Here is a 288,358-nt window from a genome sequence, read left to right on the forward strand (position 1 = left end):
TCTTCATAAAATATTGAATGTTAAGTTATGGTGATGCATTGACTTTTGAAATTATTTATTTTCATGTTAGTAATAATCTGGTTATCAGATACATTACATGGTATTAAATATTTGAGTGCCTATGATCCTGTTTACTCTCACTGTTGCACTTTAACATTAACATTAGAACCACATGAAGCAAATAGTTCATTATTTGATAGTTTTATGTGGATAAAGCCAGCCATTTACAAACTCCATTTTAATCAAATTGTCTAGAACACTATAAAATCGACCAATATCTATCCAAACATGCCTAAATTACACAAGCTGACAGAGGTAAAGGTTATGATCATAGGGTGGAGTCATCAAGTATGCAGCACCAGTGAGCTTTCATAACTAAGTTACCCAATCACTGGGACACTGATTTCAAGCTATGGTGCAAGAGACCATAGTCTAAATAAAGATCAATCAAGGGCTATAACAGGATATAACAGGCCAGGCAATTTCTCGAATACGAGATGAGTGCCATCTGGGCTTGGTGCTTATGGAAAACAGATCACAAGGATTACAATGACTTGTCACAGAATAATGTAGTGTTAGGATTAGAGGGCAAGTTGTGCGTGTACCAGTCACCTTATTGCTGTGGATAAGCAATCTATCAACATTGACAACACAGCACGATTCACTGTAGGACTGAGATTATAGGAACACAGGAGTCAGAGATATTATGTAGCTGTATAATTTCTGTTACCAGGGTTACCTTTTGTTTATGCTATTATATTGTATGTCATATGGCCTTCCATCATTGTATTGTGCAATAGCTGTAGACTTTGTAATTGATTACTTCTGAGTAATTCTGAACCAGGCATGACTTTTCAAGATTCATACACCGTCAGTTACAATGATCATCCTTCACGATTTCTGAAGAACATTAAATGCAGCACTGATAAGTCCAAACAATAAGTAACTAAACAGTTAAATAAATTGCATTATATACTTGAAATTAAGATATTATTTAAAGAAAATACACCATAGGATTCAGTGGTTTACTGAAACATAAATTACCAGTAACTTGGCTTTATTAGCCACTGGGTCCTATGCTGGAATCTTAGGGCCCAAGTTTCCACTTGATTTGCGCCTGATTTTTAGGAGCAACTGGTGGAGAACGGACTATCTTAGAAATCGCAATTCTCCACATTTTTTTTTCTGCAGTTCTAGTCAGTTAGAACAGTTTCACTTTGGAACAGAATTTTTTCTTCAAAAGGGGGCGTGTCCGGCCACTGACGCCTGATTTCAAAGTTTCCACAGTGAAAATGTACACCAAACTAACTTAGAATGGAGCAAGTGAAGATTTTTGTAGAACTGAAAAAACCTTGTCTACACATAAAAAAATCAGGTGCAGGTTACAAATTAGGCGTCCAGAACGAGGTGTGGGGGGGGGGGGGGGTGGTGGGGGGGGGAGGGGGGGAAGGGAAGTCATTAAATTCGACAATCAATCCTTAGTTATACTTATACAAATATTATACAAATAAATCCAACCTGCATAAAAATTTATAAGCAAAGAAAAAATTAAATAAACTATCTTCCTACCTGTGTGTAAGTGCTTCAGTCAGGGAGAATGCTGCAGAAAGCCTCACAAGTTGAGGAAGCCGTTCGTTCCCGCGGGGGGGGGGGGGGGGAGGAGGCAGCCCTTCGTTCCCGCGGGGGCGGGGGGGGGGAGGAAGCCGTTTGTTCACGCGGGGGGGGGGGGGAGGAGGCAGCCCTTCGTTCCCGCGGGGGGGGGGGGTGCGGGGGAGGAGGAAGCCGTTCGTTCCCGCGGGGGGGGGGGTGCGGGGGAGGAGGAAGCCGTTCGTTCCCGCGGGGGGGGAGGAGGAAACCGTTCCTGACGACGGGCGGGGGGGGGGGGGTGGGGGAGGGAAACGACTGCCTCAACTTTCTGAGGCTTCCTGCAGCCTTCTCACTGCTGCAAGAAGCCTCAGTGCTGATGTGCTGATGGCAATGTGCTTTTATTAAAAAATGTTCAAAAATTAAACAGCTACAAAGAACTACAAAAATGGCCGAGTGCCAATGTTTCCTTCACACTGCGCGTGCGCGAACGCTCCAACGCACACACGCAGGGTTGCCGGCAGGAAAAAAACTAATTTAAATGGTACCCGCCCCCTCCCACTTACAAAATCGGCGCGATGGTAGGCTCCGCCCCCCTGGGCGCCGCACCAAGCAGATATGGAGCTGCAGGGCGCTCCAGAATCGCGCGTATTTTTTCCGCCGCCGTTTTAGGCGCGAAAAACGGGCGCCCAGCTCGGAGGGGCGCCCGTTTTTTATCGTGTGGAAACTTGGGCCCTAAGTAACATAGAAACATCGAAACATAGAAAATAGGTGCAGGAGTAGGCCATTCGGCACTTCTAGCCTGCGCCGCCATTCAATGAGTTCATGGCTGAACATGCAACTTCAGTACCCCATTCCTGCTTTCTCGTCATACCCCTTGATCCCCCTAGTAGTAAGGACTTCATCTAACTCCTTTTTGAATATATTTAGTGATTTGGCCTCAACAACTTTCTGTGGTAGAGAATTCCACAGGTTCACCACTCTCTGGGTGAAGAAGTTTCTCCTCATCTCGGTCCTAAATGGCTTACCCCTTATCCTTAGACTGTGTCCCCTGGTTCTGGACTTCCCCAACATTGGGAACATTCTTCCTGCATCTAACCTGTCTAACCCCGTCAGAATTTTAAATGTTTCTATGAGGTCCCCTCTCATTCTTCTGAACTCCAGTGAATACAAGCCCAGTTGATCCAGTCTTTCTTGATAGGTCAGTCCCGCCATCCCGGGAATCAGTCTGGTGAACCTTGGCTGCACTCCCTCAATAGTAAGAATGTCCTTCCTCAGGTTAGGAGACCAAAACTGTACACAATACTCCAGGTGTGGCCTCACCAAGGCTCTGTACAACTGTAGCAACACCTCCCTGCCCTTGTACTCAAATCCCTTTGCTATGAAGGCCAACATGCCATTTGCTTTCTTAACCTCCTGCTGTACCTACATGCCAACCTTCAATAACTGATGTACCATGACATCCAGGTCTCGTTGCACCTCCCCTTTTCCTAATCTGTCACCATTCAGATAATAGTCTGTCTCTCTGTTTAAATAATATTTTAGGTTCAAGTCTATAATGCAATCTATTTAAAAGTTAATTTATTTCTAGTGATTGAATATCTTCAATATTCCATTTGCAACGGTAAGATTTACATTCTACGAGATGAGGTTTGAGAGCCAGTTAGGATTAGCCTTCTAGTGATTGACGTCCACTCATGCACATCATCTTGAAGGAAAAGATTTCTGACCATAGCTGCTATTTTCACCAGTAGAAATAGAACTTCATAAACTTCAGTTAATTCCAAACTCCTTGATCCATCACAAAGACTCACTGTTACAAATTCAGATTTGCCACCAATATCTTTTCTTCAATGGCATCAGTTGCTCCCTTAATGGGCTATGTGCCTTACTTGTATGGGAGTTTGGGATGCTTGGTACATACCTTGCCTCCTAAAGCTGTCTTATTCTGTGACATGCGACGTAGCCCTTTATTTCTGTTTTCTGTAAGCACTTAGCCTACAGATGGTACTCATCTGGTCTTCTAGAAGTATCACACTGCCCGATATAATTTGCACAATAGCGTAACCTGGGTGTGTAAAAATATTACCCAATTATGACCTGAACTGGATATTCATTTCTTTCGCATGTGTACTTCTTTGATTATTTCTAAGGAGGATGATTTAACATTTGGTGAGGTGAGCCCTGCACGAATCATTAAGCTGCTTTATTTCACAATAAGTGAACATACAGAGCAATAGTTATGATTATATTCACCTCGTTCAATCTACATAATTGATTTTTGCAAAATGATACAAAACATAGAACAGGTCATGCATTCCTTGACTCAAACATGGGGGTTTTGGGCACCCAAAATTTCACCCGTTTTGAGAAGTTTTTCCCCCAGGTTATCGCTCAAACTCATTTGCATATCGCCGAAAGCAAAATCTCCCGTGAACCAGCGCAATCGGGCTATGTTTTAAAATATAATTTTTGAAAAAAATTTGCTTTAAAAAATATTCCTTGATATATTTAAGATTAGTAACTTGGTGAAGTTTGATTAATGTATCTGAAAATGAGTTTATCACAAAAAATAAGCATTTTAAATCACAGTGAAAATCCACCCCCTGTGGAGTAATCTGATTTTAAATGACTGAAAATGACTAAGAAAATATACAAAATTATTTTTTAGTTCGATTTGAGTACAGTAATCAGTTCCTTGGTAAATTTTTTTAATTCTAAACCTTTCAAAACCTACCTTTTAGTGTATTTGCACCCAAAAGATCCAGCTTAATTTTTGGAGCCTCCTCGAAGGCCTGCAAATGGGCGCAATTAACGGAAACTCCCAATGGTGATTAACACCCTGGGGAAGGGGGGGTCCAGCTTTGTGGGCAGGGCCTGCTTCCAGCGAGATGTTTTTAAAACTAGCGCAAAAGATCGCAGAAACTCGAGTTGTGTGAATGCAAACTGCGCTAAAAATGCCATGATCTTTTGCGCCGGTTACGCCGATATCGGGGGAATTGCGAAAAAAACAGTGCAATCGAGTAAAAACTCCAGGCCCATGTCTTCTAACAATTCATCCAGTATTTTTGACTTTAAGAACCAACCAAACTTTTGCAACTCTCTTATTAAAAGCCTGAATATAAATTGACTATCCATAACCTAAAAATGGGTAGCACTCTCACCTCTGAGTCAGAAGGTTGTGGGTTCAAGTCCCACTCCAGGAACTTGAGCACATAAATCTAGGCTGACACTCCAGTGCAGTGCTGAGGGAGTGCTGCACTGTCAGAGGTGCCATCTTTCGGATGAGACATTAGTGGCCTCTCAAGTGGACATAAAAGATCCCATGGCACTATTTCGAAGAAGAGCAGGCGAGTTATCCCCAGTGTCCTGGCCAATATTCATCCCTCAATCAACATAACAAAAAAACAATTTATCTGGTCATTATCACATTGCTGTTTGTGGGAGCTTGCTTGTGCGCAAATTGACTGCCACATTGCAAAGTGACTACACTCCAAAACTACTTCATTGGCTATAAAGTGGCCATGAAAGGTGCTATATAAATCCAAGTCTTTCTTTGACAATGACCTCTACTGACTTCAAATAAATAGAGTTGCCACAGCAGCAATAAGTTTGAATGATCACTGGACTGTTAAACTATCTTGCATTGTCTCCAGCATGCTGGTTTAGAAGTAATGTCTGGATACCGATCGATCTACATCTCCCAGCCCTGCTGTCTTGTGAATTCAAGCACTTGAGAACTAAGTTTAGCTCATTAGTGACATTTTTAACATATATAACACTAAGGCTGCAGTATAATTTGCCTGGCAACAGAGACACTATTTAAATGAAAATTGTTGTTGGTTACATCAATAGTAGGGACTGGTATTATTATTTAAAAGGCGTAAAAGTGGCTCTAGTATGTACATTATAGTTCATCCCACAGCTTCTTTGACAGCACCTCCCAAACCCGCAACCTCTACCAACTGGAAGGACAAGGGCAGCAGGCGCATGGAAACACCATCACCTGCAAGATCCTCTCCAAGTCACACCATTCTGATTGGAAATATATGGCTGTCCCTTTATCGTTGCTGAGTCAAAATCCCAGAACTCCCTACATAACAGCACTGTGGGAGTACCTTCACCACATGGACTGCAGTGGTTCAAGAAGGCGGCTCACCACCACCTTCTCAAGGGCAATTATGGATGGGCAATAAATGCTGGGTTTGCCAGCAACGCCCACATCCCATGCTTGAATTTAAAAACTTTCTGAAAAAATAGTCTCCATTATGCCACATGCAAATAATTTCTACGTGAACTAAGTTAGATGGAATCAGGAGGTTATCTTTCAACATGCTAAACCTCTGAATTAGTTTGTTCAGTAATTTTCAATGTGGTATGTTTGTGGTCTTAGTTGTGCCATCCGTGAGGTACTTAGCAAAGGTCAGCTATTTCCTCCAACCATAGAAGGAAAATTAATGGATGAGTCACCACAGGGCTCTCTTCCTCTCCAGCTGACATAGAAACATAGAAACATAGAAAATAGGTGCAGGAGTAGGCCATTTGGCCCTTCGAGCCTGCACCGCCATTCAATAAGATCATGGCTGATCATTCCTTCAGTACCCCTTTCCTGCTTTTTCTCCATACCCCTTGATCCCCTTAGCCGTAAGGGCCATATCTAACTCCCTCTTAAATATATCCAATGAACTGGCATCAACAACTCTCTGTGGCAGGGAATTCCACAGGTTAACAACTCTTTGAGTGAAGAAGTCTCTCCTCAAGTCAGTCCTAAATGGCCTACCCATTATCCTAAGGCTATATCCCCTGGTTCTGGACTTCCCCAACATCGGGAACATTCTTCCTGCATCTAACCTGTCCAGTCCCGTCAGAATCTTATACATTTCTATGAGATCCCCTCTCATCCTTCTAAACTCCAGTGAATAAAGGCCCAGTTGATCCAGTCTCTCCTCATATGACAGTCCAGCCATCCCTGGAATCAGTCTGGTGAACCTTCGCTGCACTCCCTCAATAGCAAGAACGTCCTTCCTCAGATTAGGAGACCAAAAATGAACACAATATTCCAGGTGAGGCCTCACTAAGGCCCTGTACAACTGCAGTAAGACCTCCCTGCTCCTATATTCAAATCCCCTAGCTATGAAGGCCAACATACCATTTGCCTTCTTTACCGCCTGCTGTACCTGCATGCCCACTTTCAGTGACTGATGAACCATGACACCCAGGTCTCGTTGCACCTCCCTTTTTCCTAATCTGCCACCATTCAGATAATATTCTGCCTTTGTGTTTTTGCCCCCAAAATGGATAACCTCACATTTATCTACATTATACTGCATCTGCCATGCATTTGCCCACTCACCTAACCTACCCAAGTCACCCTGCAGCCTCTTAGCGTCCTCCTCACAGTTCACACCGCCACCCAGTTTAGTGTCATCTGCAAACTTGGAGATATTACACTCAATTCCTTCATCTAAATCGTTAATATATATTGTAAAGAGCTGAGGTTCCAGCACTGAGCCCTGCGGCACTCCACTAGTCACTGCCTGCCATTCTGAAAAGGACCCGTTTATCCCGACTCTCTGCTTCCTGTCTGCCAACCAGTTCTTTATCCACATCAGTACATTACCCCCAATACCATGCGCTTTGATTTTGCACACCAATCTCTTGTGCGGGACCTTGTCAAAAGCCTTTTGAAAGTCCAAATACACCACATCCACTGGTTCTCCCTTGTCCACTCTGCTAGTTACATCCTCAAAAAATACCAGAAGGTTCGTCAAGCATGATTTCCCTTTCATAAATCCATGCTGACTTGGTCCGATCCTGTCACTGCTTTCCAAATGGGCTGCTATTTCATCCTTAATGATTGATTCCAACATTTTCCCCATGACTGATATCAGGCTAACCGATCTATAATTACCCGTTTTCTCTTTCCCTCCTTTTTTAAAAAGTGGTGTTACATTAACTACCCTCAGTCCATAGGAACTGATCCAGAGTCGATAGACTGTTGGAAAATGATCACCAATGCATCCACTATTTCTAGGGCCACTTCCTTAAGTACTCTGGGATGCAGACTATCAGGCCCCGGGAATTTATCGGCCTTCAATCCCATCAATTTCCCTAACACAATTTCCCGCCTAATAAGGATATCCTTCAGTTCCTCCTTCTCACTAGACCCACTGTCCCCTAGTACATTCGGAAGTTTATTTGTGTCTTCCTTCATGAAGACAGAACCGAAGTATTGGTTCAATTGGTCTGCCATTTCTTTGTTCTCCATTATAAATTCACCTGTGTGGACGAAAGAATCTATGAATCTATGGTAAAGGGAAGGGTTAAATTCTGTTTTTGCTATATTTGAAGAAATAATAGGACTAGAACAACACCCACACTTTTTAGCCTTGAAACTTAGAAATGTAATTAAATGACTATCTGGTATTAAAAGGGAGTCTCCTGATATTCTGCTTATCAGACTGTGAACAGGGAGAAATTATGCCAGGACAGATAGAGTGTGTGCCTCCCGAGACGACCTTTGTACTCACGGAACTAATGGATAAGATTCCTTTTCTATTTCTGTATTCTATTTCTGTATAAAGATAGGGACAATTTGCTTGTAGAGCAGAGTCTTCTGCCTTGGTACAGTCCAAGCAGGCTCTCCGAGATATCTCGCTTTTTAAAAAATAAAATTCTCTCGAAGTGCAATTCTGAAAGTCTCCGCCTGAGTTAATTTAAGCTAAATATTTCCTCGACAACCTGAATCCGACTGCAAGGGACCTACGTTTGTCTTTACTAATCTTTTTCTCTTCACATATTTATAGAAGCTTTTGCAGTCAGTTTTTATGTTCCCTGCTAGTTTCCTCTTGTACTCTATTTTCCCCCTCTTAATTAAACTCTTAGTCCTCCTCTGTTGAATTCTAAATTTCTCCCAGTCCTCAGGTTTGTTGCTTTTTTTAGCCAATTTATATGCCTCTTCCTTGGCTTTAACACTATCCTTAATTTCCCTTGTTAGCCATGTTAGTAAAGAGTGAAATCTCTCATATCACTAGATTACAATGTTGCCCACACTCTCACTGCTTTCTTCCCTAGGAATGTTGGGTGAGGAGTTGGGACCTAGAGAGGCCTAAATGTATTGAAAGGAAAATAAATAAGCAAGTTATTAATATTCAAAATAAAACTTCCACTCTCACCGCCTAGTGTTAAAGAGATTTGAACTAGCAACAAATGTGTTTCCACTGAATGAACCAGTTATAATCTGAACAAGAATACTCTTAAGCCTTAACTTTCAGAGTACAATGGCCTCCTACTTGCCTCCTACCAGCTCATATCAGAAAATTTCAGGCTGTTCTAATATGTTATGTTCAATGATGTGCTGGAGACGGGTGATCTTCTTCACCACCACCTGTGTGTGCTTGGAAAATTACCTCCCTAGAATACATCCCGATTGATACCTCTTTGAGTTCCAGATGATTTCACTGTTCTTGTTGGTTTGAGCAGGACTCTGGAAGGCTGGCTGCCAGCACAGCCTTCGGTCGCCTGAGGAAGAGGGTGTTTAAAGACCAGGACCTCAAACCCGGCATCGAGTTCATGGTCTACAGAGCAGTAGTGATACCCGCCCCCCTATATGGCTCAGAGACATGGACTATGTACAGAAGGCATCCCAAAACACTGGAGAAGTACCACCAACGCTGTCTCCGCAAGATCCTGCAAATCCATTGGGAGGATAGGCGCACCAATGTCAGTGTTCTTGCTCAGGCCAACATCCCAGCATCAAAGCACTGAACACGCTCCATCAGTTCCGTTGGACGGGCCACATTGTTTGCATGCCTGACACGAGACTACCAAAATAAGCGCTCTACTTGGAGCTTCGACACGGCAAGCGAGCCCCAGGTGCGCAGAGGAAATGCTTTAAGGACACCCTCAAAGCCGCCTTGAAAAAGTGCAGCATCTCCACCGACATCTAGGAATCCCTGGCCCAAGACCGCCCTAAGTGGAGGAAGAGCATCCAGGAAGGCGCTGAACACCTCGAGTCTCTTTGCTGGGAGCAAACTGAAGCCAAGCGTAGACAGTGGAAGGAGCGCACAGCATCCCAAACACCACACCCACCCTTTCCTTCAACCACCGTCTGCCCCACCTGTGACAGGGACTGTAGGTCCTGCATTGGGCTCATCGGTCACCTGAGAACTCATTTTTAGCGTGGAAGCAAGTCATCCTCGACTCCGAGGGACTGTCTAAGAAGAGAAGGAAGGCTGGCATTGTATTGATCCAACATGGCAGCTTTTAGAAAAATCAAGAAGAGAGTGACAATGGCACCTGATTCTTATGAAAACCCTTCCATAGGGTCCACAGTAAATAAAGCATCACAACCATTTTGAATAGAATAAGAAGAAATTTGTGCTTGAGGGAATTTCTATTATAAAATAATGCCCTGATCAACAAGTCCTTAACATCAACCATTTCGTAAATCCATTTTTTTTCCATCTTTTCACCAATTTTCTATCTTGCCTTTCCTCCTCTTCTGCAGGCATTAACCTTGCTGGGATACTGTTTCATGGGCATTAGTCTCCCTCAAATATATTGTCAAAGTGCCAATTTTTCATATGGCTGTCTAGACAGTGAATGTTAAAAGGCAAGGAGCATCAAGGGAGAACCTAAGCCCATATGTATGCATTTCTAAGGATATTTTTTCTCTTTGCTATCTCAGGGGTGCTGAGGGCAATTGCAGAGCCTTTACTGCAGCTCTGGCTGAGATCAGCAACTCAACATAAACTGTGGGATGAGTTAGAACATAAGAATATAAGAAATAGGAGCAGGAGTAGGCCATACGGCCCCTCAAGCCTGCTCCGCCATTTAGTACGATCATGGCTGATCCGATCACGGACTCAGGTCCACTTCCCTGCCCACTCTCCATAACCCCTTATTCCCTTATCGTTTATTCCCTTATCTGTCTTAAATTTATTCAATGTCCCAGCTTCCACAGCTCTCTGAGGCAGCGAATTCCACAGATCCACAATCCTCTGAGAGAAGAAATTTCTCCTCATCTCTGTTTTAAATGGGCGGCCCCTTATTCTAAGATAATGTCCTCTAGTTCTAGTCTCCCCTATCAGTGGAAACATCTTCTCTGCATCTCAAGCCCCCTCAAAATCAAATACGTTTCATAAGATCACCTCTCATTCTTCTGAATTCCAATTAGTAGAGGCCAATTACTCAACCTTTCCTCATAAGTCAACCCCCTCATCTCCGGAATCAACCTAGTGAACCTTCTGTGAACTGCCTCCATAGCAAATATACCCTTTCGTAAATATGGAAACCAAAACTGCATGCAGTATTCCAGGTGTGGCCTCACCAATACCCTGTACAACTGTAGCAAGACTTCCCTGCTTTCATACTCCATCCTCTTTGCAATAAAGGCCAAGATTCCATTGGCCTTCCGGATCACTTGCTGCACCTGCATACTAACCTTTTGTGTTTCATGCACATGTACCTCCAGGTCCCGCTGTGCTGCAGCACTTTGCAATTTTTCTCCATTTAAATAACTTGCTCTTTGATTTTTTCTGCCAAAGTGCATGACCTCACACTTTCCAACATTATACTCCATCTGCCAAATTTTTACCCACTCACTTAACCCATCTATGTCCTTTTGCAGGTTTTTTTGTGTCCTCCTCACACATTGCTTTTCCTTCCATCTTTGTATCATCAGCAAACTTGGCTACGTTACACTCCGTTCCTTCCTCCAAAACGTTAATATAGATTGTAAATAGTTGGGGTCCCAGCACTGATCCCTGCGGCACCCCACTGGCTACTGATTGCCAACCCGAGAATGAACCATTTATCACTACTCTCTGTTTTCTGTTCGTTAGCCAATCCTCTATCCATGCTAATATATTACCCCCAACCCCGTGAACTTTTATCTTGTGCAGTAACCTTTTATGTAGCAACTTGTCAAATGCCTTCTGGAAGTCCAAATACACTACATCCACTGGTTCCCCTTTATCCACCCTGCTTGTTACATCCTCAAAGAATTCTAGCAAATTTGTCAAACATGACTTCACCTTCATAAATCCATGCTGACTCTGCCTGACCGAATTTTGCTTTTCCCAATGTCCTGCAGCTGCTTCTTTAATAATGGACTCCAACATCTTCCCAACCACAGATGTTAGGCTAACTGGTCTATAGTTTCCTGCTTTTTGTCTGCCTCCTTTTTTAAATAGGGGCGTTGAGCCAATGAAAGAATCCACTGAATGCTAGTGAATGTTAATCAGTTTCATTAAAAAATCTGTTTCATTAAAAAATATGGGCTGAATTTTCGCCACCATTGGGTGCCGTTTTATTGGGGTCTGCTGATTTTTTTTGAGCAGTCTTGATTTTGCAACTTTCCTCAAAGTTTGTATGCTGGCGGCAACTTTCAGCGTCGGATTTTTTTGTGTGGCAGATTTTTTGGTGCAGGTCTGGTTGAAAACTGATTTCCGCGCTGTTTTTGGCCATTTAACGGATTTTCGCCATCAACGATTTTTTTCAGGACCGATCAGAATAACCCTACATTAACTTAGGTAATTCAGCGCTGAGTATATTTATGAGTTTTTGGAGCGAGTGAAGAAGACAATTTAAAACACAAATTCATGATGATATTTGCAGAGGGAACTCGGAAAATATCTCGGAAGGTTAATTTTTCCCAGAGAATGTTTTTGAGAATGGGCAAATTGCGACTTCACCCCACCACACCACTGAATCTCTGCTCACGGGGCTTCAGGCATGGGTCGGAGGAGTGCCGGCCGGTTGGCGGCAGGATTGCTCCCTCGGCCAGACACAAGCATAGGCGCTCGTTGTTTGGATTCCACCCCGCCACTACCCTTCCAAGCTGAGCACCGATCTGTGTTTCTGGCCGGCCGAGGGAACAATCCTGTTGTCATGAATTCCGAACTGTGCATCGGAGATGGCACAACACAGCAGCAAACATATGCATTTCGACAAAAGCTATAAATAGTGCCATAAATCACTGTGCGTCATGTCTCCATCGGGACAGAGCCTAGTGTTGCGCATGTGCAGACCAGGGTGTGGTCCGTTCTACTAGGGCATCACCCAGCAAAGGTGTGAGTGCTTCAGTAAGTACTGTTTCACAATAACAAGAATAACAAAATTAAGAATAATAATTATGGGTGCTACTATTACTATGTCTCATGTAGTAAGGTTAATTTGCATGCATGCCATGCAGAGCCGACGGATAATACAACACTACCATTGCAGAAACCAGATCGCTCGGGGAGGAGGCCATACCCTGATCGAATCTACAGGAACAGGCGCTCATACCTATACCTGAGTGAGGCAGACTGCATTCGCAGGCTGCGATTTAGAAAGGAGGTCATGACCGAGATCTGCCAGCTAAATAGGTCAGACATACAACCAAGACATGGCAGGAGGACTGCCCTACCTGTGGAAGTGAAAGTCACTGCAGCACTTGCCTTTTATGCTTCTGGCTCAGGCTCATTTCAAGCTACAACTGGGGACATATGCTGCATCTCACAGCATGCCACACATAGCTGCATTCGACAGGTAACTGCTGCACTGTTTACCAAAAGGGACCAGTTCATCAATTTCCCTATGCCCACACAGGCAATGCGAGTCAGGGCTGTGGGGTTCTTCAGAATTACTGGCTTCCCAAAGGTACAGGGTGCGATCGACTGTACCCACATCACCTTGAGTGCATCTTTGAACGATTCTGAGGTTTATCATAACAGGAAAGGGTTCAACTCCCTAAATGTCCAGCTTGTCTGCGAAGATATGCATTGGATCATGGCAGTGGATGCCAAATATCCCGGTAGCATCCATGATGCTTTCATCCGATGTGAGGGCGTTATATCTGCGACGTTTCAGGAGCTGCCAGAAGGGCACAGCTGGTTGTTTGAAGACAAAGCGTACGGACTCGCCACCTGGCTTATGAACCCCCTACGCAATCCCCGCCAGAGTATCAGTACAACATGTTGCACATAACGACATGGAGCATCATTGAGCAGACAATTGGCATACTGAAGCAGCGTTTCCGATGCCTGGACCACTCTGGAGGCTACCTGCAATACGCCCCTCACCACGTCGGTCAGTTCACTGTCATGTGCTGCATGCTGCACCACTTGACCATCATGAGGGGACAGGTACTGGACACTGAAGATCCTCCTGATGGAAGAAGGAGGGGGGGGTGGGATGGCGGGTGGGGGGGGAGGACCAGCAGCAGGAGGAGGAGGAGGACGAACTCATGAAGGTTAAACAGCCCGACAGTGTTGATTCTTTGCATCTGTTCGTGTGAAAAAATATTGTTATAATAATATACGTAATGTTGTGTTGGTTATGTTGATTTAATTCAAAAAATAATGCGCAGGATTCTGCTTAAATTTAAAAATAATTAGGTTTATTAAACATTTGTATAGTTGTACATAACTTTAATAAAAACATTTGTATCAAACTTTAAATTTTTCAATGAAGAAAACAACAAGTAGCAGCAACAAACAAACAAACAAACTCTAGCTGCAGCCATCTCTCCTCCCCCTTATTCAAAGACCTTAGCACTGTGCGCCCCTCTTGCCCCTGTTGTTGCCTCTACCAATACCCATGCCCGTTGTCTCAGCCTTCTGCTTCCTCCCCCGACCCCAAGGTTTCTTCGGCTTTCTGCGCGAAGGCGCATTTGTTGTTGGTGGGGTTGGACAGGGACAGACCTAGCAGACAGCATTGTGGAAGGCCTGGGTTCATCGTCGGACTCTTCTTCAGCCTGTGGCTGAACCCCCGGCACACTACCTGACTTTGGTCTGTGTCATGTATCTCACATTACTGTATATAACTGTATCTTACCATACTATACATGACTGTAACTGGATATAACCTGTAACAATAAGCATACCTTACCACCAGGGGTGCACTTGCAGGAGACACTCCATACCTGTCCCACTGAGGTATATAAAGGGAGGTCTCAGGCAAGTGCAGGACTGGAGAGCTGGAATTAAAGGTGCAGGTCCTGAGTGACCTTGACTTCAGCATGTGTCTCGTGCAAGTCAGTTCATTCGAGTCAGGACTTCACAGTCTGGGGATTGGAAAGTGAGTGTCAGCAGTTGAAGCTGCCAATTGCTGTTGGGCAATGACAGCCTGGGTGTGTGCACTCAGTGCAGCAGCTATCTCCGACATTCCCTCCCTAATCTGTCCCAACACTGCATCAGCTGTCTTCGACATTCCCTCCCTAATCTCCGACACCCCCTCCCTAATCTCTGACATCCCCTCCTTTATCTATTCCTACAAAAAGCAGAAAACTATAGACCAGTTAGCCTAACATCTGTGGTTGGGAAAAATGTTGGAGTCTATTATTAAAGAAGCAGCAGCAGGACATTTGGAAAAACAAAATTCAGTCAGGCAGAGTCAGCATAGATTTATGAAGGGGAAGTCATGTTTGACAAATTTGCTAAAATTCTTTGAGGATGTAATGAACAGGCTGTAGTACACTCATAATAAAGGATGAAACTGAGTACTGTGTACAATGAGCAAGTGTGATCTTAGCTCCTTTAATAAGACTCCAGAGTGCAGGTAACTCGTGGGTGGCCTTCTTATATACAGTACTCCCAAGGGATGCTGGGATCTCTTGGGACTCCAACATGTGGGCCCTCTGGTGGTAGTGTAATACAGGTTACAAGGGGTTGAATACATAACAGGGTGGATAAAGGCGAACTAGTGGATGTGGTGTATTTGGACTTCCAGAAGGTATTTGACAAGGTGCCACATAAAAAGCTACTGCACAAGAATAAAGTTCACGGGGTTGGGGGTAATATATTAGCATGGATAGAGAATTGGCTAACGAACAGAAAACAGAGAGTAGGAATAAATGGTTCATTCTCGGGTTGACAATCAGTAATCAGTGGGGTGCCGCAGGGATCCGTGCTGGGACCCCAACTATTTACAATCTATATTGATGACTTGGAGGAAGGAACCGAGTGTAACGTAGCCAAGTTTGCTGACGATACTAAGATGGGAGGACAAGCAATGTGTGAGGTGGACACAAAAAAATCTGCAAAAGGACATAGACAGGCTACATGAGTGGGCAAAAATTTGGCAGATGGAGTATAATGTTGGAAAGTGTGAGGTTATGCACTTTGTCAGAAAAAAAATCGAGGAGCAAGTTATTATTTAAATGGAGAAAAATTGCAAAGTGCTGCAGTGCAGCAGGACCTGGGGGTCCTGGTGCATGAAACACAAAAGGATAGTATGCAGGTACAGCAAGTGATCAGGAAGGCCAATGGAATCTTGGCCTTTATTGCAAAGGGGATGGAGTATAAAAACAGGGAAGCCTTGCTACAGTTTTACAGGGTATTGGTGAGGCCACACTCAGAATACTGTGTACAGTTTTGGTTTCCATATTTAAGAAAGGATATACTTGCTTTGGAGGCAGTTCAGAGAAGGTTCACTAGGTTGATTCCAGAGATAAGGGGGTTGACTTATAAGGAAAGGTTGAGTAGGTTGGGCCTCTACTCATTGGAGTTCAGAAGAATGAGAGGTGATCTTATCAAAAAGTCTAAGGTTATGAGGGGGCTTGACATGGGGGATGCAGAGAGGATGTTTCCACTGATAGGGAAGACTAGATCTAAGGGGCATGATCTTAGAATAAGGGGCTGCCATTTAAAACTGAGATGAGGAGAAATTTCTTCTCTCAGAGAGTTGTAAATCTGTGGAATTTGCTTCCTCAGGGAGCTGTGGAAGCTGGTCATTGAATATATTTAAGACAGAGATTGCCAGTTTCTTAATCGATAATGGATTAAGGGGTTATAGGGAGCAGGCAAAGAAGTGGAGCTGAGTCCATGATCAGCTCAGCCATGATCTTATTGAATGGCGGAGCAGGCTCGAGGGGCCGTATGGCCTGCTCCTGCTCCTATTTCTTATGTTCTTATGTTCTTATGTTTCATTAGCAGCAGGGGAGAGGGCAGAAGGGGCAGGCTGACATGAGTACACGGGTTACACAGCGCAAGTTTATTTAAAAGACCATGATGCCAACACAGACTGAGCAATTTGCAGGGCTTACCCTCTGTCGATAACCTGGGCCCAGCGTCCACATTGGTGGTTGAACTTCTCTTGCGAGATTTAATCATATCAGCCGATTCTCTGTTCCACGGCTGTTAGTTGCAGCCTACTTGGCGCACCTCCTCTAGGTTTTGACCTTTCTCGGTTGATCTGTGACACCTTCCTCTGCAAAGCTGAAAATAGAACTTTTTAACAGAGGGTCCTTCTACTGTGGTGGCCACACAAACACACACACATACACACACACACACACAAACACGCATACACACACAAACACACACACATACACACACACATACACACACACACACACACAAACACACATACACACACACGCATACACACACAAACACATACACACACAAACACACACACATACACACACACACAAACACACACACATACAAACACACACACACACACACACACACACACACAAACACACACAAACACACACACACAAACACACTGTCAGCATTTCGCCCATATATCGCCCAAATGATTGCTCGCCCAAAAAGATGCTCAAGAAAAGCTGCACTCGCCTAACCTTAACCAAGCGGTATGGACGCCATTTTTTAAATCGGAGGACTTTTAATAAAAGGCTGCTTCAAGGAGCATTGAGGTAATTTGTGAGTGATTTTAAGGTCATTTTACAATCTTGACAACCATCTAATCACATTGTGGTGAATTTTGAGTTTATTGCGTTTGTAGAGGACAAGTTAATAATTTTGAAGACATATTCGGGCATTTATAGTATGGGGCCTGTAATTTCTCAGCCAGTATTGATGACTACTCACATGCTGCAGAATAGAGATGGGAGAAGTTTTTTTGAAGCGCATTATGCACCCAATCAAAGAGGTGGCAGACTGCTGGGGAGGAGGAGACCTTACACCCAATGCATTTACAGGGATAAGCGATCATACCTGGACTTGTCCGATAAAACATGCGTTAGGAAGCTGTGCTTCCGAAAGGAGGTCATCTGTGAGATATGCCAGCTAATTAAGGGAGATCTGCAGCCTACCAGCACCATCAGGACCACACTGCCCATTGGTTAAGCTTACTGCAGCACTTTCCTTCCTTGCATCGGGCTCCTTTCAGGCCTCAGCTGCTGACATTTTCAGAATCACTCAGCACGCCACATATTGCTGCATTTGATAGGTGACTGAAGCCATTTACGCTCGCAGGATGGACTTTATAAACTTCCCTATGACCAGTGAGGCACAGAGTGAGAGGACTTTGGGGTTCTCGAGAATAGCAAATTTCCTCAAGGTACAGGGAGCAATAGACTGTACGCACATCACCCTGCAAGCACCTTTTCAGGATGCAAAGGTGTTTCGGAACCAAAAGGGATTCCACCCCCTGAATGTGCAACTCGTTGTCGACCACAAGCAAATAATTATAGCAGTAAATGCAAATTTTCCAAGGAGCATCCATGATGCACACATCTCGCATAAAAGCACCTGTTTAAGAGTCAGCCACAAGGTCACGGTTGGATGCTGGGGGATAAAAGATATGGCCTTGCCAGCTGGCTCATAGCCCCACTGCGTAAGCCCCAGACAGAAGCCAAGAAACGATACAATGAAAGCCATATAGCCACATGCAATATTGTCGAAAAGACAATTGGAATGCTTAAGTAGTGCTTCAGATGCCTGGACCACTTAGGAGATGACCTACTATACCACTCAGAGCAGGTCACTGAGTTCATTGTGGTGTGCTGTATGTTGCATAACTTAGCTATCAGGAGGGGACAAGAATTGCCAGATGGGACTGCCGATCCACCTCAGGACCGAGGGGAGGCAGAAGAGGAGCAGGAGGAGGACGAGGACCTCGGGGAGGACAATCAGCCTGTAGTTGAACCCATGTCCCCACCCCACCCAACACCACAGGAAAAGCATCATGGTAGTTATGCAGCTTCAGACTGTTGCGTCAGCAGCTCATAAATGACTGCTTTGAGTGAAGTTACTTTGGTGACAGTTATAGTTGCATTAAGTTACATTTCATCCTTACCTGGCCTGGCCTCACCATTGTTTGTAATTCATTCATACATTATACTGAAATGGCATTAAATTACTTTAAATCACCAATGGTTTATATATTACTCACATGGCACAACAATGGGTTCAGCACCACCATGGGTGGCCAAACGATTATGCACACCAACAAGCACTGAGGTCCGCTCCTCCAGGTCTGTTAACTAGCAAAGTTCAGCAGGCCCTCCTCCTGTGCGCTTGCGCTCAGCTCTATCCTTAGATATCTCCTTTTGCAAAGGTGACAAGAGCATGGCATAAGCTAATTGCCTAGGTATTATTACAAATATTATTAGATACTATTACACAACACACAGAACACACAGATATTATAATCCACAATTAATCATCGCCCATGTTATTCATCATTAACGTTATATGCTAATACGCTTTGTATGCAATTAATACATAGTTATATCTACCGCCGGAGAATAAATTTAACAAGATCGTAGTTAGGAACTAATGCATGACACCAAGATTACCAGCTTAATTACAATCCATCAGATTTACATTTTAATTAATGAGTAGTTGCATCATTGCAATTATAAATTTAATAATTTAATACTTACTCTTCCAGGTCGTTCCAGCGCTTGCGGCACTGGTTTGGCTCTCTGACATCATGGGCCGACGATGATACAACCTCAGCGATCTCCATCCATATTCTTTAGTATATACAGGGGGGGGCGGGGTTCCCATGACCACCCCAGGTTAATTGGGCCCACCGAGTTTCATGGATTCATCAGAGAATCTTTTGGCTCTCCTTCTCCCACTAAACGCCGACAAATCACTCCCCTCACCCACCTCTGCCACCTCATCAACGTCAGTCACTCCCAACTCTACATAATCCATTTCCATTCTACTATCTACTATCAGGTTTTTTAGTTTCTCCCCTGCTTGCCTCAACTGTAATGCATTCTCTCTCTCCTTCTATTTCAGTCTTCTGAGCATGCGCAGATGACCCCTGACCTCATGAATCGCAGGAAAAGTTAATCACAAAAAAAACTACGCATGCGCAAAATGACCGTTGCCATGGATGCCGCCTTGCAAAACGGAATACATCGCTAAGGCCCATTTCACATTGCTATGGCTATCACCCAAATTAAAAAGGCAAAACTAGTGGTTTTTAAAATGGGCAATATTCCGGCGATCCTGAAAAATAATACAACCACTTACGCCGGTAATATCGCCAATTTTTGGGCAATAGCGTTGTAAATGGAAAGTCTAGCCCTCGATGCTTGTTTTGACATAAACTGTGCCCCCTTATTCGATGGCCTTATAACCATCCATTTTTATTCTTTATGTAATAATTTATAGGTTTACATTCCTTTTGCAGTAGTGGCAGTTTTATTACTTCTGGTATCAGAAACCAGTACTGTCTGTTAGCTGTGCCAAATGCAGTGTTTTAAGACAATCTAATTAACTAATCTCTCACCAACCCTCTCAATCATCAGCACGTATGGTGGCAGAAGCAACAGCTTAATCACTCTGCTACATAAGCATCTGTTTATTAACTAGAGAGCAAGGTCCTGGCATATTCTGGCAGTTGTTAATATACACAGCAAAAGTGCAAGGAATTCAATATCATCCACTCTGCTGCATTTTTGTTTTTGTGCTGTATGTATTAAGATGATATCTTTGTATTTTCCTACATTCTTATCCAGTTTACTAACAAATGGCCAGGTTCACATCAGATGATTTTTCTTTCTTTCTGACGCACGATAACCGGAAGAGTTTCCCGGCATTGAGAGCACCTCCTTTTGGCTGTGATTTGTTAATGATTACCATTTACAATGTGGGAAGGTGTACTGCTTCAATAGTAAAAGAAGTAAAAGTCCATCAGCGTCAACCAACAATGAGAGAGTAGCTTTACCAACAAGAACGCTCCAGTACAAATCGTAAGTAATTGCTTCTGCTTAGAGCTTTTCGTAGACAAATTCAATACTTTGTCGTAATTATCCTGTGATAATTTATCACAGGTTTGATGATATCTGTTAAACCTGGTGACATAAAGATAACAATTGAACGTTTGGGTGTGGTCATCAACCATTTTTTAAAAATAGTGCATATATTTGAACTACAGTATTTTGGCTTTATTTCAGAATGCACTGTGTTCCAGTGGAAAATTATTAGCTTATTGCTAGCGGATTTCACATTTTATAAAAGATATTTACTTTCACTGTCAGTTACATATATTACTGACCATTTTTCCCTGATACTGGATTTCTTTCCATCTTAGTTTTTCCCTTTTCCCTTTACTAACCACATTAGCCAACCCCGTCCCCCACCACATAACAATAATCCCTGCCAAATGTGGAAGAGGAGGTAAACCACTTGGCCCTCTGTTCATGTTGCTGTTGGATATGTTTGATTTAAGGCTTGTGAGGCCTAGGCTCATCACCTGTTGATTTTTCTCCCTGCTTCTGCTTCTCTGGAGAAGCACCTTTTCTTTGCTCAGTACTGAGACCCCTGCTTAAATTAGAATTTGTTGTCACAACGCATCCCCTCCCTAGCATAGTGTTATTGTAGCATCAAAGCGTGCTTTCAGTGCCTGTGACTGTTTATTTTGTCATACTGAAAAATCACATTGGATTTCAAAATCCACATGATCCCCTTCATGAAAGAGGTATTTTATATAAAAAGGACTCCCAATGATTTTGGAGATTTTTGTGTGCGTAGGAACCCCTACTTAAATTTTGCCCCGAAGAGCAAGCACAGCATGATATGACTGCCTAATTTCACCATGTGAGAGAGTGCAGCGGTCAATGGAGAGTAATATTGGGCAGGGTGTAAAACTGGAATTCCATCTGATCCTGTAGGTTTCCCGCCCGGCAAGTTAGGTTAGAATAACCTCTTAGTGTCACCTGAAGATGTGTCGTGGATTAATCAAATGTTCTGAGGAGTTTGATAATGCTCAAGAATAATTTGTAACTTGATAGGTTTTCGTACCCATAGTCAGCTAATACTAGTTATTCCTGACTTTGCTGCCTCTGATGGTGTGAGATGGACCAGCTTCCATTGAAATGAATGGAACTGCTTAGAGATTTACATTGACTGCCCTGAATATGCCATTGGAGTGGTTCAGGGTTAAAGTAATGCTACAAAATGCATTTCTCATAGCAGATAAACTATGCAATTACAATTAAGATATTTTATATATAGTGCGTTTAATTCAAAAATAACATAATTTTAAATAGCGTATGCTATGTAGAGAAAGCCTTGGACTCAGACATCACCTTGACTTTGAGTGAAATAAAAATGAACCTGGAACTAAACGACGAGGCGAGCTGGAGCACATAAATACCCTCTCTTGTCAGTTGTGGCTCAGTGGGTAGCACAAGAAGAACACTTGCCTCTGAGTCAGAAGGTTGTGGGTTCAAGTCCCATTCCAGGAACTTGAGCACAAAAATCTAGGTTGGCTCCTCAATGCAATACTGAGGGAGTACTGCACTGTCGGAGGTGCCGTCTTTCAGATGAGACATTAAACCGAGGCCCCGTCTGTTCTCTCAGGTGGACGTAAAAGATCCCATGGCACTATTTTGAAGAAGAGCAGGGCAGTTATCCCCGGTGTCCTAGCCAATATTTATCCCTCAATTAACATAACAAAACAAATTATCTGGTCATTATCACATTGCTGTTTGTGGGAATTGCTGTGCGCAAATTGGCTGCCGCGTTTCCTACATTACAACAGTGACTATACTCCAAAGGTACTTCATTGGCTGTAAAAAGTGATTTGAGACGTCCGGTGGACGAGAAATGTGCTATATAAATGCAAGTCGTTCTTTCTTTCTTGTATCCATCTTATTATGGAAACTATTGCTGGAAACGGGTCGCACCTACTGTTTTTGGTGTGTTTTGGCCGCCGCAATAGATGTGGCGGCTCATCTTGCAAAATTCAGTTCTTTGTCGTTTTTTTTCGAATGGGGTGGAAGTCGGTCATAACGGGGGCGGAAGTGGAGGCGTGATGGACTCTTCCCCACTGTCAGTAATCAGCTCCGGGCTGGTAATGTCATTGTGCTGGCGCGTCATCACGTCTCTCCCCTTCAGTTAAAGGGGAGAGCTGCTACGAGCTCTGCAGCTTTTTAAGTTAGGTCCACTGGGCCACCAGGGAGGGTTTCAGCCGGGCTAGCAGGTACTTGTGGTACAGAATATGATGCAACTTAGCTGATATTTAAAGAGTAAGGAACATGATCCAAAGCCCCAAATGTCCAGTGTTGGTCCGTTAAACGAATCAGATTAATTGATTTACTTTGTCTAAAATGTTAATTGAATTGCTTTTCTTGTGTGTAGTTCCATTCACGAACTGTACAGTTATATTAATATAGCAAAAAATGAAAGACAAGGCATATTGGTTAACATTGTCAAAAGTTTGTGTTACTATCACTGAAGGGGTTAATGGGTTATGCAAGGACTTTATATTCGTTTAGTTTAATCGAGGCTGTGTTTTTCCATTGACATTATCTATTTCTAAATTACCAATATACTGTACTTTGAAATGTTATTTCATTAAATTCCTGACTGCCTGACACACAATCTTATCTCCATGCTCCATGTTCAACACTGGTACAAAGGTTCAAACAAGATGGTTCATTTAGGAATTCAGGGACCAATTTGGCCTGACGTCAATAGTAGGGAAAATGCTAGAATCTATTATTAGAGATGTGGTAACAAGGCACATAGAAAATCATAACATGACTGGGCAGAGTCAACATGGATTTATGAAAGGGAAATCATGTTTGACAAATCTATTAGAATTTTTTGAGTGTGTAACAACAGGGTAGGTAAGGGGAAACCACGAGATGTAGATTATTTGGATTTTCAAAAAGCATTCGATAAGGTGCCACACAAGTGGTTGTTACACAAAATTAGGGCACATGGGATTGAGGGTAATATATTAGCATGGATTGAGGATTAGTTAATGGACAGAAAACAGAGATTAGGGATAAACAGGTAATTTTTGGGATGGCAGACAGTAACTAGTGGGGTACCCCAAGGATCCGTGCTTGGGCCTCAGCTATTTACAATTTATATCAATGATTTAGATGAGGGGACAGAGTGCAATGTATCCAAGTTTGCTGATGATACAAAGTTAGGTGGGAAAGTAAGTTGTGAGAAGGGTGCAAAGAGGCTTCAAAGGGATATAGAAAGGTTAAGTCAGTGGGCAAGAAGATAGCAGATAGGATATAATGTGGAGAAATGCGAAGTTATCAGCTTTGCTAGGAAGAATAGAAAAGCTGAATATTTTTTAAAAGGTGAGATACGGGGAAATGTTTCTTTTCAGAGGGACCTAGGTATCCATGGATCACAGGGAGTTAACATGTAGGTACAGTAAGCAATTAGGAAAGCAAATGGTATGTCAGCCTGTATTACAAAAGGATTGGAGTATAAGAGTAAAGAAGTCTTACTGCAATTATACAGGGCCTTGGTGAGACCACACCTAGAGTACTGTGCAGTTTTGGTCACCTTACCTAAGGAAGGATATACTTGCCTTAGAGGGAGTGCAACGAAGCTTCACCAAACTGATTCCTGGGATGGGAAGGAATGTTCTATGAGGAGAGGTTGAGGAAATTAGGTGATCTTATTGAAACAACAACAACAACTTGTATTTATATAGCACCTTTAACGTAGTAAAACGTTCCAAGGTGCTTCACAGCAGTGTTATAAGACAAAACAAATAAATTTGACACTGAGCCACATGAGAAGAAATTACGGCAGATGACAAAAAGCTTGGTCAAAGAGATAGGTTTTAAGGAGCGTCTTAATGGAAGAAAGAGAGGTAGAGAGGCAGAGAAGTTTAGGGAGGGAGTTCCAGAGCTTAGGGCTCACGCAGCTAAAGGCATGGCCACCAATTGTTGAACTGTTATAATCAGGGATGCGCAAGAGGGCATAATTTGAGGAGCACTGATATTGCAGGGGGTTGTGAAGCTGAAGGAGATTACAGAGATAGGGAGGGGAGAGGCCATGGAGGGATTTATAAACAAGGATGAGAACTTTGAAATCGAGGCATTGCTTAACCGGGAGCCAATGTAGGTCAGCGAGCACAGGGGTGATGGATGAGTGGGACTTGGTGCGAATTAGGACACGGGCTGCCGAGTTTTGGATGACCTCAAGTTTACGTAGGGTAGAATGTGGGAGGCCAGCCAGGAGTGAGTTGGAGCAGTCAAGTCTAGAGGTGACAAAGGCATGGATGAGGGTTTCAGCAGCGGATGAGCTGAGGCAGGAGCAGAGATGAGCGATGTTACGGAGGTGGAAATAAACGGTTTTAGTTATGCCATGGATATGTGGCTGGAAATTCATTTTAGGGTCAAATATGACACCGAGGTTGCGAAAGGTCTAATTCAACCTCAGACAAATGCTAGGGAGAGGGATGGAGTAGATGGCTAGGGAAAGCAGTTTGTGGCAGAGATCAAAGACAGTGGCTTCAGTCTTCCCAATATTTAATTGGAGAAACTTTCTGCTTATCCAGTACTGGATGTTGGACAAGCAGTCTGACAATTTAGTGACCATGGAGGGGTCGAGAGAAATGGTGGTGAGGTAGAGCTGGGTGACATCAGCGCACATGTGGAAACTGACGCTGTGTTTTCAGATGATGTCGTCAAGGGGCAGCATATAGATGAGAAACAGGAGGGTGGGGGGCCAAGGAATAGATCCTTGGGGGACCAGAGGTAACAATGTGGGAGTGGGAAGAGAAGCCATTGCAGGTGATTTTTTGGCTACGATTAGATAGATACGAATGGAACCAGGCAAGTGCAGCTGGATGATGGGGGAGAGTCGTTGGAGGAGAATGGAGTGGTCAACCATGTCAAAGGCTGCAGACATGTCGAGAAGGACAAGGAGGGATAGTTTACCTTTGTCACAGTCACAAAGCATGTCATTTGTGGCTTTGATGAGAGCCCTTCTTACAGGGCTTGACAGGGTAGATACTGGGAGAATGTTTCCCTTGGCTGGGGAGCCGAGAACTAAGAGTCACAGTCTCAGAATAAGGGATCAGCCATTTAGGAATGAGATGAGGAGAAATCTCTTCACTCAAAGGGTTGTGAACCTTTGCAATTCTCTACGCCCGCGAGCTGTGTCGTTGAGTATATTCAAGACAGAGAGCGATACTTTTTTAGATACTAAGGGCAGAGAAGGGAAAGAATTTTTGAAGTGTGTTCAGGAGAACTTTCTTGATCAGAATGTTTTCGGCGCGATGAGTGAGGAGGCATTGATGGATCTGGTTCTGGGGAATGAGGTAGCTCAAGTGGAGCAAGTGTCAGAGGTGAACATTTAGGGAATAGTGATCATAGTATCATAAGGTTTAGATTCGCTATGGAAAAGGACAGGGAGCAATCTCGAGTAAAAATGTTTAACTGGGGGAAGGCCAATTTCAGTAGAATGAGAATGCATCTTGTCATGTATTCAACTATCATTGTAACCCATGTATAAGCTGACCTAAGTTGTACACCTTGAGAACATTGACTACAGGGGGGTGAACTTGTGGGAGACACTCCTAACCTGGACTTTCCAGGTATAAAAGGGGAAGTTCCACCCATCTTCATTACTTGAGGTCTTGGTAATAAAGGTAACTGGTCACAGAGTGATTTTCTCTCAAGTATGGGCCTCGTGTGCATTTACACTGTATAGTAAGGACATATCACTGGCGACGAGAAACTGGGATTTAAACCATGCAAGCATGGCCACTAGCAGCACAGAAGAGAGGTACTGTGTTGGTGATGATTGGGACGACTTTATTGAGAGACTACAGCAAAGTTTTGTCACTAAGGAATGGTTGGGACAGGATTCGGCCGACAAACGCAGGGCTCATCTCCTGACGGTTTGTGGATCCAGAACATACTCCCTGATGAAGGACCTTCTAGCGCCAGAGAAGCCGGCGGACAAGACGGTCGAAGAGCTCAGTAAGTTGATCAGGGAACACCTTAACCCGGCGAGCAGCATGCACATGGCAAGACATCAGTTTTACACGCACCGGCGGTGAGAAGGGCAATGCATTCCAGACATCTTGGCAGATCTCCGGCGGCTGGCAAGCCTATGTAAGTTCCCAGATGCATGCAGAGCGGAAATGCTGTGAGACTTTTTTATTGAGGGCATCGGGCACGCTGGGGTTTTCAGGAAACTGATTGAGACCAAAGACTTGACCTTGGAAGCGGCGGCTCTGATAGCCCAGACATTTATCTCAGGGGAGGAGGAGACTAGAATGATGTATGACAAAAATCTTGGCTCAAATGCGGTAAACGACCAGGGAGTCAACATTGTTAACGCAGCACATAGTTCTCTAGGCAGACAAGGGCAATCGGAAATGCCCCAGCATGCAGTCGAACCCAAAGGGGGAATTTAACAGAGACAATGGCTAGCTGAACGGCGACTCATGCCATCGCAATGGACAATGCGGCCAGTAATGGGGCCATCAACACCTGTTAATGGTGTGCTTAAGGACAGTTACAGAGGCAGTCAGAGATGACCGACTGGTAATGGACCTATTGTTTCCAACAACGGGGCCTCAAGCTCATGCTGGAGATGTGGAGGCAAACACACAGCCAGAGCTTGCATGTATCAGCAATATACCTGCAGAAATTGCAACGTCAGCGGTCACTTGGCGCGTATGTGCAGGAAGCCTGCAGCCAGGTTGATGCATGAGGAGGACGGGCCCGATGTAAGCCCTACGAGGCCAAATGAATACTGTGGGAAATCGCTGAAAGCTGAAGTTCAGCGAGTTCATGTGGAGCACGTATACAGTTCATATATCAGGACGCCACCGATAATGATGAAGGTGCTCCTCAATGGCATCCCAGTATTAATGGAGCTAGACAAGGGGGCCAGCCAGTCCCTGATGAGTATCAAACAGTTTGAAAGGTTGTGGGTGTCCAAGGCCAGGAGGCCAAAATTATTGCCGATTGACGCACAGTTACGGACATATAAAAGGAGATCATTCCGGTGCTAGGCAGCGCCACGGTAGTCGTGACCCACAAAGATTCGGAGAACAGGTTGCCACTCTGGATTGTCCTGGGGGACGGTCCCACACTACTGGGGAGGAGTTGGCTTGCTGTCATGAACTGGAAATGGGGCGATATCAATGCAATTTCTTCTGTGGAGCGAGTATCATGCTCACAGGTCCTGGACAAATTTGACTCATTATTTCAACCTGGCATTGGCACTTTCATGGGGGTCAAGGTAGTGATTCACATAAACCCGGACACCAGGCCGGTGCTCAAGGCGGCTGGGTCGGTCAGGATATGTGGCAATTACAAGGCCACCATCAATCAGGTGTCACTCCAAGACCAATACCCGCTACCGAGAGCGGAGGACCTCTTTGCGACGCTATCAGGTGGCAAACTTTTTTCAAAATTGGACCTGACCTCAGCTTACGTGACCCAGGAGCTGGTGAGTGAGTTGAAGAAGCTGACCATCATCATGACAAACAAGGTGTTGTTTGAGTATAACAGATTTCCGTTCGGGATTCGTTCAGCCGCCGTGATCTTTCAGTGAAATATGGAAAGCCTCCTCAAGTCGATTCCAAGGACGGTGGTTTTTCAAGACGACATCCTCATCACAGGTCGCGATACTGAAAAACACCTCCACAACCTGGAGGAGGTGCTATGCAGACTGGACCGGGTTGGGCTGCGACTGAAAAAGCTGAAGTGCGTCTTCTTAGCTCCAGAGGTAGAATTCCTGGGGAGGAGGGTAGCAGCAGACGGGATCAGACCTACTGAGTCTAAAACGGAAGCGATCCAGAGAGCACCCAGACCCCGTAACACGATGGAGCTGCATTCGTTCCTGAGGTTCCTGAACTATTTTGGTAACTTTCTTCCCAAATTGAGCACGCTGTTAGAGCTGTTACACGTGCTCCTACACAAAGGTCGCGATTGAGTCTGGGGGGACAGCCAGGAAAGGGCTTTTGATAGAGTACGCAATTTGTTATGCTCCAACAAACTGTTAACGTTATATGACCTGCGATGCGTCGTCCTATGGGGTTGGGTGTGTATTGCAGCATGTGAATGCCAAGGGTCAGTTACAGCCGGTAGCTTATGCCTCTAGAAGTCTGTCCCAGGCAGAAAGGGGCTACGGGATGGTAGAAAAGGAAGCGCTAGCATGTGTATATGCAGTAAAAAAAATGCACCAGTACCTGTTTGGCAGGAAATTTGAGCTGGAGTCAGATCACAAACCCCTAACGTCCCTTTTGGCTGACAACAAGGCCATAAATGCGAATGCATCGGCCTGCATACAGAGGTGGGCACTCACGTTAGCCGCCTATGATAACACAGTTCGGCATAGACCGGGCACTGAAAACTGCGCCGTTGCACTCAGCAGGCTCCCACTAGCCACCACTGAGGGTGCAGCTGAGCATGATGCTAAGATGGTCATGGCTGCTGAAGCTTTCGAAAGCGAAGGCTCACCTGTGACAGCCCGTCAGATTAAAGTCTAGACAAATAAAGACCCGCTACTGTCTTTAGTTAAGAAATATGTCCTGAATGGAGACTGGGCAGTCACGTACGGGTCATGCCCTGAGGAATTTAAACTGTTGTCGGGACACCGTCAAGCACCTACAAAACCTGGAGGAGGTCCTCCAGCGACTGGATCACGTAGGGCTGCGGCTGAAGAGGTCGAAATGCGTCTTCATGGCAACAGAAGTGGAGTTTTTGGGGAGAAAGATCGCGGTGGATGGCATTCGGCCCACAGACGCCAAGACAGAGGCTATCAGGAACGCGCCCAGGCCACAGAACGTCACGGAGCTGCGGTCGTTTCTGGGACTCCACAACTATTTTGGTAACTTCCTACCAGGGTTAAGCACCCTCTTAGAGCCCCTACATGTGTTATTGCATAAAGGTGAGAACTGGGTATGGGGAAAAAACCAAGTAATTGCTTTTGAGAAAGCCAGAAACATTTTATACTCCAACAAGCTGCTTGTATTGTATAACCCGTGTAAAAGACTTGTGCTAGCATGTGATGCGTCGTCGTACGGAGTCGGGTGTGTATTACAACAAGCTAACATTGTGGGGAAGTTGCAACCTGTCACCTATGTTTCCAGGAACTTGTCTAAGGCTGATAGGGCCGACAACATGATTGAGAAAGAGGCATTAGCGTGTGTGTTCGGGGGTAAAGAAAATGCATCAGTATCTGTTTGGCCTCAAATTTGAGCTGGAAACTGATCACGTTCCACTCATTTCCCTGTGCGCTGAAAACAAGGGGATAAATACTAATGCCTCAGCCCGCATACAAAGGTGGGCACTCGCGCTATCAGTGTATAACTATACCATCCGCCACAGGCCAGGCACCGAGAACTGTGCGGATGCTCTCAGTCGGCTACCATTGTCCACCATGGTGGTGGAAATGGCGCAGCCTGCATACTTGTTGATGGTGGCGCAGCCCGCAGACTTGTTGATGGTCATGGAAGCATTTGATAATGATAAATCACCTGTCACGGTCCGCCAGATTAGGACTTGGACCAGCCAAGATCTTCTGCTATCCCTAGTAAAAAACTGTGTACTGCATGGGAGCTGGACTAACATCCCCGTTGAAATGCAAGAGATAATCAAGCCGTTCCAGCGGCAAAAGGACGAGTTGTCCATTCAGGCAGACTGCCTGTTGTGGGATAACCGCGTAGTGCTACCCAAAGAGGGCAGGGAGATGTTCATCTCAGATCTCCACAGCACACACCCGGGTATAGTAATGATGAAAGCGATAGCCAGATCCCATGTGTGGTGGCCCGGTATCGACTCTGACTTAGAGTCCTGTGTACGGCAATGCAGCGTGTGTGCTCAGTTGAGCAACGCGCCCAGAGAGGCACCACTAAGTTTGTGGTCCTGGCCCTCCAGACCATGGTCGAAGATCCATGTCGACTATTCAGGCCCGTTTCTCGGTAAAATGTTCCTGGTGGTGGTGGATGCTTTTTCAAAATGGATTGAGTGTGAAATAATGTCGGGAAGCACCACCACCGCCACCATTGAAAGCCTGAGGGCCATGTTTGCCATCCACAGCCTGCCTGACATACTGGTCAGTGACAACGGGCCATGTTTCACTAGTGCCGAATTTAAAGAATTCATGACTCGCAATGGGATTAAACATGTTACTTCGGCCCCGTTTAAACCAGCCTCCAATGAGCAGGCAGAGTGGGCAGTACAAACAATCAAACAGAGATTTAAATGAGTCACAGAAGGCTCACTCCAAACCCGCCTGTCCCGAGTACTGCTCAGCTACCGCACAAGACCCCACTCGTTCACAGGGATGCCCCCGGCTGAGCTAATTATGAAAAGGACACTTAAAACCAGACTCTCGCTGGTCCACCCCAACCTGCATGATCAGGTAGAGAGCAGGCGGCAGCAACAAAATGTAAACGATGGTCGCGCCACTGTGTCACGGGAAATTGATCTGAATGACCCTGTGAATGTGCTAAACTATGGACATGGTCCCAAGTGGATCGCGAGTACGGTGATAGCTAAAGAAGGAAATAGGATGTTTGTAGTCATACTAGACAATTGACACATTTGCAGAAAGCACCTGGACCAAACGAGGCTGCGGTTCACAGACTGTCCTGAACAACCCACAGCAGACACCACCTTTTTCGACCCCACAACACACACCCAAAGGATCAATGACACCTCCCCGGACCAGGAAATCGAACCCATCACGCCCAACAGGCCAGCAGCCCTGCAGGGCCAACAACACGCCAGCCCAGCAAGGGCACAGCCAACACACCAGAACAGACATTTGTACCGAGGCGGTCCACCAGGGAAAGAAAGGCTCCCGACCGCCTCACCTTGTAAATAGTTTTCACTTTGACTTTGCGGGGGAGTGATGTTGTGTATCTGTAAAGCATGCTCTCCCATGTTCTGCCACCAGGGAGCTCACCCCTGAAGTCCCAAGGGATCCCAGCATCCCTTGGGAGCACTGTATATAAACCAGCCCCTAAGGCCTGTTCCTCACTCTGGAGTGTCTTAATAAAGACTGAGGTCACTGTTACTTTAACCTCGCTGTGTGCAGTCTCAGCTGTGTTCGGAACAGAATAGTGAGGAGAAGCGTGTTAGACTTCAGGAATATATAGACAAGGTGATGAAATGGGCAGACTCATGGAAAATGACATTTAATGCAGAAAAGTCTGAAGTGAAGAATTTTGGTAGAAAAAATGTGGAGCAACATATAAATTACATGGTACAATCCTAAAGAGGGTGCATGAACAGAGAGACCTTGGGGTATGTGTGCACAAATCGTTGAAGGTGGCAGAAGGTGTAGAAAGCAGGTTAAAAGACTTACGGGATTCTGGGCTTCATAAATAGAGTTATAGAGTACAAAAGTGTGAAAATTATGATGAACCTGTAGAAAACATTGGGTCAGTCCCAACTGGAGTATTGTGTCCAATTCTGGGCACCATAGTTTAGGAAGATTGTGAAGGGCTCAGAGAAGCTGCAGTAAAGATTTACAAGAATGATTCCAGGAATGAGGGACTTCAGTTACGTTGATAGACTGGCAAAGTTGGAGATGGACTTGGAGCAGAGAAGATTGAAAGGAGATTTGATAGAGGTGTTCAAAATCATGAGCGGTCTGGACAGAGTAGATAGAGGAAAACTGTACCCATTGGCGGAAGGGTCGAGAACCAGAGGACACAGATTTAAGATGATTGGCAAAAGAATCAAAGGCGACGTAAGAAATTTTTTTTTCACGCGGCAAGGTGTTTAAGATTTCGAAATCACTGCCTGAAAGGGTGATGGAAGCAGACTCAATTTTATCTTTCAAAAGGAGTTAGATAAGTGTCTGAGGGAAAAAATTTGCAGGGCCACGGGGAAAGGGCAGGGATTGAAATTAGCTATGGGTCAGCACGGGCTTGACGGGCTGAATGGCCTTCTTCCATGCTGTAACCATTCTATGATTCTATTATGTTCAGAATAACTCCACAAGACTGTGTTGCAAGCTCAAACCATTGTGACCTTGGTCTCTTTAATGTAACTCCAATGTGAGCAAGCAGTATGGTGGATTACCTTTTATACCTGCTTGCCCAAGGTGCACAGGTGACCCTTAGGTCTCCCACAGGTGTGCCCCCTGGTGACAAATCTTACACATTGGTGAGGTTTGCATACATAACAGATTCAATGATTAATTCTATGATAAGGGAACCAAGGGATATGGGAATAGTGCCAGAAGGTAGAGTTAAGTTAGAAGATCAGCATCATCTTATTGAATGGCGGAGCTGTTCGAAGGGCTGAATGGCCTACTCCTGCTCTAATTTCTTATGTTCTTATCATTTAAACAGTGAACATAGATATGTGCCCTCACGCACCTCATTCGTTGCCAATGAAAGCACCTCGGCTATGTCGGCCCAAATCTTCTGGTAAACCTTTGGGGTAGGCTTCCCATGCCCACCCTGGGTCAATTGATCCCAGTGTGACTGTAGGAGGGAGGCATTTGCTTCGTCGGAGAATCTCCAAACTCGTTTTCGTCCTCCCACTTCTAGTTATTCTCCCAGCTCACTGCTCTCGCCAGTGTCCTCAATCTCCACATTGTGGTGTGTCATTTCCTCCATGCCTTCTACTTTAATTATTTTTTTTTTTCCCAAATCTCCGTGCAAACAACGTTATTTGTGCTCTCAATTCTTTTTACTGGTGCTAAATCTCTTTCCTACCTCCCACAACAGCCAAACAACCACACAACACACCCATACACGCTTTCAGTTCCTCTCTGCTCCCTCTCTCTCTCTCTCCTCTTCTGTGCATGTTTTGATGACCTATGACCTCCTGAAACATGGGAAATGGCCATTGCCATGCTGTTGCTATGGACGCCGACATTTTACGGCAGAAGGTCAAAAAATTTGCAGCTGATGCCCGTTTCACATTGCTCTGGTAATGCCCATTTTATAAAATGGAATGTTGGGGTTTTGAAAGTGGCCGATAATCCGGCGATCTCAAAACCTATAATAAATGCCAACGCTGGAAATACGCCTATTTTGGGGCGATTTGCACAATAATGGAAAGTCTAGCCTTACAGCTTTACCTGATGTTGCGGGTGATATCGTTATAAACTGAGAACCTTATGAAGGAACCATTGGTCCTGTTTCTGGAATTGTTTTTTATTTAGAGTGAGACCCAGATCCAGTTAATATTAACATGTCCAGACAATTTTATCGAAATATTCTAAAGAAATTACATTAAACCTTCCCACTCTCTTTGAAATCTTACATATGCTAAAATGTATGTTGACAGACACAGAAAAAAATTCCAAAGAACTCATAGAAAATGTGTAGATGTAATTCATAGCTATTACTCAAAAGTGCTTACTAAAATCCTCTAAAGTGTTGAAGTGTTTGAAAAAACCCAGCAGAACATTTAGGTCTGGCAGTTACTATGGAAATGTGTTGCACTCTGCTTGAAAGGATACATCATAGGAAGCTCTGAATCCATTGGGAGTGTTTCCTTACAATGTAAATTAGCACTCCTGATGGGTCAGGATTGTCAGTAGATGTTTGTCAGTGTTTGTTTTATCGCTGTTGCTGCTTTTTTTAGTAGCAATGTGTGGAGATCAGTGGCTTCACACTTCATTTCACAGTATAATTTTTTCACTATTATTAAGGTAGTCAGAGTGAGAAAGTAATAAAGGCCTAGAATTTTCTTGAAGTGAGCTAAACCGCTGTAGCTCTTACTAAAAAGGTTATGCCCACTGGTGGCCTTTAGTGGAAGTTACAGCCGTGATTTCCCCAACGGGTGTGTGTGGCATCGGTGGTGTGTAGGAAAAGCGCTCCAGACTCCAACCCGCCCTCTGCCAGCAATCTTCCATTGATGGGGCTTGTTAAGCCCGCCTTGCGGGGTTCCTGGCCAATTAACAGGAAGCTTGTCTGATGATGTCATCTGATGCTGCGTCATCAGCCATCTTACTTAAAGGGACCATGGGCAACTTTTTTCTGACAGTTGTTCTTGTTATATATGTAGACTTGTATTTACTCTGTACAGCCACCAGAGGGCTCATTCCCCGGAGTCCCAAGGGATCCCATAATCCCTTGGGAGCACAGGTATTTAAGAAGGCTTCACAGGTTGGAGTGGCACTCTAGAGACCTGCAATAAAAGACTAAGGTCACACTTCACTTTGAGCTCACAGTGTTCAGTCTGACTCTTTCTCCATACACAACAACTGGCGACAAGATACAGATAGCGAACCCAAAGATGCAGAGACCAGTGGGCATCTTGGAGAAATTCTCGGAGGAAGATGATTGGGAAACTTTTGTGGAGTGACTCGACCAATACTTCGTGGCCAACGAACTAGATAGGGAAGAGAGCGCTGCCAAATGTAGAGTGATCCTCCTCACCATCTGTGGGGCACCAACGTATGACCTCATGAAGAATCTGCTCACTTCAGTGAAACCCACAGAGAAATCATATGATGATTTGTGCACACTGGTCTGAGAGCATTTGAACCCGAAGGAAAGCGTTCTGATGGCGAGGTACCAGTTCTACACCTACAAAAGGTCTGAAGGCCAGGAAGTGGCGAGTTATGTCACCGAGCTGAGACGCCTTGCAGGACATTGCGAATTTGAAGGACATTTGGAGCACATGCTCAGAGACTTTTTCATACTTGACATTGGCCATGAAACTATACTTCGCAAGCTTTTGACTGTAGAGACCCCAACCTTGAGTAAGGCCATAGCAATAGCCCAGGCGTTCATTGCCACCAGTGACAATACTAAGCAAATCTCTCAGCACACATGTGCTGCTACAAGTACTGTGAACAAAGTGATGTTGTTTTCGAATCGTAACATACAGGGCAGGTCACACATGCCTGCAGCTACACGTCCGCAGATGTCTCAGAGTCCACCATCAAGGGTGATGAATGCAAGGCCATTAACACCTTGTTGGCGCTGCAGGGGTGATCATCGTTTCCATTCATGCCGATTCATAGAGTATGTTTGCAAGGGCTGTGGAACAATGGGACACCTCCGATGAGTATGCAGGTGAGCTGCTAAGCCTGTTAAACCTGCAAACCACCACATTGCAGAGGAGGACAGATCCACGGAGGATCACTACGAACCAGAGCCTCAGATAGAGGAGACAGGGGTACATGGGGTGCACACATTCACCACGTATTATCCCCCGATAATGCTGAATGTTGAACTAAATAGAATCCCGGTGTCAATGGAGCTGGACACGGGCGCGACCCAGTCCATCATGGGCAAAAAGACTTTCGAAAGGTTGTGGTGCAACAAGGCCTCAGGCCAGTCTTAACTCCAGTTCGCACGAGACTAAGAACTTAAACTAAAGAACTGATTCCTGTAATCGGTAGTGCTACCGTAAAGGTCTCCTACGATTGAGCGGTGCACAAGCTACCACTCTGGGTGGTACCTGGCGATGGACCTATGCTGCTCAGCAGGAGCTGGCTGGGAAAGATATGCTAGAACTGGGACCACGTCTGAGCGCTATCGCCCACTGACGACACTTCGTGTGCCAAGGTCTTAAACAAATTTCCTTCGCTGTTCGAGCCAGGCATCGGGAAATTCCAATGAGCAAAAGTGATCCACCTAATTCCGGGGGCATGACCCATCCATCACAAGGCGAGAGCAGTACCGTACATGATGAGAGAAAGGGTATAGATCGAGCGAGACCGGCTGCAAAGAGAAGGCATCATTTCACCGATCGAGTTCAGCGAGTGGGCCAGACCTATTATCCCAGTCCTCAAGGGAGACGGCACCGTCAGAATCTGTGGTGATTACAAAGTAACTATCAATCGTTTCTCCCTGCAGGACCAATACCCACTACCAAAAGCAAACGACCTCTTTGCAACGCTGGCGGGAGGAAAGATGTTCACGAAGCTGGATCTGACTTCAGCCTACATGACGCAGGAACTGGAGGAATCATCGAAGGCCCTCACCTGCATCAACACATACAAGGGTCTTTTTGTTTATAACAGATGCCTGTTTGGAATCTGATCAGCGGCGGCGATATTCCAGAGAAACATGGAAAGTTTACTGAAGTCAGTCCCGCATGCCATGGTCTTCCAGGACGACATCTTGGTCACAGGTTGGAACACAATTGAGCACCTGCAGAACCTGGAGGAGGTTCTTAGTCGAATCAACCGCGTGGGGCTCAGGTTAAAACGCTCAAAGTGCATTTTCCTGGCGCCTGAAATGCAGTTCTCGGGAAGGAGGATTGCGGCAAACGGCATCAGGCCCACCAACGCGAAGATGGAGGCAATCGAGAACGCACCGAGGCCACAGAACGTGACGGAGCTGCGGTCGTTTCTGGCAGTCCTGAACTAATTTGGTAACTTCTTATCGGGTCTCAGCACCCTGCTTGAACCACTACATGTCTTACTACAAAAAGGAGACTAATGGTTTGGGGAAAAAGCCAAGAAAATGCCTTTGTAAAAGCGAGAAAATTGTTATGCTCAAACAAATTGCTTGTGCTGTATGATCCATGTAAGCGTTTGGTACTAGCATGTGATGCGTTGTCATATGGCGTCGGATGTGTATTGCAACAAGCTAATGATTTCGGGAAACTGCAACCGGTTGCTTATGCATCCAGGAGTCTGTCTAAGGCCGAGCGAGCCTACAACATGATTGAAAAAGAAGCGTTAGCGTGAGTCTATGGGGTAAGGAAAATACATCAATATCTGTTTGGGCTGAAATTCGAATTGGAAACTGACCATAAGCCACTTATATTCCTGTTTTCCGAGAGTAAAGGGATAAATACCAATGCATCAGCCCGCATCCAGAGATGGGCGCTCACATTGTCTGCATACAACTACGCCATCCACCACAGGCCAGGCACAGAAAACTGCGCTGATGCTCTCAGTAGGCTGCCATTACCCATCAAGTGGGTAGAAATGATGCAGCCCACAGATCTAGCCATGGCTATGGAAGCATTTGAGAGTGAGCAATCACCTGTCACTGCCTGACAGATCAAAACCTGGACAAGCCAGGACCCCTTATTATCTCTAGTCAAAAGCTGTGTGCTTCCCGGGAGCTGGTCCAGTGTCCCAGTGGAAATGCAGGAAGAGATAAAGCCGTTCCAGCGGCACAAAGGTGAAATTCTATACAGGCAGATTGCCTTCTGTGGAGCAATCGAGTAGTGGACAGAGACACTTTCATCAATGACCTCCACGGTACCCACCCAGGCATCGTAATGATGAAAGCGATAGCAAGATCCCATGTGTGGTGACCCGGTATCGATGCGGACTTAGAGTCCTGCATTCACAGATGTAATGCATGCTCGCAGTTAAGCAATGTACCCAGGGAGGCGCCGCTAAGTTTATGGTCTTGGCCCTCCAAACCGTGGTCTAGGGTACACGTCGACTATGCAGGCCTGTTCTTGTGTAAAATCTTCCTTATGGTTGTAGACGCGTACTCCAAATGGATTGAATGTGAAATAATGTCGGCTAGCACGTCCGCTGCCACCACTGAAAGCCTGCGGGCCATGTTTGCCACACACGGCTTCCCCAATGTCTTGGTGAGCATCAACAGGCCATGTTTTACCAGTGCTGAGTTCAAAGAATTCATGACCCGTAACGGGATCAAGCATGTTACATCTGCCCCATTTAAACTAGCGTCCAATGGTCAGGCAGAGAGAGCAGTGCAAACCATCAAGCAAAGTTGAAGAGGGTAACTGAAGGCTCACTGCAGACTCGCCTATTCCGAGTCCTGCTTAGCTATCGCACGAGACCACACTCACTCACTGGAATCCCACCTGCTCAACTGCTCATGAAAAGAGTACTTAAGACAAGGCTCTCGTTAATTCACCCTGATCTACATGAACAGGTAGAGAGCAAAGTGCATACCATGATAGTGCAAATGAGTCATGCGAGATTGAAATCAATGATCCTTTATTTGTATTAAATTATGGACAAGGTCCCAAGTGGCTTCCCGGCACTGTCGTGGTCAAAGAGGGGAGCAGGGTATTTCGGGTCAAACTTTCAAATGGACTCATTCACAGGAAGCACTTGGACCAAATCAAACTCAGATTCACGGACTACCCTGAGCAACCCACCTTGGACCCTACCTTTTTTGATCCCCAACACACACACCAGTGGCAACCGACACCATGGTTGACCACGAAGCAGAACCCATCATCCACAGCAGCCCTGCAAGGCCCAACACACCAGGCAGCCCAGCAGGGCCAGCTGCACAACAGCCCAGCGAGGGCCCAACAAATGACTCAACAATACCAGCCTTCACACCGAGACGATCAACAAGGGCAAGAAGGGCCCCAGATCGACTCACATTGTAAATAGTTACACTATTGACTTTGGGGGGGAATGTTATATATGTGGACTTGTATTTACTCTGTACAGCCACCAGAGGGCTCATTCCTCCATAATCCTTTGGGAGCACTGGTATTTAAAAAGGCTTCACAGGTTGGAGAGGCACTCTGGAGACCTGCAATAAAAGACTAAGGTCACACTTTACTTTGAGCTCACAGTGTTCAATCTGACTCTTTCTCCATACAGTTCTGTCAGTGTTTTTCAGCATTGAGTTGCTGCAAGCACTGACAAGCACTGCACAAAGATGCACAGCTGAACTCCGGCGCTCCCATGACTTCCTCCAGATGCTTATGGAAGGAGTCACAGCATGCAGGGAGGTTCTCTTCCTTAGAGGCCGGCTTATATAGAGTGCTCCCAAGGGATACTGGGATCCCTTGGGACTTCAGGGGATGCGCTCCCTGGTGGCGGAACATGGGAATGCATACTTTATAGATACACAACATCACTTCCCCCGCAAAGTCAAAGTGAAAACTATTTACAAGGTGAGGCGGTCGGGAGCCTTTCTTTCCCTGGTGGACTGCCTCGGTACAAATGTCTGTTCTGGTGTGTTGGCTGTGCCCTGCAGGGCTGCTGGGTGAGCCTGGCCTTGTTGGGCTGTTGGGTGTGGTGGGTTCAATTTCCTGGTCTGGGGTGGTGTCGTTGATCCTTTGGGTGTGTGTTTTGGGCTCGAAAAAGGTGATGTCTGCTATGGGTTGTTCAGAGCAGTCTGTGAACTGCAGCCTCATTTGGTCCAGGTGCTTTCTGCAAATTTTTCCATTGTTTAGTTTGACTAGAAACACCCTATTCCCTTCTTCAGCTATCACCGTGCCCGCGATCCACTTGGGACCATGTCCATAGTTTAACACATACACAGGGTCATTCACATCAATTTCCCGTGACACAGTGGCACGACCATCATTTACATTTTGTTGCTGCCGCCTGCTCTCTACCTGATCATGCAGGTTGCGGTGGACCAGCGAGAGTCTGGTTTTAATTGTCCTTTTCATGAGTCGCTCAGCCGGGGGCACCCCTGTGAGCGAGTGGGGACTTGTGCGGTAGCTGAGCAGTACTCGGAACAGGCGGGGTTGGAGTGAGCCTTCTGTGACTCGTTTAAGGCTCTGTGGTGGCAAACATAGCCCTCAGGCTTTCAATGGTGGCAGTGGCGGTGCTTCCCAATATTATTTCACATTCAATCCATTTTGAAAAAGCATCCACCAACACCAGGACCATTTTATCGAGAAATGGGCCGGCATCGTCGACATGGATCGTCCACCATGGTCTGGAGGGCCAGGACCACAAACTTAGTGGTGTCTCTCTGGGCGCGTTGCTCAACTGAGCACACACGCGGCATTACCTTACACAGGACTCTAAGTCAGAGTTGATACCGGGCCACCACACGTGGGATCTGGCTATCGCTTTCATCATTACTATACCCGGGCGTGTGCTGTGGAGATCCGAGATGAACGTCTCCCTGCTCTTTTTGGGTAGCACTACACAGTTACCCCACAACAGGCATTCTGCCTGAATGGACAGCTCGTCCTTTCGCCGCTGGGACGGCTTGATTAGCTCTTGCATTTCAACGGGGATGCTGGCCCAGCTCCCATGCAGTACACAATTTTTTACTCGGGATCTTGGCTTGTCCAAGTCCTAATCTGGCGGGCCATGACAGGTGATTTATCATTTTCAAACGCTTCCATGACCATCAACAAGTCTGCGGGCTGCGCCACCACCAACATGTTTGCTGGTTGTGCCATTTCCACCCCCATGGTGGCCAATGGTAGCCGACTGAGAGCATCCGCACAGTTCTTGGTGCCTGGCCTGTGGCGGATGGTATAGTTATATGCTGATAGCATGAGTGCCCACCTTTGTATGCGGCTGAGGCATTAGTATTTATCCCCTTGTTTTCAGCAAATGGGGATATGAGTGGATTGTGATCGATTTCCAGCTCAAATTTGAGCACAAACAGGTACTTATGCATTTTCTTTACCCCGAACACGCTAATGCCTCTTTCTCAATCATGCTGTAGGCCTTCTCGGCCTTAGATAAGCTCCTGGAAACATAGGCGACAGGTTGCAACTCCCCCGCAATATTAGCTTGTTGTAATACACACCCGACTCCGTACGACGATGCATCACATGCTAGCACAAATCTTTTATACGGGTTATACAATACAAGCAGCTTGTTGGAGCATAAAATGTTTCTGGCTCCCTCAAAAGCAATTACTTGTTTTTTTCCCCATACCCAATTCTCACCTTGACGCAATAACACATGTAGGGGCTCAAAGAGGGTGCTTAACCCCGGTAGGAAGTTACCAAAATAGTTGAGGAGTCCCAGGAATGACCGCAGCTCCGTGACGTTCTGTGGCCTGGGCGCGTTCCTGAGAGCCTCTATCTTGGCGTCTGTGGGCCGAATGCCATCCGCCGCGATCTTTCTCCCCAAAACTCCACTTCTGTTGCCATGAAGACGCATTTCGACCTCTTCAGCCGCAGCCCTTCGCGATTCAGTCGCTGGAGGACCTCCTCCAGGTTTTGTAGGTGCTCGACGGTGTCCCGAACCATGACCAATATGTCGTCTTGAAAAACCACCGTGCATGGTACCAACTTGAGTATGCTCTCCATGTTTCTCTGGAAGATCGCTGCAGCCGACCGAATTCCAAACGGGCATCTGTTGTAGATGAACAGTCCCTTGTGCGTGTTGATGCAGGTGAGGCCCTTCGAAGACTCCTCCAGCTCCTGCGTCATGTAGGCCGAAGTCAGTTCAAGCTTGGTGAATGTCTTTCCTCCTGCCAACGTCGCAAATAGGTCGTCTGCCTTAGGTAGCGGGTATAGGTCCTGTGGCGAGAAACGATTAATAGTTCATTTATAATCGCCGCAAATCCTGCCCATGCCATCACTTTTGAGTACTGGAACAATTAGGCTAGCCCACTTGCTGAATTCCATTGGGGAGATGATGCACTCGCGTTGCAGCCTGTCCAACTTGATTTCCACTCTCTCCCTCATCATGTGAGGTACCGCTCGCGCCTTGTGGTGAATGGGTCGTGCCTCTGGGACCAAGTGGATCCGTACCTTCGCCCCGGAAAAGTTTCCAATGCCTGGCTCAAAAAGGGAAGGAAATTTGTTAAGAACCTGAGTACATGAGGTCTCATCGACATGTGATAGCGCTCAGATGTCATCCCAGTTCCAACGGATTTTGCCCAGCCAGCTCCTTCCAAGCAGTTTGGGGCCATCGCTCGGGACAATCCAGAGTGACAGTTCATGCACCGTGCCCTTGTAGGTGACCTTGACCATGGCGCTGCCCAGGACAGTGATGAGCTCTTTGGTGTACGTTCTCAGTTTCATGTGAATGGGGCTCAGGGCTGGTCTGAGTGCCTTGTTGCACCACAGTCTTTCAAACATCTTTTTACTCATGGTGAATTGGCTAGCGCCAGTGTCCAGTTCCATGGCTATGGGTAAGCCATTCAATTTTACATTTAGCATTATAGGTGGACATTTCTTCGAAAATGTGTGCACCCCATGTACTTCAGCATCTGCCTCCTCTCTCTGAGGCTCGAAATTGCTTTGATCCACCATGGACCGATCTTCCTCTGCCACGTGGTGGTTAGCAGGTTTTGCAGAGCTTGCAGCTCATCTGCAAGCTCGTTGGAGGTGCTCCATTGTTCCACAGCTCTTGCAAACATAGCTTTTGAAGCGGCATGAATAGGCTGAATGGAAGCCTCCACAATGCCAAAAAGGTGTGAATTGCCTTGCATTCATCCTTTGTTGCTGACTCTGAGTCATCTGGGTCACCTGAGGCCTGCTGGCAGTTGCAGACTCGTGGTTTCTGCCCTGTACATTTCTGCTCACAAACACAGTTATTTAATGAACATTGCTAGCACTTGTGTGCTGAGAGATTTGTTTGGTGTTATCACTGGTGGACATAAATGCCTGTGCTATTGCAGTGGCCTTACTGAGGGTCGGTGTCTCTACAGTCAAAAGTTTTCGTAGGATAGTCTCGTGGCCAATACCCAGTACAAAAAAGTCTCTGAGCATTTGCTCCATGTAGCCATCAAACTCACATTGTCCTGCAAGTCGCCTTAGCTTGGCGACATAGCTCGCCACTTCCTGACCTTCAGATTACTGGCACGTGTAGAACCGATACCTCGCCATCAGCATGCTCTCCCTCGGGTTAAGATGCTCCTGAACCAGTGTACACAGTTCCTCATATGACTTATCTGTGGGTTTCACCGGAGCCAGAAGATTCTTCATGAGGCTGTAGGTCGGTGCCCTGCAGACCGTGAGGAGGACCGCTCTCCTTTTAGCAGCGCTTCCTTTTCTATCCAGCTCGTTGGCTACAAAGTACTGGTCTAGCCATTCGACATAGGCATCCCAGTCCTCACCCTCCGAGAACTTCTCCAGGATGCCCACAGTTTGCTGCATCTGTGCGTTGGATTCGTTTACTCGTCGGCAGTTATAGTGTTCCTCACACAGATTAGACTGCACATAGGGAGGTTAAAGTAACAGTGACCTCAGTCTTTATTAAGACACTCCAGAGTGAGGAACAGGCCTTAGGGGCCGGTTCATATACAGTGCTCCCAAAGGATGCTGGGATCCCTTGGGACTTCAGGGGATGCGCTCCCTGGTGGTGGATTATGGGAGTGCATGCTTTACAGATACACAACAGACATATTTTTAACCAAAGGTATTAAGAGATATGGGGCCAAGGTGGGTATATGGAGTTAGGTCACAGATCAGCCATGATCTCATTGAATGGCGGAACAGACTCCAGGGGATAAATGACCTACTCCTGTTCCTATGTTCCTAATAGAGTATCAGTGCTTGGCTCTTTCACTTTACTCTCAAATAACTTCACTCACTGTATGTCTTAGCAGCATTGTTATACTTGTATAGAATTATGACTTCACAAACACCATCATATGCCCAGAGGGCAGCAATACAGAGAAGAAGAACATAGAACCTCACTGATGTAGACCTCCAAGTCCTCCCAAAGAACATCAAGGCAGAAGGCATAGACTGCTGGGTGTGGGTGCCATATGGGTGCCCCATGTTACACAGAAACATGTGAGATTGAAGCTCCGGACTCATTGTTCTTTAGAAGACTGGGCCCCTGTGATCTGGATTCATATGCTCCTCAGTTGAGGGCGGTCATTTCTCCTCCTTTATGAAGGAACAGCACTCTCCCTCTCTTGCACTCCCAGATCCTAATTCTTACTAGTGTTTAGTGCCCCATCCAGTAACAACCCATGTGCCTGGCTATTTTCCTTGTGAGTGGGTGTCTTTGTGCTGGTGCTTGTGTTTAAGATACCAGGGTAGAATTGGTCAGATCATGGCAGCAACTGTTGATCTGGAAGTGCCCGTGTGGTTCTCACAGTGGCTGGCTTTTTCCTCCAAGGCACCTCCTATGATGTAAAATACCGATGAGCTTGTTTAGCTATGCACACTGTGACATTTGTGCTTGAAGCAATAGCGGTTTGAGGGCAGTGCAATACTTTTAAGAAAGTACAAGACAGTGAAACTATATATGATGAGCCTTGTCCTGTCATTTTCCAACGTTCTACAGACTCTGGATCAGTTCATATGGATTGGAGGGATTGGAGGGTAGCTAATGTAACCCCACTTTTTAAAAAAGGAGGGAGAGAGAAAAAAGGGAATTATAGACCCACTGACATCGTTAGTGGGGAAAATGTTGGAATCAATTATTAAAGACGTAATAGCAGTGCATTTGGAAAGCAGTGACAGGATCGGTCTAAGTCAGCATGGATTTATGAAAGGGAAATCATGCTTGACAAATCTTCTAGAATTTTTTGAAGATGTAACTAGTAGAATGGACAAGGAAGAACCAGTGGATATGGTGTATTTGGACTTTCAAAAGGCTTTTGACAAGGTCCCACACAAGAGATTAGTGTGCAAAATTAAGGCACGTGGTATTGGGGGTAATGTATTGCTGTGGATAGAGAACTGGTTGGCAGAGAGGAAGCAAAGTGTAGGAATAAATGGGTCCTTTTCAGAATGGCAGGCAGTGACTAGTGGGGTGCCGCAGGGTTCAGTGCTGGGACCCCAGCTATTTACAATATACATTAATGATTTAGATGAAGGAATTGAATGTAATATCTCCAAGTTTGCAGATGACACTAAGCTGGGTGGCAGTGTGAGCTGCGAGGAGGATACTAAGAGGATGCAGGGTGACTTGGACAGGTTAGGTGAGTGGGCAAATGCATGGCAGATGCAGTATAATGTAGATAAATGTGGTTATCCACTTTGGTGGCAAAAACAGGAAGGCAGAATATTATCTGAATAGTGACAGATTAGGAAAAGGGGAGGTGCAACGAGACCTGGATGTCATGGTATATCAGTCATTGAAGGTTGGCATGCAGATACAGCAGGCGGTGAAGAAGGCAAAAGACATGTTGGCCTTCATAGCGAGAGGATTTGAGTATATGAGCAGGGAGGTCTTACCGCAGTTGTACAGGGCCTTGGTGAGGCCACACCTTGAATATTGTGTTCAGTTTTGGTCTCCTAATCTGAGGAAGGGCAATCTTGCTATTGAGGGAGTGCAGCGAAGGTTCACCAGACTGATTCCTGGGTTGGCAGGACTGACACATGAAGAAAGACTGGATTGACTATGCTTATATTCACTGGAATTTAGAAGGAGAGAGGATCTCATAGAAACATATAAAATTCTGAAAGCAGAAATGCGGTACTAAAGTTACAAAAATGATCAGCCATGATCATATTGAATGGTGGTGCAGGCTCGAAGGGCTGATTGGCCTACTCCTGCACCTATATTCTATGTTTCTATGTTTACCGACCTTATCTTTCCACTTTGTCTGTAACCTCACCCTCTCCTACAGTTTCCCATCTATTTGCCTCCTGGGAGGGCACGGGCTGGCAATGGCCCACAGTATTTCAGTGGAGCCAGGTGCAGGACTTCCAAAACTATTAAAAACTTTTCTCATCTGTTTGTGGGCTGCTCCAACAGTCCCTTTAAGAACCGTTGGTTAGGCCGCTGATGACCTGGAATTTCCAATTTTACACTGGGATCCTTAAATCCATCTAAGGATCCCGATATTCACAATCAAAGGCGGGCACCCTGAAATTAGCTGGCTTCCAACTGGCAGCTGGTGCACTTCTGGTGAAGATCGATCATGAGAGATTGCAACCCGAAATTTATCCCTGGAGCCTTCATTTTTTTGCACAAAAAACAGGTAAACAAGGTTGAATTTCTTTCCTAGTGGCACAGATACCACCAGTTAGTAAGGTTTTTGAAACAAAACGCTGTGAGGAACTCAAGCTGCAAAGGCTGTAATATGGTCGACTGGAACATGAGTAGCCAGAAATTATTTTAATTCAAGCCATCTGCAGATGTGGGGAAGTGTCGCGAGATCATTATTTTATATTCTCACGCAAAAACAGCTATATTGACTGAACTAAGTGGATCTGGTCACAACTATTGTTCTATATGTTCACTTGCTGTGAAATAAAACAGTTTGACAATGTGTATCTGGCCTTGTCTCCCCAAATGTTCACTTGATCTGCCTTTGAAGAGATTGGAGAATTACCCATGTGAAATGCAGAAAGATCCAGTGTAGATCTCATGAACATACTATTGTTGCACCTCTGGGTTATGCTATTGTATAGGTAGATATGGGACAGTGCAAGTCAATTCCCATAAAAGTAAGATGTTCAGACTGCTTCTGGGAGCAATTGTTACCACTGAGAAAGTATCTACGGCAGATGCAAATTCATAACAGAATTGTTTTGTACAGATATAATGTTGAAATATTGAATAAATAGATATTTAGAATAATTGAATGAGCCCCAGGAAATCCTACAAAAGTTCTACTTCTCATACAATATTTCCCTTGGTCTAATAGAGTATTTATTTATTAATGGTGAAATGACTCATTGTTCAAACAATGCTTACGCAAAACACTATTTGAAATTTTGCATAATATTAAACTATTTTAGAGTTACAAAGCATGAAATGAATAAAAATTAATGTAACAATTAATCTTTGTCAAGTTATTAATTGTATAATATTTTATATTTTTTTGCAGAAGATGGCATCACAAAAAATAATGTGCACTCTTCTTTTAGCTTTTCTCCTATTTCTGAAAGGTACGATCTTAAATTTAAGTTGGGAATTTATAGAATTATATTGTTTCTTTAAGCATAATGTACAGTGGAGCAATTTCGTGATGTTGTGTAGCAAGCAGACTAGATATCCTCCATCCTTGCTGCCTTGGGTATCGATACAAATAGCACGTTGCAATGGAAATTGTCTCAAAATTGAATGCTGTGCCCCTGTTTTTCAGGTGAAAAAGGGGCACTGATGAGTCCAATATTGCATGCTTTGGACTTGTGCTTGATATGCGCTGGTGGCATGGCTGCTGCCGTATTGGACCATGCTGCTTTTAGGCATTCGTGGTGGCCACCTGAAAGCAGCGCTGGCTCAATTTAAAGAATGACCCTGTGGCTGTTGCAGAACTCTTCTGCTATATTGGGCACAAACCCGCTGAAGCTTGCGCTAAACAGGCTCCGACAGGTCAGTTTCTACAGCAACATAACCAGTAGCCCTTCGAGGGATAAACACTAAGGTAATATTTTAAAACCTACCTGAATGTGGAGACAGGTGGAGCAGGAGTGTTCCTCTTGACCCAACATATAAATTGTGGCCATTACCGACCTGTACTCACCCCTCTTCAAATCGCTTTCCCCCCCTCCTGGACTTACCGTAAGTCCTTGATCAGTGTCCCAGCTGGCCGACTGAGCTCCTCTCTGAGATTGTCAAACTGTCTCTTGTGGTGCGACTGCAATTAGCTGGTCGCCTTTTGATGACGCAAGAAGACCAATATCGCTTGGTCCTCTTGCCCATCACTTCAGGCATGACAGTTGCTGCCGTCACTTCTTTTGCACCTGGAAACAGTTGTAAACGAATTTCCAGGCCAAAGTATTATTTAGAATCTCCATTATAGAGATCACTGGCTAATTTTCATCTTCAGGTGCAAGTCAGTCCCATACTGACCACAATAGTAGCAGATAGTCAGTTCAGTTCAGCCATGATCTCATTGAATGGCGGAACAGGTTCAAGGGGCCAAATGGCCTATTCCTGCTCCTATTTCTTATGCTCTTATATTTTTCTTCTGTTTTGCTACTAAAATGCCTTACTTACATTGAAGTAATAACTCTGGCATGTACCAATGTTTTTTAAAATTTTAGCTTCAGCCCAAAATGCACCAAAAATCGACAACAGTATGTTGGTTATAGACGTTGCTGAAGACACAGAGATAGGTATGTTCACTATGCAAACTAATTTATGTTAACACAAATCATAAAAAAGACTGCTACTTGGTATGTTCACAAATATATTTGATTGTGTGGCTTTGGCTTTTATATTCCCTTACAAAACCTTCTAGTTCTGTATTCTGACAAAGGACTCACTAATCTGACCAGTAGCATTTACTTCACTGACTTACTGTGTGCAGATACAGCACATACATTGTTCAAACAAAATGGTTAAAAATCATCTGAATCTTTCTTTGTTATATATCAAAATGCTCTCGAGATAGATAATGGTAGTTTAGATCAGCCATTTCTTTGCAGTCGCAAGGGGTGCCAGGCCCATGTCTGAAGCTCTCTAAGTGGAGGCATTGGAGGGGGCCCTCTGGCGGCAGGCTCAATGTCACTCTTTGGAAAGACAGTGACATCTGTGACCATTGTTTGCTGAGCACCGGCCGAGAGGTGATACATGTTATGGCATTGCAGACCGTATAGTGCCAACCAAGTCTTGAAAGACCTGTGCAAGTGTAATGTTCAGGTTGATCCTCAAGGCATCAATTCAAGCGGTGGTACACGCCACTCCAAAAGCCTCCAATATCCTTAGTACCTCCTCCTGATTCCTTGTTGCAGTGGAAATCTCCTGTGCTCTCTCCAGCGTGTTTTGCAGTTTGTGAGACACTTCCTTCAACGCGCTGCAGATATGAGTAGTGAACTCTGCCCACTTGTCCATCATCTCAGTCATACATGGAAACTGTTTCCACTGCCTTCACATAAGACCAATGCTCTTTAATCTTTGAAGTCTGGACCACTAAGATCTGGATCCCTATAATCCTCAGCTGAGGATGCTCGTTTCTCACCATGGCAGATCAGAACTCTCCTTCTCTTCTACTCCAAGGATTTCATTCTCACGAGCACTCAATGTTACACCCAGATAAAATCTTTCACACTCACTAACTACTTCCTCCCAAAAGAGTATCTCTGTGCTGGTGCTTGCACAAGTAAGATACCATGTTGGAGTTTGTGAGGATGTGGCTGTGTCTTTGCAAGTGCCTGGATGGTTATTGGAGTGGCTGGTCTCTTGTTGCAAGGAACCCCCTTGGAGAGAGAGAAAACAATATTATAATATGTGTGGCAGAGACATTTCCCCCATGATGCGAGGTGGAAATGTATTGCCCCTTTAAGTGAATGTCCTTGCAGATTAGCAAAAGCCTTTGTGAGATGCCAGAGTGGTTTTGAGTAAAGATGGTGCTTGAGGATTTGCAGAGGTTACTCTTTGCACGAGAGAGTTTCCTGATACCTATGTGCTGATAGAGAAAGGGTTTGATAAATGAGGAGTTGAATGAAAGCTTTATGAATGGCAGAAAATAATGGCCCTGAAATTCTGGCCTCCCCAAGTCTGTTTATAATTTTATAATACAGCAGAGGAGGACAAAGGATTTAATTAGGAGGGGAAAAAAAGAGTATGAGAGGAAGCTTGCTGGGAACATAAAAACTGACTGCAAAAGCTTCTATAGATATGTGAAGAGAAAAAGATTAGTGAAAACAAACGTAGGTCCCTTGCAGTCAGATTCAGATGAATTTATAATGGGGAACAAAAAAATGGCGGACCAGTTAAACAAATACTTTGGTTCTGTCTTCATGAAGGAAGACACAAATAACCTACTAGGGGACCAAGGGTATGTTGGCCTTCATAGCTAGGGGATTTGAGTATAGGAGCAGGGAGGTCTACTGCAGTTGTACAGGGCCTTGGTGAGGCCTCACCTGGAATATTGTGTTCCGTTTTGGTCTCCTAATCTGAGGAAGGATGTTCTTGCTATTGAGGGAGTGCAGCGAAGGTTCACCAGACTGATTCCCGAGGTGGCAGGACTAACATATGAGGAGAGACTGGAACCACTGGGCCTGTATTCACTGGAGTTTAGAAGGATGAGAGGGGATCTCATAGAAACATATAAAATTTTGACGGGACTGGATAGGTTAGATGCAGGAAGAATGTTCCCGATGTTGGGGAAGTCCAGAACCAGGGGACATAGTCTAAGGATAAGGGGTAAGCCATTTAGGACTGAGATGAGGAGAAACTTCTTCACTCAGAGAGTTGTTAACCTGTGGCATTCCCTACCGCAGAGAGTTGTTGATGCCAGCGCATTGGATATATTCAAGAGAGAATTAGATATGGCCCTTACGGCTAAAGGGATCAAGGGGTATGGAGATAAAGCAGGAAAGGGGTACTGAGGTGAATGATCAGCCATGATCTTATTGAATGGCGGTGCAGGCTCGAAGGGCTGAATGGCCTACTCCTGCACCTATTTTCTATGTTTCTATGTTTCTATTTACGGAGTTTCTGCGGACTTGGGAAGGTACTGGAAAATAGCATGTGCTGAAAAACGGCTTTTCCGATCTGTCAAGCTGGAGCTTGACAAATCCAAGTTTTAAAAAAACTTTTAAAATTATGGTTAAAAATAACTGTAAAGTAGTGGGCAGAGTTTTTAAAAATAATGTGTTTTTTAAATTTAATTTAATTATATTTTTGTATAAGCTGGAGCTTGACAAATCGCACGCAAATTGGGAGCGAGAATATTTGCAAGGGGAAGATTGCAGTATTTACCCATATCTTGCCCAGTAAATGTCCTCAAAATTTTTGCGCCTGATAAAAGCAGGCGCAAGAGTTTAAAAACATACAAAAATATAACTAAATTAAATTTAAAAAACACATTATTTTAAAAAACCCTGCCCACTACGTTACAGCTATTTTTAACCATAATTTAAAAAGTTTTTTAAAAACTTGGAATTTTTTTCTCTCAGATATTTATTAACTTTAATTTCAATTAATTTTAATTATGTGAGGTGTGTTTTTTATTTTTTATTAAATGTGTTTAGTGCCTTTGTTTTTTTTTCTCATTACTAGCAATGAGAACTCGTAGATATGGAGTTCTCATTGCTATTGATGAGAAAGCTGTGGAATACTGTAACTGATTGGCTGAGCGGTCACACGTGACTGCACTTTCTGCGTGGGAACCTGGAGGATGGGAGCGTGCTTTGCAGTGCGGGAAGAGAAAGCCTCCCCAACGGAATTGCAGATTCATCCTGGACCACCAGGTAAATTTGTGGAAATGTTTCAGGTCGGAGGCAATTGCCCGCGGGAAGCCTATGACCGCAATTTCAGCCCCTATATTGATTGGCTTGACCTACCCTGGCTACCCTTGTGTGGCACTTTTTAGGGTGATGGCGATTACACTCACTGGCTCGACTATCTCCCTCCAGACAGCCTGAACGACCTACTCATGTGGCCTTCTGCTCTTGGTACTCGGGCATCTTTTCCTACTGGTTCTGATTTTAGCTAGCAACATCTCCACAGATTCATCTGAAAACCTGGGAATCATTGTTCCTGCTGACACCCTCTAATTGGCTACAGCTTTTAAAAAGCTGCATCAAGACTGAATTTCCCATCTATTAGTATCTATTAGTAGCAGTATTACTGCTCTAAGTTTGTCTTGCTTTGATAATGAGGTTCCAGGAAGAAAAAGTAGAAAGTTAGCTGTGGATTCATATGGGTGGGCACTTTTCCGACTCCACCATTAAGCTAACAATTGGAGGACAATATGGCCCTATATCGTGAACCTAGCAGTCAGACAGCCCAGAGAGGTTTTATTTTCCTGTGATATCTGTTGACTCATAATTTTATTCCTCACCTAGACTTTTGCTGGTTATATTTACTTAGTTGTTAGAATTTCACTCACAGTTTCCTTGTTAACTTTCTTTCAAGTAAATATTTTACTGCACTTGGAGCTGACCAACTGGAAGAGTGTGGAAGATGTGATTTGAACGATGAAGGAAATGAATCTCCCAGAGTAATTCCTGTATTCTTGCAGAGAGCTCTCTATACAGAAACAATTTTTCCTTCATGCCCCTGTTATGAGGAAGGCAAGGGAAGTGCTTAAGGGTTGCTGAGCAATGTTTTTTTTTGGTCAGAGCATGGATACATGCCATTCAACTGAGCTTGCAAGAGCCATTTGAGAGATTTTCAGAAATACCTGCTGATGCATTTGTACACAGGTCTAAAACCAACCAAATATTAGTTGAAGTCCGTTAATTGGATGAACAAAATTATTATGCTAAGTGATTTCCTTAAACTTTCTAATTAACCCCCAAGAGTTCACTTGCAAAAATCACAAAATCTACTATGCCATAATTAAAAACAAAATGTTATTTGTGCAGAGTTCCCATGGAATAGTGTTACATTATCTGTGGTGTTAATATTATCCAGCAGCAATGTTCCCCGTGATTCATTTTCCGTGCGCGGCCCCTTTAACTGGTTGCGTGGCTCATTGACATTTTCGCGCTTATGCGGTTTATTCCATTTAAAAGCTGGTGAGCGGCCTGCGCGAGACATACACGCCGTTGCCACGCACTGCGCAGCTTCGCAGGAACGTAAATTAGCAGTACAAAAATCATGTGCTGTAGTTTAATTTTCCCACTAGAAATGGTGCAGGATTTTTGTACTACTCTGCTCTGATGGGAGCAGGGAAGGTAAGTTTCCTTCAATGCAATGTCTGAAGTATTAGAACTGCAATTGTAAAACGTTTATGCCCCACACGAGGGCTCACGTCAGTGCCACAAATATGTTGGTAGCTTTTATTCACTTACTTCTGATGTTCCTGATCCACCTCTCTCTCTCCCTCTCCATTGCTCTTTTATTCTATGTGTGTGTCTGTGTTTGTGGGCTCTATTTTTCTTTTCATACTCCTACAGGTTTCTGCCTGTTGCCCAAATCCCACCACAATACCAGTCCGGTTTCCTGTCAGGGGTCATTATCCACTCTTGATGGTATTCCCACCAGCAAGTGGGACGTGCCAGTGGCCCCAGGCAACTCTATCTGGTGCTGCAGTGGAACCAGGAGAGGCAGGAGGCCAGGCTAAAGTGGTCAGAGTGTCCTGTAGACTACAGCCAAGGCCGTCAGCAGGGCAAAAAAAAATCAAGCAGAGGAGGCACTACCAGGCCTTCGACCTCCATCTGGGGCCTTCCTATCACTATATCTAGGACTCTCACCAGTCTTAAAAACATAGAAACATAGAAACATAGAAAATAGGTGCAGGAGTAGGCCATTCGGCCCTTCTAGCCTGCACCGCCATTCAATGAGTTCATGGCTGAACATTCAACTTCAGTACCCCATTCCTGCTTTCTCGCCATACCCCTTGATCCCCCTAGTAGTAAGGACCTCATCTAACTCCTTTTTGAATATATTTAGTGAATTGGCCTCAACAACTTTCTGTGGTAGAGAATTCCACAGGTTCACCACTCTCTGGGTGAAGAAGTTCCTCCGCATCTCGGTCCTAAATGGCTTACCCCTTATCCTTAGACTGTGACCTCTGGTTCTGGACTTCCCCAACATTGGGAACATTCTTCCTGCATCTAACCTGTCTAACCCCGTCAGAATTTTAAGTGTTTCTATGAGGTCCCCTCTCATTCTTCTGAACTCCAGTGAATACAAGCCCAGTTGATCCAGTCTTTCTTGATAGGTCAGTCCTGCCATCCCGGGAGTCAGTCTGGTGAACCTTCGCTGCACTCCCTCAATAGCAAGAATGTCCTTCTTCAGGTTAGGAGACCAAAACTGTACACAATACTCCAGGTGTGGCCTCACCAATGCCCTGTACAACTGTAGCAACACCTCCCTGCCCCTGTACTCAAATCCCCTTGCTATGAAGGCCAACATGCCATTTGCTTTCTTAACCGCCTGCTGCACCTGCATGCCAACCTTCAATGACTGATGTACCATGACACCCAGGTCCCTTTGCACCTCCACTTTTCCTAATCTGTCACCATTCAGATAATAGTCTGTCTCTCTGTTTTTACCACCAAAGTGGATAACCTCACATTTATCCACATTATACTTCATCTGCCATGCATTTGCCCACTCACCTAACCTATCCAAGTCACTCTGCAGCCTCACAGCATCCTCCTCGCAGCTCACACTGCCACCCAACTTAGTGTCATCCGCAAATTTGGAGATACTACATTTAATCCCCTCATCTAAATCATTAATGTACAGTGTAAATAGCTGGGGCCCCAGCACAGAACCTTGCGGTACCCCACTAGTCACTGCCTGCCATTCTGAAAAGTACCCATTTACTCCTACTCTTTGCTTCCTGTCTGACAACCAGTTCTCAATCCATGTCAGTACACTACCCCCAATCCCATGTGCTCTAACTTTGCACATCAATCTCTTGTGTGGGACCTTGTCGAACGCCTTCTGAAAGTCCAAATATACCACATCAACTGGTTCTCCCTTATCCACTCTACTGGAAACATCCTCAAAAAATTCCAGAAGATTTGTCAAGCATGATTTCCCTTTCACAAATCCATGCTGACTTGGACCTATCATGTCACCTCTTTCCAAATGCACTGCTATGACATCCTTAATAATTGATTCCATCATTTTACCCACTACCGATGTCAGGCTGACCGGTCTATAATTCCCTGTTTTCTCTCTCCCTCATTTTTTTAAAAGTGGCTTTCCCAGGGTGTGGCGGTAAGAAGGGCAGATAGGAGGGAAATGGGTCAGGAACCTGATCCTTGCTTTCCCGCCAGCATTTGCAGGTGGTGGGTGGGGGAAGGACGGCCAGCAGTGGTGTCCATGGGGTGGGGTTGGAAAGTTACAGCTGGGGCAGGAAAGCAGCAATAGGCCTCACTGCTGAATTACCCCTGCTGTTTCTGCCACTATTCTGCCTGATTAGGGATGTGAAAGCAGGGAAAAGTCTATGCCTGTGTCCTTGTGGGGGAGGTTTTATGGCCTCCCGCTCCGCTGCCCCCCCACCCTGCCGCGGTGGAAACGGGGTGGCAGCACCCCAAATGGAAAGATGAATGATTTACCATCCATTTCCTGCTAACGGACTGGCTGATGCTATCATCCCAAGGGCCTATTGTTGGGTGGCATGAGTCCAGTGGGGGGTTCTTTTAAAATGCAAATCAGGGGCCTATGGTGTACATAAAACCACAATTGCCATTATAGGTGGTTCAGTTGAAAAGGAGGCCAGAAGTTGGGTTTTATTTTTTTTTGTTGGGCCACGGGGAACAGGTGTCTCCTCCGGGTTCAGCAGAAACTACCTGATCTGCTGCCTCACCTAGTTCTGCCCCCGCGCCTCACTCCTCCCCGAGAGTGGACCCCCTCACCTGCACCTATCTTTTTCTAGGCTGTGAGGCCACTGGGTAGCCGAATATTGACCCAAATCCAAAGGGTCTCCCGGGGTGCTCGTTTACCGCTCACAGCAGGCCAGCCGGGATGTTAATGAGGCAAGGCGCTCAAAATGGACCAAGCACCCGTTGGAATTATCGGATGGCCAGCTGGTGTGCTCCATACATATCCCTCAGGAAAGAGTCTACCGCTCTGTGTCTATATCTATGTCCATTTTCTGTGCTTATATTTCTATCAATATCTTGTTTTTTGCTAAGGTTGAAGCATAAAAAGATATATAACATTTGAATTAGTGTAAGAATACCTATGATATTTTTAATAATTAACGATTAATAGTTGATTTTATTATTTTTCCAGGTGCAGAAGCATATAAGATTTTAGCGACTGATGCAGATGGCGACCCATTGACCTATTTTATGAGTGGAGACGATTCTATATATTTCAGGTTAAATAACAACACTGGCATTGTCAGAGTTGCAAGTAAATTGGACCGAGAGGTAATTTAGCAGAAATGTAGTTCGATAGCTATTTTAAAGCACACACATTCTGGTTCCAGCTCTGAACAGTGGCTCAGTATTATGATTTATCTTAACAAAACATTTCAATGCATTCAGAGATTCTTCGGGCTGTTTTGTATGCTTGCTATTTGTTGCTCAGTACCTCTCATGTAGGGATTCAGAACTGCTGCGAAGGAAATTTGTAAAATGGAAGAAAGGATTCAAAACATAATTGAATATATAAGAACATAAGAAATAGGAGCAGGAGTAGGCCATTTGGCCCCTCGAGCCTGCTCCGCCATTCTGGCTGATCTGATCCTGGCCTCAGCTCCACTTCCCCGCTCGCTCCCCACAACCGTTGACTCCCTTATCGTCTATCTCCATCTTAAATACATTCAATGACCCAGCCTCCACAGCTCTCCAGGGTAGAAATTCCAAAGATTCATGACCCCCTGAGAGAAGAAATTCCTCCTCATCTCTGTTTTAAATGGGCGACCACTGATTCTGAAACTATGTCCCCTAGTTCTAGATTCCCCTAGTTCTATATGATATAGAGAAACTGGGGCAGAATTTTCTCAGGATTCTGCCATCTCCTGCCGTAAGATGGTGTGTGAGTTAGCTGAACTCAGCTGGGATGATGGTGCAGAATGATTATTTACCCTAGTGTGGGATATTGAGGGGAATATTCCCACCAATCCTGGGCTTGCCTGTATCGATGCTGAGGGAGGACAATGTTCGACTATTTCAGATTTCCAGCATCTGTAGTATTTTGCTTTTGTGTCAAGGTTAGACTCAGTTGTGATGTACTCCATGATTGAATAGAATGAATATGCGGGTTAGGCATTGTAGCATTGGTGGAACCTTATCCCCTCAAGTAGTCCATGCTTTTAGAAGTAGGTAAGTAGAAAGGAAAGTAGAAAATTGTCTGGGGAAAAGGAGGAAGAAAACTGCCAATCTAACAAAATGTCAAAAGAAAGAATAATGTCTCTCTTTTACTTGTCTCTGTTATCTCTGTGTTGCTATTTCTAGCTTTGTCTCTCCTCTTCTGCTTCTTTTATTTCTCTTCATTTTCTCTGTCCTTAAGTCTTTTTGTTTTGCTATTTTATTCTCTTCTGCTACTGCCACTGTTTTTTACTTTTCTTCTTTCTTTTTGGGTGGGAGGTGGTGTGTGACAAGGAAAGCAGTCACCAATGGTGCCAAGCTGCATTCGAAGGCAACATACCACTACAGCTCGCTGGCTCCAGGCCAACACAATAGTAGGTGGCTTGCAGGCCGATCTGACCAGCTAGATGGTAGGTCTGGGATGCGGGACCAATTGCAGAAGAGGAGAGCCCAGGGTGGCATCAATCGACATTATTCTTGTGGAGCCTGGAAGAATACTCTGATACTGCTGTCCCCACAAAAATAATTTTATCTTAACTTTTTGTGGCCTCTTCCTCTTTATCACTTGGTACAATTGGACAGAGCGTATACAGTGCACATTGTTTTAGATTCATGTTTAGTTGGTTAGGGTGTTTAAGATTAATGATTTATCGGTAAGCAGTGAAGTGAATTATCAAATATATTAATGTCGCTAGTTGTACGAATCTGGTAAGAAGGGTAATGAAGGAATTATCCGAAACTTCAGAGCCAATGACTTGCTTTCTAAGTATAGTCACTGTTGATATGTAGGAAAACATTGCCACCATTCTATGTCCAGCAACGTCTCACGATTAGCAAATGGGACAAATGACCAGTTACTGTTGCGTTGTTTGCCGGATACATGTCAGCAGGACCTCAGGAGAACTCCCTGCTCTTTCAGTAGTGCCATAGTATCCTTTACGCCCACTTGAAAAGGTAGACATGGTCTCGGTTAAATATCTCTGGCAATGCACCACTCCCTTGGTATTTACACTGAAGTATCAGCCGAGCTTATGGGATAACTTTCTAGCATGGGACTTGAACCACTGACTTTCTGACTTGGCTTTTTCGGGTGCTGCTAAGACTATAAGGGCTCAATGCGGCAGCAGGAAGTGTGCACACAGCTTTTTATTAGTTCCTGGAATGTGGGTGTCGTTGGCAAGGCCAGCATTTATTGCCCATCCCTAATTTCCCTTGAGAAGGTGGAGGTGAGCTGCCTCCTTGAACCGCTGCAGTCTGTGTGGTGAAGCTACTCCCACAGTGCTGTTAGGGAGGGAGTTCCAGAATTTTGACCCAGCGATGATGAAGGAATGGCGATATATTTCCAAGTCAGGATGGTGTCTAACTTGGAGAGGATCTTGCAGATGATGTTGTTCCCATGTGCCTGCTGCCCTTGTCCTTCTAGTTGGTAGAGGTCGTGGGTTGTGGAGGTGCTGTTGAAGAAGCCTTGGTGAGTTGCTGCAGTGCATCTTGTAGGTGGTACTCACTGCAGCCACGGTATGCCGATGGTGGAGGGAGTGAATGTTTAAGGTGGTGGATGGGGTGCCAATCAAGTGGGTTGCTTTGTCCTGGATGGTGTTGAGCTTCTTGAGTGTTGTTGGAGTTGTACTCATCCAGGCAAGTGGAGAATATTCCATTACACACCTGACTTATGCCTTGTAGATGGTGGAAGGGCTTTGAGAAGTCAAGAGGTGAGACACTCACCACAGAATACCCAGCCTCTGACCTGCTCTTGCAGCCACAGTATTTATGTGGCTGGTCCAGTTAAGTTTCTGGTCAATGGTGACCCCCAGGATGTTGATGGTTGTGGTTTTGGCAATGGTAATGCCGTTGAATGTCAAGGGGAGGTGGTTAGACTCTCTCTTGTTGGAGCTAGTCATTGTCTGGCACTTGTGTGATTGCAAATGTTACTTGCCATTATCAACCCAAGCCTGAATGTTGGCCAGGTCTTGCTGCATGGACAGCTTCATTATCTGAGGAGTTGCGAATGGAACTGAACACTGCAATCATCAGCGAATATCCCCACCTGACATGATGGAGGGAAGGTCATTGATGAAGCAGCTGAAGATGGTTGGGTCGAGGATACTACCCTGAGGAACTCCTGCAGCAATGTTCTGGGGCCAAAATGATTGATCTCCAACAACTGTAACCATCTTCCTTTGTGCTAGTTATGAATCAAGTCAGTGGAGAGTTTCCCCCCTGATTCCCATTCACTTCAGTTTTGCTAGGGTGCTTTGATGCCACATTCTTTCAAATGCTATCTTGATGTCAAGGGCAGTCACTCTCGCCTCACCTCTGGAATTCAACTAGTTTGTCCATGTTTGAACCAAGACTGTAATGAGGTCTGGAGCCAAATGGTCCTGGCAGAACCCAAACTGAGCATCGGTGAGCAGGTTATTGGTGAGTAAGTGCTGCTTGTTAGCACCGTCGACAATACCTTTGATGATACTTGAGAGTAGACTGATGGTGTGGTTATTGGACGGATTGGATTTGTCCTGCTTTTTGTGGACAGGACGTATCTGGGCAGTTTTCCACATTGTCGGGTAGATGGCAGTGTTGTAGCAGTACTGGAACAGGTTGGCTAGAGGTGCGACTAGTTCTGGAGTGCAAGTCTTCAGCACAACACCTGAGATGTTGCAGGGGCCCATAGCCTTTGCTGTATCCAGTGTGCTCAGCCGTTTCTTAATATCATATGGAGTGTATCGAATTGGCTGAAAACTGGCTTCTGTGATAGTGGAGACGTCAGGAGAAGGCTGCTATCCACTCGGCCCTTCTGGCTGAAGATAGCTGCAAGCGTTTCAGCCTTCTGCAATCGCGTGCTGGGCTCCGCCATCATTGAGGTTGAGGATGGGGATATTCAGTTGTGTAATTGTCCACCATCATTCACGACTGGATGTGGCAGGACTGCAGAGCTTTGATCTGATCCGTTGGTTGTGGGATCGCTTTGCGCTGGCTATGCATGCTGCTTCTACTGTTTAGCATGCATGTAGGTTGGCCCCTCATTTTTAGGTATGCACGATGCTGCTCCAGGCATGCTCTTCTGCACTCCTCATTGAACCAAGGCTGGTCCCCTGACTTGATGGTAATGGTAGAGTGAGGGACATGCTGGGCCATGAGGTTACAGATTGTGGTGGAATAAAATCCTACTGCTGATGTCCCACAGCACCTCATGGACGCCCAGTTTTGAAGTGCTAGATCTGTTCTGAATTTATCTCATTAAGCACTGTGATAGTGCCACGCAACACGATGGAGGGTGCCCTCAGTGTGAAGACGGGTCTTCGTCTCCACAATGACTGTGTGGTGATCACTGCTACCAATGTTGTATTATTGGGGTAAAAGGAAGACTTCTCTTCTTCGGGGCGGACTACCTGATATAGGTAATCGACACCTCGCCCTTCGTCCTCCGTATAACGACCACGGAATCAAGCAAACAAAACCTTGGATTCAACTGGCTTTATTTCGAGCAAATGCAAGGGAAGGTTCAATCGTGGAACCTTCAAAATACAAGAGGTTTCAAGTATAATTTATACAGGTTTTGGAGAAGAGCTATCCTTCTCCAAAATCATCGATAGGTCGATTGCTATCAGCGGAGTTACATTGATTTGTTGTCTCTTATCAGATTGGCTCTGAGTGGTACATGCAATTGTCCATCTCCCATCATATGTTAATTGTGTTTGTTCCGTGAGTTGCACTTTGCCATAGTCCATATGATGCCTGAAGTAACTGTTGCAAAATACTGGCTTTCTTATCTCTTCCTCAGAGACTTCGAATCAAAACTGTAACTGCTGACTTCTGCTGTTTTGTTATGTGTTACTAAGGTTAAGGATGAATTACCCATACAGTTTTAATTTGTTATAAGTGTGCTTTACCAACATGTCATGTATCTTACATGGCCACCCATATCAAGGTGTGCTATCAGAGGGCGCAGCAGTGGGAGACTTATCGGTTACCTGTACAGGTGTGCTTGGCCTAGTATAAAAGGCAGGCCACCAGATGTGATCCTTATTCTGGAGTTAACTAATAAAGGACCAAGGTCACTACAGTTCAAGTACAACACACTGCCTCATGGAATCATTGTTAGAGCATCTAAGGACGCAACACTACATAAGCAAGTGTTACATACAATAGGCAATTATAATCTATACCATCACCGATTCCTCAGACCCTCCTAATACTGATTAGTTCGCTACCTTCAGCATTGTGTTCTGACCACCTATCTGTCTGCTCTTTGCCTATTACAACTGTATATCCCCTACAATTCCCCCCTTATGGCCCTTGGCGATATGCCCAATATAGGCCATTTCCCAATTAATTCCTCATGGGTGAGCTTCCAGGGTTGTCCTTTCGCTTGGGAAGCGCTACTTCCCGAGCTGCAGGATCTACCTGTTGGCTTTCCCATCAAGGTTATACTAAATAAGTCCTTTCTGCCGGACTGTCTAATTTCCCTTTATTCAATGTTTTAACTATAGTACGGGCTATGGCCTGCCTCTTACATAAGTCACACCTTTTACACAATAATACTAGCAAGATGAGTTCCCTTGCACTACAAACAGTACATTGAGTCCAGCATCGTTTGTGTATAAGTCCTTTCTAGCCAACATTTTCTCGGTGTTCGAATTATATCCCACCTGGGGTATCCTCTGTTTCTTCTATCTTTCCTCCACTTGGGGTCTTCTCTATGGTGTCCAATTCAGTCGAGTTTGTTCCTCATTCAATTCGAGAATCGGTTTTCCTTGCAGCCCGATGGCCTTCGCATAACCTCCTCAGGTAATGTCCATCACTGTCCCATCGATGGTTTCCTCCTTTAGTTCAGGGGTTATAATAAACCCATTTATATCAGTCTCGTCAAGCGGAGTAAAGCAGAAGTCAGTATCCATAATGGTACATGAGGTGTTCCTTTCTTTATTTCAGTTGCCGTGGTGCTCACACATCAATCTCCATTTCCTCGTGGAACATCGATAATTTCGTAATCCTGCATTAGTGGGGTGATACTCAAGGTGCACCCGTCCACTTGGTCATATCCACATCGTTTTTAATCATTTGTAGTGGATTTCAACATAAAACAACTTGGTTATTTCTATAACAATCATCTATGCTGAGACTCTTAGTATTGTTGTTCTCTTCATTTACATTTCTGGATTTTCATGGTACCGCTCGCTAGTTTGATTTCTTATTTCTCCTACATTGTTTGGTATAGAGGATCTCCTTTTGTTACATCATACTGTGATATAGATGATACAAAACCTATTATCTCTCATTTCTCTCCAAACAAGGTTCGTGTTAGGATGTCAACTCGATCATCTATTGTGTGCAGGTCTATAATGTTTACCGCCACGTATCCCGCCGTGTATTCCGCCGTGCATCCTGCCTCGTATCCTGCCGTGTATCCCGCCACGTATCCCGCGCCTACCATTTCCAGTATCCCTCTTTTTCCCCGGTCCCGCTTTTTACCTGAACTTCTTTCCTCATTAAACTTTATAGTTTTTGATTCAGGGCCTTTAAGTGCTCGCAGGTTCAGGTTTCTATACAGGCTTATGGTATTTAACCTGCAGAAGCTGGGGATGGTTATTTAGGAATACAGTAATTATTTGATAACGTACCCCGAAGTGTATCTTATCCTTGGTCTGCCTTATCAATCCCCCTTTTGCCCCAGCGTTCATAGTTGGACACATTTATGGTGCTAGGGGTGTGGTGGTCGGGGCCTGGTAGTGTTCACTGTTGCTAAAGTAGTGGATGGGGCCGTGTTGATGGGTCTATCTCGAGAGATATCCCTCCACCACCATTCATAGATGTTGAGTGAAACCTGCAACCCCTTCCCCCAGGTGCAGTATCTTTGTCCCTCCTGATTATAAAACACACCGCGGTCTTATTCCCACTAATTATTGGTCCCGTATTACTGGCCCATTCCTAATATTTCCTTTCCTTGTTACGTTGTTTTATGCCGCTATTTAAGTCTACTGTTGCTCCATCCGTCACCATTAGTGTTTTTGATTCTTTATCACAACTAATGTCGCCCGAGTCCCTGTAATACAGGCCTTGCCGTCCCTCAGCTTGTTGTCCTTGATATGAGGCTGCGTTACCCCACGTTGTTCCCATGAGCACCAGAGTCCTGCAAAAAACAATATTTCCCGGTCGTCACCGGTTAGTTGGTGATCATGCTTTTTTAACTGGTCCAGTGTTTCCATTTGCCGATACCCCTTATAACTACGCAGGCACACATGTCCCTTACCATCCTCACCATCACCTGATTGGTCCCTTTGGGGTATTTGGACCTTCTGTTCCTCAGTGTCGTTCTCGAAGTCCTTGATTACTTGCTGATCTCTAGTGTGTGCCTTTAAATCATGTAACTGCTAACAGAGTTCCATCACAAACCTCCGTATCCTATCTTTATAAGGTCCTACGTCCTCGCTTCCTGTAACCAAGACTTCTGACAGTCTCATTAGTTCAAAGGGTTATAATCCTGTCATCCGACTAGGGGTTGCCCTGAGTTTCATCCGTACTCGGGGTAACCTGACTACCCATCCCTTTCCAGTCTCTTCGATTGCCTCGGCTAGGGCCGCTTTTAAGGTCCTGTTCATTCGTTCCACCAATTTGGAAGATTCCGGATGATACGGGATATTTTTCCCTGATCCCAGGCCTGTTTCATTATCTTCCCTGTGAAGTGTGTACCTTGATCTGAGCCAGCTGTCATGACATTCCCCATCGGGATATTATTTCTTCTGCTAAGATCCTGGCCACGGTTTTTGCTGAACAATTTCTCGTGGCGAAAACTTCTACCCACATCATAAACTGGTCTATTATAACTAAGCAGTATGTCTTCCCCTTGTTGCTGGGTAACAGTCCAGTAAAATCTAACTGCAAGTTTTCCCAGGTTCCTTTCGGTGGGGGCTGATGTCCCATTCTGACCTTTACATTCCCCCCTGAGTTGTATTTTGCCGATGTCATGCACCTTCTACAGTGGTTCTCCATATCTCTACCCATTCCCTTCCACCACCAGCATCTGGACATCGAGCTTATCATGTTGGTTCTACCTGTATTGACATACCCGTGCTATAAATTTCGTAGGCTCCCCTGGATGCATTCCAGGGCCACCACATTCCCAGCATTCCTCCATATCCCATCGGTCCCTTGTTGGGCCCCTCTCTACTTCCACCCCTTCTTTTCCTATACCGTAAGCATGTTTACTTCCTCAGGCCCGATGCTGTGACCTAGGCTTCGCCGGCCAATGTACCTGGCTCCGCCATCCGCTTGGCTGCCTCGTCTGCCCATGCATTTCCCTGTTGATGTTGATCAGTGTTTTATTGTCCCTCCTCCTGAAGTCATGTATCCCCGTCTACTCCAGGCTGTCATATAATCATGCATTTCTCCAAAAGCATACCAACTGTCTGTATACATGTTTACTCTTTTTCCCTTAGCCCTCCTCAGAGCCTCGGTGAGAGCCACCAATTCAGCCACTCGAGCTGATAAGCCCCTTCTAACCATCCATCCCTTCTAACTTGTCCGCTGCCATCCCGTCCGTGGTGTCTTGTTGATATAGCACTGGGACCCATCTACATAAGATCCATGTCTGCCTCCTCAAGCCTGACTACTTCCCTCGTCTTCTCCTGTCGGGCTACACTGATGCTCCTCTCCCTGCATCATGATCCATCCTGCAGGGTTGTTACAGTTGTCTTTTATTGTTACCGTCCCATTGGGGGATGTAAAAGCATTGCTTCCCACCTAGCCCTTCGCGCGTCGGATACTGGTTTTAGCCTTCCTGTGTTAAGCAATTCTACTAAGGTATGCTGGGTACCTGTCCCGACATTACTATGCCACTGGCCTATGCCTGTCTCCATGTAATGATCTTTACTGTGGTGGGTAAAGATGTGAAAGGGCCTATTCTGGTCGGGTAATCCCAGGGCTGGAGCACTTGTGAGAGCTTGTTTTTTCTGCAGTAGTTGAATAGCCCTAGTACCTGCCTGACCCCTTTCATGGTTCCTGGCCTGGGCATTGATTGAATTGCTTCCTTTCTGTCCTCAGGCATCTGTCTCTTCCCTTGTGATATTATGTATCCTAGATATATTACTTCGTTCCTTCCTACCTGCACCTTCCTAGGATTTATTTTTAATCCCGAACTCTGTAGAGCTCCGAGCACTGTAGTTAGAGTTAGTACGTGTTGTTGTTCTCTACTGGAGGCAATAAGGATATCGTCCACATACTGTAAAAGGGTGCTTCCTTCTCCTACGTCTATCGGTTCCAAAATTCTTGACAGTACTCGATGAAATATGCTCGGGCTATTATGGAATCCCTGTGGCACTTTAGTCCATGTGTATTGTTTTCCCTTTACGGTGAAGGCAAATTTTTCTTGGGACGCTTCGTCTCAGTGTATGGCCCAAAATCCATTCGCTATATCAAGCACGGTGAATATCTTATGTTCCTAATCCAGGCCATTAAAAATTGTGGCCAGATTTAGAAACATTGAAACATAGAAAATAGGTGCAGATGCAGGCCATTTGGCCCTTCGCGCCTGCACCGCCATTCAATATGATCATGGCTGATCATGCAACTTCAGTACCCCACTCCCGCCTTCTCTCCATATCCGTAAGGCCCACATCTAACTCCCTCTTGAATATATCTAACGAACTGGACTCAGTTCCACAGGTTCACAACTCTCTGGGTGAAAAGGTTTCTCCTCATCTTGGTCCTATATGGCTTACCCCTTATCCTTAGACTGTGAACCCTGATTCTGGACTTCCCCAACATTGGGAACATTCTCCCTGCATCTAACCTGTCCAATCCCGTCAGAATTTTATATGTTTCTATGAGATCCCCTCTCATTCTTCTAAATTCCAGTGAGTATAAGCCTAGCCGATCCAGTCTTTCTTCATATGTCAGTCCTGCCATCCCAGGAATTAGTGTAGTGAACCTTCGCTGCACTCCCTCATTAGCAAGCACGTCCTTCCTCAGATTAGGAGACCAAAACTGCACACAATACTCAAGGTGTGGTCTCACCAAGGCCCTGTACAACTGCAGTAAGACCTCCCTGCTCATATACTCAAATCCTCTCACTTTGAAGGCCAGCATGCCATTTACTTTCTTTACTGCCTGCTGGACCTGCATGCCTACTTGGAATGACTGATGTACCTTGACAGCCAGGCCTCGTTGCACCTCCCCTTTTCCTAATCTGTCACCATTCAGATAATAATCTGTCTTCCTGTTTTTGCAACCAAAGTGGATAACCTCACATTTATCCACATTATACTGCATCTGCCATGCATTTACCCACTCACCTAACCTGTCCAAGTCACCCTGCAGCCTCCTAGCATCCACCTCACAGCTCACACTGCCACCCAGCTTAGTGTCATCTGCAAACTTGGAGATATTAAATTCAATTTCTTCATCTAAATCATTAATATATATTGTAAATACCTGGGGTCTCAGCACTGAACCCTGCGGTACCCACTAGTCACTGCCTGCCATTCTGAAAAGGACCCGTTTATTCCCACTCTTTGCTTCCTGTCTGCCAACCAGTTCTCTATTCACGTCAATACATTACTCTCAATACCAAGTGCCTTAATTTTGCACACTAATCTCTTATATGGGACCTTGTCAAAAGCCTTTTGAAAGTCCAAATATACCACATCCACTGGTTCTCCCTTATCCACTCTACTAGTTACATCCTCAAAAAACTCTAGAAGATTTGTCAAACATGATTTCCCTTTCATAAATCCATGCTGACTTGGATCGATCCTGTCACTGCTTTCCAAATGCGCTGCTTTACATCTTTAATAATTGATTCCAGCATTTTCCCCACCACCGATGTCAGGCTAATTGGTCTATAATTCCCTGTTTTCTCTCTCCCTCCTTTTTTAAAAAGTGGGGTTACATTAGCTACCCTCCAATCCATAGGTACAGATCCAGAGTCCATGGAAATTTGGAAAATGATCACCAAAGCATCTACTATTTCTAGGGCCACTTCCTTAAGTACTCTGGGATGCAGACTATCAGGCTCTGGGGATTTATCGGCCTTCAGTCCCATCAGTTTCCGTAACACCATTTCCTGACTAATTAGGATTTCCCTCAGTTCCTCCTTCTCGCTAGATCCTCGGTCCCTTAGTATTTTCGGGAGGTTATTTGTATCTTCCTTAGTGAAGGCAGAACCAAAGTATTTGTTCAATTGGTCTGCCATTTTCTTCTTCCCCATTATGAATTCACCTGATTCTAACTGCAAGGGGCCTACATTTGTCTTCACTAATCTTTTTCTCTTCACATATCTATAGAAGCTTTTGCAGTCAGTTTTTATGTTCCCTGCAAGCTTACTCTCGTACTCTATTTTCCCCCTCCTAATTAAACCCTTAGTCCTCCTCTGCTGAATTCTAAATTTCTCCCAGTTCTCAGGTTTGCTGCTTTTTCTGGCCAATTTATATGCCTCTTCCTTGGATTTAACCCTATCCCTAATTTCCCTTGTTAGCCACGGTTGAGCCATCTTTCCTGTTTTATTTTTTACTCCAGACAGGGATTTACAATAGTTGTAATTCATCCATGTGATCTTTAAATGTCTGCCATTACCTATCCACCATCAACCCTTTAAGTATCATTCGCCAGTCTATTCTTGCTAATTCATGTCTCATACCATCGAAATTTCCTTTCTTTAAGTTCAGGACCCTAGTCTCTGAATTAAATGTGTCGCTCTCCATCTTAATGAAGAATTCTACAATATTATGGTCACTCTTCCTCAAGGGGCCACGGACGACCAGATTGCTAATTAATCCTGTCTTGTTACTGGCTTGAGCAGTGGTGCAAGAGGGAGGGATTCAAATTCCTGGGACATTGGAACCAGTTCTGGGGGAAGTGGGACCTGTACAAAAGGGACGGTCTGCACTTGGGCAGGACTGGAACTGATGTGCTAGGGGTAACATTTGCTAATGCAGTTTGGGAGTGTTTAAACTAATATGGCAGGGGGATGGGAACCTATGCAGCGAGACAGGGCGAATTAATATGGAGTCAGAAACAGATGGTAGAAAGGTAAAAAGCAATAGTGGAAGGCCGAGTAAACAAAGGCAAGAAACAAAAAGGGCCACACTACATCATAATTCTAAAAGGACAAAGGGTGTTAAGAAAACAAGCCTGAAGGCTTTGTGTCTTAATGCAAGGAGTATCCGTAATAAGATGGATGAATTAACTGTGCAAATAGATGTTAACAGATATGATGTGATTGGGATTACAGAGACGTGGCTCCAGGATGATCAGGGCTGGGAACTCAACATCCGAGGGTATTCAACATTCAGGAAGGATAGAATAAAAGGAAAAGGAGGTGGGGTAGCATTGCTGGTTAAAGAGGAGATTAATGCAATAGTTATGAAGGACATTAGCTTGGATGATGTGGAATCTATATGGGTAGAGCTGCAGAACACCAAAGGGCAAAAATCGTTAGTGGGCGTTGTGTACAGACTTCCAAACAATAGTAGTGATGTTGGGGAGGGCATCAAACAGGAAATTAGGGGTGCATGCAATAAAGGTGCAGCAGTTATCATGGGTGACTTTAATATGCATATAGATTGGGCTAACCAAACTGGAAGCAATACGGTGGAGGAGGATTTCCTGGAGTGCATAAGGGTTGGTTTTCTGGACCAATATGTCGAGGAACCAACTAGGTGGGAGGCCATCTTAGACTGGGTGTTGTGTAATGAGAGAGGATTAATTAGTAATCTCGTTGTGTGAGGCCCCTTGGGGAAGAGTGACCATAATATGGTGGAATTCTACATTAGGATGGAGAATGAAACAGTTAATTCAGAGACCATGGTCCAGAACTTAAAGAAGGGTAACTTTGAAGGTATGAGGCGTGAATTGGCTAGGATAGATTGGCGAATGATACTTAAGGGGTTGACTGTGGATGGGCAATGGCAGACATTTAGAGACCGCATGGATGAAATACAACAATTGTACATCCCTTTCTGGCGTAAAAATAAAAAAGGGAAGGTGACTCAACCGTGGCTATCAAGGGAAATTAGGGATAGTATTAAAGCCAAGGAAGTGGCACACAAATTGGTCAGAAATAGCAGCGAACCCGGGGACTGGGAGAAATTTAGAACTCAGCAGAGGAGGACAAAGGGTTTGATCAGGGCAGGGAAAATAGAGTACGAGAGGAAGCTTGCAGGGAACATTAAGACAGACTGCAAAAGCTTCGATAGATATGTAAAGAGAAAAAGGTTAGTAAAGACAAACGTAGGTCCCCTGCAGTCAGAACCAGGGGAGGTCATAATGGGGAACAAAGAAATGGAAGACCAATTGAACAAGTACTTTGGTTCGGTATTCACTAAGGAGGACACAAAGAACCTTCCAGGTAAAAAAGAGGTCAGAGGGTCGAGTAAGAAGGAGGAACTGAGGGAAATCCTTATTAGTCGGGAAATTGTGTTGGGGAAATTGATAGGATTGAAGGCCGATAAATCCCCAGGGCCTGATGGACTGCATCCCAGAGTACATAAGGAGCTGGCATTGGAAATAGCGGATGCATTGACAGTCATTTTCCAACATTCCATAGACTCTGGATCAGTTCTTATGGAGTGGAGGGTAGCCAATGTAACCCCACTTTTTAAAAAAGGAGGGAGAGAGAAAACAGGGAATTATAGACCGGTCAGCCTGACATCGGTAGTGGGTAAAATGATGGAATCAATTATTAAGGATGTCATAGCAGCGCATTTGGAAAGAGGTAACATGATAGGTCCAAGTCAGCATGGATTTGTGAAAGGGAACTCATGCTTGACAAATATTCTGGAATTTTTTGAGGCTGTTTCCAGTAGAATGGACAAGGGAAAACCAGTTGATGTGGTGTATTTGGACTTTTAGAAGGCTTTCGACAAGGTCCCACACAAGAGATTAATGTGCAAAGTTAAAGCACATGGGATTGGGGGTAGTGTGCTGACGTGGATTGAGAACTGGTTGGCAGACAGGAAGCAAAGAGTAGGAGTAAATGCGTACTTTTCAGAATGGCAGGCAGTGACTAGTGGGGTACCGCAAGGTTCTGTGCTGGGGCCCCAGCTCTTTACATTATACATTAATGATTTAGACAAGGGGATTAAATGTAGTGTCTCCAAATTTGCGGATGACACTAAGTTGGGTGGCAGTGTGAGCTGCGAGGAGGATGCTATGAGGCTGCAGAGTGACTTGGATAGGTTAGGTAAGTGGGCAAATGCATGGCAGATGAAATATAATGTGGATAAATGTGAGGTTATCCACTTTGGTGATAAAAACAGAGAGACAGACTATTATCTGAATGGTGACAGATTAGGAAAAGGGGAGGTGCAACGAGACCTGGGTGTCATGGTACAACAGTCATTGAAGGTTAGCATGCAGGTACAGCAGGCGGTTAAGAAAGCAAAATGGCATGTTGGCCTTCAAACTGAGGGGATTTGAGTACAGGGGCAGGGAGATGCTACTACAGTTGTACAGGGTCTTGATGAGGCCACATCTGGAGTATTGTGTACAGCTTTGGCCTCCTAACTTGAGGAAGGACATTCTTGTTATTGAGGGAGTGCAGCGAAGGTTCACCAGACTGATTCCTGGGATGGCGGGACTGACATATCAAGAAAGACTGGATCAACTGGGCTTGTATTCACTGGAGTTCAGAAGAATGAGAGGGGATCTCATAGAAACGTTTAAAATTCTGACGGGTTTAGACGGGTTCAGATGCAGGAAGAATGTTCCCGATGTTGGGGAAGTCCAGAACCAGGGGTCACAGTCTAAGGATAAGGGGTAAGCCATTTAGGACTGAGATGAGGAGAAACTTCTTCACCCAGAGAGTGGTGAACCTGTGGAATTCTCTACCACAGAAAGTTGTTGAGGCCAATTCACTAAATATATTCAAAAAGGAGTTAGATGTAGTCCTTACTACTAGGGAGATCAAGGGATATGGCGAGAAAGCAGGAATGGGGTACTGAAGTTGCATGTTCAGCCATGAACTCATTGAATGGCGGTGCAGGCTTGAAGGGCCGAATGGCCTACTCCTGCACCTATTTTCTATGTTTCTATGTTTTTATGTTACACAAGACCGAGTCTAGGATGACCTGCTCTCTTGTTGGTTCCTCGACATATTGGTCTAGAAAACCATCCCTTATACACTCCAGGAAATCCTCCTCCACAGTATTGCTACCAGTTTGGTTAGCCCAATCAATATGCAAGTTAAAGTCACCCATGATAACTACCATTATTGCATGCATCCCTAATTTCCTGTTGATACCACCCCCAACCTCCCTACTACTGCTTGGTGGTCTGTACACAACTCCCATTAACATTTTCTGCTCTTTGGTGTTTTGCAGCTCTACCCATATAGATTCTTTTATGTAATTAACCCTTGGTAACCTGTATCGCACCACCACCAGAGGGCCTACCTGTTGGAGTCCCAAGGAATCCCAGCATCGCTTGGGAGCACTGTATATAAGCAGACCACCCACGAGATTCCGGCACTCTGGAGTCTTATTAAAGGAGCTAAGGTCACACTTACTCATTGCTCACAATACTCAGTTTCATCCTTTATTATGAGCATGTCAATTGGCGACGAGATAACGAACAATCGTGGGAAAATTTAAGAACAGTTGGTATCCTGGAGAAATTCTCAGAAGAGGACGATTGGGAGGCCTTCATGGAGAGACTCGACCAATACTTCGTGGCCAACGAGCTGGAAATGGACGAGAACGCTGCCAAATTAAGTGCGATCCTCCTTACTGTCTGTGGGACAACAATCTATGGCCACATGAAGAATCTTCTAGCTCCGGTAAAACCAACAACTAAATCCTACGAAGAATTGTGTACGCTGGTCCGGGAGCACCTAAATCCTAAAGAAAGCATTTTGATGGCGAGGTATCAGTTCTACACGTGTCAACGATCGGAGAGCCAGGAAGTGGCGAGCTATGTCGCCGAACTAAGGCGCCTCGCAGGACATTGCGAATTTGATGGATTCCTAGAACAAATGCTGTGCTTGGCATTGGCCATGAGACAATCCTTCACAAACTATTGACTATTGATACTCCGAATCTGAGCAAAGCCATAACGATAGCCGAGGCATTTATGTCCACCTGCGACACCAAACAAATTTCGCAGCATAAAGAGGTTTCGGCTAGTACTGTGCATAAAGTAATGTCGTTTTCGAGCAGGAATATACATGGCAGAATGTACACGCTGGTTACTGCACGACCTCAGATGACCCAGAGTCCGCCATCAATTGTTAATGCGAGGCAGTTAACACCCTGTTGGCATTGTGGAGGTGATCATCGGGCCCATCAATGCCGCTTCAAGCACTATGCGTGCAACGGCTGCAGAACAATGGGATACCTACAGTGAGTGTGCAGGCAAGCTGCAAACCCTGCAAGCCACCACGTTGCAGAGGAACATTGATCCACTGTGGATCCGGCTGAATTGGAGACACAAACAGAGGAGGCAGAAGTGTACGGGATACACACCTTCACCAGAAAATGTCCACCAATAATGCTGAAAGTTGAACTGAACAGAGTTCCAGTATCCATGGAACTGGACACGGGTACGAGCCAGTTCATAATGTGTAAAAAAGCCTTCGACAGGCTGTGGTGCAACAAAGCATACAGGCCCAAGCTCAACCCCATTCACACCCAAGCTAAGAACTTACACCAAGGAACTGATCCCTGTAATTGGCAGTGAAGAAGTCAAAGTCTCCTATGATGGAGCAGTGTGCGAACTCCCATTGTGGATTGTGCCAGGGGATGGCCCCACACTGTTTGGCAGAAGCTGGCTGGGAAAAATCCACTGGATCTGGGACGACATCCGAGCACTTTCGCCCATCAACGATGCCTCATGTGCCCAGGTTCTGAGCAGATTTCATCGTTGTTCGAGCCAGGCATTGGAAGCTTCTTGGGGGCGAAAGTGCAGATCCATTTGGTTCCCGGTATACGACCCATCCACCACAAGGCACGGGTGGTACCTACGTGATGCGTGAGAAAGTGGAAATTGAGCTGGACAGGCTTCAGCAAGAAGGCATCATCGCACCGATGGAATTCAATGAGTGGGTCAATCTGATTGTCCCGGTATTTATAGGTGATGGCACGGTCAGATTATAAAGTAATGATTAACTGTTTTTCGCTGCAGGACGAGTACCTGCTACCCAAGGCAGATGACCTATTTGCGACCCTGGCTGGAGGGAAGACGTTCGCCAAGTTGGAGCTGACCTCAGCCTACATGACACAGGAGCTGGAGGAATCTTCGAAAGCCCTTACCTGCATCAACACGTACAAAGGTCTGTTCATCTATAACAGATGCCCGTTCGGGATTCGGTCGGCCGCGGCAGTCTTCCAACGGAACATAGAGAGTGTGCTAAAGTTGGTTCCTCACACTGTGGTTTTCCAGGACGACATACCGGTTACAGGTCGGGACACCATTGAGCACTTGAAGAATCTGGAAGAGGTTCTTAGTTGGTTGGATCGCGTGGGGTCAGGTTGAAACGCTCAAAGTGTGTTTTCCTGGCGCAGGAGGTGAGTTCTTGGGAAGAAGAATCGCGGCAGACGGCATCAGACCCACCGACGCCAAGACAGAGGCCATCAAGAATGCGCTGAAACCAAAGAATGTGACGGAGCTGCGGTCGTTCCTGGGACTCCTCAACTACTTCGGAAATTTCCTACCTGGATTAAGCAACCTGCTAGAAACCCTACATGCGCTGCTCCGCAAGGGAGATGACCGGGTATGGGAGAATTCACAAGAGGCTGCCTTTAAGAAAGCCAGAAATCTGTTGCGTTCAAACAAATTGCTTGTCCTGTATAACCCTTGTAAAAGATTGGTGCTATCTTGCGATGCGTCATCATACGGGATTGGGTGTGTGTTACGACAGGCTAATGAATCGGGGATCTTGCAACCGGTCGCTTTTGCGTCCAGGAGTTTGTCCAAGGCCGAAAGGGCCTCCAGCATGATAGAAAAAGAGGCTCTGCCATGCATTTACGGGTTAAAGAAAATGCACCAGTACTTATTTGGTCTCAAGTTTGAGCTTGAAACTGACCAGAAGCCGTCGTCATACGGGGATTTTGCAACTGGTCGCTTATGCGTCCAAGAGTTTATCCAAGGCCGAAAGGGCCTACAGCATGATTGAAAAAGAGGCTCTGGTATGCGTTTACGGAGTGAAAAAAATGCACCAGTACTTGTTTGGCCTCAAGTTTGAGCTTGACACTGACCACAAGCCGCTCATATTGCTATTCTCTGAGAGCAAATGCTAACACCAATGCCTCTGCCCGTAGCCAAAGGTGGGCGCTCACGCTGTTTACAACTATTTAATCCGCCACAGACCAGGCACAGGGAACTGCGCTGATACTCTCAGTCAGCTACCATTGCCCACCACCGGGATGGAAATGGCACAGCCTGCGGACTTGCTCATGGTAACAGATGCATTCGAAAATGAAAAGTCACCCGTTACGGCCCGCCAGATCAGGACCTGGACCAGCCAGGATCCTTTACTGTCCTTGGTAAAAAACTGTGTCCTCCATGAGAGCTGGTCCAGCATCCCAGTGGAGATGCAGGAGGCAATTAAGCCATTGCACGGGTGGAAAAATGAATTGTCCTTGCAGACGGACTTTCTGTTGTAGGGTAATCGCGTGGTCTTGCCCAAGAAGAGCAGAGAAACGTTCATTTGTGTCCTACACAGCACCCACCCAGGCATTGTAATGATGAAAGCCATAGCCAGATCCCATGTGTGGTGGCCCGGCATCGACTCAGATTTAGAGTCACACGTGCGTCAGTGCAACACTTGCTCTCAGCTGAGCAATGCACCCAGGGAGGCACTGCTAAGTTTATGGTCATGGTCCTCCAAACCGTGGTCGAAGATCCATGTGGACTAAGCGGACCCATTTCTAGGCAAAATGTTCTTGGTTGTCGCGGATGCTTATTCAAAATGGATTGAATGTGCGATAATGTCTGTAAGCATGTCCACGGCCACCATCGAAAGCCTACAAGCCATGTTTGCCAAACATGGCCTGCCTGATGTCCTAGTCAGCGACAATGGGCCGTATTTCACCAGTGCTGAACTCAAAGAATTCATGACCCGCAATGGGATCAAGCATGTCACATCTGCCCCGTTAGAGCCCGCATTCAACGGCCAGGCAGAACGGGCATATCAGACCATCAAGCAAAGCTTGAGACGCATGTTGGAAGGCTCCCTGCAGACCCGGCTGTCCCGAGTGCTGCTCAGCTACTGCACCAGACTGCACTCGCTCTCCGGGGTTCCCCCAGCTGAGCTGCTCATGAAAAGGGTGCACAAAACAAGGCTCTCTCTTGTCCACCCTGATCTCCATGATCATGTGGAGGGCAGGCGGCATCAACAAAGTATGTACCATGACCGCGCAAATTTGTCACGCGATATTGAGGTCAATGATCCTGTGTTTGTACTCAATTATGGACATGGTCACAATAGGCTCACTGACACTGTCATAGCCAAAGAGGGGAGGAGGGTGTTTCAGGTCAAATTGGCCAATGGACTAACGTGCAGAAAACATTTGGACCAAATCAAATTGTGGTTCACCAACAGCTACGAACAACCCGAAGAAGACACCACCAACTTTGACCCTCCAACATACACACAAGTGGCAACTGACATCATGGTTGACCACGAAGCCGAACTCACCATCCCCAGCAGCCCGGCAAGGCTGGCTGCCCAGCAGTCCAGTGAAGAACCAACCAACTCACCCACACCCGCATTTGTACCGAGATGATCGACAAGGGAGCAAAAAGCCTCAGATCATCTCACCATGTAAATAAGTGGACTATTAACTTTATGAGGGAGTGATGTTATATATTTAACCCTTGGCAACCTGTATCACACCACCACCAGAGGGCCTACCTGTTGGAGTCCCAAGGGATCCCAGCATCCCTTGGGAGCACTGTATATAAGCAGACCACCCATGAGGTACCTGTACTCTGGAGTCTTAGTAAAGGAGCTAAGGTCACACTTACTCATTGCTCACAGTGCTCAGTTTCATCCTTTATTATGAGCGTATCAGATTCCACATCATCCAAGCTAATGTTCTTCCTTACTATTGCGTTAACCTCCTCTTTAACCATTAACGCTACTCCACCTCCTTTTCCTTCCTGTCTATCCTTCCTGAATATTGAATACCCCTGGATGTTGAGTCCCCAGCCTTGGTTACCCTGGAGCCATATCTCTGTAATCTTACCTGTTAACAGCCATCTGCGCAGTTAATTCGTCCACCTTATTACGAATGCTCCTCACATTTAGACTCAGAGCCTTCAGGCTTGTTTTTTTTAAACACTCTTTGTCCTTTTAAAATTCTGTTGTAATGTGGCCCTTTTTGATTTTTGCCCTTGATTTCTCTTCCCTCTACTCTTGCTTTTCTCCTTCCTACCTTTTGCTGCTGCCCCATTTTTACTTCCCTCTGCCTCCCTGCATAGGTTCCCATCCCCCTGCTATATTAGTTTAAACCCTCCCCAACAGTACTAGCAAACACTCCGCCTAGGACATAGGTTCCGGTCCTACCCAGGTGCAGACCGTCCAGTTTGTACTGGTCCCACCTCTCCTAGAACTGGTTCCAATGCCTCAGGAATTTGAATCCCTCCTCCCTGCAACATTCCTCAAGCCACGTATTCATCTGAACTATCCTGCAATTCCTACTCTGACTAGCACGTGTCACAAGTAGCAATCCTGAGATTACTACCTTTGAGGTCCTACTTTTTAATTTAACTCCTAGCTCCCTAAATTCAACTTGTAGGACTTCATCCCGTTTTTTTTACCTATATCGTTGGTACCTAGATGCAGCACGACAGCTGGCTGTTCCCCCTCCCCCTTCAGAATGCGCTGCAGCCACTCCGAGACATCCTTGACCCTTGCACCAGGGAGGCAACATACCATCCTGGATTCTCGTTTATGGCCACAGAATTACCTATCTGTTCCCCTTACACTAGAATCCGCTATCTCTATAGCTCTCCCACTCTTTTTCCTGCCCTCCTGTGCAGCAGAGCCACCCATGGTGCCATGAACTTGGATGCTGCTATCTTCCCCTGGTGAATCATCTCTCCCAACAGTACCCAAAATGGTGCATCTGTTTTGGAGGAAGATGATCGCAAGGGACCCCTGCACTACCTTCCTTTCACTGCTCTGCCTGATGATCACCCATTCCCTATCTGCCTGAGTAACCTTTCCCTGCGATGTGACCAACTCACTAAACGTGTTATTCGTGACATCCTTAGCATCGCGGATGCCCAGAGTGAGTCCATGCGCAGCTCCAGTGCCGCAATGTGGTCTGTCAGGAGCTGCAGCTGGACACATTTCCTGCACACATAGTAGTCAGGGACAATGGTAGCGTCCCTGAGTTCCCACATAGCACAGGAGGAGCATGACATGGGTCTGGGCTCTCTTGCCATGACTTAACCCTTAGGTTAACTTAATTTGGCAACAATACCAAAGGTTTCCTACTGATAATAAAAGAAGAAAAAAGATCAAATAATCACCAATCCACCAGCCAATCACTTACACACTTGGCTGTGACGTCATACTTCAATTTCTTTTTACTTCTTTGTTTACCTTCTGCCCCTGCACCAGATGGCCTCTCCGGCTTCCGTTGGCTACTCCTGTGGCTGCTCCCCAATGGTCAAACCCTTTTATGTGCTTCTCTGAAAACCGCTGGCTACTCCTGTGGCCGCTCCCCAACGGTCGCACCCTTTTATGGGCCTCTCCGACTGCCGCTGGCTGTTCCTGACTTGCCACTATTGGGTGTGCTCGGGGAGTCACCTTATCCAGGGCGGTGTAATCGATAGTCAGTCGGTAAGACATGTCAGGTTTCTTTACTGGCCACACAGGTGAATTAGTGGAGGTATTACCTGTTTCACAATCTCTTGCCTCTCTAATTTCTGCACTATCTGACAGACCGCTGCCTCAGCTTTGGGTCTTAATGGGTACTGTCGGTGAGCTTTGTGTTCGGGTCCAGGAATTTTGATTTCCCTCTAAATATTCCATATCCTTTCTTTTGCTGCGGGCATTGTTTACTGCAGTGACCTTCTTGATTGCAATTAAAACATATCAGAGGGGCTGCGCGGGGGGTGTTCTTCCTCCCCTTTTACTTCTGCTGCTAATGTAACTTGCCATTATTTTAGCTATCTTCTAGTTGTTCTGACTTTAACTCCTCTACATGTTCTACCCACTCCAAAGTTTCATCGTAATCATGCCCCATTTTAAATCCCAACTTAATTATCTTTTGATAGGCTTCTCCTAGCTCATCTTTAAACATCCCGTGCTTGAGGAATTTTTGCATTTTTTGCTATGGCTGTGCACCGCACTATCCATCCGGTCCCGTTTTTTTAATCTCTTCCAGCTTATTTATCTTAGCTTCTAACTCTTGAATTTGTTTTGTTTGAGTATCTATTTCTTTTATCGGCCCTCTGTAGCAGGTGAATATTATTACATAAGCTTTCTCCGTTTTATTCTTCTTCTGACTATCCCATCATTTCCTCTGTCTGTCAGGTGAGTCTTCTGGCTGCCATCCTTGCTTTTTCACCTCTTTTATTAAGAAAACCAAATTAATAATATCCAGTATAAAACAGCTGTCAATGGAAAGGGTTAACTCCTTTGCAGGTTTGTAAGAAGGCTTGATGTTATTACGTGACTGCGTAATTTTTTAAACCTTTCCCGATATCAGAATTTTTCTCAAGTCTTTGTGCCTTCAAAACTTGCTTAGAAATTAGGAATCTGTTAAAACAGCAGAAATTATTAGTAAAGCTGTCATTATCTTTAAATAAAGCATTCTCATCGGGAAAGACAGAATTTTAGGTTAAACTCCAATTGTTTCTAAACTTCCAATTCAAATACTTGCCAAAGGTTTTTTAATTGATTTTAAAACAAAACCACACATTTTTAATAGCTATTTTGTTTACTGAAATCCAATTTAAAATAAAGTACTGGCAACTGTGGCTTATTTTTCTTAGCTCTGTAAATCATAGTCAAAACAATCAGGGAAACTGCTACACGTTTTACATTTTCACACAAGTTTTATACTTGTGCTCCTGCTTGTTTAGACTGTTCGGGACCTTTCCTCGATTAGCACCGTCCATTTTAAAAAGATTTTCATACCCGAAATTTAAATCTCCTTTACTGCAGTGAAACTTTCTCGTAATTTAAAATCATTATCAACAAAGAGTGTCTTTTATCTCTTTTCCAATATTCACACTTTGAAACAAAGCTGAGATTTCACTGTGGCCATTATGAAAGTTCGGCTTTCATTGGTTAATTACCCTCCAATTAAACCAATATCTTTTCCACAGCCAATATCAACTAGTATCCAGTAAGTTGCGTCTTTTTCCATTTAAATCTCCTTTCTTCAAATTAGTTTTTGTATCTAATAAAGATTTCACACAGAGGATTTCTGTCTCCGTGAATTTGTTAATTTAAACTACATAAGACAATCACAAACACTTTTTCCCCCCCAATTAGACATTCAATGGTTTCCTTTAGCAGCTGTAGCTTTCAAGGTTGCATCTTTTATCTTTTGATAAAAACAAGCTGTCCTTTGTGAATTCAACAGTCAAGAAAGCTTCCACGCGAACACTTTCACTTAAAGACAGATATTCACACCAAATTTTCATTCAATACAGCTTATCCTCTGTTTTTTCAGCAACTTAATGCATGCCATTTTTTGTCTGGGTACGATAACCCCTCTACCAGATGCCGTGTACTGTTTCCAAGCCCTTGGACCCCTCTAACGTCTGGCCGGACTAACAATACTGCTTTCCTCCCTAATCTGGTTACTCCGACTGGAAGTGTTGGTTTTATTTTTTATCTTTCCTGCTAGCATTTATAACTGGGTTCCTTTTGGTCCATATCTCAGAGAACCCCCTTGGTCTTCATTTTATCCCACTTTAGGCCAGTTTTCCTAAACATCTTGGGGTCCCACCCCCCTTTAGGTTGTATTCCTTCATGTTCACGCAATACACCTATCTCTTGGTCATGTTTCTAGATCCTTTTAGGTTGTATTTCTCCTTGTTCAGGCAATACACCTATCCCCTACTTGTTTTTGTCCTTCCGTGGTTCACTATAATTTGTTCTACAGATTACCCCCCTCTAGTTCTTTATATAGATTAACTTCTTCCCTGTCAATGCTACAGCTGCAGGTGGTACAAAAAACATACTCACTGCCATTGCTAGCTGCCACATCACTTAGGTCGGAGGGTCTGCACCCTGCTCGCAGCACCAATTGTTGGGGTAAAAGGAAGACTTCTCTTCCTTGGGGTGGACTACCTGATATAGGTAATCGACACCTCACCCTTCGCCCTCCGTATAACGACCACGGAATCAAACAAACAAAACTTAGGTTCAATCGGCTTTATTTCGAGCAAATGCAAGGGAAGGTTCAATCGAGGAACCTTCAAAATACAAGAGGTTTCAAGTATAATTTATACAGGTTTTGGAGAGGAGCTACCCTCCTACAGAATCATCGATAGGTCTATTGCTATCAGCGGAGTTACATTAATTTGTTGTCTCTTATCAGACTGGCTCTGAGTGGTACATGCAATTGTCCATCTCCCATCATATGTTAATTGTGTTTGTTCCATGAGTTGCACTTTGCCATAATCTATATGGCACCTGAAATATCTGTTGCAAAATACTGGCTTTCTTATCTCTTCCTCAGAGACTTCTAATCAAAATTGTAACTGCTGACTTCTGCTGTTTTGTTATGTGTTACTAAGGTTAAGGATGAATTACCCATACAGTTTTAATTCATTATAAGTGTGCTATACCTACATAAGCAAGTGTTACATACAATAGGCAATTATAATCCATACCATCACCGATTCCTCAGACCCTCCTAATACTGATTAGTTCACTACCTTCAGCATTGTGTTCTGACCACCTATCTGTCTGCTCTTTGCCTGCTACAACTGTATATCCCTTACATTGTCATGGACAGATGTATCTGCAACAGGTAGATTGGTGAGGATGAGGTCAAGTAGGTTTTTCCCTTTTATAGGTTCTCTCACCACCTGCCGCAGGCCCATTCTGGTAGCTATGTCCTTCAGGGCTCGGTCAGTAGTGGTGCTACCAAGCCACTCTTGCTGATGGACATTGAAGTGCCCCACCCAGAATACATTCTGTGCCCTTGGTATACAGTGCTTCTTTCAAGAGGTGTTCAACATGGAGGTGTACTGATTCATCAGCTGAGGGAGGGCGGTAGTTGGTAATCAGCAGGAAGTTTCCTTGCCCATGATCTGAAGCCATGAGACATCATGGAGTCCGGAGTCAATGTTGAGGACACCCAGGGCCACTCCCTCCTAACTGTGTATCACTGTGCTGCCACCTCTGGTGGATCTGTCTTGCCGATGGGATGGTGATGGAGGAGTCTGGGGCATTGGCTGAAAGGTATGATTCTGTGAGTATGACTATGTCAGGCTGTTGCTTGATGCCAGTCTGTGGGACAACTCTTCCAATTTTGACACAAGTCCTCAGATGTTCGTGAGGAGGACTGGGCTGGGTGTGCCATTCTCTTGTCCGAAGTCGGTGCCGAGTGATCTGCCCCATTTTATTCTTATTATTCGTTTCTGTAGCGATTTGTTACAACTGAGTGGCTTGCTAGGCCATTTCAGAGGGCAGTTAAGAATCAACCTCACTGCTGTGGGTCTGGAGTCACACATAGGCCAGACCAGGCAGATTTCCTTCCCTAAAAGACATTAATGAACCAGATGGGTTTTTACAACAATCCAATAATTTCATAGTTACCATTACTGACACTAGCTTTTTATTCCAGATTTATTTAATTAATTGAATTTAAATTCTATAGCTGCCATGGTGGGATTTGAATTTGTGTCTCTAGATCATTAGTCTAGGCCTCCAGATTACTAGTCTAGTAACATCAGCACTATGCCACCATTCCTGGATGGAAGTGCAGTACCCGCCATATTGGGTAAGGACAAATAATATGCGTTCTTTACCCACAGCACAAACAGGCATTCGGCCATTTTCATGTGCAAGTAAGGAATCTAATGCCTGTTTGAGGCTCCCTCTCCACGACTGGCTTGCCCTTAGGCAGTTAGTGCCATCGCCGCCTGCATTTAAGGAAACCAAGCCTAGGGTTTGCTTCCTAGGCCCAACCAAGATGGCAAGTAACTTACCTGAATGTGGAGCCAGGAGGAGCATGAGTGCTGTTTCCTACTCCACATTTAATGAACTGATGGTCGCCACTCCCCTTGCTGATCTCACCTGCTCCCTGTCCCTAGCCCCAATCTCACACACTCTTGGCCCTGATAACGCCGATCCCTGGCCTCCTGATCCCTAGCTCCATAATTCCAGGACCCATGATTTCTGGACCCCAATCCCCGGCCCTATGATACCCAGATCTGCAATTTCTGGATCCCCGTACCCCCATTCCTGATCCAATTCCCCTGGACCCACTTACCCAAGGGACCGCTGCGATACTAGCAGGGGCTTGATCTTGATTCACCGATGGGCTCTGATACCAAGCTGGGTCCGTTATAATGAGGCCAGTGGCCTAATATCTGGGGAGTGATGGGCCATCATACAGACGCAAGGAATGGGCCAATATCTCTGCCACCTTCTCTCTGGCCCTGTCGATCTCTGAACTTCATTCCTTATATATCTGGTTTCCCATTGTTTCTCTTGTTGCTTGCCTGTTGCTCCCAATGCTTCTCTGTTCCTGCATGATAGCTCTTCGGCCTTTTTCATTTCTAACTGTGAACATGGGACTTGAGCCCATTCGCTTCTGACTCAGTGGAGAGTGGATGTGATGGAAGATATTGCTGTTTGGACCAGTGATGAGTCAGCTCTTTTCTATATTTAATGATAATAATAAGATAACAGCTTTGTTAATACCATAAATGTCACTTGCAAACTGCTTCAAATAATAAGTTTCAATTTAATCTTAAAAGATATGTGAGCTCAGTCTTATGTTATCACAAAAGATTTGTGAAACAGTTGTTCATTTTCAGTTTTATACATAAAATGTGCTAAAAGTTGTATTTCCGGTGCAACTAAATTGTTCTCTTTTACATTTAACACTAGGCTAAACAGTTGTTGACAGTTGAAATTTTTGTGTTTGATGGATCAAACATGGTTTCCATGGTGAGTTTTGCTTTATTTATTTATTAATAATTTTTTTTTAAATATAATGGAAAATTGAACTGAGGGAGCTTGTTAATTGGGATGGTATTGCCACGATTAAGAAGAAGGCAAAACATACACAGCAAGAAAATACCCAGATATGCTGAAATTGCATGGCTTTGACAAGTAAGCAACAATAATTAATAAATAAAAAAAATTGATCATAAGATAAATAGATTGCAAATTGTCTTTTAGTCAATACGGCCGTAGTTCAGGGCTGTAAGTATATGCAAGTTTACATTTGTAATCATCAGTGAAAATGACTTTAAAAACTATGCTGAACCATTTTCTAGTTTCATTGGTGTACACAAGTCAGTTTCTTACTGAAATAAATACTTTTTATTATGTAAAATTTTTAAAACATGCCTACTAGTGCTTGTGCACCTAAAAAAAAAAAAAAAAAAATGAGCGCAATTTGAAGAGCCTGCTCGAATGGTCGCAAACGGGCACAATTGTCAGAAACTCGCCATCCTCATTACTTTGAGCTGGGCGCGTGGCCAATTTTGTGGGAGGGGCGGGCTTCAGGTGAAACATTTTTTAAACCAGCGTTAAAGATCGCAGAAACTCGAATTACTCTTGACGTAACGTTTAAATTCCTCGATCTTTTATGCTGGTGTGGCCAATTTCACCTGGATTAGTGCTGATAAAACTAGTGCAAACTCTGCACTTTGTATACTTAGTTATGTTCTGTTTCTAAAATTGCTGAGACTTGTCACACCTGATGGATAAGGGTTTTAGGCAGCATTACTCACGTGTGTGTTCTGGTAAAGCAAATTGCTTCATGAAATTGATGTTGTGATTGCACTGATTACTGAAACCTGCATACTTTTAAAGATATCACATCATTAAAAACTACATTGCAGAATTGCTGCAATGCAGTTTCCAATATTTCAATTTGGTAGCTGCAATGGTTTTGGGAAGGCTAGTTTCTGGCTGTTCTAGGACTGCAGCTTGCCTGAAAACTCCCTAAAAGATGATGCCCCCTTTAAAAACAGTGACAAGTTTTCTCACAACAGTACAGGAATGACCTGTGTAAATTAGATCAAATCTCAGTAAAAAGTATGGTGTAGATTTAGAATGGGATATCCATTTATCTTCAATTAAAGACAAAAAAATGAGCCCCAATTTTACCCTAACCCACCTGGCAGGAATGGGTGGGTTCAGGCCAGACAACCATTTTACACCCTGTCCAATTTTACTTTCCGGGTGTCTGACCCAAACCACCCCATTCCCACCAGGTGGGTTCAGTTAAAATTGGAGCAATGTTTTCCTTTTAATAGCTGGCTATTTTGTAGTTAAAATAATTATTTCTTGGTTTCATCTCCAGAAACAAACAATCTATCTTAAAGATGCCAATGATAATGTACCTGTATTTCAAAATGCTTCTTCATACAAAGTATCTGTTTTTGAGGTGAGTCATTTTCAGTTTTTATCATTGAAACGTTTGGAGTACTGTGTGATGAAATAGCCATTAACACTGTTTTAACTTTGGGATTTGGTTTCAAATCCAGCCCAAATTGATGCAATGAAATAAATATTGGTGCTCTCAATCCATTTTCAGTATAATTAAACTAGCTGTAATGTGACACAGATAGGCAAAATAGACTACTGTGGAAGTGGAAACATTCATACAGTGGGAGACACTGTTTTTAAGCGTTATTCAGATATTTCTCTCATACTAGTTGCCAAAGATCATTCCTGTAGGTAAACCTTCAATCCCCATGAACTAGAATATGACTTTATTTGCACAACATCTGGTAAGGTAGTGCTGCCCAGAGGTCAAACAGAAACATCTGTTAGTGTGAATTGACACAAATGTTCTGATATTTATCTTTTGATATTGGGAAACTGAAACTGAGATTGATTGATTTTTATTAGGTAAGGGTATTAAAGGATATGGAGCAAAGGCAGGAAATGGAGTTGAGGTGTAGATCAGCCATGATCTAATTAAGTGGTGTAGCAGGCTCGAGGGGCAGAATGGCCTAATCCTGTTCCAAATGTTCCTATGTTGGAAGAATAAACACTCTATCAAAATATGACAGGCTATAAACTGCGAATTAGGTTTGTTAAAATTAAAGATTAAATAATAGCTTAAAGTCATTTCAGTAAATTTCACTTGGTTATAGACTCTCTAACTTATAGCTCTTCCAATATGAAACTAATAAAATACACACTACTTTGTCAGCTCTCAGGAATATTGGACCTGCACCATCATAACATAGCTTGTAATTGAGGCTTTGTCCACCTGCACAACCCAACAAGCATCGCTTTGGCAAATGCCATCTTTCCAACTTGATATCCAACTTCAGAGATCCAAAAAAAAGTACTGATCTCCTTCATATTTGCCTTTGGTGTATGGCAGTCTCAAACTACAAGGCACTACTGATAATGAATGTACAGACCAAATGCTGTATACTACAGCTGCAGCAGGGCAAGAATCAGATTTCAATGAAACTTTCATTGTATATAGAGAAAGATGGTGTGTGGCAAACAATACCTGGATGATATAAACATTAGTTGTGACTCATGCTATAAAGTGAAGATAACAATGGCATTTGCATGTGATGAGATCTTTTGGCAGGGAATCTTAGAAAATAAATTATGGTGTGGGCCAGGCTTGATGGACCAGCTGGTCTTTTCTTACCCGTCAATTTTGTATGTTCTTCAATAATGCAGGCAGCATCACGTTGGTCGATTTTACACCATGGAGACAGTTGAGTACCAATTCCTTTCAACAGGAGCAATTGCCCCCTCTGTCTGGATATTGCACTCCCTGCAACAAGGCACCCAGTTCCCCAACAGTTGCAGTCATGGGACCAACTACTTATGTAGTTTTAAAAACATTGCAATGATACTTACAATTATGGTTAGAATTAAGACATAACTGTAATACTTTAGAAGGTTGAAAATTAATTGGAATTATTTGTAGAAAACTGTGATTAGCAAACTAAATTAATAATGTGACCAAAGTGTGTCTTAATTGTTACTTGATTTAATGATTTGTATCTTTTTGTTGGACAGAATGCAACTAAAGGTACAACATTATTTACTGTTAAAGCAGTGGATAAAGATGAAGGACTTGCTGGAACAGTACAGTATGCGATTGTCGAAGTAAGTAGAACTTTTAAAAAATTTGCTCATGGGATATGGGCGTCGCTGGTAATTTATTGCCCATCCCTAATTTCCCTTTAGAAGGTGGTGGTGAGCTGCCTTCTTGAACCACAGAGGGCAGTTAAGAGTCAACCATATTGTTGTGGGTCTGAAGTCCCATATAGGCCAGACCAGGTAAGGACTGCAGATTTCCTTCCCTGAAGGACATTAGTGAGTTAGATGGGTTTTTACGACAATCCAATAGTTTCATGGTCACTATTAGCTTTTTATTCCAGATTGATTTAATTAACTGAATTTAAATTCCCCAGCTGCCATGGTAGGATTTGAACTCACGTCTCCAGATCATTAGTTCAGGCCGCTGGATTACTAGTCCAGGAACATAACCACCTGAATATTATATGAGTATTACATGAAATATGAGAAATTGCACCAAATCTGACTTAATTTACATTATGTGTTGTTTCTGGCTTTCTGATTGGTGTGATAAAATATTTTTGAACAGTAGTCAGCTTTGAGTGAACTGCTACTTGACATGATCCAACTTTATTTTTGGAATAATTGCTCCATTAACGATCAAAATAAATGTTGAACTTTTGTTTTGAAAAGGGAGATAGAACAACTGAAAGCAAAACAGGGCCATCCCACTGCACCAATGGTTTATCTTAATTAAGTTTGTGAAAATATTCCAAACCAATATACGTTGCACTCTTCCTCTGGCCATGTCACACCTGAATTGGGAATATCTAATTCTGAAAACAGGTGGAAAATTATATGAAAAGTGGAAAATATTCCAGCACAAACATCACTCATTTAGATGAGCATAAAAATCACCACTAAATAGCGACATATTGTCAGGTAAAACCCTCCCTGTTACTTGTTTATTTTTCCTTAAAAGCCAATATTTTGTTTTTATAGCAATATATAACAATTTTCAACACCACTACCATAGCCATTGTATAAACAGAACAACACATGCAGGCCCAACTGAAGACAAGCTACTCATGAACTGTCTGCTCTTGTGTTGTGTGATTGGTTCCTCTCATTGTATGGGTCATACAATAATGAGTCAGAACTTATTTGATATTCTCTAAATTGCTGATTATATTTTATTTCTCACCCTGTTACAGGTCCTGCCAGATGCTCCTTATCTTTTTGAAATTCAGCAGACTGGAAATGTTATTTTGAATGGTACACTGAGTTACGCAGATAAAAGCAAATCCTATCAGTTAACGATCAAAGCTTCAGTAAGGTTAAATTACTTCTATTGAATTACTTTATTTTTTATTCTAATTGTTTGAGTTATGAATAATTTACCATTTGTTTTATAGGACTATGGTGGAATGCATAATGGAAATTTTATTATTCAAAGCACTACTGTGTTCGCATTTATTAATGTAAAAGATGTCCCTGACATGAACCCTGTATTTCTGAACATCCCGTATCAAACCACAGTCCCTGAGAATACTCCAATGGTATGTACGAGAATCTATTTCACTTTGTCCAGAACAGTAGAACCAAAGGACACGGCCTGCACTTGAAGGGGGATAAATTCAAAATAAATCTGGGGAAGCAATGACTCCAATATATACTGGGAGGCGGGAGGGGAGTCACGGGGGCTGGGTCAAAGCGGCTGGGAAACCCGGAAATGCGGTTAATGCGGAGGTTTTGCAAAATTTAATTGCAGGATCTCATTTAATTTTTTTCTCCCTTTCCTGGCTGGTAGCCAGCCAGATTGAAAGTGAGCTTGGCTGTCGGGAGGGGGGGGGGGGGGGGTGTGGAGTGGAGAGGAGAGGAGGGAGGGAGGAGATCATGGATGGAAAGTTGTTATCTAAAAATAATTTATTTTAACCACGCACCCACCCCAAGCCACCCATTCTTGGGGATTAAAATTCCACCCAATATGGCAGTGAGTGAGTGGTCAATCTATGGAGCAGTCTCCCAATGGAGACAATGGAAGCAGTTTGCATTGATTCGTTCAAATGCAAATTAGATAGATTTCTTTCAGAAAATAACTTTTTGAGATACAGTATATGCGTAATTAAGATATGGAAGAAACATAGACTTGCATTTATATAGAGCCTTTCACGACCACTTGATGTCTCAAAGCACTTTGCAACCAATGAAGTACTTCTGGAGTGTAGTCACTGTTGTAATGTGGGAAACGTGGCAGCTGAATTTGCACACAGCAAGCTCCCACAAACATCAATGTGATAATGACGAGATAATCTGTTTTTGTTCTGTTGATTGAAGGCTAAATATTGGCTAGGACACCGGGGATAATTCCCCTACTCTTCTTCGAAAAATTACCATAGGATCTTTTACGTCCACCTGAAAAAGCAGAGGGGACCTCGCTTTAACTTCTCATCCGAAAGACGGCACCTCCGACAGTGCAGCACTCCCTCAGCACTGCACTGGAGTGTCAGCCTAGATTTATGTGCCCAAGTCCCTGAAGTGGGATTTGAACCCACAAACTTCTGACTCAGAGGCGAATGTGCTACCCACTGATCCGCAGCTGACATGTCGTAAGTCTAGTGTGCTTGGGAGAAAAAAAACTTGGTTCTCAAGTTCTCCACCATTGGAGTTTTCCCATTTCCGAGTCTGTTATAAACTAATTGACAGAGATTGATTATTGTAGTTCATCAACAAGTCCATTATCATTGTATCATGTGACTACCAGGATAGTAAAAGGCAAACTAGATGGACCTTGATTTTTTTCTTCTAGCAATTCCTATATTCCAAATCCATTAATAACAAATCCTTATTATTTTTCTATTGAAAGGTGCTTGAAACTATAGTTTAGCACAGACAAAGCTATTTGCAGTTAATTCATAAGAAAATCATTCTATTGTGTACCAACCAGTTCTTACAGCCTGTTCAGTGGCACTGCTACTTCTTTAACACAATTCATTGTTCCCGGTTGTTAATTTCAAAGATTGTGTGAGATTGAAAGCCATTGGCCTTTTAAAGCTGCAGTACTTTCATGATTACGGTAATTTAAGTGTATTTTGCTAAAGTGTCCTGAAAATCATAAATCTCACAGGGTCCAATCTGGCATGAGGCTCTGAATGTAAAACTTGCAGTCAATTCAGGGATTGCACCTAAACGGAAACTCCGTGAAGTTTCCATCTCGACAAACAAGTTATTTCGTCCACAATTTCGCTCTCAATCGGTATTAGAGCTGATTCTGGTGGTATGCTGTCTGCCCTGCGAAGAAAGAGAGGGAGCAAAAAGGCCAAAGGGAGCGGAAGATCGAATGCGTTGGGGGAGGGGTGGCAGGGAATGAGGGTAGCGAGGCAGATCGGAAGGGTCGGTAGGGGAGATTGGAAGGGTCGTGGGGGAAACAGAAGGGTTGGGGGAGATATCGGAAGGGTTGGGGCTGTGATCGGAAGGAGCAGGGGACGATCGGAATGGTCTGGGGTGAGATTGTAAGGATTCCGGGGGAGTTTGGAAGGGTCCTAGGAGGGGTGGTGTTTGGAAGAGTCCTGGGGGGAGATCGGAGGTATTGCGGGAATGATCGGAAGGGCAGAGGGAAGATTGGAAGGGTCAGGGGTTAGAACGGCTGTGTTGAGGGTGGGGACCGGAAGAGTTGAGGTGGAGATCTGGGGGGGATGGGAAACGTTGGGGGAGTTTGGAGGCGTCGGGGGCGGGGGGGTGGTGGGGAGATTGTAAGGGTCAGAGGGAGGTCAGAAAGGTCGAGGGGACATTGGAAGGGTCGGGAGGGGGAGATCGGAGATGTTAGGGTGGAAATACAAAGATTCAAGGGAAATCAGAGCAGCCGGAGTTGGGGGAGAGATCGGAAGGGTCGGGGGTAGGTCGGAAGCCTCGAGGGGAGAATGGAGGTTTTTTTGTGGGGGAAGGTCAGAAGGGTCAGCGTGGGAGATGGGAGGCATTGGGAAGTAGACCGGAGGTGTCATGGGGAAAGATAGAAAGGGTAGAGTCGGTGAGAGGTCATGACTCAGGGAGGTGTTCAATCCAGCAGGTCAGTGGAAAGGCACGTGAAAGATAATTACCTGCTGGTTTATTGCTGGGTTTTCTGAGGCCTGGAAAACCTGGCTGGCCAGGGTGAAATTTAAAATGGCGATCAAATCTGAGGCATGCAGCCGCATTATACTATTTAAATGAGCAACGCGCCTCCTGAGAGCGGGTTAGATGCTCGCTCTCCTTCCTTCCTCTTTAAAAACCAGAAATGTGTGGGTTGGCAGCGGGTTGGGGTCGGGTTTCAGATTTTTAACGTTTTTTCATCCCAACCAACCCAAACCCATTTGTTTTGAGGGGTTGAAATTCCCCCCTTGTATTCTGTCAGTGCACCACAAAAAATATAGAGGTAGTATTATTATGTAAAAATCCCTTGCCAACTTCTTCCTCGCCCCTTGCTGACGAGTGCATGCCTTGCATCAATTAAGGGAGCACTCAAGAAGTGTGCGCCCATTGCAAGTGCCATTTTGGATCCAAAACTGTACTTACAGCACCAATACAGCGGATGCTAAGAAGCCGAATTTTGCGGCTACTGTGTACTTCAATGTGTTTAAAATCTATTTGTAATTTCTCTGGTCTCCTTTTTTGAACATTGTGTTTCAGTACTCATTTCATTTCAGGCCCAATACAGACCTCAGGGAACTGGCAGAAACAGACTTTCAGTGTCATTTAATATAAGTATTTATAGAACTAAACTTATATGAATCGAGATTAAGTTAAATGCCTATTAAAACAGTACCTAGCTTTGCTTCAGTGCATTGTTCCTGTATTTCCAGTAAAAACTGCCTCAAATTATCAAGTGCGAGATAGATTGAGTTTTAAAGCATGATAGCCTTGCATTTTAATGCATTAACCTTCAGAGTTGAGATAATAAGTATTTGGATATTTCTACATTAATGCAAACATAGATAAAGCCATTTCTCTCTAAAATACATTGATTATGGGTGCTTCAATAATACACCATATAAAGCAGCATCTGTAATGCACTTTCTAATATGCTTTCTTTATGATGACAAAGGAAAATATTACAGAGAAGGTCTGGAGCAATCAAATGTGAATAAACACCTTCAGGCATATATTGAAACAATGCCAAAGCCAACACAAATAGAAGTGTTTTACTGGAAAGACTGATGTACTGAGTTATTTAATATTCCATAATGTTGTCAATTATTTATGCAATTCATGCAATGATCTGAACTAATTACAGAAATGTGTTTTGCATCTGAATGTCTTTTTCAGGGAAGAACTATATTTCAGGTTTTGGCTATAGATGGTGACCGAGGAATTAATGATAACATTACATATGCTATTCAAAGTAAGGCAAACAGATTGCTTTGTAGTGTAATATTACACTTATTTATGATTTCAGGTGTCATCTTTATTGTGCAAATTTCTCATGTTATAAAGTAAGGGAGAACATACACAGCAAGATAAAATAGTATTGATAAGGCAACAAAAGGACTTCAGTCTATCACCATTCATTATTTTATAATCTCTCCCATTTTTATTCTACTGGTGTTTCACGTTCCATTAAGTTCCTGTACCTTGAGCACCACCTCAATCAGTGCAGCTGATAACAACATTTTTTCATAGTTTGCCATACTGCTAGTTTAGATTTTTTATCTTAATTAATTGACACTGTAAATAAAAGTAATCGGGCAGGAGTGGGACAAAAATTGCCCTCTGTTTTTTGTTGAGAAAAAATTTTGTCTTTGTGCAAAGTTTTAGCAATGCTAATGCCAGTGGTTACTTTTTATATGCAGGCTCAGAACATCCAGGATTATTTGAAATTGTTACTTGGAGTGGAGATATTTTTGTAAACGGCTCTCTCGACAGAGAGGTACTTCCTGTTGTTGAACTGCAGGTTATAGTAAGTAGAAATACAACAGGACTATATACTGCAAAACAGTTAATATATTTTTTATATAATATAAAAGCAAAATACTGTGAATGCTGGAATCTGAAATAAAAACAGAAAATGCTGGAAATCTCAACGGGTCAGGCAGCATCTGTGGAGAGAAAAGCAGAATTACCATTTCAGGTCGACGACCCTTCAACAGAAGTGGTGAGTGTTCGAAAAGAACACATTCTCAACCACTGAAAGGGGGAGGGGAAGAAAGAACAAAAGGGAAGGTCTGTGATCGGGTGGAAGGCAGGGGAGATTAGAGAGACAAAAGGGATGATGGGCTGAATTGAAATGGTAATGCCAGGAGTTAGAAAAATTAGTCAAGCTAGGTTGTGAATGGCTGCCATTGGAGACAAGGAAAAAATAAACTATGCTTGGAGGGAAGGGGAAGGGAGCCAAAGATAGGCAGTGGTTACTCTCTGAAATTGTTGAACTCGATGTTGAGTCGAGAAGGCTGTAAAGTGCCTAAATGAAAGATGAGGTGCTGTTCCTCGAACTTACATTGAGCTTCGTTGGAACAATGCAGGAGGCCAAGGACGGAGAGGTCGGAGTGGGAGTGGAGTGGAGAATTAAAGTGACAGACGACCGGAAGCTCAGAGTCACACTTGTGGACTGAACGGAGGTGTTCTGCAAAGCGGTCATCCAATCTACGCTTGGTCTCCCCAATGTGGAGGAGACCACATCGTGAGCAGCGAATAGAGTATACTAAATTGAAAGAAGTACAAGTAAATCGCTGTTTCACCTGGAAGGAGTAGTTGGGGCTCTGGACAGTGGGAAGGGAGGAGGTAAAAGGGCAGGTGTTGCATCTCCTGTGGGTGCCGTGGGAAGGGGAGGGGGTGCTTGAGGTGACTGCGGAATGGACCAGGGTGTCACGGAGGGAGCGGTCCCTTCGGAATTCTGAGAGGGGAGGAGAGGGGAAAATGTGATTGGTGATGGGATCACGCTGGAGGTGGCGGAAATGGCAGAGGATGATCCGTTGAACGTGAAGGCTGGTGGCATGAAAGGTGAGGACAAGGGGAACCCTGTTGTGGTTCTGAGAGGGAGGGGATATATATTTTATATCTTATATATTTTTTTTATATTTTACATTATCAAAGTACCTTAAAATATCAACGCAAGAAATTAATTCACTTACATACTGACACAATATTCAGGGAATGCATGAATAAAGCAAAAATATTTTAACCAGAATTTCAAACAATTTCATACTAACTCCTGGTAGAATAAATACAGAAATTCAAAACTCATAGGCCTGTCAGCTAGGAGGTGATGAGGCCAGAGACCATTCAGGATTCCAGATACAACTAACAATACCAAATGGCTAAAAAGTAGAATAATTATTATTTATTTACGATGGAAAAACTATGAGGTGGAAATTGTTCCTTGTTGCGCTCATTTTCATGGTAGAAAATGGGACAAGAAGGACCAATTTTGGGACGCGGCACCCTGTGCCTGATTTGCACCAGCATTACAGGTGCCGCCATGCTGGTAAAGGCGGTATTGCAGGCGTTCTGGGCAGACACATAAAACAGATGTTAGGCCCCTTGTTAATGTGGGCTTAATGCCTACATTAGATCCCCTCCTCAGGGACTGCTTCGCTTAGGATTCTTCAGTGGCTCCTGCAGCTACCAACAAAATGTAAGTACACTTTAAAAAAAAAAGTATCAATGATCATTGCTGTGGAACCAGCAGCAGCAGAAGTACTCCCACGACTCCACAGCATTCATGAATAGCCCCTACACCCATTGCCACTCCACCACCCCATCTCCTGTGTCTTACCTTCAGCCCATTGCCAGTAAGGCAAGTGGTTCGATATAATTTCTTCAAATGGGCGAGCTACCTTTTCAGCTCTCCGAGAAGATACAAAAAGTTAACCTAAATAGTGCGATACCAAGGTTTCCTGAGGAACTTAAAGTAATTAATATCAGTAGAGAAAAAGCACTTGAGAAACTAATGGGACTAAAAGCCGACAAATCCCCTAGACCTGATGGCCCACATCCTAGAGTTCTAAAAGAGATGGCTGCAGAGATGGTGGATGCATTGGTTGTGATCTTCCAAAATTCCCTACATTCTAGAATGGACCCAGTGGATTGGAAAGTAGCAAATATAGCCTGACTATTCAAGAAAGGAGGGAGAGAGAAAACAGGGAACTACATGCCAGGTAGCCTGACATCAGTTGTCGGGAAAATGCCAGAATTCATTATTAAGGAAGTGGTAACGGCATTTAGAAAATCATAATACAATTAGGCAGCGTCAGCATGGTATTATGAAAGGGAAATCATGTTTAACAAATTTATTAAAGTTTTTTGAGGATGTAACTAGCAGGGTAGATAAAGGAGAACCAGTGGATGTAATATATTTGGATTTGCAAAAGGCATTCGAAAAGGTGTCTTATAAAAGAATGCTACACAAAATAAGGGTTCATGGGATTGGGGATAATATATTAGGATGGATAGAGGATTGGTTAACGGAGAGAAAACAGAGAGTAGGGATAAACAGATCATTTTCTGGTTGGCAGGCTGAAACTAGTGGGGTTCCGCAAGGATCAGTGCTTGGGCCTCAACTATTTACAATCTATATTAATGACTTAGAGGAAGGAACCAAATGCAATGTATCCAAGTTTGCTGACGATACAACGTTAGATGGGGAAAGTAAGCTGTGAGGAGGAGGCAAAGAGCCTGAAAAGGGATATAGACATGTTAGGTGAGTGGGCAATAAGGTGGCAGATGAAGTTTAGTGTGGAGAAATGTGAGGTTATTCACTTTGGTAGGAAGTATAGAAAAACAGAATATTTTTTAAATGGTGAAAAACTATTAAATGTTGGTGTTCAGAGAGATTTATGTGTCCTTGTACAGGAAATACAGAAAGTTAGCATGCAGGTACAGAAAGTAATTATAAAGGCAAATGGCATGCTGTCCTTTATTGCAAGGGGGTTGGACTACAAGAGTAAGGAAGTCTTACTAATATTGTACAGGGCTTTGGTGAGACTACACCTGGTGTACTGTGCATAGTTTTGGTCTCCTTACCTAAGAAAGGAAATACATGCCGTGACAATCCTTTCTGGCTACAGGTGCGGTGCCAGAGGACTGGAGAACTGCTTATGTTGTAGAAAGGGATAGACTGGTAATTACAGGCCAGTCGGTCTAACCTCGGTGGTGGGAAAATTATAGGAAAAAATCCTGAGGGACAGGATAAATCTTCATTTGGAAAGACATGGATTAATCAACGACAGTCAGAATGGATTTATCAAAGGAAGGTCGTATCTGACTGAAATTTTTCGAGGAGGTAACCAGGAGGGTCGATGAAGGCAGTGCGTACGATGTAGTGTATATAGATTTTAGCAAAGCATTTGATAAGGTCCCACATGACAGACTGGTCATGAAAGTAAAAGCCCATGGGATCCAGGGCAAAGTGGCAAGTTGGATCCAAAATTGCACGGCGGTAGGAAGCAAAGGGTAATGGTTGGTAGGTGTTTTTGTGCCATGAAGGCTGCATCCAGTGGGGTTCCGCAGGGCTCATGCTGGGTCCCTTGCTTTTTGTGGTATATATCAATGACTTGGACTTAATATTGGGGGTATGATTAAGAAGTTTGCAGATTACACTAAAATAGGCTGTGTGATTGACAATGAAGTAGAAAGCTGTGGACTGTAGGAAAATATCAATGTATTGGTCAGGTGGTTTGAACAGTGGCAAATGGAACTCAATCTGGATAAGTGTGAGGTTATGCATTTGGGGCGGTCTAACAAGGTAAGGAAATACACATTAAATGGCACGACACTGAAAACTGTCGAGGAACAAAGGGACCTTGGAGTGCAGGTCCACAGATCCCTGAAGATAGCAGGCCATGTAGATAAAGTGGTTAAGAAGGCATATAGAAACATAGAAACATATAAATTTACAGAGCAGAAGGCGGCCATTCTGGCCCATTGTGTCCGCGCTGGCTGACAAAGAGCCGCACGGCACTTGGTCAGCAGCCCTAAAGGTTACATATAAACCTATGAACAATGACGGAAAGGCAAAGTGCACCCAGCCCAACCAATCCACCTCACCACAACTGCGACACCCCATATACTAAAACATTCAACACTCCACCCCAACCGGAGCCATGTGATCTCCTGGGAGAGGCAAAAACCAGATAAAAACCCAGGCCAATTTAGGAAGAAAAAATCTGGGAAAATTCCTCTCCGACCCATCGAGGCGATCAAAACTAGTCCAGAAGATCACCCTGGCAGTTCTCTTGGCTCCTCAATCTATCCTTTCATTTCCTTTGATTTTCTTCTACTTGACCCAAAGATCATGTTCTCCCTTCACTCCATTATATTGAATCACTAACTTCTTCACAGATCTGCTCGTGTTGTACCATTTCATTAAATGCGAGATGCACTTAGTAGGGTATGTTAGGTCTTTCTGATAATTTTTCCCTCTCCCCGAATGTAGCACTGTACCAACATGAGGCACTCTAAATAATAGCCCAATTAAGAACCACTGAAATGTGCTACAGTGGTTGGCTGAGTTCAAATGAAACTGAGGATAGAATTTGAAATCTGACTTTTTATACCTATACCTGAAAGATCACGTAAGAACATAAAAAATAGCAGTAGTGGGCCATTTGGCCCCTTGAGCCTGCTCCGCCATTTTTAATATCATGGCTGACCTGATCATGGATTCAGCTCCACTTTCCTGCCCGCTCCCTATAACCCTTTACTCCCTTATCGTTCAAAAATCTGTCTATCTCTGCCTTAAATATATTCAATGACCCAGCCTCCACTGCTCTCTGGAGCAGAGAATTCCATAAATTTTCAATGCCTCAGTTTCTCCTCATCTCAGTTTTAAATGGGCAGCTCCTTATTCTGAGACTGTGTCCCCTAGTTTTAGATTCCCCTATGAGTGGAAATATCCTCTCTGCATCCACCTTGTCAAGCCTCCTCATTATCTTATAAGTTTCAATAAGATCACCTCTCATTCTTCTGAACTCCAATGAGTATAGGCCCAACCTACTCAACCTGTCTTCATAAGTCAATCCCCTCATCTCCGGAATTAACCAAGTGAACCTTCTCTGAACAACATCCAATGCAAGTATATCCTTTCCTAAATACAGAGACCAAAACTGTACACAGCACTCCAGGTGTGGCCTCACCAATACCCTGCATAGTTGTAGCAGTACTTCTCTGCTTTTATACTCTATCCCCCTTGCAATAAAGGCCAACATTCCATTGGCTTTCCTGATTACTTGCTGTACATGCATACTAACTTTTGTGTTTCATGCACAAGGACCCCCCGGGCTCTCTGTACAGCACTTTGCAATCACCTCTGAATTACAACCACAAGTAACTGTAAAACTGACAAAAAAGCTTAAACTGGAATGGCAAATAAACAGCCCATAAATGTGCAAACTTTGGCAATTCTTTAGATAGGATTTATCTGCAAAATGCCAGCTAATCTAAGAATGAATTTGTTCTTTCATCTAGGCCAAAGAAAAGCAGCTTAATATCAATGGAACTGTTGCCTCTACAAGTACAAGTGTATCCATCACATTGACCGATATCAACGACAACACACCTTCATTCTATAATTGCTCCCTTGTTAATACTTGTCGTTTTACTGAAAGTTCAAAAGTAAATTCATTTACCACTTCAATTCTTGAACATTTCTCCACTGCAATGCCAATAGAGGGTTTAACTATAATGGCTCATGATCCTGATCAGGTATGCATTTCCAATGCCAACTTAATGAAGGCATTTTTATACTTTGAAATCTTTTAAACTGACACTGTATACCTTGAGATATTTGAAATAACCAATAAGAGAAGTGGATTTACTGCCGCCTGAGGAAAAGAGTGTTCGAAGATCAGGCCCTCAAATCTACCACCAAGCTCATGTTCTATAGGGCTGTAGTAATACCCCCCCTCCTGTATGGCTCAGAGACATTGACTATGTACAGTAGACACCTCAAGTTGCTGGAGAAATACCACCAATGATGCCTCCGCAAGATCTTACAAATCCTCTGGGAGGACAGACGCATCAACATTTGTGTCCTTGTCCAGGCCAACATCCCCAGCATTGAAGCACTGACCACACTTGATCAGCTTCACTGGGCAGGCCACATTGTCCACATGCCAGACATAAGACTCCTAAAGCAAGCGCTCTACTCGAACTCCTTCATGGCAAACGAGCCAAAGGTGGACAAAGGAAACGTTACAAGGACACCCTCAAAGCCTCCCTGATTAAGTGCAACATCCCCACCAGCATCTAGGAGTCCCTGACCAAAGACCGCCCGAAGTGAAGGAAGTGCATCCGGGAGGGCGCTGAGCGCCTCGAGTCTCATTGCCGAGTGCATGCAGAAGACAAGCGCAGGCAGAAGACAAGCGCAGGCAGTGGAAAGAACGTGCGGCAAACCTGTCCCACCCTCCCTTACCCTCAACGACTGTCTGTCCCACCTGTGACAGAGACTGTGGTTCTTGTATTGGACTATTCAGCCACCTAAGGACTCATTCTAAGAGTGGAAGCAAGTCTTCCTCGATTCTGAAGGACTGCCTATGATGATGATGAATGAAGGCATTTTTATACTTTTAAATTGACACGTATACCTTGAGATTATATTTGAAATATCCAATAAGAGAAGTGGATTTATAGATGCTTCCTGCCAAATCCATCTAACGATTTCTCAAATGTGGACACTTTTCTGGTAACTTCTCATGATGTTCGCCCTTAAAGGGACCACTGGAGGTTGCTTGAAATCGGTCAGAAAACCTTCGAATAGTTTCAATTCTGTGGAGCCACAAATGCTCCTCCTGGATCCACAAAAATACTGCGGGCATTTGCCAGTCCAGGAGTGCTCTGCTCCCTCCTCTTCCTAGGATCTACTTGTGGCCGGAATTGGTCAGACCCCATCTGACAAGCTGCATTGGGATGCCCGATTGGCTTCCTCAGCTCACTGGCATGAGTTGAATTTCTTCCACGTAGTATCTGCCAATTTTTTGATACTTCACATTATTATGCAAATAAAAATAAATATAATTGTTGCTTTAGTCAGTAAACTGTTGTATTATAATGTCCACTATTTTGTAGAAAGTTTAGTAATGTGAGTCTACATTAAATCTAGTAAACTTCCTACAAGTAAGGGCATAATTGTTAATCTCTTTAATAAACACCTCTGTGAAGACTGCGTATAGAACAGGTACAGCTCCTGGGTCATAGGAGACAAGCTCTGCTGATAGGAATCTCAGTTACACTTTTGACATAGAAACATAGAAAATAGGTGCAGGAGTAGGCCATTCGGCCCTTCGAGCCTGCACCACCATTCAATTTGATCATGGCTGATCATTCACCTCAGTACCCCATTTCTGCTTTCTCTTCATACCCTTGATCCCTTTAGCCGTAAGGAAGATGGAGGAAACTATTCTATACAAACATGAAATTGTGCAATTTGTATTGTTCCAGTGGGAAAATATGTGATTGTGAAGCTTTGTTGAAAACCTGAGCTGTGATTTTGTTTCATCTTTGTTGTTTGTGCAAAAAGTAACAATGTTGTTTACTTTGTATACAACTACAGGGTAATAATGGAACCTTCATGCTGTACCTGGATGGACGAGATGCATCTGCTTTTACGGTTTCCCCAGAGCAGATCAGAAATACAGGAATGGTACAGATAATTGTGAGAAACTCATCTGCCATTGATTATGAGCTGCTGCATGTTCTAAACATTGAGGTAATATTTGTTTCAATAATATAAATATAGCATTTTTCAGAAAGTTGATTAGTTGTATTTTTTCTCCTACCATTAATATTGTGATAGCTTACAGTGAAGGACTATTAGAGTGTGAAATTGTTCTTTGGGAAAAGCGCAAAACAGACATTAGTGATCAGCTATCATTTTACACCATGCCTGATTTTCATTTCCATTAGGCGCAGTGTAAAAAAGGTTGCCGTTTCACTATTGTCAATGTTGTGCTTTCGCAGAAGACCAATTTTACTGTCTTGGGGGAGAAATTGGATGCATTTGCTCCTTCCATTAGTGCCCCGGGCGCTAACGCGGTGCGAATACCTTTGAGATTGGGCGCGGCGCTGACATCGACTCTCGCCGTACTGGGCGGGAATTTAGTGGCGGTGCTACGGTGTTGCTCCCTGATCTCCTGCGCTCAGAGATTGTGACGTCATCGGCATGCACATTGCCCCATTAGTACCCCAGACCCGAAATTCACGTCAGCACCGTGCAGCAGCACCGGGTGAAAGTACTGACAGCTGCAGGTGGCATTGGATCGGGTGGCAGGCCGCTACCGGGATGATGATTAAAGGCGAGGTGGTCAAGGTAAGTAAAAAAAAAAAACTGTACCTTGGAGTTTTTTTCACGGGTTCCTGCCTGCGATTGTTCAGCCTGGCATTCTGCTTGAGTCCCGGGCTGATCGCGTGGGTTCACAGCTCCCTAGGTGGTCCAGGTGGGTGCCTTTTAAATTGCAGATCCTGTAGCGATGACCCTTCTCTTTAAGGGAGGGAAGGGCCCTTTGAACACGACAGCACTGCACGGCCCACTGTGCAGCACTGCTGAGTTTTCCACCCAGCCTGCATCCTTTAGCGCTTCAAGAAGGAAATGGAGCACTTAATTTAGCGTTCCAGTTCCTTCCTGGTGCTAAGTTTCCCAGCTTTCAAAAGTTATTGCCCCCAAACTGGGTGATAATGAATTTCACCCCCTTAGAGTTTTCTTTGGTCTCATTAGAGTTTATGCTAGGCAGAAATGGGCCAATTTTTCAGACTAACCTACTGATAATATAGCAACACTTGGTGTATACTCTATATGAAGCACAATTTTAACTAGCAAATCACTGTGATTATGAAACCTCAAGAAGATCACTTATTAAGAATAGTTTCATTCAAACTTCTTTGAAACTGAATTCTGCAGATCAATATCTCACTGTTTAAGCAAACATATCTTCAAAAACAACAACCTGCACTTTTATAGTTCCTTTGGCATAAAGAAATGTCCCAAGGTACTCCACAAATGGGTGTAAGGAAAAGGAAGCTAAGCCAGGAAGGGATAAGAGGGGTGAGCTTAACCTTAGTCAGAGAGATGTGTGTTGTGGAGTTGTTAAAGGTGGAGATGTGAGATTGAGGGGAGGAGTTCAATAGAGTAGGACTGAGGCAACTGAAAGCTATGCCAATAATAGTGGGGCAAAGGAAAGGGGAGGGAATGCACACAAGGTCAGAGTCAGAGAAATGGATTGTTCTGGAGGGGATATAGAGATAGGGGAGATCGCTGAGAGAAGGCCATGGAGAAATTCATAGATGTGGTAAGGATTTTACAGATTAAGTGCTGCGGGACAGGAGGTGAGTGAAGCTCAGCAAGAATGGGATTGATGGGTGACGAGGACTTTATGCGGGCTAGAAAGTGTGCAGCAGGGTTTTAGACAAGTTGGACGATGAAGGATGGAAAGAGAGCTACAAAAGTGTTAGAGTAATCGAGAGTGGAGGTGACAAAGGCGGAGGAGCTGAGGTACGGATAGAGGCTGGCAATGCTTTGGAGGTGGAACTATGTGGTCATCATAGGATGTGGGGTATAAAGAATGGAATAGGATGTGTGGTAAGGCATCCATTTATTTCACTTACAATAATGGACAGAGGTGAAGGTTTGCTTCAGTATATTTGTGGAAGAAGTTAGTGTAGGTAGACCTTGCCTACAATATTTATACGTATGGTTCTGCAGTTATTCAAGCCTTTACAACACTTTCCAGCTTGAATGGGATTTCACAGCAAGACACAAATATTGGACTATGACTCATTAAACGTAGGAATAAGAATTCTTTTGGCAAAGGTTTATCCATGTTATTCTCAACTAGTCACTTGCATTTCTTGGTCAAACTTAGCTTGCGTTAATAATTGTTTTTAATATTGGCCCTGAAATTCCTTTTTGGCCTTCCCGCGGGCATTTTAGAGAAAAAATACGGACCTACCTTAAGCTGCTGCCCACGTTCAACTTTACGATGCTGAGGCCTCTTCTGACTGCCAGTCGCAGTGTGTGCACGTCGACGCATGCGCAGGCCTACAGCTGGAGTCACATGGCTCTGGGCAGCCAATCAGGTAAACTATCATAGTAATAGGAGTTCTGCAGGATCCTAAACGCCTATTACTATGATTGTGATAGAGCCCGAAACACCCAAAACACAGCCCCAAACACCCAAAACATAGCCCCAAACCTTCCAGTGCAGCTGTGGCAGCATTTGAGCAGAGATTTGCCTCCCTCTGGAGTGGAGGAAAGCAGAGCTTTGTATGCCCACACTCAAAAGCCTGCACAAGGCCTCTAAGTTTATCACTGATTTGAAAAGCTGATGAAACAGCCCACATGACTCCCTTTTTCTTTCTAAGTCCTTGAACGTGTAGTTGCCTTCCAAATCCATGCTCATTTTTCCTGCAACTCCGTTTAAATCTCCTCAGTCGAGTTTCTGCCCCGCCACAGCACTGAAACAGCTCGAACCAAAGTCATAAACGACATTCTCCTTCCTTTCACCCCACCATTGACGGCTGTGCCTTTAGCCACTTAGGCCCGTGCCCTGGAATTCCCTCTCTAAAAATCTCTATTTCTCCATCTCCCTCTCCTCCAAATGCTCCTTAGAACCCGCCCCTTCAACCAAGCTTTTAAACACCTTTCCTAATATCTCCATGTTAGTATTCATGTTTTCCTTCCACTGTTATGAAGTATCTTGTGATTTTTTTTCTATGTTAAAAGTGTACAAATGCAAGTTATTGTTAAGACTGTATTTTGGTAAAAGCATGCCAAAATGTATCGGTGTGGCATTGGAGCCAAAAGTGCAGTATAAAAACAAAATAAATTGTTATCAGAAAGTTAAAATAATTTCGGAATGGTCATTCAGAAATTGGTGATAGTTAGCAAAAAATAATTTGGCTTGTTAGAACAATCAGCAATTTGGTTTACAATCCTGTGTGCAAAATGGTAACTGAATAATAATTGCTTTTAAAATTCTTTGCTAGATTGTTGCAAACGATACAACCAATCCTACCAACTGTTGCTCCAGAGCCAATATCACAATCAATATTTTCGACATTAATGATCACAGCCCAGTGTTCCCAGAGCAATCATATACACTTACTGTGAAAGAACATGCAAAGGTTGGGACTGTAATTCAAACTATTACAGTAAGTTCTATTTTACAATTATTCAATATAAACTGAAATAATGCAACTTCATTCTAAATCTCTGAAATAAAATGTTTATGTGCAATCCCCAAGTACTTTCGGCTCTAAAGTGTCTCTGACGTGGCCAAGATGAGGGTCTTGAGCTGCAACGCCTGATTAGCCTGCCTTTCGCGCAAGAAGTTTAAGTGTTGCTGTGGTTGTTTGCACTGAGGATGATTAAGGTTCTGATGACCAATTAAATTGATTCCTAATGCTCATTAAAGAGGCTGCATGCCATTTTGCTGGCTAATGCTGCAATTAACAACTCTTTTGGGGGAACAAAATAAACATTAGATCAGTGCCCCCCCGATCTGGGGGACACTCCAGACACTTTTAACTGCCCTCTTTTTTTTAATATTTTTTTTGTGCTTTTTTTTGTGATTTTTTTGGGGGGCATTAAAATTATATATTTTACAAGTGCCCCCTATAAAAGGGGCTGCAATTAACAACTCTTTTGGGGCTGGAAACAAAATAAACATTAGATCAAGTGCTCCCCCGATCTGGGGGACACTCCAGACACTTTTAACTGCCCTCTTTTTTTTTTGTGATTTTTTTTTTTGGGGCATTAAAATTATATATTTTACAAGTGACCCTATAAAAGGGGCTGCAATTAACAACATCTCCTAACAGCGACCAGCTGAACAGGAGTAAAGAAGTAATTGGTGAGGATTGTGAGCACGACATAAAGCCATTCTCAGCTTTCCCTGTTTGCTTGCTGTTGGACATTGACTAACCACACTGCGTCTGATGAACATCGGGAGACATTTTGGGATGCCTTGTCAAGACTTCACATTTATTCCAGTAATTCTCTTGAGGACTTCACCTAAAGAGAGTGAGTGCTGTGCTACTTCTCCTTATTGGTTACTTTACAGGAGTCACCAAGAGAAAGAGAGTGCTAGGTCATGGGGATATTGCTAGGGGTCCTCCTTGGTCTGGACGTGGAATGGGAGGGGGAGATGAGGCCAGGTAGAGCAGCACCAGCTGCTGGAAGAGAGAGTGAGAGGAAGGACAGGAGAGTGAGGATGGCTCCAGATTCATGGTGACTTGCTGCATGCTCCATAATCTGACGATCATGCGAGCCCAGCCGTTACCACCAACAAGTGTGCCAGAGGGTCAAGCTCAGGAGCCACAAGAGGAGGTGGAGGAGGAAGATGAAAAGGATCGAGCACTGGAGGATTCCAGGTAGACGGCACACACTGGGAGGGATGCTCGCTGCCATCTAATTGAAGACCACGTTTGCGAGATGTCCTCCACCATCAGACGTCAGAGCACTTTTTTCACATGCCTTACCTTCTATGACTGTGGATCCATCAAGAAGTCCACCATCTGCATTCAATCCTTTCAACTCCTTCCCAAGAAGAACATGATAAAAAAACAAACAATTCTACCACTACTCAATTACCATAATCACTCTTTATCGAGAGCGAAAACATGACACAACCAACAGCACTTACAAATATTAAACTATTCAGCCAAGGTTCTTGTCCTTAGTGGCTATCATATAAGTGCTCTTGCCTACTCTGGTGCTTCTACGTTGTGCAACCTGAGTGCAGCAGCACGCAAGGTGGATGACTGCTGTGAATCTGAAGGTAGTTCAGATGTCCTCCTATGCCACCCTTGAAAGGCTGTGGGCTGTGTTGGCTCCACCTCAAACAGCATCATCTCAGCATGGGTCTGAGCAGTCTGGGCCACATGGCTGACAGGCAACTGCAAGGGCAATGGTGGAGTGGCGGAAGAGGGAGCAGGAATGCTGCCATCCGGAAAGAGTTCCGTAGGTTCCTGCTCCATGGTTCCCATGCCACTACCTTGAGGCATCTGCTGGAAGACAGACCTCTGGGCAGCTGAGACACTCTGCATGCCCTGTTGCACTGAGGAGCCCAGAGCCACCAGGGCAGCTGCCTGAGCTTCCATTGCAGCACTTTGCCATTCAGTGGAAAATACCAATAGTGCAATGGAAGCTGTTTGGGATTCCATTGCAGCACTTTGGCATTCCATGCAAGCTGTTTGGTGTTCCATGGAAGCTGCAACCTCAGTCATTAGATGCTGCAAGACATTTGACTCCACAGGTCACTAGATGGAATTAGCCAACCTCTCCATGCTGGAGAGGATGAGTTCCAGGATCTGTGCCAAGCCATGGGACAAACTGGAGGCGGACCCCTCCATCCCCCTAATGATGTAAGCTTTCAAGCAGGTTATTCATTCTACAAGCATTTCGTTGGTTAAACCCGTCAGCCTTCTTCTGAAGCTTGGCTCTGCAAAGTCCTCATCTGACATCTCTACAGCAGAACTAGTATATGACCTTGGCCTCCTGGCAAGATAGCATTTGTGGTGTCCTTCCATCCAGCGTGGCTGCTGCCCATCAGTGCCTGATATGTCGCACAGGGAGGATCCATGCTCTACCCTAGCCTCTAAGTTACACCTGGTGCCGGTCTCTGAGTGGATGCTTGCCACATTAGTAACGATTGATGCAGTGCCTTCTTCCTCACTCTCCTCCTCCCCTTCCTCCGGCGGGCAACTAGCTCTTCCTCCTCTTCCAGTTCATCTGGAGGTCGAGGTGGATCTTGCTCCTGGGAGCCTGTAATGATAACGCTAGGTGGGTTAGGGTGCAGCACATGTAGCCACTATACGAGGATGTGTGCGCTGAGAACATAAGGAGTTTGTGAGTGAAGATAGGTTTGGAGGATTAGTGATCAGGAATAGTTGTAGATATCTAAGGAACCTGCAGTGGTCACACATCTCTAAGCAATATGTCCTTTGCTCTGTCTGTGGCCACATTGTCTGCCACTCTGCTCCTGATAGCCCCCTGCACTGTTTCCTCAAGGGGAGTGATCCCATGGAGTCGTGCTTCCCCTCCCCCGGTCAGGTCCTACTGTGGTGCCTGTTAATGTTATATCCTGGAAGAGAAAAAGTGCTGATTGTGAATTAGTGTATTGGCAGGTGTGGTTGGCTGTGTGATGCCTCACATGGTTGAAGAGCTGAGAGATGTGTCTAAGGTGTGAGTAGCGCCTGTGAAGGATGCAATAGTGTGGCTTGGGCGACTGTTAGTGTACAGTTAGATGGTGGACCTCCACTGCTGCCTCTGAGAACCTATGAGCCCTCTCCCTAGGTCCCTGAGCCATCCTGATAAGTACCATTGTTTGTCAGCCAGCCCACTCCATACCTTCATTGGAAATGCGTGCATGGCGGCTACATACACTGCTCCAGGAATTTTGCTCCTAATCAGCGCTTGAGTGCTAAATGTGCGCATTTAAATCATGGTAATCAGCAGTTAACCTCAAAATTGCAGGCTAAAACTAGACTTTTAAACAGGCGCATTTTATTAGCACAGCACCCATTTAGTGCCTATTTTCACCTTTTCCCTAAAATAATCCCCAATGTTTTTTAGCAATGCATCTGAATAATATTTGTCTTCTGATGGTGTCTTGCAGAGACATAAGGTGCTGTCTGCATCACACTATGCAGATGAATACATGGTACTAGAAAATGGAAACCAAGTTGGGAACCGGTGGATGCTGGGTTTCTATAGAGTTTTTCATAAAGCCCACTGAAATATTAGCATCATATGCTTTCAAGTTAAAAAAAAATTGCTGCAACATCAGAATTACCTATTGCAGTTCTACTTTATCATATCTGTTTTATTTTTGCATTGATGTGACTAGCTTAAATTCATTAGTAATGATCTTTGCACAAATACAAACTTGAATATTTGTGGTGGTATAAATTAAATAGATCTTTTCCAGCACATTGGATGGTTTGATTTTTCAGATCATTTGATGAGAAAGTACTCTTAGATATGAGAAATTTTGGCCTCAAACTTAATTACATTTCCTTACAGATTTAATACCTCACATTTCTGGTTTTGCCAAAATGTACATTGACTCTTCCCCAAGAAAACCTTTTTGAACCAAGTATAATACAAAAACTGTAGAATATAGGTGAATATAGATGTCACCTTTAATATTTGTTTTTAAAACTTTTTCCACAGGCAACTGATCCTGACAGTGGCACCTTTGGTAACATTGCATACAGCCTGTTACCTGTTGGAATGTATGTATTCATTAGCAAACCTTCATAACCATTATTTGGAATTAGTAGCTTCTGTAACTGATTTTAATAGCTTTAAATAGAAATGAGTCAATTAGCTATTCTTGATAAAAGTTTGTGGCATGAAAGTCATTGGTAAATGTGTCTACACATGTGGAAATTAAAGGGTCACTTTTAAGGAAAGGAAACTCAGATGGGATGTAAAACAGGCGACCGACCCACTGCCACCCATTTCTTGTCTGGTGGGATCAGTTAAAATTGGCACCTAAATGTTAAATTGTATTTATAGTTTTCTGGAAATACACTGCAAGTCAATCAGCATCCATAAAGAGATAAGACAGGATATGATGTTTTGGGTGTGTACCCTTCAACAGAACCCTAATTAAAGATACATAGCTGAAATCATAAGCTGCTTTATGAAGGCCTGAGCCATGAAAAAACAGCAGAGTCTCAGGTCTTATCCATCGTCTATGTCAATCTGAGTGAAAAGTGCATGGACAACAACAGAATTGAGTTTGGTTGTAATGCCTCCATTGTTGAGTAGCCTGCTGACACTGACCATCTAAAATCACACAGAAAGAATGGTCACTTATGAGAGCTACAAGGAGGCTATTGCACTGATGAACTGTGACCCCAGCAATATTCAGCACCTTCCAGAGAGGAAGGGGACAAATTTGAGAAAAAAATATATATATTTTTGTACATACAAAAGCCTCAAACCTCTACTCCCTTTTGAAGCATAAGGCAGTCATCCCAGGAGCTGGGCAGTGTGAAGTCGGGAATGGCTCCTGTTTCTGTTCGGGCTTTGCACCCTCCTCGGTCCTATGGTCATTTCTGACCCAGAGGGCGGGGACGTGACATGGGGACAAGCTGTTCTTTCACCCATTCCCCTTCCATCCCAATATAATTTTTGGGGCTGTGTCTAGTGGGATCAGGGCTTTCCTGGAATTCTCAGCATATACCCCTCAGTTATGGCCAGCAGTGCATATGCTTGTAAGAATCAGGAATACTGTAGAAGGCTGAACATGGGCCTCACTATGTGTTATATATGTAAACTTGTATATACTCTGTACAGCCACCAGAGGGCTCATCCCCTGGTGTCCCAAAGGATCCCATAATCCCTTGGGAGTACAGGTATTTAAGGAGGCCTCACAGGTTGGAGAGGCACTCTGGAGACCTGCAATAAAAGACTAAGGTCACACTTTACTTTGAGCTCACAGTGTTCAGTCTGACTCTTTCTTCATACATAACAAATGGCAACGAGTTCAGATAGCGAACCCAATGATGGAGAACAGTGGGCATCCTGGAGAAATTCTCAGAGGGAGATGATTGGGAAACCTTTGTGGAGCGACTCGACCAATACTTCGTAGCCAACGAGCTGGATGGAGAAGCGAACGCTGCCAAACGAAGGGCGATTCTCCTCACCGTCTGCGGGACAGCAACATATGGCCTCATGAAAAATCTCCTTGCTCCAGCGAAACCCACAGAGAAATTGTACAATGATTTGTGCACACTGGTCAGGGAGCATTTGAACCTGAAGGAAAGTGTTCTGATGGTGAGGTACCGGTTCTACACCTACAAAAGGTCTGAAGGCCAGGAAATGGCGAGTTATGTCACCGAGCTAAGACACCTTGCAGGACATTGCGAATTTGAAGGACATTTGGAGCACATGCTCAGAGACTTTTTCATACTTGGCATTGGCCACGAAACAATACTTCGCAAACTTTTGACTGTAGAGACCCCAACTTTGAGTAAGACCATAGTGATAGCCCAGGCGTTCATTGCCACCAGTGACAATACGGAGCAAATCTCTCAGCACACAAGCGCTGCTACAAGTACTGTGAACAAAGTGATGTTGTTTTCAAATCGCAATGCACAGGGCAGGTCACACTTGACTGCAGCTGCATGTCCGCAGATGTCTGAGTCCACCATCAAGGGTGATGAATGCAAGGCCATTAACACCTTATTGGCGCTGCAGGGGTGATCATCGTTTCCATTCGTGCCGCTTCAAAGGGTATGTTTGCAAGCGCTGTGGAACAATGGGACACCTCCAACGTATGTGCAGGCGAGCTGCAAATCCTGTTAATCCTGCAAACCACCATGTTGCAAAGGAGGACAGATCCACAGCGGATCACGATGAACCAGAGCCTCAGATAGAGGAGGCAGAGGTACATGGGGTTCACACATTTACCACAAAGTGTCCTCCGATAATGCTGAATGTTGAACTAAATGGACTCCCAGTGTCAATGGAGCTGGACACCGGCACGAGTCAGTCCATCATGAGCAAAAAGACTTTCAAAAAATTGTGGTGCAACAAGGCCTCAAGGCCAGTCTTAACTCCAGTTCGCACGAAACTAAGAACTTATACATAGGAACTGATTCCCGTAATCGGCAATGCTACTGTAAAGGTCTCCTACAATGGAGTGGTGCACAAGCTACCACTCTGGGTGGTACCAGGCGATGGTCCCACGCTGCTCGGCAGGAGCTGGCTGGGAAAGATATGCTGGAACTGGGACGAAGCCCGAGTGCTCGCGCCCGCTGACGACACTTCGTATGCCCTGGTCTTAAACAAGTTCCCTTCGCTGTTTGAACCAGGCATCGGGAAATTCCAAGGAGCAAAAGTGCAGATCTACCTAATTCCGGGGGCGCGACCCATTCATCACAAGGTGAGAGCAGTACCGTACATGATGAGAGTGTGGAGATCGAGCTAGGCCGGCTACAACGAGAGGGCATCATTTTACCGATCAAATTCAACAAGTGGGCCATCCCAATCGTCCCAGTCCTCAAGGGAGATGGCACCAACAGAATCTGTGGCGATTACAAAGTAACTATCAATCGTTTCTCCCTGCAGGACCAATACCCACTACCAAAGGCCGACGACCTCTTTGCAACGCTGGCGGGAGGAAAGACGTTCACGAAGCTGGACTTGATTTCAGCCTACATGACGCAGGAGCTGGAGGAATCATCGAAGGACCTCACCTGCATCAACGTGCCCAAAGGTCTCTTCATTTATAACTGAATTCCAAACGGGCATCTATCAGCGGTGGCGATATTCCAGAGAAACATGGAAAGTTTACTGAAGTCAGTCCCGCACATGATGGTCTTCCAGGACGACATCTTGGTTATAGGTTGGGACACAGTCAAGCATCTGCAGAACCTGGAGTAGGTTGTTAGTCGACTCAACCATATGGGGCTCAGGTTAAAACGCTCGAAGTGTGTTTTCCTGGCGCCTTAAGTGGAGTTCCTGGGGAGGAGGATCGTGGCGGACGGCATCAGGCCCACAGAATCGAAGACTGAGGCAACCGAGAACACACCGAGGCCATAGAACGTGACGGAGCTGCGGTCGTTTCTTGTACTCCTGAACTACTTTGGTAATTTCTTACCGGTTCTCAGCACACTTTACTGCATAAAGGAGACGAATGGGTATGGGGCAAAAGCCAAGAAAATGCCTATGTAAAAGCTAGAAAATTGTTATGCTCAAACAAATTGCTTGTGTTGTATGATCCATGTAAGCGTTTGGTACTAGCATGTGATGCGTCGTCATATGGCGTCGGGTGTGTATTGCATCAAGCTAATGATTTTGGGAAATTGCAACCAGTTGCTTATGCATCCAGGAGTCTGTCTAAGGCTGAGAAAGCCTACAGCATGATTGAAAAATAAGCCTTAGCGTGTATCTATGGGGTAAGGAAAATGCATCAATATCTGTTTGGGCTAAAATTTGAATTGGAAACTGACCATAAGCCACTTATATCCCTGTTTTCTGAGACTAACGCATCGGCCCGCATCCAGAGATGGGCGCTCATTATCCGCATTCAGCTACGCCATCCGCCACAGGCCAGGCACAGAAAACTGCGCCGATGCTCTCAGTAGGCTGCCATTGCCCATCACGGGAGTGGAAATGGCGCAGCCTGCAGATTTAGTCATGGTTATGGAAGCATTTGAGAGTGAGCAATCACCCGTTACAGCCTGACAGCTTAAAACCTAGACGAGCCAGGACCCCTTATTATCCCCAGTTAAAAACTGTTTGCTTCAAGGGAGCTGGTCCAGTGTCCCAGTGGAAATGCAGAAAGAGATAAAGCCATTCCAGCGGCGCAAAGATGAAATGTCTATACATGCAGACTGCCTTCTGTGTGGTAATCGGGTAGTGGTTCCCAAGAAGGGCAGAGACACCATCAGTGACCTCCACAGTACCCACCCAGACACTGTAATGATGAAAGCGATAGCCAGATCCCACATATGGTGGCCCGGTATCGATGCAGACTTAGAGTCCTGTGTGCACAGATGTAACACATGCTCACAGCTAAGCAATGTACCCAGGGAGACGCCACTAAGTTTATGGTCTTGGCCCTCCAAACCGTGATCTAGGGTCCATGTCGACTATGCAGGCCCGTTCTTGGGCAAAATGTTCCTTGTGGTTGTAGATGCCTACTCCAAATGGATTGAATGTGAGATAATGTCGGCAAGCACGTCCGCTGCCACCACTGAAAGCCTGCGGATCATGTTTGCCAAGCACGGCCTGCCCGATGTCCTTGTGAGCAAAAGCGGGCCATGTTTTACCAGTGCTGAGTCAAAAGAACTCATGACCCGCAACGGGATCAAACACGTTACATCTGCCCCGTTTAAACCAGCATCCAATGGTCAGGCAGAGAGAGCAGTGCAAACCATCAAGCAGGGCTTGAAGAGGGTAACGGAAGGCTCACTGCAGACTCGCCTATCCCGAGTCCTGCTTAGCTATCGCATGAGACCCCACTCACTCACTGGGATCCCACCTGCTGAACTGCTCATGAAAAGAGCACTTAAGACAAAGCTCTCGTTAGTTCACCCCAATCTACATGAATAGGTAGAGAGCAGGCGGCTTCAACAAAGTCACTATCATGATCGAGCACATGTGTCACGCGAGATTGACATCAATGATCCTGTATTTGTATTGAATTATGGACAAGGTCCCAAGTGGCTTCCCGGCACTTCTGTGGCCAAAGAAGGGAGCAGGGTGTTTTGGGTCAAACTGTCAAATGGATTAATTCACCGGAAACACGTGGACCAAATCAAACTCAGATTTACAGACTATCCTGAGCGACCCACTTTGGACCCTACCTTCTTTGATCCCCCAACATACACACCAGTGGCAACCGACAACGCGGTTGGCCACGAAGCAGAACCCATCATCCACAGCAGCCCAGCAGAACTCACTACACCAGGCAGCACAGCAAGGCCAGCTGCACAGCACCCAGTGAGGGCCCAAAAGAGGATTCACCAATACCAGCATTTGCCCTAAGACGATCAACAAGGGCCAGAAGGGCCCCAGATTGACTCAACTTGTAAATAGTTACACTATTGACTTGGGGGGGGGGGGGGGGAGTGTTGTTATATATGTAAACTTTTATATACTCTGTACAGCCACCAGAGGACTAATCCCCTGGAGTCCCAAGGGATTCCAAAATTGCTTGGGAGCACAGTTATTTAAGGAGGCCTCGTAGGTTGGAGAGGCACTCTGGAAACCTGCAATCAAGGACTAAGGTCACACTTTACTTTGAGCTCACAGTATCCAGTCTGACTCTTTCTTCATACATAACACCATGCACTTTTTTTAAAAAAGCAATCGTTCACATGTAAGTATGTGTTCACATCAAGGGAGCAACAACATATGACCTTGGAAATCCTTGGAGAATTCATCCTGTGGTCACCAGCTCCCCACTTTGGGGTGTCAAGGCACCACTCCAAAATAGTGGCAGGTCCACTGGGGTGGTTCGCCTGTGGTGCTGGTATTGATGCGGGTACCCGCCAAATATGCAAATGTCCCCATTAGCTGGGATTTAGAATGGGGTCAAGGTGGGTGCAGAGTAACAGGTGGAAGCTCCACCTGCTCCACTTCCCATGGCACAATGTACCACTGGAATCTTTTGTTATGTTATTTATAAAATTCAAGGCTAAAATGTTGAGAAATATTACTAGAACATTATTTATCCAGCTTTGATGACAAAAAAAAAGATATGTGAATTCCTGGCTGCTGAAGTATAATTTAATTGTTTTTTAACAGAAGAAATGAATTTAAAGTTAACTGCACAACAGGTGTAATTACAACTGTGAACAGCACAACACTTGACAGAGAGAAACAGTCCGTTTATTATGCGACCCTTCAGGCAACAGATGGTGGGAACCGTATAGGTACTGCATCGCTCAAAATTGTTCTGGAAGACATAAATGATTTCAAACCAGTGATGGCAAGAGACTACACTGCATTCATCATGGAAGGCAAAAAAAGTGAATTAGACATTCGAATTCAGGTAGGCCAAAATCCAACACTCTTTTATTTGTGTTTATTTTTCATTTTTGTGATTTTTGTGTTCAAATTGAGTGGTTAGTGCTGGAGAATAGGATATTTTCCATTTTAGGCATCCAGTGTCAGTATCAAGTGCTATCAGGTCAGCTATAGCACAAGTTAGTTCTCTCTACTCTGCCCCAACTGTGTGCTATTTGCTAACCTCATAAGGAGCAACTCTACTATATCAGTGTAACGTGTTTCTGCTTCCCATGAAAGCCATGATGAGTGAGATTGCTAATTTAGTGCCAAATTTGTTTTGAGAACTTATGCCCACGAATATATTTCATTGGCAGCTCCTTTTGAGATTAAAAGATTTTACACACTTAAATTTATCTGTTGTACATAATCAAGATATAATAGTGACCTTGTTCCACTAATTGTAGAAAAGTTACAAGGGTTTACTTTGTTAACTGAAAAAGCAAAGATTGTGTGTTGGCCAAGCTTTGTTAGTTGATCAGCCATTGGTTGTACTTTGTTACCATCCAATCAGGACATAAAACTCAGTGGAATGCTACTAAGGTGAGGCAGAGAGACAGAACCGTAGCAAGGTGATAGAGGTCAGATTGTTCAACACTAAGGATGAATCTTGTGATAAACAATTTAAAGGGAGGAAAAAACAGAAAAGAAAAGAAAAGTCACTGCTTTTTGAATTTCTATTTTTTGTAAAGGCTTCCGACAATGATGAGAAAGGCACCAATAACAGTGAGATTCGCTACGCTATAGTTGGTGGCGACTACCAACAAAATTTTACTATTGACCCCATCTCGGGTGTTCTTCGATCAGTTGGCCCTATAGATCGAGAGGACATGAACTCCTCTTTAGATGGAAAAATCATTCTAGTTGTGGAAGCGTGTGATTTAGGAGTTCCTCAACTTTCAACAACTGTCAACGTCACTATCAATGTAGAGGTAAGCTTTTGAACATTGTGTCTTATACATATTTAGTTGTAATTTTAGAAATAAGAATAGAAGCAATATGAGATCTGCAGTATTTAAGTACTCAGAAGCAAGACCATAAAAGGTATCTTCTTTTAGTTTCAATTTCAAATTAATACTCATTCCTTCATTCTTTTCATTGACACCTGAAATGTGTTCTTGAAAGGTTTTATGCAATCGACCCTGTAATGTAATATGAAGTATTAGAGCGTGGGCTTGAAAGCTTTTTACTTTGCTTGGTATGTCTTAGTTTATGATGGTGAAAGGTTTGCTTAGAATTTTAGCAATTTATTCATGTCTGCCTCTTGAATAAAAATGATTCCCCAAACCTAGTTTCTGAAGCAGTACTAAGTTTGGGGAATCATTTTTATTCAAGAGGCAGACAGAATGGTAGACTAGATAGTTGACACTAAGTGAACTGCACCTTTGACTGATTTTCTGTGTGTAATGATAAAATGGTGTCTTTATTAAAAATGAACTAGAAAAAGAATTAAAATATTGGTAGATTGGATGGATGGGGGGGGGGGGGGAATTTTAACCCCCAAAACGGGCGGGTTTGGGTCGGGTAGGTTGTAAAAATGTTAACCCCGAGCCCCAACCCATCTACTTCCGATTTTAACTGAGGTGGGGCGGGGGTCGGAGAACCAACCCTCTCGTAGGAGGCGAGTTGGTCATTTAAATATTATAATACGGCTGTGTGCCTCAGAATTAACTACAGTTTTAAATTTAACCTTGGTCAGCAGGGTTTCCCGGGTTTTGGGAAACCTGGCAGCTAAAGGGAAGTGAGAACTGCTGGATCCAGCAAGCAACTGCCTTTCCACTTACTCACTGGATCCAGTCTACCTACTTCACCCACCCACCATTATCGGACCTCATCCCCCCCCCCCATCCCCCCACCCAAACCTTCCGATCTCTTCCCTGATCCTTCAGTCCTTTTCTTTGGCCTCCGATCTCCCCTCTGGCCTTTGATCTCCCCTTTGCTCCGGATCCTGATCTTCCCCCGACTCTGGCCTCCAATTGCTCCTCTGCTCCAGCCTCCAATCTCCCCTGTGTTCCAGCGATCTCCCCTCAGGTCTCCGATCTCCCCTTTACCAACTCTGGCGTTTCCAATCTCTTCCTCCTCCTCTTTACTCCCTGGCTGCATCCTGGTGCCGAAGACCTACTCGCTCGACAAGCATCAAGCCTCTCAATCTGGCTGGCTGCGGCAGGAAATGGAGACAAAAAATGATAATTAGGTCCTGCCGTTAAAACTCATTCTTTGGGATTTCCTGACCGGAAAATTACCACCCCTGCCCCTCGCCCCTCCGCTCCACTTCCTGCCTGCCTCCGAGATAAGATCGGAGTCATAAAATCAATTAGAAACATAGAAATTTACAGCGCAGAAGGCGGCCATTTCGGCCCATCGTGTCCGCGCCGGCAGACAAAGAGCCGCACGGCCCTTGGTCAGCAGCCCTAAAGGTTACAAATAAACCTATGAACAATGACACCCAGCCCAACCAGTCCACCTCACAACTGCGACACCCCTTATACTGAAACATTCTACACTCCACCCCAACCGGAGCCATGTGATCTCCAGGGAGAGGTAAAAACCAGATAAAAACACAGGCCAATTTAGGGAGAAAAAATCTGGGAAAATTCCTCTCTGACCCATCCAAGCAATCAAAACTAATCCAGGAGATTATGCTGGCCGTATTCTATTCCTTGCAGTAGTTACCATTATATCTGCGCCGTCCAACAAAAGGTCATCCAGTCTAATCCCAATTACCAGCTCTAGGTCCATAACCCTGCAGGTTACTGCACTTTAAGTGCCCATCCAACCATCTCTTAAAAGTGGTGAGGGTTTCTGCCCTCTTCCAGGCAATGAGTTCCAGATCCCCACAACCCTCTGCGTAAAGAAGCCCCCCCTCAAATCCCCTCTAAATCTTCCACCAAGCACCTTAAAACTAAGCCCCCTCATAATAGACTCTTCCACCAATGGAAATAGGCCCTTACTATTCACTAGGAGAGTATCAAATTAAAAACCAATGCGTATAAGGTGGCCAAGATTAGTGGGAAAATAGAAGAGTGGGAAAATCTTAAACGACAGCAAAGAATGACTAAGAAAGCAATAAAGAAAGGAAAGATAGATTACAAAGGTAAACTTGGGCAAAACATAAAAACGGATAGTAAAAGCTTTTACAGATATATAAAACGGAAAAGAGTGACTAAAGTAAATGTTGGTCCCTTAGAAGATGAGAAGGGGGATTTAATAATGGGAAATGTGGAAATGGCTGAGACCTTAAACAATTATTTTGCTTCGGTCTTCACAGTGGAAGATACAAAAACCATGCCAAAAATTGCTGGTCACAGGAATGTGGGAAGGGAGGACCTTGAGACAATCACTATCACTAGGGGGGTAGTGCTGGACAGGCTAATGGGACTCGAGGTAGACAAGTCCCCTGATCCTGATGAAATGCATCCCAGGGTATTAAAAGAGATGGCGGAAGTTATAGTAGATGCATTCGTTATACTCGACCAAAATTCTCTGGACTCTGGGGAGGTACTAGCAGATTGGAAAGCAGCTAATGTAACGCCTCTGTTTAAAAAAGGGGGCAGACAAAAGGCAGGTAACTAGGCCGGTTAGTTTAACATCTGTAGTGGGGAAAATGCTTGAAACTATCATTAAGGAAGAAATAGCGGGACATCTGGATAGGAATAGTGCAATCAAGCAGATGCAACATGGATTCATGAAGGGGAAATCATGTATAACTAATTTACTGGAATTCTTTGAGGATATAACGAGCATGGTGGATAGAGGTGTACCGATGGATGTGGTGTATTTAGATTTTCAAAAGGCATTCGATAAGGTGCCACACAAAAGGTTACTGCAGAAGATAAAGGTACGCGGAGTCAGAGGAAATGTATTAGCATGGATAGAGAATTGGCTGGCGAACAGAAAGCAGAGAGTCGGGATAAATGGGTCCTTTTCGGGTTGGAAATCGGTGGTTAGTGGTGTGCCACAGGGATCGGTGCTGGGACCACAACTGTTTACAATATACATAGATGACCTGGAAGAGGGGACAGAGTGTAGTGTAATAAAATTTGCAGATGACACAAAGATTAGTGGGCAAGCGGGTTGTGTAGAGGACACAGAAAGGCTGCAAAGAGATTTAGATAGGTTAAGTGAATGGGCTAAGGTTTGGCAGATGGAATACAATGTCGGAAAGTGTGAGGTCATCCACCTTAGGGAAAAAAAACAGTAAAAGGGAATATTATTTGAATGGGGAGAAATTACAACATGCTGCGGTGCAGAGGGACCTGGGGGTCCTTGTGTATGAAACTCTTTTTGGTAAACATGGTTAGATGCCACTAAGTAGATGGCAATGCCTTAACCATTTGTGTGTTGTAAGGCCACTAGGGCCCCTTCCATCCTTATCAAGGGGAGTGCTAACCTTCTTTCCTTGTGTATGAAACTCTTTTGAGTTAACCTGCAAAAACATAAAACATGTATCCGTGCCACCCGACCTGGATGACACACACAAGACATTTACAAGGCCCCTTTTTTTTTTTTTTTTTTTTTTTTTTTTTTTTGTTGGGGCACTAAAATCAAATTTTTCCTTTTTCCAGTGCCCCCTATAAAAGGAGAGGGGGACACTAAAAGCACCGGCAATTAAAACAAATTAACTTTAAAACGTAAAATCAAATTAAAATTTGGTTGCCGGGCGTGATGATGCACTCCAGTCCCTCCGGTGCCCACCTCTCGCGGAAGGCCGCGAGCGTACCGGTGGACACCGCGTGCTCCATCTCCAAGGACACCCTGGACCGGATGTAAGAGCGGAAGAGAGGCAGGCAGTCAGGTTGAACGACCCCCTCGACCGCCCGCTGCCTGGACCGGCTGATGGCACCCTTGGCCGTGCCCAGGAGCAGTCCTACGAGGAGGCCTTCGGACCTACCCGCTCCCCTCTTCCTTGTGTATGAATCCTCAAAAGTTAGTTTGCAGGTGCAGCAGGTAATCAGGAAGGCAAATGGAATGTTGGCCTTCATTGCGAGAGGGATGGAGTACAAAAGCAGGGAGGTCCTTCTGCAACTGTATAGGATATTGGTGAGGCCGCACCTGGAGTACTGCGTGCAGTTTTGGTCACCTTAAGGAAGGATATACTAGCTTTGGAGGGGGTACAGAGACGATTCACGAGGCTGATTCCGGTGATGAGGGGGTTACCTTATGATGATAGATTGAGTAGACTGGGTCTTTAGTCGTTGGAGTTCAGAAGGATGAGGGGTGATCTTATAGAAACATTTAAAATAATGAAAGGGATAGACAAGATAGAGGCAGAGAGGTTGTTTCCACTGGTCGGGGAGACTAGAACTGGGGGGCACAGCCTCAAAATATGGGGGAGCCAATTTAAAACCGAGTTGAGAAGGAATTTCTTCTCCCAGAGGGTTGTGAATCTGTGGAATTCTCTGCCCAAGGAAGCAGTTGAGGCTAGCTCATTGAATGTATTCAAGTCACAGATAGATTTTTAACCAATAAGGGAATTAAGGGTTATGGGGAGCGGGCAGGTAAGTGGAGCTGAGTCCATGGCCAGATCAGCCATGATCTTGTTAAATGGCGGAGCAGGCTCGAGGGACTAGATGGCCTGCTCCTGTTCCTAATTCTTATGTTATGTTCTTATGTTCTATGTCCAGGCCCCTCAATATTTTGTACAGCTCAATGAGGTCTCCTCTCAACCTCCTCTGTTCCAATGAGAACAAACCTAGCCTATCCAATCTGTCCTCATAACTAAGATTCTGCAATCCAGGCAGCATCCTAGTAAATCTCCTCTGCACCCTCTCTAGTGCAATCATGACCTTCCTATAATATGGTGACCAGAACTGCACGCAATACTCCAGCTGTGGCCTAACCAAACTATTATACAATTTAAGCATAACCTCCCTGCTCTTATATTCTATGCCTCGGCCAATAAAGGCAAGCATTCCGTATGCCTTCTTAACCACCTTATCCACCTGGCCTGCTACTTTCAGGGATCTGTGGACAAGCACTCCAAGGTCCCTTTGTTCATCTACACTATTAAGTGGCCTACCGCCTAATGTGTATACCCATTCCTTATTAGCCCTCCCCAAAGTGCATCACCTCACACTTCTCTGAATTAAATTCCATTTGCCACTGCTCTGCCCACCTGACCAGTATTGATATCCTCCTGCAGCCATGACTTTCCTCTTCATTATCAACCACACAGCCAATTTTAGTGTAATCTGCAAACTTCTTAATCATACTCCCTATATTCAAATCTAAATCATTGATATATACCATAAAAAGCAAGGGACCCAGTACTGAGCCCTGTGGAACCCCACTGGAAACATCCTTCCAGTCACAAAAACACCCATCAATCATTACCCTTTGCTTCCTTCCTCCAAGCCAATTTTGGATCCAAATTGCTACTTTGCCCTGTATCCCATGGGCTTTAATCTTCATGACCAGTCTACCATGTGCGACCTTACCAAAAGCATTGCTAAAGTCCATATATACTACATTGTACGCACTACCCTCATCGACTCTCTTGGATGTGTCCTGTCCTTGCACATCAGCTGCATTTCTCAAGAAAAAAAAGTGATCTGTTAAGTCATTGCTGGAGTTAGCACATTTTTAAGATTCAAAAAATTCAATCAGGTTTGTCAAACACGATCTTCCCTTAACAAATCCGTGCTGACTGTCCCTAATTAATCCTTGCCTTTCCAAATACAGATTTATCCTGTCTTTCAGGAGTTTTTTCCAATAATTTTCCCACCTTACTGTACATATTTACTGGCCTTTTTTTAAAAAAAAATTCAACATTGATACAGAATTTTATAAACGTGAATAGTTAAGGAAATGAGTGGACGTCTGAAAATTGTCACAGCTCATTAGATAGAGAGACAGGCATCAAAAATGGGAAAATAGTTAATGTCCTAATTTTTCAGTAGAAAGTCAAATATATAGTAGGATTTTCTTTTAAGAGGTCGCATTTCAAGTGCATTTAAACAGAATAAGGGAAATAAGTTGGAGCAAGCACATATTTGTAAAACACAAGCCATAACTAAACATTTACAGGGAACTCTCGTTTATCCGGATCGCTCAGTGATTCGGCAATTCCGGATAAACAAATTTTCCGTTGGGGTGAGTTTACATTGTATTTATTCATCAAAGTTTTAGCTTTAAAATCGTCTACAAACAGTAACAAGGCAGTTAAGTATACAAAAGATGGACATGACCAGCATGCATGTACTTCCGCCGGACTGTAATCGCGGAAGGACGAATGCTGCACTGGGAGTGGCTGCAGGTGGCCTCGAGGAGGAGATTGTCTAGCTCCGGGGTTCTGGAGCGCACTCTCTGGGTTGTGTTCTGTGCCTGGAATCCGGTGCCGGCACTTCCCCCATTCCCAGCGTCAGCGGCGGCCGCGAGAGACAGCGGCTGCAGCAGTGCGCACACACACACACACCAGCAAAGCAAGGGCAGAGGAGCGATTTTGCAACAGAAAGATCTACAACAGGTGGGTGATTTGCTCTTCCAGGTTACCGTTCAGGTGGCAAAGTCGAAAATTAAACCTATTCATTGGTTAAAATGAACTCCATGATAATCAAAACAGCTGGTGAGAAGTGGCGATGCAATATTTTAAATTCCTTTACAGCAGGTTTTCCGTTAGATCCGTATCCGGATAAATGAGAGTTACCTGTATTGGAATTATTTGAAAGTTTAACTCAAAATCCGAGTCAAAGAATATATGTGATCTCTGGATTTTAAGACACAAGACCCCATATTCAACCTAACCCACTCAGCAGTTAAACACGGGAACTGACACCAAATCTACCAAAATATAGCCCCAAGTTAAAATCGGGGCCTATGACTCAAAAGAGACTTGTGGTTAAAGTGAAATGTCTGGATTACTGGAAAGACATTGTAAATTGGTTAAGAAGTTGATAAAATAACAAGAAAGATAGGATAACAATCAATGCTATCAATTCTAGCTGAACAGCGATGACTGGGGATACCAGAAGGATCAGTCCTGGGACTTCTAACTTTTCAAATATTTATAAATAATCTTACTGATCATACCAAGGTGTGTGGTAAATCAGGATGTTTAAAGGAAACTAATAAGGGTCAGAAATCTAAAGAGACAGCATTTAGTTTGATGAATTAAAATGGGCATTTAGTGAGATGACTGCATTTACAACATTGAAATCAGAATAACCTTAACATCAGAGACACTTAGAATCATAGAACATAGAATCTTACAGCACAGAAGGCAGCCATTCAGCCCATCATGCCTGTGCTGGCTCTTTGAAAGAACTATCCAATTTAGTCCAACACACCAGCTTTCTCTCCACAACCCTATAAATTAGTCCTCTTCAAGTACATGTCCAATTTCCTTTTGAAATTTCCCATGGAATCCGATGCCACCACCCTTTCAGGTAGTGCATTCAAGATCTTAACAACCTTCTGTGTGAAAAAAAATTCTCCTCATTTCCCCTCTAGTTCTTTTGCCATTTATTTTACATCTATGACCTCTGGTTACTGACCTACTTGCCAGAGGAAGCAGATTCGCCCTACTTGCTCCATCAAAACCCCTCATAATTTTGAATACCTCTATTAAATCTACCATTAACCTTCTCTGATCAAAGGAGAACTATCCCAGCTTCTCCAATCTCTCCACTGAAGTCGGGTATCATTCCTGGTATCATTCTGGTAAACCTCCTCTGCACCCTCTAAGACCTTCACATCCTTCCTAAAGTGTGGTGCCCAGAATTGTACACAATACTCCAGCTGAGACCTAACCAGTAATTTGTAAAGATGTTCCATGACATCCTTGTTTTTTGTATTCAATGGTCCTATTTACAAAGCCAAGTATCCGATAAGCTTTCTTAAGCGCCTTATCAACTTGCCCTACCATCATCAAAGACTTCTGAATATGTACCTGTTAGATCTCTTTGTTCTTAATGAGATTCAGGGTCCAGTGGTAGATTCAGGTGAACTTTATTGTAGCATGTATTTGTTACATCTTCAGATCTCCATTACAAAAAGTCACACACGTGGTTCTTGGCCAGATTCATTTATACAGTTTACATTAATAGCGCACACCCACACCCCCACCCCCCTCGCGTACTATTGGTCTGCAAGTCTGTGTTGTCATACTGTGATTGGCCTGCTGATGCATGTCGGTCCCGATTGAGTTAAGGGCATAAGCGTACTATTGGTCTGCAAGTCTGTGTTGTCATACTGTGATTGGCCTGCTGGTGCATGTACATAGTTTGACTGCTGGCAGTGGTTTTCCCTTGTCGCACTCAGCGAGCCATAGTTTGCCTATTTCCCATCAATTCCCCTTTTGATTCTTCCTTAAGTGAATCATAAAATCTGATAAGCAAACAATACATGCTCTTTCATTAAACATAACAACAAAGAATAAGACCAACATGGATGGGTACATGCGCACATTTCCTTAGCATAGCTATATGACATGTATATAAAGGTGTTCACATGTAATTCCCTTTTCACTAACTAAGGTGTATAGGGTTGGATGGTCAAGGGTAGGCAGATGCCTAACATACATACAGAATCATACCGAATTTAGGCATTTTGTCAAGAGTAAATGGCCTTATTAGATTAAAAGTTTCAGTCACTGGGTGCTCGTTTAGCGTGCAATGCGAGAATCCAAGCCTTCTTCCCTTGGACTTTAACAGCCGACTGGGTAGTCAGTAACACTTGATAAGGTCCTTCCCACTTGGCACACACAGGTTCGTTATGTATTTTCTTCACATAGACCCAGACTCCTGGGACAATGTCATGTCCTCCTTCTGGTGGATCGCCCCAGGATGCCGATATCTGTTGGGAAACAGAACTAATAGCATTTGTTAGGTTTCGGCAGTATTCTAATAGAGTGTCAAATGACAGTCTGCTTTTCGCAAATCGATGGTTCCTGGAAATGACATGGGTCTTCCTGTTATTACTCCAAATGGAGTCAGAAATGAAGTTGTATTTGGGGTTGAAATGAACACGCACAGCACTATTGGTAGTGCCTGGGGACATGGAGTTACATACTGGTGATACTTGGCAAGAGTTCGATTCATCCGTTCTACTTGCTCGGATGACTGTGGGTGATAAGGACAGTGTAAGTTCCACGTAATGTTCAGTAACCTACAAACTTCAAGGAAAACAGCACCCGTAAAATGGATTCCTTGGTCGGAGTCGATACTATTCGGAGCACCCCATCGGAGAATATAATCCTTGCACAGGACCTTGACAGTGTGGGTGGCCCTTCTGGTTGGGACAGCATCTACCCTTCTGGCGAATCGGTCGACGATCACCAGAACGTCGGTATACCCTTGACATGGAGGGAGAGATATATAATCGACCTGCAGGTCCCGGAATGGCCCGGCAGGGGCGGGGGGTCTTAGTTGGGGCATTACTGTCGTGGGTCCGGGATTGTTTTTCTGGGCAGATCACACAATGATCCCTACCAGCTGGGCGTGTTTCTTAAACCCCCAACCCCACCAGCTTTTCTGAAACCGCACCGTCTTTTGTTGTGGAGCCAGGTGCCCCCATGAGTGGATCTGTTGAGCTAGAAAAGGCATCAGCGACTGAGGCGCCACCGGCTTATCGGTATCTCTTTGCCTCCACATGCCGTCTTCATATAGCTTCATTTCTGACTCCATCCACGTCCAATTTTCCTCCCGAGAACATTCTCCTTGCATTGTCTGTAGGTCCTGTGTCAGACCATGTACTTCCAATTTACATATTCATGTCGGTTCTCCTGGGGAAGCGCCTTGGGATGCGGCTTCTTTGGTTGCTTGGTCAGCTAGGGCATTCCCCTGTGCCTCCATGGTATTCTCCTTTGTATGGGCTTTACACTTTAAAATGGATACTTCCCGAGGTAATTGTGTGGCTTCCAGTAGATCTCTGACCTCTGTTCCATTCCGTATAGGTGCACCGGCGGCGGTAAGGAATCCCCTTTTCTGCCATAGCTGACCAAAATCATGAACGACTCCGAAAGCATATCGTGAATCTGTATAGATATTGGCTGGCTGTCCTTCTGCTATTTGGCATGCTTCCGACAAGCCTGCTGGGCTGACGTTCTCACAGGCAGGCAGCCTTTCTCTACAATCTCATGTAAAGTTGTAACTGCCCACCCTGCTCTTTTGATGCCCTTGTCAACATAGGAGGAGCCGTCCGTGAAGAGGATGAGGTCTGGATTGAGCAGAGGTTCTTCCACCGCTAGGGCAGCCTCCTCTGTTTCTCTTAGAATTTCTACGCAGTCATGTTCCTCCCCATACTTTCCTTCCTCAGGCAGCCGGAGCATAGTCGCGGGATTAACCGGGCTTGCTCGGACAATGTGGAGATTGGGAGCTTCCAAAGCTGCTGCCCATCGAGTCCATCGAGCTGACGTCACCTGGAATACTCTATTCATAGACAGCAGGGTGTGCACGGTGTGGGGGCATTTGATAGTCAGTTTCTGGTTAAGGACTATGCCCGTCGTGACCATTACGGCTCGACAGGTGGCTTCCATAGCCCTCAGGCAACTTCCCCATCCGAGGGCAACTGCGTCTAATTTTGCCGAATAGTACCCAATAGGTCTCAATTGATCCCCATGTTCCTGTGTCAGGATTGCTGTCATATATCCTTCTTTTTCATGGACAAACAAGGTAAAGGCTTCCCATTATCGGGATCCCCAGAGCCGGTGCTGAACATAATGCGTTTTTGAGACTGGCGAAGGCTTTTTCTTGATCTTCCGTGAGGGTGATGGCTTCTTTTGATGCCTGTTTTTCCTTTAAGAGGTCATTTAGCGGCTGGGCAAGCTGTGTGTATGAGTCGACTCAACATCGGTTAAATTTACACAAGCCCAAAAAGGACCTGAGTTCCTGAATAGTAGTGGGTTGTTTGGTGGTTCGAATGGCTTCAGTCCTGTCCTGGGTGAGTTCCCTTCTTCCTTCGGAGATCTTCTGTCCCAGGTACACCACCTCTTTTTGGGCTATTTGCACTTTGTTGATGCTAGCCTTATGTTCCTTCCGATGGAGGTGGTCCAGTAGTGTGTGTAGGTCTCGCGTGTGCTGTTCTTCTGTGTTGGAGGCCAACAAAATATCATTGACATAATGGATGACAGTGGAGGTCATGGTAGGTAACTCTCGTAAGTGGCTTTGCAAGGCCATGTGGAATACCGTTGGGCTGTTATGAAAACCCTGCGGTAGCCGAGTCCATGTGTACTGTTGCTGTTGGGCGGTGAAGGCAAACCATGATTGGACCTCAGGTGCCAATGGTACTGACCAAAATCCGTTGGCCATTTCGATGACTGAGAAGTATTTATGTTCTGGTGTTACAGCCTGAAAAATGGTGGAGGGGTCTGCCACCAAAGGGGCCTTCTGATCGATACACTGGTTGGCCTTTCTGTAATCGATGGTTAGACGCCAGGTCTTGTTGGCTTTCTGCACAGGCCATACTGGGCTATTGGACGAACTATGTGTCTTGACCAGCATGCCCCGCTCTTCTAGTTGTTGAATGATGGGTAGGATTCCAGCAATGGAGGTGGGACTGATGGGATACTGTTTCGTGCACAGGGGAGAGGTCCCAGTAAATGATGCGGGCTCCATCTGGAGTAGGCCAATGTCATTTTTATTTTGAGCCCATATTGGGTGTTTCTTCAGTTCCTCTTTCCATAAAGATCGAATAGACCACATTACCCGACCATCCTCAAAATGCAACGAGGAATCCAATTGAGTCAAGACATCCATTCCCAAAAGGGCTTGATCTACGGGGCCCGTCCAGATTGATCTAGTCAATTCGTGTGGGCCAAGTCCTAGGCACATGGGTCTGGTTCTACTGAGCACCAGATCATGACCCCCAACCCTATAGGCTGTTTGTACCATGCCATTCAGTGGTATTAACTTTTTGTAGCGTAAGGGTAAACATGTCAATTTTGCTCCCGTATCCAGGAGAAAGTCTATTTCTTGATCGCCCACCCTCAGTTATATATATCCCATCCCCTCGTTGTATCAGTGCCAAGAGGGGTGCCGCGAGGGCGAAGGCTTTTTGTTGCTTTTATCAACTCCTCTTGTTGCCGTGTGGAGAGCTGTTTAAATTGTTCCAAGAGGCTGCTGTTGTCCGAATGTGCACCCTGCCTATGTGTCAGGTTATACCCTTGTAGTTTTTCTTGTAGTTTTGGTCGGCTGGTGTTGGCCCAGTGACCTTCCTTCCCACAATAGTGGCATTTTCCAGGTAATTTTCCTGACAGCTGTCTGTCAGAATCCTTGGGTTACCACCCTGCCTGCATGGTTTGGACTTTAGCTCCCATATCTCTATCCAATTGGTTACACCGATCCACCAGCGCCGGAAGGGTTGTTCCTGGGCATTCCCAATCAGGTAGGGTCATCTTCAGCATTTTTGATAATTCTGGTTTTAGGCCGGTAACAAAGGCAGCTTTCATGGGTCCAGAAGTGCTCTGGTCCATTTCGTCGGGTCCATCGTTGTTCATCCCCGAGTGTTCCAACCACACAGTTTTAAATCTTTCTTCATATTCTAACACTTCTTCTGCGGCTTTCTGCTGGCAGGCTGCAATTTTTCCCCAATCCGTTTTTGCGGGGCTGAATACCTGCAACCATCGCCTGACCGCCTGCCACCCAGCATCTAATAGTTGTTCATCCTTGCCAAGGGCATTCTCTACTTCCCTGTTCAGTCTTCTTGCTGCTCGTCCAGGTACCATTACAGTCAGAACCTGGATCCCGTCCAACGGGTGAAGGTGGTAGATGCCTTTTATACGTTCCAGCTGTTCCCATGTCTTTATTCCCCCCTTTTTGGGGTGCGGCAGTTCTTTAGACCACTTATCAATTTTCTCCGGGTCCACCGATTGGTGGTAGAAATGCTGGGCGTACTTGGCTTGTCATGTCTTCACACCCTCTGCGTCAGTAGTTTCCTCAGTCTTAATCTTAACCCGTTTTTTCTTCAGCGGGGCAAGCCTCGTCCAAGAGACAATGTCGCTTTCCCCCTGGATTCGCTAGAAGACTCAGAATCTCTTTCCAAGACCGCTTCACGCCTCTGCATCTTCCGCTGGTCCTCTCCTATCTGGCACAGACTTGGATATCCCAGCCAGAGCCCAGTGCATTCTGCTTTCGGTTGCTTTATCAGAGCTATAGTGATAGGGGATTCTATTGTAAGGGGAATAGATAGGTGTTACTGCGGCTGCAATCGAGACTCCAGGATGGTACGTTGCCTCCCTGGCGCAAGAGTCAAGGATGTCTCGGAGCGGCTGCAGAGCATTCTGGATGGGGAGGGTGAACAGCCAGTTGTCGTGGTGTATATAGGGACAAACGTTATAAGTAAAAAATGGGATGAGGTCCTACAATGTGAATTTAGGGGGCAAGGAGTTAAATTAAAAGGTAGGACCTCAAAGGTAGTAACCTCAGGATTGCTACCAGTGCCACGTGCTAGTCAGAGTAGAAATAGATATGAATGTGTGGCTTGGTGCAAGAGGGAGGGATTCAAATTCCTGGGACATTGGAACCAGTTCTGGGGGAGGTGGGACCAGTACAAACCGGATGGTCTGCACCTGGGCAGGACTGGAACCGATGTCCCAGGGGGAGTGTTTACTGGTGCTGTTGGGGAGGGTTTAAACTAATATGGCAGGGGGATGGGAATCTATGCAGGGAGAGAGAGGGAAGTAAAATGGGGGCAGAATCAAAAGTTAGAAAGGAGATAAGGAAAAGTGGAGGGCAAAAATCAAAAATGCCACAGTACAACATGATTCTAAAAGGACAAAGAGTGTTAAAAGAGTGTTCGGGCAGTAGAAGTCCCTTATTATTACTGCTCTATTGTATTTACATTTTTCTGAAATTTGCCAACAAATTTACTTCTCTATATCCTTCTCACTCAAGTGGTCTGGATTGTGGAAAGGATTTAGAGTGGTGAACAAAAATCATTCCAGGCGAAGTTAGGAAACTACACTTACTTTCAATGGAAAAAGCAAATCTTTGTCGAATTCTCAGAGCATTACTGATAATCATCCAAACATACGAAAATATGAAAAATGATGGACAGGTAAAGACCATCTGGTCCATCACGCCTTTGGAAAGTCATCTTGGGGGGGGGGGGGGGGGTTTGATCAGGATGAAACATCTTCAAAATGGTGCAAATTGTTTCTATACATTTTTCTTGAATGAAAATATCTTTTGCATCATGAAGAAAGATTATGTATTGATAAATATTCTTTTTTTTTAAAAACAGGATGTAAATGATAATTCACCAGTTTTTGCTGAGTTTGTTTATAATGCCTCTGTAATGGAACACACATTAGGTAAGTTCTGACGTTGAAATATATTAAGATAATCTTTGTTATGGACTGAATTGTGTATTTACATTAGAGCACAGGTTCCCCCGCCCTCAATTTGGCTGGTAATAGATTGAACTAATGTTTTTTCTGGTGGTGAATCTACATCTGGATATGGTAATGTGTTGCACATTATTTATTCTTCAACATTAAAGAAAATCATATTTGTTTTGGATGGTTGCAATTCTGCTCACTAAAGACAGAACTTCAACAATGATTGATTTTCCTTCCATGAGCATTAATAGTTCACAAACAGAAGGGACAACTGGCTGGCAAGGCTTTTATGAGCGAGCTGAGTATTATTGAGGAACAGTACTAACCTCAGAAAAACTTGCTGGCAGAAATTTATCAATCGGGGTACGGACTGACAGCTTCCCCACGGAGGCCTCCAGTTAAAATGGCAAGTGCGCCCCGATGTCATCAAAGCCATATGTGCATTTTTAAAGAAGGACCCTGCTGGCCTCCGGTGGGGGTCCCTCTTGTCTGCTCAGAAGAACAGGTTAAGATCGGAACCTGCGGGAAGGCTGTAGGATCAGTTCAGGTAAATCCCATGCGCCATTTTAACTGCTTTCCTCTCTGGTTTCCAGCAGGTGGGCAAGTTTAAAAGCACCCCTATGATGTTTTCAATGTAACTTTTTGTCCATCAACATTGTCAGTGCTCGTAAACATAATGTTTTCATATTGTTTTTGTAATTTTATAAATTGATTGGTCATAATGCCACACGATAACCACAGAGAACACAATCTTTGTTCATTCATTTATACAAACACAAAACTTTCAATAACTAAATGCATCATGCTGTCTGCATATCATTGAAGATTAAATAACTGTATATGTTCCGAATAAATTATTACAAGCTTACTTTTTACCATTCTATTTATAATTTAAAGGCTGGAAAATAAAACACACATGTCTTCAACAAAATATTGTTCAATGCAATAATATCTGTGATGTATTCATTTTTACTTGATTAAATGTATTAATGTTATCATTCCTTCTAAGAACATATGCTGACCTTTCTCATTTGTTATTACCATGCATACAGGAGCCTTTGTGACATTGGTTAAAGCCAGTGACAATGATGCTACAGAAATCAACAACCGGGTGATATACGGTATTGAAAATGGTAGCACAGGAACCTTTCTAATAAGAACAACCTTAATCGATAAAATCGGCCCAAAACAGTATGAAGGAAACATTACTGTTGATCCAACAATAGCACTGGATTATGACAAAGGACCGAAATCTTACACTTTACGAGTCAGTGCCGCAGATTTGGGAAGTCCGTCTAAGTCAGCATCTGCAACTGTTCAAGTTACTGTACTGGACATGAATGATGAGCCTCCCGTACTAGATCCAGATTCAATGAAAGATCTGGACGTCAAGGAAAATTACTTCATGGTTGGAATAGTGAGGAATATAACTGCAAGTGACGTTGATACCAATCACTCACTAATTTATGAACTGGTTTCAGTGGCTTGTTTGAAATCTAAAATTATTGATAAGCAGCCAGATACACCATGCCAGTACTGGTTTGGGCTTTATACCAATGGATCACTCTACGTGAATAAATCTTCAGTTGTTGACTATGAGGAGTATGATCAGGTGGAGATTACAATTAATGTTACTGACCTTTACACTGAAAAAGGTGCTCCATCCACGATTGGTAAGCCAGCCTTCTAATGCTCAAGTGTATTACCGTATTTTGCTTTTCCAACATGCACACACACATATGACACCCTTCTTTGTCTTAGAGATCTGTGCAAAAAGACAATTTCAGAGGGATTACCTTTTCAATCCCATCTCTTTGTTCCCTAAGGGAAGGAACAAAAATTGTCGAGACATTTTGCTTTGGCCCTTCAAGGGCCTTGCGGTCTTCCTGTGGTTGAATGTTGTTCTGACTTCAGCTATCCTGTTCCAGCAGGTGCCTCTGTGCACCTTTACTCGTGCAGGTTTCCCACTCCAACTATGTAAATGACTGTTCCCCAGATTTTGGAACAAGATCAACGTCAGGACACAGCAGAGCAGGAGGTATAACCCCCCTCCCACCCTCACCTTCATGCCACTGCACTTCTGGTGGTGGAGCAGTAATTTCAGCCCTGAAGTCTCTTACACGTGCAGTATATCAGGAAGTAAGTTCTCTATCCAATTTAAAACACTTTTAATATTTGCACCATATGTAGAGTAAGCACAGTGGAAAAGTCTGAGTACAGAAGCTGAGAATCAAAATTGGGCTTGACAGCTCCACCAAGATTCAAAACCCCAGCCAACCTGGCTGTCTAACGGGAGAGTAACATTGGGGGGAATTTTAACCTTAAAAGAATGGGTCGGGTTGGAGGCATGGGAGGTAGTTAAATTGTTAAAAATGGGATTCCCAACCTGAATTGCCTCCAACCCAGCCACTTCCAGTTTTAATGGAGGCAGAAAGGGGGCAGGATGGGGGTGAGCGACCAACGCGCTTCCAGGAGGTGATACATCAATTTAAATATTATAATGAGGCTGTGCGCCTATTTTTTGACCTCCATTTCATTTTTAACTGCATGTAAATGGCTTTAACTCAAGTTATAAAACCCGGCAGTTACAGCAAGGCGGGGACTGCTGCATCCAGGAGGTAAGTGCTTTTATACCTACCTCCTGGATCCAGGATCCCTGCCTAACACACCCCACCCCACCCAGGCCTCCAATCACTTTGCTTTCCATAGGCCTCCAATGCCTCCAGGCGGTCTCCTCCTGCCCCCCACCGCCCCCCGCCGCCCCCCCCCCTCCTCACCGCCTCTGCTTCTCTGGCATTCCCCGTATTGCTCCCTGTAAAGTCCTGTCCCTGCAGTACAGCTTCACACGAGGCACATACTGAAGTCAAGGTCACTCAGGACCTGCACCTTTATTACACAGCTCTCGAATGGCACACTTGCCTGAGACCTGTCTTTATATACCTGTCTGGGACAGGTATCCAGTGTCTCCTGCAAGCGCACCCCTGGTGGTAAGGTATGCTGGTGGTTACAGGTCATATCTAGTTACAGTTATGTATAGCATAGTAAGATACAGTTGTGTACAGTAGTGTGAGATACATGAAACTCCCGACCGCCGATCGTCTGAAGATCCCTTCTCCCGTGCTCCTCCCAATCCGCGATTGTCTGAGGATCCCCTCCATGAGCTCCTCCCGGCCCGCAATCATCCTCAAACCCCTCTCCACCCCCCACACTGTGCTTCTCCGGTTGGACCCCGGCCCCCACACAATCCTTCACTCTCTCTTCTCTGTGGCCTAAATTGAGAGGCTGGATAGCTGCGGGCGGGAAACTGAGCCCTCGCATGCAAATCCAGCCCTGTTGTTAAAATTGGCAGCCTCCCAGGTTTCCTGACCACCTCGGAGACCCCCGCCCCCAACCTGACCTCCTTCTTAAGATCCAGCCCATTGTGTTGGTTCTGATCTGTCACCTAATATCGACAGAACACATAGACCTAGAAATCCAACAGTGTAGCACCCATTTTTCAGGTGCTAAATGGCCTTCTGAACCTCCAATATGGCAGACAGAAAGCGCATACTCATTAGGAGCTGGAAGTGTGCCACCAGCCACATTGGTAAAGGCCACAATAATCGGTGTACATTGCCCTTTGCCTGAAAAAGGCATTAGCCGCTTTACGTATGTAAATCAGGGACCTAGCACCTGTTGGAATTAATGTGGTAGCTTCCCAATGCATTGCAAACCCAATAAGCTCTGCAGCACAAGCATCTTCATAATCTTTTGCCTTCTTCCAATTTAAACTCTGGTAGCAGCTTTGGTCAATACATTCCCGAGGCCAATCTCCCCCGATTTTACTGAGCAGATTGGCCGCTGTGTGTGACTCCATTTGGCCCCAATGACATTATGAAAGCTTAATATGCATATATTCATTAGGCATCCAACAGCCTCTTTCTCACACGTTTCAGTGCTGCAGTTAACATAGAAACATAGAAAATAGGTGCAGGAGTAGGCCATTCGGCCCTTCGAGCCTGCACCACCATTTAATAAGATCATGGCTGATCATTCCCTCAGTACCCCTTTCCTGCTTTCTCTCCATACCCCTTGATCCCCTTAGCCGTAAGGGCCATAACTAACTCCCTCTTGAATATATCCAATGAACTGGCATCAACAACTCTCTGCAGCAGGGAATTCCACAGGTTAACAACTCTCTGAGTGAAGAAGTTTCTCCTTATCTCAGTCCTAAATGGCCTACTCCTTATCCTAAGACTGTGTCCTCTGGTTCTGGACTTCCCCAACATCGGGAACATTCTACCCGCATCTAACCTGTCCCGTCCCGTCCCGTCAGAATCTTATATGTTTCTATGAGATCCCCTCTCATCCTTCTAAACTCTAAAGTATAAAGGCCTCATATGTCAGTCCTGCAATCCTGGGAATCAGTCTGGTGAACCTTCGCTGCACTCCCTCAATAGCAAGAACGTCCTTCCTCAGATTAGGAGACCAAAACTGAACACAATATTCCAGGTGAGGCCTCACCAAGGCCCTGAACTGCAGTAAGAACTCCCTGCTCCTATACTCAAATCCCCTAGCTATGAAGGCCAACAGACCATTTGCCTTCTTCACTGCCTGCTGTACCTGCATGCCAACTTTCAATGACTGATGAACCATGACACCCAGGTCTCGTTGCAACTCCCCTTTTCCTAATCTGCCGCCATTCAGATAATATTCTGTCTTTGCGTTTTTGCCCCCAAAGTGAATAACCTCACATTTATCCACATTATACTGCATCTGCCATGCATTTGCCCACTCACCTAACCTGTCCAAGTCACACTGCAGCCTCCTAGCGTCCCCCTCATAGCTCACACCGCCACCCAGTTTCGTGTCATCTGCAAACTTGGAGATATTACACTCAATTCCTTCATCCAAATCATTGATGTATATTGTAAAGAGTACTGAGCACTTAAGATGGTGGTTGGCGGGTTCCAGGAGGAAGGGAGTGATACCTTGATTGTAACTGCTTACCTGACCTAATCTCGCCGGGCAGGTAGAGTTAAAATCAGATTCGGGGTTAAATTAGATTTAATAGCATTAATAAGACTTGGCTGAAAATGGGACAGGAGTGGAAAATGAATATAATATTTTTAGGAGAGATGGAATATAGGAAAGGAGGAGGATGGCAGTATTGGTGAAGGAGGGAATATATGCTTTAGAGAGTACTGATATACACAAAATAGAGTTTCAGGTGGATTCAATATGGCTAGAGATGAAAGATATAAAAGGGACTGTTACATTAGTTACAGATCCCCTAATCGTAGGAGGAAAATGGAAGAAAAATTCTATAGGCAGATCAGGGAATAACATCATAATTATTCTAGGAGATTTTAATTGCTCACTGATTGAGGCAGGGAACAAGTAAACAGACATACCTTGGAGTCGCACCGTTTCTACATTAAAGGCACTATGTAAATATTATTGTAACTGTTGCTGTTGAATGATTGCAGGCTTTTGTAAAATCACCACTGGAGAATTTCTTTGGTTATAATGTCCTCTTTTTCCAATTTGCCATTCACCAGTCCTTGATTGACAAAGTGGGCGGCCAATCACCTCACAGGCCTCTGCCAATGTTCCTTCAGAGTCTGACTGAGCTTTGCTGATTGGAGAATTGTGGGATTTAACCTGCCTCCTGTCACATGCACTGTCTATTCAAAAATTGCAACTATCTTTAATGAATTTGTTAATTTAAAAATTAATCAGAACAACTTGGAGTTACCATATAGGACTTCACATTTTAATCATCAACATTTTTTTTAACATCAACAGGTAAACTTACAATCAACATTGTGGATGAGAATGACCACACACCTGTGTTTCTTCCCTTTAAAAGGGTGTCTGGTATGTGATCTTTATTTTGAAAAAGCATTGTACAATACTAATAAAAGTTAATTAATGCCTTTGCAGAAAGCCCTGTTTTGCTTTGTAACAAAGGTGTTAATCCATTCATTTTACTGATATTTAATAATTTTAGGATTCTGTGATCAAAACTGGTGCTGCTATTTATGGCCGACAGCCTGGCTAAACTGATCTTTTACCATTTTCACTCAGGTTACTATTAAAACGACCAGCCCCTGCTTCTCTGAGAATATTGCTGGCTGCAGGCTGCTCAGGCTGCCCGAGGCAGGCTGACTGATTTAAAAGAATGCTAATTTTTGCAGTGATTTGCTGCATTTCCCATAGCGCCACTGAATTCTATAAAAGGTGTTAATTACAACCATATGCCACTGGCAGATGAGTAATGATGACACAAGCATAATACACAGGCTGTTCTCCTTATTCAGGACAGTAACTGGACTGGTAAAATATTATCACATCAGATAATATTCGTTTGCACCATTTTTGTCTGCCATCTCATTTATTTGACTTCCAACAGTGAGGTAAAGTTTGGGGATGGTTTGCACTTTGGGTGAAGGTGGAGAGGTGGTGGGGGCAGATGCTGCCCACTATACATATTTCTTTTCCACTGAAGTAAATCAAAATGAATATTGGGCAGAGTGTATAACAGGCAGCCAATCCGCTACCACCAGTTGCTTGCTGTTCACTCCCCAAGTGTAAATGACTCCAGTGCTGCAGGTTTAGAGATTTTCAATCATATGTTGTCATATTATCAGTTTTCTTGGGATGTGGACAATGCTGGTGAAGGCATTAATAGTCAATCACTTAGTCTGGAACTGGAGTCAGAGGTGGCAGGTTTCTTTCCCTGAAGGACATTAGTGAACCACTTGAGTTTTTACATTAATCCAACAGCTTTCATGGTCAATTTTCTGGAGCCAGCCCCAGTTTGCACTGTGTGGGGTTGATATTCACCAGGTCTGGCTGGCATTAACAGTGTCAAAATGAGGTTGGTAGCCCCACTGCCCTGTTAACACACGTGAATGTGGCCGGCTCCATTTTGAAAGAGGCCTAACTTCGGGTGTCCATATCGCCTGCCTGGTTCAAACGATAGACCCCGGAGGAGCAGGAGTGATCCTCCATGGCCCACAAAAATAATCTTCTCCACTGCCATCCCAGGACCCCTCCCCCATCCCTCACCCCCTCACCTTGCTAGCGGCTGCCTGGCCCAATCTTCAGGCCTCAATCCGGCGAGCTGCATCAGGATGCATCTTTGGCGCCCCACAGCATGCCTACCAAATTTAAATGCGGTCAGACCTCAAAATCGTGGTCGCCTCTTTGCCGCCAGAATGGGCAGATGACCATTGCACTCCACCTGTTGGTTGCCCAAAAGTCAAAACTGACCTCTGTGATTTGACCTCTGTGACTTTAATGTCTAAGATAAAGCTGAAATTCATTATCGCCTCATTTGAGGCTAATGGGGCCAGGTGCTAATGCTTCCCAGCTTTCAAAAAATTGACATTAGTGCTCCAGGAAGTAAGTGGAGCGCTAAATCATACACTCCACTTCCTTCTTGGAGCGCGAAAGGACGCAGGCGGGGCAGAGAGCTGCCGTGTTTAAAGGGCTCTTGCTTCCCTTAAAGGGAAGGGCCATCCCTGCAGGCTCTGCAATTTAAAAGGCACCTACCTGGACCACCAAGGCCATGGTGATCCCGCGTGATCAGCCCGGCAATCAAGCAGAGTGCCGGGTTGAATGATCGTGGGCAGGAACCCGCAAAAAAAACTCCAAGAGGAAAGGTAAGTTTTTTTTTTACTTACTTCGGTCACTTCGACTTTAATCATCGCTCCTGGTAGCGGCTGGCCACCTGATCCCTGCCTCCTGCAGCTGTCAGTGCTTTCACCCGGCGCTGTGGAGCGGCAGTGAATTTTGGGTCCGGGGCGCTAATGGGCCGATGTGCACAGTGATGACGTCACGATCTCCAGGCGCAGTAGATCGGGGTGCAACACCGTAGTGCCACCGATAAACTCCTGCGCAATATGGTGGGAGTTGATGTCAGCCCCCGGGGACACTAATGGGAGGCACAACTGCACCCAATTTCTCCCTAAAATGTTTCCATTTGAAGTATGAAACCAATCTTTGAGATGCAGTAACTAATGGAATAAACTTTCATTTCAGTTATCGTGCCAGAATTAACATCAATTGGTGCTGAAGTAGCAACAGTTAAGGTACATCAAAATTGCTGTAAATGTTGTTAATCATTTGTGAGTAGTAGTAAACATCAATATTGGTCTGAAAGTGGAAACACCAATCTGAAACAGGGCAGATTTATGACTATCCTGAGTCCTAACCTAGAGCATTTATCTCTCACTTTTGTAGAAGCTTTACCAGTACAAAACCTGCACTACTAGCACCATACGTGCAATAGTACTAACCCAATACTACTATCAAAACTGCACCAATCAGTACTTAATTTGTTAAAAAAGGCAAAATGGCCACATGGATTATTTCTGCTATTAATAACTATTTAAGTTCCAAGGAACTTTGCCCATTTTCACCACATCATTATAGTGTGGTACAAAACAGTTTTAAATAGACACAGAAAACAGCACGCTATAATGAAATCTATGCTACAAAGTGGGTCCTTGGTTATGGGGCCTCTTTTAAAGAGAACGTTTTCATGGAGAGCAGAATATGTTGCAGTCACTATTATGGACAGTTATCAGAAGGTATGTGCAGCAACTGCATAAGCTGAGTGAGGATAATATGATTTAGAAATAGCTTCAGATTTTCCTTTAATTGTTCCTAATACAAATGAATGTTTAAATTTGATTAAAATACTTTAATTGTGAAATCTATTAGGTTTTGCCTGTAAATTGTAACATATTGTTGATCAATAAACTAAATACAATAATAGTTTAAAATAATCAGTGTATCAATATCAACAAATATTCACATGAATATAAAAATGCTTTTAAAGGGTTCTGAGACCATGAAATAGATCCTACAGGCAGCTGTGAAACAATAATGTGGTACAACAGCTCAGAAAGCCACTCAGAGTCTGGTAACAACTACAGCTCACAAGCCCAAGCAGATCACTAGACAAGGATAAAAACTTTAAGGGGTAGAAATTCATCTCGGACTGTGGCGTAAAACGTGCGGTATTGGATCGGACACCCGTTATACGCAATGCCTGATATTCAGTTCCATTGACTGCAGTGGGACTGAATATCAGACGCTGCGTAGAAAGGGCAGCCAATCTGATTCGATACCACCTGTTTTGCACCAATGCCAGAGAAGAATTTCTACAGTTTAAAAAGTATGTAAATCTCAAGTGTTGTCATCACTTAGTTTGCAAAGGATAATAAGCTAAGGAACTCATAATCGGGGATGGCAAATAGTTCAAAGAGGTTCACATATCAACCACAGGTATTTATAGAGAGAGAGGGCATTATGATTATGGAAGGGTAGAACTTCCAATTGACAAAGTTCACATACTGATGTTTAATGCACTTGAAATGTATACTATTGTTACAAAAGCATTAAACCATTTGTTTTAAATGTTAGTTTTAAATAGATTAATGCCTGTGTAAAATAGCACTCTCAAAGATATTGTACGAGTGCGTTAAGCATATACATACTTCACTGATTGGAAGTTTTATCCTCTGGTGAAAAAGAAGGTTAGTGATTTAAAATCAATCAAATAAAGATGGATTTGTTAGACCAAAATACATTGTTCAGATTCAGAAACATGTCCTAATGTACCATGTTTGTGGTATTTGTCATCCTGATTTGATCTCTGTTGAATCAATGAAAACTGCCAGTCCATGAAACTGGTCTGAGAATAAAAGGTTTGGTGACAACCAGTTAGGGGTTTGTGTGAAGCCTGTTCCATTCTGTGGTCAATGCTGGATTATACTGGCTGCAAATTGATATAATTCCATAGAATCATTAATTACAGCACAGAAGGAGGCCATTCAGCCCATCACATCTGCGCCAGCTCTTTCGAAGAGCAATCCAGTTAGTCCTACTCCCCTGCTCTTTCCCCATATCCCTGCAATTACTAAATAAATATTCTCTTTTGAAGGCTACTAATGAATCTTTATCCATCACCCTATCAGGCAATGCATTCCAAATCCTAACCACTTGTTGCGTAAAAAAGGTTTTCCTCATGTCACCTCTGGTTCTTAAATCTGTGTCTTCTGGTTATTGGCCTTTCATCCATTGGAAAGATTTTCTCTTCATTTACTCTATCTAAACCCGTCATGATTTTGAACACCTCTATCAAATCTCCTCTTAGTCTTCTCTGCTCCAAGTAGAACAACCCCAGCTTTTCCAGTCTATCCATGTAACTGTAATCCTTCATCCCTGGAACCAGTCTAGTAAATAATTTACAAGGTTGGTTACCTTTTCCTGTTAATTTTTACTGATCTCAGCTGGTGAATATTCTTTGACTGCTTGAATCCCCTTCTAGCAGCCGAACTAATAGTAACTGATGCAGAGATTTGAACCTGAACCCTGTCAGTATAGCATTGAAAGGCCAGTGCCTTACTGTTATAGCCATTAAAATCAATTGTAAGTATACAATGGTAGGTAACAAATAAGGTGGTAACTAATGCAAAACTTTTCTTGACAGGCAAGTGACAACGATACCGGAATAAATGCAGAAATTGCGTTTGTTGCCACCAAAGTTATATTCAATTTTTCGGATGGCCAACCAATCAAAGAATTGTCAGATGTATTTGAAGCTTCAAGAGCTACCTTTGCTGATGGTGAATACACAGCAACTATCAAGTAATGTAAACTTCTTTATTATTTAATGTAATGGGTGATCTTAAGACAACAATGCACATTGCAAAACTGTAGCAATAACAATTGGAATAACAGAAAACTATTAGTGACACAGATAGGCCATTCTTCTGTTGCTAAACAGTCCTATCTTTTCTGCACCAGGCCCTGCTGCCGTTGAACTAACATAAAACATGTGGCCAGGAGGAGAAAATATGTAGAAGTCCTGTCCCAACAGAACTCTGCCTACTTTCTGCCCTGTTGCTTTTCTGTGAGGGAGGGTCAGCTGTGGGAGCAGCGGTAAATTCAAACAGGTGGGCACTTCCTTTAAGTATTAATTCAGGGGTGTGTCCATTTTGGTGGACAAACATAAAACATAAATTCAGGATTGCTAGGTGATGGCAAGTATGCTGGTGGCAATGGAAAGGACAAACATATTAAGGTCAGTGAATTTAAACATTCTTAATGTTTTCGCTAGGTTTCTTTAGTTTCCCAGCAGGCACTTACGTTTTCATAAGCCATTACACTAATTGGTGCATGTTGTTTACTTTTTGTCCTCTGCACATTACTGGCACCATAGAATGATACAGCACAGAAGGAGGCCATTCAGCCCATTGTGTCTGTGCCAGCTCTTTGAAAGAACTATCCAATTAGTCCCACTCCCCCACCCTTTCCCCATAGCCCTGCAAATTTTTCCTTTTTGAGCATGTCAAATTTCTTTGTGAAAGTTACTCTTGAATCTGTTTCCACCACCTTTTCAGACATTGCATTCCAGATCATACCAACTCACATAAAACATAGAAACATAGAAACATAGAAAATAGATGCAGGAGTAGGCCATTCGGCACTTCGAGCCGACACCACCATTCAATAAGATCATGGCTAATCATTCACCTCAGTACCCCTTTCTGCGTTCTCTCCATACCCCTTGATCCCTTTAGCTATAAGGGCCATATCTAACTCCCTCTTGAATATATCCAATGAACTGGCATCAACGAATCTCTGTGGTAGAGAATTCCATAGGTTAACAACCCTGAGTGACGAAGTTTCTCGTCATCTCAGTCCTAAATGGCTTTCCCCTTATCCTTAGACAGTGTCCTCTGCTTCTGGACTTCCCCAACATCGGGAACATTCTTCCTGCATCTAAACTGTCCAGTCCCATCAGAATTTTATATGTTTCTATGAGATCCCCTCTCATCCTTCTAAACTCCAGTGAATAAAGGCCCAGTCGATCCAGTCTCTCCTCATATGTCAGTCCTGCTATCCCTGGAATCAGTCTGGTGAACCTTCGCTGCACTACCTCAATAGCAAGAAGGTCCTTCCTCAGATTAGGAGACCAGAACTGAACACAATATTCCAGGTGAGGCCTCACCAAGGCCCTATACAACTTCAGTAAGACCTCCCTGCTCTTATACTCAAATCCTCTAGCTATGAATACCATTTGCCTTCTTCACTACCTGCTGTACCTGCATGCTAACTTTCAATGACTGATGTACCATGACACCCAGGTCTCGTTGCACCTCCCCTTTTCCTAATCTGCCGCCATTCAGATAATAATCTGCCTTCATGGTTTTGCCACCAAAGTGGATAACCTCACATTTATCCATATTATACTGCATCTGCCATGCATTTTCCCACTCACCTAACCTGTCCAAGCCACCCTGCAGTCTCTTAGCATCCTCCTCACAGCTCACACTGCCACCCAGCTTAGTGTCATCTGCAAACTTGGAGATATTACACTCAATTCCTTCATCTAGGTCATTAATGTATATTGTAAATAGCTGGGGTCCCAGCACTGAGCCCTGCGGCACCCCACTAGCCACTGCCTGCCATTCTGAAAAGGACCCGTTTATCCCGACTCTCTGCTTCCTGTCTGTCAACCAGTTCTCTATCCATGTCAGTACATTACCCCCAATACCATGTGCTTTAATTTTGCACACCAATCTCTTTTGTGGGACCTTGTCAAAAGCCTTTTGAAAGTCCAAATACAGCACATCCACTGGTTCTCCATTGTCCACTCTATTAGTTACATCCTCAAAAAAATCCAGAAGATTTGTCAAGCATGATTTCCCTTTCATAAATCCATGCCGACTTAGATCGATCCTGTCACTGCTTTCCAAATGCACTGCTATTTCAGTTTTAATAATTGATTCCAACATTTTCCCCACTAGTGATGTCAGACTAACCAATCTATAATTATCCATTTTCTCTCTCCCTCCTTTTTTTAAAAAGTGGTGTTACATTAGCTACCCTCCAGTCCATAGGAACTGATCCAGAGTCGATAGACTGTTGGAAAATGATCACCAATGCATCCACTATTTCTAGGGCCACTTCCTTAAGTACTCTGGGATGCAGATTATCAGGCCCCGGGGATTTATCGTCCTTCAATCCCACCAATTTCTTGAACACAATTTCCCACTTAATAAGGATTTCCTTCAGTTCCTCCTTCTCACTCGACCCTCGGTCGCCTCGTATTTCCGGAAGATTATTTGTGTCTTCCTTCGTGAAGACAGAACCAAAGTATTGGTTCAATTGGTCTGCCATTTCTTTGCTCCCCAGTACAAATTCACCTGAATCTGACTGCAAGGGACCTACGTTTGTCTTCACTAATCTTTTTCTCTTCACATATCTATAGAAGCTTTTATAGTCAGTTTTTATGTTCCCGGCAAGCTTCCTCTCATACTCTATTTTCTCCCTCCTAATTAAACCCTTTTTCCTCCTCTGCTGAATTCTAAATTTCTCCCAGTCCTCAGGTTTGCTGCTTTTTCTGGCCAATTTATATGTCTCTTCCTTGGATTTAATATTATCCTTAATTTCCCTTGTTAGCCATGGTTGAGCCACCTTCCCAGTTTTATTTTTACTCCAGACAGGGATGTACAATTGTTGAAGTTCATCCATGTGATCTTTAAATGTTTGCCATTGGCTATCCGCCGTCAATCCTTTAAGTATCATTCACCAGTCTATTCTAGCCAATTCACGTCTCATACCATCGAAGTTACTTTTCCTTAAGTTCAGGACCCTAGGGCCCAAGTTTCGGCCTCAGTTGCTCCTGATTTTTTGGAGCAACTGGTGCAGAATGGAGTATCTTAGAAATTCAAATTGTCGGCATTTAGTTTGCTCCAGTTCTCGTCAGTTAGAACAGTTTCACTTTGAAACAGAATTTTTTTTTCAAAAAGGGGCGTGTCCGGCCACTTAGGCCTGTTTTCAAAGTTTTGGCAGTGAAAACTTACTCCAAACTAACTTAGAATGGAGTAAGTGAAGATTTTTGTACGCTCGAAAAAACCTTGTCTACACTTTAGAAAATCAGGCGTAGGTTACAAATTAGGCGTAGGGAACGAGGTGGGGGGGGGGTGATGGGGGGAAGGGAAGTCATTAAATTCTACAATCAATCCTTAGTTCTACTTATACAAATATTATACAAATAAATCCAACCTGAATAAAAATTTATAAGCAAAGAAAAGATTAAATAAACCATGTTCCTACCTGTGTGAAACAGCAGCAGCCTTCGAGCTGCTGTGCTTCAGGCAGGCCTTCCATGTTGGAGACAGGCAGGGGTGTGGCGTCTGTCTCGACGGCAGCCCCAACAGTGGCAGCAAGCAGCCTTCGAGCTGAGCTGCTGTGCTGCAGGCAGGCCTTCATTCTGTTAGTGGCTGGCCAGCAGCCGAAGGATCAACACCGGACGCACACAGCTTTTCAAGGGGGTTGAGGCCATTTGGCCCTGGGATAGGAGCGGCGTCAGTGGCTGGCCGGCAGCCGAAGGATCAACACCGGACGCACGCAGCTTTTCAAGGGGGCTGAGGCCATTCGGCCATGGGATAGGAGCGGCGTCAGTGGCTCGACGGCAGCCGAGTCCTTTTAAAAATGGCCGAGTGCCAATGTTTGTTTGACACTGCACGTGCGCGCACACTCCAATGCGCACGTGCAGGGTTGCTGGCACCACGTTGGCTCATTTAAATTGGACCCGCCCCCCACTACTTACAGAATCAGCGCGAGTGTTTGGCTCCGCCCCCCGCTGTGAAGAGCGCGCCGTGCCAAGCTGAGATTGAACTCCGAGAAGCCGGAGAATATCGAAGTTTTTTTCCAGTGCACTTTTAGGCGCGAAGAACAGGCGTCCAGCTCGGAGGTGCGCCGTTTTCGGCGCGGGCCGAAACTTGGGGCCTTAGTCTCTGAATTAACTGTGTCACTCTCCATCTTAATAAAGAATTCTACCAAATTATGGTAATTTGTACAACAAAATTGCTAATTCGTCCTTTCTCATTACACATCACCCAGTCTGGGATGGCCAGCCCTCTAATTGGTTCCTCGACATATTGGTCGAGAAAACTACCCCAAATACACTCGAGGAAATCCTCCTCCACCGTAATGCTACCAGTTTGGTAAGCCAAATCTATATGTAGATTAAAGTCGCCCATGGTAACTGCACGCATCCCTTATTTCTTGTTTGAACAAGTACTTTGGTTCGGTATTCACGAAGGAGGACACGAACAACCTTCCGGTTATAAAAGGGGTCGGGGGGTCTAGTAAGGAGGAGGAACTGAGGGAAATCCTTATTAGCCGGGAAATTGTGTTGGGGAAATTGATGGGATTGAAGGCCGATAAATCCCCAGGGCCTGATGGACTGCATCCCAGAGTACTTAAGGAGGTGGCCTTGGAAATAGTGGATGCGTTGACAGTCATTTTCCAACATTCCATTGACTCTGGATCAGTTCCTATCGAGTGGAGGGTAGCCAATGTAACCCCACTTTTTAAAAAAGGAGGGAGAGAGAAAACAGGGAATTATAGACCGGTCAGCCTGACATCGGTAGTGGGTAAAATGATGGAATCAATTATTAAGGATGTCATAGCAGTGCATTTGGAAAGAGGTGACATGATAGGTCCAAGTCAGCATGGATTTGTGAAAGGGAAAGCATGCTTGACAAATCTTCTGGAATTTTTTGAGGATGTTTCCAGTAGAGTAGATAAGGGAGAACCAGTTGATGTGGTATATTTGGACTTTCAGAAGGCGTTCGACAAGGTCCCACACAAGAGATTGATGTGCAAAGTTAGAGCACATGGGATTGGGGGTAGTGTACTGACATGGATTGAGAACTGGTTGTCAGACAGGAAGCAAAGAGTAGGAGTAAATGGGTACTTTTCAGAATGGCAGGCAGTGACTAGTGGGGTACCGCAAGGTTCTGTGCTGGGGCCCCAGCTGTTTACACTGTACATTAATGATTTAGATGAGGGGATTAAATGTAGTATCTCCAAATTTGCAGATGACACTAAGTTGGGTGGCAGTGTGAGCTGCGAGGAGGATGCTGTGAGGCTGCAGAGCGACTTGGATAGGTTAGGTGAGTGGGCAAATGCATGGCAGATGAAGTATAATGTGGATAAATGTGAGGTTATCCACTTTGGTGGTAAAAACAGAGAGACAGACTATTATCTGAATGGTGACAGATTCGGAAAAGGGGAGGTGCAAAGAGACCTGGGTGTCATGGTACATCAGTCATTGAAGGTTGGCATGCAGATGCAGCAGGCGGTTAAGAAAGCAAATGGCATGTTGGCCTTCATAGCAAGGGGATTTGAGTACAGGGGCAGGGAGGTGTTGCTACAGTTGTACAGGGCATTGGTGAGGCCACACCTGGAGTATTGTGTACAGTTTTGGTCTCCTAACCTGAGGAAGGACATTCTTGCTATTGAGGGAGTGCAGCGAAGGTTCACCAGACTGATTCCCGGGATGGCGGGACTGACATATCAAGAAAGACTGGATCAACTGGGCTTGTATTCACTGGAGTTCAGAAGAATGAGAGGGGACCTCATAGAAACATATAAAATTCTGACTGGGTTAGACAGGTTAGATGCAGGAAGAATGTTCCCAATGTTGGGGAAGTCCAGAACCAGAGGTCACAGTCTAAGGATAAGGGGTAAGCCATTTAGGACCGAGATGCGGAGGAACTTCTTCACCCAGAGAGTGGTGAACCTGTGGAATTCTCTACCACAGAAAGTTGTTGAGGCCAATTCACTAAATATATTCAAAAAGGAGTTAGATGAGGTCCTTACTACTAGGGGGATCAAGGGGTATGGCGAGAAAGCAGGAATGTGGTACTGAAGTTGAATGTTCAGCCATGAACTCATTGAATGGCAGTGCAGGCTAGAAGGGCCGAATGGCCTACTCCTGCACCTATTTTCTATGTTTCTATGTTTCTATGATGCTGTCCCCAACTTCATTACTACTGTTTGGTGGTCTGTACACAACTCCCATTAGCGTTTTCTACCCTTTGGTATTCCGCAGCTCCACCCATACAGATTCCACATCATCCAAGCTAATGTCCTTCCTTACTATTGCATTAATTTCTGCTTTAACCAGCAACGCTACCCCACCTCCTTTTCCTTTCTGTCTATCCTTCTTGAATGTTGAATACCCCTGGATGTTGAGTTCACAGCCTTGGTCACTCTGGAGCCTTGTCTCCGTGATGCCAATTATATCATATTCATTAATTGCTGCCTGTGCAGTTAATTTGTCCAACTTATTATGAATACTCCTCGCATTGAGGCACAGAGCCTTCAGGCTTGTCTTTTTAACACACTTTGTCCCTTTAAAATTTTGCTGTAAATTGGCCCTTTTTGATTTTTGCCTTGGATTTCTCTGCCCTCCGCTTTTACTTTTCTTCTTTCTATCTTTGGCTTCTGCCCCCATTCTACTTCCCTCCATCTCCCTGCATAGGTTCCCATCCCCCTGCCATATTAGTTAAACCCCTCCGCAACAGCACTCGCAAACATTCCCCCTATGACATTGGTTCCAGTCCTGCCCAGGTACAAGATTGCTAATTAGTCCTTTCTCATTACACATCACCCATTCTAGAATGGCCAGCCCTCTAATTAGTTCCTCGACATATTGGTCTAGGAAACCATCCCTAATATACTCCAGTAAATCCTCCTCCCCAACAGCACTAGTAAACACTCCCCCTAGGACATTGGTTCCGGTCCTGCCCAGGTGCAGACTGTCCGGTTTGTACTTGTCCCACCTTCCCCAGAACCGGTTCCAATGTCCCAGGAATTTGAATCCCTCCCTTCTGCAGTACTCCTCAAGCCACTTATTCATCTGAGCTATCCTGCGATTCCTATTCTGACCAGCACGTGGCACTGGTAGCAATGCTGAGATTACTAGCTTTGAGGTCCTACTTTTTAATTTAACTCTTAGCTCCCTAAATTCACCTTGTAGGACCTCATCCCATTTTTTACCTATATTGTTCCTTCCTATATGCACCACGACAACTGGCTGTTCACCCTCCCCCTCCAAAATTTCCTGCAGCCGTTCCGAGACATCCTTGACCCTTGCACCAGGGAGGCAACATACTATCCTGGAGTCTCGATTGCGGCCGCAACAGGTTATCCTCATCTCCCACCTGGTTCTTTTTTCAATGGGTTTCCCAATAGGAATCCCTCTGTCTCACCTATTTGGATGAGGAGACAAACCTACAGATGCCTTTGAGGCTCTGCAAAGGTTTGCAGAATTTTTGCCATCTTATTGCGACATTGCTCATTAATTGTTCTCACCTCTTTAAATTTCACGAATGCACAATTTTACTTTGTCACCACCAGTGTGCTCCTTGTACTTGCCTGAATCTTCACTTGAAGCTTTTTTTAGTGACTGATCATGGAACGTTGGGTGCCTGTCTAAAAGCTGTTGTAAAGCGTGTCAAGAGTGGAAAATCCACGTTATGTATCATCATAGTTCACATCTTTTTTGTTACTTGGTATGATAAAGGTCCTTTCTTTGAATTTTCTACGATTGCCATTTCTAAAACAATTTCTTTGTCTTTATTCGTTCATGGGATGTGGGCGTCGCTGGCAAGACCCGCATTTATTGTCCTGTCCTAATTGCCCTTGAGAAGGTGAGCCTCCATGTGGTGAAGGGACTCCTAAAGTGCTGTTAGGGAGGGAGTTCCAGGATTTTGACCCAGTGGCGATGAATTTCCAAGTCAGGATAATGTATAACTTCGAGGGGTTCCTGCAGGTCGTGGGGTTCCCATGTGCCCGCTGCCCTTGTCCTTCTAGATGGTAGAGGTCGCAGGTTTGGGAGGTGCTGCCGAAGAAGCCTTGGCGAGTTTCTGCAGTGCATCTTGTAGATGGTACACACTGCAACCACGGTGCGCCAATGGTGGAGGTTGTGAACGTTTAAGGTGGTGGATGGGCTGCCAATCAAGCAGGCTACTTTGTCCTGGATAGTGTTGAACTTCTTCAGTGTTGTTGGCAAGTGGAGAGTATTCCATCACACGCCTGACTTGTGTCTTGTAGATGGTGGAAAGGCTTTGGGGAGTCAGGAGATGTGACATTCGCCGCAGAATACCCAGCTTCTGACCTGCTCTTGTTGCCACATTATTTATCTGGCTTGTCCAGTTAAGTTTCTGGTCAATGGTGGCTCCCAGGATGTTGATGGTGGGGGATTTGGCGATGGTAATGCCGTTGAATGCCAAGGGACTATGGTTAGACTCTCGCTTGTTGGAGGTAGTCATTGCCTGGCACTTGTGTGGCACGAATGCTACTTGCCTCTTATCAGCCCAAGCCTGACTGTCGTCCAGGTCTTGCTGCATGTAGGCATGGATTGCTTCATTATCTGAGGAGTTGCGAATGCCACTGAATACTGTGCAGTCAGCAGCAAACATCCCCACGTCTGACCTTATGATAGAGGAAAGGTCATTGATGAAGCAGCTGAAGATGGTTGGGTGTAGGACACTACCCTGAGGAACTCCTGCAGTGATGTCCTGGGGTTGTGATGATTGACCTCCAACCACCACAACCATCTTCCTTTGTGCTACGTATGAATCCAGCCAGTGGAGAGATTTCCCCTGCTTCCCATTGACTTCAGTTTTACTAGGGCTCCTTGAAGCCACACTCTGTCAAATGCTGCCTTGATGTCAAGGGCAGTCACCCTCACCAGAGATCCTAAAAGACAGGATATTAGTCTATGTATAAAATTATTTGATTTTATATTTCTTCTATTGTTTTAGTCATTACCCCACCCCTCCCCAGTGTTGCAGCTCAATTCGATTTGATGCCACCAGCAAACAGTTTGACCAAGATTGAGACTTAGTATGCAGAGATCAGTAACATGAATCTTACTGTTATTGCTGTTCAGAGTTCTTCCCAAAGTTAAAAATCTAAAATAATTTAAAGTTTTATTTTAATTTGTCAATCAGTTTGCTGAATGTCATTCATGTAGGTGAGATCTTAGAATTGCTGACATTCTCCCTTTAACATACAGTTACACAGTCTCACAACACATATTCTCATCTAAGAGTGATTTTAAGCTATATTTCTTAAAGATTTTAAAGTGATCTTTTGTTATTGTTTTGTAGGATTAAATCTTCACTGAATAAAATATTAAGGGGACGATACGTGGTGACAATAGAAGCAAGAGATAGAGGCAGCCCTACTTTAGCTGCAACAACTGACCTAGATGTAAGTATTTTAAAGATTCTTCAATTTTTTATGTTATTCATATCATTTTTTTAGTGTATTAAATGATTAAATCAATAAATGTTCTCATTATTAAACTAAGTAGAATGTTGGTCAGTTTGGCTCAGACAAATAAAGCAGCAATCAAAATGGCCTTCTGCTGCCTAGCAATGTGAAGTGTCTTTTTTATACTGGTGGTACGTTTTGAAGAGTAACAAAGAAAACTTGGTTTGTTTCCTAAACTGCATTGATATTTCAGCTTAGATTTTCCTCCTATTTGCCTTTTGTTTTGTTGTGGAGTTGGGGCAGGCAGTGAAGGAAAATGAAGCAGGGAGCCTTGCATCAATTTTCTGTCATTCCAAGGCACTGTTTGAATTTTTTCCCTCTTTCCCTAATTTGAGTGACCTGCAGTTTCTGGAATCGTAGTTCCCAAATACAAATCCCATTTAAATGACTTATTGGTATGCATCGCTCCATTTCTCTTCCCGAACACCTTTGTTACACTTCAAAACGTAGCACCAGTATAAAAAAGACACTTCACGTTGCTAGGCAGCAGGAGGCCATTTTGATTGCTGTTTTGTTTGTCTGAGCCAGAATTTGAGAGTAAAATCTGTTGCTGCAGCTTTTTGGACTTTTAATTAGCTAAGCACTGCAGCATTACTTCACGGAATGTATTCCTTAATTTTTGGTTCAGGCAGCCATTCCTGCCAGAGTTGACACTTTCCCTTCGGCATTCCCTTTTACCACTGTTATAAGGTAAATTAGGAAGAACCTAAAGGCAGGCCAGCAAGTTCCTTTCAGGCAGCATCAAGGGACTTTTTCAATATCAGCCAGTTGGCTCTCCATCACTGCATCAAGCAAGTTAGTGATGCCTTGTTATGCGAGTGGCCTAGTTCATACCATTCCATATGGACCTTGCATAAAAACATAAGAATATATGAAATAGGAGCAGGAGTATGCCATTGGCCCCTTGAGCCTGCTCCGCCATTTAGAAAGATCATGGTTGATCTGATCTTGGGCTCATCCCCACTTTCCTGCCCGCTCCCCATAACCCTTCACTCCCTTATCGTTCAAGAATCTGTATCTCCACCTTAAATATATTCAGTGACCCAGCCTCCACAGTTCTCTGGGGCAGACTTCTGACCCTCTGAGGGAAGACATTTCTCCTCATCTCAGTTCTAAATCCCTTATTCTTAAACTATGACCCCTAGTTCTAGATTCCCCACAAGGGGAAACAGCATCTCTGCATCTATCTTGTCGAGCCTCCTCAGTATCTTATATATTTCAATAAGATCATCTCTCACTCTTCTAAACTCCAATGAGTACAGGCTCAACCTGCTCAATCTTTCTTCATATCAACCTGAAAGGTCTTTGGGGGAGAAATTCATCATTGTTACAACTGTTTTACAGTTGTAGAACAATTGTAGCCTGCGCCCGATCTTCTTGTGAATTTGAGCCACTGCTAAATTTGTCTTTTTTTAGGCAGCCCTGGTAACCACTTAAACGCTGCAGCAGCACTGGATTTCTGCAGGTTCCCCCCCCACCGCCCACGCACCCCCCCTCCCCCCCCCGCCACTTCCCCACACACAAATACAGGTTTCCAGTAGAGGAGACAAATAGTGTTGTAAGTTTGCTTCCAATAACCAAAGGAGGGTAACAAGTAAAATTAGGTAAGGTCATGCTGGGTTTCTCTTGGGGAGGATGGAGGAGGAGGTGGTAGGGGGTGGGGAGGGGGGTGGGGGGGCGGGTGCAGGAGGATGAACATAAGAACATAAGAAATAGGAGTAGGCCATATGGCCACTCGAGCCTGCTCTGCCATTTAAGATGATCATGGCTGATCCGGTCATGGACTCAGGTCCACTTCTCTGCCCGCTCCCCATAACCCCTTATTCCCTTATCGTTTAAAAGACTGTTTATCTCTGTCTTAAATTTATTCAATGTCCCAGCTTCCACAGCTCTCTGAGGCAGCGAATTCCACAGATTTACACCCTATGAGAGAAGAAATTCTTCCTCATCTCAGTTTTAAATGGGTGGCCCCTTATTCTAATATTATGCCCCTAGTTCTAGTCTCCCCTATCAGTGGAAACATCCTCTCTGTAACCACCTTTTCAAGCCCCCTCATAATCTTATACGTTTTGATAAGATCACCTCTCATTCTTCTGAATTCCAATGAGTAGAGGCCCAACCTCCTCAACCTTTCCTCATGTCAACCTCCTCATCCTCGGGATCAAACTAGTGAACCTTCTCTGAACTGCCTCCAAAACAAGTATATCCTTTCGTAAATATGGAAAACAAAACTGCATGCAGTATTCCAGGTGTGGCCTCACCAATACCCTGTATAACTGTAGCAAGACTTCCCTGCTTTTATACTCCATCCCTTTGCAATAAAGGACAAGATTCCATTGGTCTTCCTGATCACTTGCTGTACCTACATACTAATCTTTTCTGTTTCATGCACAAGTATCCCCAGGTCCTGCTGTACTGCAGCACTTTGCAATCTTTCTCCATTTAAACAATAACTTGCTCTTTGATTTTTTTTTTCTGCCAAAGTGCATGACCTCACACTTTCTAACATTATACTCCATCTGCCGAATTCTTTCCCACTCACTTAGCCTGTCTATGTCCTTTTCCAGATTTTTTGTGTCCTCCTCACACATTGCTTTTCCTCCCATCTTTGTATCATCAGCAAACTTGGCTATGTTACACTCAGTCCCTTCCTCCAAGTTGTTAATATAGATTGTAAATAGTTGGGATCCCAGCACTGATCCCTGCAGCACCCCACTAGTTACAGATTGCCAATTCGAGAATGAACCATTTATTCCGACTCTCTGCTTTCTTTTAGTTAGCCAATCCTCTATCCATGCTAATATATTACCCCCAACCTCATGAAATGTTATCTTGTGCAGTAGCTTTTTATGTGGCACCTTGCTAAATGCCTTCTGGAAGTCCAAATACACCACATCCACTGGTTCCCCTTTATCCACCCTGTTCATTACATCCTCAAAGAATTCCAGCAAATTTGTCAAACATGACTTCCCCTTTATAAATCCATGCTGACTTTGCCTGACCGAATTATGCTTTTCCAAATATCCTGCTATTACTTCTTTAATAATGGACTCCAATGGTTTCCCAACCACAGATGTTAGGCTAACTGATCTATAGTTTCCTGCTTTTTGTCTGCCTCCATTTTTAAATAGGGGCGTTACATTTGCAGTTTTCCAATCTGCTGGGATCTCCCCGGAATCCAGGGAAGTTTGTTAAATGACAACCAATGCATCCACAATCCCCGCCGCTACTTCTCTTAAGACCCTAGGATGCAAGCCATCAGGTCCAGGGAATTTATGTGCTTTTAATCCCATTATCTTACTGAGTACCACCTCCTTAGTGATTGTGATTGTGTTAAGTTCCTGCCCCCCTATAGCCCCTTGACTATCCACTGTTGGGATATTGTTAGTGTCCTCTACCGTAATGTAAAGACTGATACAAAATATTTGTTCAAAGTTTCTGCCATCTCCATGTTCCCCATTACTAATTCCACGGTCTCGTCCTCTAAGGGACCAACATTTACTTTAGTCACTCTTTTTCTTTTTATATACCTATAGGAACTCTTGCTATCTGATTTTTATACTTTGCGCTAGTTTACTTTCATAGTCTATCTTCCCTTTCTTAATCAATTTTTTAGTCATTCTTTGCTGGCTTTTAAAAGCTTCCCAATCTTCTGTCCTCCCACTAGTTTTGGCCACTTTGTATGCCCTTGTTTTTAATTCGATACCGTCCTTTATTTCTTTAGTTAGCCACGGGCGGTTCTCTTTTCTCTTATACCCTTTCCTCCTCACTGGAATATGTTTTTCTTGAGAGTTGTGAAATATCTTCTTCAATGTACACCACTGTTTATCAACCATCCTGGTGCACTGCTGGCAGTAACCCAGTTCGAGAGGAAAGGTATCAAGTTTTCAAGTTTTGCCATTCGTGATGGAATCATATTTATTTGTTCTCAACCAATCTTCGAAATGGAGTGAATCACAGTGTTTGGCAAGTCTATCTGGGTGAGAAAGGAGATGTAAAATCAGGAGGAATATCTGTATTTTCTCATTGTCATTTGTCTTTTGTTGGTGGATATGCTGTGATGATGACAATAATCTAGCTGCCCTGCTTTGTGGTGTCAAAAAAGAGCATAAAGGCAGGATGAGAATGGAAAGTGATGCAAAATGGGTTCAAATAATCCTAATCATCGTTACATTTATTGTGCATGTTGTAACACTTTTTTGCAGTTAATTACAGTGGATGACAGTTTCAAGATACGATTAGAGTTCAATGTTTCACCTGAGGACGTTCAGAAAAGCATGAATGAAATAATTGAGTAAGTTATCAAACCTCTTTTTAAATTAAATGCTGGTTGCACTTTGTATCTGTAATTTATTGTACTTACTTTCGTACTGATCTTTCAGTAGGAGCTTTATTCTGTTTGTAGGATTCTTCGGAAAGCTACATATTCAAAGCCATACGTGGTGGGCGTAATTGCTGTTACCAATGAAAGAGTGCAATCATTAACTAGGTATGGCATAATTAGTCTCCTACCTTTTCAGTAAAAGTTACATAATTTACCTAAAGGCTAGTGATAACACATAGGTGGCAACAATTGAATTGATCTTAGCTCAGTGAATCTGTTTTAAAAAAAACTAGATGGTTGAATTTAACAATTTCAGTATGTGCTTTACAATCACGACAAATATACACAGAACTACTTTTGTGAACATTGCTACGAGTTAATTGAGATTTCAGATAATGAAATGTTTAACTAGTATTTTTAGTCCCGAACAACTTAAACCACATTTTTGCAATCAAGATTTTGTGATAACAATTTATTTTGTACACATCTTATTATTTTAATGTTTTGAAGATGGACTTTGATTGTTAAATGCCTGCAATCAATATTTTTCTTACAGAAACGTAGCCAAATCTATTCTGGAGGTTTATCTTGTATATAATAATGGAACAGCCATTCCTCCTGAAAGCCTCTACAGGTATGCCTTACACTTTTTTCTGTCACTTGTTGGTCACAAAATGTTAGAAAGACAGGGAATAGCTGGTAACCCTGACATTCTGAATCTGGACTTACTTATTGGCAAACTATGGTGCTATCTCTGCAGAATACTTCCTAATTCACAATGTCAAAAGACACAGGACACCTCCCCCCTCCCCCCTCCCCACCCCTCACTTTATGAAAAAAAGTAGAGTATTTTTATTGTGTTCCTAACACAGATGAGACTGCACACAGGTAGATTAAATGAACAGTGACCTCAGTCTTTATTAAGACACTCCAGAGTGAGGAACAGGTCTTAGGAGCCGGTTTATATACACTGCTCCCAAGGGATGCTGGGATCCCTTGGGACTTCAGGGGATGCGCTCCCTGGTGGCGGAACATGGGAGTGCATGCTTTACAGATACACAACATCACTCCCCCGCCAAAGTCAAAGTAAAAACTATTTACAAGGTGAGGCGGTTGGGAGCCTTTCTTTCCCTGGTGGACCGCCTCGGTACAAATGTCTGTTCTGGGTGTTGGCTGTGCCCTCGCTGGGCTGGCATGTTGTTGGCCCTGCAGGGTTGCTGGGTGAGCCTGGCCTTGCTGGGATGTTGGGTGTGATGGGTTCGATTTCCTGGTCCAGGGTGGTGTCGTTGATTCTTTGGGTGTGTGTTGTGGGCTCAAAAAAGGTGGTGCCTGCTGTGGGTTGTTCAGGGCAGTCTGGGAACTGCAGCTTCGTTTGGTCCACGTGCTTTCTGCAAATTTGTCCATTGTCTAGTTTGACTACAAACACCCTACTCCCTTCCTTAGCTATCACCGTGCCTGTGGTCCACTTGGGAACATGTCCATAGTTTAGCACATACATAGGGTCATTCAGATCAATTTCCCGTTACACAGTGATGCGACCATCGTTTACATTTTGTTGCTGCCGCCTGCTCTCTACCTGATCATGCAGGTTGGAGTGAACCAGCGAGAGTCTGGTTTTAAGTGTCCTTTTCATGAATAGCTCAGCCGGGGTCACCTCTGTGAGCGAGTGGGGTCTCGTGCGGTAGCTGATCAGTACTCGGGACAGGGAGGTTTGGAGTGAGCCTTCTGTGACTTGTTTAAGGCACTGTTTGATTGTTTGTACTGCCCACTCTGCCTGCCCATTGGAGCTGGTTTAAACGGGGTTGAGGTGACATGTTTGATTCCATTGCGGGTCATGAATTTTTTAAATCAGCACTGGCGAAACATGGCCCGTTGTCACTGACCAGTATGTCAGGCAGGCCATGGGTGGCAAACATGGCCCTCAGGCTTTCAATGGTGGCGGTGGCGGTGCTTCCTGACATTATTTCACATTCAATCCATTTTGAAAAAGCATCCACCACCACCAGCAACATTTTACTGAGAAACGGGCCCGCATAGTCGACATGGATCCTCGCCCATGGACAGGACCACAAACTTAGTGGTGCGACTCTGGGCGCGTTGCTCAACTGAGCACATACGCTGTATTGCCGTACACAGGACTCTAAGTCAGAATCGATGCCGGGCCATCACACGTGGGATCTGGCTATCGCTTTCATCATTACTATACCTGGGTGTGTGCTGTGGAGACCCGAGATGAACTTCTCCCTGCCCTTTGTGGGTAGCACTACGTGGTTACCCCACAACAGGCAGTCTGCCTGAATGGACAGCTTGTCCTTTCGCCGCTGGAACAGCTTGATTAACTCTTGCATTTCAACGGGGATGCTGGTCCAACTCCCATGCAGTACACAGTTTCTTACTCGGGACAGCAGAGGATCTTGGCTGGTCCAAGTCCTAATCTGGCAGGCCTTAACAGGTGATTTATCATTTTCAAACGCTTCCATGACCATCAACAAGTCTGTGGGCTGCACCACCATCAACAAGTTTTCAGGCTGCGCCATTTCCACCCCCGTGGTGGGCAATGGTAGCCGACTGAGAGCATCTGCACAGTTCTCGGTGCCTGGCCTGTGGTGACTGGTATAGTTACACGCTGATAGCGCGAGTGCCCACCTTTGTATGCGGGCTGAGGCATTAGTATTTATCCCCTTGTTTTCAGCCAACAGGGATACGAGGGGCTTGTGATTGGTTTCCAGCTCAAATTTGAGCCCAAACAGGTACTGATGCATTTTTTTTACCCCGAACACACCCGCTAATGTCTTTTTCTCAATCATGCTGTAGGCCCTTTCGGCCTTAGACAAGCTCCTGGAAGCATAGGCGACAGGTTGCAACTTCCCCTCAACGATCGCTTGTTGTATTACACACCCGACTCTGTACGACGACGCATCACATGCTAGCACAAGTCTTTTACACGGGTTATACAATACAAGCAGCTTGTTGGAGCATAACATGCTTCTGGCTTTCTCAAAAGCAATTACTTGTTTTTTTCCCCACACCCAGTTCTCACCTTTACGCAATAACACATGTAGGGGCTCTAAGAGGGTGCTTAACCTCGGTAGGAAGTTACCAAAATAGTTGAGAACTCCCAGGAACGGCTGCAGCTCTGTGACGTTCTGTGTTCCTGATATCCTCTGCCCTGGCGTCTGTGGGCCGAATGCCGTCCACCGTGATCTTTCTCCCCAAAAACTCCACTTCTGTTGCCATGAAGACGCATTTCGACCTCTTCAGCTGCAGCCCTACGCGATCCAGTTGCTGGAGGATCTCCTCCAGGTTTTCTAGGTGCTCGACGGTGTCCCGACCCATGACGAACATGTCGCTCTGAAAAACCACCGTGCATGGTACGGACTTGAGTAGGCTCTCCATGTTTCTCTGGAAGATCGCTGCAGCCGACCGAATTCCAAACGGGCATCTGTTGTAGATGAACAGTCCCTTGTGCATGTTGATGCAGATGAGGCCCTTCGAAGACTTCTCCAACTCCTGCATCATGTAGGCTGAAGTCAGGTCGAGCTTGGTGAACGTCTTGCCTCCTGCCAGCGTTGCAAATAGGTCATCTGCTTTAGGTAGTGGGTATTGATCCTGTAGCGAGAAACAATTAATAGTTACTTTATAATCGCCGCAAATCCTGACCGTGCCATCACTTTTGAGTACTGGAACAATTGGGCTGGCCCACTTGCTGAATTCCACTGGGGAGATGATGCCCTCGCGCTGCAGCCTGTCCAGCTCGATTTCCACTCTCTCCCTCAACATGTAAGGTACCGCTCGTGCCTTGTGGTGAATGGGTCGTGCCTCTGGGATCAAGTGGATCCGCACCTTCACCCCGGAAAAGTTTCCAATGCCTGGCTCAAAAAGGGAAGGAAATTTGTTAAGAACCTGGGTACATGAGGCCTCATCGACATGTGATAGCGCTCGGATGTCATCCCAGTTCCAGCGGATTTTGCCCAGTCAGCTCCTTCCAAGCAGTGTGGGGCCATTGCCCGGGACAATCCACAGTGGCAGTTCGTGCACCGTGCCCTCGCAGGTGACCTTGACCATGGCGCTGCCCAGGACAGTGATAAGCTCTTCGGTGTACGTTCTCAGTTTCATGTGGATGGGGCTCAGGGTCAGTCTCTCAAACATCTTTTTACTCATGATGCATTGGCTAGCGCCAGTGTCCAGTTCCATGGCTATGGGTAAGCCATTCAATTTTACATTTAGCATTATAGGTGGACATTTTGTCGAAAATGTGTGCACCTCGTGTACTTCAGCATCTGCCTCATCTTTCTGAGGCTCGAAATTGCTTTGATCCACCATGGACCGATCTTCCTCTGCCACATGGTGGTTCGTAGGTTTTGCAGAGCTTGTAGCTCGTCTGCAAGCTCGTTGGAGGTGCCCCATTGTTCCACAGCTTTTGCAAGCCGCATGAATAGGCTGAATGGAAGCCTCCACAACGCCAACAAGGTGTGAATTGCCTTGCATTCATCCTTTGTTGCGGACTCTGAGTCATCTGGGTCACCTGAGGTCTGCTGGCAGTTGCAGACTCGTGGTTTCTGCCCTGTACATTTCTTCTCACAAACACAGTTCCAGTTAATTTATGAACATTGCTAGCACTTGTGTGCTGAGAGATTTGTTTGGTGTTATCACTGGTGGACATAAACGCCTGTGCTATCGCAATGGCCTTACTGAGCGTCATTGTCTCTACAGTCAAAAGTTTTCGTAGGATGGTCTCGTGGCCAATGCCCAGTACAAAACAGTCTCTGAGCATTTTCTCCAGGTAGCCATCAAACTCACATTGTCCTGCAAGTCGCCTTAGCTCAGCGACGTAGCTCGCCACTTCCTGACCTTCTTGACCTTCAGATCGCTGCCACGTGTCGAACCGATACCTCGCCATCAGCATGCTCTCCCTCAGGTTAAGATGCTCCCAAACCAGTGTACACAGCTCCTCATATGACTTATCTATGGGTTTCACCAGAACCAAAAGATTCTTCATGAGGCTGTAGGTCGGTACCCCACAGAACGTGAGGAGGACCGCTCTCCTTTTTGCAGCGCTTCCTTCTCCATCCAGCTCGTTAGCTACAAAGTACTGGTCTAGCCGTTCGGCATAGGCTTCCCGGTCCTCACCCTCCGAGAACTTCTCCAGGATGCCCACAGTGTGCTGCATCGTTTCATTGGATTTGTTTACTCGTCGTCAGTTAATGTGTTCGTAACACAGATGAGGCTGCACACAGGGAGGTTAAAGTAACAGTGACCTCAGTCTTTATTAAGACACTCCAGAGTGAGGAACAGGCCTGAGGGGTCGGCTTATATACAGTGCTCCCAAAGGATGTTGGGATCCCTTGGGACTTCAGGGGATGTGCTCTCTGGTGGCGGAACATGGGAGTGCATGCTTTACAGATGCACGATTTTCTTTGAAATGTTTATGGTATGCAGTGGGATGAAACAGACATTTAAGGGCAAAGTCTGTGGAAACCAGGGTAGAGTTTGTAAATCATTGGATGAGGTGCTGTTGGGAGGTACTAGGTTCTCTGTCATGTGCAGCTTAGGAAAATGGAATGGTAGGATAAAGAGCTCACACTTTGGGCCAGATTTTCAAGAGGTTTGCTGCCGGGTTTTCGCCGCAATTTGACCCTCCGTGGTGAAAACCTGGTCGCAAAGCCCGGGTGGGATCCTTGGGTACCTGTTTGTGGCGGCGCTTCCAAGTACCGCCGGGGAGAGGTGCGCCAACGTGCAATGACGTGCAATGACTCGGATTGCTTTTGAGTCCTAGTTTCGGCTCTCTCCCGGCCTGTACACTGCAGCCAGAATAGCGACGGTCAAACCTGTCGGTGCAGCCCTGCCAGCAGCGGTAAGTATGAAAATCTGCAAAAAAGGTAAGTTAAAGTATTAAACATTTTTTTTTTTTGCGATTAGATCGTTAAGGGTCAAGTAAATGTTTTTTGAAAGTTTTTTGATTTTTTTTCCCCCCTCCCAAGGCCTCTCTCACAGTGCTCCCTGCCCCGGACTAAAGTTGTTGAAAGTCACGTTTTGCGCCGTGAATGCTCGTGCAACACCCCCTTACCGATGAGCCTGGCGCAGACTTAAAAGCCGAAAGTTTGGCCTAAAAACGTTAGTGTATCGAAAACGGTAAGTTTTCTGTATCGCTACCATTTTCGCCAAAAAAGCCCAAAAGCCAAAAATCCGGCACTTTTGATTCTCTACATAGTAAACAAAACTCTTAGAACGGGATGTGCAGAGTGTAATTCCTGCAGCATTGTATAGCAGCTGGACTCACTTTACCACTCAAAGCAAAAGGGTTCAATTCAAAATGAGCAGCATTGAGCAAGACTGAGGGGCGAGGGAAGGGAGTGGGATTGATGGCATTGAAGGAAGTGGAGAAACGGATGGCATTACAAAAGGAGAGCGTAGGGAGAAATGGATAGTAATGGCACATAGGGCGAAGGGACAAAGGGAGAAATGGATGTTGCTTGTTTTCTCTTAATTAGATTATAAATCTATCAAATGTGAAGTATAAATGTGCCGTAAGTATCCAACTTTTTTTCCAGAGGAGCATGCTGTCAGATTTCCCAAGAAATTTAGCATCAATTTCACCCAAATTTCTACTTAACATAGAAACATAGACATAGAAAATAGATACAGGAGTAGGCTATTTGGCCCTTCGAGCCTGCACCACCATTCAATAAGATCATGGCTGATCATTCACCTTTCCTGCTTTCTCTCCATACCCATTGATCCCTTTAGCCATAAGGGTCATATCTAACTCCCGCCTGAATATATCCAATGAACTGGCATCAACAACTCTCTGCGGTAGGGAATTCCACACGTTAACAACTCTCTGAGTGAAGAAGTTTCTTGTCATCTCAGTCCTAAATGGCTTACCCCTTATCCTTAGATTGTGTCCTCTAGTCCTGGACTTCCCCAACATCGGGAACATTCTTCCTGCATCTAAACTGTCCAGTCCCGTCAGAATTTTATATGTCTCTATGAGATCCCCTCTCATCCTCCTAAACTCCAGTGAATAAAGGCCCAGAATATCCAGTCTCTCCTTATATGTCAGTCCAGCCATCCCGGGAATCAGTCTGGTGAACCTTCGCTGCACTCCCTCAATAGCAAGAACGTCCTTCCTCAGATTAGGAGACCAAAACTGAACACAATATTCCAGGTGAGGCCCCACCAAGGCCCTGTACATCTGCAGTAAGACTTCCCTGCTCCTATACTCAAAACGCCTAGCTATGAAGGCCAACATACCATTTGCCTTCCTCACCGCCTGCTGTACCTGCATGCCAACTTTCAATGACTGATGTATCATGACACCCAGGTCTCATTGCAACTCCCCTTTTCCTAATCTGCCGCCATTCAGATAATATTCTGCCTTTGTGTTTTTGCCACCAAAGTGAATAACCTCACATTTATCCACATTATACTGCATCTGCCATGCATTTGCCCACTCACCTAACCTGTCCAAGTCACCCTGCAGCATCTTAGCGTCCTCCTCACAGCTCACACTGCCACCCAGTTTAGTGCCATCTGGAAACTTGGAGATATTACACTCAATTCCTTCATCCAAATCATTAATATATATTTAAATAGCTGGGGTCCCAGCACTGAGCCCTGCGGCATCCTAATAGTCACTGCCTGCCATTCTGAAAAGGACCCGTTTATCCCGACTCTCTGCTTCCTGTCAGCCAACCAGTTCTCTATCCACGTCAGTACATTACCCCCAATACAATGTGCTTTAATTTTGCACACCAATCTCTTGTGTGGGACCTTGTCAAAAGCCTTTTGATAGTCCAAATACACCACATCCACTGGTTCTCCCTTGTCCACTCTACTAGTTACATCCTCAAAAAATTCTAGAAAATTTGTCAAACATCATTTCCCTTTCATAAATCCATGCTGACTTGGACCGATCCTGTCACTGCTTTCCAAATGTGCTGCTATTTCATCTTTAATAATTGATTCCAACATTTTCCCCACTACTGGTGTCAGGCTAACCGGTCTATAATTACCCATTTTCTGTCTCCCTCCTTTTTAAAAAAAGTGGTATTACTTTAGCTACCCTCCAGTCCATAGGAACTGATCCAGAGTCGATAGACTGTTGGAAAATGATCACCAATGCATCCACTATTTCTAGGGCCACTTCCTTAAGTAGTTTGGGATGCAGACTTTCAGGCCCCGGGGATTTAGCGGCGTTCAATCCCATCAATTTCCCGAACACATTTTTCCGCCTAATAAGGATATCCTTCAGTTCCTCCCTCTCACTAGACCCTCGGTCCCCTAATACTTCCGGAAGGTTATTTGTGTCTTCCTTCATGAATATAGAACCAAAGTATTTGTTCAACTGGTCTGCCATTTCTTTGTTCCCCATTATAAATTCACCTGAATCTGACTGCAAGGGACTTACATTTGTTTTCACTAATTTTTTCTCTTCACATATCTATAGATGCTTTTGCAGTCAGTTTTTATGTTCCTGGCAAGCTTCTTATCGTACTCTATTTTCCCCCTCCTATTTAAACCATTTGTCCTCCTCTGATGAATTCTAAATATCTCCCATTCCTCAGGTTTGCTGCTTTTTCTGGCCAATTTATATGCTTCCTCCTTGGATTTAACACTATCCTTAATTTCCCTTGTTGGCCATGGTTGAGCCACCTTCCCCGTTTTATTTTTACTCCAGACAGGGATCTACAATTGTTGAAGTTCATCCATGTGATCTTCAAATGTTTGCCATTGCCTATCCACCGTCAATCCTTTAAGTATCATTTGTCAGTCTATTCTAGCCAATTCATGTCTCATACCATCAAAGTTATCTTTCCTTAAGTTCAGAACCCTAGTCTCTGAATTAACTGTGTCACTCTCCATCTTAATAAAGAATTCAACCATATTATGGTCACTCTTTCTAAAGGGGCATGGTACAACAAGATTGCTAATTAGTCCTTTCTCATTACACATCACCCAGTCTGGGATGGCCAGCCCTCTAGTTGGTTCCTTGAGATATTACTCCAGAAAACCATCCCGAATACACTCCAGGAAATCCTCCTCCAGCGTATTGCTACCAGTTTGGTTCGCCCAATCTATATGTAGATTAAAGTCACCCATGATAACTGATGTACCTTTATTGCATGCATCCCTAATTTCTTGTTTGATGCTGTCTCCAACCTCACTACTACTGTTTGGTGGTCTGTACACAACTTCCATTAGCGTTTTCTGCCCTTTGGTATTCTGCAGCTCCACCCATATAGATTCCACATCGTCCAAGCTAATGTCCTTCCTTACTATTGCACTAATTTACTCTTTAACCAGCAATGCTAATGTTGTGTCCTTACACAGTACAGCAAATCAACATGAGGCACATACTGGAGACAAGGTCACTCTGTGACCTGTACCTTTATTCACAGGACTAAGACATGATGACCCTGCGTGGTACCTCCCTTTATATACCTGGATGACCAGGTGAGGAGTGTCTCCCACAAGTTCACCCCCTGTGGTCAAGGTGTGCATTTCTTAGGTGTATACAGTATTGCAATGTTGTTACATGAAGGTTACAGTTACATGAAGGTTACAAACATGGCATCACCTCCCCCCAATGTCTTTGGGTCAAAGATTGAGTCTTTCAGGCGGTCGACGCTCTCTCGTGGAGCGCCGCAGTTGGGGCTCTGGTTGTTGAGCCTTGGCATGCGTCTTTGTCACCTGTCGTGATTCCGGCTCGTCTGGGCTGGCCGCAGGGACTGTGCATGCTGCTGACGGTTCTTGTTGCTCGTTCACTGGCGGTGGTGTGGGCAGCATCTCAAGATTTTCCTCAGGTTTCTCACTGTCCATGCTGAACCTTTTTTTTTATTTGGTCCAGATGCTTGCGGCATATCTGTCCATTGTTGAGTCTGACCACTATGACCCTATTCCCCTCTTTACCAATTACAGTGCCCTCGAGCCACTTGAGCCCCACAGCGTGATTAAGAACAAATACAGGGTCATCGATTTCTATACATCTCCCCTTTGAGTTACGGTCGTGGCACTCATTTTGGGACTGGCGCTTGCCCTCAACAATGTCTGAGGAGACTGGATGAATGAGGGACAGCCAAGTTTTAAGTGTACGTTTCATGAGTAGTTCCGCTGGCGGGACTCCCGTGAGCGAGTGCGGTCGGGACCTGTAGGCCAGCAGGAGGCGCGATAGATGGTATTGAAGGGAGGGTTCTTGAATCAGGAGCATGCCTTGCTTTATGATTTGGACCGCATGTTCCGCCTGGCCATTGGAAGCCGGCTTGAATGGTGCTGTCCTGACATGTTTGATGCCATTACCCGACATGAACTCCCGGAATTCATAGCTAGTGAAGCATGGGCTGTTGTCGCTAACCAGGATGTCCGGAAAGCCGTGGATCGCAAAGACCGCACGCAGACTCTCCACTGTGGTGGATGTCGTGCACGAATTCAGTATGATGCACTCGATCCATTTCGAGTATGTATCAACAACAATGAGGAACATTTTCCCCATGAACGGGCTCGCGTAGTCTACCTGAATACGTGACCATGGTTTGGTGGGCCAGGGCCACGGGCTGAGTGGGGCCTCCCTGGGGACATTGTCCAGCTGAGCACACGTTGTGCACCTGCGAACACTGTTCCAGGTCTGCATCAATTCCCGGCCACCACACATGTGATCGGGCAATGGCCTTCATTAGCACAATGTCTGGGTGCTCGCTGTGGAGTTCCCTGATGAATGCTTCCCTACCCCTCTGGGGCATGACTACCCGGCTGCCCCATAGTAGGCAGGCGGCTTGGATGGAGAGTTCATCCATTCGTCTGTGAAACGGTCTGACCTCTTCAGGGTATGCTCCGTATGCGGGCGCCCAATCCCCAGTCAGGACACATTTCTTAATCAGAGATAGGAGGGGATCTCTGTTTGTCCAGGTTTTGATCTGCTGGGCTGTGATGGGGGAGCCTGCGCTGTCAAAGGCATGACCATCTCCACGCTTTGCTCCGCTGCCCGCTCAGTGGCGGCCAGTGGAAGCCTGCTAAGCGCGTCAGCGCAATTTTCGCTGCCTGGCTGGTGCCATATGGTGTAGTCATATGCAGCCAGCGTGAGAGCCCATCACTCTATGCGAGCTGACGCATTGGCATTGACAGCTTGGCTGTCGGACAACAGGGATCTTAACGGCTTGTGGTCCATTTCTAACTCGAACCTTCTGCCAAAAAGGTACTGGTGCATCTTTTTCATCCCGTAGACACATGCGAGTGCTTCCTTTTCAATCATCCCATACCCCCTTCCTGCTTGGAAGAGCAACCTGGAAGCATAAGCCACAGGTTGGAGTTGGCCCTCATCATTACTCTGCTGCAAAACGCACCCAACCCCATAGGATGATGCATCACATGTCAAAACCAATTTCTTATAGGGGTTGTACAGGGTCAACAGCTTATTAGAACAAAGCAGGTTCCGCGCCCGATTGAAAGCCCGTTCCTGACAGTGCGCAGGAGCATGTGTCGCGGCTTCAACAATGTACTTAAGTTCGACAGAATGTTCCCAAAATAGTTCAAGAGTCCCAGAAATGAACGCAACTCCGATGTGTTGCCGTGCCTGGTCGCGTGTTTGGATTCGGTGGACCGGATCCCGTCTGCGGCAACCCTCCTGCCCAAAAACTCGATCTCTGGGGCCAAAAACACACACTTGGACTTCTTTAGTCGCAGGCCTACCCAGTCCAGTTGGCGTAGTACCTCCTCCAGGTTGTGGAGGTGTTCCTCGGTGTCTCGACCCGTGATAAGGATGTCGTCCTGAAATAAGATTGTTCTGGGGATGGATTTGAGCAGGCTTTCCATGTTCCTTTGAAAGATAGCGGCTGCTGAACGAATGCCAAACAGACACCTGTTGTAGACAAACAGCCCCTTGTGCGTGGTGATGGTGGTCAGTAGCTTGGATTCTTCGGCCAGTTCATGTAGGCCGAAGTGAGGTCCAACTTGGTGAACAGCTTACCGCCTGCCAGCGTGACAAAAAGATCCTCCGCTCTCGGAAGCGGGTGTTGGTCCTGAAGGGACACTTGGTATTGATGGTGGCCTTGTAGTTGCCACAAGGATGATGGGGCTTGCCCAGTCGCTGAATTCAGTGGGCAAAATTATGCCCTCTCTTAGCAACCTGTCTAACTCACACTCAATTTTCTCCCGCATCACATACGGCACAGCTCTGGCTTTGTGGTGCACTGGTGTGGCGTCCGGGGTGATGCGTATCCTTACTTTGGTGCCTTTGAAAGTCCTGACACCAGGTTGAAATAGTGACTCAAACATTTGTAGGACAAGTGAGCATGAACTTCGCTCCACAGATGAAATAGCATGCACATCCCCTCATTTCCAGTTCATCTCGGCTAGCCAGCTCCTCCCCAAAAGCGCGGGACCATTTCCCGGGACAATCCAGAGTGGCAGCCGGTTCTGAGATCCATTATGTGTGACCACCAACATTGCACTGCCTAGCATTGGGATGATCTCTTTGATGTACATCCGTATTGCGTTTCAATGTGTTCTAGTTTGGGTCTGCTAGCTCTGAGTGGCCACAGTTTCTGGAATTGTTGGACACTCATAAGTGACTGGCTGGCTCCTGTGTCCAGCTCCATCCGTACCGGGATGCCATTTAGCAGTACGCTCATCAGCATAGGTGGCGTTTTTGTGTATGAGCTGTGGATGTTTGCCACCTAAACCTGCTGAACTTCAGTGTCCATTGATGTGTCCCAAGCATAACCCTGCCTTGCAGACCACTCTTGTGGTTCATCTACTTCGTAAACTAGCCTCGCTGCAAGCTTCCTGCACATCCTGGCTAAATGTCCACTTAAGTCACAATTTCTATAGATAAATTGTTGAAACCTGCAGGTCTTTGCAGCATGTCTGCCCCTGTACCTCCAACATGAGCTGAGATTGTGGTGAACAAAAGAGCTGTTACCAGGCATTCCTCTCTGATTGTCTCTTTGATTACTCTTGAGCACTCTGTTTGTGGGTGTCAATGGTCACATCCCGGGACATATTGTCCCTTGTGATGGTGTAAAAGTCCATTCAACCTGCCATTGTCTCTGTTGAGAACCCACCCTAGAGTCTGTTACTGCTTGGTTGGGGTTGAATTGCCCTTTCCTGCCTGCGGGGTTCTGAGTTGCGTTTACCATGTTAACTCCCTGCTCCATCATCACGTTGGGAGCAGAGTTGCATGCGAAAATGATCTTGGTTTCCCCCTTCCCCGCCATGAAGGTTTGAGCCATCAACGCCGCTGATTCCAAGGTCAAGTCCTTGGTCTCAATTAGCTTTCTGAAAATCCCGGCATGACCAATGCCCTCAATGAAGAAATCCCATAACATCTACCCCCCTGCAGGATTCTGTGAACTTAGAGGCTGGCCAAGCGGCGAAGGTCCGCAACGAAGTCTCGGTATGCTCTGCCCTTCCTGACGTCGGTGCGTACAGAATCGGTGTCGGGCCATGTGTATACTGCTCGCCGGTTTGAGGTGCTCACCGATCAGTTTGCTGAGCTCCTCGAAGGTCTTGTCCGCCGGCTTCTCGGGTGCAAGCAGATCTTTCATCAACGCGTACGTCTTAGGTCCACAGCTGGTCAGTAGGTGCGCCCTTCACTTGTCGGCTGCTGCTGCTCCCAACCAGTCCTTCATGACAAAGCTCTGCTGGAGCCTCTCAACGAAATTGTCCCAGTCCTCACCAACACAGTACCGTTCCTCCATGCTCCCGGTGGCCATTCTCGTGAGTCGTTGATTCCCGTTTCTCGTCGCCAAATGTTGTGTCCTTACACACTACAGCAAATCAGCACAAGACACATACTGGAGACAAGGTCACTCTGTGACCTGTACCTTTATTCACAGGACCAAGAAGTGATGACCCTGCATGGGACCTCCCTTTATATACCTGGATGACCAGGTGAGGAGTGTCTCCCACAAGTTCACCCCCTGTGGTAAAGGTGTGCATTTCTTAGGTGTATACAGTGTACAGTGTTGTTACATGAAGGTTACAGTTACATGAAGGTTACAAACATGACAGCTACCCCACCTCCTTTTCCTTTCTGTCTGTCCTTCCTGAATGTTGAATACCCCTGGATGTTGAGTTCCCAGTCTTGGTCACCCTGGAGCCATGTCTCCGTAATCCTAATTATATTATATTCATTAATTGCTGCCTGTGCAGTTAATTCGTCCACCTTATTACGAATACTCCTCGCATTGAGGCACAGAGCCTTCAGGCTTGTCTTTTTAACACACTTTGCCCTTTTAGAATTTTGCTGCAATGCTGCCCTTTTTGATTTTTGCTTTGGGTTTTTCTGCCCTCCACTTTTACTTTTCTTCTTTCTATCTTTTGCTTCTGCCCCCATTCTATTTCCCTCTGTCTCCCTGCATAGGTTCCCATCCCCCTGCCATATTAGTTTAACCCCTCCCCAACAGCACTTGCAAACACTCCTCCTAGGACATTGGTTCCGGTCCTGCCCAGGTGCACTCCGTCCAGTTTGTACTGGTCCCACCTCCTCCAGCAACGGTTCCAATGACCCAGGAATTTGAATCCCTCCCTTCTGCACCACTCCTCAAGCCACTTATTCATCTGAGCTATCCTACGATTCCTACTCTGACTAGCACGTGGCACTGGTAGCAATTCTGAGATTACTACCTTTGAGATCCTACTTTTTAATTTAACTCCTAGCTCCCTAAATTCAGCTTGTAGGACCTCATCCCATTTTTTACCTATATCGTTGGTACCTATATACACCACAACTGGCTGTTCACCCTCCCCCTTCAAAATGTCCTACAACCGCTCTGAGATATCCTTGACTCTTGCACCAGGGAGGCAACATACCATCATGGAGTTTCAATTGCGACTGCAGAAACATCTATCTATTCCCCTTACAATAGAATCCCCTACCACTATAGCTTTCCCACTCTTTTCCCTGCCCTCCTGTGCAGCAGAGCCACCCACAGTGCTATGGACTTGGCTGCTGCTGCCCTGCCCTGATGAGTCATCCCCCCCCAACAATACCCAAAGCGGTGTATCTGTTTTGGATGGGGATGACCGCAGGGGACCTCTGCACTATCTTCCTTCCACTGCTCTTCCTGTTGGTCACCCATTCCCTATCTGTCTGTGTAACCTTTACCTGCGGTAAGACCAACTCACTAAACGTGCTATTCACGGCATCCTCAGCATCGTGCATGCTCCAGAGTGAATCTACCCACAGCTCTAGTGCCGCAATATGGTCTGTCAGGAGCTGCAGCAGAGTACACTTCCCACACATGTAGTCGTCAGGGACACTGGAAGCGTCCCTGAGTTCCCACATAGCACAGGAGGAGCATGACACATGTCCGAGCTCTCCTGCCATGACTTAACCCTTAGATTAACTTAATTTGGCAACAACAATGATAAAGGTTACCTACCTTTCATGCTTTCATTTATTTTTGTTTTTTTGTCCTCCAATACAAGTGAAAGGAATGTTCTGTGTGCTTACAGCTTAAGTTACAATCTAACTATTACTTTTCACGTTATGTAGGCTTGCAATCAGTGATATTATTGAGTTGTCAGATTTTCTGAAGGTGTTTGTCAGCTTTTGCTAGTTTCCTAGGCTAATGTGGTGGAAAGGGAATTGGTTTGAGAACTGAAGCTGGGAAAAATAGCTTATATAGACTAATAAAACAAGAACAGCATCTCCATAAAGTATTTTGTGGGGTTTACATTGTAATGAAGAAAAGTTGGGATTAAAGTAATTTATATTTAAAATTAATATTGAATTATTTGGTTCTGAAGATTACACACAAGCAATGACCTATCACAATCCACACTGCATGACACCTCATCTGCTATGTAAGAAAGAAGAGCTTGGGATAGACTTTCCGCTTTGGCTGCAATCGGTAATAGGGGCAAACATTGCACCCAAAATTGCAGCCATTTTGAGAAGTGTTTTTCTTTGGCGAGTTTCTGCTCAAACTAATTTGCATATCGCTGATAGCAAATTCTGTTATGAACCTGCGCAATCGGGCAGCCTTTTAAAACATAACTTAAAAAGAAAAAAAATTGCTTTAAAAATATTCCTTGATATACTTCAGTGTTAACTTGGTGCAGTTTGATTAATACAACTGAAAATGTGTTTATCACAAACAAATAAGCATTTTTAATCATAGTGTCAATCCAGCACCTGTGAGTAACCTGATTTTAAATGGCTGAAAATATCTTTTAAAAAATACAAAGAACCACTTGTTAGTTATATTGGGGTACAATAGTCTGTTTCTTAGTAAATTAAAAAAAATACATCTAAAAAATTTTAAAAATGTGCCTATTAATGTCCTTGTGCCCAAAAGAATCAGTTTAATTTTTAGAGCCTCCTCGAAGGCCCACAAACAGGTGCAATTAGTGGAAACTCCTAATGGTGATGAATTCATCCTGGGAGACATGGACTGATTTGTGGGTGGTGTAAGGGGTGGTTTTCAGGGGGTCAGCTTTCCCTTCTGACCTTATATGAGCGGTTCCGAATCGCTCCCACATCCTTGGTTCTAGACACTGGAATTATGAAGGGACTGTGACAGACTTGTTTCAAGGTTGGAAGCAGGTATGGCTTTATTGTGCTTAAAAAGAAGTAAAAGGCACACCTTTAGTAACACACACAGACCAATACACACTGAAGGGTACAACACATTGAATAAAATGTCAAATTACAGCCTGTGGGGAAAAGAATACAGCTTAAACTCTAAATGGGGTAAAGAGGAGAATGCAGATACATTTACACAAGTTATCCCAGCCTCCCCCCTCCAATTCCCCTAACTAACTAAGTTATAGCTCTGTGGGTTCAGGGGCTATGCTCACCAATCCCCTTTAGACAGTTGCCGGTGAATGACGGTTTCGGGTTTCGCTACACTTGGCCTTCTAGGCGAGCCGTACCCCGGACGGAGGAGAGGACTTTGGACTGCGTAGTCTTCAGTTGGGGTGCGTCCGTTGATGCGCTAAGTTGTGTTTTGGATGTATGGGATAAGTACCCACTTTCTTTGGTTAGGAATAGTTTCAGTTCGTCCCTTTTGGTAATTTCTCACCCGTTGGGTCGTTCAGAAGTAGATTGTAGAGTGGAAATAAATGTTGATTCTTCGGTTTTTGCTGAGTTGGTTTTGGTTGGTCGTTTCGCTGGTTGTGGTGACCCAGGTTTGTCAATTTGGTTGCTGACAGCCTTCCATTTCGTGGGCCTCGTGCTCAGTCGGTCCTTGACGATTTCTTGTAGGTTCCTTCACGACTCCATTTCTTCACTCCGGCTGCTTGTGTCTGTCTGTGTTCCAGTCTGTGCTCTGCTTCTCTCCTGTCTTCTGCTAGTTTCTGTGTTCTGCTTGCTTTTCCTTGTAAAACTGGGGTATAGATATATCCCCCAAAAAAAGCTCTGTTATCTCCCATCAAATCTCTTGGGCTCTGTTTAAACTGTCTGTCCATTGATTTTCAAATGTCTCCTTTGTCAGCAGTAACTCGATTAGGGTGTGAGAATGTGCTATCACTGGTTTTGCATTGTTTTAGGATTGTCCAGTTTTTCTGACCATGATTTCCATTGTGTTTGATTGGGTAATTCGATTATCTCTTAGGGGGTGAATAGTTCCCCCAGACAGTCTGGGATCCTTAATACATGAATTTGTTTGAGGTTGGCCTCACCTCCTGTATTTGGTAACTCTTTTTCGCAGCCAAAATGTTGTAGAATCTTAAAATTGATATGCTCCTTCCCATAGATGTTTAGGGGATCTCAAGCTTCTGTAATTTAGGTCCATTTTGAATTCCCTTTCCTATGAGTCCAAACACTGGGGGGGGGGGGGGTCTCCATGAATGCATCCCCTTTTATCCCCCGCAGGCTTCGTCTGCCCCTTTAAACTCATTTTAAAAGCCCAGAAAGGGATTCTTCTCCTCTGTATGGGGAAAGGTACCTGGAATCTTTGCGAGATATTGGTAAATTCTACAGTGGGGCCGGCTTCTAACATGATATTTGTTTTTTAAACTGGTGCAAAAGATTGTGGAAACTCAATTTGCGCTGAACTTTATTTGAATTTAAAAGTCCGCGATCTTTTGTGTGGGTTAAGGCGATTTCGGGTGAATTGCAATGAAAAACTAGCGCAACAAAATGGAGACTCCACCCTCTTATATAGTGTTTATATAGTGCCTTCTCACATAAGTATGTCTCACAGCACTTCACATCCAGTGCAGTCACTGTTATATGGATCAATGCAGTAGCTTTGCAAACAGTATAAACAGCAAATGAATAAATGACCAGTTAATTTGTTTTCAATCGTGCCATTTTAGAAAGGAATGTTGGCCAGGACATTGACAGAACTCCTTGTTCTTCTTTGTATTGAGCCATGGGATCTTTTTACATCCACCAGAACAGACAGATATTGGTTTAACATAATCTGTGGGATTGACATTCTGCTGTGTGATATTTCTAATCCATGTTAACATGTTCACATTAAAGTAATCAATTTTCTTTTGTTCATTTTTTTATTTCTATTTGACATGGTGACAAAGTTATTAACTTGTTCAATTAAAATTGGTTCAGGCAGAAAACAGGGAACTTTGAATGAGGATTAATGCATTACAAATATAATTGTCTTTATTTCTCTATGCATAACTAACAAATCTCCCTGTTGTCAGTAAGGCAGACTTCATTCAATGTCAGTATTGCTAGAATGGCCTTTCGCTGCAGTAGACATGTTTCAGATTACCATTTTGTATCATCTAGTTGATAGCCACATTTTGATCACTCTTCCTGTGATTTGCTCCTATACAGCATTCTACTGGTTGACATTGATGCTGTAAATAAACTGCTGGACCTTGGTCTTTTGAATATTGTAAGTACTGAAATAACTTTGGACAATAAATGACGCGGAAGGTTTAAAAAAATCTAAAATCAGAATTGGACATATTGTAAGTGTGACATTTCATGTATCTGAGGTATTCAGTTGCATGAAGATCATTAATATGGGTAAAAAATGGCAACCTATGGCAGCCACATTTGGGTTTATTTTCACTTTTGGTGGGGCATAACGCTGGCAGGAACGGATTGGCTGTCTGTTACACATTCCAACAATTTTCCTTTCTGTTGACGTCACTGGAAAGGAAAATTGGGCAGGTTGCATTGTGTCTGATCTGCTACCGCCAGCTTTCTACCCGACATGAAATGAAAATGAGCCTCATTGGTTACAATGGATGACCAAACAATGTAATTAGACTCTTTTCTTCTCTAATATATACTGTTTTCCCTGTCTTTCTATTTTGCTTTTTGTTTCTGTCTTCCTCTTTTTCTGTTTGTCCTCACAGCCTATCTTGAGTTCATAGTTTTCTCTTGTTTTCTCTCACTGGAGAGTGAGAGAAAGCTTAACGCAGATGCTGAGGGAGCACAACCCAACATGCATAGTAGGGTGACGACTTGTATGTATTTGCCCATGCAAAACTGATTGGACATTTGAAAAAGACTGTGCATTTGCAACAAAAAAATATCATGTGCAAAAATAGACACATTTTATGTATGTCCAATCAGCCCATTTCATATACTTACAGTCCTTTTTCTAATCCAACATTGAAAAGCTGGACATTCGGTGATCACCACTGAACCACATGATCCTGTTCAAAACCAGATGCGTCGCCACTCTAGCTCATAACAACAATAATTGGCCTTGTTGTGCGACTGGATGGTTTTCATTACCTCTATGAATGTTGGGATGGTCTGCCTCCATAGCAATCCCTTGCTTTGTTCAGTTCTGTAGTGAGAGAAATGTTGTGAATTACCAGCACAATGCATGTACTCAGATCACAATCCCAGGTGAGAGGGCAGGAAATTGTCATCTTGGATCAAATGTGGGAGAATTGGTTGGTCCATTGAAATCATTGTTAGGGTTCCTCTTGTGGTCGTCGACCATTGCCTCCCATTCCATTTGCTTTTGTCACATGATTTTTTTAAGTTCATTTGCTAAAGTTAATTCTCTTGTTTACATGATGTATCTGATTACTGAATGTTGTATGTTTCAGAAAGAGACAACTGAACCTATTGATCCTACAAGACCACTCCTTGCTACTATAGGTGGTTTAGTAGCAGCTTTCATTATTTTATTAGCCATCATGATAACGGTTCTGGTTTGCAGTCGCAAAAGGTATTTACACCAGCATCACACAGAACATAAGTGAAATCCCATATTTGCATTCCATATACGAGTCTTAATTTAAGCCCTCATCAATGGCTCAGTGAGTAGCTGAACTATACAGACTGGAAGGTCTCCGGTTGGATCTCTGGTTCTTGCTGACTTGCTAATGTCAGCTACAATGGTAGGGGTTCTACAATCAGCCTTCAAGCTGCTTCTGCTCCTCTGGGCCCCACAAAAATAATTCCAAACTTACCTTGGCTCCATCTTCCTCTTTGGCTCCATCGGAGTGTGCTCGGTGTACACACCGCCCAGCTAAAAAGGCAATCAGGGTCCTAAATCCAGATTTGCATCTTAAAAGGGGTCTACCATCTGAGACAGAGGGGTGCTTTGGGCATCCAACTGTTGATCCAACATTGAAAAGCTGGACATTCGGTGATCACCATTGGCAGGTTTCTTCATCGGTGTTAATGGGTGGTGGGACTACAATTATGAAGCAGTTACTGCTCCGTTAATGCCAAGCGATAGAAGTGAATATTGATCCCCATGCTTCCCATTAGGTTGGCCTGGCAGGAAAGCCACAATGGCTTCCCTGCTTAGGCCTTTGGTTAAAATAGCATTCGAGCCTCGATTCCGTTATCGGAGCCCAATCTGCATATATAGATCCCCTTTTTCCTGCTTAGAAGAGCAAGTTAAAATCAGAACCAGCAGAATCTGTGTGGGACATCAGCAGGTGAGTCCTACGAGCGATTTTAACTGCTTGCCCGCACAATAGGCATAGTTATAATTGCCCCTAATATTTCTATTCTTGGAAAGTCTTTTTTTCCCAGGATTCAATAGTGTACAGTGTTCTGTTATATACATAATTGAATATAATATCACAGTGTCATCCAACATTACTTACACTGCACAATGTCAGTGCCCTACTTTAAAAATTATCATAGAGGAAATTGTCAGTGATAACTTCCTGACTCTCGACTGTGAAAATATGCTTCCAGACTGCAGCCTTCTGATCTCGTACAGGCTGACACAGGTGCTGTGCTGAAGGTGTCATTGACAGTGATTAATCATTATTCATATATTATCACCCAAAAAGACAGACCAATCTGTCGACAATAGTTAGAACTATGGTTGGCTGATCTGAAGGTATTCTGACTGGAAAGAGTATATTTATCTGAGTATTTGATAGAAAGGAAACTCAATTCAGATTGCAAGACTTGTTCCACATTCCCTTGGAGTCCTGTACTCTGAATTCCCCACATATTGCCAGCAGGATAATTTCCAATAACTATTGTGTCTTTAGAAAATCTTTTTAGAATCATTTCATTTCAAATACATTTTTTGAAAGACGTTTGGCCATTGCAGTGAAGAAAATAAATAAATGAATTTTATCAAATAGATATGAAAATGTTTAAAATAACAAACTGTCTCCATTTTATGGGGCCAAAATTGGCCCTTTGCGCAGGGCCAGTTAACGCTATTGGAGTGCTAATGAGCTAGTGCGCAGGTGCCCCGGCCACATCGACCCACGAGGAATTGCCCCTGTGGCTCCGCTGGCAAAAATGGTTTGCGTCACGATTAGTGCACTGGCGCGGCGCACACAAGGCAATGACATCATCGGTGTGTGTGCTGACCCCTTAACACCCTGCGCCGACCCCTTTGCATCCCTCGGGGGAAATTGTCCCCCAGGACACGAGTTCGGTGTGGGGCGATGCCACCGACAGGTTCTCGGTGCGAGAAGCAGTAGTGGCCGTGGCGCCCCGGTCGCCTTTAAAGGGGTGATGGTAGCGCAGCGGCTGCCATCTATTTTCTGTTGGCCAACTTTTCAGTCAACCTGCGCCCCTGGCCCGGCCGACACCCTCCCTGGTGGCCCAATGGGCACCACTAAAGAAACATAGAAACATAGAAAATAGATGCAGGAGTAGGCCATCCAGCCCTTCGAGCCTGCACCACCATTCAATAAGATCATGGCTGATCATTTCTTCAGTACCCCGTTCCTGCTTTCTCTCCATACCCCTTGATCCCTTTAGCCGCAAGGGCCATATCTAACTCCCTCTTGAATATAGCCAATGAACTGGCATCAACAACTTTCTGCGGTCAGAAATTCCATCGGTTAACAACTCTCTGAGTGAAGAAGTTCCTCCTCATCTCAGTCCTAAATGGCTTACCCCTTATCCTAAGACTATGTCCCCTGGTCCTGGACTTCCCCAAAATCGGGAACATTCTTCCTGCATCTAACCTGTCCAGTGCCGTCAGAATTTTATGTTTCTATGAGATCCCCTCTCATCCTTCTAAACTCCAGTTAATACAGGCCCAGTCGATCCAGTCTCTTCTCATATGTCAGTCCTGCCATCCCAGGAATCAGTCTAAAGAAGCTGCAGAGTTCACAGTGCCCTTCCCTTTAAATGAAGGGAAGGAACATTGTGAGGCATCAGTGTGACATCATCAGTGCGGCGCTGATGTGCTGAGCATGGCGCTGAGCATCGCACCGCACAAATGCCAGGGGAATGCTCCATTACCACAGGCAACATTTTTTTTCAAAGAGCCCAAATCTGCGACGGGCTGCCGCTTCCCGCACCGGCACAAAACAAAAATCACTTTTTGCAAAATAACCGCCCCAAATCCAGCCCGGTGCAATTTCGACCCCTATATCTCCTGGGATATTAATTTCTGCTGGGGTATTGTGTCGAGGACATTCATTGACCTCAGTATCTCTCCCAAATGACCATTCATTGTGTATAAGCCTAGATTACCCGATTATGAGATCAGAAGCCTATTTGATCCTTTGTAGCTCATCCACCCAGAGAGAAAAGAACTTATAGACTCCCCCCACTTTGCTATCCAATTAATTTGTGAATTGACTGAGGTATTTGTCTGGAGGTTGCAAGGCAATACCTGACTCAAGTGCATAACAATACTTTTATCTATATTAAAAGGCATTTGCTATATATGGGCCCATTGCATCTAGATCTGTCTGCAATCTATTTTTGTCATCTAAAGCCCGTACACCAGAACATATCTTTGTCACACACAAATTTAAAGCCAGTTCACATTCATCCAGATTATTGATAAAAATGGTGATAAACAACTACATTGAATCACTCCCTGCAGGTTCCCATACAGAACCACTGCTTTTAATAACTATAGGACTCAAACTTATTTAGTAACATTCTATGTGGAACTCTAATAACCCCTTCTTTGTCAAGGTGATACAGTGTATCTCTAAATGATGCTTTCTAGTAACTTGTTTATAACTAAAGTCAAACACGTAGGCCTGTAATTTCCTGGTTCTGACATAGTTCTAATATCGGCACTACATGGGCATCTTGCCAACCAATGGGAACAATTCCAGAGCAAGTGGCTCACAGAGCACAGATGCATTTTTTTGCGCACTCTCCAAATAACATCAACAGGGCCGGCAGCCTGATCTGCTTTGAGGTCCTTTATTCTATCCAGGACTATATTTGCATCTACTTTGATACTTTCAACTTCAGCAACCATCATTCGTTGTAATATTATAACTCAGGATCGTCTTCTTTAGTGAAGACTGACTCAAAATAGCCATTGAAAACCCTACCCATATCTTAGGAGTCAACCCAAATCTTCCCTTGGAAACTTTCAATGGTGCTGTACAGTCCTTAATGATCATCTGATTCCTGAAAAGGACCTTGCTGTTGCTACCACCTCTTCTCCAGTGTACTCTTGGCTACTCTGATATCAGCTTCCATTGCCTTCAGATTAGTCTGATACCTATCTTGGTGTTCCTGCTTGTCTAATTAGTCTTCGAACATAGATCCGTAGAATCATACAGCACAGAAGGAGGCCATTCGGCGCATTGTGCCTGTGCTGGCTATGATCCGTTAACCAGTTTGGTTTTGTTTTACCGTGTGACCTTTTAATTTGAGGGACATGCATGACTTCTTTTTGCATAAGGATGGTTTTGGAGGCAGTCCATTTTTCTTCGGTGTTGCTGTTATCCCCCTCACGTTGGATTGTCTAGTCAACCTTGTTTAACCGTTGACCAGAGAATCACCGACAACGGCTCTTCTTTCCAGCCCCGCATTGTTACCTCTGACCTATCCTTGGCCCCCTCCTATTTCTCACCTACATGTTGCCCCTTGGCGACATCATTCAAAAACATAGCGTCAGTTTCCATATGTACGCTGATGACACCCAGCTCTACCTTACTACCACTTCTCTCGACCCCTCCATGGTCTCTAAATTGTCAGACTGCTTGTCCGACATCCAGTTCTGGATGAGGAGAAACTTTCTCCAATTGAATATTGGGAAGACCAAAGCCATTGTTTTGGTTCCCGCCATAAACTCCGTTCCCTAGCCACTGACTCCATCCCTCTCCCCAACTTCTGTCTGAGGATGAACCAGACTGTTCGCAACCTTGGTGTCATATTTGACCCTGAAATGAGCTTTCAACCACATATCCGCAGCATAACTAAGACCGCCTATTTCCACCTCTGCAACATCGCCTGTCTCTGCCCTTGCCTCAGCTCATCCACTGCTGAAGTCCTCATCCATGCCTTTGTTACCTCTAGACTTGACTATTCCAATGCATTCCTTGCTGGTCTCCCACATTCTACCCTACGCAAACTAGAGGTGATCCAAAACTTGGCTGCCTGTGTCGTAACTTGCACCAAATCGCGCTCACTAATTATCCCTGTGCTCGTTGACCTACATTGGCTTCCAGGTTAAGCAACACCCCAATTTCAAAATTCTCATCCTTACATTCAAATCCCTCCATTTGATCCGCCCCTCCCTATCTCTGTAATCTTCTCCAGCCCCACAATGCCCGAGATGTCTGCACTCCTCTAAATCTGCCCTCTTGAGCATCTCTGATTATAATCGCTCAACCATCGAACCTTCTGTTGCCTTGGTCTCAAGCTCTGGAATTCCCTGCCTAAACCTCTCTACCTCTATTTCCTCCTTCAAGATGCTCCTTAAAACATACGTCTTTGACCAAGCTTTTGATCATCTGCGCTAATTTCTACTTATGCGGCTCGGTGTCAATTTTTAAAAATCTCATAATACTCTTTTTGAAGCGCCTTGGGATGTTTCACTACATTAAAGACCCCATATAAATACAAATTGTTGTTGTAAAATCTTGAAATAGTGTTGTGAACTTACTTTTTCTCTTCCATTTAATATCATCAACAAGGTTCCCGCTCAGTCATTTTATATCAAGATTGACGTGCACCAATTTTTCCAGTGTACTCTGATAATTCAAAACAAGCCTCTGACTCTTGTTTGCATCACCTTCAGGGCTCAAATATTTCCCTTGTGCCGAAGTGACCAAAACTGATCGTGATTATAGAACTGTTAGCACTGTTTAAGATCTCGTATTGTATTGCTCCTAGTCATGTTAAGTGCTCTCGCGTATGGCAGAAGTTGTAACACTGGAAGAAATTGTTGGAACATATATCAGTTGTATGTGATATGCACATGATCTAATACCTGCTGTGCACATGTAAACTATGTTGTCTGAATATTCATTCTACAGTTACAGAAGAAAAATAAAATCAATAACTGCGATGAACGCAGCTAAAACAATGACAGTTGATGCAGTGCAGAGTGGACCTGTGGTTCCTGGTACAAATAAATACAATTTGGAAGGGTGAGTGAAGAAAAACTCCATTAAAAATAGCTTTAACAAGAGAAAGAGGGAACAGTTACATTTATATATAGTTCTAAAAATCCACCACTTTTTAAAGAGTTTATACATTTTGAATGTTTAATTATATGATTTAACAGTGGAGTGTACAAAACTTTGTGGCAGCAATTGTTTGTGTTGTTTTTTGCTAATTTTCTCCATTCCTCCTCCCTTCAGGCACTGATGGGGTGGGGTATGGGTATTATGGGTACTGGTTGTTCTTGGATACCTCACTTAATATTTATGTATCTCAGGTGACTGTTGGCAGGCAATTGAATTATGGGGGGCATTGCAGCCATGTCCAATGCCCTTGTCCAATCATTATCCCCATATACATCCACTTACCTTTCTGTGGCCATATCCCTTTAAATGCACCAATCTTTTTTTGTAAACAGCCTTTTAGGCCAGACTCAATATGGGCTGGGAACTCACTCATACTTTAAAAATTAAGCTAACTTAGCAAAATCAGGTGAAGTCAGCTTACTAATGGTTAGATGGATGCTAATCATACATTGCCCCATGAATGTTTGATTGGCAACCTAATCGGAAAATCTAGCTCAATGGATTCTTCACAGAGAATACTAATCATCATTTTGCTTCAATTGTCCAAATTCACCATAAACATTCACACTTTATGGGGGGAATTTTATCCTAAAGAAACGGGTGGGTTGAGGGCATGGGGGTAGTTAAAGTGTTGAAAATCGAAGTCCCGACATGAACCCACCTCCAACCTGCCCACTTCCTGTTTTAATGGAGGCGGGACTGGGGCGGCAGCCAACCCGCTGCCAGGAGGCAGATGGTCTATTGAAATATTAAAATGAGGCTGGCAGCCTCTTATTTAACCTCCATTTTGTGTTTAAATATAGCTGGTTGGGTTTTGCACACCTTGTAAAACTCGTCAGCATGTTATGTGAGAAGTGCTGGATCAAGGAGGTAAGTGCCTTTACACCTACCTCCTGGATCCAGGGTCCTTGACTAATGCACCCCCATGATTGGAGACCCCCTCAGTACTCCCTATGAGGCCTCTCTCCCCAGGCCCCTGATCCCCCAATGAGGCTTCCCCCACACAGGCCTCAAATTCCCTCATGAGGCCTCCCTTCCAGGCCTCCAATCCCCATATAGGCCTCCTCCCCGCCTAGGCCTCCAATCCCCCACCAGGCCTCCAATCCCCCCCCATCTCTGGCCCTTCCATGCTGCTCCACCAGCCCCCAATCCTCCAGACCCTTTTATCCTCCTCTGGCCCCTGGCCTATTTGGAACCCCCAGATCACTTGTTCCCCGATTCACTGCGGATCCCCTGATCTTCTCCCCGCCCCAATCCACTACGGCCCCTACCCATCCACAATCTTCCCGTGGACCACGACTAACTTCGGACCACCCTCGATCTTTCCACGACCCGTGACTCTCTTGGAATGCTCTCCCAATTTTCTCCTGGCCAGCAATCCACTTCGGAGCCCCTCAGAATTTCTCCTGGTCCCCCGATCCCTCGATCCATTCTTGGCATGACCCCCATGCGATCCCTCCCTCCCTCCTCTTTGTGGCCTAGTGCTGCAGGCATACCCACCCGGACCCAGCCAACCTCTCAATCTGGCTGGCTGTGAGTAGGAAACAGAGGCTCCCATTCAAATCAGGCCCTGCTGTTAAAGTTGGCAGGGCTTGTGGGAAACCCATTCTCCCGGGTTTCCGGACCGCCTCAGAACCCTCCTCCCCACCCCCAACCTGCTTTCCTCATTAAAATTCAGCCCTATAATTCAATAGTGTGTAAATGTAGGATGCTTGACCACTTTTTGTGATATAAGTTCAAAAGCTAATTTGTTACACCAGGACAATAATTTTAAAGTGGACACTGGTATTTGGTGCTGAAATGAATGGTGCAGTATCCACAATGCTAGAATGCATGAACAGTGATGTATTTGCAGACTAGTGGTTAGAATTTCATCATGTTACTAATTTTATTGAAAACGTAATTGTGAGTCTATAGTTGAGAGCACTGCTTTGTACTTACCATTAAATTTTTGCAAATATCCCTTAACATAGGAACCTAGGAACAACAGGAACATGAGTAGGTCATTCAGCCCCTAGGACCTACACTGCCATTAATTAGATAATGACTGATCGGCACCTCAACTCCATTTTCCAGCCTTTGCTCCACATAGTGTCAGCTGTGGCTCAATGGGTAGCACAATCTGAGTCAGAAGGTTGTGGGTTCAAATCCCACTCCAGGGACTTGAGTACTCACTTCAAGGCCAGTATAGGTGCGATGTCCAAAATCCGGAGATCTGGAATGTTCCAGAATCCGGACACCAGGCCCATCTGTGGTGGGGTCATCCGCAAACCGAAAAATGTTCCGAAATCCGGACTCCCCTGCCTCGGCGGCCTGACCTCCAGTGGCCTGACCTCTGGCCCCCCGACCTCGGCCCAAATTCCGGCCGCCTGGCCTGCCCCAATCTCCTTTGACCTGACTGATCTCCCCCGGCCTTGGCCTGTCCGAATCCCGGTGACCTGACCGACCCCTATCCCCAACCTCCGACGGCCCGACTGGCGGCCTGACTGACTTCCCCTACCTACCTTCCTCAGCCCTGACACAGACATTCTGAAATCCGGAAATATTCGGAATGGCCTCGGTCCCAAGGTTTCTGGATTTCGGATGTCACGCCTGTATATCCTTCCTGAGGTGCAGTGCCCAAAATCTTCAAACAAAAAGGTCAACTGGAATGTTTTTAGTAAAAGCACCGTGGACAACTATTCCAATAGAAATGATTTAAGAAACTAACAGTAAAATCAAAAAGGGTCTGTTGATTATTAATGGTAAAATAAAATTCTGAAGGAACACAATGTTGTATTTTAATTCTGTGCATGGTTTTTTATTCCTGTTTTTCTAGAACAAACCCAGTTTGGAATGCTGTTATTGATATTACTACAGACCTTGGTTTTGAAGACACTAATTCAGACCAAGCAAGGTAAAATTGGAAAACACAGCTTTTGCAATTTTACGGAACCTACTTTGTATCTGGAGAGGAGGAGAGAAGAGCTATATTAAAATCAAAATAATTCTATTGAAATCTGAGTTAATATTGATACTGAGGGAGAGATTTTCACTGAGGCCGCTGGGCATTAGTGCTCTGAAAAAGAGGGGGAGAAGCTTAACGCCCTGTTCCTGCTTCCAATCTGGCTAACATCATCTTTGAAAGGACCTATCACTGGACGGCTAGAGCTAGGCAGCTAGTATCAGGTGGTAGGCACTTTTACCATGCAAATTGTCATCTTCTGATATACATGTGACATTAAATACCATTTTAGAACACAACTGGATGGTCCAGCTGAAGGGTGCCAAAAGAGAAGTTTTCAATTATTTTGTGGGACCAAGAGGAGTAAGAACGTTTCTCTGGGCTCCGCAAGACTAATGTAGGCCGCAGCTGCACCACGAACTACCTCTGCCCTCCTCCGGATCTACCTTGATACTGGCTGGGTCAGCCTCTGAGCTGCCCAATTTTGATCAGCTTGGAGCTGGCAGGCTGCCATGGGGGAGCACTTTGCCTCCCAAAGCTTGCTGACTATATGGTAATGAGATCAGTCCTCAAAATATCTTTAAAATCAACCCAAAATGTATAAATGATTTCCAGAGGAATAAACCAATCTTTCATTTTCTATGTGTAATGCATTATTATACAGTGCTTGAGATAGAATGGAGGTTTCTTTAATCTCTTAGGATGTATAATGCTATATTACAAACCATTTTCACTGAACACATTCTGTAGCTTAAGGTACAACAAGCACAACATATGAAGAAAATCTGCATTCTGATGCAATAAGAATTCTAGTTAAGAATCTCTGAATTCTGAATCTAGATTTTATTTCTTAACATGATAGTCTGTTTTATTGACTGTATTGGTCATTAATATTGTTACACCTGCCATTAAATTTACCTGGAACAAACTAGAGTAGTCTAAATTGTGAATTTGATTTGAACTGTACAAATTGAGGAAAACATGGGTTAATTCTAATCGATTCACACTTAGAAACAACTTTGTGAGATCCTGAGAGAAGCCGAAAGTTTTGTGCATTTAGTAACATTGGATCTCATATTTCTTGCAGTATTAATTCTTTGGATGAGAATGTGGTAGATGCAATGAAAGAAAAACCTGTATGGAAACCAAATGCATTAGAGGTAAGTTAAAACCATGTTGGCTACCTGTAAGATTTGGATCAAAGATCACACACAGATTACCCAAAGGGTCTTAGGAGTTGTAAGACGTTTTATTAAAGAGTGGCAGTTATAAGCATAATCAGATGAAACACGGGACTAAGATAGACAGAGTAGACATACAACCCATGGCAGATGAGAATGATCTATGGCCCCAGAACAGAACAGACGGATATTGAGGCAGAACAGTGGTCTCTGAACAGATCCTGAGCTGGTGGAGGTGTTAGGCTAAAGCCTGCATGAGATCCACCTTGAGGAAACTCTCCTCAGTCCACCTGTTTTTCTCTCTTGGTTGCCCGTTTTTATACCTTATTTCGGTGAGCCGGTGGATACATAAGAAACATAAGAAATAGAAGGAGGAGTCGGCCATTTGGCGCCTCGAGCCTGCTCCGCCATTCAATAAAATCATGGGCTCAGCTCCATTTCCCTGCCCACTCCCCATAACCCTTGACTCCCTTATTGATCAGAAATCTGTCCATCTCCACTTTAAATATATTCAATGATCCAGCCTCCACAGCTTTCTGGAGCAGAGAATTCCAAAGATTTATGACCCGCTTAGAGAAGAAATTGCTCCTCATCTCGGTTATAAATGGGTGACCCCTTATTCTTAAACTATGCCCTCTAGTTCTAGATTCCTCCACGAGTGGAGACATCCTCTCTGCATCTATCTTGTCGAGCCCCCTCAGTATCTTATATGTTTCAATAAGATCACCTCACATTCTTTCGACAAGGTCCCACACAAGAGATTAATGTGCAAAGTTAAAGCACATGGGATTGGGGGTAGTGTGCTGACTTGGATTGAAAACTGGTTGGCAGACAGGAAGCAAAGAGTAGGAGTAAATGGGTACTTTTCAGAATGGCAGGCAGTGACTAGTGGGGTACCACAAGGTTCTGTGCTGGGGCCCCAGCTGTTTACATTGTACATTAATGATTTAGACGAGGGGATTAAATGTAGTATCTCCAAATTTGTGGATGACACTAAGTTGGGTGGCAGTGTGAGCTGCGAGGAGGATGCTATGAGGCTGCAGAGTGACTTGGATAGGTTAGGTGAGTGGGCAAATGCATGGCAGATGAAGTATAATGTGGATAAATGTGAGGTTATCCACTTTGGTGTTAAAAACAGAGACAGACTATTATCTGAATGGTGACAGATTAGGAAAAGGGGAGGTACAACGAGACCTGGGTGTCATGGTACATCAGTCATTGAAGGTTGGCATGCAGGGATAGCAGGTGGTTAAGAAAGCAAATGGCATGTTGGCCTTCATAGCGAGGGGATTTGAGTACAGGGGCAGGGAGGTATTACTACAGTTGTACAGGGCCTTGGTGAGGCCACACCTGGAGTATTGTGTACAGTTTTGGTCTCCTAACTTGAGGAAGGACATTCTTGTTATTGAGGAAGATTCACCAGACTGATTCCTGGGATGGCAGGACTGACATATCAAGAAAGACTGGATAAACTGGGCTTGTATTCACTGGAGTTCAGAAGAATGAGAGGGGATCTCATAGAAACGTTTAAAATTCTGACGGGTTTAGACAGGTAGATACAGGAAGAATGTTCCCAATGTTGGGGAAGTCCAGAACCAGGGGTCACAGTCTAAGGATAAGGGGTAAGCCATTTAGGACCGAGATGAGGAGAAACTTCTTCACCCAGAGAGTGGTGAACCTGTGGAATTCTCTACCACAGAAAGTTGTTGAGGCCAATTCACTAAATATATTCAAAAAGGAGTTAGATGTAGTCCTTACTACTAGGGGGATCAAGGGATATGGCGAGAAAGTAGGAATGGGGTACTGAAGTTGCATGTTCAGCCATGAACTCATTGAATGGCGGTGCAGGCTCGAAGGGCCGAATGGCCTACTCCTGCACCTATTTTCTATGTTTCTATGTATATTTCTAAACTCCAATAAGTATAGGCCCAACCTCCTCAACCTTTCTTCATAAGTCAACCTGTTCATCATAGGAATCAACCTGGTGAACCTTCTCTGAACTGCCTCTAATGCGAGAATATCCTCTCCTTAAATAAGGAGACCAAAACTGTATGCAGTACTTTGCCGGAATAGGCAGAGACCCGGGATAACGGAGTCCCTGGCTCCTTCGGGTAGGTTCCGCCAGACTCCCACCGGAGTCACAGCAGTATTTCAACTGAACTCTCAAAGCAGTTCAGGGACAACATGTAGCTGGGTATGTGGTCCATTGGAGAGGAGATATACTTTCACATTCCAATCCAAAAATATTCATACTTTTAGCATTGAATTATTTTTAATCAATGTTTGTGTTCATCAATATTGGAAATGTTTGTGCTGTGGAATGGAACACTTTTCCATTTCAGGCACCCAATGTCAGCATCACACATTCTAAGGCCAGGTACAGATCATGTCAGATGCAACGTAAAGTGCCCTCTGTTTTGCCCCACACTGTACTTCAACACCAACCCTACTGTACCAATGACATTTCTATTTCTCACAACATCCATCCTTGTGACCTATACATAAGAACATAAGGAATAGGAACAGGAATAGGCCATACGGCCCCTCGAACCTGCTCCACCATTTAATAAGATCATGGCTGATCTGATCATGGACTCAGCTCCACTTCCCCGCCCACTCCCCTTATCCACTTATTGTTTAAGAAACTGTCTATTTCTGTCTTAAATTTATTCAATGTCCCAGTTTCCACAGCTCTCTGAGGCAACGAATTCTACAGATTTACAAACGTCTGAGAGAAGAAATTTCTCCTCATTTCTGTTTTAAATGGGCGGCCCCTTATTCTAAGATCATGCCCTCTAGTTCTAGTCCCCCCACATCGGTGGAAACATCCTCTCTGCATCCACCTTGTCAAGCCCCCTCATAATCTTATACATTTTGATAAGATCACCTCTCATTCTTCTGAATTCTAATGAGTAGAGGCCTAACCTACTCAACCTTTCCTCAAGTCAACCCCCTCATCCCCAGAATCAACCAAGTGAACCTACTCTGAACAATTTCCAAAGCAAGTATATTCTTTCATAAATATGGAAACCAAAATTGCACGCAGTATTCCAGGTGTGGCCTCACCAATACCTTATATAGCTGTAGCAAGACTTCCCTGCTTTTATACTCCATCCCCTTTGCAATAAAGGCCAAGATACCATTGTCCTTCCTGATCACTTGCTGTACCTGCATACTATCTGTTATGTATGGAGAAAAAGTCAGACCGAACACTGTGAGCTCAAAGTAAAGTGTGACCGTAGTCTTTTATTGCAGGTCTCCAGAATGCCTCTCCAACTTGTGAGGCCTCCTTAAATACCTGTGCTCCCAAGGGATTATGGGATCCCTTGGGACTCCAGAGGATGAGCCCTCTGGTGGCTGTACAGAGTAAATATAAGTTTACATATATAACAACCCTCCCCTCCAAAGTCAATAATGTAACTTTTACAATGTGAGTTGATCTGGGGCCCTTCTTGCCCTGGTTGATTGTCTCAGTGTGAAAGCTGGTATTGTTGAATCATTTGTTGGGCCCTCGCTGGGCTGCTGTGCAGCTGGCCTTGCTGGGCTGCCTGGTGTGTTGGGTCCTGCTGGGCTGCTGTGGATGATGGGTTCTGCTTCGTGGTCAACCGTGGTGCTGGTTGCTACTGGTGTGTATGTTTGGGGATCAAAAAAGGTAGGGTCCAAGGTGGGTTGCTCAGGGTAGTCCATAAATCTGAGTTTGATTTGGTCCAAGTGTTTCCGGTGATTTAGTCCATTTGAAAGTTTGACCCAAAACACCCTGCTTTGGCCACGACAATGCCGGGAAGCCACTTAGGACCTTGTCCATAATTCAATACAAATACAGGATCATTGATTTCAATCTCGTGTGACACATTTGCGCTATCGTGGTATGCACTTTGTTGAAGCCGCCTGCTCTCTACCTGTTCATGTAGATCAGGGTGAACTAATGAGAGCCTTGTCTTAAGTGCTCTTTTCATGAGCAGTTCAGGAAGTGGGATTCCAGTGAGCGAGTGGGGTCTCGTGCGGTAGTTAAGCAGGACTCTGGATAGGCGAGTCTGCAGTGAGCCTTCAGTTACCCTCTTCAAGCCTTGCTTGATGGTTTGCACTGCTCTCTCTGTCTGACCATTGGATGCTGGTTTAAATGGGGCAGATGTGATGTGTTTGATCCCGTTACGGGTCATGAATTCTTTGAACTCAGCACTGGTAAAACATGGCCTGTTGTCGCTCACCAGGACATCGGGTAAGCCATGTGTGGCAAACATGACCCGCAGGCTTTCAGTAGTGGCAGCGGACATGCTAGCCAACATTATCTCACATTCAATCCACTTGGATTACGTGTCTTACAACCACAAGGAACATTTTACCCAAGAACGGGCCTGCATAGTCGACATGTACCCTGTCATGATTGTAACCTTCACATAACTGTAACCTTTATGTAACAACACTGTACACTGTATACAACTGAGAAATGCACACTTTGACCACAGGGGGTGAACTTGTGGGAGACACTCGTCACCTGGTCATTCAGGTATATAAAGGGAGGTCCCACGCAGGGTCATCACTCCTTGATCCTGTGAATAAAGGTACAGGTCACAGAGTGACCTTGTCTCCAGTATGTGCCTCGTGTTGATTTGCTGTAGTGTGTAAGGACACAACATTTGGCGACGAGAAACGGTATTCATCGACTCAAGAGAATGGCCAACGGTAGCACGGAGGAACGGTACTGTGTTGGTGAGGACTTGGACCATTTTGTTGAGAGACTCCAGCATTTGTCACGAAGGACTGGCTGGGAGTGGCAGTGGCTAACAAGCGAAAGGCGCATCTACTGACCAGCTGTTGACGAAAGACGTACGCGCTGATGAAAGACCTGCTCGCACCTAAGAAGCCGGCAGACAAGACCTTCGAGGAGTTCAGCAAACTGATCGGTAAGCACCTCAAACTAGCGCGTAGTATACACATGTCCCGACACTGATTTTATACGCACCGATGTCAGGAAGGGCAGAGCATACCAGACTTCGTTGTGGACCTTCAGCGCTTGGCCAGCCTCTGTAAGTTCACAGAGGCCTGCAGGGGGGGAGATAAGAATTAGGAACAGGAGTAGGCCAAATAGCCCCTCGCGTCTGCTCCGTTACGGGATTTCTTCGTTGCGGGCATTGGTCATGCCGGGATTTTTAGGAAGCTAATTGAGACCAAGGACTTGACCTTGGAATCAGCGGCGTTGATGGCTCAAACCTTCATGGCGGGGGAGGAGGGGACCAAGATCATATATGCGCGCAACTCTGCTCCCAATGTGGCGATGGAGCAGGGAGTTAACATGGTAAATGCAACTCAGAACCACGAAGGCAGGCAAGGGCAATTCAACCCCAACCAGACAGTAACAGACTCTAGGGTGTGTCCTCAACAGAGACAATGGCAGGTTGAACAGACATTTATACCATCACAAGGGACAATACGTCCCGGGATGGGACCATTGACACCCACAAACAGAGTGCTCAAGAGTAATCAAAGAGACAATCAGAGAGGAATGCCTGTAACAGCTCTTTTGTTCACAACAATCTCAGCTCATGCTGGAGGTGCGGGGGCAAACATGCTGCGAAGACCTACCGGTTTCAACAATTCATCTGCAGAAATTGTAACTTGAGTGGACATTTAGCCAGGATGTGCAGGAAGCCCGCAGCGAGGCTGGTTTATGAAGTGGAGGAACCACAAGAGGGGTCTGCAAGGCAGGGGTATGCCTGGGACACAGCAATAGACGCTGAAGTTCAGCGGGTCCAGGTGGCAAACATCCACAGCTCATACACAAAAACGGCACCTATAATGATGAGAGTACTGTTAAATGGCATCCCGGTACGCATGGAGCTGGACACAGGAGCCAGCCAGTCACTTGAGTGTTCAACAATTCAAGAAACGGTGGCCACTCAGAGCTAGCAGACCCAAACTAGAACGCATTAACATGCGATTATGGGTGTACACCAAAGAGATCATCCCAGTTCTAGGCAGTGAAATGTTGGTGGTCACACATAATGGATCTCAGAACCGGTTGCCACTCTGGATTGTCCCGGGAAATGGTCCCGCGCTTTTGGGGAGGAGCTGGCTAGCCGAGATATACTGGAAATGGGGGGATGTGCACGCCATTTCATCTGTGGAGCGAAGTTCATGCTCACAGGTCCTACAAAAGTTCGAGTCATTATTTCAACTTGGCGTTGGGACTTTCAAAGGCACCAAAGTAAGGATACGCATCACCCTGGACGCTACACCAGTGAATGACAAAGCCAGAACTGTGCCGTATGTGATGCGGGAGAAAATTGAGAGTGAGTTGGACAGGTTGCTAAGAGAGGGCATAATTTCGCCTGTTGAATTCAGCGACTGGGCAAGCCCCATCATCCCTGTTCTAAAAACGGATGGCTCGGTCAGGATATGTGGCAACTACAAGGCCACCATCAACCGAGTGTCCCTTCAGGACCAACACCCGCTTCCGGGAGCGGAGGATCTTTTTGTCACACTGGCAGGTGGCAAGCTGTTCACCAAGTTGGACCTTACTTCGGCCTACATGACCCAGGAACTGGCCGAAGAATCCAAGCTACTGACCACCATCACCACGCACAAGGGGCTGTTTGTCTACTACAGGTGTCTGTTTGGCATTCGTTCAGCAGCCGCTATCTTTCAGAGAAACATGGAAAGCCTGCTCAAATCCATCCCCGGTATTTCAGGACGACATCCTTATCACGGGTCGAGACACCGAGGAACACCTCCACAACCTGGAGGAGGTGCTACGCCGACTGGTCCGGGTAGGCCTGCGACTAAAGAAGTCCAAGTGTGTGTTTTTGGGCAGGAGGGTTGCCGCAGACGGGATCCGGCCCACGGAATCCAAAAGGGAGGCGATCCATTGCGCGCCCAGGCCTGGCAATACATCAAGAGTTGCGTTCATTTCTGGGACTATTGAACTATTTCGAGAACCTTCTACCGAACTTAAGTACATTGCTGGAGCCGCTACACCTGCTCCTGCGTAAGGGTTGCGATTGGTTTAGAAACATAGAAACATAGAAAATAGGTGCAGGAGTAGGCCATTCGGCCCTTCTAGCCTGCACCGCCATTCAATGAGTTCATGGCTGAACATGCAACTTCAGTACCCCATTCCTGCTTTCTCACCATACCCCTTGATTCCCCTAGTAGTAAGGACTTCATCTAACTCCTTTTTGAATATATTCAGTGAACTGGCCTCAACAACTTTCTGTGGTAGAGAATTCCACAGGTTTACCACTCTCTGGGTGAAGAAATTCCTCCTCATCTCGGTCCTAAATGGCTTACCCCTTATTCTTAGACTGTGTCCCCTGGTTCTGGACTTCCCCAACATTGGGAACATTCTTCCTGCATCTAACCTGTCTAACCCCATCAGAATTTTAAACGTTTCTATGAGGTCCCCTCTCATTCTTTTGAACTCCAGTGAATATAAGCCCAGTTGATCCAGTCTTTCTTGATAGGTCAGTCCCGCCATCCCGGGAATCAGTCTGGTGAACCTTCGCTGCACTCCCTCAATAGCAAGAATGTCCTTCCTCAGGTTAGGAGACCAAAACTGTACACAATACTCCAGGTGTGGCCTCACCAAGGCCCTGTACAACTGTAGCAACACCTCCCTGCCCCTGTACTCAAATTCCCTTGCTATGAAGGCCAACATGCCATTTGCTTTCTTAACCGCCTGCTGTACCTGCATGCAAACCTTCAATGACTGATGTACCATGACACCCAGGTCTCTTTGCACCTCCCATTTTCCTAATCTGTCACCATTCAGATAATAGTCTGTTTCTCTGTTTTTACCACCAAAGTGGATAACCTCACATTTATCCACATTGTACTTCATCTGCCATGCATTTGCCCACTCACCTAACCTATCCAAGTCACTCTGCAGCCTCATAGCATCCTCCTCGCAGCTCACACTGCCACCCAACTTAGTGTCATCCGCAAATTTGGAGATACTACATTTAATCCCCTCATCTAAATCATTAATGTACAATGTAAGCAGCTGGGGCCCCAGCACAGAACCTTGTGGTACCCCACTAGTCACTGCCTGCCATTCTGAAAAGTCCCCATTTACTCCTACTCTTTGCTTCCTGTCTGACAACCAGTTCTCAATCCATGTCAGCACACTACCCCCAATCCCATGTGCTTTAACTTTGCACATTAATCTCTTGTGTGGGACCTTGTCGAAAGCCTTCTGAAAGTCCAAATATACCACATCGACTGGTTCTCCCTTGTCCACTCTACTGGAAACATCCTCAAAAAATTCCAGAAGATTTGTCAAGCATGATTTCCCTTTCACAAATCCATGCTGACTTGGACCTATCATATCACCTCTTTCCAAATGCACTGCTATGACATCCTTAATAATTGATTCCATCATTTTACCCACTACCGATGTCAGGCTGACCGGTCTATAATTCCCTGTTTTCTCTCTCCCTCCTTTTTTAAAAAGTGGGGTTACATTAGCTACCCTCCACTCCATAGGAACTGATCCAGAGTCAATGGAATGTTGGAAAATGACTGTCAATGCATCCACTATTTCCAAGGCCACTTCCTTAAGTACTCTGGGATGCAGTCCATCAGGCCCTGGGGATTTATCGGCCTTCAATCCCATCAGTTTCCCCAATACAATTTCTCGACTAATAAGGATTTCCCTCAGTTCCTCCTCCTTACTAGACCCTCCGACCCCTTTTATATCCGGAAGGTTGTTTGTGTCCTCCTCAGTGAATACCGAACCAAAGTACTTGTTCAACTGGTCCGCCATTTCTTTGTTCCCCGTTATGACTTCCCCTGATTCTGACTGCAGGGGACCTACGTTTGTCTTTACTAACCTTTTTCTCTTTACATATCTATAGAAACTTTTGCAAGCCGTCTTAATGTTCCCTGCAAGCTTCTTCTCGTACTCCATTTTCCCTGCCCTAATCAAACCCTTTGTCCTCCTCTGCTGAGTTCTAAATTTCTCCCAGTCCCCGGGTTCGCTGCTATTTCTGGCCAATTTGTATGCCACTTCCTTGGCTTTAATACTATCCCTGATTTCCCTTGATAGCCACGGTTGAGCCACCTTCCCTTTTTTATTTTTACGCCAGACAGGAATGTACAATTGTTGTAGTTCATCCATGCGGTCTCTAAATGTCTGCCATTGCCCATCCACAGTCAACCCCTTAAGTATCATTCGCCAATCTATCCTAGCCAATTCACGCCTCATACCTTCAAAGTTACCCTTCTTTAAGTTCTGGACCATGGTCTCTGAATTAACTGTTTCATTCTCCATCCTAATGCAGAATTCCACCATATTATGGTCACTCTTCCCCAAGGGGCCTCGCACAACGAGATTGCTAATTAATCCTCTCTCATTACACAACACCCAGTCTAAGATGGCCTCCCCCCTAGTTGGTTCCTCGATTATATTGGTCTAAAAAACCATCCCTTATGCACTCCAGGAAATCCTCCTCCACCGTATTGCTTCCAGTTTGGTTAACCCAATCGATGTGCATATTAAAGTCACCCATTATAACTGCTGCACCTTTATTGCACGCACCCCTAATTTCATGTTTGATGCCCTCCCCAACATCACTACTACTGTTTGGAGGTCTGTGCACAACTCCAACTAACGTTTTTTGCCCTTTGGTATTCTGCAGCTCTACCCATATAGATTTGGGGGGACTGTCATGAACGAGCTTTCAATCAGGCACGGAACCTGATTTGTTCAAATAAGTTATTGACCCTGTACGACCCCTGTAAGAAATTGGTTTTGACATGCGATGCATCATCATATGGGGTTGGGTGCTTGTTGCAGCAGAGTAACGTTGAGGGCCAACTCCAACCTGTGGCTTATACCTCCAGGTCGCTCTCCCAAGCAGGAAGAGGGTATGAGATGGTTGAAAAGGAAACACTCGCATGTGTCTACAGGTTGAAAAAGATGCACCAGTACCTTTTTGGCAGAAGGTTCGATTTAGAAATGGACCACAAGCCGTTAAGATCCCTGTTGTCCGACAGCCAAGCTGTCAATGCCAATGCGTCAGCTCGCATACAGTGATGGGCTCTCACGCTGGCTGCGTATGACTACACCATACGGCACCGGCCAGGCACCGAAAATTGTGCTGACGTGCTCAGCAGGCTTCCACTGGCCACCACTGAGCGGGCAGTGGAGCAAAGCGTGGAGATGGTCATGGCTGTCGATGCCTTTGACAGCGCAGGCTCCCCCATCACAGCCCAGCAGATCAAAACCTGGACAAACAGAGATCCCCTCCTATCTCTGATTAAGAAATGTGTCCTGACTGGGGATTGGGCACCCGCACACGGAGCATGTCCTGAAGAGGTCAGACCGTTTCACAGACGGATGGATGAACTCTCCATCCAAGCCGACTGCCTACTATGGGGCAGCCGGGTAGTCATGCCCCAGAGGGGTAGGGAAGCATTCATCAGGAAACTCCACAGCGAGTACCCAGACATTGTGCTTATGGAGGCCATTGCCCGGTCACATGTATGGTGGCCGGGAATTGATGCAGACCTGGAACAGTGTTCGCAGGTGCACGACGTGTGGTTAGCTGGACAATGTCCCCAGGGAGGCCCCACTCAGCCCGTGGCCCTGGCCCACCAAACCATGGTCACGTATTCACGTAGACTACATGGGCCCGTTCATGGGGAAAATGTTCCTCATTGTTGTTGATGCGTACTCGAAATGGATCGAATGCATCATATTGAATTCGTGCACGACATCCACCACAGTGGAGAGTCTGCATGCGGTCGTTGCAACCCACGGCTTGCCGGGCATCCTAGTTAGCGACAATGGCCCATGTTTCACTAGCTATGAATTCCGTAAGTTCATGTCGGGTAATGGCATCAAACATGTTAGGACAACACCGTTCAAGCCGGCTACCAATGGCCAGGCGGAACGTGCGGTCCGGATCATAAAGCAAGGCATGCTCCGAATTCAAGGACCCTCCCTTTAATACCATCTATCGCGCCTCCTGCTGGCCTACAGGTCCCGACCGCACTCGCTCATGGGAGTCCCCCCAGCGGAACTACTCATGAAATGTACACTAAAAACTCGGTTGTCGCTCCTCATCCAGTCTCCTCAGACATTGTTGAGGGCAAGCGCCAGTCCAAAAATGAGTGCCACGACCGTGACTCAAAGGGGAGATGGATAGAAATCGATGACCCTGTATTTGGTCTTAATCATGCTGTGGGGCCCAAGTGGCTCGAGGATACTGTAATAGGTAAAGAGGAGAATAGGGTCATAGTGGTCAGACTCAACAATGACCGATATGTCGCAAACATCTGGACCAAGTAAAAAAAAAAGTTCAGCATGGACACTGAGGAACCTGAGGAAAATTATGAGATGCTGCCCACACCACTGCCAGTGAACGAGCAACAAGAACTGTCAGCAGCATGCACAGTCCCTGTGGTCAGCCCGGATGAGCCGGAATCACTACAGATGACAAAGACTCATGCCAAGGCTCAACAACCAGAGCTCCAATTGCGGCGCTCCACAAGAGAGCGTCGACTGCCTGAAAGACTCAATCTTTGACCCAAAGACGTTGTGGGGAGGTGATGTCATGTTTGTAACCTTCACATAACTGTAACCTTTATGTAACAACACTGTACACTGTATACACCTGAGAAATGCACACCTTGACCACAGGGGGTGAACTTGTGGGAGACACTCCTCACCTGGTCATCCAGGTATATAAAGTGAGGTACCACGTAGGGTCATCACTCCTTGGTCCTGTAAATAAAGGTACAGGTCACAGAGTGACCTTGTCTCCAGTATGTGCCTCGTGTTGATTTGCTGTAGTGTGTAAGGACACAACATACCCTGGACCCCGGTTTGGAGGGCCAAGACCATAAACTTAGCGGCGCCTCCCTGGGTACATTGCTTAACTGCGAGCATATATTACATCTGTGAACGCAGGACTCTAAGTCCGCATCGATACCGGGCCTCCAGGGATCTGGCTATCGCTTTCATCATTACAATGCCTGGGTGGGTACTGTGACGGTCATAGATGAAGGTTCTCTGCCTTTCTTGGGGAGCACTGCTCGATTGCCCCACAGAAGGCAGTCTGCTTGTATAGACATTTCATCTTTGCGCCGCTGGAACGGCTTTATCTCTTCCTGCATTTCCACTGGGACACTGGACCAGCTCCCATGAAGCACACAGCTTTTCACTAGAGATAATAAGGGATCCTGGCTTGTCCAGGTTTTGATCTGTCGGGCAGTGACGAGTGATTGCTCATTCTCAAATGCTTCCATAGCCATGGCTAGATCTGCGGGCTGCGCCATTTCCACCCCATGGTGGGCAATGGCAGCCTATTGAGAGCATTGGCACATTTTTATGTGCCTGGTCTGTGGATGCGGGCTGATGCGTTGGTATTTATCCCTTTACTCTCGGAAAACAGGGATATGAGTGGTTTATGGTCGGTTTCCAATTCGAATTTTAGCCCAAACAGGTATTGATGCAGTTTCTTTACCCCATAGACACACATTAAGGCTTCTTTCTCAATCATGCTGTAGGCTCTTTCAGCCTTAGGCAGACTCCTGGATGCACAAGCAACCAGTTGTAGTTTCCCGAAATCATTAGCTTGTTGCAATACACACCCTACGCCGAATGACGACGCATCACATGCTAGTACCAAACGCTTACATGGATCATACAACACAAGCAATTTGTTTGAGCATAACAATTTTCTCGCTTTTACAAAGGCATTTTCTTGGTTTTTGCCTCAAACCCATTCGTCCCCTTTTTGTAGTAAGACATGTAGTGGTTCTAACAGTGTGCTAAGACCCGGTAAGAAGTTACCAAAGTAGTTCAGGAGTCCCATAAACGACCGCAGCTCCGTCATTCTGTGGCCTCGGTGCGTTCTCAATTGCCTCCGTCTTCGCGTTGGTGGGCCTGATGCCGTCCGCCGCAATCCTCCTTCCCAGGAACTCCACTTCAGGCGCCAGGAAAAAGCACTTCGAGTGTTTTAACCTGAGCCCCATGCGGTTGAGTCAACTAATATCCTCCGCCTGGTGCTGCAGATGCTCGACTGTGTTCCGACCTGCGACCAAGATGTCGTCCTGGAAGACCACGCTGTGCGGGACCAACTTCAGTAAGCTTTCCATGTTTCTCTGGAATATCGCCTCCACTGATTGAATTCCAAACGGGCATCTGTAATAAACAAAAAGACCTTTGTGCGTGTTGATGTAGGTGAGGGCCTTCGATGATTCCTCCAGTTCCTGCGTCATGTAGACTGAGGTCAGATCCAGCTTCATGAACATCTTTCCTCCCACCAGCGTTGCAAAGAGGTTGTCGGCCTTTGGTAGTGGATATTGGTCCTGCAGCGAGAAAAGATTGATAGTTACTTTGTAATCGCCACAGATTCTGACAGTGCTGTCTCCTTTGAGGACAGGAATGATCGGACTGGCCCACTCGTTGAATTCGATCAGCGAAATGATGCCCTCTCTTTGCAGCCAGTCGAGCTTGGTCTTTCTCTTGCCTTGTGATGGATGGGTCGTGCCCCCGGAATTAGGTGGATCTGCACTTTTGCTCCTTGGAATTTCCCGATGCCTGGTTCGAACAGCGAAGGAAATTTGTTTAAGACCTGGGCACACGAAGCGTCGTCAGCAGGCGATAGCGTTCGACATCATCCCAGTTCCAGCGTATCTTTTCCAGCCAGTTCCTGCCGAGCAGGGTGGGACCATCGTCCGGTACCACCCAGAGTGGTAGCTTGTGCACCACTCCATCGTAGGATACCTTTACGGTAGCACTGCCGATTACAGGAATCAGTTCTTCAGTGTAAGTTCTTAGTTTCGTGTGAACTGGAGTTAAGACTGGCCTTAAGGCCTTGTTGCACCACAATCTTTCGAAAGTCTTTTTGCCCATGATGGACTGGCTCGCGCCTGTGTCCAGCTCCATTGACACCGGGAGTCCATTTAGTTCAACATTCAGCATTATCGGGGTACAATTCATGTTGAATGTGTGCACCCCATGCACCTCTGCCTCCTCTATCTGAGGCTCTGGTTCGTCGTGATCCTCCGTGGATCTGTCCTCCTCTGCAACATGGTGGTTTGCAGGTTTAACAGGATTAGCAGCTCACCTACACATACGTTGGAGGTGTCCCATTGTTCCACAGCCCTTGCAAACGTACCCTTTGAAGCGGTACGAATTGAAACGATGATCACGCCCGCAAAGCCAACAAGGTGTTAATGAACTTGCATTCATCACCCTTGATGGTGGACTTTGAGACATCTGCAGACGTGCAGCTACAGGTATGTGTGACCTGCCCTGTATATTACGATATTGTCACTGGTGGCAATGAACACCTGGGCTATCGCTATGGCCTTGCTCAAGTTTGGTGTCTCTACAGTCAAAAGTTTGCGAAGTATGGTTTCGTGGCCAATGCCGGGTATGAAACCTGTGAGGCCTCCTTAAATACCTGTGCTCCCAAGGGATTATGGGATTCCTTGGGACTCCAGGGGGATGAGCCCTCTGGTGGCTGTACAGAGTAAATACAAGTTTACATATATAACACTATCCTTTTGTGTTTCATGCACCAGTACCCCCATGTCCCGCTGTACTGTGGCACTTTGCAACCTTTCTCCATTTAAATAATAACTTGCTCTTTGATTTTTTTTCTGCCAAAGTGCATGACCTCACACTTTCCAACATTATACTCCATCTGCCAAATTTTTGCCCGCTCACTTAGCCTGTTTATGTCCTTTTGCAGATTTTTTGTGTCCTCCTCTTACATTGCCCATCCTCTCATCTTTGTATCATCAGCAAACTTGGCTACATTACACCCAGTCCCTTCCTCCAAGTTGTTAATAGAGATTGTAAATAGTTGGGGTCCCAGTACTGATCCCTGTGGCACCCCACTAGTTACTGGTTGCCAACCAGAGAATGAACCATTTATCCCGACTCTCTGTTCTCTGTTAGTTAGTCAATTCTCTATCCATGCTAATATATTACCCCCAACTCTGTGAACTTTTATCTTGTGCAGTAACCTTTTATGTGGCACCTTGTCAAATGCCTTCTGGAAGTCCAAATACATCACATCCACTGGTTCCCCTTTATCCACCCTGTTCGTTACATCCTCAAAGAACTGCAGCAAATTTGTCAAACATGACTTCTCCTTCATAAATCCATGCTGACTCTGCCTGACCGAATTTTGCTTTTCCAAATGTCCTGCTACTGCTTCTTTAATAATGGACTCCAACATTTTCCCAACCACAGATGTTAGGCTAACTGGTCTATAGTTTCCTGCTTTTTGTCTGCCTTCATTTTTAAATAGGGGCATTACATTTGCAGTTTTCCAATCTGCTGGGACCTTCCCAGAATCCAGGGAATTTTGGTAAATTACAACCAATGCATCCACAATCCCTGCCGCTACTTCTTTTAAGACCCTAGGATGCAAGCCATCAGGTCCAGGGGATTTATCTGCCTTTAGTCCCATTATCTTACTGAGTACCACCTCCTTAGTGATTGTGATTGTGTTAAGTTCCTCCCTCCTATAGCCCCTTGACTATCCACTGTCAGAATATTGTTAGTGTTCTCTACCGTAAAGACTGATACAAAATATTTGTTCAGAGTTTCTGCCATCTCCATGTTCCCCATTACTAATTCGAAATGATCTCTCTAGGTGACGTAGATAATTTGGTATAAAATTAGGGCAATTTTGTACTATGGGCTGACTGAGACAGCTTGTTTATCCTTAAGGCTCCGTGTTAAGTCCCTTGTCGCCATAGCTAGGCCTTGAAGGCCTGTTTTTCTGTCAAGACCTTAGCTCTCTGTGGCTGCTGAGCTGACACAAGAACTTCTTATTTAAAATCATTATTTTTTTTATAATTTGCAATTTCTTCGGATTCCTGATTTCTTACAAACCCGCAAAACATGTACAAAAATATACTATTTTTTGCACGGAAGTGATAAATAAAAACTCCCGAGTGCAACAAGGTTAAATGTATACAAAAGCAAAACACTGCAGATGCTGGAAATTTGAAATAAAAACAGAAAATGCTGTAAATATTCAGCAGGTCAGACTACATCTGTGGAGAGAGAAACAGAGTTAAACGTTAACTCTGTTTCTCTCTCCACAGAGGCTGCCTGACCTGCTGAGTATTTACACGGGTTAAGTGCATATTCCGATATCAAAATCCTACTGTGCTTTTTAATTTACTAGCATAACAAATATTGCTCAGAGATATCTGTTTTAATAAAGATCTGAACAGTGATGCGATGACGGATTTATGTATATTCAGTTTTACTGCCATCACAACTCAATTGTCCTATTAATCTCTTTGAAACTAAATAATTTAAACTATTCAGAGACTTTGGATCTCCAAGAACTGGGTGACACAAGGGGTTTGCGCTCTGTCCTTTTACTGCTGGAATGTGTTCAAATCCAGCCTGCTCCATTGTCTGTTGACTTTAAGAGTCCTACATTACCGCAATGACTACACTTCAAAATTATTCATTGGCTATAAAATGCTTTGGGACACCTTGAGGTTGTTCAAGGCGCTCTATAAAAATGCAAGTCTTTTTTTCATTCTTGCATGAAATTAATTTGGACAGTTTCAACTCAGTACTTAGTAAAGTTTGGCCCATAGCACAAAACTGCCCTAATTTTATATCAAATTATCTACGTCACCTAGAGAGGTCACAAGGATGGATGTTGTGAGAAATAGAAATGTCATTGGTGCACTAGGGTTGGTGTTGAAGTATATTGTGGGGCAAAACAGAGGGCACTTTATGCTGCATCTGACATGTTCTGTACCTGGCCTTAGAATGTGTGATGCTGACAGTGGGTGCCTGAAATGGGAAAGTGTTCCATTCCCCAGCACAAACATTTCCAACATTGATGAACACAAACATTCATTAAAAATAATAAAATGCTAAAAGTGTGAATATATTTGGATTGGAGTGTGAAAGTATATCTCCTCTCCAATGCTCCGCATACCCAGCTACATGTTGTCCCGGAACTGCTTTGAGCGTTCAGTTGAAATACTGCTGTGACTCTGGTGGGAGTCTGGCGGAATCTACTGGAAGGAGTCAGGGACTCCATTATGTAGGACCTTTGACTATTCCACGACGTCTTGATTGGCCTTTTAAGGAGCAGAACCACCACCCAACCCTTATGAAGCCAATGGTGAAAGGTGGTGGAGTCAGGGTTGGAGACTTTGAGAGTTCCTACATCCCTGACTTAGGAGGAGCTAGCAGAACAGCAGAGGCCAATACACCAGCATGGAGCTGAGGCGTACCAGTCTCTGATTTGTAAAGCTCATCTGGGCCTAGTGCATTCATCATAGGCGAAAGAAAGCATCTATTTCAGATCGCCGGTCATCATCACTGGGCCAATATCCTAACACCATTGTGAGAGCACCAATACCACAAGGACTGCAGCGGTTCAAGGAAAAGGCTCTTCTCCACCTTCTCAAGGCAACATGGGATGAGCAATAAATATGGCTTTGCCAGTGATGCCCGATTTAAAAAAAAATTAAAAATCCCGTGAACAATTTTTAAAAAAGTAAGATGAATTCTGCAGCAAATGAAAATCACAAAATCTGTGACTCTCATGATACTGTGACAAAGTTACAGCTAAAAATATTACACAAAGGCTAATAAATGGTAAGCTGGATGGAGAAGTTGTGGGTATTTTTTTCAACCTATTAGAAAAGTAAAGATTAATTTATTTTCTGGCTTCCTGGTTTAAATATTTAAATTTTCTTTCTTGTACAAGATGTCTGAGAAAACAATGCACTCAAGTGCTGAAAATCCCATACCCCTGATCGCTGCACTGGATGACCATGACATCAATAAAGGGAAAGCATCAGGAAAGTCTGAACATGGATATCACAATTCTGTAATGAACAGTACTAATATCTGAACATTAGATCAGGTGCCTTTGAATCTTGCATTCAGTTTTACTCTGCATTTATTAATCTTTATTCTAAGAAAATTGGAATCTGTTGATAATATTTAGCATATGTCTTTGTTGACTGGCAAGCAGTTTCACACCTATTGTGCTCGTGTGAAGATTTTATTACACCGAGCATTATGTTGTCATGAATGTATATTTTGCATTAGGGATTATGTTTTGTTTGCTAGCCATCAGATTCTTACAATTAATGTTATAATGTATCTTTTAACACCATGTTCTATTCAATGTTATTAAGTGACAGCAACAGGGGAAACTTGAAATTGTGTTTAAATTGTGAGAGTGCAGGATTCCATTAATGGGACTTGTTAGCGATAACTTGGCTAATAATGGAATGATGTTACTAGCATTTTGTATAATTAAATAACTTTTAACAGGATCTCAAATCATCACTCCTTTTTCTAGTTAGAAAGATCCTTAAAACTAATTTCCTGCTGTGCATTCTGTTTTACCAACTATCTGATATGATTTTACACTTTTATTAAACAACTTAAATTGCTTTAATAAGGACCTATTGTGTGTATGTGAAAAGTGGTAAAATATTTCCAAAATTTTCAAGGTTTAAATGCCTCCTCAGCAACAATGAGGATCGATTGATATAAAAACTGTAAGGAGATGACCTCCAAGAAAAGCACACTGACGAGGAGAGATGAATCATTACTTGAGAGATTAGAAGCTGAGAGGAACTTGCTAAGTGCTGGGAGGAAGGTTATGCACTGAGTGGAACAAGATAGAGGCTGGAAGGTGGATAACTTGGTAGAGTTACCTATTGACAAAGAGAGAAGTTATGTGTCAGTGGTCTTAGCATTGAGAGGTTCACAGTTGTTCATTATATTTGCAAATCATTTTAGGAGAATAACTGGCTAGGACATTAGTAACTAACTCAACAAATGGCAGAGAAACATTATCCTGAGAATGAGAGAATGCAGTAAGATCCTGTAAACTGAGAGTTGATCTGGGAGGAAGAGGCGAGTCTAGCAGTCAGCATGTAAACTGATCTGAGAGGTTTGGGAACTCTGTCTCATGTCTACGGAAGAGAGAAAATTCTCATCTGTTTGACTGAAAAAGCCTATCGAAACATTGCTTTAGTTGTGCAGTTATTTAAAATATAACATTTTAGTCACATGCGTGGTATAATACAAAATATATGCTTCTTAAAATTAAAGTTTGTATAAATACAATTAAATGTGTATTTTATCACAGAAGGAAATATAAACATTGCATAGTTGAATATTTATAAATTATTGTAATTGAATGTTCTGTACATGATTACCTGCAATGTACACAAACTCCAATAAATGATTTCCTATTTGCTTCAACTGTTCTATTTTTCAGCTTCTAGTTTATTACAATTCGTCAATTGGACAGAATGAAGACAACTGTATTATATATAATATAATATAAAAACAGAGAATGCTGGAAATCTCAGCGGGTCAGGCAGCATCTGTGGAGAGAAAAACAGAGTTAAAGTTTTGGGTCGACGACCCTTCGTCAGCATCTTGCCTATTATTGATGTTAAACTGATGGGCTTATAGTTACCCAGGTCTGTCTTGTCAACTTTAAAAAACAATAGGGACTACATTAGCCTGCCAATCTGTAGGCACCATTACAAAGTGCAGTGAGCTATTAAAAATAGAGGCCAGGGGCTCGCATCACACATGTCCCATCTTTCGGAGGACCTTCAGGTGGGAAACATCCGGCCCGACTGCTCTATCTATTTTCAAGTTGTTAATTCTTTCTAAAACAATATGTTTATCTATGTTAATGTTACTAACAAAACTAGTATTATTAAATTCTAAAATTTGAGCATTATCTTCAAGGGTAATATGAATATCAAATACTCATTTAATATTTCTGCCATACTCAGTGACTCCTTTGTAACCTGTCCTTGAACACCCTTCAGTGGCCCAATACAATCTTTGATAGTTCTCTGACTCTTCACATAACTAAAAAAACTCTTCTCATTACTGCCACAGTTACATGCCTGGAGGCGCTAAACCGGAGACCTGCACAGTTAGCACTCAAGTGCTGATTAGGACCAATATTCCCCAGGCACTATATGTACGCACTTCCAATGCTCCACTCACGCTCAACAAGCTGCCCGCTGGAGTGGAACCAAAATCGTCCCATCCTCTGTCATAAAACTACAGTACGCGGATGATGCTGGTGTCTGCGCACATTCAGAGGTTGATCTCCAAGCCATCGTCAACATCTTCACCGAGGCGTGCGAAAGCCATAAGACAAATATCCATAAGACAAAGGTCCTCCAGCAACCTGACCCCGCCACACAGCAGTGCCCCCTAGTCATTAAGATCCACGATGTGGCCTTGGACAACATGGACCACTTTCCATACCTTGGGAGCCTATTATCAGCAAGGGCAGACATCGACGACGAGGTTCAACACCACCTCCAGTGAGCCAGCGCAGCTTTCGGTCGCCTGAGAGTGTTCGAAGATCAGGCCCTCAAATCTGGCACCAAGCTTATGGTCTACAGGACTGTAGTGATACCTGCCCTCCTGTATGGCTCAGAGATGTGGACCATATGCAGTAGCTGGAGAAATACCACCAATGATGTCTCCGCAAGATCCTGCAAATCCCCTGGGAGGATAGACGCACCAACGTCAGTGTTCTTGATTAGGCCAACATCCCCAGCAACGAAGCACTGACCACACTTGACAAACTCCGTTGGGTGGGCCACATTGTCCGCATGCCCGACACAAGACTCACAAAGTAAGTGCTCTACTCAGAACTCCTACACGGCAAGCGAGCCCCAGGTGGGCAGAGGAAATGTTTCAAGGACACCCTCAAAGCCTCCTTGATAAAATGCAACATCCCCACCGACACCTGGGAGTCCCTGGCCAAAGACCACCCTAAGTGAAGAAAGAGCATCCGGAAATGTGCTGAGCACCTCGAGTCTCGTCGCCGAGAGCATGCAGAAAACAAGCGCAGGCAGCGGAAGAAGCGTGCGGCAAACCAGACTCCCCACCCACCCTTTCCTCCAACGACTGTCTGTCCCACCTATGACAGACTGTAATTTCTGTATTGGACTGTACAGTCACCTGAGAACTCACTTTTGGAGTGGAAGCAAGTCTTCCTCGATTTTGAGGAATTGCCTATGATGATGAGGAGCAATATTTCCAGACAGTATAAGTACGCACTTCCAATGAAGGTGTGGAGGGCTCTGGCTGACAGACAACGGCATTTATCAGGATAGCTCAGGGTCTGAGGGAGAGGGCTGGCTCACTGATTCTCGGACACAGCACTACAAGTCCTGGTGGAGGAGGTACAGCAGAGGAGGGAAGCAAGCCACAGATGTAAATAATATCTGTGTGGTTGATAGTGAGGAAGAAAGCTGTATACTGCAAGAAGCTATCAATCGACTGGTCAGATGGGCAGATATGTGGCACCTGAAAGTCACTCCAGAGAAGTGTGAGGTAATGCATTTGGAGAGGGCCACCAAGGCCAGGGAATACACAATAAATGGTAGGATATTGAAAACTTTAGAGGAACTTTGATATCTTTTTTATGGCATCATAAACACACAGACGACAAGGTGGCTCTACAGAAAACTTGTCAGGTGACCTGGTCACATGACCCTTTTATTATTATACATTAGCTGTTGCATTACCTGTGGTCCACTAGGGGAGCAGTAGTCCACTAGGGGGAGCTCTATATCACACTTATATAGAAACATAGAAACATAGAAAATAGGTGCAGGAGTAGGCCATTCGGCCCTTCGCGCCTGCACCGCCATTCAATAAGATCATGGCTGATCATTCCTTCAGTACCCCTTTCCTGCTTTCTCTCCAGACCCTTTAATCCCCTTAGCCGTAAGGGTCATATCTAACTCCCTCTTGAATATATCCAATGAACTAGCAACAACAACTCTCTGCGGCAGGGAATTCCATGGGTTAACAACTCTCTGAGTGAAGAAGTTTCTCCTCATCTCAGTCCTAAATGGCTTACCCCTTATCCCAAGACTATGTCCCCTGTTCTGGACCTCCCCAACATTGGGAACATTCTTCCCGCATCTAACCTGTCCAGTCCCGCAGAATCTTATACGTTTCTATGAGATCCCCTCTCATTCTTCTAAACTCCAGTGAATAAACATAGAAACATAGAAACATAGAAAATAGGTGCAGGAGTAGGCCATTCAGCCCTTCTAGCCTGCACCGCCATTCAATGAATTCATGGCTGAACATGCAACTTCAGTACCCCCTTCCTGCTTTCTCGCCATACCCCTTGATCCCCCTAGTAGTAAGGACTTCATCTAACTCCCTTTTGAATATATTTAGTGAATTGGCCTCAACTACTTTCTGTGGTAGAGAATTCCACAGGTTCACCACTCTCTGGGTGAAGAAGTTCCTCCTCATCTCGGTCCTAAATGGCTTACCCCTTATCCTTAGACTGTGACCCCTGGTTCTGGACTTCCCCAACATTGGGAACATTCTTCCTGCATCTAACCTGTCTAAACCCGTCAGAATTTTAAACGTTTCTATGAGGTCCCCTCTCATTCTTCTGAACTCCAGTGAATACAAGCCCAGTTGATCCAGTCTTTCTTGATAGGTCAGTCCCACCATCCCGGGAATCAGTCTGGTGAATATTCGCTGCACTCCCTCAATAGCAAGAATGTCCTTCCTCAAGTTAGGAAACCAAAACTGTACACAATACTCCAGGTGTGGCCTCCTTAAAGAAGTAATCACAACAAAATAATTATCATACATAATGTGCATGGTTATACACAACAAAAGACTATGGGCTAGAACCTCCACTTTTTTTTTGCCTGCTTAACGCCCACTTAACGCCCATTTTACCGCTGAAATGACGTATAACGCCCATATATCGCCCATTTTGGCACAAAATGGAAACTGACTGGCTTTTTTAGGAAACTTATCGGCAAGCGTTACTTTCCCCATGTGAACTCCGGGAAAAAATATTACCGACCGCCCACTTTTTTTGGGCGGAATCAGCAGAATGGGCGAAATCAATGGCCATAATATCGCTCAGCGTTACTTTCCACATGGAATTGGCGCCGAGATTCAATATTAACGCCCGCCCACTGTTTTTTGTCGTAAAGAGCATATTTACCCAAACTAGCGGCCATGGAGATCGCCCATCGTCAATTTCACCACCTCGCACACATATCGCCCACAATATCGCTCGCTCAAAAAAACGCGCTCAAAAAAACACACACAAAAAATGGAATTAACCGGAACGAACGCCAGCGGTGTGGCTGGCATTTGTTAAATCCCACTCTTACGTGAGGAGCTGATATCTGAACGATTTGCCTGAAAGAGCGCTGATATGAATGATAACGCTGACACACTGCTGTGTGTGTGCAGCTCAGACATCAATGGTGCCCATCATCTTGATGCCAGTTAAAGTTTACGTTGATTGATAAGTTGTATTTAACCCTTTCATGGTAAGGAATCACCAGCGTGTAACGGTCCAACTATCTGAGACAATGCGCAACAAGGTTTTGTTCAATAACAAAAATGTAATACCAACATTGGTCTGAAATCATAAGTATCACAGCCAATAACACCCAACCCCCGCCCCCCCCCGCCAACACCCCACTTTTTACACCATTGACATAAATCACATGTTCAACATGTCCAGCAACACAGAATACAAAGGCAAATCAGGAGCGTGGTTCCCAGTTCCATACATTGCAACAAATTGCATACACCCAGATGGAGATATAACACAGCCATCACCTGCGCACATGTACCTCATTTTCCTTCCCCCCTCTCCATCTTCTCCCCATCTCTACCTCTTCCCCTCCTCGCTCCACGGCGCCTGGCTGAGGAGCTCCTTGGGCGGTGCATCATTGGGGGGGATGAAGGCAGATGCGGTCGTTGCATGGGTACGGGAGCGGGGGGTGTCAAGAGGCAACATTCTCTGATGCAGAAGCAAGATCTTGGTCCTTGCTCTCCTCTGTCGTTCGCACTGGTGGTGCGGAACCTAGGGTTGGAGTGCCATACTTCGAGACCAATGGGAGGCCTGTGGCAGCAGTTTTCCTGGCTATCGCATCCAGGGCCTCCGCCATGCGCGGAATGTACTCAGTCATGGTGGCCAGCTGTCGTGATATGCCCCCCAATGCTTCGATGAGCTGGTCACCAATATCTACAGTTCTCCTGGACAACTGTACCACCTCTCCGCTGTCATGTCGCGCTCGTGGAACAGATCTGCCGCATCCACGAGGCCACCATCCTGGGGACAAATGGGGTGCCCTGTGGAGAGGTGCTTGGGGCTGGTACCTCCAGAGTGGAGGCAGGAATGACCGGAGGACCACTAGATGGCCTTGGGGTGGAATGGGTTCTGGAGCGTGGTGATGCAGGTTCTTCGAAGTCCGCGCTCTCATTCGTGGAGAACAGACCCAGCGAATTGATGGGCGAGAATCGGAGCTCCTCAGCACCAGATGTAGTAGGATCGTCCGCCGACTCCTGCCCCACGCCCCCACCTCCTGGCCTCTGTGGTCTTGCCTAGGGCTGCGCTGTTGGCTGCACTGCAAAACACAAATGAGGTTATTAGAGGAGAAGGGGGTGCTAGGGTGACAAGGTCAGTCCAGCGCTACACACAGCATATGCACGACAAAAGCACCACCGCTATCAAAATCATCACAGACATCACATTTCATGACCATCAACACATTATGCATTGCAATGATTTTCATTAGGCCAGCATTATTTCTATGACACTTTTAGAAATCATCTATCATATATGATTGTTCGGATATGAGTGGGTGTGGCATCAATAGATTTTACATGATGCAATGATGTAAGCTTTACTCACGTGGCATCACTTCAGGGTCTGCAGATGCGTTCGTGGCTGTCCAGAGGTACTTCCCCACGAGTGCGAGCACACGCTCCTCCATGTCAGTTATGTCGCTGGGGACTGGTGGCCCCCCACCCGTTCGTCTCTGCACGGACCTCATCGTCGATAGCTTCTTCTGTAAAAGGTGATAGGACGACATGGCATGAGGTTATTGCATGATATCATTGCTGGGTACTGTCACAAAGACTGATACAACACATAACCGACAGATGTAATCATGATTATTATGATTATTATCATTCTTTACCTAAAGACGTACACTGTGACCGCCGGCTTTGAGTAAAACATTCCCGGTAAAAGTGAAAGACCTCACATCTGCTGATAGTCACTCATGACCGTTACAAATCAAATTATATAAATACATAAGTACATGTAATTCCAACGTTTGCAGCATTGGTTGCCCTCATGCATCTCGTTGGTCGCAGATGAGACCACCTCTGCTATCTCGGTCCATATCCTCTGGTAAGCCTTTGAAATGGGCTTCCGACGCCCTCCCTGGGTCAAATCACCCCAGCGTATCTTGACCTCCTGCAGGAGCGAGGCATTTGCCATGTCCGAGAATCTCCTAACTCTTTTGCGGCCTCCAATATGCTCCCACCTCACTGCTCTCTCAAGCGTCAGTCTCCACTGCGTGCTGTGATGCCTCCTCCCCTCTCTCCATTATAGGCCAAATTCAGTCAAATATGTGGCTGTTAACAGCTACTTTTTGTTTGTCTACTTGCTGTGATGCTCTAAAGTCTCCCTGCTTCCTCCCAAAGCAGCCACACCACACCCAACCATGCCTTCAGTCCCTCTGAGCTCCTTCTCTCTCTGTCTCTTCTTATGCACATGTCATGGTGACCCTTGACCTCCAGAATCATGGGAATCGAGTGTTGCCATGCCGTTGCTAAGGATGGCCACACTTTAAGGCAGAAGGTCAAAAAAATTTAATGCTACCACCCATTTTATATCGCTTGCGGTAATGGCCATTTTCAAAAGTGGAGACTAGGTGGTTTGAGAATGGGCGAGATGCCGGCGATCTGAAAACCCTTTTTTACCGCCCACACCGGAAATATCGGCCATTTTGAGCAATCTTTTTGAGCAATCTTGATCTTGCAACTTTCCTCAAAGTTTGTATGCCGACAACGACTGTCAGTGCCAGATTTTTTGACGCAGGTCTGGGTGAAAGCTGATTTCCGCACCGTTTTTGGCCATTTAACCGATTTTCACCAACACAGATTTTTTTCAGGGCAGCGCACAGTGGCCTTATGTACCGATCAGAAAAACCCTACGTTAACTTAAGGAAATCGGCGCTGAGTATATTTCTGAGTTTTTGGAGCGAGTGAAGAAGACAATTTTGTTGAGTCCTTAACTCTTAAACATAATCACACGAGGCACGTACTGCAGACACAGTCACTCTGTGACCTTTACCTTTATTACCTGGACCAAGGAATGCTGGCCCTGCGAGGGACCTCCCCTTATATACCTGAATCTCCAGGTAAGGAGTGTCTCCCACAAGTACACCCCCTGTGGTCAAGGTGTGCATTTCTAGTAAGTATGTACAGTATGTAGTGGTTACATGAGGGTTACAATTGTATAAGGGTTACAGTAGTATGTTGGTTACATACATGACATCACCTTCCCCCTCACGTCTTTTTGACTCAAAGGTTGAGTCTAACAGGTGGTCGATGCTCTCTCGTGGAGCGCCGCAGTTGAGGCTCTGGTGGCTGAGTCTTGGCATGCGTTTATGTCACCTGAGGTGATTCCGGCCTGTCTGGGCTGGCCGCCGGGACTGTGCATGCTGGTGATTGTCCTTGTTGCTCGTCCACTGGCAGTGGTGTGGTTGACATCTCATGCTCTTCTTCATGTTCATCGGTGTCTATGCTGAACCTTTTCTTTAATTGGTCCAAGTGTTTGCGGCATATCTGCCCATTATTGAGTCTGACCACTATGACCCTGTTTCTCTCTTTATCAATTACGGTGCCCTCCAGCCACTTGGGTCCCAATGGATGGTTAAGTACAAATACCGGATCATCCATTTCTATACACCTCTCCCTTGAGTTACAATCATGGCACTCGGTTTGGGACTGGCGCTTGCCCTCAACAATGTCAGCCAGGGTTGGGCGGATGAGGGACAGCTGCGTTTTGAGCGTGCATTTCATGAGGAGTTCCGCTGGCAGAACTCCCGTGAGCGAGTGCGGCCGGGACCTATAGGCCAGCAGGAGGCGTGATAGGCGGTACTGCAGAGAGGGTCCTTGGATGCGGAGCATGCCTTGCTTTATGACTTAGACTGCACGTTCCGCCTGGCCATTGGAAGCCAGCTTGAATGGCGCCGTCCGGACATGTTTGATGCCATTACCCGACATAAACACCTGGAATTCATGGCTGGTGAAACACGGGCCATTGTCGCTGACCAGAATGTCCGGCAAGCCGTGGGTCATGAAAACCGTGCGCAGGCTCTCCATGGTGATGGATGTTGTGCACGAGTTTAATATGTCGCACTCGATCCATTTCGAGTATGCATCGACAATTATCAAGAACATTTTTCCCATGAACAGGCCCGCATAGTCCACGTGAATGCGTGACCAAGGCTTGGTGGGCCAGGGCCATGGGCTGAGCGGGGCCTTCCTGGGGGCGTTGCCCAGCTGGGCACATGTCGTGCACCTTTGTTCCAGGTCTGAGTCAATCCCCGGTCACCACACATGTGACCGGGCAATTGCCTTCATTAGCACAATTCCAGGGTGCCCCATAGCAGGCAGTCAACTTGGATGGAGAGCTCATCCATCCATCTCTGAAAAGGTCTGACCTCCTTGGGGCATGCCCCATGTGCGGGCGCTCAATCCCCCGTCAGGACAAATTTCTTAATCATGGATAGGAGGGGGTCCCTGTTGGTCCAGATTTTGATCTGGCGGGCTGTGATGGGGGAGCCTGCGGTGTCAAAAGCCTCAATGGCCATGACTATCTCAGCGCTTTTCTCCGCCACCCCCTCGGTGGTGGCCAGGGGAAGCCTGCGGAGCGTGTCAGCGCAGTTTTCGGTGCTTGGCCGGTGCCGTATGGTGTAGTCATACGCAGCCAGCGTGAGAGCCTTGCTGTCGGACAACAGAGAAGTTAATGGCTTGTGGTCCGTTTCTAACTCGAACTGTCTGCCGAAAAGGTATTGGTGCATTTTTTTCACACCATAAACGCAAGCGAGTGCTTCCTTTTCGACCATGCCGTATCCACGCTCTGCCTGGGAGAGCGACCTGGAGGCATAAACCACCGGTTGGAGTTGTCCGTCTCCATTACCCTGCTGCAACACACACCCAACCCCGTATGATGATCCGTCGCATGTTAAAACTAGTTTTTTACAGGGGTCATACAACATTAACAGTTTGTTGGAACAAAGCAGGTTCCGCGCCCTGTTGAAAGCCTAAAAATGTGTTTAAGTTCGGCAGGAAGTTCCCGAAATAGTTCAAAAGTCCCAGGAACGATTGCAACTCCGATGTGTTGCCGGGCCGGGGTGCACGACGGATCGCCTCCGTTTTGGATTCGGTAGGCCGGATCCCGTCTGCGGCAATCCTCCTGCCCAAAAATTAGACCTCTGGGGCCAAAAACACACACTTGGCCTTCTTCAGCCATAGGCCTATCCGGTCCAGTCGGCGTAGCACCTCCTCCAGGTTGTGGAGTTGTTCCTCGGTGTCTCGGCCCATTATTAGGATGTCGTCCTGGAATACGATTGTGCCGGGAATGGATTTCAGCAAGCTTTCAATGTTTCTCTGAAAGATGGCGGCCGCAGAACGGATGCCAAAAGGACACCTGTTGTAGATGAATAAACCCTTGTGCATCGTGATGGTGGTCAGAAGCTTGGATTCTTCAGCCAGTTCCTGAGTCATGTAAGCCGAAGTGAGGTCCAATTTAGTGAACAGCTTGCCACCTGCCAACGTGGCAAAAAGATCCTCCGCCCTCGGGAGCGGGTATTGGTCCTGCAGGGACACCCGGTTGATGGTGGCTTTGTAGTCACCGCAGATCGTAACCGAGCCGTCCGCTTTAAGGACAGGAACGATGGGACTTGCCTAGTCACTGAATTCAATGGGCGAAATTATGCCCTCTCTGAGCAGCCTGTCCAGTTCACTCTCAATCTGCTCACGTACGGCACCGCTCTGGCTTTGTGGTGCACTGGTCTGCCGTCCGGGGTGATGCATATAACTACTTTTGTGCCTTTGAACGTTCCGACACCGGGTTGAAACAGTGACCCGAATTTTTGTAGTAGCTGTGGGCATGAGCTTTGCTCCACAGATGAAATGGCATGCACATCCCCCCATTTCCAGTTCATCTCAGTTAGCCAGCTCCTTCCCAAAAGCGCGGGGCCATTTCCTGGAACAATCCAGAGTGGAAGCCGGTTCTGTGACCCATTGTGTGTTACCACCACGTTTGCACTGCCTAGCACTGGAATGATCTCTTAGGTGTACGACCGTAGCTGCGTATTAATTCGTTCCAGTTTGGGCCTGTTAGCTCTGTGTGGCCATAGTTTCTCAAATTGTTGTGCTCTCATGAGGGACTGGCTAGCTCCCGTTTCCAGCTCCATGCGCACCGGGATGCCATTCAATAAAACTTTCATCATCATGGGTGGTGTTTTGGTGTATGAGCTGTGGATGTCAGCCACATGAACCCGCTGAACTTCAGCATCCATGGCTTTACCCCAGGTATTGTCCTGCACTGCAAGCCCCTCGCCTGATTCCTCTGTCTCATAGCTTAGCCTCGCTACTGGCTGTTTGCAAACCCTAGCCAAATGTCCTCTAGCATTACAATTCCTACAGACGAACTGCTGAAATTTGCAGCTTTTCGCATAATGTCTGCCCCCGCATCTCCAGCATTGGCTGAGATCGTTGTTCACAAAAGGACAGTTAGCAGGCATTCCTCTGTGATTGTTCCCTTGGTTGTTTCTAAACACTCTGATGGTGGGTGTTAATGGTCCCCTTGATGGCGTGAATTGCTGCTCCCCTCTCCATTGTCCCTGTCGGGGCCCATCTTAGTGTCGGTTTTAGCTTGGGCAGTTACAAAATGCCTTTGTCTGACTGCTGCAGTTTCAAAATGCCTTTGCCTGGCTGCGAGATCTTGAGCCGCGTTTATAGAAACATAGAAACATAGAAAATTGGTGCAGGAGTGGGCCATTCAGCCCGTCTAGCCTGCACCGCCATTCAATGAGCTCATGGCTGAACATGCAACTTCAGTACTCACTTCTTGCTTTCTCGCCATACCCCTTGATCCCCCGAGTAGTAAGGACTTCATCTAACTCCCTTTTGAATATATTTAGTGAATTGGCCTCAACTACTTTCTGTGGTAGAGAATTCCACAGGTTCACCACTCTCTGGGTGAAGAAGTTTCTCCTCATCTCGGTCCTAAATGTCTTACCCCTTATCCTTAGACTGTGACCCCTGGTTCTGGACTTCCCCAACATTGGGAACATTCTTCCTGCATCTAACCTGTCTAAACCCGTCAGAATTTTAAACGTTTCTATGAGGTCCCCTCTCATTCTTCTGAACTCCAGTGAATACAAGCCCAGTTGATCCAGTCTTTCTTGATAGGTCAGTCCCACCATCCCGGGAATCAGTCTGGTGAATATTCGCTGCACTCCCTCAATAGCAAGAATGTCCTTCCTCAAGTTAGGAAACCAAAACTGTACACAATACTCCAGGTGTGGCCTCACCAAGGCCCTGTAGAAGTGTAGCAACACCTCCCTGCCCCTGTACTCAAATCCCTTCGCTATGAAGGCCAACATGTCATTTGCTTTCTTAACTGCCTGCTGTACCTGCATGCCAACCTTCAATGACTGATGTACCATGACACCCAGGTCTCGTTGCACCTCCCCTTTTCCTAATCTGTCACCATTCAGATAATAGTCTGTCTCTCTGCTTTTACCACCAAAGTGGATAACCTCACATTTATCCACATTATACTTCATCTGCCATGCATTTGCCCACTCACCTAACCTATCCAAGTCACTCTGCAGCCTCATAGCATCCTCCTCACAGCTCACACTGCCACCCAACTTAGTGTCATCCGCAAATTTGAAGATACTACATTTAATCCCCTCGTCTAAATCATTAATGTACAATGTAAACAGCTGGGGCCCCAGCACAGAACCTTGCGGTACCCCACTAGTCACTGCCTGCCATTCTGAAAAGTACCCATTTACTCCTACTCTTTGCTTCCTGTCTGACAACCAGTTCTCAATCCACGTCAGCACACTACCCCCAATCCCATGTGCTTTAACTTTGCACATTAATCTCTTGTGTGGGACCTTGTCGAAAGCCTTCTGAAAGTCCAAATATACCACATCAACTGGTTCTCCCTTGTCCACTTTACTGGAAGCATCCTCAAAAAATTCCAGGTGGTTTGTCAAGCATGATTTCCCTTTCACAAATCCATGCTGACTTGGACCTATCATGTCACCATTTTCCAAATGCACTGCTATGACATCCTTAATAATTGATTCCATCATTTTACCCACTACTGAGGTCAGGCTGACCGGTTTATAATTCCCTGTTTTCTCTCTCCCTCCTTTTCTAAAAAGTGGGGTTACATTGGCTACCCTCCACTCCATAGGAACTGATCCAGAGTCAATGGAATGTTGGAAAATGACTGTCAATGCATCCACTATTTCCAAGGCCACCTCCTTAAGTACTCTGGGATGCAGTCCATCAGGCCCTGGGGATTTATCGGCCTTCAATCCCATCAATTTCCCCAACACAATTTCCTGACTAATAAAGATTTCCCTCAGTTCCTCCTCCTTACTAGACCCTCTGACCCCTTTTATATCCGGAAGGTTGTTGGTGTCCTCCTTAGTGAATACCGAACCAAAGTACTTGTTCAATTGGTCTGCCATTTCTTTGTTCCCCGTTATGACTTCCCCTGATTCTGACGTTTGTCTTTACTAACCTTTTTCTCTTTACATACCTATAGAAACTTTTGCAAGCCGTCTTAATGTTCCCTACAAGCTTCTTCTTGTACTCCATTTTCCCTGCCCTAATCAAACCTTTTGTCCTCCTCTGCTGAGTTCTAAATTTCTCCCAGTCCCCGGGCTCGCTGCTATTTCTGGCCAATTTGTATGCCACTTCCTTGGCTTTAATACTATCCCTGATTTCCCTTGATAGCCACGGTTGAGCCACCTTCCCTTTTTTATTTCTACGCCAGACAGGAATGTACAATTGTTGTAGTTCATCCTTGTGGTCTCTAAATGTCTGCCATTGCCCATCCACAGTCAACCCCTTCAGTATCATTCGCCAATCTATCCTAGCCAATTCACGCCTCATACCTTCAAAGTTACCCTTCTTTAAGTTCTGGACCATGGTCTCTGAATTAACTGTTTCATTCTCCATCCTAATGCAGAATTCCACCATATTATGGTCACTCTTCCCCAAGGGGCCTCGCACAATGAGATTGCTAATTAAACCTCTCTCATTACACAACACCCAGTCTAAAATGGCCTCCCCCCTAGTTGGTTCCTCGACATATTGGTCTAGAAAACCATCCCTTATGCACTCCAGGAAATCCTCCTCCACCGTATTGCTTCCAGTTTGGCTCGCCCAATCTATGTGCATATTAAAGTCACCCATTATAACTGCTGCACCTTTATTGCATGCACCCCTAATTTCCTGTTTGATACCCTCCCCAACATCACTACTACTGTTTGGAGGTCTGTGCACAACTCCCACTAACGATTTTTGTCCTTTGGTGTTCTGCAGCTCTACCCATATAGATCACGTTAATTCCTTGGTCCGTCGCCATGTTGGACCCAGGACTACTCACGTAAACTAGCTTGGTCTCTTCTTCTCCCACTATGAAAGTTTGAGCTATCAATGCTATCCCTTCTAGAGTTAAGTTCTTGGTCTCTATGAGCTTCCTGAAGGTCCTGGCATGGCAAATGCCCTCAATGAAAAAATCCCTTAGGCGTCTGAGAACTTACAGAGGCTGGCCAAGCGCCGCAAGTCTGCCACGAAGTCCGAGATGTTTTGCCCTTCCCGACGTTGGTGTGTGTAGAACCGGTGCCGGGCCATCTGTATGCTGCTCGCTGGTTTTAAGTGTTCACTGATCAGCTGGTTGAGTTCTTCAAAAGACTTGTCGGCCGGTTTGTGGGATATGAGCAGGTCCTTCATCAGCGCATACGTTTTTGTCCCGCAGCTTGTGAGTAGATGCGCCCTCCACTTGTCAGCTGCATCCTATCCCAGCCAGTCCTTCGTGACAAAGGTCTGCTGGAGTCTCTCCACGAAATCATCCCAGTCTTCATCCACACAGTAACATTCCTCTGAGCTACCGGTGGCCATTCTCTGGGTTCAGTGAGTCCCGCTTCCCGTCGCCTGGTGTTGGGTCCTTAACTCTTAAACATAATCACACGAGGCACGTATTGCAGACACAGTCACTCTGTGACCTTCACCTTTATTACCTGGACCAAGGAATCTGACCTTGCGAGGGACCACCCCTTATATACCTGAATCTCCAGGTAAGGAGTATCTCCTGTGGTCAAGGTGTGCATTTCTAGTAAGTATGTACAGTATGTAGTGGTTACATGAGGGTTACAATTGTGTAAGGGTTACAGTAGTATGCTGGTTACATACATGACATTTACAGAGGGAACTCGGAAAATAACTCGGAAGATTAATTTTCCCCACAGAATGTTTTTGAGAATGGGTAAATTGCGACTCCATCCCACCCCACCACAGAATCTCTGCTCACGGAGCTCCAGGCACAGGTCGGAGGAGTGCCGGCCGGCGGCAGGATTGCTCCCTCAGCTGGACACAAGCACAGGAGTTTGCCGCTTGGATTCCACACCCCCACCCCCTCCCCCGGACTTCTTTCCAAGCTGAGCGCCGATCTCCAGTGTTTCTGGCCGGCCGAGGGAGCAATCCTGCTGACATGCACTCCGAACTGTGCATCGGTGACGGCACAGCAGCTAACATACGCATTTTGGCAAAAGCTATAAATAGTGCCATAAATCACTGTGAGTCGGGTCTTCTTAGAGACAGAGCTTAGTGTTGTGCATGCGCAGACCAGGGTGTGGTCCGTTCTACTATGGCGTCACCCAGCAAAGGTGTGAGTGCTTCATTAAATACTGTCTCATGATAACAAGAATAACAAAATTAACAATAATAATTATGGATGCAACACTGACTATGCCTCATGTCTGTAGGGCATTCGTTTTACACTCTACCTTGATTCATAGACTTCGGGAATTACAGGAAAGGACTGCATGTGATGCAAAGTTTAGGTTTAACCCAACTGTCAGTTTTATTACGCATAAACAAACTAAAAATGACAGAACAAGACTTTTGAGAGAATTGACCGAAGACATACAATCACCCGTCCAGTTAGTTGCTGTTCTCGTAGATTGTCGGTTCATGGTCGTTGGTTCCGTGACCGGTTGTTCCTCTTTGATGTTCCCTCTTCTGGTCGTTCACTTCTCTTCCATTTCTTCCGTGTTCGTCCGTTCCTTTTTGTTCGCGACGAGCTGCTTCCAGCTCATGTACATATATCTATTTTATAAATAAATGTCCCGCTGAGCTGAGGTTTCTGTTAATGCATCTGGATTGGTTTCGTTGGTTGTGGTGATCTGTTTGACTGGAAACGGTGATGGGTTTGGATGGCCACAATTTGCACACAGAGTCGACAGGGCAAAAGATAACTCCTTATCTTAAGTGCCCTGTTCTCAAAAAATGCCGCCTTGTGGGATCCTTTGTTAGTCTCTAGAGGGATCTGTTTTTCCCCCTCTGGCCAATCAATCCAGGGGCTCCTTGGTGGGATTGTATCAGTCCCTTTGTTTTGATGCATAAATAGGTCTGGCTCTTGACCGCAGAGGTTGCTTTAAATTGGTGATGATTCACCATCTGCCCCAGGCTGGCGCCTTTTCCTCCCTTACCCAGTTAGTCCCAAAAGCTTACTTTAAATCATTTTTAGTTCATGGCATCTTGCTGTGCCTTTTGTGAATGTGTATAAACCTTACATGTCATAAGGTTAATTTGCATGCATACAATGCAGAGGCGATGGATAATACAATGCCACCATCGCAGAAACCAGATCATTCGGGCATTGATGGGGAGAAGGCCATACCCTGATCGAATCTACAGGAAAAGGCGCTCATACCTACACCTGAGTGAGGTAGGCTGCATTCGCAGGCTGCAATTTAGAAAGGAGGTCATGACCGAGATCTGCCAGCTAATCAGGGCAGACATACAGCCAAGAAGTGGCAGGAGAACTGCACTACCTGTGGAAACGAAGGTCACTGAAGCACTTGCATTCTATGCTTCTGGCTCATTTCAAGCACCAACTGGGGACATATGCTGCATCTCGCAGCACGCCACACATTGCTGCATTCAACAGATAACTGCTGCACTGTTTGGCAAAAGGGACCAGTTCATCAATTTCCCTATGACCACGCAGGCAATGCGAGACAGGGCTGTGGGGTTCTCCAGAATTGTTGGCTTCTCAAAGGTACAGGGTGCGATTGACTGTATCCACATCGTCTTTAGAGCACCTTTGGACGACTCTGAGGTTTATCACAACAGGAAAGAGTTACACTCCCTAAATGTCCAGCTCATCTGCGATGATATGCATCAGATCATGGCAGTGGATGCCAAATACTCAGATAGCATCCATGATGCTTTCATCCTATGGGCCCAAGTTTCGGGCCGCGCCATTTTCGCGCCAGAAAGTGCGCCTAAAAAAAATTACCTATTCTCCGGCTCCCTGCAGGTCTTCTGCCGCTGGGCGCGGCGCAGCACGAGCTGTGGGGGGCGGAGCCAGGTCCCTGTGCTGAAAACAGTGCCGGGACCTCTGCACATGCGCGCTACAGTGGGCGCGCATGTGCAGTAGCTCCAGGCGCCCAAAACTGTGGGAGGGGCCCGAAGCACGCAGCCCCTAGCCCTGGCCGAATGGCCTCACTGGGGCTGCGTGGATAAGGCTCCTCCCACCTGACCGGACCCGAACCCCGCTCTCCCACCCCCCCCCCGGCGACCCGCCTCCTGCCCCCCCTCGGCGACCCGACATCCACTCGCCCCCCCCACCGACCTCCGCGACTCTTCCCCACCCCCAGGACCTCCGCGACTGTCCCCCACCCCCCCGGACCTCCGCGACTCTCCCCCCCCCGGACCTCCGCGACCCCCCCCCCCCCCGAGACCCGACGCCACCGACATGTAAATCCAGCCCGACGTCTTGGGCCCGGCCGTTCAGCCTCCTTCTCTCCCTTCCCCTCCCCACTCTCTCCTTCCCTCCTCTCTCCTTCCCTCCCTCCCTCCTCTCTCCTTCCCTCCCTCCCTCCTCTCTCCTTCCCTCCCTCCCTCCTCTCTCCTTCCCTCCCTTCATCCTCTCCCTTCTCCCCCTCTCCCCCTCTCCCCCCCTACCCCTCCTCCTCTCCCACCCTACCCCTCCTCCTCCCCCACCTCACACCCCTCCTCCCCCCCACCCCACCCCCCACCCCTCCTCCTCCCCCACCCCACCCCCCTACCCCCAACCTCCACCTCCTCTACCTCCCTCCTCCTTCTCTCCCCCACCCCACCCCCTTCTCCCCCTCACCCCCACCTCCCCACCTGACCCCCTTCTCCCCCTCTCCGTCCCATCCCCCTTCTCACCCTCCCCTCACTGTCAGAAACATAGACACTGACAGATAGAGAGTGAGAGACACTGACAGAGACAGAGTGGGGGGGGGGGGGGGGGGCATCCCAGCATACTGTTGGAGGGCTCCCGGTGCTGCAGTCGGTAAGTAGAAAATGTTTTATTTATTGATTTTTTTAATTTTTTATTAATTTTTTTTGATTGATTTATTGGTTGATTTATTGATGTATTTATCAATTATTGATGGCTCTTTATTTGTAAAACTGAAGTGTTTAATGTTTGTAAACTTCCCTTTAAACCCCCCCCCCTCATTCCCTACGCCTAATTTGTAACCTATGCCTGATTTTCTAAAGTGTAGACAAAGTTTTTTCGAACGTACAAAAATCTTCACTTACTCCATTCTAAGTTAGTTTGGAGTAAGTTTTCACTGCCTAAACTTTGAAAACAGGCGCAAGTGGCCGGACACGCCCCCTTTTGAAAAAAAAATTCTGTTCCAAAGTGAAACTGTTCTAACTGATTAGAACTGGAGCAAACTAAATGCCGAGAATTCAAATTTCTAAGATACTCCATTCTAAACTAGTTGCTCCAAAAAAACAGGAGCAACTCAAGCCGAAACTTGGCCCCTATGTAAGGACATTATATCTGCAATGTTTCAGGAGCTGTCAGAAGGGCAGAGCTGGTTACTCAGGGACAAAGGGTATGGGCTCGCCACCTGGCTTATGACCCCCCCTACGCAATCCCCACACTGAGCCAGGGCGTCGGTACAACATGTCGCACATAACGACATGGAGCATCATAGAGCAGACAATTGGCATATTGAAGCAATGTTTCCGATGCCTGGACCACTCTGGAGGCTACCTGCAATACGCCCCTCACCATGTCGGTCAGTTCACTGTCATGTGATGCATGCTGCACCACTTGGCCATCATGAGGGGACAGGTACTGGACACTGAAGATCCTCTTGAGGGGAGAAGGGGGGAGGAAGAGGAGGAGGCTGACAATGAGGACGAGGAGGAGGAGCAGCAGCAGCAGGAGGAGGACAAACCCATGCCATTACCTCAACCCACAGGATGAAGGCGGAGGAGGCGGCCTCATGCATCTACAGCCATAGCTAGAGACCTACGTCAATGACTAATCCGTGATCGCTTTGCTGCCTGAAGTTAAATGGCCCGACAGTGTTGATTCTTTGCACCAGTTAGTCTGAAAAAATAATGTACATAATATTGCACGTAATGTTGTGTTGGTTTATGTTGCTTTAATTCAAAAAACAATGTGCAGGATTCTGGTTACATTAAAAAAATAATTAGGTCTATTAAACATTTGTATAGTTGAACTTAACTTAAATAAAACATTTTCTATCAAACTTTAAACTTTTCAATAAAGAAAACAACAAGTAGCAGCAACAAACAAACAAACTCTAGCTGCAGCCATCTCTCCTCCCCCTTATTCAAACACCTTAGCACTGTGCGCCCCTCTTGCCCCTTTTGTTACCTCTCCCAATACCCATTGTCGCAGACTTCTGCTTCTTCCCCCCCGACCCCAAGGTTTTTTTCTGTTTTCTGCGTGAAGGCGCATTTGTTGTTGGCGGGGTTGGACAGGGACAGACATAAGAACACAAGAACATAAGAAATAGGAACAGGAGTAGGCCATACGGCCCCTCGAGCCTGCTCCGTCATTCAATAAGATCTGGCTGATCTGCTCATGGACTCAGCTCCACTTCCCCGCCCGCTCCCCATAACTCCTTATCCCCTTATCGTTTAAGAAACTGTCTATTTCTGTCTTAAATTTATTCAATGTCCCAGCTTCCACAGCTTTACAATCCTCTGAGAGAAGAAATTCCTCCTCATCTCTGTTTTAAATGGGCGGCCCCTTATTCTAAGATCATGCCTTCTAGTTCTAGTGTTCCCCATCAGTGGAAACATCCTCTCTGCATCCACCTTGTCAAGCCCCCTCATAATCTTATACGTTTTGATAAGATCACCTCTCATTCATCTGAACTCCAATGAGTAGAGGCCCGACCTACTCAACCTTTCCTCATAAGTCAACCCACTCATCCCCAGAATCAACCTAGTGAACTTTCTGTGAACTGCCTCCAAAGCAAGTATATCCTTTCGTAAATATGGAAACCAAAACTGCATGCAGTATTCTAGGTGTGGCCTCACCAATACCTTGTATAGCTGTAGCAAAACTTCTCTGTTTTTATACTCCGTCACCTTTGCAATAAAGGCCAAGATACCATTGGCCTTCCTGATCACTTGCTGTACCTGCATACTATCCTTTTGTGTTTCATACACAAGGTCTCGCTGTACTGCGGCACTTTGCAATCGTTCTCCATTTAAATAATAACTTGCTCTTTGATTTTTTCTGCCATAGCAGATAGCATTGTGGAAGGCTGGGGTTCATCTTCGGACTCTCCTTCAGCCTGTGGATCAAACCGTGGCACACTACCTGAGGCTAGTCTGGGGATTGGAAAGTGAGTGTCAGCAGTTGATGTTGCCAATTGCTGTTGGGCAATGACAGCCTGGGTGTGTGCACTCATTGCAGCAGCTATCTCCAACATTCCCTCCCTAATCTCTGACGTCCCCATCTTCATCTGTTCTGACATTGCTACCATTCCTCCAGACAGTGTTGCTACTTCTACGGACAATCCTGCTAATTCTACCCTCACCCCACCCATGGTGTCCAGGAGCGATCCGGTTAGCTCAATGCTCTCCCCAGTCATTCTCATGAGCTGTCCTGTCCTATGTCCCCTGCATCCTACATTTCAGGTTGAGCTCTCCTTCCCACCCTCCTCGGCTGTCTCCCAGGTGTGGCTTGCTGCAACCCACTGGGACCCGCAGCCTCAGACTGTACACCATGAAATGTCGCATCGGTTGTATCGCTCAGCAAAGGGCTTGGCGCCCTCAAGGGGCTCACTGGCTCCAAGTCCAATGTAAACATCTCTGTATTGGGGGTCTTCCTGCAGCCCTGCATTCTCCAGCTCATCCTCGTCCTGATGTTGATGAAGAATATCTGAACTGACGGCTTCCTGATCATGCTCTACTTCTATTTTGCTTCAGCTTCTGTCTCTTCCAGCAACATCTGTAAAACATAACAGAGCAGATGTTTTGTTGGCAACAGGGGAGGGGGCAGGGTGACCCGAGTACATGGGTCATACAGCGCAGGCTCTTTTCAAAGACCATGATGCCAACCCAGACTGTGCAATTTGCAGGGCTTACCCTCTGTTGGTAACCTGGGCCCAGCGTCCATATTGGTGGTTAAACTTCTCTTGCGAGATTTAATCATATCAGCGATCCTCTGTTCCACGGCTGTTAGTTGCAGCCTAGTTGGCACACCTCCTCTAGGTTTTGACCTTCCTCGGTTGATCTGTGACACCTTCCGCTGCAAAGATGAAAACAGAACTTTTTAAAGAGAGGGTCCTTCTGCTCCGGTGGCCACACACACATATATATTAGTCACATTTACAAATGTAATTGCAGTGCATAAATAAAAATATTACTTACAGTATCTGCTTGGCCAAGATCCTGCCACTTCTTTTTGACCAGCGAGATTGCTTCTCGGGGTCATGGTCACTGCATTAAACTCTTCTGCAACTTGTTCCCAAAGTTTTGCTGGTAGAGAGGGTTTCAGTTTCTTTTGTCCCATTCTCCTTTTGTTCTCAAGCACATCCCATCTCCTCTCAATGATGTTTACCAGGGGCTCAATTTCTTCTGCTAGAAATCTCTTGGCCCTTCCCCCTTCCCCTTCTCCTTCTCCTTCTCCTTGTCCTTCTCGTTCTCCTTCTCCTTCCCTTTGCAGCTAAAATGTAAATATTCAGATCCAGCTCTGATCCTAATGTGATCTCACAAGCTCTTGATCCAGACCGGAAGTTCACTGTGGATGCGCAGACACACCCATCTCGTGGAAAAAGTGATTTTTTTTTCCCCCGGCGCATGCTCAGAGACTTTGCGGTGCACACTTGAAGCTCCACCCCGACTTAACTTCGGGTACCGCAGCGCCAAAATTAAATTTTACTTTGACGAAAGTTGTATTTTTTTTTCGGCACAATCGGCACAAAATAAAATCGTCCGTTCATTCTCCTGGATGCCAAAAATCGGCAAAGAGGAAAATTAGGCCCATGGAATTATTTTACCATATTTACAAATCAAACTTAAGCACTGGTTTTCTGTTTCAAAGAGGATATCTTCATTCTTGAATAGAACTTTTCAAACTTGGTGTCGAACTTAGACTCATTCTAGGCTGAGCCTGCTGAGAGTTTTTCTCCAAGGGCAACCCTTGATCTATATTTGAACTCGCTACGACTTCAGACTGTTTGTCTGCTTGATTCGGACTCAGACTTAAATTCCGACTTTCTCTTGGATTTGTTTCTGATGTAGGATTTGCTACTGATATTCTACTTGTAACATGACTATCTGACTCATTAGCAATAATCAAAGCATTCCAACTTTCAACTCCTTCCACATCTGTAGGTAAAATACAATCAATGTGAGCAAACCTAACCTGTCCATGATCAAACATCTTGACCAAACATGTGCGAGGACCACATATCTTCACTACTCTTCCTGGTAACCACTTCAACCATTTATGGTGATGATTCTTCACTCTAATCTTCTGATTCAGTTTCACACTCTTACTCTACCTCTATCATGATTCTCTTTGTCTTAATTGTTTCTCTTCTACTGACTGTGCCAAGTTTGGCTTGCAACGAGAACCTGGTTCGTGGCTGTTGTTTGAGAAACAACTCTGCTGGTGTTCTATTAGTAGTTGTATGAGGAGTATTACAATAAGTAATAAGAAAAATAGCTCATTTGTGGTCCAACGACCACTACCGTTTCTTTGGATTTAGATCCAACATTTGTTTGATGAGGGCACGTTTTACAATTTGTACTGTGTACTCTATTGCATCATTTGAAGCAGGGTGGTATGGTGGAACTTTGTAATCACCACACAACTTTAACTTACCATCGGACTTAGGTACAGCACCAATGGGTGTAGCCCAATTACTTTGATCTACCTTAGAGATAATGTTCTCAGTTTCTAGTCTTTTGAGTTTCTTCCTCAACTTTCTCTTTGAGTGCATATGGTACGTGACGTGGCTTGCAGTAAACTGGTCTAATGTCCTTCTGCACTCTGACACTTGCCTTGAAACCTTGGATTGGACTGCCTGGTTCACGGAACACCTTTGGATACTGTTTGATGACATCATCCTTTGATGCAAATCTCATTTCAACACGAAAAATCTCGTTCCAATCCAGCTTCAGTGATCTCAACCAATTTCTACTTATCAAGGCAGGCTTGTCTCCTGACACTACTAAGCGAGGCAAGCCCTGAAACTGATCCTTGTATTTCACCGGTATGGTGATACATCCTACTATAGGAATTTGCTCCCCTGAGTAGCCTTGCAGCTCTATCTTTGACTTCTCCAGTGGAAAATCACTCAACTTGTTGAGATATAACGATTCTGGTACCATGCTCACAGATGCACCAGTGTTCATTTCCGTGGGTATCCTAGTACCTACAATACCTACTTGGATGATGATACTTTGCGAATCGCTATTAGGTACCCTTGTGCTCCTGATGACGTGTATCTGCAGAACCTCCTCATCCTGTTGCTTCTCTTCAATGCTATGTAGTGTCTGGTGATTTCTACTTATAGCCTTGAAAGTTGGTTTACTCTTCAATCGGCATGCCTTCGTAAGATGCCCACTTTTGTTGCAGAAGAAACACCCTGCCTTCACATTTGGACAGCTTTGAGCAATGTGTTGTCTCAGACACCGATAGCATGACTTCAATGCTCTGTTACCGTGGCCAGTTGCTGAGGCCTTGGGGCCCAATTACCTTTTACTTTTAACCTACAGGCGATTCACATCGGTTGTCTGATGACTGGAAATGGCACCAAATTCTCAGGAGTATTGATTGGCCATATCCATTAACATAGCAGGCTAACAAGCTAAATCAAAAGTCAAGTTACGGGTTGTCAATAACTTTCTTCTGATTGCTTCATTTTCATCCCACAAAGCGGTCACACAATGCTTGGTCCTGAAAGTTCCCAAAATGACAATGAATGGATAGCTTCTTTGAAGCTATAATGTACTCATTGATACTCTCATCAAGAATTGATCTCGTGTTGCAAAGGATAATTTTCAGCAAAATCCAGGGGCTCAGGACTGTAGTGCAATCTCCTTCAGTGGCATTTCCTTTGACTTGACAGGAACAAGCACATTTCCCAGGGATTCATATGCCTCGGGGCCTGCTTCAGTCAGGAAAATAACCCATTTTCTTTCTAACACCACCCGGTTATAGTTTTCATCATCAGGGACTTCGATGATACTATTTGCGATGAAAAACATTTCTAGCCACTCCACATACACTCTGAAAGTCTCTCGGTCATGATGGAACTCACCCAATCACCCTATTATTCCCAAAGCCATGTCAACAGTGTGCTTGAAATTTACCTTGGATTTTTAGCTGTGCTGCAAAATAATGAACCTCTCAAAGTCTCTCTGTTGTTTGTCTGGAAACATCCACCAACAAAAATTTCAGCTAGGGAATCCGATTATCCTATCCTCATTCGCCAATGTGATATATTCTTTACAACATCATAAATACAAGATGGCTCTACAGAAAACTTGTCAGGTGACCTGGTCTCATGATCTTTTTATTATTTTACACCCAGTTTCATTACCGTAGTGGTCCGCAAGGTGGAGCAGTAGTCCACTAGGTGGAGCTCGATATTACAGGAACAAATGGACCTTTGAGTGCAGGTCCTCAGATCCCTGAAGGTACCAGGACAGGTAGATAAGGTGGAGGATGTTGCCAGTAAGGGAGAATTTTAGCTATGAGGAAAGATTGGATAGGCTGGGGTTATTTTCTTTGGAACAGAGGAGGCTGAAGGGAGACTAAGTGAGGTGTAGGTGAAGGGAGGACTAAATTATGAGGGGCCTAGGTAGAGTGGATTTGGGGGGGGACCCAATTTCCCCTAGCAGAGAGGTCAATAACCAGGGGGCATAGATTTAAAATAATTGATAGAAGGATTAGAGGGCAGTTGAGGAGAACTTTGTTCACCCAGAGGGTGGTGGGAGTCTTGTACTTACTGCTGAAAGGGTGGTAGAGGCAGAAACCCTCATTGCATTTAAAAAGTACTTGGATATGCACTTGAAGTGCCGTAACCTACAAGGCTATGGACCAAGAGCTGGAAAGTGTGATTAGACTGGATAGCTCTTTTTCCGCCAGCATAAACATGATAGGTCGAATGGCTCCTTCCATGCCATAAATTTTTATGATTCTATGATTTTATGGTCAAGGTAAGATCCCATCTCACAAGCACACTTCTCAACAACTGCAGCACCACCAGCATCTTAACCGCACCACATTGCATCCACCATCTAACCATACACTAATAGTCACACTAAGCCACACTATTGCATCCTTCACAGGCAATACTCACACCTCAGGCATATCTCACAGCTTTTCAACCATGAGAGGCATCACACAGCCAAACACACCTGTCAATACACTCATTCACAATCACCACTCTTTCTCTTCCAGGATAGCACATAACAGGCACCAGCAGGACCCAACTGGGGGAGGGGAAGCACAACTCAATGAGATCACTCCCCTTGAGGAGGCAGTGCAGGCAGCAAAAGGGAAGGGAGTGGCAGACACCGTGGCCACAGAGAGAGCATAGGACATATTGCTTAGAGATATGTGACCACTCTAACTTCCTTAGACATCCACAACTATTCCTGATCCCTAATCATCCTAACCTATCCTCACTCTCAAGCTCCTTATGTTCTCATCACAGAGATCCTCCTATTTTGGCCACCCATGCTGCACCCTAACCCATCTAGCGTTATTATTGCAGGCTCCCAGGAGCAAGATACACATCATACCCCGGAGGAACAGCAACTTCATGCCTTGGAGGAAGAGGAGGAGGAGATTGAGGAAGAAGGCACTGCGTCAATCTCTACCAATGTCGCAGGCACCAGCTCAGAGACTGGCACCATGCGTAACTTAGAGGCTAGGGTAGAACATGGAACCTCACAGCATTGCACGCACTGGGCAATAGTGGGCAACAGCCACGCTTCATGAAAGGGACACCGGAGGTCCCACCTTGCCAGGGAGCAAGATCTCAGAATAGTTCTCCTGCAGAGGAGTCATATGAGGACCTCACAGTACCAAGCTTCAGAAAAAGGCTGATAGCTTTGACTAACCAAATGCTTGGTGCAATGGACACCCTGCCTGAAAGTTTGTAAGTCTGCCTCCAGTTTGGCCCGTGGCTTGACACAGATCCTGGAACCCATGGTCTCCAGCATGGAGAGGCTGGCATATTCAATCAGGTAGCGTCTGATGACTTTGGTTTCCAAGAAACACCAAACAGCTTGCATGGAATGGAAAAGTGCTGCAATGGAATCCCAAACAGCTTCCATTGCACTACTAGCATCATCCATAGAATGGTAAATTGTTGCAATGGAAGCTCAGGAATCTGCCATGGTGGCTCTGGGCGCCTCGGTTGAAAGAGGCTTGCAGAGTGTCTCAGCTGCCCAGAGGTCGGACCTCCAGCAGATCAGTAGACTGGCTGAACAGATGCCCTGAACTAGTGGCGTGGGAATAATGGAGCAGGAAACTACTGGGCTCTTTCCAATGGCAGCATTCCTGCTTCCTCCCCCGGCACTCCACCATTGTCCTTGTAGTTGCCCGTTAGCCAGGCAAGCCCATGCTGATGTGGTGAAGTCTGAGGTGGGCCATCATGGTCTACAATCTCTCGAAGGTGTCTTAGGAGGACATTTGAACTGCTTTCTTCATATTCTCAGCACCCATCCAGCACAAGTGCTGCTGCCACTTGGGTTGCACTTCGTAGCAGCACCAGAGTAGGCAAAAACACTTATAGGATAGCTATTAAGGGTAAGAACCAGGGTGAATAGTTTAATATTTGTAAGTGCTGTTGGTTGTGTCATGGTTTCATTGTTTGTTTTTGCTCTAGATAAAGAGTGATTATGGTAATGAGGTAGTGGTGGAATTGGTGGCCTTTTTTATGGTTTTCTTCATGGGGAAGGGGTTGAAAAGATTGAGTGCAGATGGTGGACTTCTTGATGGATCTTCAGTCATGGAAGGTAAGGCATGGAGGTAACAGAAGTCTGATGGTGGAGGATGTCTCTCAAAAGAAGTCTTCAATATGGCGGCAAGTGTCCCTCCTAGATGCAGGCCATCCACCTGGAGCCCTCTGGTGCCCCCCACACCCCGTTCCTCCTTCTCTTCCTCCTCCTCCTCCTCCTCCTCAACCTTCTCCCCTCCTCTTTCTCCTCCTCCTTTTGTGGCTCCTGAGCTTGATCCTCTGGTACAATTGCTGATGCTAATGACTGGTCTCTCATGATCGTCAGAATGTGGAGCATGCAGCAAGTCACCACGAATTTTGAGCCATCCTGGTCCTCCTCTCACTCTCTCCTCCAGCAGCTCATGCTGCTCTGCCTGGCCTTACTTACTCTTTCCATTCCTTCGCCAGACCAAGGGGGACCCCTAGCAAGATCCCCATGACCTAGCACTCCCTTTCTCCTGGTGACTCATGTAAGGTCTCCAATAAGATACAGTAGCACAGCACTCACTCTCTTCAGGTGATGTCCTCAGAGAATTTCCAGAATATATCTGTTGATAGAGTATTAGTGAACTCTTGACAAAGTGTCCCAGAAAGTCTCCGGATGTGTCTCAAAAGTCCTCTTCAAACTTAGTATAGTCAGTCGATCTCAATCAGCAAGTGAACAGTGAAAGCTGAACATGACTTTAATTAGCGCTTGCAATCCTCACCAATGACTTCATTATTCCTGTTCAGCTGGTCGCTGTTTGGTAATTTCAGCTATAGTCAGAAAAATGGCATGCAGCCACTTTAATGAGCATTAGGAGCCACTTTAATTGTTCATCAGAGCCTTAATGATCCTCGGGCGGCCGTTCCTCGCATGCACTTAAACGCTTTACCAAGATGGCGCCTCGCGCTAAGGGTGGGCTAACCAGATGTTGCAGCTCAAGACCCCATCTTGGCCACCTCAAAGACTCTTTCGTGCCTAAACTAACGGTGCTACAATGGGGAAAATAGCCGCCTTAGTTTTGAACTTGTTTTTGGTTTTATTGATTTTTTTCCGCTAAAATACAGTCTTTTTCTTCACTGGTTCTCTTCTACTTAATTTTAAATTAGGATTTTCACTCTCTTCCAGGTTTACTTGTGTTTGTTCTTGCACACACTCTGGGCATAGTAAATATTTGTTTCTATATTTATAGGCTCTCCTTCAGTCGTGCACGTCAGCTGAAGCATTCTATGGGCCCAACATTCCACGTGGACTTTTTTGCCGCAGTTGTAGAGGTAAGTCCGATTTTTTAGTGGCCCGACTGCACCAAAAAAAAATTCCAAGTTTCGCCGGCAAAACCTTTCATTTTGGAACGGTACAGATGTCCTTAAGCTCTGTGGATGGAGCTTAAGGTGTGCGTCAAAAAACTGAGGTTGCCAGGGTAATGAGGGATGCTGAATTTATTCTGTAGTGTCATTGCTGATTTTTCCCTCCCCAAGAAATTCTATTTTTATAACAGGTGTAAGCATGCCAAGAGCCTAATTAAAAAAAAATGATTTGTCTTTTTGTAAACTCAGCCATGACCCCATGATGCCCCCCCCACTCTGCCACCTCCCCACCTCCGCCCGCAGCACTTGGTGCCTGCCTCTTCTATCCCGGGCCCCCCGCACTAGCCCAGTTCTATCCCACCACCACACACACACACAAACCGCTTCTATCCCGGACCCCCCCCTCGCACCGGCCCGCTTCTATCCCGGCCCCCCGCACCAGCCCAGTTCTATCCCCCCACACACACACAAACCGCTTCTATCCCGGACCCCCCCTAGCACCGGCCCGCTTCTATCCCGGACCCCCCAACCCCCGCACCGGCCGCTTCTATCCCAGGCTGAAAGGCCCCTGCTCCAGCCTGCTTCTATCCTGCCCCCCCCGCACCAGCTCACTTCTATCTCGGGCCCCCCCTCGCCCCAGCCGCTTCTATCCCGGGCCCCCCTCGCACCGGCCCGCTTCTGTCCCAGGCTGAAAGGTCCCTGCTCCGGCCTTCTATCCCAGGCCAAAAAGCCCCCCCCCCCCTCCCGGTACCGTGTCTTCAGCTCGGCTGATACAATGGCGTCTTCTCTTTGCCGAGTTTCGCTTCTCTTCGCCGATTTTCTTAATTGTAGGGAAGGTTTTTCACAAGGGTGCAGTGCGTCGTTCTAGAAAAAAATCGTACTTGGCCAAACTCGCTTAAATTGCCAGAAGTGGCCCATCCCGCAGGTTCCGCCCAGTGACGTAAAAAAATCGGGAACTAAAAAAATCGGACTTATCTACTTTAGAATGACGCAGAAACTTTTGTGAAACTTGCAGATTTTAGTCTGCTAAAAAAACAGCGTAGGAAAAAAAAACGGCGCAGAATGGTGCTGAAAATTCAGCCCACGTACCTGACTTGGGTGTTTGACATTCTTTTATTTTGTTCTTAGCCTTGCATTACAGTAACAAGAATAGATTTTGCTTCAGAGCAATGTGCTGGGTTCACTTCCTTTTTCTAATTCCTAACACTTCCCTTAATGCCTTACAACACATATTTCCAATTTGTTTGTCTCAAACCTCTGATTTACATTTCTCTTGTAATTATAATTGTCTACTTGAAATGTCCCTCATTAGCAACATTTAATGTTTCACTTTCCCTTTTCAGCCAACCAGTCTTTCATTCTCTGACTGTAGTAGTCATCCTTTGCATTACTCACAGCTCAATTGATTGACATTCTGTATTTTGGAGCTCTTGACATTCTAAGGTCTCTCTCTCATTCTCTCACCGCACTGTCATTAGCTCCACCTTTGGTCCAAAGGTTGCAACTCCCCACAACAGGTTTGCTGGCATGCTGCAAAAATTAGATGCAAAGCTCAATCAGCAATAACTTGCACTTATGAAGCACTTTTAACTTAATAAAATATTCCAAAATGCTTCACAAACGTGAAGAAAAATAACCAGACACTGAACATTGGTGGGAGTCCTGAAGGCAAACTCAAAGGCTGTATGGAGGCTTTTGAAGGAGGAGACCGAGCTAGGCAGGCAGCTGGGGAGTTACCGAGTTACCGACCACGTCCGTGAAATGCTGAACGTGCACAGATTTCAGTATTTTCCAGCCTGTATCAGTAGGTTTCTCGGAGTTGAAGTACAAGAGTGCAGACCCTCATCCTAGGAAGAATTCATGATTTTTGTTTTGCTTTATCTAAATGACTTCAAAACAAATTGGAGATCAAATTCTTAAAATATTAGTTCAGGCTAGTTCACATTTGAAATATTAGCAATTGTTCTTTTTAATTATTAATCTCACAGCCAGTTAAACAATGCCTATGATTAACAGCAACAGTGTTTCTTAACATAAAAGTTCTTAATGTGTTTGTGAAAGTTGCGGAAGTGGGGGCTAGGGGGATACTGCAACACAAAATGATTGCGATCAGCTCTTCTGGTATACATCATTCCTTTTCAATTATCTATTTAAGTGGACTGAAGAACAGTACATTTTTGATATCTACAATATGCTCATAATACACAAGGCAGGCGTGTTGACAGTTATATTTTTCTGCTCCCAAGAGTTAATATATTGGGGGGAAAAATTGTGGTCGGAGGCTTCCTTCGGACGAACGCCTCTGACCCGAATTTTTTTTACGAAAGCATCTTCAATTCCAGCCGGAGGCCTTCATTCGATGGGCAGTGTACGGGGAGATGACACCCCCGTACGTAGGGAAATGCTGGAGTCACATGGGCTTGGACCACCAATCACTTATTGGTAATATTCTTATTGATAATGGGAACTCCGTTTGTACGGACTCCCATTACTATCAATGATAAAACCCGCCTAAAAAAATAAACACAGCATAATAAATAAAAAAAACACCTCACATATTTAAAATGAATTGAAATTAAATGTAATTAAATGTTTTAGAAAAAAAATAATTTTTGGAATTTTTTTGATATGTTTTAATAGGGTTAAAAATAAACTTACCTTAATGGACAGGATTTTTAACATAAAAATGAGTGATTACATTTAATTTTTATGTTTTAAAACTCTTATGCTGGTTAAAAAGTAAGCTATGGGCCGGCTTTTACCAAGCGTAAAAGTTTGAAGGACATTTGCTGGCCATGAGTTGGGCAAATAGCCCAATCTCTCCTGTGAGGATGTGGAGGATCTGTCAAGAGAAACCTCGACAGATCGGAAAAGCTGGTTTTCGGTGCATGCGCATCTCGCCCCGAAAACCAACTTTTGCGAGGCCTCGCCGGGTCTGTGCGCACTTCACCCGGTGAGGCTGGAATTTTTGGCCAAATATTAAATTGGAATTTCTAGTATTATTTCTTGCAATTTTGCTGCTATATGTACAGCTCTGCATATTTTCTGAGGACATCCTGGGCTGAATTTTCCATCCTTTGCAGTCTGGGTTTCGCCCCCGGAGCGGCGTGAAAGGCGGCGTTGAGGTCTCCTGCGAACCATCGCGATCCTCCGGTCCGGTTTTGTGCCGGCGCTTAGCAGCACCGCCGGAAAGAGCCTCTGGATGCGACACCGGCAGTAGTTTTGACTTTTGCCCGATCCGTCCACCCAGAAGTACGCTTGGGAAATTAGAGCGGTCCGGCATAGCCGACGGCGGTGAGGAAGTTAAAGTACTCCAAAGGTAAGTGCGATTGCTTGTTCTTTTAACTTTTTTACCGATTTGTGTTGTGGTGGCGTGGATAACGTTTTGGGAATGTTTTTGTGTTTTTTTTTAAAGATTTTCTGCCCCTCCTCCCAGGCCTCTCTTGGAGTGCACACAACCCGGCTCTTTAGTTTGCCATCCTTGCCCCATGAAAAGCTTATAACGCCTCCCTTCGCAGGGAGGCTGACGCAGGGCCCAGATGCCGAAACTTCCTTAGCAAAGCGCAAACTATTCCTGGTTGGTAACTTTCCCACCCCGCCTCCATTTTCGCCCGGAAAACAGAAAAGCCTAAAATGCAGCCCAGGAGTTTGAGGCGTTAAATGAGCCGGTCTTCCTTGTTTATTAGCTGAGGTATTTATTGCTGAGTACACTTGGGGATTTCTATATGGATTGCAGCTGTGTTGTTCACTGTTCAGCTATAGGCCACAACAGCAGTGCAAGTGGTATTCCATTTACCAATATGTGGCAGTCTGTGCATGTTGCTTATGTTGCCAAGTGTACAATGCTCAAGCTGCCATTAGCCTACAGTCATGTGGTCTGTAGGTGCTGGGCATTAGCACAAGTATTCACTACTTGACCTGGGTGCAAGCACAGCCCAGAGATAAATAACAACAACAACTTGGGTTGGATTTTCAGTTTTTAGTGTTTCTGGGCGCAATTTGTAACAGAGCACAAAATTTAGAGCCGGGATAATATTAGCGCTAGAGTGAAAGCTCCCAAGGAGCGTTAGCGTTAAGTGTGGCATTGCACCACAGACTCTGTGTGCTGAAACCGAAAGTTCTGGCATTGATGCAGTCTACCGTTTTACTCATGCGCTTTTTTACCCACACTTCCACCTTTTAGTTTCTGTTTCCGATCCTGTTCCAAACGTTAATGCAGGGTATGGCCACTTCCTGCACGCAAGCGCATGCGCAACCGGAATAGTTCAGCCATTTCTGAAGAGATGATGGAGGAGGAGGAGGAGGGAAGACAGCATGTCAGGCACTTCAGCCAGGAGGCAAATGAAGCTTTAGTTGTGGTATGTATTGTCCAGGCACATTAAATGTATAAGAGGGCACTGTGGTGGGAGACCTGAAAGTACCTGCAAGACAGAGTATAAAAGGCTGCCCACCACACCTGAGAGGCACTCTGGAGTCAGACAATAAAGGACTAAGGTCACAGCAGTTACTACAACATCAGACCGTGTGGAGTCAGTGATTTGAGTGCTACATACATCACAAGTGGGGGGCTGTTGAACGGAGATGGCAGGAATGATATCTTTGGGATGGTTCAAGACCACTGCTCGTTATCTTTAAAACAATTTGGAGGGAGGTAGCAGAGGAAGTCTCTGCCTCAGACACAGTGGCCAGGGCTGGCACACAGTGCCAAAAGAAGTTTAATGATCTCACCAGGGTCCTCCGAGTGAGTACCATTTTCATTCATGCACTCTTTCATTACTTCAAGGTTAAATCTGACACTGTCATGTATCTCACATTACTGTATATAACTGTATCTTACCGTGCATACATGACTGTAACTGGATATAACCTGTAACAATAAGCATACCTTACCACCAGGGGTGCACTTGCAGGAGACACTCCATACCTGTCCCACTGAGGTATATAAAGGGAGGTCTCAGGCAAGTGCAGCACCGGAGAGCCATGAATTAAAGGTGCAGGTCCTGAGTGACCTTGACTTCAGCATTTGTCTCGTGTAAGTCAGCACATTAGAGTCAGGACTTAACAGTGTCGACGAGTTACGGGATCACAGAATCCACAGAATGGCTACCAACAGCTCAGATGAGAAATACAATGCTGGAGACAATTGAGATGACTATAGAAAGGCTCCAGCAAAGCTTTGTGACCAAAGACTGGCTGGGTGACGATAAGGCAGACAAGAGAAGAGCCCATCTCTTGACCAGCTGTGGCTCGAAAACATGCGCTTTGATGAAAGACCTGCTGGCACCCGCGAAACCAGCAAGCAAGTCGTTTGAGGAGTTGAGCATACTGGTGAGAGACCACCTGAAGCCAGCGAGCAGCCTTCACATGGCCAGACACAGGTTCTACAGCTACAGATGCTGTGTGGGCCAAAGCATACCTGACTTTGTGGTGGAAATTCAGAGGCTGGCTAGTTCATGTGAGTTCCCCGATGAACTAAGGAGAGAAGTACTGAGAGACTTATTTGTTGAAGGAATAGACCATGCAGGCATATTCTGAAAGCTTATAGAGACTAAGAACTGACTCTAGAGGCAGCAGCACTGGTCGCACAGACGTTCTTGGCAAGCGAAGAAGAAACGAGGCTGATCTATACTTTGGGTACGACAACCAACGAGGCATCGGAACAAGGGGTTCACATTGTGAAGCAAACCGCTCCCTCCACACACAGACAAAGGCAGGAGAGCAGGCCTTCAACAGCAGACAGTGGCGCCAGAAGCCATCAAAATCAAGGGCCACATGAACGGCTGATCACACCTCATCAAACCACAATGCGAGCAATCAACAACAGATTGAGAGAAGCTCAAGGGAGATCAGCCAGACGCAGCTCATCCTTTGGAAACAATGGAAACGGTCTGTGTTGGAGCTGTGGGGGAAGGCACTCAACCAGGGTGTGTCGATTTTAGCATACCGTTTGCAGGAACTGCAACTACACAGGTCATCTGGCTCGCATGTGCAGAAAAACAGCAGCTCAGCTGGTATACGAATCGGAAGGGTCGGAAAGCGGACCAGAAGACGGTTGGAACAGTGCACGGGACGCCGAGGTACAGCGGGTTAACACGATCAATGTCCACTGTTCTTACAACAAGACACCTCCAATTATGATGAGAGTTCTACTCAACGGGATACCCATCAACATAGAACTGGACACAAGGGCCAGTCAATCCCTCATGAGCGTTCAACAATTTGAACAGCTGTGGCCACACAAAAGCAACAGACCAAAACTCACAAAGATCGACACCAAACTAAGGACCTATACTAAAGAAATCGTCCCAGTCCTTGGCAACGCCATGCTCTCGGTCACACACACAGGGATGGTGAACCGACTTTCCCTGTGGATTGTCCCCGGGGATCTCCCAGCACTGTTGGGGAGAAGCTGGCTAGCAGAACTTATTTGGAAATGGGATGATGTTCACGCCATGTCGTCAGAGGAACGGACCTCCTGCTCAACAGTTCTAAGCCGTTTTGAACATCTCTTTCAGCCAGGTGTGGGCACCTTCAAAGGGGCTAAAGTTAGAATCTACATCACACGGAATGCCAGACTGGTCCATCACAAGGCTAGAGCTGTGCCTTATGTGATGAGGGAAAAGACTGAAAACGAACTGGACCGGCTTCTGCGGGAAGGCATAATTTCTCCCATGGAATTCAGCGACTGGGAAAGCCCCATCATCCCCGTCATAAAGCCTGATGGATCCGTGCGAATCTGTGGGGATTACAAGTCTACCATAAACAGAGTCTCCCTACAGGACCAATATCCGCTGCCCAGAGCGGAGGACCTATTTGCCACGTTGGCTGGAGGAAAACTTTTCTCTAAACTTGACCTCACATCTGCATATATGACACAAGAATTGACCGCAGAGTCTAAGCTACTCACCACCATCAACACACACCGAGGTCTTTTTGTGTACAATCGATGCCCATTCGGCATCAGGTCGGCAGCAGCTATATTCCAGCGCAACATGGAGAGTCTGTTCAAGTCCATCCCGTGGACGGTTTCAAGATGACATACTCATCCCGGGCAGGGACACCGACTCTCATCTCCCCAATCTTGAAGTACGAAGCCGTTTGGATCGGGTAGGCCTAAGAGTTAAGAAATCCAAGTGTCTGTTTCTCGCGCCTGAGGTTGAATATTTGGACAGAAGGATTGCCGCTGATGGAATCCACCCAAGCAAATCCAAAACCGAAACAATTCACCTGGCACCCAGGCCCCAGAATGTCTCGGAACTACGCGCCTTTCTCGGGCTACTCAATTGCTTTGGGAACTTTATGCAGAACTTGAGCACGCTGCTGGAGCCTCTCCATGTGCTACTCGGGAAGGGGTGCGATTGGTTTTGGGGGGACGCCCAAGAACGCGCCTTGAATAAGGCACGCAACCTTCTATGTTCCAAGAGTGTTTTAGCCTTTTTTGAGCCAGGTTAAAAAGTTAGTCCTTACATGTGATGCATCAGTGTATGGGGTCGGGTGCGTTTTACAGCACGTCAATGATGCGGGTAAATTGCAGCCCGTTGCTTATGCCTCCAGGTCACTTTCGTGGGCGGAGCGCAGGTACGGTATGGTTGAGAAGGAGGCGCTCGCGTGCGTTTACGGTGTCAAAAAGATGCACCAATACCTTTTCGGGGCCAAATTTTCATTAGAAACCGACCACAAACCCCTCACGTCCCTACTATCTGAGTGCAAGGCAATCAACGCCAACACCTCGGCACGCATTCAGCGGTGGGCACTCATGCTGGCGGCTTATGACTACACGATAAGGCACAGACCAGGCATAGATAACTGTCGACGCGCTTAGCAGGCTATCCCTGGTGACCACAGAAGGGTCCGACGAACAGGACTGTGAGATGGTCATGGCAATCAATGCCTTTGAATCCACAGGTTCGCCCATGACGGCTTGCCAAATCAGAGCCTGGACATTATCTCTAGTTAAAAGATACGTTTTAACCAGTGACTGGGCAGAGGCTCGCAATGCCTGCCCCGATGAGGTCAAACCCTTCCATCGGCGTATGCATGAACTCTCACTACAGACAAACTGCCTGATGTGGGGCAGCCGAGTATTTATGCCCTTACGAGGCAGGGAGGCATTTGTCCGTGAGCTCCATCGCGAGCACCCGGGGATCGTCCTTATGAAGGCCATAGCCAGATCTCATGTCTGGTGGCCTGGCATTGACGTGGACTTGGAGCTCTGCGTTCGTCGGTGCACCATTTGTGCCCAACTCAGTAATGCCCCCAGGGAGGCCCCCCTAAGCCCCTGGCCCACCAAACCGTGGTCGCGGGTGCATGTAGACTATGCGGGCCCATTCATGGGCAAAATGTTCCTCGTAGTCGTTGATGCATTTTCAAAATGGATCAAGTGCACCATTTTAAACTCGAGCACCACCTCCACCACTGTGAAGAGCCTTAGAACCATGTTTGCAACGCATGGCATTCCTGACATATTGGTCAGTGATAATGGTCTGTGCTTCACCAGCGCAGAATTTCACGATTTTATAGTTGACCACGGTATAAATCACGTTAAGACGGCACCTTTCAAGCCGGCCTCCAATGGCTAGGCAGAGCGAGCAGTGCAGATCATTAAACAAGGCATGCTCAGATTCCAAGGACCCACACTGCAGAGCCGCCTGTCGCGACTGCTGCTGGCATACAGATCTCGTCCGCATTCATTGACTGGGGTTCCCCCCGCGCAACTATTGATGAAACGAACCTTAAAGACCAGGTTCTCGTTAATCCTCCCAGACATGCATGAAATTGTTGAGGCTAAGCATCAAAAGCTAACTGAGTACCATGACTGAAATTCGAGGGGGAGGTAGAATGAGATAGGGGACAAAGTGTTTATGCTAAACTATGGTCGGAGTCCCAAATGGCTTGCAGGGACAGTAACAGACAAAGAGGGAAACCGGCTACTGGTTGTACAAATGGACAATGGCCAAACCTGCCGGAGGCATGTAGACCAAGTAAAAAGTAGATTCACTGATAACACTGAAGAACCACAGGCAGACTACAATGTGGAACTCACACCACACCTGGTGGACAGACAGGTGGAACAACCTGAGGAAAGGGCAGTCTCAACAGACAGCCCAGGCGAGATACCAGCAATCACACTGAACGAAAAACAGGCACCAAGGCAAACAACTGAACCACAACTAAGACGCTCCATGCGAGAGCGCAGACCACCTGAGAGACTGAATCTATAAAGGCAATAAGACCTTTGGGGAGGGTGATGTATGTATCTCATATAACTATCTTACCATGCTATACATGACTGTAACTGGATATGACCTGTAACAATAAGCATACCTTACCACCAGGGGTACACTTGCAGGAGACACTCCATCCCTGTCACACTGAGTATATATAGGGAGGTCTCAGGCAAGTGCAGCACTGGAGAGCTGGAATTAAAGGTGCAGGTCCTGAGCGACCTTGACTTTAGCATGTGTCTCGTTTAAGTCAGTACATTAAAGTCAGGACTTAACAGACACACTATTTGTTCTCATGTTGTTGGTGCCTCAACACTCTGTGGGTTGCCTACCAAAATGCATGATACATGGGTAGGCTTAGTTTGGCACCCTATTTGCCATGAATGATCTTTACACATTATTAAGATTGCTTTTTGAAAGATTTCATAAGATGGACTCCCCACTTTGATGTCCTCCTGATGAACCACGTGCAACATTCAAGGCCATTAAACAGAGGATTCTAGTACATTCAGACAGTGGTGGCCATCTGTGCCACAAGAGCAGATGGAGCCTCTTGTAACCATACCCATTTTCATCTTTTCAGGCGAAGAAATCACACACTCGCTGGGAGCAGCTGTGGACAGGCGGCGGTCCGCCTCAGACCCTGCCACTGACCAATGTCAAGGAGAGAGTGGCAGGCCTCATCAGCGCCCCAGGTCAGACAGTTGCCGGGGAGGTGCTGAGCTCCCTTCGGATACTGAGGTAAGTAAGTGGATCGCACGATTCAAAACACTACAGTCCAATACAAGAGCCACAGACTCTGTCACAGGTGGGGCAGATAGTCGTTGAGGGAAGGGGTGGGTGGGACTGGTTTTCCGCACACTCTTTCTGCTGCCTGCGCTTGATTTCTGCACGCTCTCGGCGATGAGACGCGAAGAGCTCAGCGCCCTCCCGGATGCGTTTCCTCCACTTAGGACGGTCTTTGGCCAGGGACTCGCAGGTGTCAGTGGTGATGTTGCACTTTATCAGGGAGGCTTTGAGAGTGTCCTTGTAATGCTTCCGTTGCCCACCTTTGGTTCGTTTGCTGTGAAGGAGCTCTGCATAGAGCACTTGCTTTGGGAGTCTCGTGTCTGGCATGCGAACTATGTGGCTTGCCCAGCGAAGCTGATTGAGTGTGGTCAGTGCTTCAATGCTGGGAATGTTAGTCTGGACAAGGACACTGATGTTGGTGCGTCTGTCCTCCCAGGCTCCCAGGGATTTATCACAATGAAGGATGCAGATGATTCATCATCATCATAGGCAGTCACTCGGTAGCGAGGAAGACTTGCTTCCACTCTTAACATGAGTTCTTAGGTGGTTGAACAGTCCAATATGAGAACCACAGTCTCTGTCACAGGTGGGGCAGATAGTCGTTGAGGGGAGGGGTGGGTGGGACAGGTTTTCCGCACGCTCTTTCCGCTGCCTGTGCTTGATTTCAGCATGCTCTCGGCGATGAGACTAGAGGTGCTCAGCACCTTCCCGGATGCGCTTCCTCCACTTAGGGGTCTCCCAGGTGTCAGTGGGTATGTTGCACTTTATCAGGCAGGCTTTGAGGGTGTCCTTGTAATGTTCCTGCTGGCCACCTTTGGCTTGTTTGCCGTAAAGGAGTTCCTAGTAGAGCGCTTGCTTTGGGAGTCTCGTGGTGTTACAGCTATACAGGGTATTAGTGAGGCCACACCTGGAATACTGTGTGCAGTTTTGGTTTCCATATTTACGAAAGGATATACTTGCTTTGGAGGCAGTTCAGAAAAGGTGCACTAGGTTGATTCCGGGGATGAGGGGGTTGACTTAAGAGGAAAGGTTGAGTAGGTTGGGCCTCTATTCATTGGAATTCAGAAGAATGAGAGGTGATCTTATCGAAACGTATAAGATTATGAGGGGGCTTGACAAGGTGGATGCAGAGAGGATGTTTCCACTGGTGGGGGAGACTAGAAATAGAGGGCATGATCTTAGAATAAGGGGCCGCCCATTTAGAACTGAGATGAGGAGAAATTTATTCTCTGAGGGTTGTGAATCTGTGGAATTCGCTGCCTCAGAGAGCTGTGGAAGCTGGGACATTAAAAAAATTGAAGACAGAAATAATCAGTTTCTTAAATGATAAGGGGTTATGGGGAATGGACAGGGAAGTGGATTTGAGTCCATGATCAGATCAGCCATGATCTTACTGAATGGCAGACCAGGCTTGAAGGACCATATGGCCGCCTCCTCCTATTTCTTATGTTCTTATGTTCGGTTTGTGGCCTGCCCAGTGGAGCTGATCAAGTGTGGTCAGTGTTTCGATGCTGGGGATGTTGGCCTGGTCGAGGACGCGAATATTGGTGCATCTGTCTTCCCAGGGGATTTGTAGGATCTTGCGGAGGTCTTGGTGGTATTTCTCCAGCGACTTGTGATGCCTACTGTACATGGTCCATGCTTCTGAGCTATATAGGAGGGCAGGTATTACTACAGCCCTGTCGACCATGAGTTTGGTGGTAATTTTGAGGGACTGGTCTTCAGACACTCTTTTCCTCAGGCGAGCGAAAACTGACTGGCGCACTGGAGGAAGTGTTGGATCCCGTCGTCAATGCCTGCTCTTGTTGATAGGAAGCTCCCGAGATATGGGAAGTGGTCCACGTTGTCCAGGGCTGCGCCATGGATCTTGATGACTGGGGGACAGTGCTGTGCGGTAAGGATAGGCTGGTGGAGGACCTTTGTCTTGCTGATGTTTAGCGTAAGGGCCATGCTTTCGTATGCCTCAGTAAATACGTCGACTATGTCTTGGAGTTCAGTCTCTATATGCGCGCAGACGCAAGCGTCGTCCGCGTACTGTAGCTTGGCGACAGAGGTTGGGGTGGTCTTGGACCTGGCCTGGAGATAGCGAAGGTTGAACAGCTTCCCACTGGTTTTGTAGTTCAGTTCCACTCCAGCGGGGAACTTGTCAGCTGTGAGGTGGAGCATGGCAGCGAGGAAGATTGAGAAGAGAGTTGGGGCGATGACTCAGCCCTGTTTGACCCCAGTCCGGACATGGATTGGGTCTATAATGGATCCGTTGGTAAGGATCACGGCCTACATGTCGTCATGGAGCAGGTGGAGGATGGTGACGAACTTTCGGGGGCATCCAAAACGGAGGAGGATGCTCCATAGACCCTCGCGGTTGATGGTGTCAAAGGCCTTTGTAAGGTCGAAGAAGTCCATATGTAAGGGCTGGTGCTGTTCCCTGCATTTTTCCTGCAGCTGTCATGCTGCAAAAATCATGTTCGTTGTGCCCCGAAGGAGACGAAATCCGCATTGTAACTCCAGGAGGAGCTCTTTGGCCACAGGGAGAAGACGGTTGAGGAGGACTCTAGTATTTATCACACTGCAGGATACAGATGATTGCTTTGTTTATGTCATCATCATCATAAGTAGTCCCTCGGAATCGAGGAAGACTTGCTTCCACTCCTGAAGTGAGTTCGTTAGTGGCTGAACAACTTGTGACTTTGTCACAAGTGGGACAGATAATTATTGAGGGAAGGGGTGGGTGGGACTGGTTTGACGCATGCTCTTTGCGCTGCCTGCGCTTGATTTCTGCAAGCTCTCGGCGTTGAGACTTAAAGTGCTTTGAACTCCCGGATGCACTTTCTCCACTTAGGGCGGTCTTTGGCCAGGGACTCCCAGGTGTCAGTGGAGATGTCACACTTTATCAGGGAGGCTTTGAGAGAGTCCTTAATGTTGGTCTGCCTGTCCTCCCAGGGGATTTGTAGGATCTTGCGGAGACATCGTTGGTAATATATCTCCAGCGACTTGAGGTATCTACTGTACATGGTCCGTGCCTCTGAGCCATATAGGAAGGTGGGTATTACTACAGCCCTGTAGACCATGAGCTTGATGGTAGATTTGAGGGCCTGGTCTTCGAACACTCTTTTCCTCAGGCGACCGAAGGCTGCACTGGAGGCGATGTTGAATCTCTTCATCAATGTCTACTTTTGTTGATAAAGGCTCCCAAAGTGTGGGAAATGGTGCAAGTTGTCGAGGGCCCGCCGTGGATCTTGTTGACTCGGGGGCAGTGCTGTGTGACGAGGACAGGCTGGTGGAGGACCTTTGTATTACGGATGCTTAGCGTAAGGATGCAGGATGTAGATTATTAGTTTGTGTATTTATCACAATGAAGGATGCAGATGATTGTTTTGATTAAGTTTCACAATCAAGGATGTAGATGGAGATGAATATTTATTTCATTGCAACATTTCATCCTGAATTGTCATAAATGTTGAATACATTTTTGCTTCACCTTAACCATTCCTGTCCAGTGTCTCATTTGCAGGATAAGAGGGGGAATTGTCAACATGGTGGGATAGAGTGGCCAGGCAACGCTTAAACCTGCTGTTCACTCTTCAAGCAAAGCGTTCAATTATGAGCTGCCGACGTAAAGCTTTTGCAGCAGCCAAATCTACACGATACCTCGCCTGTGATTGTGGTGAGGGTGGTGGTGGTGGAATGGGTTCCTCGCCAGGCTCCTCTTCCTCGTCTTCCTCCTCCTCCTCCTCCTTTCTCCTGAGGTGGTCCTGCAATCCCCGGTGGCAATTCCTGTCCCCTCATGATGGCTAAGTTGTGTAGCATGCAGCACACCACAATGAACTCCAAGACCTGCTGAGGGGAATATTGTAGGCAGCCTCGAGAGTGGTCCAGGCATTGGAAGCACTGTTTGAGCACTCCAATTGTCTGTTCAATTATGTTGCGGGTGGCTGCATGGCTCTCATTATAGCGATGCTTGGCTTCTGTCTGAGAGTTTCGGAGGGGGATCACAAGCCATGTGGCAAGGCTATAATCTTTGTCCCCGATCAGCCAGCTATGACCATGTGCTTGACGCTGGAATATGCTTGAGACATTGCTCTCACACAAGATAAAAGAATCATGGATGCTCCCTGGACATTGGGCATTGACTGCCATGATGCACTGAATATGGTTGCAAGTGATCTGTACATTCAAGGAGTGGAATCCCTTTCGGTTTTGGAAAACCATTGCATTCTGTAAAGGTGCTCACACAGCACCCTGAACCTTAGGGAAGTCAGCAAATTGTCCAAAACCTATAGCCCACTCATTTTGGGTCTCCCTGGTCATTTGGGAAGTTTATGAAGTCCATCATGCGTACAGTGAATTAATCACCTGGTGAATGCAGCAATGTGTAGCGTGCTGCGAGATGGAGCATATGTCCCCCACTGATACCTGGAAGGAGCCAGAGGCATAGAAGGCAAGTGCCATAGTCACCTTCATCTCGATGGGCAGTGCAGTCCTGTTGCTGCTGGTAGGCTGTAGGTCTGCCTGTAGGAGCTGGCATATCTCTGACCACCTCTTTTCTGAAAAGCAGCCTTCGAACGCATCAGAAATGTATAGGTAGGACTGATGTTCCCTGTAAACCTGTGGGGGGTAAGGTCTCCTCCCCAAACGTCTGCGACCTCCTCGATTCCATTGCAAACCATCAGCAATAAGCCTACTTCCAGCTTGAAGCCGTATGGCAATAGCAGCCAGCATGAATGGCCCCTGACCTAGCATGGCCCCCTTTCTATTATCTTAATGACCTTTAAAACAACTAGAAACTAGAAACTCACAAGAGTTCACAATTAAGTATGCAGTAATGCAGCGTTCTTCTCCCAACCGTCGCAGTCATTCACAACTGCGACTTTCAACTTCGCTTTAAACATGGCGCCTATAGTGCCTGGTGCGCCCTGGGTCCCTCTGGTTTTTCTGGGAGAGTCCTGGGGCGGATGCTAAATCAGGTGAAATGCACAAAAGTTCCGCCCGGGACATTAGCGCGGCAGTGCACGACGATTTATGTCATCCTAACGGTCAAGACGGCGGCGGGGCGGAAAGTTTTAGTGCCGCCGCAAAACCATTGGCGAAAGTTCCATCCAGGCACTTCATTTGATGCCCAAAACACCTTTTTGCACTCCGCCGAGGAGCTAAATGGGGTGCCATTAACCGAAAATCTAGCCCCTTGTATTTATATAGTGTCTTTAGTGAAACGTCCAAGGCACTTCACCAGGAGTATTATGAGACAAATAAATTTGACACCGAGCCACATAATGATATTCTTCTTTCCCCTTTGGTTGAAAAGATTTATTGTGAAGTATGTTTGCCAAGTCTCAATGCAGTTCCACATGGGTGTGAGTCTACATTGTAAAACTTCTCAGTTTATGAAAAAACAAGACATGTTAAAATAAATGCTACATTAGCAGAGTAAGGGATGTTCTTTGAAAGATCTGACTTGAGAGTGTTTGACGTTAATCCTAATTTTTTTTAAGTAACAAAATGGGTCATCCTCGACATGAGGGACTGTTTAATACTATACTACCATTTCCAGAAAATAACATTCGGGGATATAGGATATGAGCAATTTGAGATATGACGTGTGGTAAGTGTAACATGCTGGGGAGGAAAAAGTTAATTTTGAACTTTTTTTTTATTCGTTCAGCATTTATTGTCCATCCCTAATTGTCCTTGAGAAGGTAGTAGCGAGCCATCTTATACAACTGAGTGGCTTGCGAGGCTATTTCAGAGGGCAGTGAAAAGTTAACCACATTTCTGTGGGTCTTGAATCACGTATAGGCCAGATCAGGTAAGGAAATAAAAATAAGCACGGCTTGGATTTATATAGCGCCTTTCAAGACCACCGGACATCTCAAAGCACTTTACAGCCAATGAAGTACTTTTAGAGTGTAGTCACTGTTGTAAAGCAGGAAACAGATTTCCTTCCCTGAAGGACATTAGTGAACCAGATTGGTTTTTACGACAATCTGATAGTTTCATGGTCACTATTACTGATACTAGCTTTTTATTCCAGATTTATTTAATTAACTGAATTTAAATACCCCAGTTGCCGTGGTAGGATTGGAACTCATGGCCACGATTTCCCCAACCTCGGTGGGTCCGGTGGGGTCTGTGGTGCAAACCTTTCAATGATTACAGTCGATCACGAAACGTTACCTCAAAGCCACACTCAACCTCATCCTGCTGTGCCACTCATCACATCCCCATCACTCTGCCTTCCCTACCCTACTCCTGCACATCCTTACTCACACCAACTGACCTTGCACCCTCGCCCATCCCTCTCTCACTCTATCGACATTATCACTTCCCCATCTCACTATCCACCCCTCACATTCACCCTCATCCTTGTCCAATCATACTATTATGTCTGCAATTACCATCGAATAACTCCACGAGGCCTTGTACTGTGAGTAAGAGCTGATTGACTTCAGTCCATTTAATACGACTGGAAAGTGAGGAGCAGCATGGTTGGCTGCCTTTTATATCCCCTGCACACCTGGGTAGGAAACCCCTGGGTCTCCAACAGCAGCATCCTCAGGTGGTACATCATACATAATTACATAGTGAACACAAAGGGTTTGCATACATTACACCAATTCCCCCGCAAAGTCTTTGATGCGAGTTGATTACAGGTTAAGGCAAACCGGAGCCCTGCGCTCCCTGGTTGACCGTCTGAGTGTCGCTTCTGGCCTGGATGAGTTGGTTGGGCTACTGCTGTCTTACAGCGCGACTGTTTGGGCTGGACTGTTGGGGATGGCGGGATCATCCTTGTGGTTGACAGCGAGGTCTGTTGTCGATTGGGCGTGTGTCGGAGGGTTGCTGAAGATGAGGTCCTCTTCCGGTGGTTCTTGGTTATCGGTGAATCGTAACTTGGTTTGGTCCAAATGTTTTCTGCACATTGGACCGTTAAGCAGTTTGACAACAAACACTCTATTCCCCTCCTTGGCTAATACAGTGCCGGCGACCCATTTGGGGCCCTGACCGTAATTCAGCGCAACACAGGGTCATTTACAGTGATGTCGCGTGATACAGCGATGCGATCATGGTACGTGTTTTGCTGATAACGTCTGGTTTCCACCTGATCACTGAGGTCAGGGTGTACTAAGGAGAGCCTGGTTCTGAGTGCTCGTTTCATTAGTAATTCTGCAGGGGGAACCTCGATAAGTGAGTGGGGTCGTGTCCTGTAGCTGAGCAGTACCCGGGACAGGCGGGTTTATAAGGAGCCTTCCGTGACACGTTTCAAGCTCTGCTTTATGGTTTGGACTGTTCGCTCCGCTTTGCCGTTGGATGCGGGCTTGAATGGGGCAGATCTGACATGCTTGATGCCATTATTGGTCATGAATTCATTGAATTCCAAGCTGGTGAAGTTTTTGTCTTTGGAAAAAAGCTACAAAATCCGAGGTAAAATACAGCACACGGTGTGAACAGCTAGAGATTAAAATGGCAGGTGTAATCGGACATTTGGGGGAATATAGACATGACCGGGAACGTTTTAAAGTGTATGTGGATCGGCTAGAAATGTATTTCACTGCAAATAACATAATCGAAGTCCCAGACAATGCAGTCCAGAACCGTGTGGCTGTGTTGGAACGGAAGAAAGCGATCTTCTTATCGGAAGCGGGTCCGGCATTATACGAAACTCTTGTAAATCTGTTTGTGCCTGACAAGCCAAAGGACACAACGCTTAGAGATTTTAACGAAGCTGGAGCAGCAATATAACCCCAAACCTTTAGAAATTGCTGAAAGCTATCGTTTCAGGATTCGGAATCAAAAGGCTGATTAAAATATCAGTGATTACATCGTAGCATTAAAAAAGCTATCGATGCACTGTAATTTTGGAAACTTTCAAAACCGAGCATTACGGGATCATTTTGTTTGTGGGGTGAAAAATGATGCGATCAGAAAGAGGTTATTAACGACAGATGACTTGACTTTTGAGATTGCTTGTCAGACAGCGAGGTCAATGGGCATGGCCGAACAATATTCCCGAGAATTAAATAATGATGACGGTCATCAGTCAACCGAGGTAAATCACCTGCAGGTTCAGAGTAAAAGACGGTGGGGGCCCAAAGTCTCAGAAACTGGAAATTCTAACAGAGCATCGAAGTTGTGCTATAGGTGCCTGGGAGAACACATTGCTCAAAGTTGTCCATACGTGAAGCAGAGTATTTCTTCTGCAGAAAGACTGGGCATCTTGTGAAGACATGCCGACTGAAGGGTAAACCAGTTTTTAAAGCTGAGTTCAGCATTCAAAGTTATGAGTAGAAATCCCAAGAGACTAAATAGCATGGAAGAACAGCAACAGGATGAGGAGATGTTAGAGTTACACGTCATCAGGAGCATGAGGTTAATGGACAGCAATTCGGAAAGCATCAAAATCCACATACATGTTGCGGGATTCAAGATACCAATGGAAATTGACACGGGTGTATCCGTGAGTATAGTACTGGAGTCCCTGTACCTCGACAAATTGCGTGATTTCCAACTGGAGAAATCCAATATAGAGCTGCGAGGCTACTCGGGAGAGAAAATTCCTGTGGTAGGTCGTATCACCGTACCGGTGAAATATAAAGATCAATTTCAGAACTTGCCTCTAATAGTAGTGAAAGGAGACAAGTCTGCCTTACTAGGAAGAAAATGGTTGAGCTCACTGAAGTTGGACTGGAGTAAGATTTTCTGTGCGGAAGCAAGATTTTCATCAACGGATGAGGTTATCAAGAAGTATCTGAAGGTGTTCTGCGAAAAGGGAAGTCCGATCCAAGGCTTCAAGGCGAGTGTCGGTACAGAAGGACGCTAGATCGGTTAACTACAAGCCACGTTCTGTACCATATGCACTCAAGGAGAAAGTTGAGCAAGAACTCAAAAGACTAGAGACTGAGAACATTATTTGTAAAATAAATCAATGTAATTGGGCTACACCCATTGTTGTTGTACCTAAGTCCGATGGTAAGGCAAGATTGTGTGGTGATTATAAAGTAACCGTAAACCAGATTCTAGAAGGTAATGTCCCCAATACATTGCCGAATATAGAAGATTTGTTTACAATACTAACAGGTGGTCAGATCTTCTCAAAACTAGATCTTACGAATACCTACTTACAGCTTGAACTAGATGAGGAGTCCAAGTCATGTTTGACTACAAATACTCATCTAAGCCTATATTAATTTAATAGGCTACCGTTTGGAGTATCTTCTGCCCCTGTCATATTCCAAGGGGTGATAGACCAGATTTTGCAAGGTATTGAAGGGGTAGTGTGTTATTTGGATGACATACAAATTTCAGCTCCAAATAGGCACATTCATAATAACATATTGAATGAAGTCCTCAAACGGCTAGAGAAGCACAGAGTACGAGTGTCTGCTCGTAAGTGTGAGTTATTTAAAAACTCATTGGAGTACTTAGGGTACAGAGTAGACAAAGATGGTTTACATCCAACCATGGAAAAATTGGATGCGATCAGAAATGCACCCACTTCCAGGAATGTCACTGAACTTCGTTCATTCTTGGGTCTTTTGAACTATTATTGGAAGTTCCTACCAAATTTGGCTACAGTATTACATCCACTGAATGAACTTTTGAAAAAACAGGTCTATTGGAAGTTGTCAAAAGAATGTGATACAGCATTCAAGGAGTATAAAAGCAAATTTGTAGAGAGCACCATCCTAGTTCACTATGACATATCTAAGGAGATTAAGCCAGCATGTGATGCCTCTCCATATGGAGTTGGGGCAGTGATGTCTCATGTATCATGTAGTGGGGAGGAGAGACTAATTGCTTTTGCTTCACGCACTCTCAGTGCCAGTGAGAGTAATTATGCGCAAATTGAAAGGGAAGCTTTGGCATTAATTTTTAACCTTTGGCATTAATTAAGTTTCACAAATACTTGTATGGTTGTAAGTTTACCATCGTTATGGACCATAAGCCCCTAACAACAATCCTCCATCCAAAGTCCCCAGTTCCAAAATTAGCTGCAGCCCGAATAATTTTGTCAGCATATACATATGATATTGAATACAGATGAACAGCTGATCACAGTAATGCTGATGCAATGTCTAGATTGCCTTCCCCATCACAAGTTACACCCGATAGGGAAGAAGTGTTTTATTTTTCATACATTGATGAACTGCCAGTCACAGCTGAAGAGATTGGTAGAGCAAACGTGACCCAGTGATGTCAAAGGCGTATGAGTAACAGAAAACAGACAAAGATACACATCCATTCTTCATTCGTAGGAATGAATTATCAGTTGATACAATCTTTATCATGTGGGGTGCAAAAGTGGTTATACCAAATAAATTCAGGTCCAAATTATTAGGAGACCTCCATGACCAGCACCTGGGAATGTGCTTGACCAAGAGTTTTGCACGCAGTTATTTATGGAGGCCAGGTCTTGATAAAGATATAGAGTACATCATGAGTCAGTGTACGACATGTCAATCGGTAAGCAAGCAACCACCACCAGTACCATTACAGCCATGAAAATGGCCTCCCAGGGTGTGGCAAAGGCTACATATTGATTTTGCTGAGTTAGAAGAACAACAATTATTAATTGTGATTGATAGTCATTCAAAGTGGGTTGAGGTGTTTCCAATGTGGAAAATAACAAGTAAAACATTGGACATTTTACGAAAATTCTTTTCTTCATTTGGCCTCCCTGAAGAAATTGTTTTGGATAATGGACCACAATTTTGTTCAGAAGAATTTGCACAATTCACGAGCAAAAATGGTGTGAAACATATCAAGGTTCCACCATATCATCCTGCTTCGAATGGTGCAGCAGAGCGCACTGTACAAATTGTAAAACGTGCCCTCATAAAACAAATGTTAGATCCTAATCCAAGGAAACGACAGTTGTCATTGGATCATAAATTGGCTAATTTTTTGATTACATATTGAAATACTCCTCATACAACTACTGGTAGGACACCAGCAGAGTTGTTTCTCAAATGACAGCCATGAACCAGATTCTCGTTGTTAAAGTCAAATTTGGCACAGTCCGTAGAAGAGACACAATTAAGACAGAAAGAGAATCATGGTAGAGGTAGAGTAAAAGAGAGAAGTGTGAAATTAAACCAGAAGGTGAGAGTGAAGAACTATCACCATAAATGGTTAAAGTGGTTACAAGGAAGAGTGGAGAAGATATGTGGTCCTCGCACATATTTGGTAAAGATATTTGATAATAGACAGGTTAGGTTTGTTCATATTGATATTTTACCGACAGACATGGAAGGAGTTGAAGGTGGGAATGATTCAATTATTTCTGACTCATCAGGTAGTTTTGATACACCAGTAGCAAATCCTAAATCCAATGTACTGGAAACAAATCCAGGAGAGAATCAGAATGAAAGCCTGAGTCCAAGTTAGGAAACTAAAGAGCTTGAAGTTAGAGTGAGTTCAAATGAAAATCAAGGAAATTCCATGGAGGAAAACGTTCCTCAGGATGAGCCTCGAATGAGTTTAGATTCGACGCCATGTTTTAAAGGTTCTGGTTGAGAGCGAAGGTATCCTCTTCGAAACAGAAAACAAGTGGTAAAGTTAAATTTGTAAATATGAAAAAAAATAAGTCTATATTCTGTGTTATGTACAAACATGAAAGTTATGTATGATGTTTGTTTTAATAACTTCTTCATTAAGGAGGGAGAAGTGTAATGTCTGTAAGCTTGTAATGTTTGTAGCTCCACGCTGTGGATGTGGACATATTGTATACTGCAACTGCATCGTTAATAATAAACAGAACCAGGCAGATTCCGGAGGCGTCCGAGAGAGAGCTCCCTGCCATGTAGGAAATTGTGTGTGCTTGTGTTTTGTGAATATATCACATTTCCCAGAAAGGGGCCCGCATAATCCACATGGATCCTGGACCAAAGATTTCGAGGACCAGGACCAGAGACTAAGTGGAGCCTCCCTGGAAGCATTGCTCAGTTGTGAGCACGTGTTACACTGATGCACGCACGACTCTAGGTCCGAGTCAATGCCGGGCCACCAGACGTGGGACCTGGCGATAGCCTTCATCATGACTATGCCTGGGCGTGTGCTGTGTAGGTCACGTATGAAGGATTCTGTGCCTTTCTTTGGCAAGAACATAAGAACATAAGAATTAGGAACAGGAGTAGGCCATCGAGCCCCTCGAGCCTGCTCCGCCATTCAACAAGATCATGGCTGATCTGGCCGTGGACTCAGCTCCACTTACCCGCCCGCTCCCCATAACCCTTAATTCCCTTATTGGTTAAAAATCTATCTATCTGTGACTTGAATACTTTCAATGAGCTAGCCTCAACTGCTTCCTTGGACAGAGAATTCCACAGATTCACAACCCTCTGGGAGAAGAAATTCCTTCTCAACTCGGTTTTAAATTGGCTCCCCCATATTTTGAGGCTGTGCCCCCTAGTTCTAGTCTCCCCAACCAGTGGAAACAATCTCTCTGCCTCGATCTTGTCTATCCCTTTCATTATTTTAAATGTTTCTATAAAATCACTCCTCATCCTTCTTTACTCCAATGAATAAAGACCCAGTCTACTCAATCTATCATCATAAGGTAACCTCCTCATCTCTGAAATCAGCCTAGTGAATCATCTCTGTACCCCCTCCAAAGCTAGTATATCCTTCCTTAAGTAAGGTGACCAAAACTGCATGCAGTACTCCAGGTGCGGCCTCACCAATACCCTGTACAGTTGCAGCAGGACCTCCCTGCTTTTGTACTCCATCCCTCTCGCAATGAAGGCCAACATTCCATTCGCCTTCCTGATTACCTGCTGCACCTGCAAACTAACTTTTTGGGATTCATGCACAAGGAGGGACTTGGCCTGGGGGGTGGTGCACGGAGCAGTGCCATGCAACAAATTTTTAAGCCGGTTCACGGACTCCCAGGCCGCCTGCAATTTCTGCGGTCTGGAAGAGTCCGTGTTCCATGTTTTTATGGAATGCACGAGGTTGCAGCCCCTGTTTTATTATTTGAAGGGGCTGCTCCTGAAATTCTGGCTGCACTTCAGTCCCACTCTCCTGATCTTTGGGCACCCTGTGCGGAGGGGAGTGGGTAGGTCCGAAGGCCTCCTCGTAGGACTGCTCCTGGGCACGGCCAAGGGTGCCATCAGCCGGTCCAGGCAGCGGGCGGTCGAGGGGGTCGTTCAACCTGACTGCCTGCCTCTCTTCCGCTCTTACATCCGGTCCAGGGTGTCCTTGGAGATGGAGCACGCGGTGTCCACCGGTACGCTCGCGGCCTTCCGCGAGAGGTGGGCACCGGAGGGACTGGAGTGCATCATCACGCCCGGCAACCAAATTTTAATTTGATTTTACGTTTTAAAGTTAATTTGTTTTAATTGCCGGTGCTTTTAGTGTCCCCTTCCCTTTTATAGGGGGCACTGGGGAAAAATTGTGATTTTAGTGCCCAAAAAAAAAACAAAAAAAAAAAGAAAAAACAAAAAAAAAAAACACAAAAAAGGGGGGAAAAAAAAAAATGGGCCTTGTAAATGTCTGGAGTGTCACCCAGGTCGGGTGGCACAGTTTAATGTTTATGTTTTCGCAGGTAGACTCTAAAAGAGTTTCATGCACAAGGAGGGACTTGGCCTGGGGGGTGGTGCACGGAGCAGTGCCATGCAACAAATTTTTAAGCCGGTTCACGGACTCCCAGGCCGCCTGCAATTTCTGCGGTCTGGAAGAGTCCGTGTTCCATGTTTTTATGGAATGCACGAGGTTGCAGCCCCTGTTTTATTATTTGAAGGGGCTGCTCCTGAAATTCTGGCTGCACTTCAGTCCCACTCTCCTGATCTTTGGGCACCCTGTGCGGAGTGGAGTGGGTAGGTCCGAAGGCCTCCTCGTAGGACTGCTCCTGGGCACGGCCAAGGGTGCCATCAGCCGGTCCAGGCAGCGGGCGGTCGAGGGGGTCGTTCAACCTGACTGCCTGCCTCTCTTCCGCTCTTACATCCGGTCCAGGGTGTCCTTGGAGATGGAGCACGCGGTGTCCACTGGTACGCTCGCGGCCTTCCGCGAGAGGTGGGCACCGGAGGGACTGGAGTGCATCATCACGCCCGGCAACCAAATTTTAATTTGATTTTACGTTTTAAAGTTTAATTTGTTTTAATTGCCGGTGCTTTTAGTGTCCCCCTCCCCTTTTATAGGGGGCACTGGAAAAAATGTGATTTTAGCGCCCAAAAAAAAACAAAAAAAAGAAAAACACAAAAAAAAACACAAAAAAGGAAAAAAAAGGGCCTTGTAAATGTCTGCTGTGTCATCCAGGGCGGGTGGCACGGTTTAATGTTTTTTGTTTTACAGGTAGACTCTCAAAGAGTTTCATGCACAAGGACCCCCAGGTCCCTCTGCACCGTAATATCTCCCCATTCAAATAATATTCCCTTTTACTGTTTTTTTTCCAAGGTTGATGACCTCACATTTTCCAACATTGTATTCCATCTGCCAAATCTTAAGTCCATTCGCTTAACTTATCTAAATCTCTTTTCAGCCTCTCTCTGTCCTCTACACAACCCGCTTTCCCACCAATCTTTGTGTCATCTGCAAATTTTGTTACACTACACTCTGTCCCCTCTTCCAGGTCATCTATGTATATTGTAAACAGTTGTGGTCCCAGCACCGATCCCTGTGGCACACCACTAACCACCGATTTCCAACCCGAAAAGGACCCATTTATCTCGACTCTCTGCTTTCTGTTAGCCAGCCAATTCTCGATCCATGCTAATACATTTCCTCTGACTCCGCATACCTTTATCTTCTGTAGTAACCTTTTGTGTGGCACCTTATCGAATGCCTTTTGGAAACCTAAATACACCACATCCATCGGTACACCTCTATCCACCATGCTCGTCATATCCTCAAAGAATTCCAGTAAATTAGTTAAACATGATTTCCCCTTCATGAATCCATGTTGCGTCTGCTTGATTGCACTATTCCTATCTAGATGTCCCGCTATTTCTTCCTTAATGATAGCTTCAAGCATTTTTCCCCCTGTAGATGTTAAACTAACCGGCCTACAGTTACCTGCCTTTTGTCTGCCCCCTTTTTTAAACAGAGGCGTTACATTAGCTGCTTTCCAATCCGCTGGTACCTCCCCAGATTCCAGAGAATTTTGGTAGATTATAACGAATGCATCTGCTATAATTTCCACCATCTCATTTAATACCCTGGGATGCATTTCATCAGGACCAGGGGACTTGTCTACCTTGAGTCTCATTAGCCTGTCCAGCACTACCCACCTAGTGATAGTGATTATCTCAAGGTCCTCCCTTCCCACATTCCCGTGACCAGCAATTTTTGGCAAGGTTTTTGTGTCTTCCACTGTGAAGACCGAAGCAAAATAATTGTTTAAGGTCTCAGCCATTTCCACATTTCCCATTATTAAATCCCCCTTCTCATCTTCTAAGGGACCAACATTTACTTTAGTCACTCTTTTCCGTTTTATATATCGGTAAAATATATCGGTAAAATATATCGGCAAGATAACGCAATTGCCCCATAAGAGGCAATCTGAATGGATCAACATTTCGTCTTTACGATGGTGAAACGGCTTGATCTCGTCTTGCATATCTCGAGGGACCGCTGATTTTCTCCCATTGAGGACGCAACTTTTTACAAGGGATAGCAGAGGATCTTGGCTGGTCCAGGTCTTAATTTGTCGGGCCGTTACGGGTGACCCTTCACTATCAAAGGTATCCATGGCCAGTAGCAGGTCTGCGGGCTGCGCCGTTTCCACCCGGTTGTGGGCAACGGAAGTCAGCTGAGAGCATCAGTGCAGTTTTCGGTGCCTGGCCTGTGGCGGATCACATAGTCGTAGGCAGACAGTGTTAGTGCCCATCTTTGGATTCAAGACAAAGCATTGGTGTTTCTGCCTTTGCTTTCCGAAAGCAGTGAGATTAGGGGCTTGTGGTCCGTCTCTAACTCGAACCTGATTCCAAACAAATATTGGTGAATTTTTTACACCGTAAACACAGGCTAAAGCCTCCTTTTCGACCATGCTGTAGCCTCTTTCAGCCTTTGATTGGCTTCTGGATGCATATGCAACCAGTTAGAGCTTGCCCACTGCATTGGCTTGCTGCAAAACTCACCTGACACCGTACGATGATGTATCACATGCTAAAAATAAACGTTTACATGGGTCATATACTACCAGCAACTTATTCGAACACAACAGGTTTCTGGCCTTCTCAAAGGTGGACCCTTGATTTTTACCTCAAGCCCAGTCGTCTCCCTTGTGTAACAGCTTGTGCAACGGTTCCAGCAACGTGCTCAACCCTGGAAGAAGGTTACCGAAATAGTTGAGGTGTCCCAAGAATGAGCGCAGCTCCGTTACATTTCGTGGTGTGGGTGCATTCTTGATGGCCTCTGTCTTCGAGTCCGTGGGTCTGATGCCGTATGCCACAATCTTCCTCCCTAGGGGTTCTACCTCTGGCACCAGGAAGACACACTTGGAACGTTTCAACCGGAGTCCAACTCTGTTTAGTCGACTTAAAACTTCTTCCAGGTTGTGCAGGTGTTCGGAGTTGTCGCGGCCAGTGATGAGGATGTCGTCCTTGTTATATATGTAAATCTGTAAATACCTTGTTTTACCACCAGAGGGTTCATCCTCTGGTGTCCCAAGGGATTCCACAATCCCTTGGAAGCACTTGTACTTAAGGAGGCCTCTTAGGCTGGACAGGCACTCTGGAGACCTGCAATAAAAGACTAAGGTCACACTTTACTTTGAGCTCACAGTATATGGTCAGACTCATTATTCAATACATAATAACTGGCAACGAGATACAGATGACGAAACCCACCGCAACGATGCAGAGAACAGTGAGCATCCTGGAGAAATTTTCGGAGGGAGATGATTGGGAAACCTTTGTGAAGCGATTCAACCAATATTTCGTGGCCAATGAGCTGGAAGGAGAAGGGAATGCTGCCAAATGAAGGGCGATTCTCCTCACTGTTTGCGGGGCACCAGCATATGGCCTCATGAAAAATTTCCTTGCTCCAGCGAAACCCAGAGAGAAATCGTATGATGATTTGTGCACACTGGTCTAGGAGCACCTTAACCCGAAGGAAAGCATTCTGATGGCAAGGTACCGGTTCTACAGGTACAAGAGGTCTGAAGGCCAGGAAGTGGCAAACTATGTTGCCGAGCTAAGATGCCTTGCAGGACATTGCGAATTTGAAGGACATTTGGAGCACATGCTCAGGGACTTCTTTGTACTTCGCATTGGCCATGTAGTAATACTTCGCACACTTTTGACTGTAGAAACCCCAACCTTAAGTAAAGCCATAGCGATAGCCCAAGCATTCATTGTCACCAGTGACAATACCAAGCAAATCTCTCAGTACATGAGTGCTGCTACAAGTACTGTGAACAAAGTAATGTTGTTTTTGAATCGTAACGTACAGGGCAGGCCTCACATGCCTGCAGCTGCACATCCGCAGATATCTCAGAGCTCACCATCAAGAGTGATGAATGTTAGGCTATTAACACCTTGTTGGCGCATCATTTCCATTCATGCCGCTTCAAAGGATTTGCAAGGGCTGTGGAACAATGGGACACCTCCAATGTATGTGCAGGCGAACTGCAAACCCGGCTAATCCTGCAAACCACCATGTTGCAGAGAAGAACAGATTCACAGCAGATCACGACAAACCAGAGCCTCAGACCGAGGAGGCAGAGGTATATGGGTTGCACACATTTACCACAAAGTGTCCATCGATAATGCTGAAGGTTGAATTAAGTGGACTCCCGGTGTCAATGGAGCTGAATATGGGAGCGAGCCAGTCTATTATGGGCAAAAAGACTTTCGATAAATTGTGGTGCAGCAAGGCCTCAAGGCCAGTCCTGACTCCCATTTGCACTAAACTGAGCACTTATACAAAGGAACTGATTCCCATAATCGGCAGTGCTACTGTAAAGGTCTCCTACGATGGAGCACTGCACAAGTTACCACTCTGGGTGGTACCGGGCGATGGCCCCATGCTGCTCGGCAGGAGCTGGCTGGGGAAGATACGCTGGAACTGGGATGACGTACGAGCACTCTCGCCCGTCGACGACACTTCGTGTGCCCAGGTCCTAAACAAGTTCCCCTCGCTGTTTGAACCAGGCATCAGGAAGTTCCAAGGAACAAAAGTGCAGATCCACCTAATTCTGGGGGCACAAGCCATCCATCACAAGGCGAGAGCAGTACCGTACATGATGAGAGAGAGGATGGAGATCGAGTTGTACCGTCTGCAACGAGAGGGCATAATTTTGCCGATTGTATTCAACGAGTGGGCCAGTCCGATGGTTCCTGTCCTCAGGGGAGACGGTACCTTCAGAATCTGTGGTGATTACAAAGTAACTGTCAATCGTTTCTCCCTGCAGGATCAATACCCACTACTAAAGGCAGACGATCTATTTGCGATGCTGGCAGGAGAAAAGACGTTCATGAAGCTTGACTTGACCTCGGCCTACATGACGCAGGAGCTGGAGGAATCATCGAAGGGCCTCACCTGCATCAACACGCACAAAGGTCTCTTAATTTACAACAGATGCCCATTTGGGATTCGATCACTGGCGGCGATATTCCAGAGAAATATGTAAAGCTTACTAAAGTCGGTCCCGTGCACCGTGGTCTTCCAGGACGACATCTTGGTTACAGTTTGGGACACCGTTGAGCATCTGCAGACCCTGGAGGAGGTTTTTAGTTGGCTCAATTGCGTGGGGCTCAGGTTAAAATGCTCAAAGTGTGTTTTCCTGGCGCCTGAAGTGGTGTTCCTGGGGAGAAGAATCGCGGCAGACGGCATCAGGCCCACCAATTCAAAGATGGAGGCAATTGAGAATGCACTGAGACCACAGAACGTGATGGAGCTGTGGTCATTTCGAGGGTTCCTGAAGTACTTTGATAACTTCTTACCGGGTCTCAGCACACTGTTAGAACCACTGCACGCTTTACTGTGTAAAGGAGACAAATGGGTATGGGGTAAAAGCCAAGAAAATGCCTTGGTAAAAGCTAGAAAACTATTATGCTCAAACAAATTGCTTGTGTTGTATGATCCATGTAAGCATTTGGTACTAGCATGCGATACGTCGTCATTCGGTGTCGGGTGTGTATTGCAACAAGCTAATGAATTTGGGAAATTACAACCGGTTGCTTATGCATCCAGAAGTCTGTCTAAGGCTGAGAGGGCCTACAGCATGATTGAAAAAGAAGCATTAGTATGTGTTTATGGGGTAAAAAAAATGCATCAATATCTGTTTGGGCTCAAATTTGAATTGGAAACCGACCATAAGCCACTGATATCCCTCTTTTCTGAAAGTAAGGGGATAAATACGAATGCATCAGCCCGTGTCCAGAGATGGGTGTTCAGGTTGTCCGCATACAACTACGCCATCTGCCACAGGCCAGGCACAGAAAATTGCCGATGCTCTCAGTAGGCTGCCATTGCCCACCACAGGGGTAGAGATGGCGCAGCCCACAGATTTAGTTATGGTAATGGAAGCATTCAAGAGTGAGCAATCACCTGTTACCGCCCGACAGATTAAAACCTGGATGAACCAGGACCCCTTACTGTCCTTAGTAAAAAAAACTGTATGCTTCATGGGAGCTGGTCCAGTGTCCCAATGGAAATGCAGGAAGAGATAGAGCCGTTCCAGCGGCGCAATGATGAAATGTCTATACAGGCAGACTGCCTTCTGTGAGGCAATCGGGTAGTGGTACCAAAAAAGGGCAGGGACACTTTAATTAGTGATCTCCACAGTACCCACCCAGGCATCGTAATGATGAAAGTGATAGCCAGGTCCCATGTGTGGTGGCCTGGTATCGATGCAGACTTAGAGACCTGCGTGTACAAATACATGTTCACAGTTAAGCAATGCACCCAGGGAGGCGCCACTAAGTTTATGGTCCTGCCCCTCCAAACCGTGGTCTAGGGTTCATGTCGACTATGCAGGCCCGTTCTTGGGAAAAATGTTCCTAGTGGTTGTAGATGCATACTCCAAATGGATTGAATGTGAGATAATGTCGGCAAGCATGTCCGCTGCCACCATTGAAAGCCTATGGGCCATGTTTGCCTTGCACGGCCTGCCTGATGTCCTTGTGAGTGACAACGGGTTGTGTTTCTCCAGTGCCGAGTTGAAAGAGTTCATGACCCGTAATGGGATCAAACATGTCACATCTGCCCCGTTCAAACCAGCAGCCAATGGTCAAACAGAGAGAGCAGTGCAAACAATGAAGCAGAACTTGAAGTGGGTAACTGAAGGTTCACTGCAGACTCGCCTATCCCAAGTCCTGCTGAGCTACCGCACAAGATCCCACTCGCTCACTGGGATTCCAGCCGCTGAACTGCTCATGAGTAGGGCACTTAAGACAAGGCTCTCGTTAGTCTAACCTGATCTACACGAACAGGTAGCGAGCAGGCGGCTTCAACAAAGTACATATTAGGATCGCGCAAATGTGTCTCGCGAAATTGAGATTAATGATCCTGTATTTGTGTTGAACTATGGGCAAGGTCCCAAGTGACTTCCTGGCACTGTCGTGGCCAAAGAGTGGAGTAGGATGTTTTGGGTCAAACTTTCTAATGGACTCATCTACAGGAAACACTTGGACCAAACCAAACTCAGATTCACGGACTATCTAGAGCAACCCACAATAGACCCTACCTTTTATAACCCTCCAACACATACACCTGTGGCAACTGACCCAGAGGTTGATCATGAAACAGAACCCATCACCCGCAGCAGTCCAGCAAGCCCAGCAAGGCCAGCAGCACAGCAGCCCAGCGAGGGCCCAACAAATGACTCACCAAAACCAGCATTTGCACCAAGACGGTCAACCAGGGAAAGAAAGGCTCCAGATCGACTCACCTTGTAAATAGTTGCACTATTGACTTTGGCGGGGAGTGTTGTTATATATATGTTAACCTGTAAATACCTTGTTTAACCACCAGAGGGCTCATCCCCTGGAGTGCCAAAGGATCCCACAATCCCTTGGGAGCACCTGTACTTAAGAAGGCCTCACAGGCTGGAGAGGCACTCTGAAGACCTGCAATAAAAGACTAATGTCACACTTTACTTCGAGTTCACAGTATCTGGTCAGACTTTATTCAATACATAATAGTCCTGAAATATGATGGTGCGTGGAACCGATTTCAAAGGCTCTCCATGTTTCTTTGGAATATGGCTGCAGCTGAGTGAATCCCGAATGGGCACCTATGGTACACAAACAGTCCTTTGCATGTGTTAATGTATGTCAATTTTTTTGACGACTCAACCAGCTCCTGGGTTATGTAAGCAGAGGTTAGATCCAGCTTGGTGAACGCCTTTCCCCCTTAATGTCGTGAAAAGGGCATCGGCTTTGGGTAGTGGGTACTGGTCCTGTTGATTGTTACTTTGTAGTTGCCGCAGATTCTGACCGTGCCATCGCTCTTTAGTACCGGAACAATCAGGCTGGCCCACTCGTTGAACTCGACTGGCGATATGATCCCCTCGCGTTCGAGTCTGTCCATTTCGATCTCCACTTTCTCCCTCATCATGCAGTGGACCGCTCAAGCCTTGTAATGAACGGGCCATGTCTTGGGGACCAAGTGGATCTGTACTTTGGCGCCTGTGAAGTTGCCGATGCCTGGTTAAATAAAGATGGGAACTTACTCAGCACTTGAGCGCAGGAAGCATTTTCCACTGACGATAATACTTTGACGTCTTCCCAATTCCACCGAATCTTCCCCATCCAGCTTCTGCCAAGCAGCGTTGGCCTGGTACAATCCACAGTGGCAGCTCGTGTGCCTCTCCATCATAGAATACTTTTACATTCGCACTGCCAATAACTGGTATCAGTTCCTTGGTGTAAGTGCGCAGCTTTATCTGAATCGGGCTCAGCTTAGGTCTTTGTGCTTTGTTGTTGCCCCACAGCCTTTCAAATGTCTTCTGGCTCATAATTGACTGACTTGCCCCCGTATCCAGCTGCATGGATACAGGAATGCCATTTAATTTGACTTTTATCATCATGGGAGGACTTTTTGTGGAGAGGATGTGCACCCTGCACTCTGCTCCCTCTGGCTAAGTTGCCTCTCTAGCTTGTCCTTTGGGATCCACGCTGGATCGGGCCTCTTCTGCTGACTCCACTACCATGTGGTGAGTCGCAGTACGTTTGCATATTCGCTGGAGGTGCCCCCTTGTTCTGCAGCTTTTGCAAGCATAGTCTTTAAATCGACATTGATGGGCCCCATGATTACCCCCGCAACGCCAGCATTGTGTTAATGATTTCGCATTTACACCCCTTGGCGGCCTAGCAGCAGCAGGCATGTAGGCTCTGTTCTGTACAGTTCTTATTAGTTCAACAGTTCTGACTGCAATCGGCGTTATTTTACGTACAGTACTTGCCAGCGAGCTTCGATTCTGGTAGGAGGTCATCTGTATGGTATCGCGAATTACTTCAGTCAGATCATTGTATGTCTTATCCTTGGCATTTGTGGGTGCCAGCAAGTCCCTGATGAGGCGGTAGACCTCAGGCTCACAACTGGTCAGCAGTATAGCTTTGCGCTTCTCAGGCAATGTGTCCGTCTCCCCTGCCAGGTCGTTTGCTACGAAATATTGCTCGAGCCTTTCCGTGAAGGCATCCCAATCATCACCCTCTGCGAAGTCTTTTAGTGTGCCAAAGGTAGCCATAATCGCGTGAAAGTCCATATTCTCGTCGCCAGTTATTATGTCTGCAATTACCATCGAATAACTCCACGAGGCCTTGTACTGTGAATAAGAGCTGTGTGACTTCAGTCCATTTAATACGACTGCAAAAGGAGGAGCAGCATGGCTGGCTGCCTTGTATATCCCCTGCACATCAGGGCAGAAAACCCCTGGGTCTCCAACAGCAGTACCCTCAGGTGGTACATCGTACAGGGTTAGATAGTGAATACAAAGAGTTTGCATACATGACACATACCAACTAACAACACACCTGGGTAGACACTTGTGTGTTTTAGCCAATGTTCATGTGAAGATTCTGATAATATGCTGTCAAACTTTGAAATCTTTATTTTCAACACTTTGCGTTCTTGGGCAGATTTGTGTGCACCTTTGGAAATGGCTTAGTGAATTGCAGTGAATGGTGAGACATAACGGTACTCCTACAATGATGATGAGTGTGAAAGGAATGGCTTGGGCATTGTAGGGATGCTTTATGGTACTGGTGTGGGATGGTGCCAACCTGGTGCACCCATGTGGCAGCCACAGTGTACAGCATCAAGTGAAGTAAATCTGACCATAGTGAGGCCATCCCTGGCCTCCTGGGCAGTGATGTGGTCGTGTGCTTATGCCCTGTGTCCTGTGCAGCATCAGTTGATTGCGGAGAAGATTGATGTTGTTGTTGGTGCGCTGGTGTTGGGATTGATCGTGGTGGGATTTTGAGGACCAAGTTGAGGTAGTTTCAATGGCACTGATGCTGATGTAATAGATGGCAGGTGAAGTTGAGATGACAGAAGTGAACTGTCAATGGTGAGAGATGTTGTTCCAATGAGGTGACACTGTATACAGAGTTTACTCCAAACACTTGCAACCTGCATAAAGCTCAATCTGTCTTCCAAATGCAGTAAGCAACAGCTTCTGAGCTTGGAAAGTGAACAGCTGTGAGATGGGAGTTTTTATAGCACATTTGCAGCTGTCAAGTAAAGAGATCATTTTATGGTAACACAACTCCCAACCACCTTACCAGACATGACCCCCAAGCAGCATAGACGCCGTGAGCAATCTGGTAAACTCTGAACGTGAGTTCAAAATACTTTTTAAGTGGCTCTTAACAAGGTCATAATGACCTAAATTGCAGCCCCTGCCACTACGTGTTGGGTCTGTTCAGCCCTGACAGATCCGACATCTGGGAAAGTAGTATGGTGGCCGGTTGACAGCGGGTTCCAGACCTGCTGTCAAAAAACAATTTTTCCCATCCAACCCGCCACCAAATGCGCCCGTTGACCCCCTGAAAAATTACTCCTCATGTCTTCTGATCATTAGTCCAGGCCTCTGGATTACTAGTCCAGTGACATAACCACTATGGCAGCTATGGTTCCCAAAGCACTCCGCCAATGTTCCCATTACGCTGCGTGGCTACGCAGCGATCCGGAGGTCCCACGCAGGCAACTCACCGGTTTACAATTGAAATACCCGCACACGCACGAAAAATTGAAAGGGCTGAGCAGCCAGCCAGCCAAAACAAATTAGAAATTGATTGCTTAGAATAGAATAGTCATCAACTCAATTATCATTGTATCATCTTACATCAGGATGGTAGAAGGCAAACTAGATGGATCGTGGTTTTTTTCTTCTAGCAATTCCTATGTTCCGATTTCCTTTTACTTACATCCCTTGCTTTAATAAGATGCAAAATAAAAAAATTGGTAGGTTATCAATAGTTTTGGAGCATTTATCAGGGCAGATAGTGCACACAGAGGTGTTATTAGCACAGGAGATACATGTATAGAGGCATCAGAATGTAGATATGGAGGAGAAAGCATTATGTTTGAAGGAATTATCAAGGCAGATAATACGCTTGAAGGGTTAATAGGTGGGATCATCAAGCAGGAAGTGTATAATGATTATCAAGGCAAGTAGCGTATTTAATAAGAACGTAAGAACACAAGAAATAGGAACAGGAGTAGGCCATACGGCCCCTCGAGCCTGCTCCGCCATTCAATAAGATCATGGCTGATCTGATCATGGACTCAGCTCCACTTCCCCGCCTGCTCCCCAAAACCCCTTATCCCCTCATCGTTTAAGAAACTGTCTATTTCTGTCTTAAATTTATTCACTTTCCCAGCTTCCACAGCTCTCTGAGGCAGCGAATTCCACAGATTCACAACCCTCAGAAGAAATTTCTCCTCATCTCTGTTTTAAATGGGCGGCACTTATTCTAAGATCATGCCCTCTATTTCTAGTCTCCCCCATCAGTGGAAACATCCTCTCTGCATCCACCTTGTCAAGCCCCCTCATAATCTTATACATTTCGATAAGATCGCCTTTCATTCTTCTGAATTCCAATGCGTAGAGGCCCAACTACTCAACCTTTCCTCATAAGTCAACCTCCTCATCCCCGGAATCAACCGAGTGAATCTTCTCTGAACTGCCTCCAAAGCAAGTATATCCTTTCTTAAAAATGGAAACCAAAACTGCACGCAGTATTCCAATACCCTCTTTAGCTGTAGCAAGATCCTATATAGCTGTAGCAAGACTTCCCTGCTTTTATACTCCATCCCCTTTGCAATAAAGGCCAAGATACCATTGGCCTTCCTGATCACTTGCTGTACCTGCATACTAACCTTTTGTGTTTCATGCACAAGTACCCCCAGGTCCCGCTGTACTGCAGTACTTTGCAATCTTTCTCCGTTTAAATAATAACTTGCTCTTTGATTTTTTTCTGCCAAAGTGCATGACCTCACACTTTCCAACATTATACTCCATCTACCAAATTTTTGCCCACTCACTAAGCCTGCCTATGTCCTTTTGCAGAATTTTTCTGTCCTCCTCACACATTGCTTTTCCTCCCATCTTTGCACTGTCAGCAAACATGGCTACATTACACTCAATCCCTTCTTCCAAGTCGTTAATATAGATTGTAAATAGTTGGGGTCCCAGCACTGATCCCTACGGCACCCCACTAGTTACTGGTTGCCAACCAGAGAATTAACCATTTATCCCGAATCAGTTTTCTGTCAGTTAGCCATGCTAATATCTTTTCCCCAACCCCGTGAATTTTTAGCTTGTGCAGTAACCTTTTATGTGGCACCTTGTCAAATGCCTTCTGAATTTGAAGGACATACCACTGTCTGATTGCAATGAAGTTTTTTTTCAGCATCTGGAAGTGTATTTCTTTCAATGCTCCTACCTTCAATCATTCACTAGAGTCAGGGATAGTGCCGTTAGACTGGAAGCTAACTCATCCAGTTCCTATTTTCAAAAAAGGGGACAATTCAGAGCCAGGGAACTACAGGCCTATCAGCCTGACATCCATTATTGGAAAGATGCTAGAAGGGGTCATAAGAAATGCCCTTTATGATCATTGGGAAAGGGAATGGGCCATCAAAAATTCACAACACGGCTTCCGAAAAAATAGACTGCGCCTAACAAATTTGATCGAGTTTTTTGAGGAAGTCACTGGAGTAGTGGATGAGAGAAACCCAGTAGATATTGTCGACCTGGATTTTCAGAAGGTCTTTGATAAGTTACCTCACGCTAGGTTACTTGACAAGATGGAATTTTGTGGTATCAGTAGAAATTTGAAGCGCTGCATTAGGAATTGGCTCCAATCTCGCAGCCACAAAGTTGTAGTAAGCGTTTGCAACCATCTGTAGCCAGAAGTACTGAGAGGATGATCCACCTCGTCCTCCTACTGAGGTCTCCACCATCACAGAAGTCAGTTTTCAGCTAATTCAATTCACTCCATGTGATATCAAGAAACAGCTGAGCACACTGGATACAACAAAGGCTATGGGCCCCGACAACATTCCAGTTGTCGTGCTGAAGACTTGTACTCCAGAACTAGCTGCACTTCTAGCCAAGCTGTTCCAGTACAGTTACAACACTGGTATTTACCCGACAATGTGGAAAATTGCCCAGGTATGTCCTGTACTCAAAAAGCAGAAAAAGTCCAATCTGGCCATTTACCACCCCATCAGTCTACTCTCAATCATCAGCAAAGTGATGGAAAGTGTCGTCGACAGTGCGATCGAGCAGCACTTACCTCACCAGTAACCTGCTCACCGATGCCCAGTTTGGTTTCCATCAGGACCACTCGGCTCCAGATTTCATTACAGCCTTGGTCCAAAATGGACAAAAGTGCTGAATTCCAGAGGTGACGTGAGAGTGACTGCCCTTGACATCAAGGCAGCATTTGACCGAGTATGGCATCTAGGAGCCCTAATAAAACTAAAATAAATGGGAATCAGGTGGAAAACTCTCCACTGGCTAGAGTCATACCTAACGCAAAGGAAGATGGTTGTGATTGTTGAAGAAGGTGGAGGCCAATCATCTCAGCCCCAAGACATTGCTGCAAGGGTTCCTCAGGGCAGTGTCCATGGCCCAACCATCTTCAGCTGCTTCATCAATGACCTTCCCTCTGTAATAAAGTCAGAAAAATGGATATTCGCTGATGATTGTACAGTGTCCAGTTCAATTCGTAACATCTCAGATAATAAAGTAGTCCTTGCTTGCATGCAGAAAGACCTGGACAATATTCAGGCTTAGGCTGATAAGTGGGAAGTGACATTCGTGCCTCACAAGTGCCAGGCAATGACTATCTCCAACAAATGAAAGTCTAACCACCTCCCCTTGACATTCAATGGCATTACCATCATTGAATCCCCCACCATCAACATCCTGGGGTAACCATCGATCAGAAACTCAACTGGACCAGCCCCATCAATACTATGGCACAAGAGCAGGTCAGAAGTTGGGTATTCTGTGGCAAGTGTCTCACCTCCTGACTCCCCAAAGCCTTTCCACCATCGACAAGGCACAAGTCAGGAGTGTGATACAATACTCTCCACTTGCCTGGATGAGTGCAGCTCCAATAATACTCAAGAAGCTCAACACTATCCAGGACAAAGTAGCCGGCTTGATTGGCACCCCATTCACCACTGTAAACATTCACTCCCTCCACCACTGGTGCACTGTGGCTGCATCTATAAGATGCACTGCAGCAACTCGCCAAGGCTTCTTTGATAGAACCTCCTAAAGACACAATCTCTACCATCTAGAAGGACAAAGGCAGCAGGCACATGGGAACACCACCAGCTTCAAATTTCCCTTCAAGTCACATATCCTGACTTGGAAATATATCGTCCTTTCTTCATCATCGGTGGGTCAAAATTCTGGAACTCCCTACCTAACAGAACTGTGGGCATAGCTTCACCACACGGACTACTGCAGTTCAAGAAGGCAGCTCACCATCACCTTCTCAAGCTCAATGAGGGATGATCAATAAATTCTGGCCTTGTCAACATCCCATGAACGACTTTTAAAATTGTGCCTCTGCTTGGAGCCATGTTGCTAGTGGTGTCCCCCAGGATCGGTTCAAAGCTCGCTACTCTTCACGGTCTACATCAATGACTTGGACAGCGGTGTTAGGAGTATGGAAGTTAGTTTGCAGATGACACTAAAATCTGTGCAAGGCATAAGGTGGTAGAAGAATGCAATCAAATCCAAAAAGATTTAGCGGGCTAGGGGAGTGGGCCACACATTGTCAAATGGCATTTAATTCAGATAAATGTAGTGTCATGCGGGTTGGTCGGGCCAACACAGAATACACGTATCATTTGTAAGGAACCATACTGAGAGAGGTTGAGAGAGAAAAAGTATAAGGAGTATAAGGAGCAGCGGAGGCCCAAGAGCAGCGAGAGCAGCGAGATCGGGGAGAGAGAGAGCAAAAGAAAATAAAGAAGGGACGTCACAGGACAGCAGGTAGGTGATTGTTTGGTGAGTATCACTGTTGACTTTTCTTCTCTCTAAGTTAGGGTAGATGGGTATACTAAAAACTTCAGTTAATAATGTAATAAATAGAGCCATGGCAAGGCAGCTCAGTCTCATGGAATGCATCTCCTGTGCCATGTGAGAAGTCCTGCGCGCTTCTCGTAGCCTGGACGTGTGCAGGAAATGTCACCAGCTGGAGCAGCTCGAGCTCTGGTTTTCGGAGCTTGAGCAGAGGCTGGGTTCACTGCAGTGTATCTGCAAGGATGAGAACTTCATGGATAGCACATTTCAGGAGGTGGTCATCCCGCAGCTTAAGAGTGTGCATGCAGAGAGGGAATGGCTGATCGCCAGACAGACAAGGAGGACCAGGCAGATAGTGCAGGAATCCCCTGAGTGCATCTCGTTCGCTAACCAGTTTTCAGTTCTGGATATTAGTGAGGGCAATGGTTCCTCTGGGGAGTGCAGCCAGAACCAAGTCCATGACACCATAGGTGGCTCAACTGCACGGGGGGGAGGAAGAAGAGTGGAAGAGCAATAGTGGTAGGGGATTCGATAGTTAGGGGAACAAACAGGTGCTTCTATGGCCGCAGACGTGACTCCAGGATGGTATGTTGCCTCCCTGGTACCAGGGTCAACGATGTCACTGAACGGCTGCAGAACATTCTGGGGTGGAGGGGAGGGTGAAGAGCCAGAGGGCATGGTCCATAGCGGCACCAATGACATAGGTAGAAAGAGGGATGAGGTCCTGCAGGCAGATTTTAGGGAGCTAGAAAATAAATTAAAAAGCAGGACCTTAAAGGTTGTAATTGCCAGATTACTCCCGGTGCCATGTGCTGGTGAGTATAGAAATTGGAGGATAGAGCAGATGAATGTGTGGCTGGAGAGATGGTGCAGGAGTGAGGAGAATGCAAAGAGACTTCAAGGGGATATAGACAGGTTAAGTGTATGGGCAAGAACATGGCAAATGGAATATAATTTTGTAGAAATGTGAAGTTATCCATTTTTGTAGGAAAAAATAGAAAAACAGAGTATTTTATAAATGGTGAGAGATTGGGAAGTGTTGATGTTCAGAGGGACATGGGTGTCCTTGTATACAAATTACTGAAAGATAACATACAGATATAGCAAGCAATTAAGAAAGCAAATGGCATGTTGGCCTTTATTACAAGAGGATTTGAGTATAAGAGTAAAGACGTCCTACTGAAATTATATAGGGCCCTAGTAGATCGCACCTGGAGTATTATGTACAGTTTTGGTGTCTTTACCTAAGGAAGGATATACTTGCCATTGAGTGAGTGCAACAAAGGTTTACCAGCCTGATTCCTGGGATGGGGGGATTGTCCTATGAGCAGAGATTGAGTAGACTAGGCCTATATTCTCTAGAGTTTAGAAGAATGAGAGGTGATTTCATTGAAACATACAAAATTCGTACAGGGCTTGACAGGGTAGATGCAGGGAGGATGTTTCCTCTTGGCTCGGGAGTCGAGAATCAAAGGTCACAGTCTCAGAATAAGGGGTCAGCCATTTAGGACTGAGACTAGGAGAAACTTCTTCACTCAGAAATTCTGGAATTCTCTACCCCAGAGAGCTGCGGAGGCTCAGATTATATTCAAGACAGTGATCGATAGATTTTTGGATATTAAGGGAATCAAGGGATATGGGGATAGTGCAGGAAAGTGGATTTGAGGTAGAAGATCAGCCATGATCTCATTGAATGGTGGAGCAGACTCGAGGGGCCGAATGGCCTACTCCTGCTCCTAATTCTTATGTTCTTATGTTAAAATAGAAAACAAGGGTGTTTGGCAGTGCTAAATGGTGTATACTTCAATGCAAGGAGTCGAAGGAATAAGGCAGATGAGATGAGGGCATAGATGGAGACGTGAGAGTATGATATTATAGCTATTACTGAGACATGGCTGAAAGAAGAACAAGAATGGCAGCTCAACATTCCTGGTTACAGGGTTTTCAGACAAGAAGGAGCAGGGATAAAAAAGGAGGGGGTGTCACAATATTGATTAAAGAAACAATTACAGCTATGAGGAGGGATGATATGTTAGAAGGATCATCAAATGTGGCAATATGAGTTGAACAGAAGAACAAAGAAGGGGCAATCACACTGCTGTGAGTGTGCTATAGACCCCCAAACAGCCAGAGGAAGATAAAAGAGCAAATATGTAGGCAAATTTCTGATAAGTACAAAAACAATAGTAGCAGATTTCAGCTACCCTACTATTAACTGGGATAGAATTAGGTGAAAGATATAGAGGAAGCAGAATTCTTAAAATGCATTCAGGAGAACTTTTTTAGCCAGTACGTAGCAAGTCCAACAAGAGAGGGGTCAGTTCTGGACTTAGTTTTATGGCATGAAGCTGGACAGGTGGAAGGGGTGTTAGTGGAAGAGCATTTTTATGGTAGTGATCATAATTCAGTTAGATTTAAGATAGTTATGGAAAAGGATAATAGAAGTTCTCAATTGAGGATAAGCTAATTTTACTAAGCTGAGATGTGATTTCGCCAAAGTGGACTGGAAATGGCTATTTGAAGGTAAATCAGTGTCAGAGCAGTGGGAGGCATTCAAGGAGAAGATAGTGAGCGGTCAGAGTGTTCTCTTAAAAAAAAAAGGATGGGACTAATAAATCCAGAGCCCCCTGTATGTCATGTGGCATACAGGGTACGATAAGGAAGAAAAGGGAGTTTATGACAGATACTGAGGGCTCAATACTGCAAAAACCCTAGAGGAGTATAGAAAGTGCAGGGGTGAAATTAAAAATGAAATTAGGAAAGCAAAGAGAGGGCTTGAAAAAATATTGGCAAGTAAAATCAAGGAAAACCCAAAGATGTTTTGTAAATAGATTAAGAGGAAGAGAATACGTAAAGAAAGAGCAGGGCCTATTAGGGACCATAAAAGTAACCTGCGTGTGGAGGCAGAAGACGTGGTATGGTTCTTAATGAATACTTTGCGTCTGTTTTCACAAAAGAGAGGGATGATGCAGACATTGCAATCAGGGAGGAGAAGTGTGAAATATTAAATGAAATAAATATAGGGAAAGAGAAAGTATTAATGGGTTTAGCATCTTTAAAAGTGGATAAATCTCTAGGCCCGGAAGAAATGTATCCCAGGCTGTTAAGAGGAACAAGAGAAGAAATAGCAGAGGCTCTGACCATCATTTTCCAATCCTCTCTGGCTACATGTGTGGTGCCGGAGGACTGGAGGACTGCCAAAGTTTCACTGCTGTTTAAAAAGGGAGAAAGAGAAGACCAAGTAATTACAGGTCAGTCAGCCTAACCTTGGTGGTGGGAAAATTATTGGAAAAAATTCTGAGAATCAGGATAAATCTTCATTTATAAAGACACCGATTAATCAAGGACAGTCAGCATGAATTTGTTAAGGGAAGGTCGTGTCTGACTAACTTGATTGAATTTTTTGAGGAGGTAACAAGGAGGATCGATGAGGGTCGTGCATTTGATGTAGTCTATATGGATTTTTTTGATAAGGTCCCACATGGCAGACTGGGCATGAAAGTAAAAGCCTATAGGATCCAAGGCAAAGCAGTAAGTTGGATCCAAAATTGGCTCAGTGGCAGGGAAGCAAAGGATAATGGTTGATAGGTGTTTTTGTGACTGGATGGCTGTTTCCAGTGGGGTTCCGTAGGACTCAGTACTATGTCCCTTGCTTTTTGTGGTATATACCAATAATTTGGACTTGAATGTAGGGGGTATGATTCAGAAGTTTGCAGATGATATAGAAATTAGCCGTGTGGTTGATAATAAAGAAGAAAGCAGTGGACTGGTCAGTTGGGCAGAGCAGTGGCAAATGGAATTCAATCTGGAGAAGTGTAAGGTATTGCATTTGGGGAAGGCTAACAAGGCAAGGGAATACACAATAAATGGTAGGACACTGAGAAATGTAGAGGAATAGAGGGAACTTGGTGTGCATGTCCACAGATCCCTGAAGGTAGCAGGACAGGTAGATAAGGTGGTTAAGAAAGCATATGGGATATTTTCTTTATTAACCGAGACGTAGAGATTAAGAGCAGGGAGGTTATTCTTCAACTGTATCAAACACTAGTTATGCCACAGCCTACTGCGAGCAGTTCTGGTCACCACGTTACAGGAAAGATGTGATTGCAGTAGAGAGGGTACAGAGGAGATTTACGAGGATGTTGCTTGGACTGGAGTGCACTAGTGAGAAATGATATTGGCTCAGAAGATCAAGTTGTAGAATCAGTTTGGGTGGAGATAAGAAATAATAAGGGAAATAGGTCAATGGTGGGAGTGGTCTATAGGCCCCCTAACCTTAGCTACACTGTAGGACCGAGTATAAATCAAGAAATAATGGGGGCTTGTAAGAAAGGTACAGCAATAATCATGGGTGATTTTAATCTTCATATAAATTGAACAAGACAAATTGGTGAAGGTAGCCTTGAGGACGAGTTCATAAAGTGTATTCATGATGGTTTCTTAGAACATTACATTGTGGAACCAACCAGGGAGCAGGCTATTTTAGATCTGGTAATGAGATAGGATTAATTAATGATCTCATAGTAAAGAATCTTCCATGGAAGAGTAATCATAGCCAGTTAAAATTTCAACTTCATTTTGAGGGTGAAAAACTTGGGTCTCAAACTAATGTCCTGAACTTAAATAAAGGTAATTACATAGGTATGAAGACAGAGTTGGCTAAAGTGGATTGGGAAAATAGATTAAAGTGTAAGACGGTAGATAAGCATTGGCAAACATTTATGGAGATATTTCATAACTCTCAGAAAAAATATATTCCAGTGAGAAAGGAAGGGGGCGATTTTCATCAAGGCCTCTGCCTGCCCAATTGCCGCCCAAAGTGCCGCCGATGACCACTGAGGTACCGGACGGCACTTTGGATGGGATATTCATGGACGAGGTCCCTTGAAGGTCAGCGGGTGGCAAATGGATGACGTTCGCCGCTAATCTTGGCAGCAGCGGGCGCGAGGTCTCATTCTCAGCGGCAGAGGCGCTTGCCGCCCAAGTGCCGTCGCGGATGGAATCGGGCCCATGGAGGGTCGAAGACCTGAAAAAAAACAGCAAAAAATGTTTAAAATCTGAAGACCTTCAGGGGACCCCATGCAGGTAAGTCACTGTTGAAAGAAAATATTAAAATGTTCACTTACCTTTTTTTCAGGTTCTTCATATTAACCGTCGGGGACAGACTAGCCTCCAGCCAGCAGTCCACCCCTGTTCTGCTGCTGAGTCCCGCCGACTCCTGCCCGCAGGAATCTGGCATCTCGGCAGTTGGGAACTCAGTTGCGCCACTCGGCCATCCGCTGACATCAGCGGGCGGTTCCTGGCGGCCCTTCCGACCCACTTGTTCCAGGCCACCCGAAAGTGGCACTGGGCAGATCTTCAGGAGGAATGTCGGCAGCAGTGGGCAGCAGTCGGCGGCAGCGGGCAGTGAATGATGAATTTCGGCCCCAAAGACTCTGAGAAGGATGATTTACAATCTATATTAATGACTTGGATGAAGGACTATTTACAATCTATATTAATGACTTGGATGAAGGGACCAAATTTGCTGATAATACCAAGATAGATGGGAAAGCATGTTCTGAGGAGGACACAAATAAACTACAGAGGGATACAGATAGGTTAAGTGAGTGTGCAAAAATTTGGCTGATCGAGTATAATGTGTGAAAATGTGAAGTTATCCACTTTGGTTGGAAAAAGAAAAAAGAAAATTATTATTTAAATGGGGAGATATTACAAAATGCTGCAGTACAGAGGAATCTGGGGGTCCTCGTACATGAAACACAATAAGTTAGCATGCAGGCACAGCAAGTAATTAGGAAGGCAAATGGAATGTTATTCTTTATTGCATGGGGGGGTGGAGTATAAAAGTAGGGAAGTCTTGCTACAGCTGTACAGTTTTGTACATGGTGAGACCACACTTGGAGCACTGCATACAATTTTGGTCTCCTTATTTAAGGAGGGATATCTTTGCATTGGAGGCAGTTCATAGAAACCTTCACTAGTTGATTCCTGAGATGAAGGGGTTGTCTTATGAAGAAAGGTTGAGCAGGTTGGGCCTATACTCATTGGAGTTTAGAAGAATGAGAGATGTTCTTATTGAAACATATAAGATTCTGAGGGAACTTGATGGGGTAGATGCAGAAATGCTGTTTCCCTTGTGGGTGAGCCTAGAAAATAGAGGGCATAGTTTCAGAATAAGGGGGCATTAATTTAAAGTAATTGGTAGAAAGATTAGAGGAGATTTGAGAATTTTTTTTTCATCCAGAGGCTCATAGTTGTCTGGAACTCACTGCCTGAAGGGGTGATAGAAGCAGAACCCCTCATTGCATTTAAAAAGTACATGGATTTGGACTTGAAGTGCCGTAACCTACAAGGCTACAGACTAAGCGCTGGAAAATGGGATTAGCTCTTTGTCGGCTGGCAAGGACACGATGGGCTGAATGTCCTTCTTCTGTGCTATAAATTTATATGATTCTGTGAATAGACTGAATGTTGGACGGTTCTTCTTTTCTCAGAGAATTGTGAGTTTTTAATACATTGTCGGCTGGTGTGGTAGGTGCTGACTCTCTGCACACTTTCAAGAGGGAGCTGGGCCAGTTCCTGATTTGGGCAGAGGCTGCATCATATAGAAGGTAAGTGTCTTTATAGGTAATACTTGGTCCACGTGATCTCCTGGAATGGTTTTGATCACCTGAGGTGGTTGGAGAGGAATTTTACATGGTATTTTTTCCATTGGCCCTCAGTTTTTTCGCATCTCCCAGGAGATTTCATGATTGCGGGGTTGGGGCGTGAGATGGGGAGATCAGAGGGAAGGGGTGTTTAACCATGATGGTTGTGCTATCGTGGTGTAGGGTGAGCTTGATGGACCTGCTGGTCTTTTTCTGCCGGTCATTTTCGTATATTCATGTTCATAATACAATGCCTTCTGGATGTAACACTATTCATCAAATCTGGCAAAGTTTACATAAAATCAATTTTATTGCAATTCCTTCCCATTTGCAAAGAGCAGAGCAGTCATAATATGTTCTTCTATAATGTACTTCCAGTTGTTTGATATATGCAATGTGCTAATACTGCAGTTACAAAGCACATCACACAATCTTTATGCAATATGGCTTGTGCAATGAAGAGAAGAATCTGACAAAAAAATGTAGGAACATAGGAACAATAGCAGGCCATTCAGCCCCTCGAGCCTGTTCTGCCATTCAATGAGATCATGGCTGATCTGTATCCTAACTCCATCCACCTGCCTTGGCTCCTTATGCTTTTATACCCTCATCTAGCAAAAATCTTATCGAACGCAGATTAAGAATTATTAATTATGCTAGCAACTATTGCTATTTGTGGGAGAGAGTTCCACACTTCAAACAAGCTTTTTGTGAAGAAGTGTTGCTAACTTCTCTCCTGAATGGCCTGGCTCTGGTTTAAAGGCTATGTCCCCTTGTCCTGAACTCCCCTACCAGCAGAAACAGTTTATCTCTATCTATCCTATCAATTCCTTTCAAAATCCTAAAAACCTCAATCAAATCACCTCTCAAACTTTATATTCTCGGGAATACGAACTTAATTTATGTAATCTCCTCATATTCTAACCCTTGGAACCTGGTAACATTCTGATGAATCTGTATTCCTTTCAAGTCAATATATCCTTTATTAGATACGGTGCCCAGAACTGTAAACAATACTCCAGATGTGGTCTATATTTAGCTGGAGTAAAACTTTCTCCCCTTTATATTCTAATCTTCTAGTTATAAAGACTAACATTTCATAGTGTTTTTGAATATTTTTGTACTATATTTTAGTGATCATAGTACATGGACCCCTAAATCTCTTTGGACCTCCACTGTTCCTAGCTTTTCCCATTTAAATATTGCTCAGATCTATTCTTTTTTGGTTCAAAACAGATGACCTCACACTTACCTATTTTGAAATATAGTGAATAGTTGAGGCCCCAACACAGATGCTTGTGGGACATCATTAGTCACTTCGTTCCACTTTGAGTACATAACCATTATTCCTACCCTCTGTCTTCTACCGTCTAACCAATCTCCTAACCAGGTCAATAAATTGCCTTCAATTCCATGAGTTTTAATGTTAGCTAACAGTTGGATGGAATTGCTGGAAATACTGGCAGTAGTGTTGCTACACATGACATCATTTTTAAACAACAAATCGAGCAAATGTAAAAATTACACTTATTGAAAAAGCCAGAGCCCAGTGTACAACATTGGGCATGTACCAAACCTTTTACATATGACCATATGAAAAAGGACAGGTGAGGACCAGCTGGTCCATTTAGCCTGTCTTATACAGGCATGGTGTAACTTCTATAGATCGTCAATTCCATTCCTCCCCCACGCTGCCACACACTGTCCTGAGAGAGGCAAAAAACTTTAGACCAATTTAGAGAAAAAGAACTGTGGGAAATCCTTCTCTGATCCCCAAAGGCAATCAGAGTTACAATTTGAACAGCCTGCTTTTGTCTGTAGGCGATACCTTATCCTACATAACTGCCACCAATACTACAGTGCAAACTTGTTTGAGATATTCTTTCCCTGTGTCCAATGCAAAGTCTGTCTCTACAATCCCTGTGAAAGAGAAAGTGATCTTGTGCAAGAAGTATCTTGGCACAGCATGCCACAGGGTGTACTTTTTATTGTTAATTTAAGCATTGGAAATAATACGTGTTCCTACACTACACTCCTGATCACCATGACTGATGGCAAATACCATCCTAACATGATAACAAGTCACTTACATTGAAAACTATGAATCAAGCTTTTTAAAAAAAAGATTAACAGAAACAAGATTAAAACCAGCTGATTTAAATTAATTATAACACTTCACTCTTTTAAAACAATAAAAGTCCTGAAGTTGCGGTAATCCTTGTAAGTTTGATCAAAAGTCTGTGAGGAAATGCTTTACATCAAACCACAGAGTACCTTTTAGCATGTATGGCAGCTCAAGTCAAATCAGCAAATACTAAAGCATGTAGACAATTAGTGCTGGTTACACATTTGTCTTTTCTTTGAAGTTCAAGCTGTGACAGACAAAAAAAAAAGGGTATCCTCACAATTCAACAAAACTGACAACTGAAGGAAGGTTCAAAAGCACAATGACTACTTGAGGAGATTCTTGATTCCATCTTTAATACCTTTAGAACAAAACAATGCTGTTTTCCATTGGAAGAATGGCCCAGATAACGCTTTTGCAATACTTGTCCCTCTGACATCACGTGGTAGCTACAGATATACGTTTATCCTCCCCTTCCATTTAAATGCCTAACTCAGATGATCTGACTTGACATAGCAAGTTAGAGACAATAGATGCCACATGGAATCCCCTTAGGAAAAAAAATTGCACTGAACTATTTAAAATACATAATATTGATATTCTTAAAGCCTGAAACCGGACAAGGCTCTGATCTATCACAAGGGGTATCTGGAAAATTGAACATATTATTTCAGTCCACATGGTGAAATTGCAACATGGGATCTTTCTGCTTTGAAACACTAAAACATAGTTTAACATCCAAAACCAGATTAACTTTTGGCTCTGAAAAGCTGTATGGCTGATCAATTAGTTTATAGTGTCTCCTAATAACCTTATTAAGTAAATATCAATGAATCTAATTTTTATTATTTGCTTGTTTTACACGTGTGAAAGTTTGATTTGCATCGACATTAGTGTTAATGACTTAATATCCATGTGGTACAAATACTCAACTTACTGATTATAATTAGTTGGAAACATGTAAGACAAAGCAATATGATGTATTTCATCAGTGCATTAGTAACACAGATGATGCACAACAAGGAAGTGGAGGAAGTGGCTATTTACCTAAAAATAAACCACTGAATGATGTGAGCCATAAACAAGCTCAAAGGTCGAGTGAGTTATGCTGTGCCAAGATACCTTATTTTTAGATAGATAACTTGAAAGTAGTAGTAGTCCATTATATTTGTAACACCTTTCAATATTATTACATACATTCTATATAAGGTTGTTTCCTTATTAGTATAAAATTGTGTTTATTCTTTGTATTTAATTTTGCAGAGGTGGAATGAATGGTTGGCAATATACACTTGAGGACATCCATGTGGCAGTCCCTTACAGTTCAGTGGAATTCTGAGGCTTCAATGGGTGTCTTCAAGGCTTGTTATTTCATCAGCAAACACATAAAAGGGATAGATCAGTGGTAAGGTTCTGTTTATTTCTAAACTTCAAATAACATCTGAAAAAGAATTTCCATATAAGTACATGTGAAATAGAATATACATGAGTTACATGGAGTAAACATCATAACTGCTCAATAAATACCTATTACACAGCTGAGGATACTAGGGATGGTGTTCCAGATGCTTTGGAAAGTGAAAAACTATGAATCAGGGATAGAAAACTAGAATTCAAATCAGTACATCTGAATTCTAAAAATCAGACATGGAAAAGAGAGAACAAGATGAATAGTAGGTTGCATGAGAAAAGTTCTTATAGCAACAAGAATGAGTAACAAGCTGGAGATAATACTTTGTAGGGACAATTAGAGGGAGAAAGAATGTGAGAAAAAAGGAGAATGTTCCAGCATAGGTGCAAAGATGGTTCATGTTAGAATAAACCACTCACGGTATAAATGTAGTGTTGTACATAGTCCAATGCCACAAATTGTTACATTAAAAAAAACAGTTCTTATCTGCAGTTTCAGCACCAGAAATTGTGATTTCAAGCAAAAAAGATCACAAATAGTTTCCATACTTTGGTATCCATTTCAGTTTTTGCTGAGTGATGCGTTACAAAGAAAGTACTGTGTCAATTGCAATGCAACAGTATTCCTGTTATTATTAAAACTAAAGGAAAAAGTGTTCCAACCGAAGAGTTTGACTGATACTTCAATCCTTCCCATCTTTTATGTGGTCTTGTAATATTTGAGATTACATTATTTTAACAACCCACGCAGAAAACATTCATAACAATGGAACAGAAACTTGACCTCGGCATATTTTTAAGAAACAAGTTCTGGCATTGAGATTGGTCACAAAGCTGCAAGGTTTTTACAGATAGATTATATGGAGTGAATAAAAGGAGCATTACCCACAAAGAAAAACAAATCACAGTCGAGAGGTTACAGACTTTCCTGACGAGAGTATGGAATAAACTATACTATTTAATGGTTATTTCTATCCATTCAACAAATAGTACCCAAAGGATCAATTCAAACACACATGACTACATTCAACAACCACTTTCCTTCAGATTTCTGCTTGTGGGCATCTAAAGGATCAATAATAACATTATATCATTGTGAAGTGACAAAGTACAAAACCTTGAGTCCATAATTATCCTGTCATACTTACTATTCAACTCTAAAAACAACAGCCAGCAAGTTATTATATAAGGAAAATGACTTCAGACATTAACTAAACTGAGGCAACTATACGTTTTTTGGGTGTTTTTTGTATTGTTCAACTGACAAGTTATACCCATTCCAATTAGAATAACAGCCACACTGGAAAGCTAGAAATATTTAGAAAAATAGAAACAAAATTGTCAAGAAGTAACAGGATTCTATTCAGATTCTACAAGTTATTGATCTTAAAATACCCTAATACAACTGTGTTAAACAATGTTATTTAAGTGTTCAGTTTTCATACTGTTTCAGTTCTGTTAACAATGCAACAAATAACCAATTATTTTATTTTCAGTTAAAGTTTTAAAATGCTTTTTGGCAAGCCCCTATTTTGTGTAAATTAACACGAATTTGTCTACTTCATAAAGGGTTTCGCAAATTATGAGGTGACATTTCTTTTGAAAAAGGAGGCCATATTTTTTTCTAGTGATACATATTACATATAAAAATAAAATAAAAAACACCAAAATGATTTTTTTTAATATCAGCCCCATTTCCAACTAAATTTATTTTTTATAAAAAGATACGGATGATATGGCGGTGCTGCCCAATGAATATCAATTAATGGCACTACAGAATAATATGGAACTGGCTTCCATCCTCAATCACATATCTTGAGTTCCCCAACTATAGCTACATCACTGTGGGTTGCACTAACTCGAGGCCAGTCATTCCCCACAGGTGAGGTGGGCTCTGGGAAATAAGGGAGGCTGCATTATTCCTGGGGAACTGCCATGCATTTTCTGAGGACAGTTTCAGAGCGGTGGTGGTAGATGCAAGGGATCCACTCTGCCAGCCATCCTGTTGCTAGCAGCTGGTCTGCAACTAGCAAGACCAGGTATTGGGGCGAAAATAGCACTCTTAATTGAATTTTTGTGAAACCAATGAACCTATGTACATGTTCACCGTTACATACATACTGCTGCAATACTAGAAAATGCAAAAGACTATTGTTTAATAGTTTCAATTTAATATCAGTTACGATAAAAGATACTGTACGATAAGTGAAACAGATTATCAGCTTTAAGTATATTCATGTTTCACTTGCTTATGTATTTATAATCCTATATTTATCTCTGCGATGCAGATTAATTTTGCTGATTTATCAACTTGCCCAGGTAAAACATGATAAAGATTGGGAACTGAAAGGAAATGTGCCAGAGAAACACAAACTTTTTCATGTTTCATGATCATGTAGTGGACGGTCTAGCTCGAACCGATATTATTCTGCTGCTGTGCTTCCACGAGTGCAGCACTGTGGACTTCTTATGTTATGCAGAACTGCTTGAAAAACATTGCTTTGTCTTCTCTTGTTTTCTTCTTTTCTCAAAGATCCTTTCAATGAACTGGATTTATCATTTTGGCACACTTCAGTATTTTGTTTGCCGTGCTCCTCTATTTGTTTTTCCAAATGTTTCTGGATAGCGAGTCCAAGCACTTCTGCATCCATGGATGCTCCATAGACTTCCCACGTCATACCTTTTTCATCCCACTGGACTTCACGCACTGGCTCTGGTTGGTCCTCTTCCATTGCCTCGACATAAACCTCTGGGAGGGTGGCCAGGGGAGTCTTCTCCAATGGAGTCATTGGGCCAGTGGCTACTGATTTACATTGCACAGTTATATCCACCTGCATCTCAACATCCTTCCTGGATGGTGCAGTAAAAGATGATGTGTTCACCAGACATGCAGTTGGCTTCTCAACTTCTTGATCTCTTAATCTGACGTCAGGGATTTTAAATACCGGGCAGTTATCTAAAGGAGCCATGGGGCTGGTGGCAATTGATCTACTCTGCACTGGGATAGCTACCTGGACCTCGGCATCTTGGCTTGTGGGGGCATATGCTGATATTTGAGAAATGCATACAATTCTCCCCATGTTTTTATTCTCTTTCTTGCTCTGCTGACGATTTTCAAGCATGTTCTTATCTGACTGAACGATCGATTCAGCATCTGTAGTTTTTGTTAGCTCTATCGGGTTAAGAGGCTGTTGAGGGGAAGTACAACGGGATGTTTCCATCCCCCTGGTCTCTTGGTCACATCCCGTCAAGGAAGCCTCAGCGTTGGGTTCTGAACTGTCAATATCCAACTGTATGGCATCTTTTATATTTAGGCCTGTCGCTGTGTTAGTGTCGTCAGTACCACTGGACTCTTCTTGTCCCCGTTCCTTGCTTAAATCCAACGCTTTCTCTGAGCTTTTACAGTACGTGCTCATTTCTGCGTTGGCACATTGAGGCACATTAACGCTGATCTCCACCAGATGGCTGTTTCTTAGATCGCTCAGGTTGTTAGCTGTACAAGTGCTGGAACAAAGACTCTGGCAGTTGGAATGAGTTGCAGGTTTTCCATCTTTCTCTTCTTGGTTATTACAGAAGGCAGCGACAACGCCAGCCTCTGGCAAACACGTACTCTCCATCTCAACTGGATCTGATACTGAAACCTGCAAACTAGTGAGATCTGTTATGGTCCCCATCTTGTTTCATGGTAACGTGGCGCTTTCACTAAACTGGCGGGGCTCTCGGCTCTTACAATGGGCTGTTTGTGTTTTGCTCAGATCCCCTGGAGATTTCCATCGGAAAACGGAAGCATTCAAGTCTGAAAGAGAGAAAAATCATGCACAAAATGAAAATGCAGATTTTTAAGAACAATTCTTTCAAAAAGTCAGTCGTCTTATCTAACGCAAGAATGAAACAAAAAAATCAATTGGCTTTTAATGTTTAAATTACTCTCGGCTGATCGCGGTATTGAGGTTGATTGTAAGGACAGTAATAACAGAAGCTTCTGCTGAGCATTGCTCCCTATGACTGGTATTACCTGCAGCCCTTGACCCTGCAATCAACAAGCCCCAAAAACAGGGCATTGCCCCGCCCGCTACTACTGAACAACATCTCCCGCTTCCCCTGCGCCTCCACAGCTGCCTGCATTTTAGATGCGAGTCGCAATCTCAATCTCGACCGTACTGTCAGCACACACGATGGACTTCCGTTGTCCTTTTCCCTACACCAAAACAAAACACACCAAACACTTGTTTGGCTAAACCTGTCTGCCGCTGTAACCCGGCGGGGCTGGAGAACCGGAGGAGAGGGGAATGGGGAACGAACTCACTCACCTCCCCACCTGAGGGCTCGCCTCTCGCACACGGAGCCGGCGCTTCCTTCTCCAACCCAGGGGGCACTGGCCACAAGCCTACAGTCGCCCTCCGGGAGGAATATGGCAGGGGTGAGGGAGGAGGCTGCCAGCGGGCTAGAGAAACGCACAGCACCGAGATCCTGCCGAAGATCGGGACTTGCCTGAAAGGACACGAATTTTGCCCGGCTTGTTGCTTCTCTGGGTTACTCCCGCTTTACATGCGGAAGAACTCTTTCAGTTACTGTGGAGGAGGCACCCGTCTCCCTGGAAACGTCCTCCCTTTTTTGTGTGTGTCTCCTTACTGACACCTGGCCCCTTTATCAGCATTTCACCGACACACTGGGCCGTGCCCCCCTCCCTCCCTCCCACCAGCCGCACCACACACAATCCGCGCTCACAACTCGGATCTTTTGCGAATAAAGACAAGAAGCGGTCTGAACAAATGCCGCTTGGGATGGCCATGCAGTGCCCTGGCAGAGCATGCGTGTAACAGCAATGTGTGGGAGAGTATCTCGCCAAGGAGGGCTGGAGACAACACCCCCTTTAACAACGTTCTCGGTTTGTTTTGACTGCAATGAATGATTGAGGGCAGTGCCAAGTTCCCCGACAATCCTTCAGATTTCCAAATGTATTGGCAAGGTTCACGCCAGCACGGTGCGGGGAAAGGGACGTTTCAAAGAAAATATGAATAATTAACTAAGTAACAAGCGATCTTTTCTGTCAGCCGGAGTTCTGTTATGTCTCCAGTCACAATCATTAGAAATGAAAGACTCTTAAAGATAAGATGTTAACGTTGGGCGGGGAGTCGCTGTTTATACAGGGGTGGGGGAGGTGTTTGGGGATCAGGATGTGCAATTCAGCTATTGCAAAGTGTTGGAAATTCCGGGCAATCTTCCTGATCACAACCACATGAAGTTAATTAGTAAATTGATACCTTGCCTTTAAAAACAGCCTACAGGGAACGACAGAACCCTCAGGCTCGAATACAGGGTTGAATAAAAGTGGGATATTGAAAGATCAGAGAAATTAACTGAAAATCGGATATGTGTCGAATATAATTCTGGTCTTCACAATCGGCACTTGCTTTGTGCAATTCACATTGTTTCGTGTTTTTGTCAACGTGCCGAATATTTTATTTGCAACTGTGCATCAATTTCAGTACCTCGTTCATAACTGGTCGCCACTTCAACCATAGCCTGTCTCGAAAATAAATGCTGGGTATGTGTAACATCCACTGTTGTTCATACTCTGACATTTTAAGTTATTATTCGGCCTGATTTGAAAGTAGCAGTGGACAGATTGTAAAATGTTAGAAATATTGACTCCAACAAATAAAATAGTGACTGCATCATTGACTCAATTTATGAGCCTGCAGTTGCAAGCTGCAGTTGCCCCGAAGCTGGCGTTTAATAGTGGAGGAAATGTAGCACTCGTGCCCAGCAGGCGACTGTGAATTACACTTCCCAAATAATAAATCGTTATATTATTTAGTGCAGGGAATAGCGGGTCAAGAAGCAATTAGAGGGAAACCACAGATGATACTTACATAAACACAGTGTGCCTTTAACATACAACAACACACATTTTAATTTTAAAATTTGCAGTTAATAATGTTTGTGAAGTCGGATGCTGCGAAAGACGTGATCAACATATATTCATGTTCAAAGTTATGTGGATAATTTTATAGGAATTAGAGTTTAGAAACTAATACCAACCTGTCACAAATCTGCTATAGAAATACCCACTTATTGTTAGAAACACAAGTTGTACAGGTATTCAAGAAGGACAGAACTGGAAGTATGAAGTATGATCCCAGATCTGAAATGGTTTTTGAAATAGCCACCCAGCTAATTCCGCGAAAAGCCGGCAGTGTGTTAACACTACTAAAATTAATTGGGATAGTTCGACACATAAGTAATATTGAGATTATCCTCGTGGCTTGTAATAAATTCCAAATTCTACATGATCAAACTGGATGTAATGCTACCATATTGCAGAAAAACATGAGCATAATTATTGACTGCCATTATGCATTTTAAAATCTGAATACCGCACATAAAATTGTTAAATCTAGAGTAATCCGGCTGGATCTGATTATACTAGATCAGATAGAAAAATAACTGCACTGAAACGGATTAACTTTGAAATTATTGAACTACTTTTTGTAGCAATGGCTTCAATATTATGACTTAACATCACTCTGAATCAAACTGTTTTTATATTAATTGAATGCAGTAATTCAAGTAAAACGCGTCAATAATGATCGCATCCTTGCTACAAAAAGGTAAATCGTGGAAGTCCCAAATCAGTGTTGACAAAACAAAGTGGGCAACATTCCTCTTCCAACTGACATAACCAAAACAGATTAACTGGCCATCCATCTCATTGCTATTTGTGGGCTGCTGTGTTTACTTACAGAACAGTGATCACAGCTCAAACCCAATTCACTGGCTATGGAGCGCTTTGGATACCATAAGGATGTGAAACCCACTATATAAAAATCTTAACAAAATATTTCCTTGCTGGCTATTATTTCAATTTCCTTTTATCCACAATGTCTCCATGTTTGGTTATGGTACATAACACAGCACTGCACAAATCTATTTGTCTACTTTTTAGTGGTTTCTCATCTGAACAATTGTTTAAATGTTGAGCCTTCCTCACGAAGGTGCCAAAAATTCCCAAATGCTTTCGGGTAAGTGACGTATGTCTGATTTGCATAGAAATGATTGATTATTAACAGGATGAGTGACAAGTGTAAAGTGCATCATTTCAACTACTACCAAGGCTGTGAAAATATTTGTACAAGCTGCATATCCTCAGTGAACTTTAGCAAATAACACAAAAAAACTCCCCGTGGTACAGTGCCCCGTGGGCACTTTACTAACAGGAAGTTTGTATACATGTGTAATTCCTAAATCCGGTTAGCTTGTGCAGCATTTGGTATATAGCACATGTAGAACGACGTTGCTAGCAAGTACAGAATCCTAGTACATGTACATCTTGATCCTGAGCTGCAAGCATCTTCTGTTCAAAGAGGAAACAGTGTAATTCCCATTGCAGTGGAAAATGATGTGTGTGAGAAAAGCAGGTTCTGTAGGGATTGTTGGGTGCACCTTCAGGATCGTTTTGAAAAATGGGTGCACTCGATTGGCGAAGACTAAGATGATCTGTCAATGTATATTAATGTATTTTTTATCTATAACATCCAGTCTTGCAAAAAGCACCCAAGGTTCAGCAATATTACAGTAATTTGTTTGAGCAAAATATAAAACAATTGCAACTGTATTTATTACAATTGACCTAATAGAAAATGTATAATTTATATTAATTATATGGTTTCATATTAACATAATTACTTGAGGGGAAAAGCTTAAGACTTTTTGCATCAGCCCTCTAACTAGTTTTTAAACTGCGACAAAGTCTGCAATGCATGCTTGGGACTTGTAGTCTGATTACTGACTCTAGTTCTGGAGGCCTTAAGGCGTTCATTGTACATAGCAGGTGTGAAGATAATTGAAAATGTTTTCTGTTATGTATGTGTATACTTTTATAATCTGATGCAACTAGAATCAAAATAGGTTCTGTGCTTTTATTACCATTGTAACATGGCCGATAGACTTCAATCCGTTTGGCTAGTGCTATGATCTGGTGCTTAATTAAGAAAATGGAGTAATGAGATGGAGTAAAGTAAGCAAAGGGTCAGACATAGTGTATTGGTTTGTTAGTTTGTGGGTTATCACAGCTGAGCAAATGAATAAAGCTCTGTGCTGAAGTTCCACATTTGCATTCTACAGTATATTTTGTAATGCTCTATTTGCATCATATCATTACGACAACACATGTATTTATATAGTGCCTTTAAAGTAGCAAAACAGCCCAAGGCACTTACATTTCTATTAGGAGGGATTGTATTATTGTTTCATATCAAAGTAGTACTGTTCCTTTGGTATGCAATTCTAGTATCAAAGAGAATCTTAGCCTAAAGTCAGGACATTTTGGCTACTGGAAGAGATTATTATCTATGAGTTCAGCTTAAAAATAGAAGCTGATTGGGGCGAAGTTCACGTTAAAAGAAGACCAAAGTCCACCTCAGGATTAAAGGAAGAGCTTGAAAAGAGAAAACTAACCCTTACAGGTCTCTGTAAGTGCTATATTGTAGTGTATTTACCAACTTATCAGGCTAAATTGTTTAATTTGCAAATAAATTGGTGGCTAAGTTTAGCTTTATAACTGCCATTCAGAACAGACCGAAGTCTTGAGATGTGCTTACATAAAGTGCGTAGTATTTTTAAGCCTAATGCGGACAAAACCTATAAGAAGCACACTTCCTATCTATGGGGAATATAGATGCAGGAGTAGGCCGTTTAAACTCTCGAGCCTGTCCTGCCATTCAATGAGATAATAGCTGATCTGTAACCTAACTCCATATACACACCTTTGTTCTGAGCAAAAGAACCAGTCAAGAGAAGTGTTAAGTGAAAAATAAAATAATATTTCAAATGCTTGAATCATTATAGCCAGACTTAGAAACATAGTAACATAGAAACATAGAAAATAGGTGCAGGAGTAGGCCATTCGGCCCTTCAAGCCTGCACAGCCATTCAATGAGTTCATGGCTGAACATTCAACTTCAGTACCCCATTCCTGCTTTCTCGCCATACCCCTTGATCCCCCTAGTAGTAAGGACTACATCTAACTCCTTTTTGAATATATTTAGTGAATTGGCCTCAACAACTTTCTGTGGTAGAGAATTCCACAGGTTCACCACTCTCTGGGTGAAGAAGTTTCTCCTCACCTCGCTCCTAAATGGCTTACCGCTTATCCTTAGACCGTGACCTCTGGTTCTGGATTTCCCCAACATTGGGAATATTCTTCCTGCATCTAACCTGTCTAAACCCGTCAGAATTTTAAACGTTTCTATGAGATCCCCTCTCATTCTTCTGAACTCCAGTGAATACAAGCCCAGTTGATCCAGTCTTTCTTGATATGTCAGTCCCACCATCCCGGGAATCAGTCTGGTGAACCTTCGCTGCACGCCCTCAATAGCAAGAATGTCCTTCCTCAAGTTAGGAGACCAAAACTGTACACAATACTCCAGGTGTGGCCTCACCAAGGCCCTGTACAAGTGTAGCAACACCTCCCTGCCCCTGTACTCAAATCCCCTCGCTATGAAGGCCAACATGCCATTTGCTTTCTTAACTGCCTGCTGTACCTGCATGCCACCCTTCAATGACTGATGTACCATGACACCCAGATCTCGTTGCACCTCCCCTTTTCCTAATCTGTCACCATTCAGATAATAGTCTGTCTCTCTGTTTTTACCACCAAAGTGGATAACCTCACATTTATCCACGTTATACTTCATCTGCCATGCATTTGCTCACTCACCTAATCTATCCAAGTCACTCTGCAGCCTCATAGCATCCTCCTCGCAGCTCACACTGCCACCCAACTTAGTGTCATCCGCAAATTTGGAGATACTACATTTAATCCCTTTGTCTAAATCATTATGTACAATGTACAATGTAAACAGCTGGGGCCCCAGCACAGAACCTTGCGGTACCCCACTAGTCACTGCCTGCCATTCTGAAAAGTACCCATTTACTCCTACTCTTTGCTTCCTGTCTGACAACCAGTTCTCAATCCATGTCAGCACACTACCCCCAATCCCATGTGCTTTAACTTTGCACATTGATCTCTT

At 44.9% G+C, this 288,358-nt stretch overlaps 2 protein-coding genes and 1 non-coding gene across 4 annotated transcripts; 1 reads left to right on the forward strand and 2 right to left on the reverse strand.

Annotated features, from left to right (window-relative positions):
• The first annotated feature begins 13,347 nt into the window (after nt 1–13,347).
• Nucleotides 13,348–201,300, forward strand: cdhr2 (cadherin related family member 2). The gene is made up of 33 exons (XM_070877658.1): nt 13,348–13,537; nt 37,944–38,053; nt 46,897–46,957; nt 48,065–48,130; nt 55,662–55,801; nt 82,704–82,763; nt 84,130–84,213; nt 85,824–85,913; nt 87,041–87,157; nt 87,242–87,385; nt 91,128–91,203; nt 91,652–91,758; nt 97,263–97,499; nt 99,346–99,501; nt 102,774–102,938; nt 106,963–107,024; nt 113,062–113,305; nt 114,012–114,251; nt 128,497–128,566; nt 129,646–130,266; nt 134,381–134,452; nt 136,622–136,671; nt 139,080–139,237; nt 148,570–148,672; nt 152,941–153,029; nt 153,141–153,224; nt 153,616–153,693; nt 171,805–171,865; nt 173,043–173,164; nt 178,665–178,778; nt 181,696–181,773; nt 182,909–182,981; nt 200,717–201,300. The coding sequence occupies exons 1-33, from the start codon at nt 13,348–13,350 to the stop codon at nt 200,861–200,863; spliced, it is 4,269 nt and encodes a 1,422-aa protein (XP_070733759.1). The 3' UTR covers nt 200,864–201,300.
• On the reverse strand, nt 117,607–117,731 carry LOC139263664 (U6atac minor spliceosomal RNA). Its single transcript, XR_011593188.1, has one exon. It is a non-coding gene; the product is annotated as a U6atac minor spliceosomal RNA (small nuclear RNA).
• Nucleotides 201,301–278,313: 77,013 nt separating the features above from the next.
• LOC139262134 (G protein-regulated inducer of neurite outgrowth 3) lies at nt 278,314–282,974 on the reverse strand. Of its 2 annotated transcripts, none has more exons than XM_070877282.1 (2): nt 282,816–282,974; nt 278,314–282,120 (listed from the first exon to the last, which is right to left on the reverse strand). In XM_070877282.1, exon 2 carries the CDS (start codon nt 281,996–281,998, stop codon nt 280,748–280,750), a length of 1,251 nt encoding a protein of 416 aa, XP_070733383.1. In that variant the 5' UTR covers nt 281,999–282,120; nt 282,816–282,974; the 3' UTR covers nt 278,314–280,747. The 2 variants fall into 2 exon arrangements, with proteins under 2 accessions (XP_070733383.1, XP_070733384.1); XM_070877283.1 differs by having other exon boundaries at nt 282,635–282,974.
• Nucleotides 282,975–288,358: the final 5,384 nt, after the last annotated feature.

The sequence above is a fragment of the Pristiophorus japonicus genome, chromosome 4, assembly GCF_044704955.1.
Source record: "Pristiophorus japonicus isolate sPriJap1 chromosome 4, sPriJap1.hap1, whole genome shotgun sequence".
Taxonomy (NCBI): Eukaryota; Metazoa; Chordata; class Chondrichthyes; family Pristiophoridae; genus Pristiophorus; species Pristiophorus japonicus.

What these genes read in the sequence shown, in the direction of transcription:
- LOC139262134 (XM_070877282.1), bottom strand. Translation starts at nt 281,998, where the DNA reads ATGGGGACCATAACAGATCTCACTAGTTTGCAGGTTTCAGTATCAGAT.
- cdhr2 (XM_070877658.1), top strand. Translation starts at nt 13,348, where the DNA reads ATGCATTGGATCATGGCAGTGGATGCCAAATATCCCGGTAGCATCCAT. An exon ending in ACGGCTTCCCCAATGTCTTG is followed by an intron (nt 38,054 to 46,896) that starts GTGAGCATCAAC and finishes ATTTTTTTGCAG; the next exon opens with AAGATGGCATCACAAAAAAT. An exon ending in ACTAATTCAGACCAAGCAAG is followed by an intron (nt 181,774 to 182,908) that starts GTAAAATTGGAA and finishes TATTTCTTGCAG; the next exon opens with TATTAATTCTTTGGATGAGA.